At 44.3% G+C, this 288,358-nt stretch overlaps 5 protein-coding genes and 1 long non-coding RNA gene across 11 annotated transcripts; 2 read left to right on the top strand and 4 right to left on the bottom strand.

Moving 5' to 3' along the window:
- Positions 1-99,599: 99,599 nt before the first annotated feature.
- Positions 99,600-113,990, bottom strand: RRM2B (ribonucleotide reductase regulatory TP53 inducible subunit M2B). The gene is made up of 9 exons (XM_072330056.1): positions 113,860-113,990; positions 111,250-111,405; positions 109,525-109,641; positions 107,684-107,817; positions 107,144-107,238; positions 105,156-105,289; positions 103,217-103,321; positions 102,104-102,217; positions 99,600-101,650 (listed from the first exon to the last, which is right to left on the bottom strand). Exons 1-9 carry the CDS (start codon positions 113,911-113,913, stop codon positions 101,498-101,500), a joined length of 1,062 nt encoding a protein of 353 aa, XP_072186157.1. The 5' UTR covers positions 113,914-113,990; the 3' UTR covers positions 99,600-101,497.
- A 5,843-nt stretch (positions 113,991-119,833) lies between these two features.
- Positions 119,834-194,656, bottom strand: UBR5 (ubiquitin protein ligase E3 component n-recognin 5). 4 transcript variants are annotated; one of them, XM_072327354.1, is made up of 60 exons: positions 194,300-194,656; positions 181,734-181,778; positions 181,148-181,229; positions 180,885-180,961; positions 179,994-180,113; positions 176,563-176,752; positions 174,283-174,442; positions 168,267-168,416; positions 166,086-166,297; positions 162,599-162,715; positions 162,407-162,517; positions 161,180-161,334; positions 158,983-159,100; positions 157,899-158,083; positions 157,450-157,559; positions 157,102-157,214; positions 154,101-154,244; positions 153,896-154,007; positions 153,548-153,702; positions 152,453-152,650; positions 151,226-151,436; positions 150,563-150,607; positions 147,817-147,943; positions 147,099-147,250; positions 146,630-146,725; positions 146,129-146,252; positions 145,688-145,785; positions 144,440-144,588; positions 143,959-144,050; positions 143,379-143,525; positions 143,163-143,281; positions 142,942-143,068; positions 142,710-142,839; positions 142,013-142,173; positions 141,246-141,485; positions 140,284-140,407; positions 139,473-139,584; positions 138,227-138,358; positions 137,065-137,322; positions 136,427-136,695; positions 134,208-134,419; positions 133,685-133,915; positions 132,403-132,476; positions 131,721-131,893; positions 131,508-131,621; positions 130,794-131,014; positions 128,914-129,034; positions 128,725-128,823; positions 128,197-128,440; positions 127,476-127,587; positions 126,808-126,952; positions 126,395-126,525; positions 126,110-126,170; positions 125,625-125,800; positions 125,187-125,271; positions 123,727-123,882; positions 123,205-123,318; positions 122,283-122,427; positions 121,601-121,686; positions 119,834-120,440 (listed from the first exon to the last, which is right to left on the bottom strand). In XM_072327354.1, the coding sequence occupies exons 1-60, from the start codon at positions 194,359-194,361 to the stop codon at positions 120,228-120,230; spliced, it is 8,442 nt and encodes a 2,813-aa protein (XP_072183455.1). In that variant the 5' UTR covers positions 194,362-194,656; the 3' UTR covers positions 119,834-120,227. The 4 variants fall into 4 exon arrangements, with proteins under 4 accessions (XP_072183455.1, XP_072183456.1, XP_072183457.1 ...); XM_072327355.1 differs by having other exon boundaries at positions 166,086-166,279; XM_072327356.1 differs by lacking the exon at positions 150,563-150,607.
- A 6,965-nt stretch (positions 194,657-201,621) lies between these two features.
- LOC140249232 (uncharacterized) lies at positions 201,622-216,043 on the top strand. Its single transcript, XR_011902970.1, has 4 exons — positions 201,622-201,713; positions 209,824-209,940; positions 215,438-215,559; positions 215,789-216,043. It is a non-coding gene; the product is annotated as an uncharacterized lncRNA (long non-coding RNA).
- Positions 216,044-216,444: 401 nt separating this feature from the next.
- Positions 216,445-218,639, top strand: ODF1 (outer dense fiber of sperm tails 1). The gene is made up of 2 exons (XM_072327232.1): positions 216,445-216,680; positions 217,684-218,639. The coding sequence occupies exons 1-2, from the start codon at positions 216,445-216,447 to the stop codon at positions 217,994-217,996; spliced, it is 549 nt and encodes a 182-aa protein (XP_072183333.1). The 3' UTR covers positions 217,997-218,639.
- Positions 218,640-233,636: 14,997 nt separating this feature from the next.
- Positions 233,637-237,153, bottom strand: KLF10 (KLF transcription factor 10). 3 transcript variants are annotated; one of them, XM_072329009.1, is made up of 4 exons: positions 237,036-237,153; positions 235,982-236,221; positions 235,052-235,871; positions 233,637-234,036 (listed from the first exon to the last, which is right to left on the bottom strand). In XM_072329009.1, exons 1-4 carry the CDS (start codon positions 237,090-237,092, stop codon positions 233,777-233,779), a joined length of 1,377 nt encoding a protein of 458 aa, XP_072185110.1. In that variant the 5' UTR covers positions 237,093-237,153; the 3' UTR covers positions 233,637-233,776. The 3 variants fall into 3 exon arrangements, with proteins under 3 accessions (XP_072185110.1, XP_072185111.1, XP_072185112.1); XM_072329010.1 differs by having other exon boundaries at positions 237,020-237,134; XM_072329011.1 differs by lacking the exon at positions 237,036-237,153 and adding an exon at positions 236,900-236,910.
- A 12,123-nt stretch (positions 237,154-249,276) lies between these two features.
- AZIN1 (antizyme inhibitor 1) lies at positions 249,277-274,727 on the bottom strand. The gene is made up of 12 exons (XM_072329199.1): positions 274,460-274,727; positions 268,131-268,268; positions 261,271-261,468; positions 259,028-259,201; positions 258,571-258,743; positions 255,913-256,047; positions 254,083-254,164; positions 252,831-252,905; positions 251,614-251,779; positions 250,926-251,044; positions 250,521-250,735; positions 249,277-249,882 (listed from the first exon to the last, which is right to left on the bottom strand). Exons 3-12 carry the CDS (start codon positions 261,370-261,372, stop codon positions 249,771-249,773), a joined length of 1,353 nt encoding a protein of 450 aa, XP_072185300.1. The 5' UTR covers positions 261,373-261,468; positions 268,131-268,268; positions 274,460-274,727; the 3' UTR covers positions 249,277-249,770.
- Positions 274,728-288,358: the final 13,631 nt, after the last annotated feature.

Raw genomic sequence — 288,358 nt, 5'->3', positions numbered from 1 at the left:
GTCCATCTGTCAGGAGAGAGAAACAAGACAGTGTCAAGAAGCAGAAGAGAAAGCACAGGCAGTACTCTGCTACAATAAAGGAAGAAAAGGAAGGAAAGTCTCAAGCACCTTATGAAAAGCTGCTCACCTGGGCACTCTGTGCTCAGTATCACTCATGATACTGCCAGAGCTGCGCAGGCCTCCCACAGCACCAGGCATTTGTGTACACAGAGAAGCCTTTTCTCATTCTTTGAAAATCTGTTTCTAAAAAATGAAGACTATATTTCTCGTGCTCCTTGTGACAAGCCAACTTCCTCCTGTACAGAAGAATTTGATGTATGGGTTGGCTTTTCTATTATCATCCATTACAGAAAGTTTTCTTCCAAAGCTTCTTGGAATTGTCACTGTTGGAGACAGGTTTTGAGTTAAAAATACTTAGTTTGAGTGCACCTTCTGATTCCTGTCTTCCTACCAGTTTGTGTCTGTTTTAAATAAACACAAACTGTGTTATCTATAAATAATGGGCAGAGTAAAAAGACCTCGAGAAGAACCTAAATTCAGCATCCTTAATGTCTGTGAGTTTCTGCTGCAGTCTCACTGTGGTTCCAATGGAGAGTTTCTGTTTCTCATTTCCTTGGGGTTTTTGAACAGTAGTATCATATAATATGTCATCTGTTTACTGTAATGGGAACCAAATGTAAATATTGAGAAATCTGATAAACAATACTGCAAATTCAGTGCGCAGCAAGTAGACATCTGAAAGCAAACCCTGAACAGCCTTCCACTTTTCAGGGAAGGTTGGAATTCACCCGTGGAAATTAGAACATTCATACCCAGGCTTAATCCAGGCCACAATGCTTAACAGAGGGCAGAGAGGAGAGAAACAGCTTTCGTGTCTGAATTTATGATTTAAACATGCTGCTGAGATGCTGAGATGTAACATAAATGAGCAGTTGCAGAGAAGTCTGAAACTTTGAATTCTTGCCGTGCCCTTTGGCCTGATGTGTTTGGGCTGTTGGAGAGTGTGTGCGACTGTATGGAGGGGGAAATGTCAATGTGAGCTTCTGGATAAACCTTTGCTTGGGCTTCTTTCTGCTGGAAGCTGAAAGTGACAACAGGGAGGGTCTGGGATTTGCTTTTGCTTTTGCACTGCTGCCTTGCAGCCCCACATCGCTGACCTCCAGGACTGGTCCTGCAGCAAAGAAGTCTCATTTCACTGTTGACTGAAGTAGTGAATGATTGTAAACACTTTCATTAGAGAGAACTGCCACTGGACACAAGAGAACCCAGTCTTTTTACCTTAAAGGAGACGGGTTGGAATCTGTTTTGCAAACAGGGAAATCACTGTGAAGACCTCCTTCATGCATAGGAATTACCAGTGTGGGAATACAGAGAGATTTGCCATCATCACTGGTGGTGGGAATCTGCAGTTGGAGCATCTCTTTCAGTCTGTGAAACATGGAAATAGAGGTTGCTTTGTCTGTCCTGTGAGCTCAGCACAGCCAAGGTGACAGTGACAGTCTGGGCAGACCCCTGGAGCAATGGCATTTAAACCAGTACAGAAATGCCAACCAGAGAACCACAGAGCATGAGGTTATCCTTCAGCACTGATGGACAAGCAGCAGCCTGATCCATCAGTGGGGCTGCATTTGAGCTTCTGTCACTGCTTGCAGGGAAGGAAGAGGGACCATGTCTTCTATCCGAAGAGTTTGAATTAGAAGTTAGTTAGAAAGACAATCTTCACTGCTAATGAATTTGCCTGTGCTTTTGTTTCTATTCTGCTTAACTGACAGACTGGCAGATTCATTTACTCCCAAATATCCCACAAGGATTTACAGGGAATGAGAGCTCCAGCTCAGAGCCCTAGTGCTGCAATGTTATGTTTCTGTTATTGGTGCTACAAGCTTCTGTTTTGGATAAACAGGCTTAAAGCTGTAAGCACTTAATGTGCCAGCGACAGGCTTGAGAGCAAGCGCTTCATTAGAAAGAAGTAGCAGAGCTCACAGCTCTCCTCCCCTCTTCCCTTGACTTCCACAGTGCAAGGCTGTGCCTCCATGATACAGATACATGCCAACTGACACCAAGGCAAACACTGTCACCACCATGTGAGGTGAGAGAATGGGTTTCTTAGTCACTGGGGTCTAAGAAAGCACAATTCAGGATGAGACCCTCCTCAGTCTTGAGCAAGCTGTGCAATCTGGGCCATAAAGCAAAGTGTCTAAAGACTGAATCACAGAATGGCTGTGGCCAGCAGATCACATAACCAAAGGCAAAAAGCCCCCATTTCCATTCTCTCAGCCTTTCCCCTGATGTATGTTGCCCACTTTGGAGCTTACTGTTCAAGCTGAAATCAGAGCAGCTCTGACCACTGAAAGCCACAGCCTGAGGGTTGCCTTGCCTTGACTCTGCTGATCTTTCTTTTGGCTTCACCCAGGGAAACCATTTGAACACTGAACTACAAATCTAATTTCACAGGCTGGACCATGAAGTCCTTATGGCAGAGACCAACACACAGGGTCAAAACAATTAAAGATACGGCTTGGGATTTTTCATTTTTATCAGAAAAGCTAAAATTCACATTACATGTGATGTCATTGTGGTTCTGACACTATTCTACTGAGCTGGCATTAATTATAGATCTAGCAACACATTCTGTGTTCCTGAACAATGACAAATGTGCTGTGGAAATTAATTGAAATACCGAAAGCAAAATAATAGCTGAAAAATAACCTGTTTTTCAGCTTTCAGCAGGAGAGCGTGTTTTCCTGCTTATTCAAATCCGAAGCAAGTTGCAGGCTAAAAGAATTAATCGAAATGCAAAGTAGCATAATTCTGCGCTCATTCTCAGAGAAAGCATCAAACATGTTTGAATGTCATTCTGCAGCCATCCCCTCATAGGAGCAGTGCGATGAGCTCTCACCCAGCCACTGAGTGCCAGGGGCAGGCTCTGTGCTGGGCAGCTCCAACGCTGCCCTCTGAACAGTCCTTGGGAGGAAGGTGAGGCTGTGTGCACAGAGGCTGCTGGAGTTTGTGGTGGAGCTAATGGGATGGCCAGGAGTCCATAAACACTTCTCCATGCTCATTTGAGTGTGAATTGCCCTGCGAAAGGGAGATCGCTGAGAGCTGTGGCCCATGGCTTCACGCTCTCTCAGCAGATTTGCTATGCTTTAGAAACAAAATGCTCTCTGCTTTTGAAACTGAGCTTTTGATAATGACCAAAAAATGGTGAGATGTTTGTTCAAGATGGGGTTAGCTTACTGAACAACGCTGGAGCTGAATGCATCTGAAGAATACTGGAAAGAATCAGATCATGCCATGCCTGGAATATTCCTTTTAATTGGCTATTTCAGCACAGTAAAGGGCTAGGGGGTATACTTCCTTCATCAGAAGACACTGATTTTGACAATATATTTAGTAATGGGACATAAAATTATAAATGTTTGCTTTGGAGTAGTAAACGGCAACCTGAATGGTCACAAAAGTAGTTTCTCTGCTTCCTTCTTAGCCAGGATTGGTGTTATTAAATATATTGTGCTTAGAACACTTACAGATTCTCAAAATTACATTACATTTTTTACTCAGCTAAATTAGAGCCTTGTGCTTTATAACAGACGTCTGACCCGTACTGATTACAGAAAAAGGAGGAAAGATTTTATTAAAGAGAAGAATGAGCTTTTTGTTACTGTATCTCACTGGCAAATAAAAGAATTAGACTGTTCCCTTTCTACTGCACTTAGGGGGCTCAGCAGGTGGACTTATATGCCCAAATCTTACTGCTGAGAGGTCATTTGGCAGTTTAGCAGAGACGCAAACCCTACAGGTTAGGTCACTAATTGGATGTAAGCTGTCCTTGTTGCACTGAAATCTGTCCCCCCTTTGCCACCAGTGGAGTTGTAGGGTCCATGCTTTGCAGTGCAGAAGCTGGAGGCTGCTTCCTGCAAAGGGACAGTGAGTATCACCCCATGCCTCCTGGCACCCTCTGGCTGCCCAGGCTCTCTGCAGAACAGTTTTCTCACCACGGTGAGTCCTCCTTGTTATTCTGCAGGGAGAAGGAAGGCATTGGTAACATGAACAGGGTGCGAAGGAGAAATGGTCTAGAGTTGAAAGGACAAATGCAGTTTTGGGTGATCCCACCCATATCTTGTGTGAGTAGAGCACTAGTGTGTTTCTCATTTTTAGTTAGCTCACTTGGCATAACTGCTGATTCCTAAGTGATGATTTCCACTGGGCAGCTGTGGCTTCTAAATGAAATAGAGCCTGGGTCATAACATTTGTGGTGTTACAGTTCCATCTTCATGTGCCAACACTTGCCCCAACATCCATGGTATGACAACATGCAACAAGCCTTTCTAGTCTCATCTGTGGGATCCAAAAGTCTGATCCCATCTCAGCCTTCTGTAACCATCCATAAGAGGGAGCCAACTGTGGTCCCATTATGATGTCTGAGCAGGGATCCTGAATCCCCTTCCCTACTAGTGGCAAAGGCAGCTGCAGTAGTGCTGGAGGCACAGATGAAGGGGCAGGTCCTGAATAGGAATCAACAAGTAAAACCAGTTCTGCCTTGTGGCATGTTTACCAGAATAATGAAACAAGTGAAAGTCACCAGTTCCTCCAGGAAGGCTTAAAATTGCACCAGGAAGTCCAACGGAAAGGTCATGTCTCTCCCCAGATGGTTTGTGTGATCTTATCAGCACTCTCATGAAAAGAAAGAAAGCAGAACCTGATAACCTGAGGCAGCAACCTTACTTTGGCCATGACCACCTCCATGCACTGACCCCCTCCGCCAGGCACTGCTGCCCATGGATCTCTGCCATCCAGGTCCACCATCATTTCCCAGTACTACCCACTCAAAGACAAGCTGAGCTTTGTGTGGTAGTACTTCCAACACCTTTATTTCACTGTGCACAGAGAAAACAGAGAAAGGAAAGAAAACAAACAACAACAACAACAACAAAAACCATCTGTGATGGTTGGTTTGCAGAGAGAGCTCTGATGTTGCTCTGTGGGAACACCTGGTTAAGATTTTCCTTTCTCTTGCCTATGGACAACAGGGTTTTACTGTCTCTTCAGGAGGGATCAGATGGTCGCACTGGAGCAGAGGTAAGAGAAAAAGCTCAACAGAGAGAGCAGCCACAAAGCTCAGGAAGGCTTAGGTTAATGAAGACATTGCTATTTAAAGCTGGATGGGAAGACAATCCCTGGCAGAGGATTTATTTGAATCGGGTCAAGCTAAGATTGGGGTGAGTAACCTGGCTGCTTCCAGACACACTGGTTGTTTTTCTCTTTCCTTTGCTACCCAGCAGGCATATTCAACATGCACTGAGATGACCTGTCTTTGGCTGCAGCCACCCACATGCTGTCACCTCCCACTAACCCACCTCCTCCTTCCCTTTCTTGTTCCAAGCAACACCTTGTGCTGAATACTTCCTGCAACAAAGAATTTCTGGGATTAAAATAAAAGCTGTCTATGCTGACTGTATGCCAGGCATGGGTCCATCTCACCCCCCTTGAGTGGCAGATGTCAAGCCAGGACCACCATCATCACTGATCCCTGTGAGCAGCACAGCCCACACATCCTGGGAGATTGTCCTCCATCTTCTCTTGCATGACATTGATGACCAAGGACTCAGCACCAGAATGGAACACCAGAAAATGACACGGTCAGTGCTGTCCCCCAGCCCCATGTATGGAGGACAATGCTTCTTCTGCCTTGTGGGACATGCACTAGGCAGCTGTGCAGTGATGGGCACCTCCTTTTGTGATGCTCAAATGTACCCTACAGATCTGGTGCTCAGCATACACTATATATAATGTATTTCATGGGGAACCTGTCTCTGTTACCTTGCCAGGGTGTTCTGCAAACGTCTTAAAACAGAAAAAGCACCTCTGTCCATGATGATTCCTCAGAACAACCTCTACTAGTCAAAGCAAGCTCATCTGATTGACTGAAGGTAGGGTTACACGTAAACAAGAACTTCAAAACTGGGCTGGGAGTGTTTAGTTAATTACTGGGAAAAACGAGTTCTAAAGAAACACGCATCCTCCATTCCGTATGACAGGATCACTTCATACTTAGTAACTTTCCGACTGACGTGGTCAATTATTCAGGTTGGTAATACCTTAATGAAATCTAGTGTTGATAGCATTAATATGCTAATTACCTTGTAATTAAACTTTAAAAGACAAAATCATATCAGAGCTATAGAGGTTAGGTCGAGCTTCAGACTGAGTATAGAGATTTGAATCTGCGGTTAGGTTTTACATGTCAGGAGAAAAAAAATATTAATAATGATTAGGAAAATTTATTTCCTGCTTGGAGGGGACAGCCAGCCAGTGGCAGGGAGCAGTTAACATCTCCTCAGTGTTGGCTGTGTCTTATAAAATCTATGTAAGTCTCTCTCTTCCTGGTGTGTGCACAGGAAGATCCCTTGGAGTGAGGTTTAAGGAGATGCTGGGGAAAGCTGGCTCTTCCCTGCCTGCCCCTGAAGGAAGGAAGCACCAGAGATAGGTGCTCAGCAGGTGTCCTTCCTCCTGCTCCAAAGAGCTGTACCCAGATCACCTTCTGTGAGGAAGTAAAACTCACAAAGCAGCCTCCCCAGGGCAGCACAGACTTGGGTGGTTCTTGTCCAGATTTCGTTTATAAAACATAGTACTATAAACCCTGTAAAACCTATAAAATCCATAAAACACTGACTAAGTTATAAAAGTTCACTCACTTAAGTCCAGATGGTATTGCCGACCTCATCCAAAGGATTAAAGCACCGTGTGTCCCAGCAGCCGGGACACAAACGGAAGTTGGTTATTAGCATTTAGATAGGCTGTTGGACAGGATTAACATGAGAGACAGGAGAATAGAGAAAGGGGCTTTAGCTCCCATGTCCTCACATAGTGCAGCATCACGGGTACAGCCCACAAACGCCTGTCCTGGGGTGTCATATGGTTTCTCAGTGGGATCCAGGCCCTTTTCTCTGTAGATCTTGTCTGGATAGTTCTGCATTTTCTTACCAACACCAGCACAAAGGGAGCTGAAGAAAAGATGATTAATTATTTTGATTTTCATAGAATCATAGAATGACTTGAGTTGGAAGGGACCTCAAAGATCATTTAGTTCCAGCCCCTCTGCTGGTGACAATGTTGCCAACTGCTAGATCAAGCACTAGATTTTGTTTGATCTAAGGTGCTAGTCCACTGTAGAGTAGCTGCTAGTCTTGATGGCCATGAAGGTGGTGATCTGTACTGTCCCTGAAGCACTCTGAAATTCAGGAACAGAAGATTAATGGAGGAAAGGAAGAAAGCTGTAGAAAAGCAGTTGACATCAGAGAGAGGGAAGAGACAAGGTTATGCCTTTGCATGGCATGGAGACAAAAATGGACCAAAGGAAACCATCACCTGTCTGAGATAAGTGGTCAAGGTGTTACATTTCCCACAGAGGACGCAGACAGGGACTAGCCGCTTCAGGATGAGCATTTCCTCACCAAGTCAAATGGAGCAGCTGGTTTAGAGGAGTGGGAAGCTGTGTGGGTGGACACCTGAAGTGCAGCTGTCACCATGTGACATGGCTAAGAATAAGAAGAGTCCTCCCTTCTGATTTCCCCTGCTGTATTCTGGTTCTCCAGGCCTGTTGTCTGTGTCTGATGGAAACATGAGGGAAAGGCTGGAAGCTATTCCCAGTTGTGGTAGCCACATAACAGCAAATCTTATGGTCTCTGAGGCCATTAATCACTTTGTATGGGTTCTATCTTCCACTAAGGCAACAAAACTCTTTCACAGGTACAAGCTAAGTACCAAAATGCCAGACCTGAATTGCTAGGGGCTTAAATTACTGAGGTCTTGATGTGATGCAGAGATAAGACAGGTTGCTATGGCAACCCCTGAGAGAAAGGAGGAGAACTTGCTGTGGACCTGTCCCAAGAAAGACTGAAGGCTGATATGATCAGAGACAATATCCAAGCCTGTCATTGCCCATGACACCATCCAGCATGATCCTGTCACCTACAGACCCTGCAGAACATGGGGAGACCTGCGGGTACTTGGGCATGTGGAGCGCTGCACCCTCACCATGTCTCTGATTCACCACCTTTCATGCCAAAATACCACTGCTACCATGCCACACACTTCTCCCCCTTCTCATTGTCATCCTCTTCCTCTTGCTTCTCTTTCTCCTTCTCTTGGTCCTGCCACCATCAGCACCATATCACACTCTCACAGGTGGGAACACTGAGCACAGCACAAAGGTAGGTGTAAGGTTTGAGTTTGGGGGGCAAACCAGTCCTGGAAACAGTTGAGGAAGAGCACTGCTACTCCTCCTCTGTGCAGGAGTGGGGAATCCATGGGCACCCGTTCCTCTCTCTCCAGGTTGCATTTCACTGCAGTCTATATTTGGAAACAATTGATGTGATGTTAAAAATAAGCTCTGCTTCAAAAGGCAGATTTGAGCTATAAAAGGAACCTTTACATTGGTATTAGACTGTACTGTCTTTTCTTTGTGTCAATTCCCAACAAATAGAACACAAGACTGTAATCTGTATAGCAATATATTCAGAGATCGTACATCTGTCTGCATCAAAGGATACCCAAAAACCGAGGACCTACTTCTACTAGCTTTGTCTTGGAAAGGTTAATTCATCCTAGGAACAAATCTCCACTCTAAGACAAAACATACCTAACCCGTCATATGACTGATTTCCTGAAGATACGGGGCATCTGTTGGCTGGTATGGCAGGGGGACTCCTCCACCATAAGAAGGAAAAGCACCATCAAAATCAAGTGTATATCAAAATACATTGACATTTCAATACAAGCCATACATTCAGTGTTACTTTAAGAAGCACCATTGTCTCCAGAAAGATCCCTTCAAAAAGACTTATGTTTCTGGGTTATACTTTTAGAATGTAAGAAGAAATACAAATCTTCTGAAGTGGTCAATCCTTCCTGCAGGATGAAAAAGAGAGGGTTAATTTCAAAGGCATGCAGTCCCATTCCAAAACTAAAGCCAGACTCAGTATCTCAACAATCTCAGTGATGCAATTCTAAAATTACCAAAACAGGAATTGTTCTAAACTTCACTGAAAATAAATATATATATATATATGTATAAAATAAAAGCAAAACTACTCAAATTATTTCAAAAATGAACCCCTGTTATTTTCTGCTTTTTAAGTTTTCTTTGCATCTGTTTCTTGTTCTGCTTGAAGAAGTTGTAGGATACAGAGAGACCTGACTTTACGGGCATGGTCCCACAGGGCACTGAGATTTCATCAGTGTAGGTTTTTAAGCCAAATACAACACTGTAAGTGTGTAAGAACAGCTATGCTGGTCAGAGTAAAGGTCTTCCTGACCCACCAGCTAGTCTCCAAAGTAACCAGAAACAGAAGCTGAAGGTAAGAGTGAAAAACCCAGGTAATCAGTGAGCACTGGGTCCTCTGGGATGGCCTTCCAGCTCCCAGCAGCTGTTAGATCAGTTTTCCAAGCTGTGGATTACATCTGATCTATTGTGTTTAATGGCCATCTATGACCTTTCCTGAATCAAGTTCTCTAAATCCCCACTAAAAGCAGCATCAGCTTGTCTCCGAAAAAGTCTGTGGTAGTGGGCTCTTTGGCTTAAGTGAGGGTGTGAAAGAAAAGTTTTCCTTATGTTCATTTTAAATGCTGAATTTGACAACCCACCTACTTGAGAGTGTTAGGACTGAGTGATCCCCTCCCATCCACTTTCTTCATGTGCAGCATCACATATTCCTGCTATCGTTCCACGTCCAAGCTGACAAGCCTGGATCAGCTCAGACCTTCCTCCCTGAGATGTCCTTTTGTGCTTGCACTGCACGCACCCCTGGGATGTGCTTGTGGTTGAGACTAATCAAGATGCTTAGGCAGTTCATATCATAGTATCATATCATAGTATCATAATATCGTGCGAGTTGGAAGGGACCTTAGAGATCATCGAGTCCAACTCCCGGGATTCGAGCCCTTCTGTGTAGCAGAGCAGCATTTCTGCCACTTGCGCCACAGGGGGGATTCGAACCCCGGGCCTCTGGTGTTGCAAGCAGCACCTTATACCACTGCGCCACCGGAGGCACGCAATGATTATTATTCATATGATTATTAGACTCTAATTAGAGGATCTGAACATTATTAGAGAAAGTAGATTTGTAGAAAAGACAGAGATCCATACAATATCAGCCAAAGGAAGACCTTCCAGGAGCCACATTCCTACTAGAGATGTCACTTAGCACTGGTCCCTGAAGTTACAGTGTCTCCACCGACCATGTGGGGAAGTGGGCACCTTCAAAACTGGACTTATCAAAGTAGGGTCAAAATACTGAGAAATCACAGAAAAATATGTCTTCTCTGCACTATCTTCACTTCCCAAACATTTGACAGATGCATTTGTCTCCAGACTAGGTCCTGCATTCATTTCATGGAATCACAGAATCATAGGCTCATTTAAGTTGGAAGTGACCATTAAGATCACCCAGTCCAACCATGTCCACTCATCCCCACCCTGCCTGCTAAAGCAGACTTAGACAGTGAATAGAGGGCTGGAGCAGCTCTCCTATGAAGAAAGGTGAGGGAACTGAGCTTCTTTATTTTGGAGAAGACTCCGAGGAGACCTCATTGTGGCCTTCCAGTACTTGAAGGGAGCATATAAATAGGAGGGGAAATGCCTGCTTATGAGGGTGGATAGCAATAGGACAAGAAGGAATGGTCTTAAACTGAGATGGGGGAGGTTTAGGTGAGATATTAGGAGAAAGTTTTCACACAGAGGGTGGTGACGCACTGGAACAGGTTGCCCAAGGAGGTTGTGGATGCCCCATCCCTGGAGGCATTAAAGACCAAGCTGGATGTGGCTCTGGGCAGCCTGATCCGGTGGTTGGAGACCTTGTTCACTGTAGGAGGATTGAAACTGGATGATCTTTGAGGTCCTTTTGTGCCCAGGACATTCTATAATTCTATGATGAAGATGTAGTGGATGTAAATCTGAAAGCAAAGTAAGGACATGGCCCCACAGTGACTGCTGCTTCCACACAGAAGCACTCAGTGGCATTCCTGGAACTCCTAACAGGAACCACCTGCTCTCAGGGCTGCCAAAAAGTTATTGCTCTGTTCTGTATTAGCTGTTCTCACATATACAAACACTGAAGAGTCTTTTTAGAAGATGAACAAACCTTCCTCCCATGTAGATTCAGGACTGCTTTTGTTTCAGAGGAGGCAGATAAAATGTACTAAAGCTAAAGCATAAGTACATCTGGAACACTAACATCTTTTGTCACAGCTTCAATGGCCTATTTGTCTCCTGAAGGACACAGTCCCTGGCCCCTTGCATTGTTGCTTCCACAACAGCAGGCGAGCACATGGGAACCCCAGAGATGTGCAGTGTGCTTCTCTTCCCATATCTGTCCAGCTGAAATACTTGAATGCCTGGCACGGCTCATTTAGAATCGTGTCTTAGCACTTCAGTCCCACTTGTGAAAAGCCAAAAGCTCCTCAGAAAGGCAGAAAGCTTATGAGCCAGAATAATTAACATACTGAGCAGAAATTCAACTGCCCTTTAAAATCTGGGTTGTGAGAGTGATCCCTCTAAACCAGGCAATCTGGTCTGTGTTTTCTGAGCTGCTGCTTGTCATTCTGATATATTGCAATTTTTATTTATTATGAGGTTTATATGCTCGCTATTGAAAAAAATAAATAAAAATCCATTTATAGAATAACATGCAAGGAATGATTTAAAAATTCATTACAAAGGGTCATTCAGCAGAGCTCAAACTGATAGGAATTTGGCTAATGCTTGTCTGCTGAATGCTGAGAATATGTTCGTGGATTTGGCCTTCCCATAGCACTGAGCATCGTTGTCTCCATCTATTCATCACATTTTCATTCTGGGAGCTCAACACAACACACAGAACAGTTTTTAAGACTTGTATTAATACCAAATAGAACTAAATGTCTTCAGAGGAACTCAGCACTGCAGGATTGTCACAGCCCATCTTTGAGCAGTGCTGGCAGCACACAGATCGCTGTGATTGCTGCTGGAATGCACACTGGGTTCCAAACGCATTCGGCATTCTGAGGCCCATTGAAGCTGAGTAGAGCCAAGAAGTGACCAGGAAGGAAGCACTGTGAGGACTTTTCCTCTTCCCTCACACACAGCTTGCAAAAATGCAACAGGTGTTTAATTGCATCTTTTCCAAACCTCAGTAATTGTGCCAACTCTCCCTGCCACATACATTGACCCTCCCACGCACATACATTTGGACGTGGTTTAGTGGGAGCTATAGGTAATAGGCGAGCAGTTGGACTGGATGATCTTTTAGGTCTTTTCCAACCTTGTTGATTCTATGATTCTACATGCACTTTGTTAGGCACTGCCACCATATAAACTGATAAATGGTAAAGAAAACTTTTCTCTTCACAAAAGCATTTTATTTTTGGTTTACACAAACACTTTTTAAATGCTCCCATGCACAGCTCAATATTTAATCAGCAAGTCTGTGAGTCTGGCACAGGAAATTTAGAGAAATATCTTGGAAACATCATGGAGACACTGAAAGTGAGACTGGGGAAAAGAATATTACTATTCAGTAGAAAATTCTCTCACATCATTTTGCATGCTCAGTGCAGCTCAGACATTCACAAGTTTCTTCCTCCTCAAAGAAATCACACATTTTATCACTTCACCGTGTCCATACCATTATCTGCATTTTGAAGAATCAGCGAGGTGTCGCAGGCTACTTTACAGCTTTTTATCCATATTCATAAGGCTCCTCCCAGGGGACCACAATTAGGCTGGAGCTGTGTTTTACTCTGCAGCTGACATCCCATCTCTCTGACAGGTTGCCCAAGCAGAGCTGATATTATTAACACTGCCCAAGATTCTCATTATGAGATGCCACGGTGAGATGCTCAGATGGATGGCAGCTCTTGTCCCTTCGGGCTGCACATTCCTGTTCTGACTGCTACGGAATGAAAATTTCTTCTTTCTGGAGGGGGAAAAAGAAAGCTGCTCTTCCTTTTGTTTTTATTCATTTATTTATTTATTTTGACGGAGATGGGACTGTGGACTTTTCCAGCATTAAAATTCCTGTAAAGCTCTCTTCCTTCCCACCCTCCCAGCTGGATATGTGACCCAGCTGGAGATGCTGATACCAGCCCCATCAGCTCTGGGCTTCCTGCCACCCAGGCACAAATCTGGCCCAAAAAACCATAGTGCACATCCTTAGGAAAAGCTGCAGAGTCTCAACAGTTGAAGCTGTCCTGGGATCTTGTCCTCAACACGCTGCTTCTCATCCCATCCCAGCCAGGTGTGGGTGCCTGTGACCTGTCTGGAGCACTTCCACATGCCCCAAGGGAAGCAGATATCCCAAGAACAGCAGGGCTTGGTTGGGCCCCAAAAATACAGCTAGCTGAACCATTCCTGAAAGAGCACCATCATCACTGAAAACCCTTGAGGACATGGTGAGATGGGTGGGATAGGATGGATATGATCTGAAACATACTACAGATACTACTAAAATGAGTTGAAAAGTTCCCTTTGGCTTAAACAGGCTTTGGATAGAATCCAGAGAGCAAAGGAGCAAATCGTGTCAGCAGAGGAATGCAAAATCCTGAGAATAAGTAAGAGCAAGCAGGAATCCTATCAGAAGCCAATTCTGCTGACAGAATTGAAATAACCATCTGAATTTACCGTGCAAGAGAAGAAAATACAGAAATAAAAGCTCCAGATAATGGCTGCATCTGCACTGAGCCAGGTGAGACCACCGCATGTTCAGTAATTCACATGAACCAGAACGTCAACTCTAACAACTTCTGTTGGCTGCTGCTTCAGGGGGAACAGGCTGGGAAACTGAAGGACAAGCAGAGCTGGCTGGCCCAGGCCTCCTGCTGTATTTGTTGCCTTTCTCTGCCATGTCCCTGCGTAGAAATGTATGGTTGGAGTGGTGTCGTCCCAAACTGAATGTACCTTTTTATCACCCTGACCACATAGGCCTGCAAGTTTTCACGAGGGACCCAAGGACTGAGAAAGGGTTTGAAGGCCTCACTCTGCCAAAATGGAGGTCATGAACAGGAGGTCAAAATGCTCATTTTAAAGAAATGCTTTTTGAGAACCTGACGCCATTCCTTCAAGCTCAGCAAATCAACACTCGGCTACAGTCTGCTCAACTGCAGTTGATTACTGTATTGAAGTTATTTGACAAATTAACAGGAACATCTGGCTCCTGTTAACTCCTAGGTTTGTGCTTTCTACTGATGAGAGGAAGGATTGTATTCCTTTCTTCCAGATATCTCAGGTCGGGTTTTGTTTCCCACTCTGAGTGACCTCTGAGCCCTTCCCCACCCAGTGCAGCATTCTATGTCCGGTTTGTTACTAGGCTGTGTACTTCCTCTCCCACAAACTCATTCACCAACACATTGGCGAAGGCACCAGTGTAGGTTGCCCCAAGAGGCTGTGGATGTCTCATCCCTGGAGATGTTCAAGACTGGGTTGGATGGGGCCTTGGGCAGCTTGACCTGGTGGAGGTGTCCCTGCCTAGAGCAGGGGGGTTGGAGCAGCTTGAGCTTTGAGTTCCTTCCAACACAAGCCGTTCTGTGATTCTATGACATTCCCAAAATGCCAGACCTCCTTCAGTGATTTCTCTCCCTCAGCCCCTTGCTCATCTTTTCTGATGTTTTAAAGCCTGATTACGTTTCCCGTACACCAAGTGTTCTGCCAGGGGTCACAACTTTCTTTAAGCAGCGGTAGGAAAAAATCCCATTAATCATGTCTGTGGCAATCAAAATTCTGGTCAGGGAAAGTGAAATGTAATTACTCGCTTTCATCAGGAAAGCTGCCGCCCTGCACCTGAGTTTATTAACCAGCCGGCATATCTGATCTGGGGACAGAAACAAAATGCCACCAGGTGTCAAAGGGGAGAAAGAGAAAATTTGCCCAGCTGGCCCAGCGCCTTCTGAACTCTTTTTTCCATTAATTTAAGGTATGCTGCCTCAAAGGGTAGGGGGAGATGCAATGGTGAAGCCTTTTTTCTGGCTTCTGAAGTGGCTGATGAGGCTGTGCTGCTCACTGGGGTGAGCCAGGGGGGTGGCAGAGCCTGGCCCCTTCCTTACAGCACAGGGCACTATGTGTGCACAGCCCCCTGTTTAGCACACGAGACCCCTTATCCATTTTGGGGAATCAGGAAAAAAAAGCGCAGGAGGTAAGTAAGTCTGAACGTAAAACTGGCCATTTAGGTCAGTATTTTACTTTGGGTGCACAGTTGGACCTTTTTATTTTCCTACTTAAAAGGGCTAAATCTGGTCTTCAATAAATATGAATATTTTCTTCACTACCAGAAATGTTCCCAAGGCTCAAGCTGTGCATTTTATTAGCTGAAGCTGTTAGCCTTACCGTGGTTCATAACCATAACTGGGATAATGGAGCATGCAGCTAAAATACTTATTTCTCCCTTTTGGAATTGAAAAGGCCATTTCAGAAGTTTAAACAGCTTTGGATTTATCAGGAAAGTCTTCCCTGAGCTTTTCTCCTTGCCAAGAAAATTCCATCGAAAGAAATTGTCTTACAGTTTCCTCTGGAGAGGACTGTGCTGGGTTATTTCTGCTGAAAGGATGCCCCAGGATAGGGGCTGGCTACAGAACGAGGCTTTGCCTGTGCAAAAGCATCTTTATGACAGAACTCAGACCAGTGAAAGTGAACAAATACAAATCTTGACCAGTAATTATATTTAAGATGACTGGCACGCTTTAATGAACCTAAGAGGAAAATGTCAGAATATTTAAATTCATCAACAAAACTGAAGGGCTCCATAGCAAAAGTGGTGGCCCTCCCAGTGGCTGAGGTATTCAGCCACCCAACCACTACCTCATCTGACTGACAGTGAGGATATTTCTTCATCATGTATATATATGATGCCATTATGTGCTATTATGTGCTATTACGATTTATTGACCCAGTGAAATTTAGTTATCTGAGCCCCTTGGTTATCATGGATTCACAGAGTGGTTTTCTTCATTAAAAATGAAAGCTGTTGAACAATCAGACAACACTGCTGATAAAGAGGGTATCTGACCAAAAACTGAAGCACAGAAAAAGTCAGTACCGAAAGCCTTCCAATCTGATGATATCAGAAAACCAAGTATTAAGATTTGTCTAGTAGCACAATGGACTAATTACATGTGACTTTCATAGTACATACATTATTCATATTATTGGAGACAAAATAAGAATAAAAACAAACATGGCTAAATGAATTTCCTTTCCAAAATGAAATGAGCAATTTCTTGCTGGAGCAGGTGAACCGATATTACCAGGGCTTTGAAAAATGGGGAAAAAAACAGTGGTCTAGCAAGGAGATTGAAAAGTCAAATGGGACAAAGTATTCATCAGCTTTCATAACTTAGGTATGAAACCAAAGCATCCTGATGGCACGTAAAGCACTGTGCAGAGCTCAGGGATGTCTGTTTAGCACTATGAAAGCACCAGGTGAGTGGTTCCAGGGGGACCCTGCATACACCACCCTGTGCACTCATCCATGGTGAGCTGAATGGATAGGGATTGCTGTGGTGGAAGGGAGTAGCTCCATCCCCTGGGACTCTTAGCAAATCTGTAAGAGTGAAAGGAGTTGAGATTTACGTCTGTATTGTTTTGGACCATTGGCAAGGCAAGAAACATCTTCATTATTTCCCACATTTCATCCACCACAGTGTTTGCACCAAGAGAGAGGAAAAATCTCTTTGTGCTGATAGGATGGCTCTAGGAGCTGGCTTTCATTGCAGAGAGACTGCTTGTAGGTGGGAGAAGCCATTCACATCAGACTCAAAATGAATGCGAGCTTCAGTCTGAACTGTGTGGTGCAACCATTGCATATCCTTGAAGAGAACCTACACCCTGCTAACAAAGCTGTGATCCTTGCAAGCACAAGTACAGCTCCGTGATCCTCCAGCTGTCAGCATCTTCTCCTGTCCTCTATTTTCTTTTCTTTTTCTTTTTTGGCCATGTGGTTTTCAGACAAGAGATGTCATTTAACCATATCCACAGACAGTTCCTGGTGGTATCAAACACAACTACAGCGTGGCTGGGGAACCTCCACTCCAAGCCAGGGAAAGCAGCTTTCCCTGCACACACACAATGGCTCTGCTATTTATAGTCTGCCTTACTGCTGGATGTTGCTGGGATAGGTAACACGCATGCCTCCAGGGAAAACAGAGATCCTGTTTTACCCTTTGTGTGCTACAGGTTCCCTGCTGCTGCATGTGCTCTTTTGGGTATTGCAGATGGGAATCCCATTTCCAGAGCATTTTTGCTCAGTGCCTGCATGAGAAGCCAGCTCAGCAGGAGAGCCAAAGCCTCCTGGGGAAGCAGGACCTGCTCTTTTGTCTGTCAAGCAAGCCAAGAACAAAGGAGGTGAAGGACAAGGCAAACGTCTGCAATTAGAAAATGGGAGGCTGCAATTAGAAAATGAGAGGAAGGAAAGGATCGACTTTCCCATAGTATTGATTTCCCAAGGGAATCACAAGCTGGGCTAACTTTCTCCTAAATTTTTGGCTTCTCACTTCCAGTCTGCCGCTTTCAGTCTTCATCTGGGCTTCCCGTAAATAGGAGGAAACAAGGCAAGGGAGAAGTGGGAACAGCCCAAAAGTACCCATTTCCTTGCTTGGAAGATCTTTCCCAACCATTTCTACTTATCTATCCACACTTAAATATTTTTCTGTCCTCAGACTTTCCTCTATCCTGAGCATTCATTTCTATAGAAAAGGCTGACAGATTTTAAAGGAAGAGATACTTGGCTCAGACACAGGAAGATGCTGCATGAGGAAGGGCATCAATCTCGGCTGCATCAGATCAAAGCACTTCTGTCATCTGTTACATAGTACACAAAACCGTCAGGAAAGAAGTACAGTATCATTAACAACTCAGGAGCTTCCCACAGTACTACATGTTTAATGACTCTACTTCTCATATAAGTGCTGAGCACAAAACTCAACTCCCCTGAACTAAGGAGCAACACAAGGTGCCATGCTGAGACATCAGCAAGTGACAATTGGATCTGCTTAGCTGTCCCCAGTGACTGGAGCAATGCAGCTTCTGCCCCAGCCTGAAAGCAAATAAAATCCAGTCCTGCAAGGAAAAATTCAAAAGATTTCAAATATTGTGAGACCTCACCTGGAGTTCTGCATCCAGATGTGGAGTGCTCAGTGCAGGAGAGACATGGACCTGCTGAGTCTGTCCAGGGGAGAGACACAAAAATGATCCAAGGGATGGAACACCTCTCCTATAAGGACAGACTGAGAGAGCTGGGGCTGTGCAGCCTGGAGAAGAGAAAGCTGCAAGGTGGCCTGATAGCAGCCTTTCAGTATCTAAAGGGGAGCCACAGGAAAGAAGGCAACAGACTCTTTGGCAGAGTCTGTTGTGATAGAACAAGAAAAAAAGGATTCAGATTTAAAGTGGGTAGATTTAGATTAGATATAAGGAAAAAGTCTTTTACAGTGAAGGTGGCGAGGCACTGGAACAGGTTGCCCAGACATGTGGTGGCTGCCCATCCCTGAAGACGTTCAAGGTCAGGCTGGACAGGGCTCTGAGAAAGCTGTAATCTAGCTGTGGTGTCCATGTTCATTGCAGGGGAGTTGGAATAGATGACCTTTAAAGGTCCCTTCCAACTCTAAGGATTCTATGATTCTGTGATTACTGAAACACACCTTTGAACACCACCTGCATAGCCTTGATTTTTTGGTAACTCTTAAAGTAAGAGCTGAAGCATACAAAAGTCCAAGATCAAACTTTTGGAGGCCTCTTTCCTCATGCTCTGTAGTGCTGTAGGCACAATACTGAGTTGTTACTTGCTTTAAAATGTGCTCCAGATCTTCCTTAAGAGGTTAGGTGCTACCACAGTCACAGAATCTCATGAGTTGGAAAGGGACTGTTAAAGGCCATCTTGTCCCCAACTATCTACCAGATGTACCCCTGAACTCTGCAGAAACCTTAATTTTGCAATTAAAAAATGAGACTAGCTATTGTAGGTGGACAGTGTGGGTGAGAAAAACCCAGTCTGGACACAGCTGGCTTTTGGCTTAAGCCTTCAGCCCTGGACCTAACTATTTGCTGCTCTGCAAACACAACAGCTCTTTTCACTGCTGTGTAATGCCACTGGAGTAAGATAAATGAGCTCAACTCCTTCTACAAAGAGCATAATGCCATTTTTCAAGTCCATAACTCTAAAAGAAAGAAAAGGAAAAGGTATCAGGCTGCCAGCAGCACACAGAACTGAGTTTTGCTTTGTCCGGAAACAATACAAGATTCATATGCAAAGCCCAAAGAGGACAGAAAGCTGAGGGCTTGGTGCACAAAAGGTCCTGCAAAGCCCTGTGCATGATTCCTCTGAGCCCACATAGACACCATAAGGACTGCTGGTTGAGGAAATCCCAGGGACAGCCACGGCTTGATAAGATAATCCAGGAGAGAGGGAGGCAAGCAGGTGTCAGACAATCAGACAAAGGGCAGCACGAGATGCATCATGCTGCAATACACAAGCTGCGGCCAGCTGCTGAGGGCAAGCCACGGACAAAAGATGAAGTGAGCCTAAATAATAGCCCTTGGGGAGGAACAGAATCACCACGCCTTGAAGAGCAACACATTGAGCCTGTCAACCCCCTGACAAATGTCAAATGCCAATGATTCCCAAACGTATAAGAACTAAGCAGTACTGGCTAACCTTCTGGAGGATAAACAGGGATTTCAGGAGCTCAGCTTGAAAAGTAAATCTTCAAAAAGATTTGGTATCCGAGGTGTGCGCTGGATACCTGAGTACCGACCTGACAGCAGCAGAACTGAGAACTGAACAAAGCTTCTTTGACAATCTGACATGGTCTCATCAGGTCTGGATTTACTGAGACATGGTGAAGTATTTACAGAAGGCCACACAACAGCCTCTCCTTACCTACAGCCCTGTGTTTAAAATTCAGTAACTCGCAGACTGAAAGGTTAGGAATTGCTTTTCACTACTGCTGAGATATGGTTGCACAGTACCAATGGGGCTGGCACTTTGTTTCAAGGAATTACACAGCACAGACTCCATCATCATGATTTAGCTTCCAAATGGCTTAAGAGCAGACCCAGACCATGGGCATGTGTAAACTTGTGAGAAACTACCACCACCAAGGAAAGCTGTATCCCACAGCAATTCAGAGGCCAACAAGTTGTTGCAAAGTTGAGTGCTTTTTATTCTGTGTGTCCAGGGTCATTCAGAACTTGTTGTACGCAGGGCTGCGTGGCTGTGCTCTGGTCTTTGTCATCCCAAGTTTCTCTGAAAGTGTGACATTGTTCACACTGAAGGCCCCAGCAATGCATGTGTCTGAAGTGCCACTTGGTGAGGTATTGGAACAGGCAGCCCAAGAAGGTGATGGATTCACCTTCACTGGATGTGTTCAAGAAACAGATAAATGTGGGACATGGGATAGTGGACATGTCTGTGTGGGCAAGCAGTTGGATACACAAGAGCCAAGGGTATGGTTCTCACCAAACAGAAGGTGGAGTGACATTCAAAACACTGAAACTAGTTCACTCACCTATAGGTCTGCCCACTAGATTAAGGCTGAGATTAAGCTCAGAGGTCCTTGGCAAAGTGGATTCTGTTCCCCATAATCCCGTAACACAACTAATGGTTTTTATCCCAGTATCAGTCGCAGAACCAAAGTTTCAACCTACTTTAAACTCATCTCAGATCTGGGATCCTCTGGACGGAGTAAATCTCCACTAATTCCATGGGAGACAATAATCTCTGCACTACTTTTAGAGTAATATTCTGAAATTTACCTGCAACATCATGTGGAGAACAGTTCTAAGAGCTGAAAGTCACCGGCAGCAGAGAGCGTTTCAAAGTCAACCCACACCATCACTCTGAAAATGGTGCGCTTGCTTTTGGCGCCTAACACAAAAGGCCAACCTGGTAACCTTGCATCCTCAAAACTTTGAACCTCCTAAACTAATCTGCACACACAGCTGCTTCTTACGTCACTCTGGGATCAACAAAGTGAAGCCTGTGAATCTCACATCAGCACTTTAAGTGCTAAAAAATCTTTGAGCATACATAGGTTTCTCAGATGTACAGTTCTCAGCTAAATTTGATGAAACTTGCTGAATTATTCAGCATGAGCTCAACCCTAAGAATAGGTGCTATGGAAAGGTATGGATTTCCAGCATACAACCTTGTCTTTTAGAAGAATTCTGCTGTGAGCAGAGCATGAAAGCCCACGATCATCAAAATCTCTTCAGTCAAATTATCCAGAGACTGCAACAGCGGAATACGCTGAATTTGAGGCTGCTTTCCATGGCGATAGCAGGAAGGCACAAGGCTGAGAGCTGCAAACGAGGAGGATATGGCCATGCTGAATTGAGAGACCAAAGTCTTTGCAGTGCCTTTTCTATAAATAAGAGTCGCAATCTGCAAACCCCTGACAGTGAGAGCTTTGAAGTACTGATTTACTAAAAACAAAAAGAAAAGAGAACGTACCTCTTCCTGTGATGAATTATTCATCTTGTCTAGAAAAGGGGGAGAAAAGAGTAAAGGAAAAAACAGGAAGCACATAGGTGTTGCTCACGGACACTAGAATAAATCTAATAACTTTTGGAATTTCTGTGGAAATAAATTTTAAGGTAGTTTTCAACACAGGAAGAGTGACCTCAGCTCATGTAAAAAGAACGTGCAAGAAATGCATACTGAAGGTGCCCGTGCAGCAACAGCTCAATCAGCTGCAGCCATCCACCATGCCATCACTGGTTCCTGCACTTATGACCACAGTCTGTATACACAGTTCTGTGGGTGGATGTCTGGTCTTCCTTTCTGTGCTCTCATCTCCCTGAACAAAGTGCAGGGTGTCTGCAGGAAGGGAACCGTGATGTCAAAATTCATACAGAGGTGGTTGTCCTCCCATTGCTGATCTGCAAGCTGATGCAAAATAAATAGCTAAAGTGATATTAAATCCCTTGAGGTTAAATGCTTTCACTTTCAGCAGCTTAAGAACAAGACAGAGAGGTTTATATTTTACTGTGCTGATAAGGACAGCTTGGATGGTTTTCTCCTTCCCTGGGATGGCAGAAAGAGATGATTGTAATCACTGTAAAGTACAGTATCACACAGCTCCCTTGGTACAAAGAGTAATTCTATATAGGGGTTGATGCTTTCTCCAATATTATGACCATGTTTAATTCAAACGTATTTGGAACACAGCAGGAAAATGTATTACTTCAAAATTGAACTCCTACTGCCAAAGAACAGGTTAAGAAACTCAGCTTATCTTTCAATTAAAGCAGATTGGAAAAAGTGGTCAGTATATGAGCAAAAATAAATAAATAAATAAAAAAAATGTGTGAACCTCAATAGCTTTTCTAAAGTTGAAAGCTATTTTCTGTCCATAGGGTACTGCTGGATAGGAGAGTTTGTGAAGTGGTGCTAGAAAACCTCCTGTGGTGGTGGGAACGTACCTGGTCCTGCAGGGGGGGAGCAGGAGCTAAGGAGGAGAGGAGTCCCAAAGGCCTTGCCAAAGGCTGGTCTGAAACTCTGGAATGAAAGCACTGAAAGAAACCAAATGGTGTTCTGTGAAAAAATGTAAATCATAAGGAGATGGGTTGAATAACCTTTGGAAGCACAGCTTCCCTGAAGAAGTGTTGGAAAGTGCCATCATTTTGAAGAATGGAGTATAGAAGACCCATTTCTTGGAGGTCCATTTCAATCATATCAGGTAGAGCAAGTTAAATATAGCTGCAGAGACAGCTGCTTTACTTGAGCCCATCAGATTCATGGTGAAAATTGTGCTCAGTCTCTCTTCCGTTCTCTTAGAGCTGATATTTACAGTGAATAAAACACATAATTAGGAAAGCAGTTGGCAAAAGCCGTGATTTATAATATTAAGTAATTAAGCAGCACTGGACTGATTTGGCTGCAGCTCTGAAAAACCTGAATAATGAAACAGAACCACTTGACATTAAAGACGAACTTTCCTGTGGTTTGATTTCAGCTACTATTCAGGGAGATAGGAAAGGACTGAAAGGACCATCTCTCTCAGATTCTTCCCACAGGAGAGGTGCTGCAGGCCCTGAAGCATCTGGTGGCCCTCTGTTGGACTCTCTCCAGCATGTGCAGGTCTCTCTCATGTGGGGAGCCCTGAACTGGACCCAGTGCTCCATTACACCAACATTAAGCAGAGCAAAAGTATCACCTCTCCTGACATACTTGAAACATTTTGCCTACTGCAGACAAGAATACCATTTACCTTCTTAGCTGTAAGGGCATGTTGCTGGCTCATGTTCAACTTGGTGTCCACCAGGAAGGAACCTCAGGTCCTTCTCTGCAGACCTTCTTTCCATCTGGGTGCCCCCAGCATGTGCTGGTGCCTGGGTCTGTTCCTCCCAGGTGCGAGACTCTGTACTCCTTGTTGAACTTAATGAGGTTCTTGTCAGCCCATCTCTCCAGCCTGTCAAGACTATTCTAGATGACATTAATAATGATGTTAAACAGGACTGGTCCCTGGAGAACGCTGCTTGCTGCTGACTCCAACTAGAGGATATCCCTGCAGGTGCAGATCCCTAGCACAGAGGATGGCAAGGCTCAGCCCCCAGCCTCCTCCAGGTTTGGGACAGCGTAGAGCAGAGGGAATGATGGGCCCATGGGCTCTGCTGCTTGATGGCTCAGGTGTGCTGTGTTAGCTTTAGCTCAGCAGCAGCCACCCCAAACAGAGGCACAATGGATCCCACCCTAAAACAAGCCTGAAACCATCTTCTCTTAATACAGGGAAAGAAACAGACACCAGCTGAGATGACGGAGCAGCCATGCCGCCACAGTAATGCATCTGTTTGCTTTTTATCTTTGTTCTGTTAGTGAGCGCTGGCATTTAACTCTAATGTAGTCATTTTACCTCTTTCCATGGTCCTTCATGATTTTAGAGCAGAGAGGAAGAAATCAAAGCAAAAACAAAGTTGCATGCCTATCACACACACATGTAGAGTGCTACAAACAATTTTCCTTTTAAAAGATCCCAGCTTTGATGTCTAACATTTTCTATAGTTAAAAAAACGATGCATTAATTGTAAGTCTCTTCTCATTTATGCCCTTTAATTCCAGCCAGTTTAGATAACCAAAGTGTCTGGTTTAGGTTTGCTTTCTGCTTCCCCACGCTAACACAACAGTGCTTTGTTTGTGGGCTCCAGCCCAGCAAGCAAAGTGTTCAGATAAATGGTTCATGCCTGGAATTGTTAAACGTTTGAGGTGCTTTCTGTACACAATAGAACTTTGAAGTCTTTGTAAACATAAATGTATTATTTTAATCAATAACTCACTGGTACCAGCAGGAATGTTTAAAAGTTAATGCTTATTCTAAGGGAGATGCTGCAGTGGGTGCTGAATTGCAGGAACTGGATCTTCATTTTGGCAAGCAGGTTTCACAGAGCGCTTTGTATCAGATTTGATCCCACAGTCACTCCTCACGTCCCTTGGTCATTACTCCTCAGATGAAAAACCAAGGAGACAGAGAATCCCCTGTGCTTTGCCTGCAGCGGGCACACATTGTCAATACTGCTATTATAGCTACCTACACAGCCAGCAAGGGGTTTTTTGTGCTGTCAGCAATCTGCACATCAAAACATGCTCAGAGCAGGAGTGAGAGCTAATGAGCTGCCTCCTTTGTGCAGTTTTATCAGAGATCAACAGACCTGGGCGTTTGAAAGGCCCCTGTGTAACTAAAAGCAGCAATGGAAATTTTCTGATGACATGAAATATCAGAAAAGAAGCTGCTTTTTTAAGCAGCGCTTCTACTGTAGCTGTTTATTTCTACCAGCTGTTTCAGGGTTCTGAGGCGAGATAACAAACATCTTTCTGCACAGCCAATGGAAAGCCCCTATTTTTATCTTCCTTTTTTACCTTTTATCCCCAGTCTCGGCAATTAAGCAACAATGTCTGGAGTAGTCAGGGGGAAGTGTTTAAAAAGAATAAGATGAAGGCCAGGCCAGGAAAACACACCCAGTTGCTATCGTATTTGCCTTCAGCCTCCTTCTTAAAGCTCACCTTGCTGCAATGCTTTCAAAACCGGCCATGCCTCAGCACTGATATACTAAAGTAAACTTGATTTTTGTCCTTCCTGCTCTTTTCTTTTTCCTACTGTCACCACTACTTTCAGGTTAGATTCATCCCTGCTGCTCACCACACCAGGTCTCTGGTCATCAGACTGGTTCTCATGGTAGAAATGCCAATGGGAATGGAAATAGAGGGTGGGTTCACTACCCTGAGACTGTCTGAATCATTCTTAAGTCACTTCTCACACTATTTTGCTTTTCTGCTCATCTGTTTATTGGTTTCCTCCATCCCACATGTTCCTTTCCTTGAGTTCTGAAGGACAAGGAGAAGAGGGAGGGATGGTGGAGGGATGCTCCAGGGCTGCTTGGTTTCTCAGAGATGCTGGATGCTTGGCAGCATTAATTGGACCCATGATTCTGTCCGTGCTCCCCATACAGCTACCAAGCTAGGGGGAAAGGTGGAGAAAACCACGGAAGGGAGAAACATGTTCCACCGTGTCTCAGCTTTAAACTTGGAATTCATTTTAATGTTGCAAATGTTTGAAGTGGCTATCTTCAGAAGAAGGAAATCGTGATTCTGCAATACTTTTGTAGCTCTGACATTGCTCAGAGGCTCTTCTCAAAACAAAGCCAGTGCTGTCCTGGTGAAAATGCTGACTTATAGCCTCAATGTCATCAAGTTAGAAGCATTCAGATCTCCATCAGTGCATTTATTCCAGGAAATCAGAGCCAAAGCTCAGCCTGGGAGGAAGCAGTTAAATCTCTGCAAGTTGAACCATACAAAATGTAAAAAATCATTACATCTTTGGAAAGAGATGAGCTGGTTCTGCCTTGCAGACTGACTCTTCCTTAGAGCTGCTCTGGAAGCTGTGTGAAGAACACCATCTTCTTGTAACTATGAGAAACCCCTGTCCTCCGTGTGTCTCATTGCAGCAGGCAATGTAAGACTAAATAAAAGCTGCAGGCTGGTGCCACTGGAGGGACATTCAGTTTACAGCACAAATGTTTTGCTGCGTGGATTTCCGAGGCAGTCTCTGGCATGTAAGATGCACCAGCAGAAGGAATTTTTCCACTAGCAGAGTTGCCTAGAAGACAAGCACAAAGCCTTTGGACACTCCAAATCTCGCCTGCATCCAGGATCAAGTCAACACAATAATATATATATCCCTCCAGGAGCTTGATGCTTCCATGCCCTGAGCACATGCGGCCCTGCAGGCAGAACCACAGCAAGCACCTGATCCACAGAGGAGGTTATCCTCATGTGAAAGAGCACACTGTTCTCACAGTAAGTGCCTGCTGTTTGCATATCAGTTACTTTTCTTGTGGCCAACCATGCAAACTCAACCTTGAAATGAGAAAGAAGTTTTATTGTTTCTTTTCCTACAATAAATACCTCCCAGGCCCACAGGTCTTTCCCACACATCAGTGACACCAGGGATTGAGATAGGGTAAACCACAGATCTGATTCAACTCTCAGCAAGCTGTAAACTAGACCTAAACTGCCTTCCATCGTGCATACAGCTGATGCAGCTGATGCAGCTGATGCTTCTGCTATTCTGCCCTGCTAAGTCTGCATTGCTGGGAACCAATCATTGCCCTCACTTAGAACTGCCCTGTGGCTCTTTATTGGGCTGCCTATGCCCTGTGGGCTCTCTCCCTCAGCTCCTCTGCACACTGGCTCCTGCTATTTTTTGTTTTGACACTACCCTTCTTCCTAGTCCACTCCTTGAGGGAATGCCTTACCTTCTACCAAAGGTAACGGGGTCTTCTCCCTCCCCCACCCCAGTGTATGCCAGTGCTGCGTGGTAGGGAATGTCTTTGGGAATACATTCACCTGAACATGTGCATTAATCTCACTTTGGTGGAAGTCCCCTTCTGTCCTGATGCTTCCCCATCATGAAGGGCTAATTTTTATCACTGTGTACTCATAAAGAGGAAACTTCAGCACGCTGCATTTCTCATTCAGGAATGACAATGCGTGTGTCCCTCATTTCAGTTCTCTGCTACACTCCTTTGTCCTCTCGCAGTTTTTGGCTCCATCTTTCACACATGCCAGTGATTAGTTCTGCTGTTACACCCAAACCAACAGTTTTGCTGCCAAGGCTGAGATTTTGTGGGTTCAAGTGGCAAATCAGGATGCATGGGTAAACACAATTCTTCAAACAAGCCTTCTAAGCAATTTGCTTAAAAACAGAAAATCAGGCACACGGTGAACTGTTTAATCAACATTTTAAACATACAGTTACCTCCATCTGGCCTGAGGATTCACCAGTGTGTGGGGTCTTGCCAGGGTGTTTCCACTAGGTTACAATTGATGATAAGATTGAGGCATTTCCTCAGTACAGTGGTGTTTATTTATCACACAGCCTATACACCAAATTGTGTTTCCCTTAGCACAGAGCACACACAAACAGGAGCAGGTTTCTTGCTCGGCAGCCCATGGACCTTGCTGGGAGTGCCGTGCCCAGAAGAAGCTCTGTCTCCTGGCTTGCTCCCAGTAGCTGCATGCTCCCAGGTTTCCTACTACAGCCTTCCAGTGATTCCATAATAAATACATTCTCCTGGAGAGATAGGGAGTTATTTTTAAACACACACACACACTGCAATCAATCCATCACCCAGCCCCACGCTACCAGGGCCTCTGGGAAAACCTTCCACCCACACGGCTTGGCTTCTGCTCAAGCCTTGTAGGCATGGCCAGGTGCTGCACTGCAATTACACAGAGGTGCATTAATTGTGGCTGCCACTTAGTAACTGTGAGTACCAAACTGCCTTTCGCTTTGGCTTTTGTCAAAGCAAGAGGTTGAGGATATGTGTCAAGGCATGTCAATGCCTTGTAATATGAAATACATCACAGGTGAGAGGCAGCAGCGTGGACCAGGTACCAGCCACTGTGAGACCTTCAGATGAATCCCATTCATCAAGAAGGGGCATGTAAAGACAGCTCAGGTTCTCTCAGCTTATCTGCTGCCAAAGTAGATATCCATGTATTTACACCTACCTCTGTGCTCAGCCCTGCACTTGCCTCACTCACATTCAAGGAGGTGAGGAAGGCAAGGGTCTCAGGGCAGAGAAGTAAGGAGGAGCCACAAGACCACCACGGGTTGCTGGTGGGCTACACAGGAGAGCTGCAAGACTCTTGTGCTGAAGGTGAGAGTGGGCAGAGGTTGAGGCACCACTTCTGCGACATCCCAGAGGGAAGTTCGAGGCACTTTCCGCTCACCACCACTCTGATATCTGAACATAAACACTTATGGCAGGAAATCATCAGGCACGAAAGGAGGAGCTTGCCTGGGGCTTGGCTGAGGCTACCAAAGAAAATCCAGCCTAGCACAGGCAAAATCAAAGCTGCTAAAGACTTCTCTCATCTATTAACACAGGAGCCCACAAGTCCTATTTCAGGTTGTTCTTCAGAACAAATTCCTTATATCTTTGGTGGAGAGTAATATGGACGCCATCCTGCCAACAGATTGAGTACCAGGTTCTCCCTGACTACCTCTCAAGAGCTCCAGCCCCAAAGCACATCTACTGCCCCATGAGCTAGGAGCAGACACCTCCAGGCTCCCATTGGAGCCAGATGTGCTCCATTCAGCACCAGCTTCATTTGTGTAGGCTGCCACTCCATTTTATAGGGCTTCAAATTTGTTATGGAGCAGAAAATGGTTTTCAGGGAAAAGCAAACACCCCGTGTACTTTCACACTGATTAAAATGGACTCTCCAAGGCAGGTCAGCCAAGGTATAACAGCGTGTTGAAAGCAAAGCAAAACATTTCAAAGCAGAAGAGACTGGGAAAGTAGGAGTGAATGCTTTCTAAAATGTAAGAAAAAAGGTACAAAATTATGCTGTGACACTTTTAACAAAGTTCTTTCCCATGTCAGAACAGAAAAAAAGAATTGAATACTCTTCTTTGGAGCTGTAGAAGGAAATGAATTTAAGAAGATGAAAGTGTCAATATTAACATATAGATCCACAAGGAAATGCTCTGCAACAGAGCTTCCAGACCTAGGAGAGGGACACATCGTCTTACAGGTCAGCAGTCAGACAGCTGATCCCTTCTCCACAGCAAAGACTGCTAGAATGAACTCGATAAAAACACCCAAACACTGTATTTTAATATTAAACAGATATTGGGGCCCAAATGCCCCAGTCATATATATGGGATGTGAGGGGTGCCACGGCTGCTGCTGGATGGACAGTACCTGCATGGGGACAATTGCACTACAACCACAGAAACAGAGACACTGCAAGGCTGCTTTTGGAAAGAAGGCATCAAAGCATTAAAACTGTATGGTTTCAAAGTAGGCAAGGTTTCATGGCACTGATACCTTGTCTCTCCAGCCTGCTGTCTTTTGGGCTGGTGCTGTGGAGGCACAGAGCAGGAACTGTGGCTCTCCATGATGGATATTTGGCACTTAAAGAGCCACTGCCAGGAAAGGCAATCCCAGACAGAGTCTCTGCAGGGGAGTGCTGAACTGGATGTTCAAAGTAAAGGTTCCTCAGATCACTGCTGTTGCATTTTCTCTTTGTTAAAATGATCTGCTCACTCTCTGCCTTTATGTTTAGCCTTTAGTTTCTCAACATTAGCACCAGAATAAGTACTTACTTGTCACAGGAAAACTCAAAACTTTACTTCTGCGTAGCTCCCGCACCTTCCTTTGCTGGAGCAAGCAAGACAGCTTTGTTCTTCCAGACCCATAGGGGATGTTGGGAAAAGAGGAAATGAAGGGACAGATTTGCTGAGATTCACTAAGGTGCATCCCACATGGGTTTGGTGATGGCAGCTTCAACTCAGCAGTCTCAAGCAACAAACCAGCCCCTACAGCTCCAGCACAGAGCTGTGCCAAAGAGAACAGCATTTTTAAACTAAAAATAAAACCTAGAGCATTGAGCATCGTACAGATACCCCTAGATCTCTTTTACTCAACAGTGCTCAGAAAATAATGAGAAAAACCCAAGAGACTGCTTATCATCATCGTTTTCCACACTGGGGTTCATTCCTCCTTTTTGGTCTCCACCAGAATTTTGTAGGTGGCTTGGATCACCTCTTACAGAATCCAAGAATCACCAAGGTTGGAAAAGACCTCCAAGATAATCCAATCCAACTGTTCACCTATCACCAGTATTTCCCCACTAAACCATGCTCTTCAGTACAACATCATGTGTTTCTTGAATACCTCCAGGGATAGTGATTCCACCACAGCCCTGTGCAGCCCATTCTAGTACCTAACCACCATAATTTTGTAGATGGGTTGGACCACTTCTTATAGAATCATAGAATCACCAAAGTGAAGACCTCTAAGATCATCCAATCCACCTGTCCACCTAAGTAGCCCATTCCAGCACCTAACGACTACTTCAGAGATTTTTCCTGGAGCCAGCAATCCACCAACCCAAATCCAGGTGTCTTGCCCAGTTTTTGTCCCACTCCTCACTAGAGATCTCCTCTAAAAGGAAGAGCAAAGCAGCCGGGTCACACACAACCATGCCCTGCTGCAACCTGCTATGCCCCTCTATGCACTCAGCCTCATTTTGCATGCTGGTCCACTTGTTCTTTCATGCTATCCTACCCCATGAAACTACTGCATTAGCAGGGCCAGCTGAGGGACCCAAAGGGGCAATTGATTCTTGGAGGGCAGCAAGTGACTCAGACAGTGGGAAAGCATCTCAGCCACATAGCTGGGATGAGAGTTGTGCTGCCCGGCCCCAGTGGCATGACTTTAGCAGAGACAGTATTGCTGGCCTTTTCCTCAGCAAACATCCGTGTGAGTCCACATCCCAAAGGCAGTCATGGGGATGACATTCCCCCTGCCAATGTTTCCTGGCTGGGACATTAGCTCTTCCCAAATTTTGAAATGTTTCTTACTTATCTGATATGTGAAAGGCTTGAAAACAAAGACAAGAGAAGGAACCAAGACAGTGAGGCACAGACATGATCTCAAATAAAGAAATGTCTGAGTTTTTTTCTTCTGCTTTTCGATCAAAATTGGAGTTACTGTCAACAACAACAGAAGACATTTCAGGCAGAAATGGGATTTGTTAGAATTTACTAGCATCGCTGGGTGTATCCTTTCGTGCATACTAATGGCTAATCTTCCTCGCATCCCTAATCCACTCTGTGTGTTTGTTGTATCTGGTCACAGCACACTGCAGGCTGAATAACATTTCTTTGTCAATTACAAATCTAGAAATGTTCAGACTCCCTGATTATTTTCTTAGATTCTTGCACGGGGTGAACGGGACCTTCTCCTAATGAATACATAGCTTATATATTGTGTGTTTGTTTTGTACATACATGCAAAAATTGTTATACTTTTTCCTTTTTTGCTGCTCACTGCTAGAGAAGATCCAGTCAGGGTACCTGCATAAGGTGAAGGGGAGGAATATTGCAGTGTGGAAGGGGAAAGCAGAGAGCCCAATGAAGAGCATACATCCAGCTCATCTCTAGAACTCCTACTGGAGGGAACTCAGATCCCACACAGGACAGCTTCAGGGACCCCCTGAAGCACTGAGCAGGGCCTGGTCCCAGTGCCTCATGTGTCCTGTTCCCAGCACTGTGTGGTACAGAAACACGGCTGCATCCCCACTGCCTGGGCTGTAGACCCTGGCACGGCTTTAGGGCCAGCACCCGGCTGCGCTGTCACCGTGACCACAGAGCATGTCTGGCAACCTCCCCTTAAACTAACAGCTAATTAGATTTCCCTAATGAGACCGCATGCTTTAACTGGCCGGAAGAGGAGATGGGATGGCAAGTCTTCTGGCTTCATTTTCAGGATCAACCAAAATGAGTCACTGTCCCAGCTTTCTCACAGCTTCAGACGGATTATTTATGCATTTGTTTATTTAAAGTTTGTTCGCTTTTCTGTTTTAATTCAAAGAGGATGAGTATAATTTCACTAGGAAAAAAAAAAATCCCATTTTAAATATTCTAGTCTAGACACAGTTAGTTTGACAGCAAGAATGTGGGTGCAGGGATATCAGAAAAATTATTGTTATTGCAAAACGTTGTTACTAGCTGTTTTTGCTATGCTGTTAAAAATGAGTAAACCAGCAGCTGTTATTTTTGGATGGGGTTTATTTAGAAAAGGTCTGAGTGCAGAAAATTGAAACCCGGGCTTTTGTATGCTGTGGATTTTCTGGTTGGAAGCAGCTACTGTCAGCCTTAGTACTCTCAGACTGACGTCTGCATCTGCAGGCAGGTGTTACAGATGTTGAAAGAGCTGGATGCTTGGCATGGAGGCACTTTTCACTGCAGTTATCAGTGACCAGAAAGAACTAACAGGATTAAAAGTCAGAGGATCCCAGAATGGATGGGGCCCTCAGTGTCCCTCTGGCCTACCCCTGCTCCAGCAGGGACACCCAGAGCAGGGAGCCCAGGCCCATGGCCAGGAGGCTTCTGAACATCCCCAAGGAGGAGACCCCACAGCCTGTGGGCAACCTGTGCCAGTGCTCCGGCACTGCAGAGCACAGCAGTGCTGCCTGCTGATCAGAGGGAGGTCCCGTGCTCTAGATGGTGCCCATTGACTCCTGTCCTGGCACTGGGCACCTCTGTGCAGAGATTGACTGAGTCCTCATGGCACTCTCTCTTCAAGCATTTATGGACATTGACAAGATTTCCCTGGTTCTCTTATTCTTCAGTGCCAGTTCTCAGTCTCCCCTCATATCAAAGATATTGCAGACACTTCATCATCTCAATGGCTCTCATCACTGTAGGACCTTCTTTATTTACAGGGCATTTAGGGAGCCAATGTCTGGCTGAAATCCCAGGGACAACCAAGATCCTGTATCACCCAGCACCCAGGAAAACAGCTGAAGCTCGGCTTTTAATAGGGCCTCCAGCAGTGTGAGGAGACACATAAGGCTAAACCCATGTGAGGAGTGCAGGAGTGCCAGAAAGATGCCTGCTATAAGCCAGATTTGGGGTGAATGAACAGCACACCTACCTCACCTCCATAGCAAGCTCTCTGGCCTACAAGTGTGTAAAGGGGCTGTTTGTCAGAGCCACAGCACAAGGAGAGCTTAGGATGTGAGGGCTATCTGGCTGCAACATCTGTCACCCCATTGATCGCCAGGGTTGATTCAGCTGATCTGGCTGGCTAGGCGGGTGTCCCCTTCCTCCCTCACCGTTCCATGTGCGTCCCTCCCGAAGCTGCGCGCTCGGTCAAAGAGGACAACCTTCCCCGATAGAGACAGTACCGTTCATCGGTCAAGGGTATACGGTAGCTGCGCTCCCCTGCTAGAACCTCCAAACAAGCTCAAGGTCCATTTGTAGGAGAACGTAGGGTAGTCAAGCTTCCAAGACTGCAGACACATCCAAGTGAGGCACTGCATGGGGCAGTCTGCCATTGTTTCATCAACGACCTTGATGAGGGGATAGTGACCACCCTCAGCAAGTTTGCTGATGACACGAAGCTGGGAGGATTGGCTGACACACCTGAAGGCTGTGCTGCCATTCAGAGAGACCTGGACAGGCTGGAGAGCTGGGCAGTAAGAAACCAGATGAGGTTTAACAAAAGCAAGTGTAGAGTCTTGCACCTAGGTAGAAATAATTGCATACACCAGTACAGGCTGGGGGAAGACCTGCTGGAGAGGAGCTCTGCTGAGAGGGACCTGGGCGTCCTGGTGGACGACAGGTTGGCCATGAGCCAGCAGTGTGCCCTTGTAGCCAAAAAGGCCAATGGCATACTGGGGTGCATTAAAAAGAGCGTGGCCAGCAGGTCGAGGGAGGTGATCCTCCCCCTCTACTCTGCCCTGGTGAGGCCTCATCTGGAATACTGTGTCCAGTTCTGGGCTCCCCAGTACAAAAAAGACAGGGATCTCTTGGAAAGAGTCCAGCGGAGGGCCACAAAGATGGTGAAGGGCCTGGAGCATCTCCCCTATGAGGAGAGACTTAGGGAACTGGGTCTGTTTAGCCTTGAGAAAAGAAGGCTGAGAGGGGACTTGATCCAGGTTTATAAATACCTGAGGTGTGGGAGCCATAGTGGCGAGGCTGGTCTGTTTTCAGTAGTGCGTGGGGACAGGACTAGGGGCAATGGGCTGAAACTTCAGCATAGGAAGTTCCGCACGAATGTGCGCAAGAACTTCTTTACAGTGAGGGTGACGGAGCACTGGAACAGGCTGCCCAGGGGGGTGGTGAAGTCTCCTTCTATGGAGATATTCAAGACCCACCTGGACGCCTACCTGTGCGACTTGGTGTATGGAGCCTGCTTTGGCAGGGGGGTTGGACTCGATGATCTCTGGAGGTGCCTTCCAACCCCTACAGTTCTGTGATTCTGGGATTCTGTGATTCTGTGATTCTGTGATTCTGTGACTGAGAGCATGTGGGATAGCTACTTGTTTCGCTCACCACTGCAAAATCCAGGGCTAAGTGGCATCTTAGCCCTTTCTTTCAGGTGCTTGAGCAGAGTCCAGCCATGATCTCGTCTCAGCTCCACAAGGGGTCTGCCAGCCCAGCATCTCTCCTCCACCTGCAACCCAACAGCAAGAAGTAGATTGGAAGAGTGTGCAAGATTTCTGAGGGATACCTGATTTCCCTGGAGTCTACTGCTGCTCCCACCTGCCTCTCTGCTAATACAAAGCAGTTACTTTCCACACAGTGCACTTGCCTAATTTCCTATCTGCAGTGGGGGCAGCCATGGTAGGAGGTTCAAATAATTGTTTTTACAAGACCTGGTTTGCACAGAGCCTTTTGAAGGTCACACTGATTATTTCCTCTGGAGCAAGCAAAGTACCATGTAATTATTGCAAATGCCACCTGGTGAAAAATCGCTTCTAGTCAATCACCTTAGCATGGGGACAACTGCTGTAGCCCTTCACTGCCACAGCAAATCAAGCAGAAGCAATGATGGGTCTCGCATGTCTCCCATCTGGACTCCTGTATTCCTCCAAATACAGTAAATTTGTGAAATGACTTTCCTGAGAGGCCAGCACAAGAGCATCCAGCTCAGCAGGGTATGCAGAGCAGATGACACAGTGCTGAGACACAAAAGTCATCCTTGTCAGGAATGTCGGGTATAGAAATCGGACCCATCCCACCAAGCAGCCCTGGCTTAATGGCTTTTGTTGTAGATCTCTGGTTCCATGTAATGAAAATCTGTGATGCTTACACTTTGAGGTGAGTTGTTTCTCATTTCGTTAATGCTTGAAGATGTGCTGGCACTTCTTGAAAGGACAATGAAGCTTTTGAGAAGGGTTGATTCCATGATATCAACTGCATTAACTGTGTCAATAAAATGGGGAAACTGAGAAGAAAATCATTAAAGATGACCCGGCTCGCCAGGACCCCCTCCGAGGGCCCCGCTGGACGTGCCGGGGAGCTCCTCCGCGTCGGGACCCGCGGAGCTGCCGGCTGCTGTGGCGCCGGGGGCGACGGTCGGCGGCGGGACCGGACGGGGCCGCGGGGCCGTCCTCCTGCTCCTGGCTGCCGCTGGGCTCTTCGAGGCCCAGCAGCCTCCGGGCCTCCTGGCCGCACCAGCTCTCGATGGTTCCGACGAGAGCGCCGATGAGCGGAGCGGCGACGGGCCCCAGGGCGTGCTCCGTGCACTGCGGGAGGATGTCCCTGTCCGGCCCCACCTGGCACAGGAAGGCCGGGATCATGCTCGCTGTCCCAGGGGGTGAAAGCCCTCAGCGGTCCCTCAGCAGGAAGCCCTCCCAAGCCCACGACTGGGCCGTCTCGTGCTCCCCGCTGGCACAAGGTCAGGCTCCCCTCGGCTGCCCCGAGAGACCCCCGTGTCTCCGCACAGCTCACCTCCGCTGCTGCAGGTGCGCTCCGTAGGGCCCCGGCTGCCTGCTCTAGGCAGGGCCAGGGAAACACAAGCGATGCCGTTTGGTCGGGCACTGAGATGCTGCAAGCAGCCCCAGGCACGACCCGGCGCAGCACAGCCAAATCCTCGTTCGACCAACAAGCCTCGCACGGATGCTCAGCAGGGTCCAGGAACGAGCCAGACTGAGCCAGGCCCTGCCGGCACCCCACTGTGAGCACTGAGGGCTAAGTGGTCACAATCCGTCATGCGGTGATGTCACAGTCTGTTGCTCAGGGACGTTGCTATGGGCCGTCCACCCCCACGGCCCCCACCCGTGTTTCAGATGTTACCTTCTTTTCTCTAAGTGAAACAACTCTAATTCATGCACTAATACAACTCTACTTGTTTATGCATTTCCTCATTTTTTCCCTCTTAAGCTGTCGATTTTTCACTTACGTGTTACGTAGAAATTGGGTTTGGCATTCTCTTCCTCTTGCTTTCCCAATGCCCCGTTGATCTTTCCCTCATTCCTCTTCTGTCAGTGTTGCCCCGCTGCTTTTGGGGAATGTCTTCCATTATCAGCTTGGGAATACCTTTCTTTCTGAGTGTCACATGCCACCTGTGGGGTGGGGGCTGTGAGTCACATTCATGAATTCCTTTGGGATGGCTTGTGGTGAAATAACACTCATGGCCCATACATAAACAACAACTTGAATGGGGAATCTCTACAGAGCAGCTATCCTGTTGGCCCTCTTGCAAGGCTCTACCTATATCTACCCAAGCTTTGCATTTTTATGGGAAATCAAAGAAAGCCTTGAGTTACTTAACAACTTGTGGGAAACCTTGTCTTAGCAACTTTAGGAGGAAAGAGTGAACAGGGGAGTTGGGGGTGGAGAGAGTTCACCAGTCCTGGATTCTGCATCTGACCTGCTAATGATGGTGTCAAGTGTGGAGCGAAAGGGTCCCCCCCAGTCTTGTACATGGCCTTATTTATAGGCCCCAGTGCCTGGACTTCTGCAGCCTCCTCTTGTCCCCGTTGTGCCACCCAAATATATCAAAACAACTGTCATGCAAATCAGGCTGGTAAAACTGAAGTTTGTCATATGGGTGACATTCCTCTTCTGTCCGCATTGCCCCGCTGCTTTGGGGAATATCTTCCATTATCAGTTTACAGGGAAAATGTAAAATTGTTTGCAGATCATGCAATGTATCTTTTGCCTTTCTGCGCATTCTTGATCCATGCTCTTAATACATCTCAAGGCTCTGACGAGATGCAACTTTAGACCAAATCTCTTTTTTTTCAATGCAGCATCCATCATTTGATCACATGAACCTCTTCTCTGCATCTTCTGCTTATAAATGACTAATACTGCTTCAGCTCATTTGTTTCCTTAAAGTCTCAGCTCTTCCAATGCAAACTTTGATACGGATCTTCCTGTTGCCATGAAGGCTAAATTACCCCAAACAAAACAGTGCCTGACTGGTAAGTGTACGTTTCCAAATAAATCTCTCAAAGCAAAACCAGTTTAAAGTGTTTGCTTCTGACTTGGTTGCATTTGTGTTTAATAACAATTTGATGGCTGTGTAACTGAAGAAATATTCTAATGAAGACCACAGACGCTTAAAGCCTCCACAAAAGATCTATTTGACATGACTCTGGCAGATGCAATAAATCTCATCTAAGTGCTTCAGGGCTCTTTGATACTTTAAATGGCCGGGAGCTAGTCACCAGTTGTTACTGCACTCATTAATGTCTCTACTCTCTTTAAAAAGACAGAAGCCTAAAGATATCATCTGACATGAAATCTGATTTTCATCCCAGCTTTGCCTGCCCTCCTTTTGTATCAGAGTATGCTTCTTGTAATCTTCGTTTTTGGTCCGTGAGATTTAATTCTTCCAGCTGCAAATTGTCACTGTCACCCACAAACTGGGTGTCCGAGTCAGACAAGCACCTGAATCCTGCCACAGTTTTTGTCAACTGCATTTTATTAAAAAATGGTTCTCAAGCATACGTGTATTTTTTGAGAGCAGCATCTGTCCCCAGGCATATTTAGCATTGTGAACTGCACATTTTGTTCTGAGATGACAGGTGTCATGCCTTCACCTAGCCAGCAAGCAGCTCTCCAGTTATGTGCTTTTGATATCTCTTCATAGAGTGATCAGTCTAAGATGAAAGTGGAAAGCACTCACTGCGAGCAGCTGAAAGGACAACAAAAAACAAAGCTAACCTGCCCCTTTGTCTGCTCTTAGTATCGTGCTGCAGGTTGTGTGCTTTTTATGCTGAAAATAAGCAAATATTCCCATTCCCTCCTTTGTCCCTTCATGAGCCCTTTGCCGATATGCAAAAATCTGGGGGGGGAAATAACTGGGTTGGAAATTGGGTTTGTACACCCAGGGGCCGGATAGAGGCAGCCAAGGCTGTGCCTGCTGGTGCCCTGCTGGTGCTGGTGATGCAGAGGAGCAGGGTGGGGGCTGCTGCCCTAGCAGGGTTGCGGCCTCTGGGCTCATTTCTAAGCTCTGCTTTGCCCTGCCTGAGTCTTTTTCATCATTCTGTGAGTGCGATGGAGATTGAAACCATTTCCAGCCCCGTGCAGGCAACCCTAATAGCACTGCTGGGCTGAGAATGGTGTCCTGAGACCTAAAATGAAACAATCTAGAAAATGATTAAAAGGTTGCTATGATCGCTTCAATTCCAGCGTCAGAGCTGCATGACACCCAGTCAGTCCAGGAATGGTGTGCCCAATACACAGAGGCTAAATTGCATTTGAAAGTGCTTTCAGTTCTGGTGATAAGCTGTTATTGAATTGTGGTCAAGGAATTTAAGAGCTCCTTTTTAAACAGTTTTTAAACTACTTTTTTTATTATTATTATTTGCTAATAGCTTTTGGACACGAAGCACAGGATCATGGTGATGTGAAGAGTAGGCAAGAGGGAGCACTGGGAGGTGTGTGTTGTGCTGGTGCTCAGCTCCAAGGGCCAGGTCAGCACCAGTAAAAAGGCCATATTGGGAAATCCCCAGGGTGTGCTAGCAATTACTCTGTGGAAACAGGAACCAGTTAGAGAAGCATCAGCAACTCAATCAAAATATTAATGATTTGGAATTAATATAACCTAATCCTCTTTTCCCCTAAGTATAGCCTTCGGAACTTCATCTCCATTAGTATCCTCTGACACCACCATGTCATCACCATTCTCTAGTGGTGAGAAGGTGGGTTCACACCTTGGTGGAAGTGGACGTCTTCCAAAACCCAAGTTTTCCAGGGAGCAGTGACTCAGATCAGCATCCGACCTTCTGTTTTGTCTTTCAAACGGCACCACACATGAATGCTGCTCACTGGCACACAGCAGAAAGGCACTGATGGAGAGCTGCCACCTCTTAGATCTGGGACACAGGAGCTGCTCAGAGAAAACTCTCTCAGTGCTGCTTAGATGGTCAGCTTACCTGAACACTCCTGCTACATTTACTGTGTGAATGAACATCTCCTGCTGCTGAAATTTTCCAGACCTTTTCAGCCTCAAGCAGACACCTGGTCTGCCAAATTTTGGCCAAGCACTTAAGAACTGGCAAAGTCAAATGAAACAGAAGCTGAGTTGCTGTAATGGGAGGAGTTTGGCAGCTTCTGTACCACACACCAGAACCAGATATGTCACTTTAAGGTTTAGGACATAAGCACATAGGTCAAGGAAGTGTTTAGGTATGTTTCTTAACAGCTACAGATATTCCTGGTGTAACACTGTCAGTTTTGCCCTAGGACTGGGGTAGGTTACTCTCATCTTGCAGTGTACATGAAGTTGGATTTACAAGAGGGAATGCAATTGGAAGACATTATCATGTTTGCTTTTTGGCAAGGCTTTTTGCCTTATTAATGTTTCAGAACATAAACCCCAGGTCTTGGTTCCCTGGCTCACTGCTTTATCCATTGAACACATGGACAGATGCATTTAACTTTATCTCTTTTTCCCCAGGAGGTTCAGCACCTAACCAAGCCGCACAGTGCAGTGGAACTACTCCAAAGCCCATGAGTTGCTGGATGCTTCACAGGCTCCATAGTAGGAAAGCACAGCTCTTCTTCAAACGAGTTTTGCAAGGAAGAAAAATATGTTCCTAGGTCGTGTGGTTATTGCAAACCCAACTCTGCATTCCTAAAATAATTTTCAGTGTTAATAACCCTTTGGACTACAATTGAATTTAACTCCCTGCAGCAAAGACATGCCAACTCTCACCTTGGGGTGTCAAATTTTTTAAGCTTCATCCTTTGGAATCAGATTACTACCAAAGAAAAACCCTACCAGAAAGTCAAGAATCCTCTTAGCAGATGGCTTCATGAGAGCAAATGTAAACAAACTCTGCAATCCTATATGAAGCAATGCTAGGGTCCAAGCGCTGCCAATGCTTCCCTCCCTATATAAAATGTAGTGGGCTGGTATTGTCTGCAAAGGAAGTCAAACAAGCTGATAAATATGAAAGCTTTTTAAAGAAACAGGAAGCCTGGCATCATATCTACACTTACAGCTCAGATTAAGCTCATTTAACCATTTACTATCCTAGCAGTAAATGATGAGAGATTTATAAGTTGCTGTATAAATAATTAGACAAGGGACAGCAATACTAAGATAGTGAAATAATGGTTTGATGACCAAAAGCATCCAGATATTAAAACCAAACACAGCTTCTCCACTGTCTCACTGCAGGCCAGACCTGAGATTTTCTGTACATCATATACATACTCCAGAGAGCATGAGCCATGTCTGCCAGACAATTAGGAAGAAAGTTTGGCCCAGAGAAGAGAGCACAAGGCTGGACATGAGAAAGGGAAACATCATTCCCAAACCATTTGTGTGATCTGGAATAAAATGCACTTGTTTCCTCATCTCTCCAGGCAGGCCGCTTTCAGCCTGCAGGGAACAGCTGTGGGCATGGTACAGCAGCCAGCATGGTTCAGAGCTGCATGACCATCGCTTGCTATTTATGAAAACAGTTACCAAATAGCAACTGAATCAATTATTCAGATCAAAACTCTACCCTCCAATACTCTGAGCACCTTGAGTTCAGACTGACAGGAAGTGAGAGTGCTCAGCACCCTGCACCATTGCATCCTGGCAGGAGACACAGTAACAAGTAAGCCTCGCACAGCACAGCGAGCGCCAGCTCCACTGACTTCATGTTACACACTCGCACATTCCCTGGGGCCTGGGACACTGCGGCCCAGAGGAGAGCCTTGCAGAATGGCAAAGCACTGATACAGGCTGTGCACACCTCCTTGCACGGGGGGTATTGTGTCTCTGTGGTTCCACGGTCATGCCAACAGGGAGACTTAGCTTCATCCCCTGCCACTGGTTTTTTCAAGAGGTGATTGTGCTGAACACTCCCTGCCAGGGATGCTGTGCAGCCCCAGTGGGACTTGCCACACCTGAGCAAGCATCCCTGACTCTGAACAACTACTCGCACTAAAAACCCACTGGAGAAAAGCCTTCATCAAGCATTAAGCTCATCCTATACAAAAAGAGGAGCACCTTCCTCAGCCCTCTGGCCAGGACTGTGCCTAGGCTCTGTCACCTGCTATTTGTCATTGCATGCTCTGAGAGGGGAGTATGTGGATGTAAAACAACACAATGACCTAGATGAAAAATGACTTAGTGAAATGCAAGCTTTAGTCCATAGCAGGGCAGCTCCGCAGAGGACTTTGCTGAATGGGGTCAGCGTGTGCCTTATGGGAGCAGAATGGTGGGCAGCCACCTCCCTGCTGGGCACAGCGATGAAAGGAACATTGGTCAGATCTGGAGAGAAGGAGGCCTGTATGTTTTTATGTTTCCCATATATTTGCACAGTCCATGTCTGCTGAAATTATGTTCAGTAGCTTCCCACCTCTGCTTGCTCCAAAGGTGGTCAGGAGTGCCTGCTCTCCAGCCTTAGGACTCCCACTTGGGATCCGCAGGAAACCTCAGGGCAGCCTGTGCTGGCTGCAGAGGAGATGCCACACCCTTCAAGCTGGCTGGGAGTTACACAGGCCTTCCTCAAGATAGAGTGTCCGCAGCATGGTCAAAGGGGCTCAGCTTTGTCTGGAGGTGATAGCCAGTCTGTTCCTAGGAAAGGGACAGGAGCAGGAGGCCTCAGTATTTCAGTCTACGGCAGCAATTTAAATGTTATACAAAATTTTGCTTTCTGCCCCTGTTAATCACTCTTTACAAGTTAAATACCATTATTATGGCTGCTCACTTCAAGGTCTGTAGGTTGGTAACCACTACAGTGCAAAATGATCTGGAGTACTTCAGTGAGCAGCACTTCCAGGAGAGATAAGCAGACGGGTAGTCAGCATTTCAGCAACAGACATCTGCAGCCTCCTCGCACTTGCCAGGCATGCTTTATTTCAGTAAACAAAACATACCTTCCCACCAAACAAACAAACCAGACCACAGTGACGTTCCTTCCGCCATATGAATTTTCTTCTTGTTCTCCTCTAAGACCTGCTCACAGAAATATGTCCAAACCAAACTGCCAGCTCTGACAAAACACAGAGGTGTCTCTCCTCCCTCGTTTCCCATGGTGGATGTAGGGCGCTTGGTACCTGCAGCCATGCTGTGAGTTGTTCCTCTGCCTCCACACTGTACATATCACTCCTCCTGGATCTCCCCGGCTGAATGAGGTTGGAAATCCACATACTGGATATGGGTACTATCCAGCAAGGCTGGGGCTCACCTCATATTGATATCTGAATATTGCTCATGAGCTTCTCGAGACCAGTTGGCCGTACACAGTCCCAGTCCATGTGAAAGGAACTGCAAACATTTGTGGGCCAGGACACTATAGATTTGTTTTCTGCACCACCCTCATTCCCCCTTTCCTCTCACATCCCATTTTAGCAAAGCCCATGCAACAGTGTGCAACACAATCCTCCAGAAGAGGATTTCAGATCTGTCAGACTATTTAAAAACAGTTGCATGGATTTCATAATGTCATTCTGTATCCACATCTACTTGAACTGGAAGAATCTGCGCATAAGACGAACCCTTCATTTCAAATGCTATTTGAAGGATGAGCAAGAAAAGCTTTTTTGGATCTGCAAAGACACTAACTTGCACCATTCCTATAAATGTATTAGAATTCAGTGCACATCACTGAGCTAAGAAAATAATATTGCATCTCTATGGCAACCTGCAATGAGCAGCATATTGACCATCTCTGAAGACATTGGGAATTGTATTATTCTTGTGTTACGATGATTTCTACTTTGAACATGCCTTGTAATGGTATTTCTATAGAATTAGAAAAGAGGAAGAACTGCGTATAACCGACCTTCCAGCCAAATGTTTGATGTGGTAAGCATTCATTTTTCTCTTTTCACAAAAGCATTATAATTCCATTCATACCATCAACATTTCTCTACGCAGCACCCAGGAAAACGGAGTCTAAGAAGCAGTGTACATTCTTGATGGTAGCAAAGAAGTAAGGCCAACTGCTTCTCTCCCCCTTCCACCTTTGATCACTGCTACTATTCACATCTCCTCAGCTGTTACAAAGCTAAACTTCCAGTTCAGATTTTCAATGACAGGGAGAAGCCATAATTTACAAAAGAAGATGGGTTTGGTGTATGGAAAACAAGGGGAGCACTATAAAGAAAAGGGCTTGCGGAGAGGCAGTGAGGCTCGAAGGTTGGCTGTGGGGAGATGAGGCTGCCTGTGAGGAGAAAGGCAGAGCAGGCAGAGAGCATTTTGGAAAGAGATTTGAATAGCAGGGCAGTGGAAATCCATCTTGCAAGTTCATTAAATGCTTTTCAGTGGTTTCACAGCAGGCTCCCAGAAAAGCAGTGCCTCCTGATTCAGTAGTCAGTGCTGCTGGGGCTCCTTGGTCAGACATGGTGATGTGACAGTCTGCTTGCAGAACTTATGCCCTGGCAAAAGCAGCACAGTTTTCTCCCACTCCTTGCACACATACCTCAATAAAGCTGCAAGCTTTAGGACATGCCAGCCATCATGAAACAACAGCTTGAAACTCTCATTCTTGGCACATGGATTATTCCATTTCTGATTATTTCATATTTCTTCATTTCCCAGAGACTCATCAGCCCAGGAGAGATGGTGCTGGGATAGAAAGACGTTGAGTTGTGCATGTGATATAATCCCTTATCTTTCCTTTCTCTGCACATTCAGTGGCTTTGGAACACATTTAAAATTAGTTATATTACAGAATGCTTCCCAGCAAAATTAAGAGACAAAGAGCAGAGAATAAAAGATATTTTTAGTGAAGAATTAAAGAAAGAGGTCATGTTTTAAATAAAATAAAATAAAATAAATGACAATGCTGGAAAATATTAGAATGCAGTGTAATTACATGTCCTCAGATGAGGATCAGTGCAGCTCTTGCTATCATGCCTGGCCAGCAGTCAGCAAAGCAAACTTCCCAAGCTGCCTCCACATACAACAGATGACCTACTTTATGTGTATGATGACTGCTGGTTTGGGCAGCCTGCCTCCCCGGGGGAGGAGGAGGAGAAGGGCTGCTGGTGTGTTAGCAGAGCCTGTGCAGCTGGGACTTGGTTGGTGGCTGATGGGAGAAGCATGGGATGGAGCTGTTGGTTTGGTTCCATGGGAGGTGAGAATGTAATCAGCCTGCAGTGCTCAGTCCCAGCACCCCACCAGAGGAAAGACTGTTTACAGAGTGAGAAATGAGTAATTCCTGAGCTACTGAAGCAACTGACTGAGATGGGCTGCAGGGGAAAGGCTGAGGGGTTGAGTAGGTGGCAGTGGGTGATGGCTTGAGTGCATGAGCAAGAGGAGGGCACGTGGTCTTAGGGAGAGGAAGGAGAGGACTAGCTGCTCATGGGGATGGGTCTTTGGTGAAAGGATGGAGGGGCTGAGTATCAGTAAGTGTAAGTGCATGTGGGAGCAATGCAAAAGGACAACATGCCTGAAAAATGATGCTTTTGCCAGCGTAGACACATGGGGAGCTCAAACTCAGCTCCCATGGAAATGCGCAATCCCTGCTGCTTCTGGGTAAATCCAGCTCCAAAGAAGAGCTGTACTTGCAGGTCTGTTGTGGCTGAGACCTCACTACGCGTCAGCGCAGTCAGAACTTGTGGGGTCCTGTAAGAGAAACAAGGGTGCCCAGAAAGCCCAGGTCACACACAGGTGGATGAGAAATGCCAGAAGTATGGGAGACCTTATGGGATATCAGAGAGTCAAACAGAAGAAAGGGAAGAGCTGAGAATATACCTTAGAGAGAAATCAAGGCAAAGCAAAGAAGCATTCCTGCTCAAGAGCTGCCAGTGGCCAAAGGCAGATCTGCAGCTTTTGCTTCATTCCTGTTCCCTCTGGGGAAAAACAGCCTGTGTATATGCTCTTTGTATGTAACAAATTTTTTCATCAAATACTCAAATCCATCATTTTAATTGCCTGACAGAGAAGAGTCCAAATGACTGCAAACTTCACTGGCCAAAGTGAACAATAAGCTCTTCTCATCCTTAATGCATCTGCACCCCTTTGGGCAATGCAGGGTAAGGCTTTTGCTGCTTCTATAACTTAAGCAAAATGCTTGTAATTAACCCCAGAGTTGAACATTTATAAAAATGAATGATCTCTTTGGGAAGAGCAGCTCTTCCACTGCCCGGAGGACTTTTCTTGCCCTGTTCCCCTCAGGATTCTGCATGTCCCATAGAGGTCACCAGCCTCTTCTGTGCATTTTGCACATTGACTTGTAAGAGCAATAAAGTGATTTGATGAAAATCATTCAATTTAGCATCTGAAAGTGGTGAAACAGCTTCCTGTAAGAGTCTGGGCCATTAGATAAGCAAAGGACTGGAAAAGGAAAGCTTCTTAGGCTAATCCTGTCAGGCTCCAGGCAGGTCAGGAGGCCCTGGCACAAGGCAGTGCTGAACTATGTCCTTTACCACTGGGGTGGCCTAGGAAAACTTCAGTTTCTCCAGCCATACTGTGGGTAAAATGTTAGTTATCTCACATGTTTTGTGTAAATCTTCTTGAGCAACGTGAGAGCTGATTGTAGCTACTGTGTGAAAAATGCACAGTAATGATGCCCCGGCTAATGGCAAAACCACATTTGAACATTGTCTCTTTGGATGGAAATGGTCTTTCTTGTTTTCAGAGAAAGCAAAAAATGAAGCGACATTGCTGGTAGAGAGCAGAGAGAACGTGCATAGCAGTGTATGTGTATGTTATTTGCTGAGCAAGCAGAAAACAAAAAAACATCCAAAAAATAAACCCACCAAGAGTGGAAATCATAGAATCACAGAGTGGGTCAGGTTGGAAGGGGCCTTAAAGGTCATTGAGCTCCATCCCCCTGCTGTGGGCAGGGTCGCCACCCACCAGGCCTGGCTGCCCAGGAAAGGGCAAGATGTGATGTGTCTGCTTTACCACTTAAATTATTTCACACTAATCAGCCCTGAGTGGCCCAAAGCAAAGATGTTTTAGGTGTGAATTACTTTGTATAGCCCAGCAACACCAGTCAGCACCAGAGCTGTTCACCAGAAGGCTCACCACAAGCCGCTGCTTCCTGAGCCCGTTAAACACTTGGGCAAAATTTATGGTAGGAAGGCTTTTCACATCATTAGCAGGCAGAGGAAATGTGCCTGAAATGTCCCCAGAAACCTATCACAGAGAGCGACTTCCACATCCTGACTTACTGAAGGGTGTTCCAACGTGAGTGAAGGGATTCCACACTTCTGCCTGTAGGAAAGCGGAGGGTGGCATTTTCAGCCTCGCCGCAGTTGTAAAACCACTCAACGTGGGTTTCATGCAGGAGCAGAGTGGCTGCTAGCTATTTATTATCCTGCAAGGAACTGCTGCCTGTTGCCCTGAGCTACAACAAAAGGCCGATGAGAATCAAATTAACATCAAAAGAAGCAGAGCTGAGCCATATAAGCCTTCATCAGAGAAGCAAAGCAGACATGTAATTGTATGCTCAAAACAAGTTAGATTTCTGCTCACTCACACAACTCTGCAGTGGTTGGTTCGGTGCTTTCTGCTCTTGTCCCCAACCCAGAAGCAACCAACACCAGAGATTTCCTATTCAGCCTCTTCCTTGCTTCCTTATTTTCAAATGTAAAGAAGCAACACTACCCTTACAGCATCAGCACCTTCATTTGCCACTCATCTCCCCCATGGCTCCTTATCAGCAGAAATAATTATCTTGAGCACCAAAAGGCCATTGGTGGAATTGAAGGGGCAGTCCTGTGTCACTCAGCACAGAATAGAAACTCATCATCTTGCATGAACTCCTGATATGATGCGGACTAACATACAGCATATAGCCTTGCTGCATTTTTCTCCCCAAGAAAATAGAAAGAAATATATATATATATGTTGATCAGATTCAGAAAAAAAATTCATTGGAGAATTGGAACTTTCTTTTTTTTTATGAACCCTGTATTCAGCATCTGTGCTTCATGCAGTTAAGAGAAAATTCAGTCATCTTGGTGTAATTGTTTTATTTACACCATTTTAGCCAGAAAATAAATGGTTACAATAATCTTCTGAATAAGAAATTATGCGGTTCACACCAGGAGGGTAATCAGCAGTGAAAAAAAGTAATACTTTCCTGACACAGCTGGAAATTCGTGAATGCTCCTGTGATGGGCAAGAAACCAAACACGAAAACTACCTCAAGCTACTCCACATGAGAAAATAACCATGTTTTATTCATCCTCCCCTTTGTTTTTCCCTTCAAACACAGCCTGCCCAGGTGATTAACTCACTCCAAAAACCCGACCCAGAAGGAGTAGGCTCTTTCCTGTTGCTCTGGCAGAGCCCAAAATTCTCAGAGATGTTCCCCCTCAGAGTTTGAAGCTGAAATCATTGTAGTGGACCCAAATGTCAGCTGTATCTCCTATGAATGTAGTTCTATAAGAGATGGAATGATGCTTCACCCACTTAAGAACCTCCAGACCTGTACCATGCAGATGGTGCCCAGCTGTGCTCCTGTCCCCACACCACCCCTAGGAGCATGATGGAGGCTCATACTGATTCCACAAACCAGCTTTCAGAGCAGATACTAAGCAGGTTACTTACCAGACCCTGTGATCCTTCAAGAGCTTTGCCTGAACCTCTCAGAAAAGCATCCTTGAAGAGGATATGTGGCACAGTGCTCTCAGTGCTGCATTTCCTGGCATCTGTGTTGTCCTCAGATGCTCCAGTTCCACCCATTCTGCACCCCTTCCTGGCAGAAGACCTTCAGGGTTCTCTCTGGCTCTTGCTCAGGGCCACCCTGCCTGTGTGCCTGAGCCTGGTGCTTTGATGTCTTCTCTCTGCCTCATTGCCATATTTCTTTCCAGAGCACAACACCCAGCCCTCCACCCCAACAGAGCTCTGCAAAGCAGCTTCTGCACCTCACACTCCTAACCATCACTCAGTGGTTTCCAAATCCTCTGAAGGTGTGCAGGTAGAGCCTTGAGTTTCAACAATATTGACCACATCCATGGTGTGCTGATAGTCCCCAGTCACTCATAGTGGAGCTGCAAGGACAGAAGGACATGTGGATTTTATTCTGGCATGTAATGGCGTTGCACAAGCTTTTCTCCTGGATCAAAATGCTATTTCATGGAGGCATCAAAGGGACTTCAGCCCAGGCAAGAGGGTCGTGTTACCTCAGAACCATCCTCTAACTGGAATGGTCCAGATCAATGACAGGAAGGATGTTCATGGCAGAAGCTTCAGCCCATGAGAGGTACTCCAAAACCTACACGGGCACTTCAAGAAGTTAAAGGTCTTCCTGATGGGCCTGCAGCCATCCAGGGCACCACATACTCATTAAAAACAGAGGCTGAGTTTCCCTGCAAAAAGACATATCACAGCTCTGAAGCCAGGCTGCCATCAGCACATCTGGCTGCACAAACAGGTGTTTGACATCAAGGTATTAGAGTATTATTTTTGGGGGGGAGGGGGGTTCTGTGGTAGAAGCAGTGTTAACTAACTAGGAATAATATGTGCATTGAGGTAAACTAAAATAACCCACCAAACATTTGTATATAGCACATTCACTCAGCACCAGCCTCCTTTACTCAGAATATAGTTCTGCAGGAACAGAGAAGAAAAAGTAACCTGTAACTACCCACTGTGAAAAAGGAACACCATCCCCTACAGTGCTACCAGCACCAAATGTCCTACATTACAGGAGGGCACTTCTTCAAAAGCAGCAATTGTCCAAGTGCCATTGCTGAGATTACAGTGCAAGGTCAGCATCATTCCATGACTGGGAGGTGGCAACAGTCAGGTGGATACATACCAGATTCCTGGACACCAATGTTTTCCAGTGTCACTTCCAAGGGAGATTGATGGTTTTGCCGTACTTTTAGCTTTCAGATAACAGCTCTTAAGGAGCGGCAAAAGAATTCAATATAAGACACTCAATGGTACTTCTGGAGCAGTTCTAAAACTAACTCAGCAATATTCCAGGCTGGTTGTTGCTCCAGGCAGCCTGGTCTGGTGGTTGGTGACCCTGCACATAGCATGGAGGTTGAAATTAGGTGATCATTATGGTCCTTCCCAAGATAGGATATTCTATGATTTTATGGATGTTACGGCCATGGTGCTTTGCTGTTCCTGAGATGGGATGGGTTAAACACAACACTTAAGTAGCTTTGGACACTTCCTTAGTGCAGCAGAGAACAGTACTGTAGAACAGAGGTGTGCACACGTTGCCAATGCTATAAAAAGGTTTCCATCTGCTTTGTTAAAATAAGGTTGTTTACTCAAAGTGACTTTGAAGCAGAGATGAGGAATATTGCAAATTGCTCTAGAAAAGGAGTGCCACTATTTATAATAACTGGAGGAAATGAATTCGATGATAAACGCTGGTGACCACTCCAGAACAGGACAGGTAGGGCAGTTGTGGCTGTGATGTCCCTGCAGTGAGTAGCTTAAAGCCAAAAGGTGCCCATTTTGCCAGCACAGCCTGCAGCCTCCAACTCGGCCAGCAGGGTCAGGATTGTTGGGAGACATATTTCATGTCCTGAGAAAAGAAGATACTGGTGGTAAGTGAAAGAATGAATCAGCCACTGCCAAAGTCTGCAGCCCAGGCACAGAGCTGTAAAGCACTGTCTGAAGGAGTAGCCTAAAAAAAGCACAGTGCTGGGAAGAATGGTGACCAGAAGAGATTGGATCTAGCACTGGTGATGGAGTAGAAGGCTTGGGGGAAACTCCCAAGGGTCATAAGAACCAGAGAAGCACCTCTGTCCAGCACCTCTGCCCAGCACACCCTTCCTACCAAAGCCCTGGTGAGTACACAGCATTGAATGGTTGAGAATAAGACCAGAGGCTGGGTATGCAGTCAGTGAATCTCTCTCAAGAACCTCCATCCCATCTGCATGAAATGTGTAGGAACTTACTGAGGTATTCATACGCAAACAGCAAGACACCACAACAGCAAGAGCCCACAATGTCTTTTCAAAACCGGCCATTGGCCATGCTGCAATTAATTTCCCTGTGATTCCCTGACAGTGTAATTGGAAATTAATGTATGCAAAAGGACCCTCAGAGGCTCTACGCAGATTCTAGGCAGGAGGTGACAGCACAGCACATGGTACAAGGTGCAGGATCACCACGTTTGCTAAGCTAGCAACCTGCCCTTGGAAGTACTTGACATAAGCTTTGGCTCAGACTCTAGTAGAGCACCTGGGATAAAAATGCTTTCTTTCCCTTGTTCTGAATTGCCTTTGCTGCTTCTCTTCTACATTTGTCATGCTGTACATTCAGCCAGTAACACATCACTGGAAGAAGAAAAACAACAAAACATTACCAGCTTTGTAATAAACGCAGCAATGTCCAAACGTTAAATGAACCTTATAACTATTCAGAAGACATCAATATTCATTTCTTTGGAAAAATATTCTAAGTACTTTATTCTTATCTGCAGAGAAACAAGCTTGATTCTACCTCAGTTTTATCAGATAAGCACAAAGCATATCATGTTGTAGATTTACACCACATAAAAAAATAGGAAGATTATGTCTTCCATCTCTCTTCCAGACAAGCTTCTGAATGGGAGCACCTCATCTTGGATCCAGTTTTTCCCAGAGGTGAATGCTTTTGATTTTAATCTTTAAATCCCTTTAGCACTGTCCTACACACAGCTCATTAGCTAGAAGACATGCTCACACAGATGAAAGATATTGTTAAATATTTTGCTGACTTCGCAGTACTCTCTACAGCCACGGGGCTAAGCAGTGAGCTTCACCCTGCCCCATGCTTTCCACAGCAGCAGACAAGGATGCAGTTGCTCTCCTGAAGTGGTTACAACTCAGAAGTGAGGACACCTTTGCAGATGCAGCATTTTCTTTCTGCTGTGCATATACTATACAAGAGAAGCCACAGTTCCATGCAAATCTTCTGCCTGCACAGCCCTGGCCAAGGACTCTGGGTGAAACAGCAGCCAGGGAGATGTTCAGCATATATTCAAGAGTCACAGGTCTGCAGGGTTTGGAAGGGACCTCTAGAGATCATTTAGTCCAGCCTGTCTGCTACAGCAGTTCCCTACAGGAAAGCATCCAGACAGGTCCTGGATATCTCCAGAGAAGGGGACTCCACAGCCTCTGTGTGCAGCCTGCTCCAGTGCTCTGTGACCCTCACAGCAAAGAAGTTCTTCCATATTTTTCTGTAGAACTTCCTGTGTTACAGTTTTCAGCCTGTGCTCCTTGCCCTATCAGTACACACCACTGAAAACAGTCTGGCCTCTTCCAATTGCCTCCTGCTCTTTTATATTTAAAAGCATTAATCAGATCCCCTCTCAATCTCCTCTTTGGCAGGCTGAGCAGTCTCAGCTCCCTCACCCTTTCCTCATACAGAAGATGCTCCAGGCCCTCATCATCTCCGTGGCCTTTTGTTGGACTCTCTCCAGTAGTTCCTTGTCTTTTTTGAACTGGAAGGCCCAGAATGAGACACAGTACTCCAGATGTGGCCTGAACAGGGCAGAGTAGAGGGGGAGGATCACCTTCCTCAACCTGCTGGACACATTCTTCTTGATGAACCCCAGGGTACCATTGACCTTCTTGGCTACAAAGGCACACTGCTGGCTCACGGTCACCCTGTTGTCCTCCAGGACCCCCAAGTCCTTCTCTGCAGAGCTCCTTTCCAGCAGATCAGCTCCTAACCCATACTGACATATGTGGTTATTTCTCCCCAGGTAAAGGACCCTGCACTTGATTTTGTTGAACCTTGTCAAGTTCCTCTCTGCCCAACTGTCCAGTCTCTCCAGGACCCATTGAATGGCAGCACAGACTTATGGCATGTGAGCCACTCCTCCCAGCTTTGTATCAGAAGCAAACTTGCTGAGGGTGGATTCTATCCCATCAACCTGGTCATTGATGAAGATGTTGAACAAGACTGGACCCAGCACCAGCCTCAACACTGCTAGCTACAGGCCTTCAGCCAGACTCCGTGTCACTGATGACAACTCTCTGAGCACTGCCAGTCAGCCAGTTCTCAACCCGCCTCATCTAAGAAGGATGATCTTAAGCCACATATTAAATAACAGATGACAAATATCCAACACACTGCATTTTTCACCAGTCAGCTAAAAAGGAGGTGAACAAGAAGAGGGTACTCTGCCAAGTTCTGAGTTCCCAGCACCTGCTGCAGAAACACAAAGACTGTTCAAAAAACATCTGTGAGAAAAAGCTTAACTTGGAGCCAGAGAAGTCCTTTTTACTCACCAGAAAATCTTTGACTGTACCTATGGGATGTTCTCACACTGCAGAAAGAACACCCACTCCTAGGAAAAGAAGCAAGTGTGCAGTAAAATATAAATCAATTTTGAAAGGATTGAACAAGGAAATAAAGAGTGACCTGCTGGGCTAATGACTGATGGCAGCATCTAAACCTCACAGAGACCAGCAGGTGGAAAACCACTGCACTCAGCAGCACTTACAGTGCACACAGTAGAAGTCATGCAGGATGTTGTTGCTTTCCCTTGTTCTTGGCTGCAGTGTTACATAAAACAAGAATTTATTACTGTTAGAACAAGGACACTAAATGAAGCAGATAGGGGTTAAAACTGTGATGTTAATTATAGATATATAAACACTTATGGATGTGATATCCTTCATTTCTCCTCCTGTCTGTGCACACATGCACATCTATACACAAACTGACATATATGTAGAAGGAGGGCAAGGGATGCAGTCATATAGCATATGACAATATATCCAAGTATATTTGCATCATTGGCACTTAGCTGCATGTATTACTTGAAATTTAGATACAAGCTGCAAGTCAGCAAGTCTGTATCTTTGCATCGCAGCCAAGATCACTATGCAAAATCCTTGCAAAAACCTCTAATACATCTTAGAAAAACTTAGGTTGGTTGATACTTCCTGCCTTCCTCCTAAACTGTAGGCTGCTTTATTTATGGCAGCTTATACACTGGTGCCTTTGGGACAGCTTTGTCTTTTCCCAAGTAGCTGATGTTGACCACCCTCCCTGTCTTGCCTAGGAGCTGCCAGGCTCTACCACATCTCATCCAGCTCCACATCACATCCCAGATGTGATGCTTTCCCTGGTGCTGACCGGCCTTCAAACAACCCTTGCAGCCCGGTGGGTTCAGTGTAATGCGGTGTTTCAGGCACACAGGATGGGCGCACATCTCCCACACAGTGGGAAAACAGATCTCATTGGGTTTTGTGCAAAACACTTGAATCAATATAGCTCAAAGCCTATCAAAGCCTTTTGCACTGATTGGGCAGACTGAGCAGAATCTCAGTCCAAAGCCATTCTGAAAAACAAAAAAAAATCATGAATCATAAGCAGATGGGTTTCTTCCATCCACACGTGGATGGTGAGAGAGGCACCTTACTTCCACTGAGCTCCTTCCACTGCTTCCCCAGCAGCAGCTTGTAACATGGCAGGTGGAATTGCTGCACTGAGCACAGGGAATTTAGCGTGGACATCAGCCTCCAAAATGGGTTCTTTCACTCAGCATGCTTTCAACCTTCTCACAGCTCATGTCTGGGAACATGGGCCCCTGGTGCTTCAGGCACATCACCACCTCACTCTTCCAGCGCAAGAGAAATTTCAACATTCTCTTGTTTGTTTTCTCTGTCTCCTAGCTCTTGGAAACAGCTGGAACCTTTAAGCTTCACACAGAAGACACAAATCTGAAAGGATTGTTTGGTTGCTTCGTTTTTGTTCCCATAAGGCCATTTCCTTTGCAGACATTCAGGATGAAGCAAAAGCTGTCTTTCTATCACCAAGCAATGCTGACAGCCTTGGATTCCCACCCACCTGAGCAGCATCATGCATATGTCAGAGCGTATCCCCTCCATATGGAGAACAAAAATAAGTGGCATTTATGTTTCATTATTATACCAGAGGAGGTCCCAATTAGATTTGCCATCTAACTGAAATAAAAATGCCATTTAAAATACTGTGTTAACAGCATCACCCAGTAGCCATGCTGCAGAGCTATTTGCGTGTCGTGGGATACAGACAGCAAAGAGGAGTCTGGCTTTGGGAAGACAGCTCAGCTGAAGGGGAGTGGCTGTGAGGCTTCTGGCTGGTCTTTACCAAAAGCTGCTTTGCTGCTTCTGACAACTACTGCAGGCTGTGCTCCTCTTCCAGCCCCACAGCCACTCTGTAAAATCAGACTGCTGCATCCAGCTGCTGGGTCTGCTGGGTCTGCAGCCTGGCTCACAGCGAAATCAGTGTAATGGGCTTTTGTCCTCACAACCAGAATTCTCTGGAGTGTTGTATGGAGTATCATCTGGTCACGCTGTGCTGCTCAAGAGCACTTTGAGAAGAGAGAAAAAATGAGATAAATGTACAGAGGGCTGCAAACATAGCTCTAGTTTATAAAAAAATGCAAACTACAGAATGCCATTCTTTTCTGCTAGGTGCTGCCAACTATAAAAAAAAAAAGAAAAAAAGGAGATGTTACTTCTTCAGACACGAGTAAGAAAAGGGGATAATTCAGGCTTGCAGCTTTCTTCATGCATAGATCTCAAATGCACCCCAAGGGGTGGCCCAACACTGTGTGCTTCATCTCCCTCTGCATACTCCTGCAGAAGCTGGCAGGTTGTGGCTCAGACAGATGTGCACTTCTATGGGTATAAAAGTGACTGGATGGCTGGGGCTATAAAGTGGTGGTGGAGTTAAATCTAGCTGGTGACTGGTCACTAGTGTTTGTTCCCTGTGGTCAGTATTGGGACTGGTCCTATTTAATATCGTTATTGATGACCTGAATTAAGGTATTGAGTGCACTCTCAGTAAGTTTGCAAATGACACCAAGTTGGGGAGGAGTGCAGTTTGACTAGGGGAAGGAAGGCCCTCCAGAGCGATCTGTCCAGGTTGGATCACTGGGTAGAGACCAATGGGACGAGATTTAAAAGGACCAAGTGCGTAATCCTTCACTTTGGTCACAACAGCCCCACACGTTGCTACAGGCAGAGTGCCAGGAAACTGCACAGAGGAAAAGGACTTGGAGGTATTAGTCAACAGCTGTCTGAACATGAGCCAGCAGTGTGCGCAGTGTGGTCAAGAAGGCCAATAGCATCCTGGCTTGTACCAGAAATAGTGCAGCCAACAGGAGCAGGAAGGTGTTTGTCTCTCTGTACTCAGCACTGGTGAGGCCGCACCTTGAGTGCTGTGTTCAGTTTTGGGACCCTCACTACAAGAAAGACACTGAGGTCCTGGAGCATGTCCAGAGAAGGACAGTGAAGCTGTGAGGGGTCTGGAGCACAAGTCTTATGGGAAGCAGCTGAGAGAACTGAGATTGTTTGGTCTGGAGAAGAGGCTCAGGGAAGCCCTTGTTGCTCTCTATAACTGCCTGAAAGGAGGTTGTGGCAACATGGGGGTTGACATCTTCTCCCGTGTAACAGCTATAGGATGAGAGGTAATGGCCTTAAGTTGTGCCAGGGAAGGTTCACATGGGCTATTTGGAAATACTTTTTCTCCAAAGGAGCGGTAAGGAATTGGCACAGGCTGCTCAGGGAGGTGGTGGAATCACTGTCCCTGAGGTGCTGGAGAAATGTGGAGATGTGGCACCGAGGGACATGGGTTAGTGGGCATGGTGAGGAGTGTTTAATGGCCAAACTAAATGGTCTTAGAGGTCTTTTCCAATCAGAATGATTCTATGATTCAGTGATGCTACAATTTTATGATTCTATGAAAGCAGCCATACAAGGCCTTCTCCCCATCACAAACCGTCAGCAGCAGGTTCCCCCTGCTCTGTATTTTCTCATTTACAGCATGGAGAAAAATACTTCTAATGCTTATTGAGGTGAAACAAGTCTGTCCTTCATGCAGTCACCTGCATCTCTTCCAACCAGCGGGCAGGCCTGTAGAGAAGGAGGAGCTGAGGAATGCAGCCAGGTGAAGAGTAGGACCGTGGGCATGGTGCTGAAGTGCTGTCTTTTCCATAATGCTGCTGCAGCTGTCGTAGCTGAGCTGCCAACGGCACAGACAGAGGCTGCATCCTCTTGTTTTCCCTTTGCCCCCCTCTCTGCTTTGTCTGCTTTCATCCTGAGTCGTCGTCCTCTTGAGAAACAAGGTCAGAATCAGCAAAGCAATCCGAGAGCTACCAGCAGCACAGAGCACCCCTTCCTGCCCTCACTTCTTTATTTGCCTCACATTCCCTCTCCAGCAGCACTGGATGCCGGTTGTAATTATTGGGTCATCTTCTTTACAAAAGCTTCTGTATAAGTAAAACTTTGAGATAGGAAAAGAGGATTAGGTCTTTGTCGTTGTTAAAGCACATTTTCTGGTCTCAGCTTTAAGCTCCCAAGTTTCTCCTTCCCGACATTGCTCAGTGAATAGGTACAAAGTAAGTTTGTTTGACGTGGGAACTCAGTTAGACTTGTGGAGCAGCAGCACAGCCCCAGCATGGTAATGGCACGGAGGCAAGGAGTACGTTTTGGGAAGAAAACAGTGGCAAAAATTACAAACGTCTACAAGTGCTTACAATCACAGCCTGTTTTCTATGGCGTGTAGCAGCAGCTGTTTGAAGCCTGCCCAAATCGAGTGTTTGAGGCATTCCATTAATTTAGGGGAAATTAAGTTGTTATGGGAAAAAACAAAAAACAAAAAACAAAGAAGGAGATTACAGGATTTTCTCAGTTCTCTGAACTCCCCAAATGAGCCTGATACCAAGCTGTGCTCTGAATGCAGAAGGGGAAAGAGAATGTATTTCTGATACACACTTCTCATGTACAAGCAGAGAAAACTTTGCCAAGGAGAACAAATTACGCTACTGTTGAGTTGCTATAAAAATAAAATCATATATAGCAACAATTGTGTGCAACCACCCAGGAAGCACAGATATATAGTGCTAAGGAAAATAGCCTTAAAACACGCAGGAGACGCTCAGAGTCCCCGCGCACACAATGCCATGGCACTCACTGCACTGCAGTCTGCAGCAACAATTACTGAGCTGTGATGGGAAAAGTCTTACAAGAATACAAATTGCATTTCTTTGCCTACCACAAGAAACAAATAACCCTTATCAAAGATCATTCATCCCCTGTCACGGCCACAGTGACTGTGAGTGAAAAACAACTGAAATCAAACAATGAAAACCAAGAAAGAATAAATTAAGAGATGTCACAAGCTTTTCCAAAGCAGCCCTTAGCCAAGTCTGGGGTTGCCCTATTATGTGTGGTAGGTCAAGAGCATCTGAGCCGGATGGTGCTTTGGCCAAAGCATGCAGGAGCATGCACCAGCATGGGGCGGGCTGGGGTGTGTGGGAGCATAGTGCTGGTGCCATGGGGGGAGGGGGAGGGGAGAAGCCCTCTCTGGGCACTGGAATGCTGTGTTTCTAAAACACTGCAAGCCATACTGTGCTTTAAGACAAATCACTCCTTTCCTAAAATGAAACTGAGCAAGGCAATCTGCTGCACCATTAAAACTGGTGTTTTCCTCCCAGTTCTGGAGATACGCTGTGGGTTATGAGCAGCATAAACTCTGACTTCTTCCATTTAAGCAATAGACATTTAATCTCAAAATAAAACAGCTCTGCTGCTGCACCGTACCCCTATGCAGAACCAAGTGCGAGACAGACTCTTGTATTGCATAGGAACAAGATGTTCTGTCAAAACTATTAATACCAAATCGTGCAGGAAAAGGTGGACTATTTTGGCAGAGAGTCCTCATTTCCAGCAGAGAATAGTCCAAAAGGAAGTCAGAGATCCGGCCTCTGAACACAAAACAAGGAGCACTTGTAAACAGTCGAGGTGTATTTCCATGCAATGGTGGGTGAACCTGGGGCATTTTTTAAGCTTTTTCTTCCTTCAGTCATACATAATCATATAAACAGCAGTCAATTGAAAGCTTAAAACAAACACTGTAAGTCTTTCTGAAAAATGTTCCTTTGTTAATAATAGCTGAAGAGCTGGATGGATGCCTTTCAGGCCAGGCAAACTGTGCTTCAGTAATCCGCAGGCACTGGGGTTGCTCCTGGGGACCTTCTGCTGCCCTCATTCATGGCATCAGACCCACAGGAGAAGGCAGCAGAGATGGCTGCTGTCTCAGGACACAACAGTTTGAGGCCTTTTTCCATTACCCGCATACTGCCTGAAGAAGCCAACGAGTCCATGTAGAAGGTAACTGCCGCTCATGCAGACAGAAGCAGTGGTGGATGTTGGCTGCTGGCTTGGACAAGATTTTAAATACAAAATAAACACAAGGATTCTTGGGTTTGTGTATTGCCTCATCCCATTACCATCCAAAGAAACTACATTACTCAGTTCTGGAGACTTCAATAAACAGAGGTTTTTATGAGCTAAACCGAGCAGGATTCAGATGAAGCAACCAGAGGTGGTCAGTCAGCAAAGGGAAATATGGGTGATTTGCCCATGTCCCACTATTGGATTTGCAAAACAAAGCCCCAGTTCAAGTTCTTGTGAACACCACCAAAAAATATCCCAGGAAGCCATCACTAAGGCAACACAAACATCCTCACTAACCCTAAATCGTCACTTATGCATCACGGCAGCCAGGCACCCTCACCCCCACAACATATTTCCCTTCGGTTCCACTGCGCAACCACCCACCAGAAGCACAGTTGACTCCTTTCAATAGCTTTGAAGATCACAAGGTCACAAAATAGCTCGCTGAAGTTGTTCTATAATTTACATTGTCTTACTTCAAATTTGCATTACTGCCTTTAAAAACAGGAAACTTTCGGTACATTAAAGATATCCCTCCGTGGTGAGATTTCAATGAGGTTTTACTTTTCTTGAAGAGAAATCAAAGAACATTTTCGTTTTTTGCTTCAAATTTAGTGATAAACATTCATCTGGAATGAATGCTTTTGATTTTAACGAATTAGGACACTGGGAATGAAGCATCACCTCGTATTGCCCCTGATACGCATTTTACTCTCCTCATCATGTTTTTAATTTGATACTATCTTCTGGAGTCTCTGAACCATTACAGACACGAATGCATATGTGAGCTTGCAGTCCTTCACTGCAGCTGTTCCAGGCAAGATGGACATGCCCACTGACATCCCATGGACCCGGGAACAATGTCAGCAATGTTAACATGTCATAAGCTGAGGTGATAGAAAAGGGGAAAGCAAATGGCAGGGATGCAAATGGCAGCTTACAGAACTTGAGGAAATTCACCCATAGCATCGAGGGGTAATATAGCATCCTCCTATATGACTGTGTGACAGAGAAGGAGGAGGATTTGGGACCACGTTGTTATTTTCTACATGATGACATTCTGCAACTCCAAGTATAAATTGAATTCTGGTTTTATAAGCAATGCAGAGATCCAGCTTGGCAGAGTTGAACACAACTCTCTGTCAGTGCTCTGTTTTCCAGTCTGTTCCATGAACGGTGCTTTTCCACTGCGCTGCACCGTACATCACCAGGGCACCGCAGGGAGATTGGCTGCAAACACACCCATCTGTCAGCTGCACTTCTAAGCATCCTCCCGCCAGCAGGAGATTGGACCTGGAAACTGTTAATTCCAATGCATGAGTACCGCAGGCTTTGAAAAATTAATCTTCTTAAGTAACCATTCAACCGATGCTTCTCACTGGTTAGCTATCACTTCCTCAAACAAAAACTCCCTTTGTGCTGTTGGCAATCATAACAATTAGAGAAGGAGAAGAAAGAGAGTTGCCATCTCTGTCTGCTCTTTTTCCTAGTGGTGGCCAAGGTGGGACATCTCCTGGCTCAGGGAACATCCACTGGATATCATTTGGGGCTTAAGAAGTCTTCCATTTCTGTCCCCAAAGCATTAAGATGCCCATCCTTTGTCCTTACCTCACCAGCAAAGCCCACAGGAGCATTTCTGCCCTCCCTTACTGGCTCTCAGACTTAGCTGCACCTCTCTGTTGCTCCACTGGTCTGTTCCCTCACCCTTCTTCCTCCACTTCCTTTACCTTCATAAATTCCTCCTAGCTCCTTATCAGCTTTGCCAATTTCCTGTACTCAGACCCTCTCTGTAGCCCCCTGAGCCTCGCTGAAATCCATCTGTCTTCTCAACATGTTTGTGGCATGGTCTTTCCACACTGTGGACTCAAGAGAAATGTGGAGGCACCAAGGCTGACAGTCATGGGCTGGGAATGGGTTCAGCAACTAGGAGCAGGAGAATGAGAGAGGAGAGGGCAGGGTTGAGAGCTGGAAATGACTCCTGCGCTCACCAACAGGACGGCACTGCTAGGAGGACATGCAAACAATTACACCAACCTGCCTAATGCAAATGGTGACACACATTATGAACGAGGAAATGTCATCTCTTGCTTTGTGTATTGTACATCTGTCTTTTACCAACAGCAGCCTGAAACTAAATCCTCCTCTCAGCAGTGGGATGAGTCCCAGCACCTCGCATCCCTCCTTATACTGCTGCAGAGACAGTATTTGTACACAGCCACAGACTTCCATTCATTGCAAAAACAAGGAAAGCTGGAGATGGATTCCACACTGGAGAGGGGAAAGAAAAAGAGGCACAAAATAAGGGCACAAAGCACGTTCTGATACATCAAGTCACCAGCCCAGTACCAGCTGTCTGGAGAGAATGCAGGAACTGAAATCACTCGCTAATGTGCCCAGATGACAGGCTTCTACCCACTCCCAGCAGCAAGTGCTGAGAATGAGCTTTGGGATTCCTGCCATTTTTACCCTTTACTTTCCACTCAAATTCTGACTTTTTGCAAGTCATTCTTTCAATAAATTCACACCGAGTCGCACATGGGATATTGTAGTTTCCCTGTGGCCACGTGGTCTGAGTAGCCATTAAACACAACCAGTCCCACTGGCAGCCTATTTCTGCTGCAGCCCTCATGGCTTAGTATGCTGTTTTTCTTGCTCTGCTCCAGGCTGTGTTCTCATCAGCTGGGGAAAGCTACTCAGCCAAAAGGCAATGCTTCTTGTCCATGAGCATGCAGCTAAAATTGATGGTCAATGAGAAACTTCTAGTTTTCCTGCAGGAGTCAGCTCTTTTGCTGTCACTGTTGACCCCCAGAATTACTACTGCTAGCAGGTACGTTCAGGCAGGTGTGTCCTAACTCCATCCTCCTCAGAGCAGGCTCAGACAGAGCTGTGTCCAGATGGGTGTCCCCATGGATGGGCACCCTCTCTGCAAGGCTGTGCCAGCACCTGACCACCATCACAGCTAAAATCCCCTGCTGGCTTGCCAGCACCTCCCACATGATGAGTCCAAAGCCAGATGGGAGTTCTTCCGGTAGCTCATATATGTGATGTCTTTGCCAGTTCATAAAAAGTCAGTGTTTATTAATTAGGGCTAAAGATTTCCACATCTCCTTCAAAATGTGAATTGTGGGAAGCCCTCACAAGCTCTTGGGGAGCCAGCCAGGACAGAAAACAGCTGCCCATGGTCCAGCAGTGTTGCAACAGCCTGAGCAGAGGAGCTGCACCAGGCATTGAAATTACATCCTACTATGTTCAGTCTCAAAGCCTAACCTTCTTCACTGGAAGTCCCGTGAAATTCTCAGTGGCTCTCAGGGCTCAGGAAGCCATCCTAAAGAGCAGAAGATGCACCCAGCTGTAGGCAGAGTTCCAGGCTTGGGAAGATCCCTCTCCTACAGCTGCAGACTATGGAACAGCAAGATCTACTACAGGGCAGGCTACATGCCCTGCTACCTCAGGAACCCAACTGAGGGCCTGACTGCAGGCAGCATGGGAGCCCTGGCAGGAGCATCTCAGAATGAGTGCATGCAGATGGTTCTGGTTTCTTGGCTTGGAGCCTGGAAACACAGTCGGCTACCAGGAGAGGTGAGCTAGGTGTGATGTACTGGCTTTCCACGAAGCTTATCATGGTTTTAATGCAGCACTTCCCTTTATTAATTTTATCAGAGTTTTATCAAATCAAAGGTGATGTAAGTGAAATAATTCAGCTAACCATCATTCTCCAAGGAAGATTCCCTTTGTAATCAGCACTGATGAGGCCGCACCTCGAATGCTGCGTTCAGTTTTGGGCCCCCCTGCCACTAGAAGGGCATCAAGGCCCTGGAGCATCCAGAGAAGGGCAACAAAACTGGTGAGGGGACTGGAGCACAAATCTTATGGGGAGCAGCTGAGGGAACTAAGATTGTTCAGTCTGGAAAAGGGGAGGCTCAGGGGAGCCCTCATTGCTGTCTACAACTGCCTGCAAGGGGTCTGTGGCAAGGTGGGTGTTGACCTTTTTTCCTTTGTAACTAGCTATAGTACAAGAGGAAATGGCCTCAAATAGTGCTGGGGAAGGTTCGAGTTGGATATTAGGAAATATTATTTCTCAGGAGTGGTGAGACACTGGCACAGGCTGCCCAGGGAGGTGGTGCAGTCACTGTCCCTGGAGGTGTTCAAGAAAGCTGTAAATGCTGCACTGAGGGATATGGGCTAGTGGGCATGGTGGGGATGGACCAGATGATCTTAGATATCTTCTCCAACCTTCCTGGTTCTATGATTCTGAAGATCTGATGGCTGAGATAGAGTCCATTCTCCTGAACACCAAAGGCTTGTCACAGACCCACAGAGGAAATGTACTTGTTTCCACACAAGAAATATTTATACGCACAATGAGATATACATATGCACATATGTGTGTGTGTATAGCAGTAGTCCACAACTCTGTTGGATTGTTGTCAGCATTAGTCTGCAGACTCCTGTTGTCCCTGTAAGGAGGTGTTTGGTGAATGACTCATTTCTAGATTTCTTCTTCCAGAATGATCATTTCAAACTGTTTTTTTCCCGTATGCCATTTTAGTCTTCAGACATGAGCCCTATTTAATTTTTGGCCCACCTTTTAGTTCTTTTATTATCCCATGAGTAGGGGAATGCAGTGCCTACTGAATATCATGTGACTGCATAATCCTTCAAATATTTGCTTTTAATTATGATGGAAGACATAGAGGAAGATGAAACTTCAGTCCCTTTGGCCATCCCTTGCGTCTCGATTCCCTGCTGTTAATCACTACACATTGTTTACAATTTCTCAGCCAATTTTCAATCAACACAAATCTGCAAACTGCTCATATGAAAGCCAACCCGAATTACTTCTGCAAGCGAGCTTTCCTCAGATGCCCAGCCAAGCTCAGAGCTCGCAGAACTCCGCTGAGGATAGACTGTTTACCCTGGGGATGCATTTGGAGAAGTGAGCCCAGTTCCAGAGGCTCCAACAGACTCCCCACAACTCAGCAGTGCCGTGCACAGGTTGCTGGCTCCCTGCAGTACCCAGCAGCTGGCACTTCTGCCCATGCCCTCACAGCAGCTGAAGGCAGCAGAGGGGAGAGCACCACATGCTTCCCTGTGTGCTCAGAGTCCTGGACTGCCCAGTGGCAACCTCAGCTGTTTTCAACGTCCTGCCACAAAATCCCAAACCCCAAATCAAATGCTTTTGCCCAGCAGAGTCTGCTCTGATAAAACGTGTCTGGGCTCCATTGTTGCTCACAAAGCTTCTTCCCAGCATAGTCCCTCACCAGCTCTGTGATCTGGGGGCTTCATCCCAAATTCCTGCACCAATCAAGCCAAATTAAGACTTACAGACAGGTCTCCGTGGCAATAGTGTATAAAGCAAGTACTAGAGATATCTCTAGCCATGCTCCTCTATCCAGTAGCAGCAGCTTGCTTCACTCAGATTTGTTTAATCCAGTCACCAGCACATTAATAACAATCAAAAGAAAGGAAAGAAATCACAGGAAAGGTGGCAGATACAAACATCCTTTACAAGAAATAGCACGGAGGGAAGGAATCTCATCACTGGAGGGTGTTCTTTTATAAAAACATACAGACCTGGAGCAAGTCTTAGTCCCATGTGTCTTCTGAAAAGATGCACTCATTACATATCATTACACAACTCACAATTAGAAGATATGTGCTTCCAGAGGCTAATTCCTTCCTTGCATAACTGACCCATTTCAATCAGTTTATTTACTTGTTGAAAAAATACCTGTCATCTTAGCATATTTCCTATTGCCCTTTTCTTATAGGAAGCTAAGGATCATGTGTGATTTTTATTAAACTTAGCACACTGTAATCTGCTAAGTTCTTATAAATTCGTATACAATATTATCCTTATTAGATAAGAAATCTGTCTTCCTCCCACCATGCTCATGCTGCCAGTGAACATCAAGAAACTGCCACATCTTTCTTGCTCAATGACAGATCCTGGTCAGACAGAAGGGATGCGGCAATCCATAGAAACTGTGCAGGGAACTTCAGCCCGGGAGCATTGCATTGCTAGGATCAAACGCAGCCCAGGACACCAAGATGTGAGCTTAAGACTGTTTGAGATCCCAGCCCCAATTTCTGTTTAATGGCATCTGCTTATAAAGTCTACGAGAAAGACAGTGTCCGCAGGAAGAGTGAAGTAATCTTCCAGCACGCTACAGCAGCTGGGCTGATAGGGTAATTAAAATATTTCCGGCATGTGGTTTGGCAGCGTTTGGGGATACTTCAAAGCTAACAGGTTCAAGAAGGCCAAGTGCAAGCTGCTGTACTTGGGTTGGGGCAACCCCAGGTATTTATACCAAATGGGGGGAAATCTCCTTGAGAGCAGCCCTGTGGAGAAGGACTTGGGGTCCTGGTGGACATGAAGCTGGATATAAGCCAGCAGTGTGTGCTTGCAGCCTGGAAGGCCAACTGTGTTCTGTGTTCTGGCTGCATTAAAAAAGGGGTGGCCAGCAGGGAAAGGGAGGTGAATATCACCCTCTACTCAGCTCTTGTGAGGCCCCATCTGCAGTGCTGCATCCAGGCCTGGGACCCCCAGTACAGGAAGGACATGGAGCTCTTGGAGTGGGTAAAGAGGAAGGCCACTAAGATGATGAGAGGGCTGGAGCACCTCTGCTATGAGGAAAGACTGAGGGAACTGTGCTTGTTTAGCTTGGAGAAGAGAAGGCTACAGGGAGACCTCATTGTGGCCTTCCAGTATTTGAAGGGAGAGTGGGAACAACTGGTTATGAGGGTGGATTGTGATAAGACAAGAAGGAATGGTTTTAAACTAAGACAGGAGAGGTTTAGGTTGGATATAGGAGAAAGTTTTTCACACAGAGGGTGGTGATGCACTGGAACAGGTTGCCCAAGGAGGTTGTGGATGTCCCATCCCTGGAGGCATTCAAGGCCAGGCTGAATGTGACTCTGGGCAGCCTGTTCTGGTGGTTAGTGACCCTGCACATAGCAGGGGAGGTGAAACAAGATGATGATTATGGTCCTTTTCAATCCAGGCCATTCTGATTCTATGATTAACAGCAAATAACACTGTTGTTCCTGCTCTCCCTACTCACAAAGCTCTTTCTTTCTAAAGTACTGGGAGGTGGGGAACAGACATTAATAATAAAACTCCATCAAACTCCTGACTGAGGTTGTGGGGTAGGGGAGGCAGCTGAAAGGAACAGGTTATTTCCGGTGGGTCCAGGTCTTGATTTTGCTGCATTAACCAACCTTAAAAGACTGATTTTGACCTTCAGGGATGTGAAACCCCTTCACACCCACCAAATTCAGATGGGTTTCGGTTCAGTGGTCACTCCAGATTTTGTGACCATAAGAGACAGCACATGTCAAAGCATTTCTGACAGGTGACCTCAAGTCCTCTAGCAGTTAAGACTCAAGTTTAAGGCTGGAAGACCACTGCCACCAACCTGCAGAGACCATGCAGGAACACAGGAGCAGGAGCTGAGACACCAGCATTACAGTAGGCAGTGCCCATGGCCATTACCCCTGTCCTGGTCATAAAAATACAGACACACGTATTCCTGATAGGAATACAACTGTACAAGATGTCCCACACAACTGCAAAGTGTGTGCAAATGACTTTTTAGATTTCTCCTCCGACCAAAGTAAAGTGGGAACATTCACTGTCAGTGTTACTAACTCCTACGGGTACATTTACAAGCATACATTTGGGCTCGAAAAATACTTTGCTTACATTACAAAAAACGCTCCCCTAATAAGACGCTTTCTTAATACATCTCCTTGTACTGACATGTTACTTTAAGCTCTCTCGTTTCCTCACTTTAATTACTTTCTCTTAAGCAGCTTTGCTTCTATGAGTGATGTTGGAACTCTTGTCTGTGGTACAAGTGAACTCAGAGTCTGGGGATCATAGATACATCCTCCTTGGGCATTTAAGCAGCACAGTAGCATCACTGCAGTTTGCACCAGCAGTCACGCACCATCCATACTGCAACAGTTCCTGCATCCTGTTCTCCCACTACACATCTTTTCCTGAAGGCAATTAGTCCTGGCAGTTCTGTCTATAAGCATTGGGCAAAGCAGACCTACCTTGAAGGCAGGACCAGCAGAGGCAAAGGTCCTTCCAGTATGTGAAGGGAGCTTCCAGGCAGGAAGAGAAGGGAGTTTTTGTGGTTTGATGGTGATAATACAAGGGGGAATGACTTTAAACTAAAATAAGGCTGCCACAGAAGGTGCCATCAGTTAAGGAGCACTGACAACAAGGTAGAGTTGGTGTATCACATTTCAGTTCAGACCCCTAGTACTTGGAGTGCTGTTTTCTTTCTCTGTTTGATCTAGTTCAACAAGCTGAACAGTTTCAATATGGACCAAGCTATTTTCCTGTATTATGCAATCCTACCCATAAAATAAAATTAAAAAAAAACTGGATCCCATTTTATGATGTAACAACAGCCAGCAAAGTTTTACAGTGATGTTTTAATGCACAAAATGTGCAACTTCTGTCTCACCAGTCACAACACTCAAAGCTGTAATTAATACAGCCCAAGTGCAAATTAAGCAAGGTGGAAATAACACAGTGAAATACATTTAACTTGCACAGAGTCTGGATGTTCATTCTGCATGTTCATTCTCGACAGTAGTTAACTGAATATGAATTAAGCCATCCAAAGAACTGCCAGTCCATTCCACAACGGCCACGCTGTTTCATTTGAAATATGAAAGGTGACACTTTTCTTAAAAGACTTTTTTTTTTTTTTTGAAGGATTAAAAAGCTACTCTCTAATTTCTCAGCTGTCCTGACATGGTGATGACAACTCCATAAACCTGAGTAATTATAGAAAATTAAGCACTGAAGTTTGATCTTGAACATGCCATTGCAAAGGAATATCGAGGACTGTCTTTCAGAAGTTTGCTTACATCAACCACATACAAGTGTCTGATGGGCATATATTTATCACGCTGTTGCTTGATAAGCCAATGAAGAGCAAACCAAGGGTATACCACTGCCACATGGAAACCTGCCTGACAAGTCTGGGGTTATTTTATAATGCCTGAACTTCCACAACCACCAGAAACAGGGCAGTGAGAAGTAGTGGTGGCTTGGGGAAGCACCAGCCTGGCCAGCTGCAAGTCCCAGGCAAGTATGCAAAATGGAAGGTGCTCATAGACTCAAAGGATCATTAAGGTTGGAAAAGACCTCAAGATCACTTTGTCCAACTCCACTTTGGCAAATCTCTCCTGTGATCAAAATAAAATCCAATTGATGAATTTATTGCAACTGAGAGATATAAAACAACGGTTGATTGATTGCTTGTTTTCTGACAGTTTTAAGACAGTCTAAGTGCTTTTTGCACAGATAATCAGGAAGCAATTAAACCCATTCATCCATCCACAGTGAAAGCTACAACAGACTTCCATGTAAATAAATGTACTGAGAATTGCCAATCTCTGATATCAGACAGGTTTCTCTTGTCACTGAATTACGTCCTAACTTGATCGTGTTGCCTTTAGCCTCACACTGAAATTTTAAGGACAACAATAACTTCTTCAGTAGCAGGATTATGCACTGGACCCATGGAATCACAGAATCACAGGATGGTTTGGGTTGGAAGGGATCTCAAAGACCATCTAGTTCCAACACCTCTGCCATGGGCAGGGCTGCTTCCCACTGAAACAGGAACCAGCTCAGGCTGCCCAGGGACCCACCACTCCTGGCCTTGCACACTTCCAGGGATGGGGCATCCACAGATACTCTGGTCACGCTCCACTAATGGAATTGGGCAAAATCATGTTTTTCCTAGCCTGCCCTACCTAGGTCTCTTGGAAGTGTTTTTGGGAGTAGCAACACCTTCGTCAAGTGCAGCATGGAGGAGGGAGAGCAGAGCAGAGTATTGCTGTGGCCGGAACCTTTCAGCCCCCTGAGCTAAGAGTATGGAAAGAGCACTGCTGGGAGATCTAGATGTTCAGGCACTGCACTGAAATGGACTTGGGAGCTCTTTCTTCAGTACTCGAATACCAAAAAGATTTACACATTTATTTCAAAAGGCTTCTCCATGAGAACTCCTCAGTGTCCCAGAGACTGAATGAGAAGGAAACATTCTCCAGCCCCAAGGTCTCAGCCACATGACTGGGAAAGAAGCTTTGAAGGAATTCAGAGTCAATTGCTCCAGCATCAAAGAGGACTGTTTTGCATGTCTTTTTTTTTTTTTTTTTTTCCTTTGGAACAACAAGGGGAGCACGAAATATTTGAGAGGGGAGGAGAAATAATAAAAAGCCAGAGAGATGCCATTTGAAGCAGAATTTAAAGGAATGTGTGATATAAATACTAAACAGGTCATCTGTGTTTGGGGAAGTCGATGAGGTACATGTGTGGGAATACAAAAGATGGAACATGCCATCATACTAACACTTTTTCCACAGGTGTTAAAAATAGTGACTGTAAGTACCTCCTCTTCATGGCAACAGGAGCTGTCTATGCTCACATGCAATCCAACACATACACAATCCTGAACCAGTGCAGATCCTTCCCACAGTACTTTTCTATTCCATCTGTCCTTCCTTCACCCACTATGGCTGTTTCTTGAAGCACTGTTGAAACAGGACTGGGAGCACTGTTTGAAACAGGAGCAGTTTCTGTTATCAGTTTTGAGCTTGTGTATAAGACAGCTTCACCCTCGTTATTCAAAAGACACCTCTGAAGGGTTCAGAAGTCTCTGCAAACCTAGTTCTTCTCTGACTGTGGAAGCAATTTAAAGCTCCTTTCAAGATGTTTGTTTCTCTGAACTGCATCCAGATGAAAAGCAATCCATCTGAAGGAAAAGGAAAACCAAGCACAAGTTAAATCTACTCACTGTTAAGTCTCTATCTCTATCAGGTGCCTTCAGCTCCTGTAATCCCTGTACTTCAATCTGCCATTCACTGTGTTTTCAAATCATAACTTCCTAAGAGAATTAATGAAGATTTTCCCTACAGCCTACATTCCCTTTCACAGAAATGACAAGTTTCTGGTTCTCTCTCTTCGGAGTAAACAGCGGTCAAAGCAATCATAGCCAATTCCAGGCACATTTAACTCCAGCAAGGACTCTTCCCTAATATTCATTAACTGTCTGCACTGAAAGCTGCTGTAAAGAGCCAGAAAAAAAGCCACCTCATGTTTTAAGTTCAGCAGTCAGGCAGCTTTGTGCCAGTGCAAGACCCGTGGGCTGTGGATGCAGCTGCCTCCTGGCATTGCTCCCCTGCAGTTGTGCCTCTGTCTATGACATCTCTTCTGCAGAGTCACTTATACCCCATGCACTGGCTGAAAAAGAGTCAGGGTAGAACTGATAATAACATTTAAGAGTTTTTTTCACTATCAAACTGCTTGGTAGGAATAAAACTACTCACAACACTCCAAAAATTTCCAGTTCTTCTTTGCAAAATATGCTGCTTGCATTAATTGAACAGATTGTGTATCTGGATGTGATGCTCAGTTCTTTGAAATCACCAGGACAAAGCCAATGTTAACACAGCTCCGTTCAGTGCTCTCTTCTAACAAACACAAACAAATAATGTTTAGACATTTACCACTTCGTTCGTTCTGCGGATCCAGGGAACTGTAAACAAAAAATATTAGAGTACAGCACAGCTGCCATGATGGTGCTTCCTCAGTCCTCACACCAATTAATTTGTCTTTATCCAGAGCAGCAAGCTTGAAAAACTTGAGCTGCAGTATGCTCAAAAGTACAGAGATTTTTTCCTAATGAGCCGTGACATACCCAGCAGTGTCTGTCTGCTGGCATGCATGAAGCTGCCTAGCAACAATGCAAAAAAATCCGATGATAAGCCCCAGTGGATCTCAGAGTCTGTTAAAAATGGTAATCTCTTGTCATAGGAAAGCAGAGATGGTTTCAATTAAGAACAGCAATTCTCAACTTATTATTTATATGCAATGAACTAAAATAACATTCAAAAAGTATAAATACAATGTGAAAAGGACATGCTTAACCACTTAAAGCTTTAATTTGAAGTACGTAATTTGCCATTCACATTTGTAAGCCTTTTGTTTCACTTAATGGCAAAAGCATTCCAGCTAGGTCAGACCTACACTTGAGTTTATACAATGTGGAAATCACGGCAAACAGGGCTCGAATGGACTCAGTATGTCTGTTAGTCCATCCCGAAGCACCAAGGCAGGAGAAATTTCATACAGACCATTCCTGTCTGATAGTGCTTTACTTGCCAGCCTCCCCAAACCTCCACATGCAAACTTTGGAGCATCTGCCCTGGCACTCCACTCAGTAGTGTGGCTTTCCTGGAAGCTGGAAACCAGTGGGGAATCTCTGACCTAAACCTGCCTTGTTCCAATCCTTGCTGCACTTGAACAGACATAATGAACAGTGCACCGTATTGCTGTGTTTAGAAATGGCTATCCTGTGTTCCTTTAGATTCGTTTTGAGTAAATAACTATAACTTTTCTCAGGTTTTCTTTACAGAGATCTTATTTCTGTACCTGGATTGCTTCCTGCCTCCTTTGGATTACCCCTCCAGCTCTTTATGATCCATATTGGCTTTCACACTCCACAAATGCACCCTCCCATTGCAAGGCAGCAGTGACAGTGTTGGGGCTGCACCCACCACTTTTCCAGGAAGGTCTGATCTCATAGGACCCCAATGACCCAGCTCTGCAGGGCATGGTGAAGGGCAAAGCAGCAGCTTCGGCTTTGGTTGCCTCAAATGCATTAGATGTCCATGAGATCAGCTGGAACACAATCCAAGAAGAGGCTGAGGTGTCACACATATGACACTCAGAACAAGGCAAAGCCCCACAACATGCCCCATGTTAATCGGGGCATCTCTCTTTCAAACTTCTGTTTTTCTCTTCTTTCTCCCAATGGACTAAATCATAAGAGAATCACAATTAAATGCCTTTAGGAATTGAATCCTGACAAAATAAATAAATAAATAAATAAAATAGAAAGTAAGTCTCTGGCCCATTCTCAGAAATAAAGAATTGCTTTTTCTCTGATGAAACGATGCAAAGATTCAGATTCATACGGAGCATCAGCATAAACATTCATCCTAACTTGGCAGAGCTGCGAGCAATGAGGAAAAGAGTCCAAGAGAAGAATAAATAACGTAACCTCAGTACCTGGGGTCAGAACACAGGGAAAATGCTGCCTCCGCTGCACAAGCTAAGAAATTCAGTCTGCTCAAATGAGCACTTTCAAATTTATGATCAAATGCCAAAGGAGCAACTTTAATGCTGTTGGCCTGGTTTTTGCTTTTTATTGGTATTTTCAATGATTACCTGACAGTGGGTAATTCAGTACTTTGAAGACAGCATCATTGCATCACCTCCCATTTTTGGCATAATCACAAATGGAATTTAAAGTCAAGTTTGGTAAATCAGGTTCCTTCTGGCAATGTGTGCATCACTATTCTGTGGCTGCAAAGTCTTGTTACATAAGAAATCAGCTTTCTTGTACGTATCTTAATGTATCAGGATCCTTGCACAGCTTATCAGGGGTACAAGAATACGTATATTTTTAGTTGTTCCAGGTAGTCTGTTTTCACACATTAAAAATTCCCTAGAATTCTTATTCAGATTTCCACTTTGATTATAGGTGTCATTGATTTCTTGCCTTGCTGTTTTTGCTCCTCTGTTCTTGCTGCTGAGGATGGAGTTTTGACTGTGGCACACTGTGGAAACAACAAGAAAACACAGTCATTCTCAAAGGTCTAAGCATTATTATCTACAATTAAGCGGTCCAGCTGAGACCTCTACATTAAAATAAATAAGCAAAACTTTCCTACCTGCTCCTCTCATGCCTCCTCTTCCAGCAAAAAGGCCTCAGTGTGTTAACTTCTGGTTTACTCCTGATGGCTTCTTTGTATTCACCAAAGTGGGTATTTTGCTTTTTTAAGGCTGTTTAAGCAATGGGTTGCAAGGCACAGTTCTCCTGTCTGCATATTTATTACAGCAAGGGGAAGCTGTACACTCAGGGGCATTCTTTTTTGTTGCTGGCAACATAATAACATTTGCTTAATTGTGTTTTATTAATGTTAATATGCCCAGAGGCTCAGGCTCTGCCCACACATTTTGGTAAATTGAATTAAAGGAAAAATGAATCAGAGTTAAAAGACAGCTGATTAATTTTATCCACTTGCTTAAGGGGTTTTAAGCCAAATGGTCTCCACGTCTATTTTTCTTTAGAGAACAGACCTCATAGCCACAGGGCCAGGAGAAACTTGTCAGTAAGCCATTTTCATTGCCATGTGTCAAGGAGAGCTATTTAAAGGGTTGAAAGGGATGGCCATCAGGGAGGGGCACTCGCCCCTTGCTCTGTGCAAATGGGGAGGTTAGGCAGGGCTGGTTGCTCCCTCCTGCTGCCCACATCATGTCATTTTCATGCAGTATTTTTCAATGAAGCTCTCAGAACACCCCTTGCAACCCGCCACTCATGGAATAGAATCATAGAATCACAAGGTTGGAAAGTACCTACAAGATCATCCAGTCCGACCATCCTCCCGTTACCGTAGCTACCACAAGCCACTGAACCGTATCTCAGAGCTCCTCATCCAGATGCCTCTTGAGCACTGCCAGGCATGGCAACTCCACCACCTCCCTGGGCAGCCATTCCAGTGCCTGACCACTCTCTGAGAGAAAGAGCTTTTCCTTATGCCTAATCTAAATGTCCTCTGGCACAACTTGTGGCCATTTCTTCAGGTCCTGTTTGTTGCCTGGGAGAAGAGGCCTAAGCCCCTCCTCATCACAACCTCCCTTCAGGAAACTGTAGAGTGCAGTGAGGTTTCCCCTGAGCATCCTCTTCTCCAGGCTAAACAATCCCAGCTCCCTCAGCCACTCTTCATCAGACTTGTGCTCCAGACCCCTCACCAGTTTTGTTGCCCTTCTCTGGACACATTCCAGGGCCTTGATGTCTTTCTTGTAGTGAGGAGCCCAAAACTGAACACAATACTCAAGATGCAGCCAGAGCTGAGTACAGGGGGATGATTACCTCTCTGCTCCTGCTGGCCACACTATTTCTAATACAGGCCAGGATGCTGTTCCGTCTTGGCCACCTGGGCACATCGACCAACACCCCCAGGTTCCTTTCCTCTTCACAGTCATCCAGCCACTCTGCCCCAAGCCTATAGCGCTGCATGGGGTTATTGTGGCCAAAGTGCAGGACCTGACACTCCAGATGGATGAGGACACAGGCACAGCGCAAACCTGCTAAAAAGGGCCATTTCAATTCACACAAAATCCACCCCATTAGCAGGTCTGTCTCAATGCATGCGGTAATTTAAAGGCCATTACTGCACCATTTAATAGGCTTTCAGCTAGTCACAGCAGAAATCAGTTCTTGTGACAGATTTCTTATTAGGAAATAAACATACTTCATTAGGGATGCCTCTTCTGGATGTACATTGATACAAAGTCTGAGAGGGAGCATCAGCATAAGTGCAGTGCTTGGGAGTTCTTTGGGTTGCTGTGTGGCATGGCTGGGGCAAAGACTGTGCTGGCAACTGGAACTGCAAGCATACATGTTCCCATATCACTGGAGTTCATATTTGAAGACCTCAAATCCTATTAAAACTGGCAAAAATTCTGCTCTGATAAGCACACAGCTGGGACCTGATGATATGGCAGAGGCCTCAGAATGGTGTTGCGCGTCAGAATCCAATTGTCTGTTCCATTTCTTACTTTTGGTAAGGAAAATAATGGATGAGTGGGACTTAGGGGTGACCCTTGCAGATCTCAGAAACTCTGCTTTGAGGGAGAACAAGTATGGAAAGTTTCAGACCAAGCGATAAACTTGACAGACTATGAAGACAACCTTTTTAGAGAACACTGCCATGCCATGCTATGCCATACTGTGCAGTGTAGAGACATGATGTGCTTTTCCTGCATGCCACGGGCAGAACAAACACCAGGACTGCTCCGTATAAGGCAGGATGGGTACATGGAAATGAGGGAATGCTGGCTGCTACTTTGAAATTAAAATGGTCCTTTTGAGATTTCTCTGTTCAGAAACAGTAAAAAACTACAACTTCGAATATTTATGGGAATTAATTTGTAGAAATTCTAGTACTGATACGCAGAAATGTTAATTTCACTCTCAACCACATCCCCACGTCCCATTCTTGTCTCCAGGATGCACCTAATGTATGGGGCTGGGGCTGCCCCAGTGTCCTCACTGCACTCTGATGTTGTATTTTATTTTATGACAGGAAAGAGCAGACATGTCAATAAACTTCAACAATGTCCGGAGGTGCTTCAGCATAAGGAGCAGCACCCATCCAACCCTTCACTCTTACTAAAGAAGAAGCTGAAAGTATGTGACATTATTCAAACTGCACTTTATTATGGGCCCCTCAAACCTTTGTCTCCCAGCTTTCACAGGTGTATCTCTATAACACGTTCACCTTGATGTTGCTAAATGAGAGTGACCTCGACAAGCACAAGAAGGAGGCAAAGTTATTTAACAAAGCTGCTGTCTTGGGTACACCGATTTTGCCTCCAAACGCAAATGCATGAGTAACAGGCTCTGAGTAAGAGGGAAATACAGCTGCCACCCACATTTCCCTCCTCATGGGATGGAAACCTTCAGAGCCCACTGTTGCTGGATGGAGAGCAATGCCATGAACACCCAAGGAAGAAAGCACTGGAGGAAGTTGGAGCAGCTGGTGTTACCTGGCCCTTCTTCCAGAAGGCTCAAACAGATCCCAGTATCAGCCCATTGCCCAGCTTGGAGGAGGCAAAATGAGAGGGGAGAAGAGGAGCTGTCCAGAGATCTCTTCCTCTTTAAATTTACTCTATACTCATTGCCATGCAGGCAGTTGTTTGTTTTGCCCTATGATGAACAATGCAGAATACAAACACACAGTGTTCAAAATTCAGTTTTCAGTACTGGAGCAGAGGCAGCCTGAGATCTCCTGCCCTGCATTGGAGGCAGCCCCGGGCCTGCCATGCTGCCCACGTGGCTGGTGGGGCCTACAGCTGATTGGCCAGGCTCAGTCAAGCAGCCAGACCTTGGTCTGGTGGAGTTCTCCAGCTTGGTCCCCATGCCCTAACCCCACAGGGGCTGAAAGCACTTCCCATGCCCCTCTGGAGATCCCTAAGGATGCCTTCACAGGGATGCCTGACATCTGAATTCACCCTGCCAGATAGAGGAAGAGCTGCCATTTAAAAATAGAAGTAACATTTCTACGAGGCCCAAACATGCATCTCCTGTTTGCTTGTTTAAATTAATTCCAGCTGAAAAGGCAGTTCCCCCAACAGCTTTGAGTGACGGGAACTTCATGCTGAGAAGCCCATGTGAGCTTCGGCAGCGTTCAAAAAGATGCTATAAAACTAACACAGTGTTGATGTCTCGTGGGAGCAGCCTTAGGCGTTGTCTTTACAGAGGGAAAAATGTGTCACGGCCGTGCTACTGTGCACACTTACAACACAAATGTTGCTCAAAGACAGAGCGTGGCATATGCACGTGCATGGGGAACCTGAACTGTCTGCCAAGCACTGCCTTCCTCCCTGAGCTGCACCACAGCTGCAGAGGGACTGCCCTCTGCCTTAAGGATGTGCCATGCAGCAAAGGCTGCCACAATCAGAACGGTCAGCTGAGCCACTGCCTGCCCAAATTTGTGTTAGCTGAGCTGTAGTCTTGACAGTGAGTTGTCCATCTCATGAGACCATGCTGTTTTTGGTTGTGCACTGGGAAGCTCTGATCCAGAGATACCTTGCTCTCCCTGGACCTTCATTCAACACCATCAGGACATGAGAAACAGCAAAAGATTGGCCATAAGGGGTGCATGCCTAGCAGCGACATCACTAGCAACATCTCTATCCTTAATAAAACATCAAGGATGGGTCCTGGGGGCCCACGAGAAGAAGGAAATGAATGTTAAATTTTCCCTTAGCTCCCAGAGGTGTATGTGTGATGGAAGGAAGGAAGGAAGGAAGGAAGGAAGGAAGGAAGGAAGGAAGGAAGGAAGGAAGGAAGGAAGGAAGGAAGGAAGGAAGGAAGGAAGGAAGGAAGGAAGGAAGGAAGGAAGGAAGGAAGGAAGGAAGGAAGGAAGGAAGGAAGGAAGGAAGGAAGGAAGGAAGGAAGGAAGGAAGGAAGGAAGGAAGGAAGGAAGGAAGGAAGGAAGGAAGGAAGGAAGGAAGGAAGGAAGGAAGGAAGGAAGGAAGGAAGGAAGGGCAAGACAAAAGAGAAAGGGGAAAGGGAAAAGGAGGAAGGAGAAGGGAAAAGGGAAGGGAAGGGGAGGGAAGGGGAGGGAAGGGGAGGGAAGGGGAGGGAAGGGGAGGGAAGGGGAGGGGAGGGGAGGGAAGGGAAGGGAAGGGAAGGGAAGGGAAGGGAAGGGAAGGGAAGGGAAGGGAAGGGAAGGGAAGGGAAGGGAAGGGAAGGGAAGGGAAGGGAAGGGAAGGGAAGGGAAGGGAAGGGAAGGGAAGGGAAGGGAAGGGAAGGGAAGGGAAGGGAAGGGAAGGGAAGGGAAGGGAAGGGAAGACCTCAAGTGGTAACTATTATGTGAATCTAGAGTTTCTTGAATGTATTCTGAAAGCTAGTTAAGTTAGCTGTGAAATCACAGGTGAAAATAACTAACACCACAGCTCTGAGATATGAATTCATTCACTCTGACAGGGCATTGAGTGCTGCTAAGAATCATTGTTGACCATTCCATCAGTGGTCAGAGGATGAAGAGTGAGGTATCTATTTGATGTCAAAAACACACAATGTTTGGGAGAGATAACCACAACATATTATCAGTTTCTTGGAGCTGAAAATCCTCAATGGAGATGCAGGTATGGGGAGCATCTGAGTCAGAAGAAGAATGTTCTCCACCCCACCTCCAGCTCCATCCCACAGTAGCTGGTAATAGAGGTTTGGTCTGCCCACACTATGTGAACTGTCCCAGCAGACAATGATCAAAATGGAGTTCTCTGACATGTTACACCAGAGAAAGGCAAAGCCCCAACAATTCATCATTCCGTGCTCTGTTTCCAAGAGGTCAAGATAGTACAGTGACAGACACCCCAGAGATAAAGCACAAGCCACCACTTCATAGCAAGAAATGATAGGGAGTCCCTCAAACCAGCTGGCTGCAATGTGGTGGAAGCAGCCCCTTTCTTCAGAACTCACCGCTGCTTTTGGCACTGCTGGTCGTGTGCACACCAGGGCAAGGTTAATTTTGAAAAACACGGAGAACTCCTCAGGTTAAGAGCATTAAATGACATCGCTTTGAAAGACGCAGTTGTTTTTAAGTCTGTGTGTATTAACAGAGGCTTTGAACAGTGCAGAAGTTGCATAAGTGCTTTACAATCCTGCTTTGTAACTATTGAGAATGTACGGTACATTTTTTCTTGTCTGTTTAGGTGTTGCTATGAACTGAAAATAAAGAAAAAAGATCCTTCAAGTGTTTTGCTGATGATTTTGTCAGATTTTAGAACACACAATGCCACAGTCACACGCAGCTCTTTACGGATATTATAAACCAGTGAACTTGCTCAATATGTATTTCTCTTTAACAACATTTTGCTTGACTGGGGCTTGGTGGGTCTTGGAGATCATTTTTGTGATAGAATACACAAAAAATATGCATTAACTACCAATGGATTACAGCTGTTCCACAAGAGTCAGTGAGATATTGAGATCAGTGAGACAGATTTAGTGTCCTATGCGCACATTTCAGAAATGACTCTGTTTGAGTGTTTAACAATGTCCTGTTAAGGAGAACTGACTACAAAAGGTATGGAGAAGGCTGAGGTACTCAATGAGTTCTTTGCCTCAGTCTTCACTGACAGGCAGGATTCTCATATTCCTTACATCCCTGAACTGCACATCTTTGAAACTCTTGGTGGGAAATGGGAGAGAAAACTCCTCCCTGCTGTAAGGGCAGAGCAAGTCTGAGACTGCCTCATGAGACTGCATGTGTATAAGCCCGTGAGGTCAAACAATGTGCATCCCAGAGTCCCAAGGGAGCCAGTTGTTATGGCTGCTGAGCCACTCCACAGCTGTCAGGCAAAGTTACCAGTGACTGGAAAAAGGGAAACATCACTCCCATTTATAATAAAGGGAGGAAGGAGGACTCAGGGAACTGCAGGCCTTACCTCTGTACTTGAGAAAATCACAGAACAGATTCTCCTGGAAGAGATGTCACAACATATGAGGGATGAGCAGGTGATCTGAGACAGCCTCTGTGGCTTCGTCAAGGGAAGGTCATGCCTGACCAATCTGGTTGCTTTCTATGATGGAATTACAGCAGTGTTGGACAGAGGAAGGGCAACTGATGTCATCCACCTGGCCTTGTGCAAAGTCTTTGACGTGGTCCTGCACCACATCCTTATCTCTAAATTGGAGGGGGTATGAATTTGAAGGGTGGACTATTTGATGGATAAGGAACTGGTTGGAAGGTCAGTGGCTGTATGTTCACACAGAGGCCAGTGATGACTGGTGTTCCCCAGGGACCCATCTTGGGACTGGTACTCTTTAACATCTTTATCAGTGACTTAGATGATGGGACCGAGAGCACCCTCAGCACATTTGCTGATGACACCAAGTTGAGCAGTGCAGTTGATACAGCAGAAGGAAGGGATGCCATCCAGAGGGACCTTGACAAACTCGAATGCTAAGCCCACATGGTCCTAATGAGGTTCAACAAAGCTGAGTGCAAGGTTTTGCACTTGGGTCAGGACAATTTCAGGTATGTATGCAGACTGGGAGAAGAACTCCTTGAGAATAGCCCTGCTGAGAAGGACTTAGGTGTTCATCTGGTAGACGAAAAACTTAACATGAATGAGCTGTGTGCACTCACAGCCTGGAAAGCCAATGGCATCCTGGGCTGCATCAAGATGAATGTTAGGTGGCCAAGAGTAAGAAGAAGGGGATTATCCCTCTCTACTCTACCCTTGTGGGACCTCAGCCAAAGTACTGTGTCCAAATCTGGGACCTTCGACACAGGAAAAATATGGAGCTTTTGGAGAGGGTCCAGAGTAGGTCACAAAGATGCTCAGAGGGCTGGAGCACCTCTCCTACTAAGACAGGCTGAAGAGGCTGGGCTTGTTCAGTCTGGAGAAGAGAAGACTGCAGGGAGAACTCATTATGGCCTCTCAGTATATAAACAGAAGGTTAACCAATTTTTTAGACAGGTAGATAGTAATAGGACAAGGTGGAATGGTTTTAAACTAAAGGAGGGGAGATTTAGTTTAGATGTGAGGAGGAAGTTTTCACTGAGAGTGGTGAGGCTGTGGCACAGGCTGCCCAGAGAGGCTGTGGATGCCCCATCCCCAGAGGTGTTTAAGGCCAGGCTGGATGGGGCACTGGGCAATCTGATCTAGTACTTGTTCCAGCAGTTGGCAACCCTGCCTGCAGCAGGGAGGTTAGGACTTGGTGGTCCCATCTAACCCAAGCCATTCTATGATTCTATGATTTACAGCCTAGGGAATATTGACATGTCAAGATCTGAGAACAAATGAAGAAGCTCCAGGGCATTTTAATTAAAAAATCACTGAAATTATTGCAGTTTGATGACATTTTGAAGTAAAACTGTAAATATGTCTTACACGGTTGATTAACCCCAATGAAGTGATGAATGCCTTGAAATCTTATTAAAATCATAGCAGTTTAGACTTCTTAGCATGACTCAGGATCGCTTTGTACTTTGGCCTAGAAACACAAGGCAATTTTCATACAAAGCAGCTGGAGCAACTGTTCCTGTACTGAGCATTGGAAGAGTTCTGTCAGAGGTTTAATGAAAAGCAGTGGGTACAAATAAAATATCATACTCAAATATAGCTTTACTTTCTGAGAACAAACAAATCCAAAAAATCAATACAAAGTAGCAAATAGCTATAATCAGAAAAAGGAAATATAAAAACCACCTTTCTTTGCTAAAGTGTTAAAAAAGCAGATGTACCCATCAGTCTGGATTAGCCACACGCTGCTAGGGACAGGGCTGAAATACTAATGAAGACAGCTTTCCCTGGCTTTGATTGAAGTCTAATAGCAGTCTTGACTCGAGGAAATCAAACTCAATGGCCCAAGAGATATAGAGCAGGTATGTTTACTTTTTTATACGCTGGATGCAAGGGGGATTGCTCCTCCTAACTTGCACACCGTAGGGTAAAAGCTTGGTACAGATGTAGGAAGAACTAATACATAATCAATTATTTTCCTTTATTATAATTATATAATTATTATATTCGTACACATACTCATTAACTGAGAACCCCGTAGCATACAGTCCCTCCCCGTTGTGCATGCACTGCGAGCAGTGGGGGTACCCTCCTGGTGGTGGTGGGATGAAGGCTCATCATCTTCCTTGCGAAAGCTCATAGCCCTCCTTGCTGTAAACTTTCAACCCTGCATGAGGAATAGCCCCCGAGCCAGTTCTAATTCACTCCGTGAACATCTTATCACCTCCTCTCCCGGTGTCCTTGATCTGTTCTCACACCCTTATCTTTATCTCTTCCTTCCCCCGCATTGTCCTAATCCTAGCTTGTTACTATCCCATTCTTCTAGTGGCCTCTACATATTTGCTTCCGTAAACTATCTCTAACTCCCTTCTACCCTCAGTTTATGTGGACTTTTTATTACCCTCCAATTTCCTAGCTGCTGTGAATCCTTTCTTACTCTTCAGTCTACCCATAGGATTTGGTAAGATCTCCAGCCACATGCTGAAAGCACTTTTCACCATTGCCAGTTACAGGTACAGCTCTACCTTCACTATGGTTTAGAAGCAAGAATCCCCACATTTGGAACCACACTGAAATCTTCCAGTAGATTCTGCTTCTAGATTTGTCCTGGAGCCAATAACATATTTCTTTTTCTTTTTTTTCATTCAGTGAGCTCTGCAGTTTTCCACCAGCACTAAATTCTACCGAAGTTGCCACTAAGGCTTCATTTCCTTGTATTTCCACTCCATCTGAAGACAACAACCAAAATGGAATATAATACAAGGCTCTTGTACAGGCTGGTCTGAAATAGCATTCCATCTTCAGTGAGTAGGATGAGATGTAAGAAAGAGACGCAGAGGGAGGAGGTCAAAGCAATTGAGAAGAAGTGAAGAAAAGCAGCATTAGTCAGGATCTGGAGGGAAAAGCTGCCCTGTACAGTGGGCAGATTGTTTGCAGGTGTCTTCCACAGAGGAGTGCAGATCTTCAAGGCAAGCCCTGTGAGCCTCGAACTACACTGCTGAATATTTCTGCATTGTCAGAGATGTGCTTTGATTTTTCTGTTTGTAGAAGCACTCAAGAGCAGCCTGTTCTCTCCTGCAGCAGGAGTCTTCCTCCACCCTCCCTCCTCCCCATGTCCTCCATCCACCTCCCACAGCTTCTCTCCCTTCAGCCTGCCTCTTGGCAGTATATCACTCACCACATCACCCCATGAACCTGTTGTGCAATGGTTAAGCAGGGCTGGCAGTGCCTTGTGTTGCTGCAAAGCGCTAATGAGCACCACCAGCTCCTGCAGACATCAACAGGGACGATGGCAAAAGGCTGATGTGCCCCAGGCAGGGGGTACGGGGTGGTTTGCTCTTCCCTCCCTCACTTTGTGATGTGGTGCCCTCAGCAGCCCCACGCTGTGGCGTCTGGCTGCCCACCCACAAGCCAAAGGTTTTGTGCCCTTCAGGTGGGAGGTTTCTATAAACCAGAAGTCAATGGCCAGGTCTTTAAAACTTGCTGGGGGAGATGTGGATGGGAATTGGTGTGCAAACACAGAAGGGGCAGCCAGAAAGACATCGCAGCATGTGTGAAAAATTGAGCTGTGACCAAAGAAAAGAGCAAATGAATGAGAGAAGGATGATAATACCAAGGGACTGTGTGAAGCGAAAGACACCAAGGCAAACAAAATGAACATTGATTTGCTCAAGGAAGGTAAGGATTGCAAGAGAAACTGTTGGGAAGAAACAGAAAAGAGCAGGAAGATGACACAAAGATAAGGAGTGAGAGATAATGCAGGAAACCGTGAGTGGGCGAGCATGTGGTGCAAAGAGAAAACAATCCACATTCAGGAACCAGGCACCAGAACAGTATGAAAACTGGTGCTCCAGCTGAGATAATCTTAGAGCTTTCCCAGAGACCAGATGAACTGTCATGAACGGGAGGAGGGAAGATGTGGAACAGGCAAGGCAGCCTCGCTGGCTGGAAAGCACTCTGCCTCATGGCACAGTAGCATCAAGATGCATTTCCAGTAAAAAATAGCATGGAGCAAAGAAAAGGAATAACACGGCCAACCAGGTAGCACAAGAAGCAGCTTATCTGCGTAGATGTCAGACTGTTTAACACTTACATTGCTCTGGTATGCCAGATCCCAAGGGAAATGGAGACTGATCCCTTTTGGCCACCACTCTGCAGAACACTCTGACCTCGTTAATTACCAGGATTTTTTTCAGTAATTTAAGCAGAATCAGTCATTAATTCATTAAGCAATATCAGTCCTCCTTCAATTATAATATTTTTCAGACAGTCAAGAAAATGGGTCGGCTGAATGGAAACAACAATCCAGGTCCCCTGATTTTGGGGATTGAGAAGATAAACTAAACAGACATTTCTAACATAGCATGAAAATCTGTCACAGGGAAGTATGGGCACAAGAGGGCTTTGATAAACTTTGGCACCTAATACAAGAGCACAACTGCACTGTCAGAAGGCGAATGAGGACCATCAGCAGGTTGGCCTGATCTGGTGCTACAAATAGGAACAGATTTTTGCCATCCCTCTCCTCCTTGGTCTGTGTTGTGCTTGTTCATCAATGCTAGAGAGGCCATGGGGCCTGGGCAGGTGGGCCTGGGGCAGAATGGCCAGGCAGCATTCAGCCATGGCACCTTCAGACCCACTACAACACGTGCTTGTAGAGCTTGCCGAAACCACATCAGCAACAGTTTGGTCTCACTTAATCATCACAGCTCCCCCCTTTGGATCAGGGCATGCTGGGCCTTTGTTCAGGGGAAGAGCCCAGTAACACCAGCAGAGTTTCTGATCTTTGCAGTGGTGTCAGTGAAAATAAGTCCGATTGTTGCTCTGTGACAGATCTCTGCTTTACCAGTTACGGGTCCAAAGAGCTTTCCTTCTGATGTCTTTTCAGATCTCTACATCTTCCAGGCAGATAAGGCAGACCTGCACATCTTTGCTTATCAAGCACAGTGTTGCTCAACAGGGTGTGGATTTCAGATAATGTTTTCACAAGTTCTGATGGCTCCAAGGCATTTAAGTTCTGCCTGTGTCAGATTTACTGCCTTTTTCTTTCTTTCCACAACTCGAGCCCAGTCTCGGAGATGGGTGTATCTACCTCACAGCAATGAACAATGCTGAGCTTACTTTGGTCTTGCTGTTACATGCACAGCAGGGTGCAGATAGGCAGCACCTTGAACCAAACTCTCCTCACGCTACAGCAGATCTAGCTGTCTGTTCAGCCACGTTCAAGAAAAGGTGTTCAAAATGGAAGTGGTGCAAAAACAGGGGAACTTCTGGGGAAACTGGGAGTGATTGTGATTGCCTTGCTTAGCCTAATGGAGCAAAAGACAAAAGGTGAGACGATAGCTTTCTGTAAGTAGCACTGGAGGAAGAGGAATATCAGGGACCGAGAGGAGCTGTTAAAACTAAAAGATAGCTTTTAGTTTTAGTTTTAGAAAAAAAAGGGATAGAAACTGGTCCCACATGTGTCTAAGATGGAAATTATTTCTTTATCTGCTGGATCAATGAGGTTCTGGGACCAGCAAGTCTGTGAGCTATGGACTGAGGTGAACCACTCGCTGCCTGCGTGGTAGTAACATCCCTCCTGTCCTTAACTCCTTCTGACAACTTAGATTCAAGGAAACTGGGTGGGATTGAGGGGGAAGGACAAGAAAAATCTCTTTCCCTAAGTCAGTCGGGGAAAAAAACGCTGTGGTCCTCAAACAGCAGAAATGAAACTGCTCTATGACTTCTCCTTCAGGCACCCACTCTTCCCAAAATCAAAGATGCTGAAAGAGTAACATCAGCTAATATGACTACGGATCCAAAACTCATTTAGCCCCTTACTGGGCTTAAATATTTGTTCCTCATGCTTACACTCATAATTTCAGAATTAATGTTTAATGCCAAGTCTTTTTTCACCCCAAGAATAATAACCTTTCCCAAAGTTGCTCACTGCCTCTTCCAGTCCTTCTGCCAACTGCTCTTGAATTGGCCTCCATTTTTTGTAAATATTTGAAGGGCAGCTATCTCCCTGTAAACAAAACACAAGGCTTCCCCTGTTTGCCTTGGCTAAGCTAATTGTGTTTATGAATGTGGTTAATCCTCTGCTTTATGACTAAATAATATCCTCAATTTTAATCTTTCTGCTGATAAACAATGTTGTTGGTTTTTTGGAAGGACAACAGGCAGACACTGCCAAAACAAAAATAGTCTGCAGTTGCATCTTCTGTAATTTCCCTAAATTTTTTATCACTTCTACATTGCTTCCATCCATTTCTAAGACAACTGTGTAATTCTGAAGTTGGCAAGGAATGTGCTTGAAAGGTCACAATATGTCTTGCTAAACTAGAGATGACTCTTGATTTACAGCCCTTCATCCACATTCCAGAAAAAGAGACTTGCACGGCTGGGAATTGGTTTTAAAAGTCAAGTCTGAAAGCTTACGTGTGTTTTTCCTTCTCTCCCTCATAGACCGCAACAATACCCTGACTGCTCCAGGAGCTATTGTGCTTTATCAGGCATTGTGAAGTTACTTTCAACATTGCTGTGTGGTGATCACTGCCTGCAGAAAAACACCAAAATTAAGATACCTACATCAACATTGCTTTGCTCATCAAGCTCCCCAAATCCAACCATGCACAGAAGCCAGAGCGTTGCCCCATGACACAGCATTAAGGGCTAGTACCGTGGCCTGAAATCAGATTAAAGTCCCTGCGTGGACCAGACTGATGGCTCTGCTCTCTGGGAGAAGAACAGCATCTGTGTGTGTGTCATGGTTTTGTGCTGTCAATATTCTACATCATGACATCATGTGCGGTATGAACTGTTTTGGTGGTATAAGAAAGTGTAACAGAGGGTATGTGGAAGTGTAACAGAGGGTATGTGGAAGTGTAACAGAGGGTATGTGGAAGTGTAATAGAGGGTATGTGGAAGTGTAACAGAGGGTATGTGGAAGTGTAACAGAGGGTATGCGGAAGTGTGGAAGGTTCATGCTCCAGATCTGTGGAATGGCAGCATCCCGAGTACTCAGCTCTTGGAGGAAACTACATATCCCAGGGGACAACGCGGCCAGAGACGAATCACCAGAGGAGGAGGACACACATATAATCTCGCTCCCAGGCTGGAACGTCCCTCTTTTCGCCCTGTCTATCGCTTTGGAGCGCTCCATCCCTGCTGTCTCGCTCTATCAGCAACGTTCCAGCCTGTCGCCTAGAGATTGCAGTAGGCCCCCGGTTCTCCGGGACTCTTTTTCTCTCTTTCTTTTTCTCTGCCTTGTTTGATATAGTAGTTGTAGTTATATTGTATCATATTGTGTCTCGTATTTAGTAAAATAAGTTCTTTCCTTAGATTGCTGCCGTTGTTTTTGTTCATTTCCCCCCTTCTAGGGGCAGCAGCCTCTATCATGGATAAATCTAGATAACCCGATTACAGTGTGATAGAGTAGAACACCAGGGATCCAGATGAAGTCGCCTTCTTTGGGACTTTGAGAAAGCTCCTGATTTCAGGCTGGTGCACCTCAAACCACCGAGCCCCGTGTGGCCATCCCATGCTCCTCCAACTTCAGCTGTTCAGGCCGTGTAGACAAATAGATGCCATGAACAACTCTGAATATGCTTCTCTGTGTATCCCTCCATATACCCATGAACAAGATCAAAACAGAGGCTCCAGTGACAAATCCACGTTCTTTAGGGGTTGGAACTAGATGATCTTTGAGGTCCTGTCCAACCCAAGACATTCACGTGAACTCCTGCCAGCCTCCAAATCATGCCAACCCACTGCAGCTGCACACAGGGCTGTCCCAAAATATCATCAAAGCCAGCCTGTCTTTTTCTATGAACGACATGTCTATACAGAGGGGAGCATTTCTGAATGCTTATTGGGAAGTTGTGCAGCTGTATGCTATAGACATATTCGGCAATGGGAGGAGTCCCTAACTGGCCAGCCAAAGAATTTGTGTCATTCACACTTGCAGTGCAGTATCTGTGCTTCTTCCACTTACAACGTCCCTTTCCCCACAGACCCAATGCTGGGGATCCAAAATCCTCCCTAGGGCAGAGCACCTCCACTTCATTACAGAGTGGAAATGTAATGACTCTTTCTGATGCTTTATTGTGCCGAGTTAGATTTGAAAAGCGCTCCTTGGAAGCTATCATCACATTATTAATACAATTCATTTGGGTAATTCATTAGGTCATTCCTGTCACTTCCTGTCACCTTTAACAGCTTTCTACTGCTCCAGACCTGAGCAGTCTGAACAGCCACAATAGTCTGATCAGAGGTTTGAAATTGTAAGTGCGTCTGATGGACCTGCTGTGTTCACCCTGTGATGAACTTTTGGGTCTTTGCATTTATTCTGCATTCCACATTCAGGAAACCCAGTAGCGTCTGTAGCCGATACCCACCGGGGTCATTCCGTACATCCACAAGTAGTTTCTTGGGCAGTTTTCCACCAAAAATTCTTCACATAAAAGGTTCTTGTAAATATTTTAAGAGGGGAAAAAAACAGAGCTTGTGCAAATGGAGATCTGTAGAAACAAAGCCTTCTCTTTTTTTCCCCTGAATCACTACAGTTAGAATTCATCTGTAAGCAACGGTATTGCCAACATTAGGAGCTACTTTTGTACAGAAAGACTTTTAACCAATGGTTCTGGGTTTGCTTGTCCAAATTTAACTCCATTTTTGCTAGCAACCAAATATCCATAAACTAAAGAAAAAAAAAATCACATTGCTGCAGCCATTAAATTTTATTATGGCAGTTTTGAGTAGTTGCCATCCAGGGAAGGGGAGATGCTTAATCTAAGAACTGAAATTAATTTATTTTACATTATCCTTCAAACTGGAAAACTACTTTGGCACACCAAGATTATTATCACGTTCCCAGCGCGCATATAAATGTCACTTTCTGAAATTCAAAGCTGGAAACGTAAACCACAAAAATCCAATATTGCTACCACAACTTTTATTACAGCCACATATCTTTATACTGCAGTTATGGCTGTTGCGCTGTTATTCCCTGACTTCCTAAACATCTGCTGAGTGCTGGAGGTATAAAGGAAGATGAGGAGTCTGCCATACGTTGAGACAGATACCAAATCTCACCAGGAATGCAGAGGAAGCACATTCTGAGTCCCATGATTATGGAATCATGAAGTCATTAAGGTTGGGAAAGATGACTCAGATCACCTAGTCCAGTCGTCAACCCATGTCAGTACCACATCTACGCTTCTCTTGAGGTCCCCCTCCAGGGACGGTGACTCTGCCGCATCCCTGGGCAACTTGTGCCAATGCATTCCCAGAAAGTCATGAGGGGAAGGACTGCCCTGCTGCATTGTAGCTGTTCTGCTGTAAGCCGCCAGTATAAACACTGGTGTGACATACAAGCTTACACAGGGAATTATTCCAAAATCTCTTTGAGAAATAGTTATTAATAAATGGTTGGCTTGTTAGTTCAGCTCTGCAAACGGCCTCTTAGTGCATGTGTATACATATGTGCTTAGGAGAGTGAGCCTTCTCTACTGACCCAGGATATCCCGAGAGAGCAGGGAATGAGACTGGGAGCCAAGACACGAATGTAGATGGCAGTTAATGCTCTTCAAGTTCTTTAGCTAAAATCTGATACATAAATAATTCTAATTCCTGTAGCAGATATCAAGGCTCATAGATGGCAGGGGACTTAGAATAAGATTCTGAGCTTACAGCATGGAAATGTCACCAGGGCTTTAAAGGTGCTGCTCCTCTTTGCAAGACGGGCAACAGTTAAAAGGGTTTTTCATGCAGTGATTAAGACTTCTCTGTCATCTCTTTATGTAACTGTCCTGCCAGGCAGGGTGGGCTGTTTGCACAGGAGTGTGCATAATCATTTCCGCGCTGCTGCAAGAGTACATCTGACGTGTGTGGGAAGAGGTGCCATGGGAAGCTATCACAGTCACCGCTGAGCTGGGCACTGCAGCACGGTGGGGACAGGCTAACTCCGAGGGGTTGCAAGGCACTGAGATGTGTGATAGCATCACATCCACTCCTCTGCAGGGAGGGAACGAGGAGGGTCTGCACTGTCATCTCCTGCTTCATGTCTAGGGGCTGCTTTTGGTAACAGCTCCTTTGCTTGGGCTATATTTGTCAAGCCAAAAGGGAAGTAAATTGCAAGTAATTTGCATTAGGACAGAGCTATGAGAAAACTTTCACCTACCCAGGCAGAGTTATGTAAGCCTTGTTTTTCTTCAAATCATTTGCCAGAAAAACAAACCATTTGGAAAGGGCTTGGGCTCTTCCTTCATGGGCTGCAATCTGCACTGAATCCACACTTCCTACCATTATTCCTTGCTGTGTTTTCTCAGCATAGCAGAAGACAGGAATAAACTTCTGCCCTGGCTGGAAAGGAGAACGCATGGCTACGCCAGGAAATCAGTACTGGTGTGAGCAGCTCCTGAGGGCAGCTGCTATGCTTTGGCTGGTGAGATTTCAGCAGGAGTTGAGTCAGGCCCCTGCACCAGCTGGCACTGGTGGGAGAGAATGTGCCCTGGTGGAACTCGAGAGATGCCCAGCAGGGGAAGGGAGCAGGAAGGAGTCTGCCTTGCAGGAGCACACCAATATGAATCCTTATAAACCTTCAACACATCTGCCATAGATTCCAGCACCACACTTGCTGTACACAGAAGAAACGGGTCCTCCCATCCATGCCCATGACCACGCCCACAGCCATATTCATGTCCATGTCTGTGCCCATGACTATGACCATCCCCATGCCCACATTCCAGTCAGTGTCCATGCCCATGCTCAGGTGAACCCCAAACCCTCCAGTACAGACATTTCAGGCTCAGGCAGGGAAGGGCTTCTACCTGTACAGGTTTTATCATGGCACAGAGGCATCTTCAAGATGGCAGAGCAGCTGTGTTGTAACTCTCACTTCCCACCTTTCTAAACATTGTCCCTGATAAAGGGATATTTTAAACCTGGAGCAAAATCTGACTTGCATCTGCTGTAGAGTGAGGTTGGGGAAATCAAGCTGGGAAGGCCATATTTGGACAGTGGAAAAGGGTAACATGAAAACCTTTACCTGAAAACAGGGAAGGAATGAGTGATGGCCAAAGCTGCCTTGTGGGCAAGGTTATTATCTGGTTCTGCAAGAAGAATGTGGTCAAGGACAGGCTGTGAGGACTATGCAGGTGCAAATTACACATACAGGTATCACTCATCAGCTGGTTTACGTTTCTGGATCTGAGACTTGTCATTTTTATTTTGTTCATTTTCTCCCTCAAAAACTAAAAATAAAAAAGGAAAAAATAGGGGGGGAGGGAGGGGGGGGGGAAGAGAGAGAGATAAAGGGAGAGAAAATGAGTATTTATACTCTTTCATGTAAAAAAACAGATCTCTGGCTAAAGGTCAGGACTGCTAATGACTAACTCCAGTATGATGCATACAGTGTGCCTGTCTGCAAGCAATTGCATGGCATTAGCTGGTGGACCCCAGGTGAAATGGCAGCATGCTGGCCTCTGGGGTCAAGGCTGAGCCTTCTTCATCAGCTTCAGTATTTGCTCTGATAATACAAATTTCTGCACGGACCCCTGGTTGTTGTATGCTTCTGAGCATGCTTTCACCTTTAGACTCTGCACCAAGGGTTCACAACTAGTGTGCCTTCGTGGGAAAAGCACTCAAACTGCAAGAAAAACAAGAGGAACATCATTGGTGTGCTGAGAAGGTGCAAGGTGAGAGTCGTACCGCTTTTGGATGGAGTCCTGTCATCTGCCCTCTCTTCATGTACTCTGAATCAAAGGCTTGAGAGGAGTCCATGGCACTGTGCAGCCCATAGTGCCCTCTACACCTGTTCCCATTGCACCCCGTCTGACTCTGCAGTCGGAGGGGAAGGATGCTGAAAGCAAAAAACAAGCAACATTAGTCTGAGAAATAATGACACAGGGAATCCTGGATAACATGAGGTAAACACTTAATGCAAAGATGGAGCTGCCTCCCACTCCCAGAGACTGTATCTCACACTGCATTGTCTCAGATCATTACCCAGCAGCTATGACATGCAGTAATCTACTTCAGCTTCATTTAGGATTTACATGACAAAGTCTTATCAAAATAGAACTACAGGGAACGCAAAACAAATACTTAATTAAAGCAGAGTGTTTCTAATTAAATCCAGTAGGATGAGCACATTACATGACTGTCATTTCCAATGGTATCCTGAGAAGTGACAAAGCAAAGTGGCTGTGGGGTGCACATCCCGCGGAGCACCACCACGCCCCGGTTTCTATCAGAGATGTTTCCAGAAGCTGCTGGCAAACCACAGCTGGCAGTGACCTCTGAGAGCAGCACTTCCCTAAGCTGTCACCATTACGGCCAGCTTCATTCCATGAGAGAAACTGGGTGAAGGGAGGGGTGAAGAATGGGAAAGTAACCCACAGATCCCTCACAGCTGTGGCTGAACGTGAGGTGGCCAATTTCATTGCACAGACCTGGAATCGTATACACCTCGTTCTCAGAAAATGTGTGTTCATAGACTAAGAAAAGGGATTAGCTGCAGAGACGGGAACTGAGGCAAACAGTTGGGGAGAATCCTTTGGATATCCTTCCAGAAAAATACCCGGAATGATGATTGCTCAGAATGCATCTGTTCGATTCTGTTGGTGAGGAGCCAGAGGCTGAGCTAGTGCGGGAGCATTAAGTTTGTGCAGTCTATGGCAATGGAGTCGTAATTTCATTCAAAAATAATTCCCCCCACCTCAAAAGAGGATCTTAGCAAAAGAAGCTGTACTTCCTGCCCAGCAAAGCATGCATTTCAAAGAAAACCGGCCCAGGGGGCTGCCTTAGGACCAGCAAAGGGCACTCGTAGTCATACAGAGAAACTGACTGTGTGAGATTCACGTTTCGTGTTTCAGAGGTTTTGCTCTGTCTCTCTGTTCAGTTTTTATTTATTTTTTATCTTTTCCACCATTTGAGGGATCTGGTGCTGGAGGTTGGGTTACCCTCAGGGAGCAATGGTTGGCACATAGGAACAGCAGGAGTGATCATCACCCTGCCTTACTCCAAAAGAAGGACTGAGGAGATCACAAGGCTCCAGGAAATCCTATTTTTCCATGCCTTGCACTTGTTTTTCTACCCCTTGTGCCCAGATGCAAGAAAACAACATCTTTCACTGCTGCTCACCTTGTGCTGCCGTGTTTCTCCACATTGCGTGTGAACTGCACTGAAATCACGTCTCTGCTGATGACAGATTTGGCAATGGGACTTGAAGACTCTGTATCGTGGTATTTGTACTGTAGAAGAGACTTGCAGCAAGATATGTATAGTAAGTCTATATGTAGAAGAATGTTGTAATGCGCTGGAAATAGATTGCTGACAGAGAAATAGCCTTTATTCACAAATTCTCTATCACAGTCTTCACAAGAAGACAAGACAAGTCAAATGAGACCAACCCCTTTGTTGCATTTGGCCATCAGCAGGCAGCGATGCTGTGCACCCTGACCATAAAGAGGGGACTGGAGCCACCATGGTGCCTGGGGTCAGCATGGGGTGAGCCATTTTTTGTTAAGTCTGAGTGAGGCATCAAACCAACCACAACTTCTGGGGGAAACGCGTGGTGAAGACTTCGCAAGATTGAAGAGAAAAGACCATAACTACTGTTTTCATCTTGATTATCTGCAAGACACTAAGAAGGATCCAAAAACATTCTTCATGCCACAGAGACCTTGCACACTAATTATTTAGAGATCTTGTTGTGATACAATCGAGAAGTGTTTGGACAGCGGTCTCAGATGTAGGGTTTAAATTTTGGGTGCTCCTGTGTGGAGTCTGGGGTTGAACTCAATGATCCTTGGGGGTCTCAGGCTATGTTATGGTTCTCTCTATGACTTGAAGACCTTCCCATTGGCAACTGGAAAGGACCGCTACCAATTACAGCGTGGTACCACTGTGCTCTCAGCTCAGCAGCTCCAGCTCTGCACCACCACCCTGCAACACCAAGGACAGGCCTGGACTGCATGCACGCCAATTGGAACTGTAGACAAACCCAAAATCTGACTCACTGTATAATTACTTCTAGGAGGTAAAAATCTGCTCTCAGTGCAAAATTAACCTTCATTGACACACAACTCCATTGAAGCTTATAGGAATCTTTGTGGTGGTGACATTTATTACCAAAGTAACAGACATCACCTTGATTATTTAAGGTCATTTAGAATAATCTTAATGAGTGCTCTTGTCAGGATTTCTTGGATAAACTTCTCTTCTCTACACAAGAGAACTTCACACTTGGAGACCAAAATAGATCTCCATCAGCCTACGGATTCCAATTATAGGCTTATGGGTTTGGACACTGCCTTGAGGCTCAGCTATCAACAGTTTTATTAGCAAATTGCGATGATAATCCCACACCTGTGTTGAAAGTTTCTCTTTCTGTGTTTTTCTTTTCTATGATTTTATTTCCTTCAAAATAAAAGCTATCATTTTCTCTGTCCTTTCACAGCACATTGTTCTACCCAACGCTGTTTACCTTCCCTTTCGTCTATGTGCACCTCAGAAGATTGGTGAAAACAAAAACTGTATTTTACCAGATAACAACTGACAGAAAATAGTTTTAATGTAATACAACCGTGGCATTATTAGTTCTGTACAGGATAGTTCAGCACCAAAATGTTCTTACCCAGTAGGGTTATTATGGACCCAGCAGAAACTTCACTTACAATGGGGTATATTGGATTTAATTCTCTGAGGTTGTGCTTGAGTTGGAGCAACGCTCCTTACTGAGCGTCTCTGATATCACTGCAGGAAACTCATGTCATCTCTATCAGTCTGTCAGTAAGGTAGTTCAGAACCATCCTGGGAGAAAGGAAGAACATAAATAAACATTTTTGATCAGGTTATATGACATATTTTCCTTTCGGCGTATGTTCTTTTACAAATAAGTAAAAATTCTATGGCTCCCCAAGAAAGACACCAATAGCAGGGACTACTCCCCGCTTTCCTTGTCCCATGGTTTGTGCAATCTGCTTTTACATCAACCTCAAAAAGAGGGAACACTCGGAAGATGAACCACAACAACTTTGAAATTTGTTACGCGTGAGTAGAAAATTCATTTGAAGTCTAATGAGAAATGAAATTATGACTTGTTAATGCAATTTCGTCTCGTTATCCGGCACACACAGTTCTTCAAAACTTAATCAAATACAGGTATTGCATTTCTAAAATGGATGCTACTTATAACAGCTAATTCGAGATTTCACTTCAAATTGCAGCAGCTTTGCAACCTTAAAACTCATCAAGAAAGGAACGGTAGATCTTAGATGCACTTCAGTTTCATTTTCCATTGTTTACATGGCTTGAACTATGTCAGTGACAACGAGGATGACCCTAAAAGCGGGAGCAGATTGCCTTGTCCTTTAGCCTGTAGGCAGTGAGGAAACAGGCAGCCAAAGCTGAGGCAACCAAAGCCTCACTGTTAGGTGCTGCTCTGTTGCTCAGCAGCTTACACTTATCTGAGACCCTTTTCAGCTTACTGCAGTAAATATACTTCTGCAAATATCAAAACACTGGAATCACTGCACCTGTCCTCCTCACGCTTGTCTTCCCATGTAGCTGCACCAGGAAGAGGAAGCGGAGCTGGGAAAGAAAAGAGATGCAGATATACAAAATTCTTTAGAAAAAGGATGTTTTAGAGGAAAAAAGGTCTATCAAAATGGCAATAACAACTGCATTAGATTGCAAATATGTATGAAGTGCAGCATTGTAGTCTTGTAAAATTACATACAATTTAGTTAAGTAATGCATACAATAAAAAGCCTTGGATTTCACTATGATGGTGAAATGGAAGCTCTGCATGGAAGAAGTAAAGCTTTTTTGGTATCCCAGAACATCTTACAGCCTACAGTGCTGTAGGCAGAGGTGGTCAGGTTTGATAGCCAAGTATTAGATACATTTCTTCTCCCTCTACAGCATACCGATATCTTCACTTTCCAAAAGATTATGGGAATTTGGAGTTTTTTCCTCTAGATGGAAGTGATTGCTCAGAATAGAGGCAGGTAACACATCACGTGCTGAGGGAATTGCCAGCTCTCATCTGAGCTCCAGCCCCAGGTAGCAAATGCAGAAGCTGAGGAGCAAATACAGGAGCTGCTAAAAGTCACCAGGCTAAAAGGTAGGGAACCATGAAGCTCGGGAAGAGCTGACACCTCACCGTGATAAACACTTGGAAGGATCAGACAGACAGTAGACTCCTGGTGTGGAAGTCTGTGCAATCCAAAATAAGCTCCCTGAGCATTTCCTCAGTGCAGAGACAAGTCTTTGCCACACAGCACATCTAACAGACCAGACGAGGCTGATGCGACAGAGCTAATGAGTTGAGATACACAGCAGGAAATTGGGGATAAAGGCATTGCCTTGAGTGAATCAGGGCAGAGCTGTACTGTAACAAGAGATTTGGGGCTTTATTTTTAATTATTATTTTTCTTCTTAAAGAGTATTTTTTGCTGTGCATAGCAGAGAGAATAAACCCATCTCCTTCCAAGCAAAGCCAGGAGACACACAGAGTTGAAAGTGAATTCCTCCATGTACAATGCCCTGACTGCACTCAAGCCCAGGCGTCCCTAAGACCTGGGGAAGCCCAGCAGGGGGTCACTGAAAGTTAAGTTGGGTCAGCCTTGAAATCATCCTCATCGTGAGATGTTTCTGTTTATGGAGGTTCTCAGTCGTGGACTGATAACATTTTGAAATCAGATGCTGACCATTTGCTCTGATTTCCAGTATGACTTAGGTCCAAAAATGCACACAAGACCTTTCAAACCCAGTCCAGCAGGTCATGACTAAACCCAGATTCCATTCTCCAGGATTCCATTCTCATCACTGGCTTGATGCAGATCTAGTGCCAGACATACGGGCTGTATACCTTTGTGTACATAGAGAGTAGAACAGTCCCAAGCACTGATCTGCAATCACTTGCAGTGTTTAACCACCAGCACAGACCCAGTCCCTGCCCAGAACCAGCGCAGAGCAGTTCTAGTGAGGTACATGGGCACAGCCACTGTGTTTGTGGGACTGGAGAAGGGAAGAGTTTGGTCATACGGGTATGAGCCATGTTTTCTCTTGCCCATGGAAGAATATAAAGAACGTGTTAAACAGATGACAGCAATGTGATGAGTACAGAGCAACCACGGCTGGTGTACTTGACACCTACAGCTCCCAGTTGATGTAGCACTTGGCAAACATTTTGTGATTCCTTCTGGATCTTCATACACAATAAACAACTGACTGAACTGGTCCCTCTTGCCACTTTCAGGAATGGCAAAATTCTGCCAGTGAACACCGAAGATTCTCTCAGAAAGACCCCAGAATGCAACAGTTTCTCCCCAGTGGTGAGAACTGGTGGCACCGGTCTTTCAGCAAACCCAGGAGATATATATCATAGAATCATAGAATCATAGAATGACCCGGGTTGGAAGGGACCTCAAGGATCATGTAGTTCCAATCCCCCTGCCTAGCAGGGCCACCAAACATACACCTTTACTAGATCAGGTTGCCCAGGGCCCAATCCAACATGGCCTTGAACACCTCCAAGGACGGGGCATTCACAACCTCCCTGGGCAGCCTGATCCAGGGCCTAACCACTCTCCTAGTAAAGAACTTCCCCCTAACATCCAACCTAAATCTTCCCTCCTTCAGCTTGGATCCATTTCCCCTAGTCCTGATCAAATGTCCTGTTGTACCCACCAGTGCCCCAGCATCCATCAGGCTCATGCAGGATCCCTCATCCTGAAGACAGAGGTGTGTACATCATGCAGTGCTGGGGCTGTGTGCTGGATGTTGTCCACAGATGAGAGAGGAGGGTACTGCACACCTCAAGAGAGCAGGAGTTAATGAGCTATAACTTCACCCTGACCTCTGTGTCGCGAGTTCCACAACTGTATTCATCAATGGACGTGATTTACAACAAGATCCTACTGCATCTCACTGACACTCCCGAGCTTGGAAGAGCTGTGTGGATGTGAGCAAGGTGCCAATTACAGCGGGTCACATCGGGATTCCTCTCATTCACCTCTCCAGTTGCTTGCAGAGCCAGCTTCCACTGCAGCTCCTGGCCCAGAACTCACACTAATTTGGGTCCTAGCGCAGGATTCTCCTTATCAAGTGGGTAGGAATACAGATGCAGCCTGCCTTTGCCCACTGGCCGGCCCCACCCCTGCCCCCAGTGCTCTCCATAGCTCCATCCTCCCCCCCGCAGCCCCATCTCTGGCTTCCCCCTCCTGACAGGAGCACTCCCTGCCCTAAGCTGCCGGTTGCTGTGTCCCCAGGAAAAGAAAACAACCGAAAAATAACCACCCGTCAGCAGCAGGGCCACTGAGACACTGCTGCTGCGTGGGAGCAGATGCCAAGGAACAGCTGAGCGGGGGGCTGGGGTTTATTTTTAATTTGTAAAGTAAATTTGCCTTCTGCATGATTCTCTCTTTTTTTTTTGCCTTGCAGGAGATGTAAGCAGAGCCGGCGAAAGGCACAGAAGGAGCCCTAGCACAGAGCTGCTGCAAACCGCAGTGCTTGCCATCCCCGCCTCACCCACAGACTGCAGCTGCCTTCGTGCCGCTCCCTGGGCTGACACCACGACACCCTCGGCCCTGCTCTGCCCATAGGATTGCACTCGCTCTGCAGTGCCCAGCCCACAGAGCACGACCCCACAGCACTGTGTGCTTGGCCAGAGGGAACCCTCGGGATGCAACCCTTTATCCGACAGAACCACGACTGCAAGACCCCTGGAAAGTTTATTGGCTGATCTAAGAATTGCTCAGATACATTTATGAGCCTGTATATTCCCTGCCACAGAAGCAGACCCAGGAGCCAAGAGCAGCATACGTGGGCTTTCCTGCCAGCCTGCTCTGCAGGGCTGTGTGCTGGCAGCCGGCAGCCCCGTGAGATGGACGTGGCCCTGGTCATCCCCAGCCAAAGGCCCTCTTTTACAGCCTCACGTTTCTCCCTTTCATCCCAGTCACCATAAAATCAGGACAGCTGCTGCTGACAATTAATCAGCTTCAGATGGGATCTTCAGGGTGGCCACTGGGAACTTAAGGAGCCCCCTCCCAGCTGTGCAGCCCCTTTGGCAGCCACCTGCCCTGTGGGGGCAGGGCCCACACGGCCTGGCACGGCTCAGCAGAGCCCAGGCCTGCTCACTGCCTGCAGGCCTCCTCATGGGCTTCTGCTTCAAAACCAATTCACAGCTGTGCTCTGGTGTGCTCTGAAACACTGCTGGGACTTTGGAAGGGCAAACACAGGCCAGCGTGGTGCAAATCATGCCGCCATCCCAGCTTTGGCAGCATGGGAAGTGCTGCTGACCGTGCTGTGGTGGCAGACTGCAGGTGGAAAGGTTTGCTAGGCAGGCACTGTGCTGCAGCCAGGCAGCTCCTGCACACCAGTCAGAGGGATCTATCTCCTCTTGCTCATAACACAACTGGAAGGCAGCTTCCCGCAGCTCTGAAGTTCAGGTTGACTCCAGCAGCAGAGGCTTTCAACAGACAGATAGTTTTTGCTGGCCCATTAAGAGCTGTTCTTAACGCTTCTGGATCTGCCAACTGCCAAGAAGAAAACAAGAATTCCAACTGCTCCGCTGCTCCCCCGAGGCCTGCTTCTTCCACAGCTCTGCTTTCAGATACAGGCACTGTCTACCAATACACTGTGCTTCCCTACCTGTACATACTGACCCGTACTCGATGCATGTGCTGTTTCTGCAGAACACAACACAGGGCAGAGAACCATCCCCATCATACAAGCAGCCCTATGGCAAACATACTTGGCTATGGGTGTTGTTATCGCATGGGCATTTTCAGCCAGTTTCTCTCTGGTAGCACCAGCCCTGGAGAACTTAGCAGCTGATAAATGAGTATTTACTGACTCGAGGGCTCCACCAGGAGGAAAACCAGCCCCGGTCAGCCCTTAGCCTACCACGATGGATGGGAGCGGTGTCAGCTTGCCAGGGCTGGCTGCAGCTCCGGGTACAGCTATGCATACTGTCCTCATCCCATCACTCTGCTTTTCTTTCCAGCTAGAGATGGGAATTATCACCCACCTGCTGAACTTCACAGCTGTTTCATGATGGCTGGGGATATGCTGTCAGCCTGTATTAAGCATCTCTGGCTATTTTTGATCAGTTTATCCATTTTTCCTCAGACCCAGATTCCCCTGCTTGAAGGAAAACACAAGGAGTTGGAAAGGTGGCTGTGGGTATTATAAAGGCAGGAGTTGTCCTTACTCAAGGCTTCTGAACAGCTGCACCTCAGCCCACAGAAAGTGGCTGATGCGGGGCAAGCAATCAAGGCCTCATGTGGAACAGCAGAGCAGGAGGCGATGCTCGAGGACTGTGTGGTGCCACGCAGAACTAACCCACCAGCACAGGATGGAGCCCCACAGCTCTCCTTCAGGTGTCCCTTCACAGCTGTCAAGGCACAGTGCTGCATTTCTCCTGGCATCTCCCTGTAGCAGCAGCGTGGTGTTTACTCCTGTTGTGCTCAGGTTCTTTCCCATAGCACTGCTCTTGAGCCCAGCAGACCCCAACACTACTGGACTATGCCATCCTAGGCACAGGATCCAAGGCTTGTCTTTGCTGACCTTCACATGGTTCTTGTTGGCTTGCTCCCTTGGCCTGTAAAAGGTCTTGCTGTAGGGTGGCTCTCCCTTCAGAAGTGTCTGCTTCCCCACTTAATTTAGCATCAACTTCATCATGGCACTTTCAGTCCCACCATCCAGATAGTTTATGAAGACACTGAATAGCACAGATATCAATCACTGGGGCACCCCACTCCTAACAGGCTACCAGCTTGAAAAGAAGATGCTGTGATCACAACCTCAGTCAACATCTCCATTCCTGATATTCAGTTACGTTTCCCCAAACACTTTCCCAGCCACCAAACAGGGGAGGAGTAACCAACCCCCCTAGAAGGCAGAGGGCTGCTCCCCCCCAGCATACAGGCACATTTAGCTTTCTCCTGGAAACCATCAGCTAACAACACCACGTTTCTCTGGCTCAGCCTAATTTTATCCTTTTGGACCACAATAAAGCACACAACCAGCAAACAAAGGCATGTTCCCGTCCATGTTCAAGTGTTACGCTTAGAAAAGCTGAGCACGGAACAGTTTCATCTTTAAACCATTGGTATATTCCCAATTGACAGCACTCAAAAACAAAAAAAAAAATTAAAAAAAAAGCTTTTTATTTCTCGTAGTGACACCAAACCATTTTCCATTCCCCAACAACTGAACTGCTTACAGCAGGATTTGCAAAAGGTTTAACACAGATTTTAACTCCGCATTCCACAGTTCTCTTGCAGTTACAGAAGAACATCACTTAGCGACAGCAGATCTACTTCTTTTGTCTGTATTTTCCAGGTCTCCCTCTATCCCCGCAGCTACCTCGTGTCAAATGATGCAAGCTCTTCTCTAGCAAAAAAACCAAAAAGCTGTGCTGCTCATACGCTATGTATTCCATGATCTTACTGCGGCCAAACAAGAAGTCTGTTTTGCTGCTAACGTTCAGGGAAAGCTGCTCAGTAGGAACTAGCTACTGCAGTGAACTCACTTCATGGAGCGCAGCTACCTGGGGCTGTGGCTAATCTGGGCTGGTGGGGAAACAAGCCTGTACCACCACATCACCACTGAACGCTGCCAGCTCATCTCATGCCAGGTATATTTAAAGCAGCACAAGGTGTTTGCAACAACAGAAAGGATTTATAAAAGCTTTTGTACAAATTGCTTAATCTTGTGAAAAATAAAATCCTTGGGTTTAATAAAGCAGAACTCTTTGTCTAGTTCATTTACACTTACGACATCCTGAAGGGAAAAAAAAGCTCTCTATTTGCAAACAATCCACCTGTACTTGAGTAATATCCCTTCCACCCTATCACTGCAGTATTTTAAGGTCTTCAAATGCTCCATTCTCAGCATGCAGTATAAAGGAACTTCAGATCTTTGGGTACAAACTAGAGCACACTAAAAACCCAACAGCAGTCCTTTGCAAGATGCTGCCAATCCATGCTACTTCAAGATTTGATTCTGAAAGGTTTCACACCTTACTGCAGAAGCTCCGCTGTGACAATGCTTTCAATGGGTCACATTAAACACACAAACTAAAGTACCCCAGTAAATTACTGGTGCTTCTCCATAGCTCAAGCAGCATGTCTGTAGCACCTCAAGGAACCATCCCTTGCAGCAATATGCCTTCTCCCTCTCATCAATAACAGAGAAAGTAGAGACAGTACCCAGTGCTCGCTGCTCCAGCTGTGCAGCATGGCAGAACCACAAACTGTGTTATAAGGCACTTGTTCATAGAAGCAATGAAAAACAGCATAAGCCAGAGAACTACAGGATACGTTTTGTTTCCACTATTAACAGGCTTGCTTTGTCTAGGACCATTCAAGGTCCACTGACATGCTTGGTAACAGCTGCAATACAAAACTCATACCGCTTCAGGTAGAACCCAGGGTAATGCAGAGATCAAACTGTATCCCTGGGTGTAACAAGCTCCTACCTTATTGAACTCATGTCTTCTCGGAGTAATAGGGGACTATTACTCCATCCGCAGCAGGACAAAAGAGAAGAGCTTTTACTGTTGATCGGATTTATAAACATAAAAATAATAACCAGGAAAATAATTTAGAGCAACATATATACATAGAGTGACACCTCATCTGCTTTTCAGACTAAAGTACTACAATAGGAGGTAAACAAGCTGCTTGCTTTCTTAAAACACTACTGAAGTCTTTAAAAAAGTAGCAGTACCCAGATCATCTTCAAAGACAGCAATTAGAGCAGATTAACCACAGGAATCTTAAAAAGGCCATCCTTTAAAAAAGCCTTGCCGTTCGTTAAGAAAGAACCCCTTGTTCTTTTTTTTGAATGACACAGAGCAAACTGCATTTACTCTTCAAAGAAAACAATATGAAAACTTCCCAGTAGACTCCAACTCCAGCAGAGGAAATGGAGACAACTTCACGGCAGAAAGTGAGATGGGGAGAGGGAGACAGTCACTGTTAATTTGCCAAGGCATCAAAAATCTGCATCCAGAGTGAAAACGTTGTCCATTGTTTCTGCCATCACAGCAAAACGTTGATACTCCGAAACCCGCTTCTCAAAGAAATTTGTTTTTCCTTCCAGAGAAATATTCTCCATGAAATCAAAAGGATTTTCTGCATGAAAGACCTGGGGAAGATAAATATGATTACACTGCTGATTCTGAAAAGGTAACCGTGTGTAACAAAAATATATACATATTTCAGATTAGGTCATCCCTCACTGTATTATACTGTAGAATTTATGGGCACGATGCAAGCAAGTTCAATACTGTGTGCCTCCAGGAGTTTGAAGCTCACCTGTGCAAGGCGCTCATCAGCCTTCTAAGAGCACAGCATGTGAGCACAGCATAATTTCCCAACACAAATCTGCAGAGCAACTGAAGAGAAACAATGGCCTGAATTGTTCTTGCTTTTTTCAACAGGGAAGCACACATATTAATGTTGTGGTTTCATCTGTCACTCACAAAAGTACAAGCACTAAAAGCAGCCTGCTTGCAGCTCCGTCAGGAAAGCACTTTGTGCTGACAGCTTTCCTGGGCTGCTCCAGCAGGCCAGCGTTTGTTGCAGTTTCATCTCTTACCTTTGAGAACCCAAGCTCCATTAGTAACCGATCTGCAACAAATTCAATATACTGCTTCATCAAAGTGCAATTCATTCCAATCAGACCTACAGGTAATGCCTCTGTGAGAAACTCCTGGAAGTTAAAATACAGATGACATTTAGAGAAATGAAATTTAAGAGGAGAAAAAGAGAGAAGACACCCGTGTTTCGCAGTAACACAATTTGTGATATTCCAGGCTCCCCAGGCAGTGGTCTGAATAAATAACTTGCATCACTACATTCAACAAGTGCCTCCTGCTTTCAGTAGTTGCTTGTATCTTCCTGTATTTTTAGCACATTTTTCTGGAAAAAGCACAAGAATTTTTATGAGTGCTCCTCTCCTTTTCTTTTTCCCCCACAAGATCCCAAGCTTCTACGAAAGCTTGAGTTCCAACTTCAATAAAACCTACAGACCAGAGGAGTGGGAGAAGGAATAGATCCAGAAACCTCCAGTTTTGCTTGGATTCCAGCCATTATAGAACTACAAAGCAGAGGACAGTGATACACGAGCACTGAGCTCAGCCATGTGCATGTTTAGGTGCTGATGTAAGACCTTTCATTGCAGTGAGGCAAGGCCAGGGCATTTGTCATCATCACAGCAGTCAGATGACAACAGAAAAGAAAGGGTAAGCTGAAGTGCTGCAAAACACTCCGCAGTGCAGAATCATGTAGCTGAAGTTGGGTAGCACTTCCTATGAAAGAGCAGCAATTTTTTTTCAAGTTAGAACACAGCACTGTATGCACCTCCAGTACAGAGCCTGTGCTCTCAGAGAGGACTAACAGGTACGTGTATGCAAGTAGGGAAAGACAAAGATCCTAAAGGTGAGAGGTAAACTCCTCTCCAAGAGAGAATGTTTTCTTCTTTTTGGCTTTTAAGGAAGAAAACAGCTTCGGCTTCTCACAGTTACTTGACAGCTGCATCAGAAAGTGTCTGCTTTTTACTGTCACGGTTAAGGAAGAGGGAAAGAATGGCATAATGCACCAGGGATCCAAGTATTTAATATGAAATTCCTAAAGTTGGTATTGAATTTGTTGATTTTTGCACATACAGTCCCTGCTGCGCTGCTTACACCATTGTCCTGGCCAGGCTTACCTGTTCAATTTCAACAGCATTAACAATGATCTCCCGGACCCTCTCTTCTGATGGTCTGTTCACTAAATAATGGAACATTAGACAAGCAAAATCACAGTGTAGACCCTGAAATAACAGAGAACAACAACAACAGAGTTTTTCCCTACTGCACACAGTTTGCTCTTAATTAGAGGCAGCCTCAGTTTAGATTTAAGCTCCCTACATGCTTGATTCTTGACAGTCCTTATGTTATTCCTTATGTTATTACATGTAACAGACCTGTAAAGGCATTCTTGGTTAAAAAACTTGGTTAGTAGCGTCTGAAATCCAACAGGTGTCACCTATAACAAAATAACAATCAGCATACACTTTATCCAGTTCCATTTTGAGAGCTGCCCTACTGCTAAGGATACTATGCAGAGCCATGCTGGGTTCCTGCCTCCTGTCAGAGATGCTTTTGCAGAAAGACTCCTACATACGGACCTGCAGAAACACGTCAGTCAGCATAAACTTGCTAGCCATTCTTGGCTTGGAGATACCTACACACCAATCTTTATTTTTTTAGTAGCCTTTCTTCCCTTGCTTTTCCTTACAGCATTTTCAAGAGTAGATTCAGATATATTATATATTATAATTTGGCACATGTGCCCCTGCCATGGACACTGCCATGGCTAAAGCAGTGTGCTCTGCTGACCAGTGCCTCAGGCAGCTTGGCACCTCTAAGAATGAGAGATGCAGCAGCTCAAGGAGTCTGCAGCTCAAAACCATATTGAACATCAAGCATTTGTCTGCTCAGATGCATCAGAAAACATTCATGTTGTAGTTTCCCGGTGTAGACTCTTTTACTGTCACTGCTTTTATAACACTATTTCCTGTTTTCTGATGCAGGTGCTGTGTGAACCGTGCCTTCCCCTTCATAATTAACAGCTTTGCAGTTGGAAATATGCCAGGGGAACTCAAAAAACCCTACATCTTTCTGTGTTCAACACTGCAGAGGAGCAGTTCTATTGCTCTAAGGGGGAAAACTTGCATCCCATTCATCTAACAAAGAAATACTTCCTTATTTGAATGGATCAGCTCATGATGACTCACAGAAACAAAAGACACGAGGAAATGAAGGCTGAAGAATTGTTTGGCTTTATTTACCAGTCGTAGCATTTTCTTTCAGATTAAAGACGTCTCACAAGATGTCTCCTCTCAAATCAACTTATCTTACCCACTGAAATTACCTCCATTATGATAAAGCTCTTTATTCTTTCAGACCTTTAGAACTCTGATAAGTTCAATCGTTAGCAGATTTATCTTGCAAATAAAACTGATCTCGCTGCATTTTCAGTGCTGACAGTGCCATAAATTGTGTGCTACCTTACAGACAGGCCCCAGCCATAGGGAAACGCTGCCAACTAGTAGGTAGCAGTAAAAAGAAAGGGCACTCGTGAGGACACGGTCTGACAGCCCACCTTCAGTGTGCTGATGTGCACCCCTCAGATGCCTCACATCTGCAGCTGAAAGGCACTCCCCTGTAATGCAGCCCTGTAACTGCTCCCTCCCAGGAGATTTTATTCCTGTGTAGTAGGGTAAGGACACAGAGAGGAGCAATATCTGCAGGTGATGGACGCAGGTGGCCGTCTGCGAGCTCTGGGATCCATAACTGGGGGAAGATGGGGGTGGGATAAGAGACCTTGACCTCCAGCACTGTCAGCTGGGTTCCACCACATCCAGACACGCATCCCCTACTCACTGCTGGATTTGCTTTTTGATCCATCCCTGCCCAAGCGCTACTTCTGCACCCACTCACCTGCTTTGTTCCCTTCCTGCTTTTCAGCTTGCTCCAAGCTTACCCACCTCCACAGAGGTGACCTGCTCTAGCAAAACTATGGGTTATTTACAAATGCAATTCCACCCTTCTCCTTAAAACTCACTTTTCTTCAAAGACAATATGTAGGACACAATACATTACCTCATCTCTGCTAATAAGTTCATTGGAGAAAGTTAATCCAGGCATCAGACCCCTCTTCTTCAGCCAAAATATAGCAGCAAATGAACCCGAAAAGAAGATGCCTTCAACTGCAGCGAAGGCAACCACTCTCTCACCTGTTTAACATAATACATTTTCCGTTAGACATGAAAGGGTGCACTGCCAGGCAGCACAGTACACTATTTGCATCAGACTGATGCTGGAAGAGAAGTATCTGCTGCCACACCAGGTGCTGTAGCCAACCACATCTTTCTGCAGATCCTACAGCACAGAAGGTCAACACGTGCAACAGAACTTCGCCACAGGCAACAGAACAGAACCAGGGTACACACTGAAACCTCTGCATGAAAAGCAGGAGGGAAAAGCCACAAGTGGCAGAAATGGCTGAGGTATTAGTTCTGCTTATCTCTGTCTCCAAACAGGCAGGAAAATGGCTGTTTAACCAACATACAGAATATAAACAAAAAACATTCACCAAGTCACAAATATTTGTCTTATTCCACCTTTCATCCAAGAAAATCAGTGTTTGCAGTCCCAGTTTTTTCTGTTCTCTCCATGAATGCAGAGATCACTGATTGACCAAGACTGTATATGCTCTACTTTAAGCAACTCCAGAAGATTCCTGAGTATATTCCAATATGCAGAACCTTTGCATTAAACGCTGCTGTCTTTTTTTTACCACTGAGAACTGCACGGACTTTTGTTTGTTTTCCATCTGTTCTGCTTCCTCAGATGAGATGCAAACGCCACCTGCTGGCTTATCTGAAGAAATTCAACATGAACTTAAAACTATCACAGAAGTTACTAAGGAAAGAGTTTATCTGACAACTCTAAAACCTCCGAGGTTAGCTCTCAACAGGGGGGGAGATGTGCTGCATAAACACCTCCTGGACACCAATATGTTTTTTACTGCATTCCATCTGACTAATATTCATACAAATGAGTTACGCTGAAACAAAATCCCCTGTCAGCAGTGCTACATGATGTCTGCGCACACTGGGAGGCTCAGAGTCCACAGAATAAACACAGCAACTACACCCTCAGTGTAAGAAATCAAACACAGCTATCCTGTTGAAGGCCAGCCTTCCAGCCCGGAAGGAAGCACTAACTAAGCATGCCACTTTCAGATAACACATCTCACAGTCCATATGAGTAAGGTCTGAGCCCCCAGAATGTTTGAAGATTGGGTAAGATGAAAAAAGCAGGAGAGTAGAAACACACTTTACAAAATTTGGATAGGATGAAGGTAGAGAGAAGGAATTAAGAATAAAAAGAAAGAAAAAGGACACTGTTTTTATAGTCAGGGAACCTTATGATCCCTTGCACACCCCACACTGACAGGGGCTGAATGAAGGAGATGAGGAGACTCGACATAAAGCAAGCAAAGCCAGACTAAGGAGGCAGCAGGACACTCCAGGACAACAGAATCTACTGCTCTGAAAAGAACCACGCTCAAAACAAAAGCTGTGAACAGTGGATGCTGCAAAACAATGATATGCAGAATGACATTTGTTTTGTTACTCCTGCCAAATCTCACCATCTCCTACGCTTTTGTGAAGTACAGGGGGTATTTCTTTCACCTGTCTGCCCACCACTCATTTCAGTTACAACACACACTTCGAAGTTAACATCACAAGCTGAACACTTGCATGGATGTCCCGCACCCATGCCGATGGAAACTGACCTAGTGACCCAACTCTGAGATGCGACACCACAGCTGGAAACCCAGTCACAGCAGTGAGCCAGGAGGAGCCACAACAGATGACTCCTCAATCTTCTTTTCTCAACCTCATTCATAACGTCGCAAAAAAGAAATGCTAACATCACACACAAGTTTGTCTATGTGAACGTGCACACAAAGAAAGCCTGAGCTTGCCAGACTTCAGCTGTTCAGCTCTTAACACTGGCGTACAAAATAGGAACCAACTTCATGATGTGCAACAGAAAAGAGCTTTTAAGAAGATACACACCAAAAGTAGATTCTCTGTCTTCAATCCACTTCAGAGCCCAGTCTGCTTTCTTCTTGACACAAGGCATTGTTTCAATAGCATTAAATAAGAAATCCCTACAAAAGAAAAAAAAAAGAGAACACCAAAATAATAAAGCAAAGAATGGATTTACATATATCTGGCCTGCCCAAGTAAGAGTTCCTGCCCTGAAGAGATGATGACGTCTGACAACAAGAGGCAGAACAAACGCCAGTTGCAAGTACCTCTGGAGTACAATAGCCACAAGGAGGCTGCTTAATGCTTAACAGAGTTTCACACAGTCTGCACTGCCTGCAATCACAACTTGACACAAATATTAACCAGCCTTTTGAATACTCCTATGGAAGGTCACCAGTCAGTAATACTTCATTTTGGGGGCCAGGAATGACGGCCCAGAAAGCTTTAAGGAAACTCCTCAGTAAGTCAGTGTGAAACAGAAAACCAGCTGCTACCACCCAGCCACAGCGCCACCGGACTAGCTACAAGATTTCCCCTGGGTCTGCAGCACATTCAGAGACGTACCTTTTCTCAGGATCTTTGATGTAAGTGTCTATAAGCAAGCTGTACATCTCTGAGTGAACGTTCTCAATGAGAATCTGGAAGCCATAGAAACAACGAGCTTCTGGGATCTGCACCTCCTGACTAAAGCGTGCCACCTGCCAAAAGCAACAAGCATGACAGTGAGTACAGCAAAACTGGTCCTGCATGGGCCAAACAGGAGAGACAACGGACCTGTGCCACAGAGAAGGGAGCAATTCAGCCCTACTTTATTAACAAATATGTCAATAGGATAGGTGTGATGCAGAAGCAAAAGACAGAAAGCCAGCTAGAAGTAAAGACACCTGTTACATGTACCGTATAAGAACTGCACTGATGGGTGGTGGCACGCACAGGAAGAGCAAAATGCTGCAACAGTAAAAACTTCATAGCAAACAAAGCCTCACTTTTTCTGTTCACCACTAAAAAGTAAATAGTATGACATGGTCATGCAATATCTATAAATGCATTATCATATAATCTGTGGTACCAGTGCTCAAGATCTAAAAATGAGCATTTCTGGTCTAACAACAACCTGCAGTGAGACATTCTGCAGCCCAGAAGTGATTTCAGCAGCAAGGTTTCCCCACCATTTTAATAGCACCCACCTGTATGCCTGAAATATTCCAGGATGCCACTTAGCGAGAACAAAATGAGTTTTACCTAAACAAAGAACATGGAGCATGGCACAGCACAATCCCCCTCCTACTTCCCATCTAACACACGTATGTGAAGAGGCATGGGTTCTATTAATCATAGAATCATAGAATCATAGAATTACTCAGGTTGGAAAAGACCTTGAAGATCATCAGGTCCAACCGCAGCCTAACCAGTAGCCTATCTCTTAAAAAACAACAACAAACCTCTGCTAAATCATATCCCTGAGTACCACATCCAAACGGCTCTTAAACACATCCAGGGATGGTGATTCAACCACCTCCTTGGGGAGCCCATTCCAGTACCTAACCACCCTTTCTGTAAAGAAGTTCTTTCTAATATCCAACCTAAACTTGCCCTGGCGCAACTTGAGGCCATTTCCCCTCGTCCTGTCACATGTCACTAGTGAGAAGAGACCTGCCCCACTCTCACTGTAAGAACCTTTCAGGTACTGGAAGACGGCAATAAGGTCTCCCCTCAGCCTCCTCTTCCTCAGACTAAACAGCCCCAGCTTCCTTAGTCTCTCCTCATAGGGCTGATTCTCCAAGCCCTTCACGAGCCTCGTTGCCCTTCTCTGGACCTGCTCCAGTACCTCCATGTCCTTCTTGTGCTGAGGTGCCCAAAACTGGACACAGTACTCGAGGTGAGGCCTCACCAATGCTGAGTACAGGGGCAGGATGACTTCCTTAGTCCTGCTCACCACACCATTCCTGATACAAGCCAGGATGCCATTGGCCTTCTTGGCCACCTGGGCACACTGCTGGCTCATATTCAGCCGACTGTCCATCAGCACACCAAGGTCCCTTTCCGTCTGGGAGCTTTCCAGCCACACCTCCCCAAGCCTGTAGGGTTGCCTGGGGTTGTTGTGACCAAAATGCAGGACCCGACACTTGGCCCATTGTTAATACACCAATAACTGCACATGAACTCAGTCGGGCAGAAGGCTGAGCTTCAAAACTGTGTTCCAGAGACACCATTTGGAGTCCTGCTGACAACAGTGGCTCTGACGTATCTCAAACAATGAGCAGAACAAGCTGCTTACTTCCTTTGGCAAAGGTGAAACGATGGCAAGGAAATACACTCATTTATCTTATGCATTAATATGAGAGAACCCAAATGTAAAGCCAATAGCTAATAAAGTAAGTATTCAAACTGTAAGTCTTTCTCACCAGGTTTTCATTTACAATTCCATCGCTGGCTGCAAAGAAGGCAAGAACATGAGAGATAAAGTACTTTTCATCTGCTTTTAGCTTGTTCCAGTGAGGAAGGTCCTTTGATAAATCAACCTAATGAAAAGAGAAAAGGAAAAAACAAAGTTACCATCCCTTTGTGCTTGTTATTCTGTAGGAACAAAAGTGGCCTCGTCAAACGACTGAGACGGAGCTTTGGCACTGGCTTTCACAGTCTTTGCATGTAGAGAATTTCAACACATGCAAATATCAAGCACAATAAACTACCTCAGTACTGTGGTTTCTCTGCAACAGCAACATCCTGCGTTTGCTTTGCAGTTTACACTATTGTCATTCAATATATATTGCTTTTATTCCATGTTATAAATAAACCAGATTTCAAAAAGCATCAGCCTTACTGGCATCACTATGAACATGCATCAACGAGCAGATCTCTCTCTGAGACATTTATAACTCTTCTTGAAATAAATGTTTGTACTGCACGAAACCTGTGCCTAAGCGTGCCAAAAGATACATGGAAGGCAATGTTGCCTTTGACAGGTGTTCAGCTCCCATGCTACGCAAGAACAGCATGTGTAGATACTGTGTAACTGCACTGCCTGTGACACTTGGTTCTCACCATGGTAGAAAACCACAAGCTCCTTAGCGTTGGCCATCTTGCTTTGTCTGTTTGTTTCTGAGGCATTTCTGAGCCACAGCACCAGTTAAGCAGGGCCAGATGGGAAAACAGCAGCTTTTAGACTTGCGTGTGTGTGTGTACAATTCATGTACAAATATATATCCATGCTCATGCATAAACACACACAAAAACACATTTTACATCAAACTTTCCAATTCATTTGGAAATGTGCTGACAGATGGCAGGACAGTGGAAGAAGGAACCAGTGATACAGTAAGAGTAGTGCTACTCAGGCAGGAGTTTCGGTGCTTTGTAACTGTTTAAATCAACTTCTCCTGACACCAGACAGCAGCCTCCTCAGCAGGCGATGGAATGAAGTCTACACAGCATTGCTATCCCAGGATGCTTTCTGGACTATTTAGAGTCTGTCGTTCCTCAGCAATTGCAGAATTCTGCTCACAAATGAACAAAGACTACAGAAGCTTTGAGCTGGAACAAGCTGCTCACCCAGCAGGTAATCCATGCAAATCCAGAAGTCTCCATTGCTGCAAGTGCAGTGAGCTAAGCACTGCTCAGGCCTGGCTAATCAGAAATCCCAGGGAAAATGACACGTCCTAACTTACAGTCAGTTCCAGCATGGTGATGATCATCTGACCAGGGCACTCAGCATCAAATTATATGCACTGTTAGCAAGTATTTCTCATTATCATCACCTTTCTGAAAAATAAGTGCCTAATATTAAAGAGCAGCATTCTCATGATATTGCTCAGAACCTTTTACATGAGCGAGGAGGTAGCTGCAGACACAGTGACCACAGCAGGTCACAGCCTCTATACCTCTGACACAGGCTCCCCCTATACCCAGAGAAGTGTCCCAGGATACAGTTCCGCTCATCCTAAACCTAACACTCAAACCAGGCCAGCTGAACCACCTGATGGAAGCAGCTTTCTTTCCACTGACCCTGAAGGGAGTCCCACTTCAGCACAGGCACCTCACGATCAATAGAATTAACCCCAAGCCATACAAAACACAAGCCAGCAGCAGAGCTAGCAATGACACTCCAGGCCCCATATCCCAAAGCTCACCTCTTCTGCTGTCCAAAAGGAGGCCTGGGCCTGTTTGTACATCTTCCATATGTCCGGGTGCTGGATGGGGAAGATGACGAACCGGCGGGGATTTTTTCTGAGAAGAGGCTCCTCGTGAGGTTTCAAGCCATTTTCAGCTGCACTTGGAGAGGAGCTCTGAAGATAAAGCACAGTCCCGGTTAAGGCTGCTGTTACTATTCCCTCCTTTTCCCTCTGTCACAAAAATACAGCCCAAAAGCCCACTGCCGCAGGCAGACACTCACCCACTCCTCACAGGCAGCTGCATCACTCTTCCTTGGGGTGCTCACCCCTTCGCCCTCCATCCTTGCTCTGCTCAGGCAGCAGCACTGCCTTCCTGCCCTGCTCTGTTCCACACCTCTCACATCAACCAGCCCCTGAGCAGCTGCACTTCTTGAGTGCCAAAAGGAACACTTCTCTGCAGTACAAGGAGGAAACTGCAGCTGCACTTGCACTGCGCCCTCAAAAGATGCCATCAAACATGGTGGGGACGCATGCAAGGTGACAGTGCTGCTCAACGTGCCACGCTGTGCTGGGGACTCCCTCTCTGTGCACCCCCCGTATCATCTATGCTTTCCTGAGGATGGAGTTTTGCACACATGCTCTGCCTCTGCATTCACAGGAGGCAAATCCTGCTGTGACACGGTGCTGTCTCTCAGGTCTGAACTCCATTCCTACAAGCAAAAATCTTATAAGAGTAATACTTGCCACCAAGCCTGTTTGTTAACTTGGTGCATCCCTTGGTATAACCCAGCTGAACAAACACAGATGACTGTCCAATTCCTATACCCAATGCTTCTGAGGTAAAGCAGATGCTGATTGCTGCCAGGGCTCCCCTTGCTGTCCCCTTGTGCAACAAAAGCATGACACGGTCCCAGTCCTGCCTTTTTGACCCGCGTTCCCAAGTGGGGGAACACAGAGCTGAGGAGGTAACCTTTGTACAGCCTCCTGCTTCCATTCAGCACCCTGGGTCCCTTCCATTATCTCAAGGTGGTGTACAAAGTACAGTCAGCAGGTTGCTCAAGGCAGTGTCCGGTTGGCAGCCTGAGCATCTCCAATGATGAGAACTCTGCAACCTTGTTGTGCAACCCATGCCAATGTTTGACCACCTGAACAGCAAGGAAGTGGGTTTTTAATGCACAAGTGGAACCTCCTATCACTGGCACCACTGAGAAGAGTCTGGCTCCGTCTCCTCTGTTCTCTCCAAGCAGGCTGAGCTCTCCCAGCCTCACTGTGTACGACAGAGGCTCCATCTACACCCCCAGCTTTTCGCCAGACAGTCTCCAGTTATTCTGCTGCAGGTTAACTGCTGCTGTCCAAGACAGCAAACCCAACACAGAACAAAGACTGCCTAGTGGTACTGAAATTCTTTCCATGAATTTCATCATCAGCACACTAGGAAAATATTAGTATATATACACAGAAAATCACTGCCCTACAGCAGGAACTGCTGGGCTATAGATGCAGGCATCTCATAGAATCATAGAACGGTCTGAGTTGGAAGGGACCTTTAAGATCACCTGGTTCCAACCCCCTGCTGCAGGCAGGGACACCTCCCTCTACACCAGGTTGTTCACAGCCCCATCCAGCCTGACCTTGAGCATCTCCAGGGAGGGCACATCCACAACATCGCTGGGCAACCTGTTCCAGAGTCTCACCGCCCTCACAGTAAAGAATTCCTTCCTAATATCTAGTCTAACTCTACCTTCCTCCAATCTAAAGTCATTTCCCCTCACGGTGCTGCTACATGCCCTTATAAAGAGTCCCTCCCCATTTTTCCTGTAGGCCCCTTCAGGTGCTGGAAGGCCGCTGTAAGGTCTCCTCAGAGCCTTCTCTTCTCCAGGCTGAAGAGCCCTGGCACTCTCAGCCTGTCTGCACAGGGGAGGTGCTGCAGCCCCCTACTCATCTCCATGGCCCTCCTCTGGACCTGCTCCAACAGCTCCATGTCCTTCTTGTGTTGGGGGCCCCAGAACTGGACACAGTGCTCCAGGTGGGGTCTCACAGGAGCACCTGGTGGTTCTGCACCCCAGAGGGAAGAGCAGAGCTCTGCTAATTGTTTCTGGCAGGTCAGAGCAAATCAACTGCATTAAGGGGACAGCACAACACTGATTAAAGAGTGTGCATGCACAGATGTATATTTAAGGCTTGTACTTAATACAGCACATCCCAGTTTCCATCAGCTTGGGTATGGCTAGAACCCAGCCTTAGTGAGGACCAGGTGTATTGCTCCCCTGCACACCTTTAGCTTCACGCCCTCAGGCCCGGCTGCGCAGCCCGTGCCCTGAGGACGCAGAAAGGGCCTCGGGCAGCTTCCCAGCAGCACCCTTCAGGCCCACAGGGATAAGGAGGAGAGGATTCTCCCTCCCGTTCCCGACCCGGAGGCGGGCTCTGTCCTGCCCGCAGAGGAGCCCGGCCCGGCCCCAGCCGTGCGGGGCGCACACCGAACCCCGAGGCCGGGCCGGAGCCTGGGGCCGAATCCCTTGCAGCCGCACAAGGAGCCGTAGTGTGAGCACCCCGCAGTCACTCCGCGGTCAGCGCAGCTCTGCCGCAGCCTTCCCGCCCGACTGGGCTCGGCGCCCCGCCCGCCCTTACCCGCTCCGGCCCGGCCGCCTCCTGCAGGCCCGCTCGCCCTCGGCGCTCCCCCATGGCCCGCGGTTCTGGGCCGCAGGAGCGCCGGCTGAGGGCGGAACGGCCGCGGCCGCCCCTCCTCCGCGAGGCGGGGCCCGGCAGGCAGCGGCGGCGGCGCAAACTCCGGCGTTCCCGGGCTGAGCCGTAGCTCACCCAGCGGGCTTCGGCGGCGTTACAGCAGTGCCGGCCCGCAGGAACCGAGCAAGGCGGTGCTGTTAGCCGGCGATGATACATCGCCTGGAAGTGTCCCCGAGCTACAAAGCACGTGACAGAACCCAACCAACCCATGCGACAGCTCAGAGTACATTCAAGCAATTGTGTAACAGCCGTAGTCGCTTCCAGATGGAAAACTCTCGGCACTTCCCCTGGACTTGCTTGCAGGGGCTGTGAGAGCAAGCAGTGAGTGAAAGCACTGCTAAAATGTTTGTCATTTATTGCAAGTCACTTCTTACCAACAGAGATTTCTGCGAGATACTGTAATTGACAGAGTTCCTTTGTTTCCTCTTCCTCGTCTCCAGGCTGGCCGGGCCCTTGGGCTCCACAGAGTCATTTGTCAGCACAGGGGTGGGAGAGAGAAAGAAAAGCCCTGCTCCATACAGTAGGGAGTGTTTTGGTACAATGGTTTGAAACCGGACAAATCTGAAAGCAAACACCAATGAGAAAGAAAAATATGTGTTTTATGAGCACCCGAGACAGTCTGCTGACAGAGATCCAGGACTGAGCCACTCTGTAGAAGCAGAGAGGAGCGCTCGGAGTGCCAGGAACAGGCAGTCGAGGAGGGGGAGATGGAGGATGTGGAGGCCTGATGTTCCTCGTGGAGAATAGTCCGCACTCACCGCACCATCCCCATCACTGCTGCTTGGTGCTCTTGAGTCCAAGTGCTGGCCAAACATCCCCAGCTGACCCACGGCCACAGAAAGGTACAGGCACACACAATTACAAGTTACAAATTACCTGTGTGTCACTTCCAAGGTGGTACCCATAAGCTTTGTTAACTCTTTGGCACGAAGTTTTGGTTTTTTGAAGTACCCGGGAAGTCTCACAGGTGCCGCAGTGGCTGAGATCTCCCTTCTCCACCAGTTTCCAGAGTAAAATTCCGAAGTGTGAGAACTGGGAGCTGAAACGTATTCAGTTCTAGGCTGTATCTGCCCTTAGTGGCTTTGACTCTTTAAACCCTCTAGGGGAGCTCAGGGATGGTTGTTAGGAAGCTTTGGGTGACTGCTGGTCCCAAGCATAGAACAGGTTTGAATTCCTTAAATAGTTTTCTGACAAGAAACACATACCTAAGAGTCACACTATTAAACAGCGCACCAGAGTATATTACAGGCATAAAAGGAGAAAACACAGTCTTATACAAGCATTTGCTGTTACCTGACTACTGCTCTTTTTGAGGCAGTTTCATTGCCCAAACGTACCCATACATGCTGTCTAATGTCCACATTCAACTACAGCTCCATCCTTTCACATACTGAGCACCAAGGATTCCATTTCTTGATCCAGATCCTAACCTTCTTGGTGGCACAGAGGCTGAACTCAGGGCTGTACCTGCTCTTTCTAAGGACCATCTTCCTCTTCATCACTGCACCGGACCAAGAAATGGAATCTCTGGTACTCGTGTTCACCAGATGTCCATAACCATCTCCTGACAGCGCGGGCTGTTACCCAAAAGACACACAACTCCAGAGCTGGAAGTCCATGAAATTAGTCAACCATCACATCCAAAGTGCAGATCACAATTTGAGCTACAGTGCCTCTTCGCTCCCTCCCCCTACAGATCCTACTTACTTTGAGAATATTTGTCTGGATTCAAAAAAATACATTTATAGAGATCACATTTCATATAACGAATGCTATTTTAGGTAGATCAAAGCGTTTTCATTGATAAACCTAAGTCAAAACAATCTTCCTAGCTGAAAACTGTTCACCGCATGCAAATCAGTAGGTGAATAATTTCAATGCATCCAAAATAAGCATTTCCTGGGTAGCCACCTCACAAGTCTCCTTGCACAGAAGCTAACACAGTTATGGCAGCAATGAGTTTTCCTGTAAGTGCATACTGGCTATCAGATTCAAACATACGCTGTGTTAGATGCTGTCATGGATGAAGGATATTGAAGTTTCAACATTATACAGAAGAAAAGTTCTGAAAGACCGGGTAGCAATCAGCTGCTTCTTACTGAACCGTATATTACAATGGCAGCTAGTGGTTAATGGCAGAAAGGAGCATTACGTTCAGAAAATCAGGGACAAAGAGACACTGTGATGCAAGTCACCTTTGATTACAAAGCGTATCCCTGCTCTCCACACAGAGCACACACGGACTTCTAGCACTGAGGGCTCGAGGTGCTCAGTGGAGCTTTTGCAGGACTGATGCGCACCCACATTTGTGCGTGTGGGCATTCAGAGCTTAGGATAAGTGAATGCCACACATGCTGAAATCATTATTAGGATTTGCAAAGCATTATGTTTCAGTCTGGCAGTTACGTACTAAAAGGAATTAGGCCAACTGAAGAGTTTAGATTAAAAGGTTGAATAATCCAGGTTAAAAAGAGAAAGCAAAACAAAGCTAGTAAGCTAGAAAGCTGTTTGCCACAGGAAGAGGAAGCTAGAGAAGTGAAAGCGTCAATGAGTGCAGAAAGGTTAAATTCATGCACTGAGACATGATCTACAGCTTATAAGATGAAAGAACAGCAGACAAGTTTCCTCAGAGAAATACGAATCATAGAAGGAATGCTGAAGACTGTCCAGGTCCAGCTCCCTGCTGTAGCAGAGCTGCCATATCCTCCCGCTCCGGCTGCCCAGGGCCCATCCAACCTGGCCCTGGGTTGCAGTGCCCACAGCTCTCTGGGCAGCCTGTGCCAGCACCTCACTAAGGCCCTAATGTACTGGCAATCTGTCACAGTGTTAGAGATGACCAGGCTGTGCTGAACTGGGCCTCCAAAAGGAGCACTGCGTGAAGTATACCTGCTAAATACAAGGTGGTGCAACTTGTACACCTCTGCCATCTGTACAAGTGAAGCTCCTACGTGTCCATTTGGATGCACACACAGTGAAGCAAACCTTTTTAAAATCTGTACACAACCGCAACATCTTTTAAAAGATAAATGTAGGCTAAGAGATTAGGAAACATTTGTTTTTTACACCTCCCCGAATGACCGACGCGGTACAAGATGGGTAGTGCTTTTCATTCACAAGTTTGCCTGTTCACTTTCTTCCAATAAATGCTATCTGCTGCCAGTAACTTACTTGCAGGGGGGGAAAAGTGACTCCCAAACCAAGTGTAAAAGAAAAGGCCACACCATAAGAAAAGTCCGTGTAATTTCTCACTTCTGGTAAGGTAATCAGCCTGAAGCAAGCAATCTACCTTCTGGACTGCACAGAGCAAACTATGCAACAGAATCTATCGCTGAGGACCAACTATGGAAAGACTGTGCTAAGGAGTCGGTTCTCCCTACCTTCAGAATAGGAACTGGCACCTATCTCCTATTTCAGCAGTTACAAATGTAAGTAATTGTCTGGACTATATAAAAAGCATAGAATAAAAAGATTTTTGCTCTAACTTGTTTCTCTGCCACATCTTGGAAGCGAACTAATAGAAGGCCTTAAGTCAAAGGGAGACGAGGTGTATGATTTTAATAAACATTTTTTTCTCATTAAAATCTTGATATAGTTTAAATATACCATACAGAGGAAAAGAGCTACTTATACACATTTCAAGTCAATGACCACAGCATAAATCAAACTAGATTCCCTCTCCACTTCTGCCATCAGAATGCCTTGTGTGTATATATGGTGAGCTACTATGAGTTATCTGCATCATTTTTGACTAGCTATACATTACAGGACTTTAAAAAGTTTAAGCTATATACAGAAATATATATACATATAACATATATTTATATGTTATACATACACATACACTTATATACATATACACACAATACATATATATATATATATACACACACAGTACTTTACATTTATATATGGCCTTTTATCCAAGGACCTCAAATACTTTTCAATGCATCAAAGTCTCACAAAGCTTTGTGAGGGAGGGAGCTTCTGTTTTACAGACTGTAGAACTGAGGCCTATTCTAGACAGGTTCCTGTTGTTCGCTTTTGTTTATTCCTGCTTTCTACTTAGGTCACAACATTCTCATTAGAGGTATTCTTGGTAATGAAATAATTACACTGGTTCGAAACCCAGGCAGAAGACACAATGTCTTGTAGTTAAGAGAGTACCTCTCTAACTATATTCCTTAGTATATGAGAACAGTCATGCCAGTACAGATTTTCTCTATGCTGATCCTTAAATTCAGACTCGTGTAGCTATACCGGCTTTCTTCTTTTTAACAAAATTATCAGCATTGTGGAATCAGATCTGATTTTGAGCTTAAGGTACGCTGGAGATTGCAAAAGAAAATCCAGGACAGACTCCAATCCCCACACACTGAAACCGTTCTTTCCTAGAATGAGTGATTTAGGAAGTATCAGTAGACACAGAAATAATTCCACATCCATGTATTGATTCATCTGCAGACTAGCTACATAAGCCTGAAACAGCCAGTTTTAGATAGTAAGATTTTCAGCATCAGTTGACTGTAACTTTAGCAACTGGTGATTGTGACTTCTGATCTCAACCACCTTCCACACCTGCAGGTACTAGATCATGAAAACTGGAAAAAAAACCACCACCAAAATAACCAGTTGTAGTCAATAGGCACCTTCTGGCCACCCTCAACCACCTGACACAAAGAAAAACCTAGTGGAACTGCAGCAGAATCCAAGTCCACTCAGATTTTAATGAAACATCAATTGACTCTCCCCAGCAAAACAAAAACTTACTAACAGACTGGTGGCATTGAAAAAGCAGGAAAGAGCCCTTAAGCTTCCATTCTTCAGCCCGCTAAGCCTTCAGATATCTTTGACATAGGAAAAAAAAGCAGCTCTTGCCTTTAGTTATCACTCCAAATCTCCAAATCTCACATGCATTGGGAAGACCGAGACCTAGGTTGTGTTCAATGACTGCCCTCCCCCAAAGCAACCACTTGAAAAGTGAAAATACAGCAGAACCCACTACAACACCATATGAAAACTTTATTCTAAACTAATAACCTTGAGATTTTTCAGAACAAGCCACCTTCCCTTCAAACCAGTACTGTCAGAAGAAGGGGTTGCCTGGCCCACTGGATTCAAGATTCTCTGCTAACTGTAAAATGTGGGTCGAATATCTTCTGTAGGTTAATTTTTCAGCTACAAAATTCAGATTTTGATGAACGACTGTGCTTGGTGCATGCTGTCAGCTACAATGGCAATGGCTAAATAAATAAAAACAATATATTGTTTCCTCAGTATGACTTGGTATTTCGTCTGTAATTTCTTTATTAAAAAACTGTAACAAGATACTTAAAAAAAGGCTAGATACAAAAGAAGTGAAGCTGCTCACGAACATTAAAGTTTTCCAAAAAGTATCTTCGATAATCATGATCTTATAAACATTTTACAGTTACCAGAAAGTGCCCAGGCTGAGTTTACATAGTTAGATAATGTAGTACAAGTGTTGGGTTAGGACTGGTAGTGGAACAACCTCCTGACTGCCTGTTCACTGAAACGGGGATACAAAATGTTGATTGTGAACTATGAAATACTGTGCATTGGCCTCAGCATATGTACAAAAAAAAAACCACCCCAAACCCAAAACACTGAAGGTACAGATTACATGCAAAATATTAGTGGTGGCACCCGATGTGCCAGAGTTCAATGCAGCTAGAACAAAAAAATGCAATGAAAGTGGTTTCATAAGTGAATGATCACAACTCTGGGATCTGAGCTGTCAGGAACTTTTTTCTTTTTTACAAGTTCAATATACATGGTACACAACCGCAGCCAACCACAAATTAAACACCATAAAAAAAAAAAGTTAAAATAAACCACAGAACATACTTAATTTTTTATTTCGAAATTCCCTACTCCCTCTATACAAGAACCTTTGCTGAAACACTTTCCACAAAGGCAGCAGTGAATTTTCAGAACATTTTACATATTTTCCCTCAGCAAAAAGATAAATCACAGTGTAAATTATATTGTTCTGCTGTCATCTTTGGCTGGGGTTAGTCCAAGGAGTTATTGACTAGCAAACCGGTGCAATCAGATATTGCCAGTGCTCCTTAGGCCTTTACATTACAAATTTAGTACAGGAATGTTTGCATTTAAATCTTTAAAGTACCACCAGGGGTATGACAGCATTAGCTTTCATAAACTTTTATAGACAAATGGAAAAATCTACAAAACTTAGCTAGTAATATTACACAGCAATACACACTTTTTATACTCTACACAAAACCAAAATTCTTGGTCTTAATGGCGAGTAACAACTTCTGTTTCAAAATCTGCTTAGAGGAATAGAGAGGGACATAAAGGCGAGAAATGCAAGTGTTTGCTGTAGGAAGGTGTTGGTCATCTGGTGGTCTTATTGTGATTGATGGCATGGGCTGGAATCCTTCCTCGCTGGCCGGCAATGATGGACTTGAGGTCCAGAAGTAAACCTGATAAAAAGAAGACAGCATTGAAAATTGCATTGGGCAAGGTTACAATTCACACTGCATACAAATGACCGTTGTGGCATGGGTTAAAAAAGAACTGCACAGGATAGTCGCAGTAAAGTTCCATCACAGTACAATCCCTTTGGTATGCTGACTCAACTCAGTGGTCATGCTATAGGATTCTGTAATAGCTTCCTTCATTTCCTTTCCTATGCTGCTCATTATGTTATACACTTCAGCTAAAACTAATAAGTAGCGTCCAAGACGATCCTGCATCAACAAATCCTCTGTAAACATGACGCCCCCAGCTCCATTTGGGAAGATTTTAACTGTCAACAATATGAAACTCAAAAAACCCTCTCGCATCAAAAATGGCTCCCAAGCCAGTTCATCATCAGTTGATACAGCACTTGTACAGACAGAAAGCAACAATGGAGAACACTGGGATTATAGGCTCAAGGGTGAAATACTGACTTGTAGAGCAGAGTCACTACCAAAGTGTAATTAAAGATATTCCTTAACAATCATGCTCCAGACTTTCCACTTTTCAGATCAGTCCTTGTTTCCTGTTAGCAAATCGTAAAGGAAAGATAGTACCTTAGGTAGTAAGTTAAATGCAAGTAGTTTTAAGAAGCGAATGGATACAATGTACAGGCAAGTTTTCCAAAGTGAAACAGAATCTTTTTCTTTCATGCTTCTCATCAGCTATTCTGAAAGGGCTTTGAGAAAAAGGAGATGATATCATTACTGACATCTTACAGACAGGACACATGCATTGCCCTCAGGATACACAGAAGTTAAGAGAGCGACTAATCCAGGGAAAGACATCAATCAATCTCAAGAAATGTAATATACCAGCCCACAAAACAGTTGACTAACGACAGTAACTTAGCTTAAGAACTACTTTGCAAAGACTGTGAGCATGCTTCCACAGAACAGATTTGTAAATAAAGGCAAGGAAATACCACATTTACTTCCAGTTGCAAGGTCTAGGATTCACACCTAATGTTTCCAGAACTCAAAGTTTAACCAATTCTTACTACTACAGTCTTCCACCTTACTGTGAGTATACAAAAGACTACGCAGGTATACACACTGAACAGTCGTGATACAAAAGTAATCCCAGCTGTTCTGCAGATTTCCACTGAGAATGAACAACTTACCAGATCTTGTCTTTCTGTCATACTCATCTTCTCAACTATGGACCAAAACCAACGCTTGAACTGCAAAAGCTTCTCAGCATTTTCTCCTATATGAGAAAAATCGATATTTGTTGTGCACTTAATATCATTCAGTTGGTGCACTGAACAATAAATATTAAGAGATTTGTTCTAAGTGTACTGCATGCAAGTCGGATCTCAGCCAGCCCCTGATACCAGAGACAGGACTTGTTTGAAAACTAATATACACACTTCTGAATATAAAGGCTAAGTCTGTCATACCTCAGTGTTTCATACCCTCCCAGCCAAGAAGTCCAGAATAAATAAATAAATAAATAAATAAATAAAGCTAAATACAGTTTAAAAGAATTATTTAAGACATTAGACTGCATCCATCACATTTATAGCTCTAATGCTAGGTCAGAACTTCCAGAAGGAAAAACACTACCAGTAACATAATTCTTCTATTTCATGCCAATAAACAGTGAAGCGGGAAAACGTGCCTATTTTTTCCCTTGACTGAAGGTAAATGCTTTAAAAGGTATGTAAAGAACACAGAAGTTTTATCGTCAATTTGAGTGACTGACAAATTTTCAGAGGTAGTTTCAGCTTAAAGCTGGTAACAACTTCATGCAGAACAGACAGTGTTATTCAAACAGAGTTGCAGAGGTAAGTTGCTTCATACCTGACTCATCATTGAAAGAGGTAAAGCTGATTAGCATTTGCACATTTACTTCACCACAGCCATTTACCAAAAGTCTGAAATCTTCCGCTGTCAAATCTTCTAATGAATTCTTTGGAAGTACATCCAGAAGACCCTTCCTCATTGCCTTAAGTTAAAACCACAAGATTCACATTAAAGCCATATCATTTACTGACAAGTTCCATGTCCAATTCCCTACCAATCTGAAATACGTTACACTCTTGGCTGTTCTTTTCTGTCAAAGCTTTACGATCTGAAATGTCAAACAAAGAACTGCAGCAAGTTAAGCAGCAGAGCAGTACAAGTACATGACTGCAAAAGAAAACGGTAATGGTTTGAGCCAGTACTGCACCAACTACAGGAGCAGAAGCAAATTAGACTCTGTTACTGAAAATAACAGACATTTTACTGTCCTATACTGAAAAAGAGCTTCAAAACTCGATGTTTTTAATATAGCTTTACAGTCAATAGGTTTTTTGCTACACCAGTAAAAAAGAACAAACAGTTGTGTTTCCTAACAGACTCTTGCTTTTAAAGCAAGAATACAATCACGTCACAAGTTCAAGGTGATTTATATACATTTCTGCCTGCAAGGCTAAACAAATCAAAGCTGATGAAGATTACTAGCACAAAGTAGCTGCTAAACCCAAAGCAAGAATTCCAAGAGGCCACTTAAGCCCAAGGAGTAATATATAATTCCTTTTAAATGTGATCTGTTTATCTTTCATCAAGTTACAAAAAAAGTCGGTCATTCTTCACAGTACTGCGTAACTAGGGGTGCAACTACAACAAAAAAAAGATTCTTTTGAGCCAAGCTGTCACACCTCAAAAAGAACCTGATTAGCAATACCATAATGAGGAGAGAGGGGGGAAAAAAGCCCACCACACTCTACCAAGAACTTACGTGCAGAGGCTGTTCTGCCACTACCAGCATTCGGTGTTCTGCGTATTTCCGGACATATTCATAAACATTCTGAGGAGTGACTGGTATATTTACACCATTGGAAATAAGTTCAACCTATTGTAAATTATCAAAGATCATTGGAGGAAAGAAAGACAAAATGAGAGTGTTACAACAGCCATGTATGTTGAACCATGATCTATAGTTTGACATTTCTCCAAACTGAAATAAAATGTATTACCGGTACCGTTACTACTACACGGCCACTTTACAGATCTCTAGCACTGATTATGCTCTCTAGGCTTCATGGTAGGCTCTACCTACACCACCTTCAAGAAAAGACAGACAAAACCAACCAAACCAAACCAACCACACTTCAATGTTAAAAGAGAATCCTGCATTTGAATCTAGAAAAAGGTAGAAGATCAACTTTGAAACCTTACAAGAGCCTACATTATGTGTACAAGACAACACGTGTAAGTTACAAAATCCTGAAATGACAGTGGAACAGCTTTTTGTCCTTACCTGCCCTCCACCCTCCTCCTTGCACAGGTCTATTGCAAATGCTAAATCCATTGCTGCAAACACTGCGTCAGCATCTGTACTTTGGGAAGCAAGTATAAGTTGCCGAAGGCTTTCATACATAACCGGATCAAAAAAAGCAAAGTCATGCCAGTTCACCTATTGAAAAACAAAACAAACACATACCTTTTGTTAAAGAATATACTAAAAATGAAGTGACACGTGACTAATCACTAGCATACAACAGTGCACATGTAACAACCCAAAATAACTCATGTAACAAAGGACACAAACACTTCAAAATAACAGCAGTCAAGCTCCTGTTTTCACCATGCTGTTGAAGATGCTTAAGAATTCAAGTGCATGAGCAGAACATACAGACTTGTGAAGCCTTTCCTGCTATTATGGGCATAGAGCTTATAAAGAAATTCAATAGTCTGAGGATTTTTTCTTGTTTATTTGTTTTCCGAGAGGTGTGAGGGGACTTTGTTTATAACAGATTCTCTACATATCACTTGGATCAGTACAGATTTGATGGTGACTGACTGAAGTTGGAAACAATTTGCATCAGTGCTCCAAAACACTGGAAGACTATTCTTTACCTAAGTACGTAATGCTGTTATGCATTTAATGACTGATGTATACTGCAGCTTCCACAAATTAGTATACCACCACCTATTTTTTGCTGTTTCTTGCTTTGTGCATTATCAGGATGGAAGGAAAAGTAATCCACTATTCACTAACAAAAACATCCTTGGATGTATTGAATATTTACCGAAGGAATATATATTCAAAAAGAAAACCCTCAGGGGCAACCTTTCTTGGAAGGAACTGTGGAGATGACCTATCTTCTTGTCACTATTTGTTAAGATCATACATACACATTACATGATCAGAATTGTTTTCTGTTACAAAAGACCAACATTAACAAATTTTGGTTTAATTTTATGCATCAGAAAGAACTTACAAAGCTCTTGACTTATGAATGAAACATGCAGGATTAAGTGGTGGTTTTTTTTTGAAGTTGGGTGAGGAGGGGAGCAGGAGGGAAAGGCATTTTTGCCAAATTTTAGATTACAATTTATCTAAATTATTTTACCCCTGCACTTAAGACAAAGCTGTAATTATAATCCAATTCAATTAGTACTGTCAGGTTGGAAAATGCTTTTGGGTAAGATGCGACTTTGCTGCCTAATATAGTCCAACAGTACTTCAAGTCATCAGTCTCAGGACTAACTCAAAGGCTAACCTATTGCAAATCCTTCCCTCTTAGTCAAATACCTGACTACAAGTAGACCTACTCATTTCACAATCTACAATAAAATAACTTCTTCAGTTCAAGTTAACACATACTTACAGTTCCAGGACCAACTCTGCAAATCAGTGCACATTAGGAAGAAAAAGCAGTTAAAGATAAATGTCTACACGAATAAATCAAACTCAAATTTCTATTATCAACTTACCTTTCTGCCAAGAAGAACTTTGATTACATGTCTATTCAATGTGATAGGACACAGCTCATTCTGCAACAGGCACAGTCCTAAGATTCTGAAAATAAACATGATTTTTCTTTTAGTATGACACAAATTACACTGGGGATTTTTTAGATTAAAAAATTTAAAACAAGAATTAAGCTTTCCAGTCCTATTGATCCACACAGGAAAACTGCGGACACTGTATTTTCTGCAGTATAAAACCTTCAGATTGTCAAAAAAGACAAATTATAACACAGAGAGAAATCTGCAGGTGTGTAAGCTCTCCACTGTTCAACACCCACAGCAAGATACTGAGCAAATAAAATATCAATGAAGTTCCTGCAGCTTGCATCAATGGCATTCTTCCTCGGTACTTTGAATACTCATCTTTTACAATTCTTTCAGACAAGTAAGTTAATCACATACCTGCCAATATTTCTGAAACAATTCAGCCTTGCTTCTGTGTTTTTACCAGGTCTTGGTGTATAAAAGCCTCGTTTTCCAGGTTGGTAGAAAAGTGGTGCATTATCATCCCCATCATCCGTATCATCTAATTCCATATCTACTACACTGCGGCTGGAACCATGTCGCTTTCTATTCTCCTGTTTTGAAAGTCAGAATAGTAGTTCACAAATGTACTTCTAGCTACCAAGCCACTTCAGCAAGCTCCTGCAACCAGACTCAAAGATTACATTTCCTAGTGGTAATGTTTTACTTAATCTTTTCAAAGGCATAAACAAATAGGGAAAAAAAAATCTTTTTTATCTAAGTAAAGATATGTTCTTGATAACTCCACAAGATAACTAGGTAGAACTTTGTCCTGCATGATGAGGGAAGGCTCCAGCCAGTTTCTTAAGTTAACTGATAACTGGATCTCCCCCCAATTTTCTATTTACGCATCAGTATGTTACCTGCACTTTATCTGAAGAGTCTAGCAATCCAAGATCCAATATACTGTCAGCACCATTCTCCCTTGACAAGGAAAAAAAACAAAGGCAGATGATGATTTAATTTCACAATAAGAAATATTCTGAAATCAGACAGATTTAATTAAACCAAAGTCAACAAGTCGCTTATCTAAAGAGAAAAGTCTAGAACAAAGCAATAAGTGGATGTATCAGTTAAATTCAGCACCGTACAAAGCACTTTGACCACAAAAACAGATTTCATCTCTTACAGAACCCTCAATACTTTACCTGCCATGCGCAATAATGAGTTCCATTGCTTCATCAACTCTTGCTCTAAGAGAATCTTCACTAGCTAGTAACAGAAGCAGCTGAGCAGGGGACAATTCCAACAACATCCCTGTGATCTTACTTGCAAATGCCTGGAAATACAGAATGACACGTCACTACTCTTTGCCAGTTCTCTCATTTTCATATACTGTTTTATGAAAGTTTAAGGACTTAAAATACAGAACGCGTTACAAGATACCTCACAGGCTACATGACAAATTACAGAAACAAAACCTGAAGAATATCCTTAAGAATACAAAAGCAGGCATAAACATTCAACTATACTAAGTTAATAATTGAGTAGGAAATTAATTTGTCAATTAAAAGATGCAGGAATACTTGACATATCATTTAATGTACTAGCTAAGACATACTGGCTGCATTGCTTGCACTCGAGGGTAGAGCCTTTCTCCGAGCGCTTGTCTGTGTGCTGGAAGCGGATCAGGATCATCACTAGGATTTCCTTCTGATGCTGGTCTAAAAGGCCTTGTGTCAATGGAAAGTTGTCTTCTAAAGTCCCTTAAAAGAAGTAAGAGCAGTTAGTACTAATTTCAGAGGAAATAAAAATACTCTGGAGCTTTTTTGTTTAACTCCTATTTTTGCCCTCCCCCACACACAGATTCCAAATAGCGTTAGATTTCACACCAGGAGTATTTCTCATAGCTATACGGAGTGGATGATTCAGAATCGGAGAACCAAAATGAAGCAGATACGTTGATACTACCAGTTCTTCAGGTGAAGCAGTCAAGTGTGTCACCAATGACAATACTGTTTCCAAACCACCTCACAATTCCATGCTAGTACACAAGTCTATTATTATTCTTTTAGTAGAGAGATTTATGGCATATTGTTAAGACCATCTATCAACACTAATATCAACTTCATAATTTTTTAAGAAGTATATGTGTTGATTTCTTTACATTTAATATAATTTGGTCTTGAAAGTGAAAAAGACATTTGAGCAAGTATCTTTCTGAATATAACCCAGGCAGTTATTCGCTTTGACAAATCAGCTCCAACAAAGTACAAATGTAGCACTTACCTATCCCTGTCTCTACGAGATCCAGCTCTTAAGCCGCTGCTTCTCCGCATTTCTCTCTCACGCTCCCTCTCCCGATCTCTCTCCCCCCTGTTCCGCAATCTCTGCATCAGACCTTAAGGAGAAGGAAAAAAATCCATCACCTTCACTATCTTTATATTTCTCTCTCTACCTTCAGTTTCAGCAAAAGGACACAGTTTTGGAAGACAGTTTGAAAGACTCTAATGAGAGAAGCAGCTCACTTCGTGCAGTGATTCACGTTCAGCCAAGCTTAAGAAAGGAACCTGAAGTGTTTGTACCAACTTACAAATGCAAAAATATTTGAAAAGTTTATGCACAGTTTCAAAAAAATAAATAAATAAATAAAACATTTACAAATATTCATGACAAGGCAGACGCAGCAGTCACATTTACTGTATGTACTAAAATACTGACATAAAATCTTGATCATCTATTAGACAGAATGATGCCCAAAAATACTAAGAACTTCTAAAGTGGACTCATTTCCTCATTTCCAGAAAAATATCAACTTCTTGTTTCTGAAAACAAACAAACAAAAAACCATTTTCCTGCCTCAGAGAACAAACATACACAGTTTTCATAGTCCCTATGCTGACTGAACAGCAAGAAATCTCTAACGCAAGCAGCAGGTATTTTAACATATAAAAAGCATCCAGCGCTTTCCTGACTATTATCTGTAAATTAACTGTAGCATTTCACTTACTTGTATGGGTACCCTTGTTGGCATTCTGAATACAGTCCAGATTTGGCAGTTTCTCATTTGACAGAAAAGCCTGTGCAATGGCAGTATAAAAGCTCCGTGCTACACCGCTGCCTTCTCCTGGCTCATCTTTAAAAGTAACTTTTACTCTGTGGACTGCCATTGGAGTGGTGGCACATCTGCGACCAAAATGATTGTTGAGCTGCCTCATGGTCTGCTGAATTAGAAGATCTCTGTCTCGATCAACCTAGTAAAAAAAAAAAAAACAAAAATGTTTTCCTCTTCTTTATCAATCACCATATTGAGAGAATGTCAGCTTCACAACGAAGTGCCTGGACACTTCTGCACAGATTCAAATAACACCTAATAGGTAGTGAAAAATTACACCATAATCACAACACAGCTCATACAGTAAGGTTTAAGATAACTGCTTGTAGATTCTGAAACACAGATTCTTCTATTAAGTCAGTGCAATGTCTTACGGAACACTTCTAATGAGACAAATTTGGAAGAAAAACTAACATGTTTTACCTCCAACGTTAAATCCCTGGATTGCTGGTTTCTAAGTTTTTCCATCTCCCTGCGGAACTTTGATTCCTTCACTTCAAAGCCACCGAGTTCAGTCAGGATCTCCAAATAAAAAAATTAAACCAAAATCAGCATAAGAGAAGTTCATGGTTAACTGGAAAAGTAATTGTTCTCATACTAAAAAATACATACCGATCCAGGCTCTGCTCCAACATCTTCCATGAATACTCTACCAAACAACTCTAAAGAAAGGCGCCAACGTCCCAGTAACATGTCATGAGATATAACCATGCCCATGAAGCTACACTGCGGTCTGGTAAAAGAAGGTTAAAAAACAAAATTAAATTTCAGATACATTTGGTTTACTTCTATTTTTACTTAACCTCTTGCCTCCACGTTCTTGATTTCTGACAGACTGGACTATTGCCCAGCTACACTCCAGAGGAACATGTAGAGCTCAGATGACTATGGTTAGTTACTTGATTACAAGCTAAGCAAGATGTGAGTTAAAATATTCTATGGAACACTGACAGATAAAACCAATACACTTTAAATAATAAAACCTGTTATCTACAGTAAAGTAATCTGATATAAATCCTCTTGAGAAGTCTTTCCACATACCATACAGTGTTAACCAATACAACATGGTTTAATATATATGGAATTCTATATACTAAGCCCAGTCTTAAAATACCCTACAGTGTGGCCAGTTAAAAATGGTTTTTGTCTACTGTGCTAATTAGTTACCATGTACTAGCTTATGAAGGAGCTAATACCTCAATATGCATTTGGAATAAACAAAGAAGTAAAAGTACTTGGAAGCAATTGCAATGGAGGAAAAAAGCCTTCAAAATAAAGTGAATGTCTCACAGGTTTTGATATTTTCCTCCTTGGTAAAATGCTGACATAATGGGGTCTTTCCTCCTCCACTCCAGCAAACAAGTTGTCAGCTCAATTTACTTAGATTAGACATAGTCTCCAGTCTGAGAAGTTTCAGTAATTTAGCTAAGTTAATTTTTCCAATTCAGAATTATTCTCAAGATGTGCTCATAGGAAGCATACTATCTCACACTTTCTGCCTCAGGTGAAACAAAGACAAAACAAACTTTCTGTATGTCACTCCATTTATGTAAAGCTGCATTACAGTTGTCTTTTTTAAACAGCAAGAGCAGACTGAACATTTATACTGAAGTGCTAATTGTAAACCTTCAGATTTTCAAGAAGTTAATGCTTTTCAGTTCTATGTTATAACCTCCAAACTTGCAAACGTAACTCCTTGTTCCTACAGCTGTGCTTGAGAATCCTCTATTGAGACTCAGGACTTTGTGTATCGTTGTACCAGCTGCAAATTTTAGCACTGATTTTAGCAGTTCTAGGTTTTAAATATTCACAAATACTTAAGTATGTAATTTTTATGAAGCCAGTCAAATGAACTTTAATTTCATAGAAAGTAATCAAGCTGGATGTCTACTTTCCATGATAACTTAATGGATACTTACTTTAATCCTTCCAATCTTTATAAAGCCTTTATTAAATTATCTGTCTCCTACAGTACATGTTGATTTAAACAGAGAAGTTAAATTTATGCTAGCTAACAGTGGCTGAAATAGAACACTACCACAGCTGAAATTCAAATCCTGCTTCAAAAAGATAAATGACTCCAAAAGCAAGCAACTCCATTGCTACTTGGAATTCACTCTTCTGGGGCTGCCTTCAACTGAAGACTCTGTTTAAAAAATAAGCACTAATTCGAAGGGAAGACTGTTCAGTCTCTAACTGCATAAAATGCAGTCAGTATCTCAAGACACAGATGGGAAGCTGTCAATTCCCATTTTTCACATGGCTTGCTAATAAGTCATACTATGTATGCAAAAGAAAGTCAGATAGTAAAGGATTTTTTGTAGTTTGCACAGGCTTCCAGACTGTTCAGCTGTTCATTTAAAAGCTACTGAATACAAACAACACATTCAAACTCAATAAAACTACCCATTTTAAACTAAAAGATTTTAGAGTCCTAAATACCCTTTTATCATCTCAGTAACATTTCATATAGTAATTTCAAGTCCCACTACCTGAAAGATGTGAGAGGTGGCCCTTCGCTTTCTGTCAGTCCTATCTCTGCCAACAAGCTACTTTTTAGTTGTGCTGCAAGATCATGAGCTGAAGGCCCTGGCTTTGAACTCTCAGATTCTTCTGTAGGCACATTTTGTTCTTCTCCTTCTCTCTTCTGTCGATTTTGCATGCTCATAACATTTTTTAAGTTGGCTGCATAAGACATTTTAGTTGGAAGAACCTAAACAAGGAAAAGTGAAACTTAATTACAGTTTATTGAAAGCAGCCTAAAAGGCTTCTTCAGGAAACACATCATTCTTAAAACACAAAACATTAATACTGCAACTGCTTTGATGATACACAATCTCAATGGTTTCAATAGACAGGAAAAATAGTTTCCTGCTTTACATTTGTATTTCATATACTTGTTCTTATTACAAATCATTACTCAATTGGCATTTCAAAATTAACATAGATCATACTGTAGCCCTTAAAAATATTGCCTGATATCTGCTATTAATCAGTAACAATACAAATTCTAACCTTTCCAAAAAAATTAATACAAAAGCAGAAATTAAAATAGAAGTCCAAGTTTTCACACATAAAGTGCTTTTGAATTATTGTTCTGAAAGCTACTTAAAAGTTTTACTAAAAACTGAAGCATCTTTTTGGGGAATGGAGGCACTAGCTTGAATTATCTGCAATGTTTAAAATAATAAAGCCTTTAAATCTACCTCAAGGCAGTTTCTATCCACTGTAACTTCCATTAAGCACTTCCCGCTGTTGGCAGAAGATGAATACAGACCCTGGCTTGGTCGACCAAACAGATCTTCTTTGCGAGCATTTGGCTGAAAATTAACAAAAGCATTCTGGGTAAATAATATACTTCAGTTAGAAAAGAGAAAGTAAATTTCAGTTGTCTTCCCAAATACTATCTCTGGTGTCACCTGTAATAGGTGGGGCTGGTCTGCCAAGGGAATGGCTTCTGCCAGAGGAACCTCAAAAGGATTGGGTGGAATGCAGCCAAGGAATGTCATTGAGTCCGATCGTCTGAAAAATGGATGGTTTTGGCCAGTCTCTGCTGGAAGGGAATCGTCATCTTTGTCATTGAGCGCAGCGCCTGAACAGAGAAAGTGCCATTTCAATTTTCAGTTATAAAGGTAAAAAGAATACAAATTACCAAAAATTAAGCACCCTTCTTAGCTATCTGGCTTGAGGAACAGGAATGCAAACCACCTCCCAATGGTTTTAACAGTTCTATGTGATGTTTCCACTAATTAACACATGCTCCCCCCCCCCTTTTTTATATCTTTTAAAGTTGTTTATTTGTCATTTTTATACCTTTTACTGCAATAAGTTTTACTGAAGGTGCACTGCTCCTCTGTACACACTTCACTACTTTTGGCAACATTTTCAACAGATCAAAGCTGTTATAGCTCAACTCAAATTTAAACCCTGAATTTTGCAACTGCACAGAACTCTAAGGACACAAAATGCAGTTCCTGCAGAAAGCAGATGAAATGGCAAGTATCAAAAAACTTCTCCAAAGTCTCACCTAGCTAACTGGGACAAAACCACTACAAAAGCGTTCCATTTTAGCATACTAAAGGAGCATTTATGTGTACTAACTTTGATTGGTGTCGTCATCATTCTCATGTTCTGAATCTTCGTTGTCAAGTCCCAGTTCCAAAAGCTCCCGTGTTCTGAAAGAATAAAAAGCATTTACAGCTGTAGCAGTCAATAAAAAGCCAGACCCTAAACAAGAGTTATATCTGCAAGCTATAAATAATAAGAACTCTAAAATGACTGTTGAACAAGTAAAGCTGTTGCGTGAGGAGGTGGTGTTCAGAGCTGTAGAGTACTTCTCATTACATAATCACTACATTACTCACACAGTTACCCCATTTGACCACTTCCACAGCTTGAGCTGAAGTCAAAGCTTAAGGCAGCAATGGGTCTGTTCCTTTAAAGACTACGCCAATATTAAAAAAATCTGGGAACCTTGAATTAGGGGAAGAATTATAGGTGCATAGCAGTCCATAATATATTCATTTGCGTAGAACATGCTAGATAACTGATAAATATAATGCCACCAATCATATACCAAAAGTAAGCAGGTTTCTAAATTGTTTATTACAGAAATGGATTCCACTGCATTATAAAAAGGATCAAGAACTTTGATTAGTATTCATTTGTGGCAGTGTGTGGATTCTGAAATATGTTCTGGAATTATGAGGGCTGTCTAAAAGTAATGCCTCCTATTTCATTATGTCCTTCCGGACTTCCTGGAAACCAGATAAACCATCAACTCTGAATGCTACATTGTGATACTGACTAAGCTGAAGGTTTCAGCTTCCAGAGTCAGGCCACAGAAGAAAACCTTTCTCTTGCAACACAATAATTCCAGGCCTCACACCATTCTGAAGATCATGGAGCACACTGCCAGTCTTGGCTGGACAATCCTTATCATCCCACAGTATAGTCTGGGTTTGGCACCTTATGACTTCCATCTGTTTGGGCCAATGAAAGATGGGCTGCGTAGGCAAAATTTTCCTAGCAATGATGCCATCACAGCAGTTGTGAAAGTGTGGGTCACCTCCACTGGTACAGATCTTTACAAGTGTGGCTTGCCAGCTACTGTTCATCACTGGCAAAAGCACACAGGTAATGGTGGTAACTATGCTGAAAAGGCATTCTGCAGCTGAAAATCTGCCCTGTCAAATAGTGGTACTGTGCTCTTTGTATCTGTTGTAGTTTCCATGGAAATAAATAGGAGGCATTCCATTCAGAGTCACCTATGTATACAGATAAATGTATTTATTTGAGCTGCTGATTAGCACCTCCAAAGATGGAAAGATGGGGACATGTGCAACATTTACAAAAGTTTGTTTCTGTGAGTCAGACTTGATACCTTTTCCGTTCCAGCTGAGGAGTATCCAATGTTGTCTGTTGATTCATCGCTTTAATCCAATATATAAGCGCTTGAAAAACATAGGCTACGTGCTTTAGTGAACAGACATCGAGAACAGGAAGAACATCTGAATGCTCATCATTGTGAGAACGCATCAAAGACAGCGCGTAGTTCAGGAAATCACCACGTGCTGACATCATTCCCTGACGGGCACTGAGTAAAGTAGCGCGCCTGGTGAAAGAAAGGAATACAAAAGGATTAGGCACCACAGGCATCCTTTCCAATTCAGTCTCTGCATCTGAACTACAGATGTCAAAATTCAAAGAAGTGTGATAAGAGTATTGATAATGATTTCATGGGAAAGCGGAATAAACAAAATTGTAGCAACAACACAAAAAGTCACTTTAAGTCCAAACAACTACTGCTATGTTACCAAAGTAAATCCTTAAATATCTGTGAATGTAAAGATTTGACTGTAAAAATAGCACTCATACCACATCCAGCAACCAGTCTATTTTCATACCTTCTTCCCTCGAGTGTTCTTAAGCTGGCTTCCTCCCGGGCTGTCATCCTTTCCCTTCTAGCTGAGTTCTGAGAAGCATGGAGAGGATGATTTGGATGCCCAGGATCACCAGCAGATGCTAATGCAGAACCATAACGCAGCTGAGCTTCTGTGGAGTCCATTATACTAACCATCCAATTCCAAGTAGGAATAAGCTTTTCTTCTACATAATTCTATACAGAACGAGATTCAGTGAGTTTTCCAAACAACTGACTTATGTGATAAGAACGCAATTTCAACATAAGCCCCCACCCACGGCTTTTACATTTACATCACTTCTCCCACAGAGGGGCTGTAAAAGCCCATTTCAGAGTGAAAAGTTAAACAAAAAAATCTGAGATCCTTACTGAGACAGCTGGTTTACCGTTAAGGTGCACAGCTCTCATCGCTTACTAGCCTGGGGTCTGTAAAGCATTCTCACCATCCCTCTCTTTTCTTTGGGCACCTTTTCTAAGCCTTGCCTTATGGCCACACAGCACCCCCAGGTGCACAGATTTGGGGGATTTTGGTCTAATTCCCGCTGTTCTGGTAGCTTTTCAGTCCTCATCTTGGAACGTTGTTCCCCATCCTTCACCAATCAGAACTAATTCAGCGAAGAAGACAGAATTAAGCCCTGCATAGAGATCTATGACTGCATACAAGATTTCCCCTCCTAGTTTAGTCTTTTCCTCATTTGGTCCCAAAACTACCCCTGCAGCCTGCTTCTCTTGCCATTTACTAACTCCACCATGTTGTTTTGTTCTCCTGACCCCTGCCTCTCTCCCCCTTCTTGACCCACATAAACTTCCTTCATATTCTGGTCTTTAAAAGCATCCCTCACACTTCCAACACTTTCTTGCATCCAGCAGACTCACAAAACTCAACCCCTATTTCTGTTTCTAAACCAAAGTTCAGCTCTCAGACTTCCATAGGCCAATACCCACCACTCACTGCCTCAGCTACACAACACTCCTGTGCACTTATGGCATAACAGAATGATAGAATCACTCAGCTTGGAAAACACCTTAAAGATCATCAAGTCCAACCATGACCCAACCACACTACCCTAACTAACAACCTTCTGCTAAACCTAAGTTCAAAACATACAATGAACAAATAGTAAGTGCAAAACATTTCTACTCTACTGCTTGAATTCCTGAACTCTCCAAAGCAGCAGTAATACCCCTAACAGCTGATTTCTGTACTAAACTCTGTACAGATTATTTGCCTCCATACAGTACGCCCATATTCAAACCTATAAATACAGCCAAAACCCTCTGAAGTTCCTCCTTCAGACGTTTTTAGTGTCTGAGATTAGTTTCTGCCTATGCATGCCAGTTACTAATCCTCCCTTCCAGTTATTTCTCCAAAGGGGCATTCTGCATTTCACACATACTTTTTAAGACCAACAGTCAAGAGCGCAGTACCAAAAACATGCACATAAGAGGGAAGGGATGATTATGTGCCTACAAGAAGCAACAGCAGAAAAGTACATTTTGAGAATTCTTTACCTCGGTTACTTGGACCTCACTAACTTTTGTATTTTATGAGACTCAACAGCTCAGGTCAAACAGAAAAGGGCAAGAGCTAACATATCCAAAGCACACAAACTCCAACTATTAATCAAGTGCCAGTCAAACTTAAGTAGATTAAAAAAAAACAAAACAAAACAAAACAAAAACAGAAATTTCTTTCTTTTTTTTTTTTTTTTTAAGAATAGTTATATTAAAATACAAACAATTTAATGGAACTAGTAAACTAGAGCTACTTCAATCTACATTCTCTCTCAAACAAGGAGTGCCCAGGGGAGTTGGTATCACTTAGACTCATGAGGCAGACTCAGTGGGTTCTTAATGACTCTGTACCTGGTGAAAAGGTAGAAAGCCAGAATATTCTCAGTGAATAGACAGAGAGCAATAAGCACAAACTGAAATACTTAGAAAATTCATTTAAACATAAGGAAAAAAAATGTTTTCACTGTGAGATCTGTCCAGCACTGAAATACGTTGCTCAGGCTAGTTGAGAAGTTTCCACTCTTGGAGAAATACTAAGTCCTCAAAAGCCTTACACTGCAGTGAATTTGGTCTAACTAATCTCCAAAGGTCCCTTTCTACCTCAACAACTTTATCATCCTACCTCAAAAAAAAAAAATCCCACTACATTGAAATTATGCTTATCTGCAAAATTTTGGATATTCTTACCTGCAAGTTAACTGCGTCTTGATAAGTCAGCTTCACTGCAGCTGGGATCTGGGAGTACACTAAATGATTGTACTTGGGAATGAGACCCATTAGGTCAGATATCTGCCGTATCACTATACTGTACGCTCGTGCTAAACTGCTTGCAGACGTTAGATAGCTGCTTGCATTGCTGGCTTCAAGTGCTGCAGCTGCTGCTGCAGCGCTCGTACTGATGGTACCACTCCGACGTAGGTTTGATGGATCAATGTAAATCAAGCCTGCTGAACTTGCTAAATATAAAAGTATGACATTAATGAATTTAAACTTTGTCATGCATGTATTGACCAATATAATTAACATTTCTAGGAAAGAAAAAAACTCGTAAATATGACTGACCCTAACAACTATACCTATTAAAAAGTTACTATCTACAAAAAAGAATTCTAAGTATGCTTAATATAGATAGTAACATCTCAAGAACTAGACTAGACCCCTCCTTTTGTTAAATTCAAACCCAGAACTGGAACAGTCATGACATATTATTGCTATCCTTCTAAAAGAAATATATAACATTTCATTCTTATAAAAACAGAAGGAAACATAAGAGAGCAGAGCTAGGAGTTAAGTGACATTCACACATGCATTTTACTCATACTTGCCTGCTGGGGCAGATGTGCTAGAAGGAGCAGTGCTAGTAGTTCTCTGGTTCTGGGTATTACGTACAGCCCACTGCATCGAACGGGGTGCCTGGGCAGCACCAGTGGCATGTGAGCTATTTGTGGTTCGCTCCAGAGGCTCATCAAGCATGAAGGTCTCCTGTTCCATGTCATCACTCTGACTGCTGCTGCTATCTGAGTCACTAGAATCATTCGATTGAGAGTCATCTTCAGAAAAAAATGCTGGAACACTGCTAGCCCCTATTAAAGAAAACAAGCAGTGAGCAGTAATTGACAACTACAGCTGTATACACACATGCATGTATCATGTAAGCACTGTAAACATTTTCATGAAAACAAACTGCACACACTATGAAAGTTCAGGTGCCACAATTGCTAATTTAACAAGTTATCCTTATAACATACTGTACATTTTCCATAACAGGTTCACAAAAAAAACCACACTAAGATCCTATGAGTCTCAGAAGAGAAAATAAGAAATAATTCAGTTCTTAAAATCTTCACTGATTTTGTCCCCAGGCAATGAGTTCTAAAATTGGGCTTTCAAACAGGACAGCACAGCAGTTTCTTTCAAAGAAGCCCTAAAATGACTGGCCAAGTTCCACATTTTGTTTTAAACCACAGCTAACTGCTACACTAAAAGAGAGTGAAAACATTTCATTGCCCTTCACAATGATGCGCTAGATCATTTCTAGCTAACACAGGCAGAAGCTTCATACAAGTAGAGAAAACAGATCTAATTTCAAGCACATGTTCTGAAAGTGTCTGCATAGCTTCTTCCAACTACAGGCAAAGGAAAAGCAAAGGAAAAACAAGAAAGATGGAAAGATGGAGGTGGGAGAGAAGGCGTGTGAAGAGGAAAAAGAAAGGGAAAATAAGATTACGAGGAAAAGGTATTTGTTATGAAATGTCTTAACCAGGTAATTCTCGCTCTGCTCGATCTAACTGCAAAGTAAATAATTTCCCCAGGGCATCTTTGGAGTACCAGATAGAGCCCCGATCCGAACGAGAAGGATAGTGTGCTTTAGATGAAAACAGCCCCGCCTTTGTTAAAGCTGAATTAAATCACTAGCATTTCTTTTTCCTGTGTAACTTAGTTTTAATACCTCAACAGCTAGATGAAACACGAGATGATGTGGCATACCTGCTTCTGACCCAGCAGTAGCTGCAGTGACAACACTTCTGCGCCCACTAGCATTGTCCTGATTACTGTGGTTACTCTCACTGTCACTTTCTGTTTCAGCAGCAGCTAGCAAATCCAACTCCATATCACTGCCTACAAAAACAATATTAAAAAAAATAAAAATCTCATGTTTAAAAACGGAAAAAAACAGAATGGCTGTGGTGGATCAAAGACATATTAAACTAAACCCAGAGCCTCTTGCTATAGCGAAAACTAACAGATATGCAGGGAAAGAGCACAGAGAGAGTGCAAATATGCAGCAATACTTGTTGCTTATTTCCTCATTTTCCAGCAGTTAGCAATCCCTGGCCTTCTCACTCAGTACTGTGCGTATACATTCAACACACACATGCTGAAAATTAAGGCTTGAAGGATTCACAGCATCACTAAAGCCAAAAGACTTCATGTCTTTTCACATACGTGTATTAGGACAATTAACCATACGCTGTTTCAAAAAAACACCCAAGAAACATCCGGAAACTGAAAATAACTAAGTAAATCTAACTAAAAATACAGGATCTAATCAATTTTAAGTTTTGAGATTAAATATTCTAAATATTCAGCAAGTAAATGAACTCATTTCTTGTCTTATAAATTAGTTGACTGGAAACACGAAGCACAATAAGAAAGAAGGTCATTTTATTTTTTCTTTATCATAGCTTTGGGCAATCTAATCCCAAAGTGACTCATACAAAATAAGTCACATTAACGGCAAAAACATTTCACACATAATGGATGAATTTTGTCTATTAAAAATTTGATCCAGAATTGAGTGTTATGTGATTGATTTGAAAACCAGCTCATGATGCTTCAGATCCCTTCTGAGAATACCTACTATAAGCACTATTCTACCATTAGCCATTTGAGAGTAAGCTCTTTTTCAATCCACCAAAGAGTCTGTGTAAGAAACTGTTACCAATACTGTCAGCAGCAGCAAATACAAGAAGTAAAACAGCAGTTGTTACCAAAATATAGCTTTTCTTAATTCTTTGATGCTTCAATACTCTCTCCTCACACATGAAGGAAATTAAAAATGCTTCTGAACAGTCCTAATACGAATTGTACATAATTTAGTCCTAAACCACCTCTTAAGCTTCTCTACTCATGTCAGTTTCATAGATCATGATCACTGGTAGCAATGAAGACCTCGTTTTTGATGCAGTTTGTTAATCCAACCAGCAATGTGCACAACGTACACTGTACTTACCATCTTCATCATGCTCATCATGCTGCCCTTCTGCTTCAGCATTTTCTTCACCATGTTCTTCCTGCTCATCGTGATGGTCTTCCTCACCAGCCACCCCCTCAACAACCTCAACCTGGAAAGAGTATTTAAATTTTATGTTACAATGAATTCCATGTAAGAAACGATTTACCTATTTTCAGAAAAAAACAAGTGCAGCATTTGATTCAAAAACTACTGAACAAGAAAATACATTGAAGAAAGATGAACTCACAATTGAATTGACATAAACAAAAAGCGAACTTTAGCTACCATAGTTGTTTACAGTTGTTTAGGCCACAGCATCATTAAAAAAATAAAATAAAATCCATGCCACAAATGAGAAATAGCTTTGGACATCAGATTTTTAAGCTGAAAGAGTAAAATTGACTATAAAAACTAGATGTCATTTCAATACACTGAAGAGTTACCATCCTCTAGTAACCATATACCGTCAAAATGTTTTAACGGGGAGTTCTAATACAGTGTAAAATTACATACAAATGATACTACAGATGCATTTATTGGTAGACCAAAGCATATTCTGCCAAACTCAAGGCACATCTCATACTCTAAAGAGACTACTATTGAACACAAAACAATGTTGATTACAAAGTTCTGTGAAAGCAAAATGCTTATGGCATTTCACGGACTCAACAGAACCATAGGGAATAGTTTCAGTTTTACAGAATGGAGTTCCTAATGTATGGATTTTTGGGCCAGGTGCTAAAGCATATGCTAATGCATCAGTGCATCAGGCACCACGCTTAAGAAGTAAAATAATTAGAGAACTGACCTCTTCCACATCTGCTGAAACTATATCATCTTGTTCTTCATCCCTGCCACGAACAGGCTGCGACTGGCTGATTCGTCTTTGCTGAGGATTCCTTATGATGTAGGACGACTGAGACTGACTAGAACTTAAGTTAATAAACAAATAAATAAATAAAATGGGGAAAGGAGGGAAGGTGTTAGAACAAAAAGCCATTAAGAAAGAAACAAGGCAATGTTTTAGATTTTTAATTTTCTTTTAAAGGACAATCTGCTGAAATAGCTCGGCTGGATACAGACTGAAGCAAAAAACTTCTGTAGGTTTATCAGGAAATTATGATCAACTTTGTTCCTGGATGAGTGGATAGGTGGCCAAATAGTTTATTGATGGTAAAGCCAAACTGAAATGGTAAATTAGCACAACTAGAATACCTAAAGCCAGCAAAATCTTTTAAACTAGTAAGAGAATTTCCAAGCTTCGTGTGTAAATACATCCAAAGTCAGCAGACCAATTCCATTCAGATAAAAGCTGGCAACAACATTTTTTGCTATTTCTCAGAGTTAAACAGTGAAAAGCAAGAAGAAATCATTGCAAGTTAAAACAAGAAATTTCTGTTAGATTAAAAAAATAAGATTTTAAAAGATTTTTCACAATTAGGACAGTTACCAATCTGAAAAAATTACACCAAAACACTGGAATTTCTACTCTTGGAGAGATGCAGAACCTACTGGACAAGGGCCTGAGCGTGAACTTTGGGGGTACTGGTGCGAGAAGGGGCAGGGTTACAAGTTATGACCTCTGGACATCATTATCAACCTAAATCACTTTAAAGACTTTGAGAGTAGGAAGTACTTCCAAAACGCTTGGCCAGAACAAAACTTTTCTGTTAGCAAAATGCTAACAGATAAATGCTAACAATAAAACACAACATAAGCAACAAAACCACTCTGAACATTCTCTGAAAATAAATTAACAGTGAGCTTTACCTGCTAGATTGGTCAGATGATGGTCTTGGTGGTAGAGGCTCCACAGAAAACAGTTCTTCACTTCCCTGCATGGCATCTATACTAGTGCTAGCAAGAGTAAAGGGTGCTGTAGGACGTGCAATTCCCATCCTGACTGGAATAATTAGAGATTCTGCTACGTTGCACAACTCTTCAACAGCATAAGGCAACAACGCCTGGAATACACGTTTACATTTTCCAATTGGCTGTGGGATAAAATTACTGGAGGGGGAAAAAAGCATTAGAAAAAAGGAAACAAAGGTTAAGTAGGTTGTCTTTTCAAAATTCTTTGTATCATTTTTTTCAGAAAGTTGAAACAATTATCTTTAGTACATAGTGCTGCTACATGTACATATATATGCAATGCTACTGAAGTCAGTTAAAGACACTCATCATCCAGAAACTTGCGATTAGGGCTGGATATTTAAATCACCACTGACAAACAGACATAGATTGTATTTTATTTATTTTTTATCAATTTGATTTAAAAAAACCTACTACCAAAAATCCTAAAGTTTTAAACAGAGAACTTCAGTATTTCTGTTAATAAGGAAGTAAACTTAAACTACATGATGGCAATAGCTATTATGCAGTTCAGACATACACACATCATGAGAAGCAACACTGTCTACAGACTGCAAATTAATTCAAATGTTTCTGTCTCTTGGTGATTAGTATCAACTCATGTTGAGAGAGAATTAAAAAACAAATAACAGCGAACAATGAAAACAAACACTGTTCATACTTACTTTTTCTTTTTGGAAGAAGCCATTTCGACGCTAAGAATGACAAACACTCTTGCCACAGAGCGCAGGAATCTCATTGTAACAGCAATAGCTTCTTCTCTACGTCCTGGTGTATACTTGTTTTGTAATTCTTTTACAAGAGTACCCAGTAGAGTATCTAGGAGCTGCAGAAACACATCATTAGAGTCCAATAACTGTATGTGTGAAACAAGCCAGATTCAAGAAAACAGACCACAGTCGTAACAGTGTGATTTCAGAAAAACACAACTCATTTTAGAATCATAGAATCATTTCATGTCATTTTTAAATTAGTCTCCAAGCGTTTCACACAAAACACTCTGGAACACCTTATCGTATCACAGGGAGATTATAAGAAAGATGGAGAAAGATTTTTTAGCAAGCTCTGACACAGACAACAGGCAATGGCTTTGAACTGAAAGAAAGCAGATTCAAGTTGGATATAAGGAATACATTTTTCATGATGAAGGTAATGAGACACTGAAACAGATTCCCAGAGATGTTGCATACAGCCCATTAATGGAAGTTTCTGAAGTTGCAAAAGGCTATGAGCAACAAAACCTATAGACATATGTCTGCCCATGGCAAGCAGGTAGGCTATATGATCTTCAAGGGTTCCTCCCAACCCATACTGTTCTACAATTATTCAGAATTTATGTAAGATATGGCTAAGCCTGCTTACCAAAATGTCTGCTGTGCATTTAACAATAAGGCAGTGTGTAAAACAGTCCAAGCGAATAGTTCCACTTTGCTGATTGAGGTAAACTTGTTCTTCAGGCAAAAGATGGCCTATCCTACTGCTTGCACTAAGACTTGGAAAAGAAAAACAAAGAAATGAAATAAAACTTATGTAAGTCAGCACATCTCAAACGTTAGATCAAATTTTACATTGACAACAATTTGTAAATACACACGGGTCTTTATTTTCTTGGGAGCCAAACATTATCATAGATTTCAGTGCATTCCAGTCTTGCAAAACACGTTCCAAAGCAAGCTGGGCAAATCGAGGAGGTTCTAAATCGTGATCAGGCATATCAGAATCTAAAGAGAGAAAAAAGCAATATAAGAAGGAGGTACTCGAATACAGAATTTGCCATTTATTATAAATACCATTTATAAATGAGAGCACTCTTACCCTCAGGATTTGCAGTTTTACGATTGCGATCCTCCCTAATTCTAGGTGGTCTGTATTGGCAGTGTTCCACAGTTTGCCTGGCAACTGTCTGTACTAAAAACAGCAGAAGATGTTCTCCCCTGTAATGAAAAAAAGTCATTTAATGGAGATATGATATACCATGATGCTGAAGTAATGAAGATTAATCTGCCCCAGTCATTGCATGCATGAACTTGCCTGCTATTTGGCATAGTTACAAGATTTGTGGTGGTAAGAAGACGATAAAGGAGATCAAGGCGAGCAGATTTCTGTCCTGCAATTAACGTTTTACACTTGCACTTTTCCCAGCAATCACAGTAAGCTGTGGGGGATGTTCGTTTCAGCCTGCAAGAAAGGAGGAAAAAAAAGCAGAACAGTGTTACAGTGGTCCACAAGGTATCAAGTATTTTCTACACAGGCTGGGGTGTTAACATAGATATTAAGATTCCTGCTACAGTTTTCCCTTATTAGCAAGATGCCAAAATATGGCTTAAAAGAACAGTGTAGAAACTGTGCAGTTCTACACTTTGCACTTGCTATTCTTGTTTCTTCTGCTCAAGTAAAAGACCATCCTTTGTTACTATTTCAATTCTGACCCATAAAATCAATCTTACAGAGAAGAATGGAAGGAAAATAAAGGTATTTTAAATAGTTTATTAATCTTATAGTATCTGAAGACTTAATCAAGGAAAAAACCAACCACCTAAAACAATTAATCTCAGAGAGAAATGAAGCCACAAAATCAGATTTATTATAAGAAACAGAACAAAAGACTTACTTGCAGTCATGTCCTTTGTGACACACCCTTGCACACTCTGTGCAACAACAAAGAGATTCTAATAGGCCACATGTTCGGCATTCAAATATATCCTAAAAAAGTTAACCAAAATATTATGTAGTTCTTTCAGAACAACTGAGGTTAAGAAAAAATTGCACTTGTTCAAAATGATGTCCTCACTTAGTCAGCTCTAGGAAGTGAAACTGTTGCTAGAATATTCAGTTTCCAAAGAGAAGCTTCCATTAAAAAGATTTTGCTCAAGTTAGTGAGGGGAAAACCACACCCATTAACAGCCATATTCTGACCAATACTGCCAGCCTCAAGAGTAAGAAGCAATTAGGGGAGGCAATGACAAAATACAATTAAAAGTTACAATAATTAAAACAATACCACTTCAATCCTTTGAAAAATCAGATCACTGGATTAATACCATACATGGCTGAAAAATATATATATTTTTTTAATTTAAAAAAAGTCTTACTTGGTTAATATGCTCTGCACCAGTCCAGGTAAAACTGCACGTATCGTTGCAACACAAAACATATAAAGGAGAGTCATCTGGGTTTGTACCAGAAGGACAAACCATTCCCATAAACACATCGTCTTCTTTTTCACTTGAAGTTGCTTCAGCTAAAAGAACAGTAGAATACCAGTGTTAAAAGAAAAACAGAACACACCACAATAAAAACCACCAGCAGCACCCATACAAAGCAGATGACAGTACAAAATCATGTACGGAATTTGAAGTTTCACTAAAGTCTTCAATACAGATTTTTTGTCACTGTCTTAGTTTCAGCTGGGACAGAATCATTTTCTTCATAGTGTCTGCTATGACGCTACGTTTTGGTTTTAGGAGAAAAACATTGATGTTTCAGCTGTTGCTGAGCTGCACAGAGTCAAGGCTGTCTTAGTTTTCTCAGCTTCTCGTGCTGTCCTACTAGCAAGGGGCTGAGGGGGCACAAGGAGATGGGAAGTGACAGAATCAGGGCAGCTGATGTTAGCTGGACAAAGGGATATTCCACACTATATGAGATCAGGCAGAAGATGCAGAAGGAAAGATTAAAAAAAAAAAAGAAAAAAGAAAAAAGAAAAAAAAAAGGGGGAAGAGTTCATCAGTCTGACTGCCACAGTGCAGGAATTAGTGGGGCATCAGTGGTGAGCAATTACTTGTGCATCATTGTATCTATGGATATACAGACACCTATATAGGTATTATGCTGGGAAGTGGCAGGAGTGAGCAAATGACTACATAGTGCTTAGCTACCTTCTGGATTAAACCACAACAGTCACACTGCGGGTATAAGAAGCTTCTATCACCAGCAACTCCTTACCTGTTTTAGATTCACTGGTACTCAAACAGTAGAACAGACCACTTTGATGGCAGCAATATTCTTACAAGGAACACACTCAGACATTGCCACACAACAGTTCTAATCTGCTTATGACCCTCAAGTTCAGCTTCACATATGACTAATTAAACACTGCTGCCTAAGTCACAAAGTCTGTGTTTGCACAGAAGTGTCTTCTGTAACAGCACCTAACCTGGCATGAAATAACAAGGTTTCCAAAACAAACAGCAGTATACACTGCTCTGTAGAGGGAGCGCAACCATCAGTTGCTCAACCACACAAAATCTCACATGTACGAGACACTGTTAACAATGAACCTGAATACATGCTAAGGCCAAACTTCAGAAGGAAACAACACACGACCTGTGAAACTAGCATACCTTTAGCAATTTTTTGTGCAGTTTCTAGAATTGTAATTGCAGCAGGATATGCCCGGCCACTAACTGCCGACATGAAGGGTGTCATGCCTCTTGCATCCCTGGGTGGTGGGTGGGGGGGGAGGAAAGAAATGAAACAGATCAAAACACTGAATTTATTTCATTTTAAACAGAAGAAGTACAAACTAAATAAAAATGCTCAACCGTGCTAACCTCGTGCAAAGCAGAAAAACATTCAGTGAGATAAAGTACTCTTACTCGTTTTACTTCTATGAAATGGATCTAATTTCAAAGGATGTCAGGGTACAAACATTGACAATTTTGCAGCATTCTCATATTTAGCAAAATGTGCCTTTAAATAACCTTTTTTTAAAGCTTCATGCAATAAATCTGATGTGATATAACATTAAAAAAAATAGCGAGAATCCACTTGACAACACTTACTTGGCTGAGAGCAATTCTCGAAGATAAGGCTGTAACACAACGCTATCGCATAGTAATTTCAGTATGAAATGAGCATTTGCCTTCCGATCTTTTGATTCCACTACAGATGGTTCAGTAGAAGGCCCTATAATGACAAAATGGAAGTGCACAGAAACTGTTTTCCCCTCAAAAAATGACTACCTATTAAATGCAAATAATTCAGCGCCTCATTTGGGTGAGTCATCAGTAGGACTATTGGGCAGTTTTCTAGGTGCAGTAGCATTTCGCTGAAGTACTGAGAATTTCAGTTCCAAGTTACATTCCTAAATAGAGACAGCAAACCTAATTTTACTTAGCTAAGAATAACTTTTGCATAAAACTTCACGTATTCTGCACACTCATGAAGTTCTGCTTCACCCCAATCTTTGATTGGTAAGAGGCATTTGCATATGTAGAAGGTGTGTGCAAGCTTTCAGCTCATTTTGCTTCTGAAGCATTATCAGATAAGCACGATGCTCTCACCTGGTATCGTGGAGGTGCTCGGTCCTTGGCCGGTGCCAGTCGCTGCTGTGGTAAGAGATCCCACAGCGGGGGCCAGGATAAAATCAATGTCACCATCTTTCAGTAAACAGAACAGCAGGATGTATATCAATATATCAAGACATCCCTAACAACATGCTCTTTCTGCAATGTCTAACACACAGCAGGTTTTCTGTATTTAACTGGCATTCTCTCCTACAAATGGCCACATTCCTAGACTAGCAATCAACTACAAAGCATATTTTACTGAAGTCCGATATCAGCACTAGAAAGACACATATTGGATTTTAAAAGAACGTCTAAGTCCTCAGTAAACTCTTAAAGCACTTCTTGCTGCCTCACTAACATTATCATTTAAGTCTCAAAGTCTAACAAATTCACCTTAAATGCCACCGGTTCCTTCAGTAAATCACTCATTTTACAGTTCAATTTATTACAACAGCAGACTTGCCTGTATCTATCGCAGGTGGATCTGGAACCCAGCTGGGAGGAGCTATTGGTGGAGAAACTGGGTCTTGGTGATCACTTGATGAAGCGCCAGCTTCCTGTCTGCCCAGTCCAGCAGCTCTCAAGGATCTCCTCATCATTTCTCTTAACCTCAGACTGAATCGTAAGAATTAACAAGAGTAAAAATAGTAAAATCATGATCTACACTTAGAATATCTTAAAGCAAGCTTTCATGCTGGAAAAAGAAATCAAACTCTGACTGAGAGAGTATCTCACAACTGTTTACAAATATCTCAAGTGTGGGAGCTAATTCAACGGGAGTGGACTCTTCTCAGTGGCATGGGCATGTAGTAATAGAACAAGGGGCAATGGGCAGAAAATACAACACAGAAAGCTCCATACTAACACAAGGAAGGACTTCTTCATTGACAGTGTAACAGAGCACTGCAATAGACCATCAAGAGACATTGTGGAGTCTCCTCTGGAGATACCCCAGGCCCATCTGGACACTTTCCTGAAAAGACAATGCCCAAATCCCACAAAATGGAATTAATTTGGAAATATACCACCATTAGCTACCAATCCAGAAGGGCTCTTTGAAGGTGTGAGATGTGACATCAAACAAGTAAGTGAGCATATTTTTGAGCTATGTTGAAGGAAAAAAATTAAGAGACTGGTAAAAGTACCAAAAATCAGAATACAGAAAACTTCAGTCTGTTTACCTTCTGCTACTTGATGATCCTGCTCGGCTTCCTGGACCATTACTTGACACAACTGAAATTGCATTTGCGATTGCTTCCACAGCTGAGAGCCTTTCAGCAAATGTATTCCTTTCAGAGCGCTCTGCTTCTGGAAAAATAAGAACAATTTTAGGGTCAAACTTCCACTTTGGAAAACAATAAGGAAGGAGCGTAAAGTATTAAATGCCTCTAATCATAATATGTTCCCTGCAATTTATTTTTATTAAGATTTAGAGAGGACACAATAGGCTCAAGTAGTTACTTTGGATTTTTTTCTTCTTTTGATTTTTTTTCTGTTTTCGTGTTTTGTTTTTTTTAAATGGACAAGCATTAACCATGATTTTGAGAGGGTTCAATTTCTAAAAGGACGGAAACACAAAGTACACACATTCCAGAACAAGCTTTCAGTATCATCAGCAGACAGGGGTCTAATATGGCTGACTTGTAGACACTTGCTGAGTACAAGGTTCCAAAGTAATGGCAATTAAAAAAATAAAATTAAAAAAAACAGAACAAAATGAAACGAAAAAAATAAAATACTTCACAGTGAGCATCAACACAGAGTTCTGGGTCTCTAAGATACATGCTCTATTTATGAGTATGCTTAGGAAAATTAACTGTGGTGAGAATATAATACGGTACTGCAAGCAGTTTAAATTCAAGTATGAGCGTTATTTCTGATATCTAAAACCTAAGCACCACAATACCTAAAAGTCCTAGTCATAACCAGGATTGAGTTGTGCCAGGTGCTGTACAAACAAAAAAATCCTGCCTAATTGTATAGAGTACAACTTGAAGCAACCGCTTGAACAAGAAACCAAATTTCACTGCAAAATAAATACACAGATAAAGTGGTAAAAGTCAGCTGTGCATGACAAACAGCCATCCCTTCTTTAGGACTACAGGCATGGACGACACAGCCATTACATAGCAAAGTACAAGTTACCGTCACAGTGGGCCCAAAAAGAACCAAAGGAGAAACTACATTAAGCAGGACTAAGGCCAGGAGAAATTTTCGTGTCAACAGAGCTGACAACTATTTTTATTACAACCTAGAAAGAAAGGGTGTCTTTCTGACTAAAAAGAAAATCTTTGAAATGAATTTGATCGTTCTTTCGGAACACTTCTCAGAGTTGCTACAGCTACTGGTCACTCAGAAACAAAACTCAGTTCATAGGTATTCATTAAAGTTATCTGAAATTCACTGTCATAAGTCTTGGAGCATTTTACCTACTTTGGACATTTCCTGCAGACCTGTCTTTCCTAAATCACTTCTACTGGCTAGACTCAGGAAACATCAAATCACAGAGAAACACAGTAACCTGTCCCCAGTTTTGTAATGGTCTAGGTCCACATCTTCTGCGATTCTTTTATCCAAAGCATGAGCTGTGAGACAACTACACACAGGATCTGAGAAGACAAAAAGCTTATCCCTGCCCTCACTTATTCCCCTTCCAGCACTTCAGGAGGTAGAGAAAAGGGTCTCAGCCAGGCACCACCTGAGAAGGGACCTTAGGTTCCATAATTGCCAAGGGACATCAAATATAAAGCCTGGAACTGAAGCTTTTACTCCTACATCAATCTTCTTTCAGTTCAACAAATGGCTGTCTAACTTACAGACAATAACATTAATCACCACTGCCCTCCAGATGATGCACAGAAAATAAGCTTGTCCTAATATCACTCACTAGCAGTTACAAGTAGAAGGTGAACGCGACTTGAATATAAAGACATGAATACCCTTTTATAAACAACATTTGTGAGAGAGAGGCAGAGGGGTGTTAAAGTCCATCAGGTCCACATTTTTTGTATTTCGGAAAGTTAAATTACATCCAAATGAAGTTACTGAAAGAATGCCAAGGTTGCAAAGACAAGCACTCAAATTAGGAAAAGTCAAATTAAGTTTGCCCATGCATCCTTATTTCAGCTTCCTTGTGTGCTTAAAATCAAAACAGTCTGCAGCTACGTAATAGCTTTTTGGTGGTGGTAGTTTTATTTTCTTTTATTTTTTTGCTTTGTTTTGTTTATTTTTTCCCTCAACAATACCCCTGCCTCAATCAGTGCACAGGATGGACGACACACTAGAGATGAAGGGTTGTACAATGAGCAAGCTGTTTGTGCCTTGTTTGCTGCAGTATCTGATCAGCACGTAGTAAAGCATTAACAGCTTGGAAAGGAGAAGGGAAAACACCGTCCTGTGTTTAACGCCACTGAACACCACTTTGAGGAATGGGATCCTATTTCCAACACATCTAACAGCACAGAGAACTTTAAACACATTTCTATAAATTATGGTGATACATTTTGGACACGTAAAAGGTGCCTGACTCACAGAAATAATTAACATTCACAGAACAAATAAAATTACTAATGAATCCATCTCTGGAATAAAACGTTTTAAAATAACACCTACACAAAAAGGTGAGATTATGCCCCGGGTTTCTCCAACAGAACTCTCAAAATTAGCCAACAGCTCTGAATGAAGAAAAATGTCAAGCTATACCACCTTTAAAAGATGAGAAATCCGTGCCATTATCCCTATCTTGTAGATAGGGATACTGAGAAACAGTTGATCTCTACAAATGACTAAATTTCAATGACAGCACCGTACAAAAAATCTCACCAGAGAGTTCATTCATTATTCAGTGCAGGTTTGTATGGTGTGCATAAGTAAGGAATGGGGCCACACACTGAATGATGAGGATAAAAAGAAATATTGAATAGCTACCCATTCGGTGAGCACCGTCCATCTTGTGCACTGAATGAGGTAGTCCTGTGGAAAAAATAGTATGACGGTGTAATTAAAGACCATTTCACAATGCACAACCACGTACAGCACCTGGGTCAACCTAATTCTGGCATCTCCTGATTTTTATCTTTTGAGTGCTTGACTTAGCAACCTTGTTGTCCTGTTAACGTGTTTTATACATAACAATATTTAACAGACATTTTTAAATGGTGTCAGTGACTAGCAGTAACAAAAAGTCTCTTACGTTTCTTAATATGTCAACTGCAAGTAACATTGAAAGCATTCGCATAACACTTGAAAAATATTAAATATTATTCCTTTAAAAGCTCGCTAGTGATATAACAGAGATATCAGTGACAAAGCTGAAAAATATTTGCTGTCATTTAAAATTAATACAGAGATGCAAAGAGCTTGCCTTTTATAATGAGTAAACATAGTTCAGTATTCCCAACTATTGAATTCCTACAAATCTTTAAGACGGTAATAAAAATGTCATCTCATCACCTTTGGCACATTCAGGAACATTTTAAGTGCTAAATTTTAAGCTACTCATATCTGAGGAATGCAGATTTTAAAACAAGTTATCTGGACAACGCATAAAAGTTTACTTTCAAACTATTTTCATGACTCTGTTGAGCTCACCCTCTTCCTCTTTTGTTTCTTTGTTGCTGGTTGGAAAGCATACAGACACACAAGCATGCAGAATATTGCGGTTTCCGTCACATCTGTGGCCAAGGAACGTCTGCAGCACTTGTGGGTTCTGATCCAAGACAACTGCTTGTTCAAGATTCATCAGGTACTGTCTGCAAGCCTCAAAGTCACATCGGAGGATGTGCTGCATTAAGGTTTGTTTCTGTACTCAAAAGAATAGAGTAAGTTAAATGAAAATACAAAAACCACAAGCATATAAATTTCATAGGTACATCCTGCCTTCCATTTTTTAAATTAGTCGAATAGCCGAAACAAAGGACATTCTCAGCAGGAACGTCTGAGAACACATATAATCTCAATTACAGCACTACTAAAAACGCAAAATGGGCACAGGAATTAATAGCAAGGGCAGGTTCAAGCAGCAGAAGCTATCGAGACTTGCAAAAGCACATCTCTGGCTTCACAGGTATGTTCTTAAGACAAATTACTCCCATTTAATTTAATATAGGAAAAGTGGTATGACTGGAAAAATAAATAAATGTATTTGTTTTAGAGAAATGATAATGCACACTGAGGAGTAAATAACTAGAAGTCGCTGAAGGTTTGGGAGGCTCATCCCCAGTATAATACGGTTATATTCAACAGCAGCTGAATACTCCACTGTGAAATCAGTCCCAGCCTAACAGATGCATAGCATTGGTGGCAGCACAGCACACAGATTTAACTAAAAAAAAAAAGCCAAACAAATCAATGTTGGGTTTATGTTACATGATAGATAAGTTCACAGCAAAAACTGTTCATACAGAACCATGGATAAGTAGAGCAAATTCAAGTGAAAAGATATTTGATTTTGCTAATTTATGGTAAATATAAGTTACAAAAATGTGCTGCATTCACAAGAAAATAAGATGTCTGGACCACTCAGAAAAGCTTTGAGCCCATAAAACAAAATTGTGTACTAGTTGTACATGCAAGGATATAGTATTTATTAAAATCTGTTGAAGCTACAGACTACCAAAATGCATCTTCCACTTTACGACATCAATTTGCGCTTTCATGTTTCTATGAGAATTTTCTGCTGGAACTAGTTTATGTAGTAAAAACACAAATTGGTATCCAAACAGAGACCGGTATCTAAACACAAAGTTGCCTGAAGCATAATTTCATAGAAGCAAGAGAAAAATAGCATATAATTCTGTATTATAGAAACAATTTTACCTCAACAGCCATAATAATAATTGCAGCTTTCTTTTTGATGGTTGAGTTAGCAGGAAGATTTGTTAAGGAATGAACACCCATTCCGAGACTACTAATAGGTGGAAGATCAAGCCAGTCAGGGTCTCGTATCCCACCCATACAGTCTTTTGCCATTGGGTAGATTGTACCATTTCCGTCTCTAAGAATAATAGGAGATTCCTATGTTGGGGAAAGATATTTTAGAATTAAACTCCACAATTTACAAATATTACGCTTCACAAAAGGGTCCACTTTATACTTTATTGCCAACAGAGACATCAGTTGACCCAAAACACTCATTTATGCCAAACAGGGCAGCAAAAGATAGTAAATTCCCTTTTTCAAACACCCAAGATTTGCTTAAGACAGTAAATATTATTTAGAGTACTTATTTAATGACAAGTGTTCACAGAGAAACATTACTAATGAAACACATATATAGTACCTACATTACACAGTGATTACTTAAATACTCCCAAGAAAGCTGAATATGCTGAAATACAACAAAAATTCAGTCCCTTTACCAAGAGTTCCTTTCAGCTACCCTAAGCAAAATTTATCACTGAAAGACTTCACTATTTTTTTCTAAGATCAACTCATGTATATCTGCACAGTGTAATCAGCCACAGAACCAGATACAATAGGATATTTAACAACAGATAGTTAAGAGTTGTACAAAATCTTAAGGTATCCTTTTTGTTAGATTTTTTGTTAATACTTTCATCTGAATATTGCTGAACTTTCACCTTAACATTTTTTCCATCTCACTTCCAAAACTTAGCTGAATAGAGTTTATGCTAACGCAGCAGCCACTGTCAAGTTGCTTTTCTCCCTTTTTACTTTTTATTCAAATTGTATTTTAAATAATATAAAAGTGCTTAAAGCTTGTTAGACTGCTATTCCACATATCCCTTCAAATTATTAATGGTGGTACCAAGTTTTTCACAATCTACTCATTCAAAAGCTACTCTTCATCAGTATTTAGAAAGGCCTTACGGAACAGACTGTACCATTCCACTTAAAGATAACAGGAGTGAAATGCAGTGAGGTTAAATGACTGAAATGCAGAAAACAAACCTGTCCAGCTGTAAAAATAGCAACACTTCTCTCATTCTGACCCAGGAATGCAATGCTGCTAGTAGGGAAGTTGTTTTCCTGTTCAGCCTTTCCAGTAGCGAGGTCAAATATGCAGTATCGAACCCAATTCCCAGTTTTCAGGACTGCATGAACTCCTTCAGAGATGCATGAAAAAAAAAAGTTAATGCCTTGACGGTATTCAGTAAGAACTCTTAACTACTGCATTTTTACTAAGGTCAATGAAAACAACTATTTAACTTAGTCTTGACAGTAACAGTTTCCCGCTAAGGAGAGAGAAGGGTAGTGGAGGACATAATGGAGTATATTTAAGCGTTAAGTCCTACTTACCTTTTGAATCTACATTGACTGCTAGAATCTCTGTTTTTTCAGGAATACACAGCTTCTTGGGTGTCCTTTGAAAACAGTCCGGAACTTTCGGAGTTCCCCCAGTTTTTACGACCTAAGAGCATCCATAAAACGTTTAGATGCAGTAAAATACACGCTGCTCATATTTCATAACACTTCATTTTTTCAATATGTCTCAAATACGCACCTGTAGTTCATCTATTCTGAGCAGCCTGCAATCCTGGAGAAGAGAGGAAGGATCTGGATCTGAATTTGAACTGCTCTGACAATTTGCATTACTGGAGGTGCCCGGAAATTTGACAGCAACATAAGCACCATCCACTTTTAGCACCTACAAGCAGAAAACATAACAGTTTTAATAAAAGCTTTGAATAGACACTGTTTAGACTAACCTTCTTCAAAATAAACCAGACCTTTGTTAGGAAAACAAAAAACTTGGTCATTAGCTCTTGGTCATTAGCCTGGATGTTCTGCTGAAGTTTCTGAACACTTTAGAACTGTATCTCTTAATTATTTCACAAGCAGGTTGAAGGCCCCTTCCCTTCAGTTTCCCACCTCCAACAGAAACCAACGGAACTGACTGAAGAAGTTCCTACAGTTATTCTCTTAGTACATCATCCCATCTACTGGAAGCAGTGGGACTACTTCAGGTTTAATAGCCTGGATACATAATTCTCCTACTGATTTGTTTAACCAATTTTGGAAACAAACAGCATTTTCTGGCAGGGAATTCTGAACATTACTTAACAGCTGAACAAAGCTGATGTAGACTTTAATTGCCTATTAGCTCCCTTACTACAGGAAATAGGAAGTCACTCTTTTTCTGCCACATTTTTGAGTTTTTATTCTTACTCTGTTCTGTGTCTTAGTGCTCACTCCTCAAGGTGAATGTCTTATGAAAAAGATTGTTCATGGGTTTAATATCTATTGTTTATACTCAGTGATAAAAGTTCTGTACTCAGTCCCTTACGACTGAAAGATTAAGTCCATCCAGAACCACTTTGTATGTACTGTGTCTTCTCTCCCCCACAAGGAAATGAAATTTTTCAGCCCTGCACCTGCACAGTTATTTCTGCTACTGTAAGCCTCTCTGAAGAGTTGCTGCCATGTATATCTCATCAGAACTGTTGGAAAAGTTTTCCTTGACAGCTTAGAATATCACCAAACAAGGCCCTTTGAGTTTCCACTTGAGACCATAATCTTCTCAAAAGAAAAAGAGAACAGGAGGAGGGACAATGTTTTCATTCAGAGAAAGAATAAGATTTCAGTATATACTCAGTTTTTAACAGAACAAGATATGAGTCACCACCAGTCTTGACTAGGCTCTGATTTCTCAATATTTCCTACACAGAAAGCGCCTACAAAGCAATAAAAGCCTAACCATCTTAGAGGTCCCCTGGAATAAAAAGCAATTTTCATACTATCAAGATATTCAAAACAATAAAAATCCAGGCATTTCCTTGCTTTTTCCCAATTTCTCTAGCTAAGTGTAACTTACCAAGTACACTACAAAGAAGAATTTATTGACAATCATGAAGGTGTTAGGAGATTTCTACTATAAAGAGTGTTATGGATAGTTAGAGCACTTACTAGCTGCGAGAACGCTACCGAACCTTTGAAAACACAGACCTAGTCACAAGATTCCTGAACATTAACTCTGGTCTGGGACATACAAACATTTGTACTCAGACTAACAAGACTCTAGACAAAGATCATAGAATCAGAGTGCATTGACTTGGAAAAGATCCACAAAGATCATCAACTCCCGGCTCCATACATGACCACCTGAAAATTAAACCATACATCTAAGAGCACTGTCCAAATGCTTCTTGTTTAATTACAAAATTTAATCAAAACTCATTTAGATTTTATTTTCTTCAGTCAGTCAAACTAACTTGAAAGCCTGAAATCACACGCCAGTGCTTCAAGCACAACTTCCAGTTTAACAAGCAGAATGTAATGGGTTTTTTAAAATGCCTTTATAAAAATAAATAGTGAATTTGCTACACAAAGCTTTGTAAGCGGAGATCACCCACAGCAATACATCAAGGATGTGATTTTTTTAGACTATCATTCTGTAAACAAATGGCTGTGGAAAACCAGGTGAAAGTATATTTATGATTCTAACAGGGCAGTACTTCTTAACCCAGAAAGTTTTAACTGACTCCAAACTCATTTAAAAGCATTTCTGCAGTCAAAACTTCTGTATGCCTCAGAGGTTATCTATAAACTGACCAGCCAGATTCTTTAGAAGTCAAATTATCTTTCTGCTTAATTCAGTGATTTAGCTTGTTGTGATCTCACACAACTGTTTAATAATGAGCAGAAACAGCCATTCTGGAAGCCTGCAAGAAAATGCTGCAAAAAGTATCCCTTTGGTAGACTGAGGAGCCACCAGTCTTTTTCACAACTGATCTAAATTACATGTAAAACACATAACGTGGCATGAACTGTTTCTCTCCTTAATGTAGGCACCACAAGGCTATACAGCTTACAGAATAGATTTGGAACCAGTAATTGTATTCATAATACAGTTTACACTTTTTTTTCCCCCTACTTATTGGCTTAAGCATTTCAGAGAAAATATGAAAATATGAAAATTCAAACTGTTCTGTATTTCTTATAGTACTTTGTCTCAAGGCATCCCACAAAGAACAAACACGATTCCAAATAAAAGTAAAACGCTTTCTGAAAGCTGGTATAAGAGGCAAACAATGGTGTCAGTGACATCAATTAGACCTTAACACCTCATTTACAAAAACAGAAGTGTTGCAATAAATTAATTTGCACAATGTTTCCCTTTGCAGAAATGATCAAAAACACAACAATTCACTGTGGGCCGCTTGCACTCACAGACACCACTCAAGGAACATCTTCCACTTCTGCACAAGTAATACCACTAAGTAAGTAATTATAATAACCTTGGCTGTATCTACTGCCTTCTCTTGGACAATCAGTTCCTATTCTGGATTTTTACACACTTTTAAAATATATGAAAGGTCCTCCATGAACAAAACTGAAAGCAATCCTAATCCTCAAAGCGTGTGGAAAACTTCTGTGGGCCTTCCCGTTTTTTCTTGGTTTGGAAAAGCTTAGCAGTGAACTGCCAAGATGATTTAATTCTTATGCCACTTCAACAATTAGCTTATGTAAAGTAATTAAAAATCACTGGTAGATTTTAGACAAACCTTGCCAACAGGAACATTCTTAACGTCTTCCACAAACACAACTTCCCTCAGAGACCACTGCTCCTCATTCACTTTCTCCTCCTCTTTTGGAGCAGGAGTTGATCGTCGTCGCTCTGAGACAAGAAAAAGTAATCAGTGAAAAAAGAGACTTGAAAAGTTTAATCGAAGCGCCAAAAAGGCATTGCTCACCAAATTTTGTTTTCCCCACAAAATAAATCTAGAAATCAAAGAGCTTCCAGCTCTCAAATCCAGAACATTTTCAAGCTTTCAAATCTAGAAAATGAAGAGCTTCAAGAGTTTCTTATCTATAGAAATATTTTAGGTTACTATGAGCTATATGCTACTCACTATATGGCATTGACGCGCTGCTTGCTATTGAAGATGCATCACTGCAAGTGGAAGCTGGGGAAGGTGGAGGACCCATCTCAGTTTTCACTGGTTCCTGTTTACTTTCAGGCCTAGAATGAAAACTGTTACTTAAAATTAAGCCATGAAAACTATCTTTCCAAGCCCTCAGGTTCCATAAACAAAACATCTTTCAGTTATTCAAATATAAAACTTCAGACACATCAGAGGAAAAATTCCCATTTAACAGTCCTCTGCTTTTCACCTTTCCATAGTGCTTTTACATCACTGACACACCTCTGAAGCAGTGAGCATTTCTGCACGTTTAGCAGTTTGCAAGAAAGCTAGAAACTGAAAAACATGACCTCCCTTAAGGCTGCATCAATCAGCAATTCGAAAGAATATCAAGTACATGTTCTGTGTGCATACATTCTCATTCTAAACACACTTACTTGGCCTCTGTAGTCTTGCTGGCTTTCTCCATATTTTTCAAGCTCTCTGGTGACCGAAGCTGAAATCGACAGCTGTCATTCATGTTCCAAACAGATTCCATTAACACACCCACTTTCGGAATTCCAGCACTGATTGAAAAAGCAACTGCTCCAGCATGGTAGAGGGGGTTATTTCTTAAGCACACCTACAGATGGAAATATTTATTGCTATAAGAAGAATGTATTATGCCAAAGGAAACCACATGTGTGTGCACTTTCTTGGTAACAGATGTAGTAATCAAAAAATAGGAAAGAATCCTTATGGAAGCGGGTGAAAAGGAAAGTCAGCGTGATGTACTATGCACTTTGCTAGAAGAAAGAGACTACAGTGCAATTCACAGCTGAAAACAACAGCTTCAGTGGTGTAACTGTTTAATACACAATATTCAGATGCTTAACAACAAAAGGAGTGATTCATTCAAAAACAAAGACTCATCCCAGAGCTGACTAGAATGGATTGGGAACCAAAAGAAACAGGCTCCTGAGGAAGGGATTGTTTTCTCTCATACTAGTTCTAATAATAATCACAAGAAATTCTCTCTCTCTGAATCAGCTATTAACCATTTTGTTAAAGGCTTCAAACCAAATGTATTTTCCACTGAATACGCAATAAATCCCAGCTCTTGATTTTGCAGATGCCTGAAATGCAAAAAAACAAACAACAAAAAAAACACCCCAACCAAACAAAAAACAACCACCAGCACCCCCACACAGCCAGGTACCTCATGGAAAACCATGGGATTACTAAAATTCCACCTTCTCAAAACACAAAATTGGTAGTTGAGTTAAAAACCAACAAAACTCCCCGCTCCGTACAGGTACAGTTAATTCCTCCATGTTTGCAGCAATTACCACACAAGTAAGAAGTAACACTAATAGGACACATCACCTCACTTTAGAGACATGTAATTGAAGTATACCACGTTAACAGCAAAGTTCCTGATACACTTGTGCACAACAAGAATGGAACCTGACTTTTACATTATTACTATTTGTAAGCTCATCGTACAACACTGTAAAAGCATCACGTGACAGCTGCACTTGCCTGGGTTCCAACAGTTATATTTGGCATGGAGGAGATACCAGCACTGGACTTGGGCTTCTTATTTTTTGCTCTGGCCTTTTCTAGCATTTTCTTCCTTTGGCTGAAAGGAACAACGCCCCTGTGGAAAAAATACAGATTATTTTTATAAAGGCAGAGAAATAATTTTTATTTCTATCTTTGAACAACTTGTTCCTTCTGCTTCATGCACTTAGGATTCAATATACAAGCCTGTGTCACCTTCCCCAAAAACCTAAAGAACTGCAAAAATGACACGTTTCTCTCTCTTCATCCTCACTTTCCAAATTCACCTCCAATAGTGACTGTATTAGAGAAGGAGGAAGAGAGAGTGTATGCAAAATGCAAAGCTGCTGAAAGGCTTTCATTTTAGTTTGATGTGCCTCAAGATCTCTATCTCAAACGGCATGTTCCAGTCGCTGCCTTTAAGTTGCATTTCTTCCTCTCTGATCTTGACAGCGTCCGTCCTTCCTATGACAGTGGTTATTGTCAGAATATGCAGTTATTGGGGAGGTGGACATGCTTTTTTTTTAAGAAAAACTCTTAAAAGCCTCTCCCTCCTCCCAGGGAGGGACTCCAGACTCCTATCACAGACTACACTATGATCACAGCTGCTACAAGACAAAAAACAAACAAAAAACATGCAACAAATCAAAAATCACTGTTTTTACAATGATATCCACTCAGTTTTGCTGAAAATAACACTTTTATGCACAGTTAGCATCCTTATTTGGATACTACAGCATTGCAGCGCTTCACACTTTAACCAATGGGTTAACGCTTTGGATGCTTTTCTTAGAAACCCTCTGTCTTTGTGATAAGTAAAAGACAAACAGCAACAACTGCCAGTGTTGCAGGGACCAAAACTCTTGTCTAATATACTACAAACAACTTAAAATACGTTGTAATACACTACTAGTAACAAGGCTCTCCCCATATCTGATTAACATAAGACCACTGACAATGTTTCTAGAAGTACACATTGATAAATAAATAAATATGAACTTTAAAAGAAATCTAAATGATAAAGTCAAAGAATGGTTCAGGTTGGAAAGGACCTTAAAGCCCATCCAGTTCCAACCCCCCTGCCATGGGCAGGGCTACCAACCACCACATCAGGCTGCCCAGTGTCCCATCCAACCTGGACTTAAAACACCTCCAGGGATGGGGCACCCACAGCTCCTTCGGGCAGCCTGAGCCAGTGACTAAGTAAGGGTTAGCACGTCTATATAAACTGGACCAACTATTCTAGAATCTAATGCTTTTACTGATTCTAACAGACAAGTATCTCCAATGTTATCAGAATAACTCAGCGGAAACTAAGTGAGGTATGTCAACAGTGACATAACAAAAGCAAAAAGTTATCTGAGACCAGAAGTTAGAATAAAATGTAGCTGTGTTTAACTACAAGCTTAGCTATGATTGTCCAGAGTAATGAGAATTTAGTAAGAAAGCTATTTCCTAGAATCAATTTTCAGAGCTCCAATTTCCAACTTATCTTCAAGCATTTAATTCAGTCTGTATCCAAAAAGTTATTGAAGCTTTGGGTACAACATATAACGCAGTGTGCTACTCCAAACAATCTGACAGAAATAACGCATACTGACAGTGCATTAATAATATTCAATACATTCATTCAAATGACAAATAAGTGTCAAATCTCATTTGAGCGTGTTATTACCAAAGATTCAATTGAAAATAAACCTTTTAATTATTAAAATATTTGAACATTCTATATATTACAATGCTTATGAGTTAGATACAAGTTCAAGAGGGAGCATTCGATGGTACTCCTCTACTCTTTAGAATTCAGACCACAAACTAACAGACCAGAATTTCCAACAGAACCAGACAGGAGATGAACCTCATACTTGGGTAAGTTTGTTGCACATTTTTAGTCCAAAAAATGCACAGAAAGCCTAAGAAGGTCATTTTTTAATATTATGTAATACTGATACAACTGAATGCTAAAACACTCCTAAAAGTATAATCTTGTTCTCTTGAAATTGTTGTAACCTAGCTGAAAAGCATGAAGAGAATAAATAACATTGTTAAAAGAGGATCTAAACTCAAGAGAAGAGTTTCAGAACCCAAAAGAAGTGCAGTCCAGTCATTTTGCAACATTTATCAGAAGCAAAGACATTAAGACAGCCACTACTACACCTGGACAGAATTTACTCACCACCAGTACAAGTTATTCTCTAGCTGAGCACATGTATAAAGAGCACAACAATGTAAGGAAACAATCCGTTCTCCCTGAAGCTCCGAGTATGTCTGTGCAGTGTGTTCTAATTTAGATGCTACCGAGCTTAAAGTTTCATCCACCCAGGTAGCAACCTAAGGGAGAAAGGTGAATTTAGATAAATTCATTTGCAGTACTGAAAGCTTCAATGTGATTAGTTTTTCTAGTAATTACATACAGAATGCTAACAAGCATTTTGGCTCCAGACTCCACATCAGTTTTCACTGTAAGAGCAAGAACTCAAGCATTTTGGGTAATGAGATTAAACGGATACACTTCAGATACTCTCTCAACTGTTCAATTGCAAATCTATCAGATCTGAGTGGTTTGGGTTGTTTAGTTGGGTTTTTGTTTGACTGTTTCTTCCTGACTGTTAACTTTGCATGGTTAAAAGACATCAATTGGATATTTGCTCTGGGAACATAGGGGAAAATGAAGAGATGAATGAATTAGTGAAGTATTTTCTACTACTGCTGAAGATCAACTTCTCTATGATACACTGTGAATAACTGGAAAAGGAAAAGGAAAAGGAAAAGGAAAAGGAAAAGGAAAAGGAAAAGGAAAAGGAAAAGGAAAAGGAAAAGGAAAAGGAAAAGGAAAAGGAAAAGGAAAAGGAAAAGGAAAAGGAAAAGGAAAAGGAAAAGGAAAAGGAAAAGGAAAAGGAAAAGGAAAAGGAAAAGGAAAAGGAAAAGGAAAAGGAAAAGGAAAAGGAAAAGGAAAAGGAAAAGGAAAAGGAAAAGGAAAAGGAAAAGGAAAAGAAAAAGAAAAAGAAAAAGAAAAAGAAAAAGAAAAAGAAAAAGAAAAAGAAAAAGAAAAAGAAAAAGAAAAAGAAAAAGAAAAAGAAAAAGAAAAAGAAAAAGAAAAAGAAAAAGAAAAAGAAAAAGAAAAAGAAAAAGAAAAAGAAAAAGAAAAAGAAAAAGAAAAAGAAAAAGAAAAAGAAAAAGAAAAAGAAAAAGAAAAAGAAAAAGAAAAAGAAAAAGAAAAAGAAAAAGAAAAAGAAAAAGAAAAAGAAAAAGAAAAAGAAAAAGAAAAAGAAAAAGAAAAAGAAAAAGAAAAAGAAAAAAGAAAAAAGAAAAAGAAAAGGAAAAAAGAAAAAGAAAAAAGAAAAGAAAGAAAAAACCAACCCCCAAGCACTATCAAATTCAGAAACCAGTGCACATCTCATACCTTGTTATTTTCAGTGGCAACAGTTGCTCTAATACTATTTGCAGAAAGGAGCACAATCTTTTCGTTGGTTAATCCCAAGAACATGGCACGTGGATGGTGCAAGGAAGGATTCTTTGGAAACAATAAAACAGTCTTTTAGATATGCAAAGCATATAAAACATTTTGAAGGTAGGACTTGAAGATGAGTAGTACCTGTGCATTTCTATAAGGCTCTGATTCACTCCACTTCCATTGATAGAGTTCTCCTTTACTGTTAACTGCCACAAGCTCAGAATACAGGGCTCCAATAGAGATAAACTTCGTTCCATCCTGCAAATACAGATATATGAAGTCTGCTGAACTTGAAAATGAAGATGCATTCAGCTCGTTTAAAGCTCAGCACTCCCTCAAATAACAAGAAAACCTGCAGCATTGCTGTTGAGAGGGTGAGGGAGAAAAGAATGGGTGTTTAGATATATTTTATTGTTTAATTGCAGGAAAATATTATTTGGTGACTAACACTGGCAGTTTATGAAGCTTCCACGATATTTTAAGAATAAAACACTGTTCATGGAATTAAAGATGGTTATATCTTTTGATTTCTGGGAATTTAAAAACAGATTGCTTCTAAAATTCTAGCTTTCTGAGATGAATAGAAAGGCAACGAAATCCCATTATTCCATTCCTAAGCATTCTCATGAAAATATCTTCTAAGAAGGAATTTTAAATGACAGACTTGTGAACACAGAAAACTTCACAAAAAATTTACCTCTGTTTATTGAGAAATATTTGCAAGGCCGAGCATTTAACACTGCTCAGCAATTGCAGCTATAAGAAAAATACGTTTTTTTCTGAATTTCTCTACAGGGAGGAAGTAAGAACTCACTTGGGCAAAATATAGCTCTTGAAAATGAAACAATAACCTGGGCTGGTGTAAAATCAAGTGATAGAAAATTTCGTCTTTTTACAGCTTCTAAATCTGAAGGACATGCACATGATAAGTAGTGTGCGCAATCTGTAATAAGGAGATCTTACACGTCAGCATATTTAACTGTCTTTCTTGAATTGGAAGATAAGACATATAAGCAATTGAGCCATCTGATGGGAAGCTGAACCCGTGTCAGACTACTAACAAAGCCCACCATTCAGTACATTCATCTGTTCCCCTAAATTACAAGGCTCTCATTTCAGCTTCAGAAGTTTACAACTGGGTAAACAAAAAACCCACTTATTTTGGTTTTTCATAAGCCTCAATTTGCTTTTTTTGTAAAAGATTATTTATTTTACTATTTTCATGTGCAGAAATACAGACCCTTCAAGAGGTACGAGTACATCCTTCAATAACAAAATTTATCATGTCTCTTATCAGTAGTTCAAAATGCTCAACAGTTTTTTGGGAAAGAAGAGAAAGATGGTAACAGACAAGGATGGAAGAAATCACAAATAACTCTTTTATAATATGACAAAATCTAAAATTAGTTAAGTCATAACAGTTTTGCTCCAGAGGGCATCTCCCAGTGCAGCACAGACCTAGCACACGAATCCAAGTCATGATTAATTGCCGTCGTATAAGTATTGCATATTCTGAAAGAGAACCTGCTGTAGTCTTCAAAACACGCTTCTATTTTACCGGCACAAAGGAGTCTTCAGAAGCAGGGAAAGCAATTTTTCACCATGATTTTTTTTTATTCTTGCTAATCTGTTTTATAACTTTTTATAAGCAGATCTATATGACAAATTCAACACTAAAGAGACTCAATGTTCAAAGTCTTTTCTCCCATTGAAATATCAGCAGTTCTAATCCATAAGTTAGGACCACCCACATACACCACCGTAAGGCCATTCAAAAGGGTGACAGCATATAGATGCACAAACGACATGACAGCCCTAGTACTATAACCAGAGTCTCATGTATTCAACTCTAAACTCTGAGTCCAGATCAGAAAATAGCTTGAAAATGATTCAGAATTCAGATTGCTAGTTAATATCTTTACATCTCATTAGCTAAACGGCATATACCCAATTCAAGAAAACTAAAAAAAACCTCATTTGCACCCAACTATAGTTAAGGAGGAAAAAAAAGTTGCCATATTTTGTTATAGACCAGAGAGGCTCTGCCATAGGTGGCACAAGGTTTCCACTGCTAAGAGACACAGATTATTGTGTCCAGTAAGATTTAATCTATGAAAATTCATTTATTTAAATTACTGGACATCTGACTTTACTAATTTGGTGGAAAAAAACTCCATGTGCAATACGTTTCACTACCATAGTGTTTTGTTGGTACTCTACTCCTCATAAACTCAAATCTACCATCCATCCTTATCACAGACACTGTGATAGTGCGAAAGTAACAAAAAATGAAAGAAAACAAAACTGGTTATTTCGTAGCAATTCTTTATGTCCTTGAATCTTTCATCTAACTTGCTTTTAACTTCCATTAATATCTCCAGCATCTCCTTTAGGACTTTCAAAATGGCAGAAATGTTTGGAAGGCCTTTCAACTAAATCATCTCCCTTGTGATTTATCATGAAGAAGTTCTGTCAGGCAATATCACCAACGGAACTTAAAATGTTCAGCTGAAGGACAGAATAAGAGGTTTGACTAATGCTGCACAAAGATGAGAGGCCCTTCCAGTAAGGCACGCCTCCATTTAACTGGAAGCTAGGGATTACAAGGGAGCATATGCAAAAATGTCTGTGGGAAGAAGTTCCATATACTTAAATTGCACAACCATGAAATTACATACTCTAGTAAGTTAATTCCATAAAATACAGGCAATAAAAACTGCAGTAATTATCCTAGGGCATAACATGCCGAGTCTGCAAATTTAAAAAAGAAAAAAAACACACCTTGGGTGGAAAAAAGGGAACAAAAATATACAGGACAAATAGCCTGAAGTAGCACAGTAACAGGAAAACAGAAATAATGATGATAATAACGTGCTGTTATCAAAATACAGCAGTGTTTTATATGGAAAAACACAGCGTGGTATTCCTGAAGTGAACTACATTTATTCTGTTATGCTAAAAACCCTAAAATCTCTCTTCCCAAGCTAGATGACCTTTTCATTCTACTATCATGACAAAGGAAGAGGGACAAGAGCTGCTAATTTTCACTGACACAGAAGCTCAAAGCTAATTGCCAGACAAGGTCTGGCTGGGAGAGGAAGCATTTGACAATATACTCTTTTTTTGGGCTACCTACATTTCTCAATTTGAACACCAAAACCAAGACAGGGATTAGAGGTGAATGGCTGTAAAAAGAAATAAGATTTGAAGTTTATGTCCCTCTTCAATCTATCTATATTGTAACTAAAAGGGGGGGGGGGGGGAGGAAACAAAGGAAAATAAAGAACTAAACTGAATCAATTGCTTTATGAGTTTCCTACTGCCTACTAAATTTTTTTTTTATAGCTATGAAAGAAAAGGGGAAAAAAAACAACTTTATGACTTTAATACAGAATTCAAAACATAAGAAAACAAAAACAGAATTAAAGAAGCATTAACTATCAAAAGGAATAACTGTTTATTTATAATCTTCCTAAGCTCCTAACAAAGAATACACTTTATTGCACTTTATTTTATCTCTCACAGACTAAAATGAAATACTCAACAAGAAAACACAGTATTTATCTAGGGAAAAAGACAGACAGGTTTATTGCAAATGGCAAATAAAACAGACAAAAATTTTCAGTACCTTATCTGGCCACCACTGTAAGTCTTCTCCTAGAGAAACAGGACTTTGAACAGGTGCATTCTTCTTGTCCAGGTTTGGTTCCCCCTCCTTACTTGTAGAGCCTCTTTCATTATCAAATGAGGCTCCATCAAGCCACCTTCGTTCACGCAAACGTAAAACGGACTCACGTTCACGCAACAGCTCAGAGTCTCTCTCTAAGGGAAGAAGGAGAACTGGTATGCAATTGGGTCACACCAGTGGGATAAAAGTAAGCCACTCTCTAGTAAAGACCCTTCAGGATGCAACTAACAGCAGTTAAATCTACTCACAAAGATTATAAATCATGAAGTCCTGACATGCAACATTCAGTATGATTAACCCTTCCAGCATGTGTACTTTAGAATTACTAAATATAAAAGTAATAAGCTAAAAATAATCACATAAGTTTTGTGTGCTATCAAAAATACTATAGCACTTTTACTTGCATCATGAGGCCAAATCCATGAAAAATAGCAATTTAAACTTTTATACTATAATATGCAGTTTTTGTAGTACTGTTTTTAATCAATGAAGTAACGATGACAACAAAAAAATCTGATCCATACTGTCTGTTAGATTCATTTATGCAAACCAAAAAGAGTGTTTATTAGAGAGTTTCGTTACAATCTTCCCAAAAAAAAACAGTAATTTGAAAAGGTTAAAGAAAGCAAGCATTAAAAAAGCTCTTGGTATATAAGCTTGATAATCCAACCCCTTTTGTTTAAACCAATATTCTATAGGACTGGATTTAATAAATTAAAGTGCATCTGTCTTGAGTAGATCAAATGAAAGCTTTTCAATAGTCAGACACGTTGTAAAAAGGATCCTTGTAGGAAAATGCTCCTTACCAAAATGCTTCCCCTCCAATTGGCCTACAAACTGTCTAAAGCCAGTACTCTGCAGTTCGCTCATGCAGATAATGCTTTTAAATCAGGTAATCAAACTAACTTTCCAAGAGTCAACTATGCATGGAAAATAAGTATTATAAAATTCGTGGTAACGTCTTATATAGAATAACCTTAGGAAAGGAAAAAAAAAAAAAAAAAGAAAAAAAAAAGAAAAGGAGGAATTTAGAAGGAGTTATGTCAGATGCTGAATATTTGTACATGCACGTAATGCATTTAACCTATTAAATACTTCAATTATGCTTACAAAAGTCAACTGGAGTTACACGTATTACTATATCATATTTTCAATAAACTACACCAAGTCTCGGGTGTTTTGCAGTATTAGAAAACTGGCAACGTTTTTACATAAGCCAAACACAACAGCTTGTCTTACAGATATATTACATAAAATATTCTACTTCTCTTCTAGCAAACACCACTCTGACACTTGACTAATCACTTTGGAACTAGAACTTACTCATTCAACAATTAACATACTGAAACTGGTTCATGAAAGGCAATAAAAATGTACGAAAAAGAACACAGGAGAGGTTGGATTAACAGTTTGGAAATACTCTAGGCATTTGTACAACGGCTTCAAAGAGCTCCAAGTTGCTGCATATTCTGTTTAAACGTTATAACTGTAATACATTTTACAAAGCAAACAAAAAAACACCTTAACACCGATCAAGGCGTTGATATCAACTGCCAATAGTTCTCCCGAACCAGCTACAAAAAAGCTTTCAAAAGAAGAAAAAAAGTGGAAAAAAAATTAGGTTTCTTCTCCCTCCCTGACAGTTAAACATATTTCTCCTCATTCTACAAAGTTAACTTCTGTCACAGATTACCTCAGGAAATGTGAAAAAGCTCTGTGTAAAGAATAACCAAGAACAGTAAAAAATAGATTAAGAATGCTGCATGTCATGAGTTGTTGCTTTTTTCTGAACCAAATTAAATATTTGTATCACATAGTATATATTAGCAAACACGCTACAGAGTTTAAAATAAAATTTAGCATGCAGAAGTTTTACACCTTGCAATATCAACAGATTTTTAATTATACATGATAATCAAGGTTCTTATAAAACTTACCTGCTGAGGCTCAGAATTCAATAATAATTTTGATGAGTAACAAAAGATCTACTTGTCTACTCTATATCTGACATCGCATGACAGTCTACTTTCATGTTAAATTGGAATCTAAACCACCACTGTGTACTACCACTAGCTTTGCACAGTACACTACTTATTACAAAGAAAAAAGGTGCAAAATTACCTCTGGATGAGCCTAGCCTGGAAAGTGATGAGCGCCGAAAGGATGGATAACCAAAGTAACTAATATCTTCTGAAAACATAGCATCAGCATCAATAATGACACTTGGGTGAGCAGAATGTATGTCAGCATCCAGAAGAGACATAAGATCCTCTATAAGAGGAGACAAGGGTCTTAAGTGAATAATCAGCTACTTAAAACATCAGCTAGAGAGACCATCAACTAAACAAACATAAGAAAAAACAAACAACCTATCTATTAGTTGAATTTCTGCTCTTCAGATTCACCAGTTCCAACTCATGTGCCTCCTACACACTCACATTTACAATCACGCATGGTGGTCTAGTGCACAAAACTAGTTTCCTTACAAAAACTGCTCTCTGTCACTTATCCAACCACATTTCACAAGTCTTGTCCCAAACTTTTATTTTTTTGTAACCTATGAATCCAAATTTTAGCCTTTCACTTGGAAGAACAAAGACCCGCAGCAAGGTGGACACAAGTATACTGATGTGTACATACACTCTTACACGTGTAACTCTTAAAATGAATAGAATTAAGGAAGGATGGTGAAAGCCAGCCTTTGACATCAAAGATGTGGCTTTGCAAAGACTACAGTTCCTCCACTGAACGTTTCTTTCAGGGAATTACATACTTAATTCCCAAACTGTCAGCTCTTGGTACAAATCTTCACATGGTAGCTACATTAAGAACAACAATGGTTATCTGGAATAAAGCATTTGTTTCTATTTTTTAATACCACTCAGTTAAAAAATAAAAATAAAACAAAAAATACTCAGGAGGAAGAAAATGTATCATTTTGTGACAACCCGAGCTACTCTTTTAAAACCCAAATTTCTCTACGTACTGAATTTCACTGAATTATCAAACAACCTCCTTCTGCTTACTAACCAATAGATAACAAACACGTGAGGCTACTGAAAATGCATGTAATGTAGCTGAGTCCAAGAACACTGCCCAATAAGACGAGTAAACCAGATAACCATCTTGCTGCTACTTCTGTACAGTTCTATTTCTCTCCTTTAGCTTGATGGCAAGGGATCTCCTTGGGCAAAGGTGGAAAAACCAAACCTAAAAACAGCTATTTCGGCCATAGACTTGCCAAACAGACAAACCCAATATACAAACAAGAGGGTATCCAGAAACAGAAAAGTTGCCCTATGTCCTCCCTCACTGTGAGAAATCACTCAATTGTGATACGAAAGGCATTAGAGACATTTACATCCCTGCAAATCACAACACTCCTCCTTACGTTTTTCAGAGAGAGTTTAGAGCTTTAAGACATACCAGCCACCAGCTGTTCCTGGCACAAATGAGTTCACATAAGAACAGAGCTATAGAAGTGAGCTCTGTGGGCTTCGGAACAAGCTGGGAGAGATTTCTGCAAAAAATAAGTTTCCCACTAAAAGCATGGCCTGTGCTAGAAGCACAACATTTGGAACTGAGTCGTCCATGAAGTACATTTTACAAAGTCATCTTGCTCAGGAAGCCTAGTGAACGAAAAAAGTCTGATCTGTCAAACATGCTCTGTCTTACCAGAACACTTCAGATGTCTCAGGGTAGTCTTACCCTGCTGCCTGTTTTATCCATTTTGCATTGAAACACTTAAGTGGCAGAACACCTCACCTAAAGAGCAACAACTTGTAAGAACAATAGCTCCGGAGCTGGAAAGACAGCCAACATTTTGTTGTATACTTTGATACTCACACCCTACTGTTCTTTCCTCTTCCCACATTCATCTGTACCACTCATTCCTAGCTAAGCTCCAACCTCCATACAGTCTCACAACTTGTTCTTATTCCCAGGTATAAACTGAAAAATAAAATCTTGATCTCTATGAGGAACAGAATTGGTCAGCACAGCCTTATTTATTATAGCCTTTAAGGTAAGCCAGAAATTCTCCTCTAAGAAAACACACGCTGACTTGGAACACCAACACACACACACCCCTGGAAGCATTTTAAACATCTTGAGGTTAGCCTTGTTTCCAAATGGGAGAGTTAAAATTTGATCAGATCCAAGAACCAAAACTATGTATTTCTGGCTATATATGCATTGACACCAGTGAGGAAAACAAGCCTTTCTTACCCTCTTCTTTCAGCTTCAAATCAGATTCTAAATGTCCTTCCAATGTTTCTGCAAGAGATCCCCCTTCTGCTACTCTCTATACCAAAGAACAAAGGTGCTGAAACCAGTAGGGATAAGAGCCAAATCCACTCCCCTTCAAACATCACTGGAATTTTTTAGTTCTCTGAAAAGACAGACACTGCAAAGCTACATTCAGTTTAAGAATCTGGGGGAGAGAAGCAGGGGGAAAAAGGAAATAAAAAAAACAACAAACAAGAAACCCCACAACTACCAAGCCTTTGCTATGACTGGGGTTTTTTGTTGTTGTTTTTTCACTTTTCCAGGAGAATCCCATAAGATGATATCATTCATTTCATGTGCAGTGAACCAGAATCAAACTCCTCAAATACCTATTCTGATGTGATGATTCTGACCAACCTAGTTACACAAGGAAGTACCTATGATTTCCTAAGTAAACCTGACTGAAAACTGGCAGTGGAAATGAAAAAAGAGTAAGGGAAAGATACTTCCAATAAGTATATAAACACCAATTCAAGTACTGAAAACACTTCTGTTTTCCAGTACCTCCATAGGCAGCATTAACACCACATTCCTATGGATCCATTAGTTGAAGGCATTGCCGAGACTGATGAGGACATCAAGCAGAGCTCACATCAGATGTTTACACTTAAGGAGGCAATCATAAGGTCTTCCTTATTCTCAGCTGCAAATTTTTATGAAACACGCAAAAATACATCTTCAGTATCTCCATTTCTTTCAAATTGGCAAAGCTGCGACACTGGTGACAAAAACATGCGTTTGGGTTTCCTAGGAAACCAGACATCAGAACTCCAGAACTCATTTCTTGATAAGTTATGTTTATTCAAAATACTACTAAATTTGATGTTCGTCCTCAAAAATCAAGAGGGGAAAATAAAAAGCAAAACAAAACCAAACCATAACAAACATGCACGTAACTGTCCTACCTAAAAGAAAGCCACTGAACATCCAGGTTTTAAACCAATCCCTACACAATGCTCTGGTTCCAACCTCTCCTCACAGCAAACCAAGACAGTAAATTCTGCTGATGTAAGCCAGCCTCTTCTCCCCTCCAGAAAAGCAGATTTGTACTTTTTATTTTGAAACAAATTCATCTCAGATTCCAAAATTCAAAGTAGCCCTGATACTGCTAAAACCAAGTTTCCAAACTCCGCTAGTGAGAACCCAGTATATGAAGTAGGAGTTACTGAGCAAATATTCACACATCTGAATTCTACAAAACCAGAGATTGATAACACAGAGCCTGGAAGAAGCCTCTGGCACAATTTGAAATGAGCAGGAAATTTATTCTACACAACTTTGAGTCTTTCCTGTGAAAAATGATTTTGTTCTATGCAGCTTCCTCAATTTTTCCCTCATGTATTTATCAGACAAAACCCCTTTCTGTTCAAATAACCACTATAAAACAAAAGCAACGGGACTCATCAGAAAAGTCAACGTATATAAGGGTCTAAAAATAAAATTACTAAGAGAACTTCATTAAAGCTATTTCGACAGAAAGTTCTTACGACATTTGTGAAGAATTGCTTCTTTTATAAAAAACAAAGACCAGACAGTAACCCTCACAGATACTAACTGGATCTACAGCACAACTGATATACTAATGACATCCTAATGTATTAAACGAGAACTCATTTTCGAGCCACGGTGAAACTTATTTCTTTCATTCCATTTATTTAAATCAAGTATAAGTTTCTCTTTAAAAAACAAAAAAGCACAACAACCTTCTCTGCCTTGGGAGCAACCCAAAGGGCTTCATTTAAGAAAAGCACCAGACATGCAGAAGGGAGAATATAAAAATTAGCATACTCTTCTAAATAAAAATGCAAGAGCTTCCAAAACCCTGAGGCAAGGAGCAGCCTTGTCATTTACTTTTGTTGTGTTTGGAAAGGATAAAACGTTTTAATTTGACATCATAAAAAGTAAAAGTTCTTTATCTTTCAGAATCATTTATGGATACCTGACTAAAAATAGGATGCACACAGCAATTCTTGGTTATCTACAGTTTTCTTCGATGAATTACAGGTCCCAAAAGAACATCCAGAGGCAAGACCTCAAGAAGAATGGAAATGTATAGAGCAAAAACCTTAAAAATTGGTTTTATGATGTTCTGAAGGGCAAAACAAGGCTTGTTTGCTTTTTGCCTCACACCTACAGGCAAGGTTCTCTGGCCACCAGGTTTTCCTTCAATCTAGTCTTCATGATCCTGTGATACAAGCAGGGACTGGTAATTTGTACTACATCATACACCAGCAATGGAGTCACAACAGCACTGACCACTGCTCATCTCCACTTCTCTTCATGTTTTAATCACACTATCAAGTGTATTTCAGTGCAACAAAGTTATTTGAGTTCTATTGGCAAAAATAACTAAGAGGCGCAGAAAGCACTGCAAGTTCTACAAACAGTGAATTATATCTTTGCAGACTGGGATTAAGGCATAACAGATTTCATTTCAATTGAAACTCCAACTCTTTTCCCATAAAAACTGGGGAAATTTAGCTCAGTTTCTCTGTGGGATAAGAGGGGAGAAATATACATATTAGTCTCATAATATAATAATAGTCATCTCTTACAGGAAGGATTAGCCTATGGAGATGAGATGCTTTCAAAATTCAGCAACAAACAAAGTCATTTTCTAGACAGCTACCAAAGACAGTGAAACTCTGCACACTGGTTTAACCTATCATCTCAATTACAAAAATAAAAGCAGCTAGTTATAGGTTGTCAGACAGTCCGCTATTAACTGACCCCTATGATTCCAAGAAGTATTAAGAGAACAGCTAGTGCTGTAGAATGCTGGTTAGTTAAAAGAAACATTTATTGTGAATGATTACTATGGTCATTAGTCATATGAAGGCAGGACCTGGTACATCTACAGTAGGAGCTACTGCTTTGAATACATGCAAAGCATTAAGAGAATTCAATTACGCAAATGCACCTAATGCCATGAAACCAACTGCTAAAATAAAGACTCAAGGATTAAGAAAGCCTGCCAGAGCTGCAGGTTTGCTGCAGAACAAAAAACCCTCTGTCTAATCACATGATGGACAAGATAAAGATGAAGGAAGCCCATGAACCTTCCTGGTGAACCAGATGAGCAGAAAAAAAAATATCTATTAGAAAAATAGCAAAATGTCACTCTGACACACAGAAAGAAAACTAACACGTAGCCAGAGTTTAGCTGTGCTCTTATCACACAATGCACCTGGTACAAACATCAGATTTGGCTGCAGTTTTCAAATGCTTGCTTGGCAAAAGAGTCAGATTACCTTATTTTGCCAATGGAAAGACTCAAAGTCTTTCATTAAAAAACAAAACAAAACATAACAACAATTGCATGGGACAGACAATATTTCAAGAGCAGCTGGACTTCAATTATAGCATTAAATCTGTATTGCCAAATACTACAGGATTTATGAGAGGTACTTGAGATGACAAATAAATTCTCAGTCTAACTGTAACAACTGTAAACCATTTTGCCCTCACTTAACTGCTGCGCCTTAAGAACATGTGTTAGTGGTAAAAATAACATGCAGGTGACTGGAAAGTGTTAGAATTAGCTTTTACAAGCCACAGAGCAGTCTCAGCATCTCATCAAGCAGCAAAATATAGATGTAAGAAATGTTACAAACCTAGGGTTCTTAAAAATATAAATCACTTTCACGCCACCCATGGAATCAACAGTTATTCCTTAATGCCTAATCTAATCCTTCAAAACATCCCACTGCATCTTTTGTTTTGTGCATCTTTACACTTTGCTCCTGAAATAACTGTCTTCATTGCATACCCTGCACAGCATGGAGCATGCTGTGAGTGTTTAAATAAGAACATACTGACATCTCCTTATCAAAAGTCACAGGATACAAACCTCCAGGAAGGTATGATTCACTTGCTGTGTCATCCCCATCATCTCCATCTTCATCATCACGACTTAACAAATTATTTACAGCAAGATTTACATCGAGATTTGTTCGCTGGAGTTCCCGAATGATAATACTTCTGGACTTCCCTTGTAAAACAACTTGTGCCTGTAAGTACAAAGTATAATTGATTACTAACCATGGTCAGCTCACCATCATCCCTAAGATAAGGATGCATATTTCTAAAGGAAATCTAACAAAACCAAGAGAGCCTCAGAAGTCATTGACAGTACATACACGCAAAGGCTCATTTCTCAGCACACTGTACCAGATATTTAACTTTCTATCATTTTAATTTAGGCTACCAGACTCCAACCTTGGTGCTGAATTTCCTTATGGGTCACCTTAGAATTTCCTTACTGAAACACTTAATGTCTTAGGCAAGGAATAATACTGAAACAATCCATTTCCGAGAATTTCCTGTATGTCTCTACAGAAGCGCTAAAGTACGACAATCAGCACATTTCTGCATATCAACACTTTTCCAAACCTATACTACAATCCCTGGCTCTTTGACACAAGGTTCTCTTTCCAGTGTCCTTCAATATATAGCCACCTCCTCTGTTTTTATCATTCTGTTCCTAAAAGCCCACCTTCAGCAGTTTCTGAATCTTCTGGGTTTATACTAGAAAAGTACAAACACCACATAAACCTCCCAAATATTAAATAGAAGCATTCTGGATTCTTCCACAAACTTTAGGCCCCAGAGCATTTTACAATTCCAGACTGACTACCCGCAAGTGAATGGCAGAGAAGACAAACTTCTGGAAGGTTGTAAGCAATGTGAAGGCAAATACGAAACCACTACTGGATGTTCTCGTAATATTGTAAAAACAAGGCACTAAATAAAGTAGTCTGGTAATAAGAAAAGAAGGGAGGGAGGGGAAGGAAGGAAAGAAAACAAAATTTAACAGGGTACAAAGGGAAACTCTGGCTTAATATTTGTTGCCAGAAGTTATTTGGTATACATCAGAATGTATGTTTTATAGACCAGCTCTGGAGCTCTCCCCCACTAGTCTGTTTTAGACATTTTTGTATTAAAGACAAGGTATGCTTTTTAAATAAAATAGACAAAGCAAAAAGAAAAAGATGATAGGAATGGAAGCAATGCTAAGACTTTACCAACAAGCCACACAATAAAATACAGAATAGAGCAGTGCTTGTTTCGTTTTATTTTTACTTTAATCTAAGGTAGCAAATACATCCATAAGCACTCAAAAAAAAAAAAAAACAACTCAACACCTGAATACGAACAATGTAGACAAAACAAAAAGCACAGCTTAAAGAAATATCTGGAGGTCACATAACTTGTTGTAAGCAGGGCTAAGTTCAGTGTAACTAACACCTCCAGTATCTTGCTGCTGTGATGACAGAAGCTGCCAGCTTTTACTAGGTTTGCAATTAAAGAAGAGACAGGAAGCCAGTCAGCCACTGGTTTGTCTGCAGATACCGAGCCTGCTGGCTCCTATCTCGTGCCAGCCATGCTACAGGCCACACAATGCACGTGAGCAGATTATCTTTGGCCTAGCAACTTAGCATATGTATTCTAAATGTAGCAGACCAGCAACTTGTCTTGAGCTAAGAAATAAAATGCATTAATCTGTTGTGTATTTTGAATATGTTTTCTTGAAGCATGGAGGAAAAAAACAGTTTCAACAAACTACTGAATCATGAATCACACAATATCCATCAGTTTATCCAGGTTGTGGTACATTAACAGGTAAAAGCAGAATAAATTATACCAGAAAATAATCAGTTCCATTTAGTAAAAAAAAAAAAATAAAAAATTAAGTACAGGTTTTCATGAAGATAAATTATTTATAAGATTAAATAGATTGAATGTTTTTCATTCAAATCTAAAACGGATCACTCCTTTCATTAAAAAAACACAAAGTCGGTCTACCCTATTTCCTTACACTCACTCAACAGCTTTGTTATCTACATACTTGATACGACTTTCAATATTAGACTTCTTCAAATGAAGAACACGTGACATTCCTCATCAAGACTAGACAGACTACAAACATACCTTGTCTTAGTGAAAGTTTGGGAAATTAAATGCAAGCATCTAAAAAAACCAGTCTGTTATTCCTATTATGCATTACAGAATAAAAACAATTCAACTAGAGCAAGTCAATCTTTTCAGTTGTATGCAATTATCCCGTGGAGAAAGCACAGTACTATTAAAACACTTTCCTGCTCAAGTTTTTGAAAACAAGCTCAGGTACCTGTGAAATGAGTTCCTCTGGAATGACTGATGCTGGAATCACTGGTTGTGGTTGACTCCCCAGCAGTCCGGACCCTCTGTCTCGCCCTGTGCGTATAACTCTGGTCTGCCTTCGAGAATCTCGAGCTCCAGCAGATGACCTCCCAGAAGATCCTCCTCCACTTCCACCAACCCCTGAACTCCAGCGACTCCTAGAAGGATTTAGACATATTTACTTTTATAGCACCATTTCAAGAAATATGGCATCCGTTTTACTATTAATAATAACTTGTAGACCATCTGAAAAGTACAGGCGATTGACTTCATAGGCAGACACTATTAAAGTCTCACAAAACTAATAAGAGCACAAGGTTATTTGATAAAGTTCGAATCAGACAAGAAACATAAAGCAGGACTCCAACTGGAAGGTGCACTTTTTCCTACTTATAAAGTTTTGGGAATGTTTACACAGATGTCCAGACCAATTCCCTAAGCTTCTAAAAGCAAGGGTATCAGAAGCATAGTATCTAACACTCAACTGTTAACTTTTTACTATAAAAGCACAACAGCAAAGCTTCAAGGTCAGTGGATTGGCATAAGGTCTCCATACTCCTATGGCTCTTTAAAATTCAGAGACATGATCCACATAAATAAATTGACATAGACTACACTGAAAAAGATCAAGTAACTGCCTTGACTGCAAGACAAATCTGACAGCAGATAGTTCTTTAAATTCACATAGGTTTTCAAGAGATACTCTACTCTATAGTTGATCTCTAGGATCAACTCTACAGCAAAGTATGTAGAAACTGACTGAAAAAACAGCTTTTTCTTCTTAATATTGACTTAATAACACGAGAATAAAGAGCAGTGATTTGTGGAAACAGACATTTCACTAGCATTACAACTTTCTACTGATCTTAACACCATAGAACTGAGTCAAATGAATCAGCTCTGGAAGAAAGACTACATCTTCTGTTGTCCTGAAAGCCTAAAGAGTCTCTGGTTTGTCTTCATGGTTATTGTACAAATCAACTGTAAAGAGTATTGCATATGGTATTATTGTTATTTTAGATAAATATTTATATATATATAATATATATAATTATTATATATATATTATATGTTTTATATATATATATATATATAAAGATCTAGCACAGAAAATCTGTCAAGAGAAACAGAGAAGCACTCTCTGAAACAATATCTAAAATTCACATTAAAACTACATCACCTGTAGATGTGAAAGCTAATTAAATAACTAACTTACATTTTGCAGTTTAACTTGCTTACTAACATCCTTCTCTTTCCTTCTTTCATGACCATACAGAGTACCTCAAGCATCTACCTAAGGTAAGGCCCTTTTCATAGGCACAACCACATTTTCAGGATTCTAGTCACCAAACACACAGACAATAGCTCAATACAAGACAATAAGCAATACAATGATGGCCATCAGCAAAAGACTTATCTCATGATTTAGAAAAAGAGCTCACAAAAAGGTACTAGATGGGGGGAGGGGGGGAATAGAAATAAAAGAGAAATTTTATTTAAAGTAAGCCAGTTATATTGCTCCTGAAGGCAGGTAAAAGGGCTAAGGGAAGACAAGTCCCTTCTAGACAAAAATTTCCATTTCAACTCTTGGCAGAGAAGATGTAGATTTAAGAAAAGCTCACGTATGAGATGTTAATACTTGACTACAGATGCACCTCTCTACGTCACTGTTGATGACAGTTGAGAGATCTAATGGTTGAATACATTTGTATATACATAATGACTCAAATATCCAAAGTGTGTCCTGTCTTGACAAGTAAGAGCCATCAGAATACTGTTTTCTTTAAAAATCACACCATACTAGCTAGGTACTATACTAGCTCAAGTCAGATCAGGTCTGGGGACACCTACTGACATCAGTATATTGGTACAACAACACCTTCATAAAACTCACCTCCCTTTTGTTTACAAAGCTTTTTTGTTTTTCCCCCTCTATCCAGACACCTTTCAAGTAAACTTACATTCACCTGACATACTCTAAATCCTCTGTTATACACCTTTCTTTAGCTTAACAGGTCTGTGCTCTCAAATAGTAATGGAAGAAAAAAAAAAAAACAGAAGAACACAATTCTGACCAAAGCTCTCTAAACCTAAAAGATCATTGATGTTGAACTGCAGTCTTCCTGTTCTCACATCTCTCCACTGCCCACAAGATGACAGCCATCTTCCAAATCCCATTTGGAATTAAATCCTAATTTAAGGACTCAACCACTTCAGTGCTTTCAGATTCCATTTATTACACGGAGTACTCTCATTTAACAGAGCAGTTATAGTATCCACTGTCACTCTATGAGTTTGGTGAGTTCTAAAGCATGCACAGGAAGAAATTAGAAACCTAAGTACATAGCTTCAAATAATTTTAATGGTTATGAGCATAAAATGGTTATATACGTAAAAAGAAATCCGACACATTTCTGACCTGAGGAAAAATACCTTACACTTTCATCGGCAGGTTTTTAAATACAACACTATCAATATGCCTTTACAGTTTAACAGACAAATTTAGATTGAGATGTACAGAAGTTTCACAGAAAGCTGGGGTATGGGGTATCTTTCATGTAACTAATCCTCCAGCAAAACTAGCTTCTGTGGTAACAAATTCATATCAAGGGAAAAGCTGCAGTTCCTTTCCCCCTGCAACAAGATGTTCATATGCAGAAAGTACAGTTTCTAAAAGCAAATCTCTTTATTATGGTTAGTTACCTTAGAAAAGCATGTTCAACTTCTTCTACAAGTATGTAACAAAGAATTCACTGTGATTATGTACAGAAGATTTATTTAAATTGCTATAGGGAGGGACACCATCATTTTTAACACTCAAGATTAAAAAACTGAGTCTGTAGAGTTGGTTCAGTACACAGTGCACTTTAAAGGTCCTAAGTGATAACCTTTTAAAATGTTTCCTTCCTATAAATATGTGTAAAAACCCCAACTAACAAAATGCAGTTTATTACTTAGGGCAGGAATAAGAGAAAGCGCAATAAAACTGAGTACACAAGCCCATAAATATACAGAATGAAGAATCTCCCTGAAGAAGTGCATTCCTTTTACTTTACAACACAATCCTATTAGATACCTCAAATTGATTGCATCCCTCTAAAGAAACTGTATTTCACAACGAAGTAACCAAAAGAAACATTCAGAAGAAGACAACACAGCCAAAACAAGTTATTCTCCACACATACACGAAGAATGCTCCATATCCTAAGTACTGAAGGGTCACTTGCATATCTCTCATTTTAACCAAGTCAATAATGTTTATTATACCCTATCTACACAACTGCTGTATAGTTAATGATACGTTCCCTTAAACATACTGCATACAATTTATATATGTGTATACACATATACTCAAATATGGAACAAACAGATTGCAGCCTCAATCCTATCAAAACTTACCCAAGGGTGTTGCCTGCCAGTCTGCCCAGAGTTTCAGAACCAGACAGAAACCATGGGGAGTCACTAGTCCTGCCTGGCCTGGATGTCCTTCCTGCCCCTGAGCCACTGCTCAACTTTGAACTGAAAGTAAAAGATGGTAAATCAGTCACAAAACAATCCCAAATGGGTTAAGAACAAAACCTGGAATCCCAGGTCTAAATTCTCAGGGACTTAGTCTGGTAACATACCAGCTTAAGCAACACCCTTGGGGAATAATCCAAGCTAATCTAACTGTGTATTAAGAGAAAACTGAAGAAAGAAAATGGAAAGCACGTCTACTAGTTTGTAAGTACACCAGCAATCCGTAACAGCACAGCTGCAAATACACATTAAGCTAATCAGTGGTTTGAGATAGCCACTATGTTTTCAGTTAGAATTGGCAATTATAATTTGTACATATGTGCTATCTGTAGACCTGAGCCTGAATTTGCTCCTTCAAGATTAATAAGCATTTTACATCCAAACAGTAACTGTTACATAGTCCTGTTGAGGAGAACTTACCTGGACCTGAAATCAGCGGATCTAGAAAGTAAGCCTTTCCAGATGGAGCCGCTTTCAGATTGGATTCTACATTGGGTTTAACACTTAAAAATTTCTTTCATGATGATTATTTTCAGTGGGGTGTGTTTCTTCAATTTATAGACATCCTGTCTCACTTATGTTTTAGAGCCAAATCTAGTGTTTACTCCTACACCAGTTTGTCAAGCTAGGCTGTTTGGCTGCATCACCATAGCTATTATGTATCTATCCGAAGTACCCATTCCAAAGGCAAACAAATATCAAACCAAAACAGCAGGCAAGCTGCTTTTCCGCTTCAAAGAAACATTTAATATAAAGAAAAGTGTTTCTTACCCATCGCTATTATCAGGTTTACCCAATTCCAATCTGTCTGGCTGAACTGAAAAACCAATCCTGCAGACTCTACCATCCTATATTTAAAAACAAGAAAATCAAGTGTCCAAAATTGAAATGCAAGACAGAGTTATAGGGGGGAAAAAAAAGGAAGCAAAAATAAGTTTTCAGTTGCTGAAGAATGTTTATCAATTTGATGTTTGAAGAATTAGTTTTAACTCTACAGTATCAAATGTGTTATCTGAACAGATTGAGTCATTTACCTCAAGAAGAAATGCAGCATGATTTGGTCCCACCACACACTGTTTAATAGTAGCCTGTTCCAATACATTCAGAGGGGGGTGGCTGAAAATAAAAAGTGAGCATGTATAATATTTTTAAACTCCTGAAGTCTAGAAAAAAGAACCAACAAAAACACAACAAACAAAAAAAGCAAACAACAAAAAACAAGTGGCAAATGGAAGGAACAACGTGCAGCAATGGTCACTGATAACAACATTCAAGAATGACTAAACGTGTGTATCGGTTGAAGCAACTGTGATGTGCTTCCGGTTATTTAGAATAGAAAATGTAGAACAAAACGTTAAAAGATGACAGACTTTTCATTTGATTTGATCACTAACAAGCAGTAAGTGCCGTACTTCAAGGGTCACTTGATAAAGCAGGTATTTAACAATTTAATATGTCAGAACTGAAAATCTAACATATGTACCTTCATAAGAATTCTTTTACATTAAGGCAATTCTGAACTTCAGCACAAGTACTGAAGCTTTCAGGCTACAGATACAATACAGTCTTAATTCTTGTTGGAAATATCGTATTTTTACAGCATCGTGTAATATACCTTACCTGTTTAAATTATATTTGTTCAGCTTCTCTGATACTTCCCTTAACCTGAAAAAAAAAAAGAAAAAAAGAAATGAAGTTGTTAGACTTTGTTTGAGAAATATTCTCTATTGTATATAGCATCCACTTAACTGGCACAATTACAACATAATTTTGTTTAGTTGGCAAGGATCCTTCAAGGTATCGCACACTGATTAAATAGAACATCTAAATCTCACACTTAACTATTAACAAACTGTTGGACAGCAAACAAATCTGATGACATTACGGTAGGGGACAGGGAAAGTGCATTATTGGAATCCAAACCAGCTGCAATTAAGCTTAATATAAATGCTACTCACTGCTCGGATTCTACACCAGAAATGACAATGCTCAGTTTCAAATTAAGATTTTGTTCTGAATGCTTTTTGTTTTAGAGTGTTACCGCCCTACCTATTACCTTGCCACAGAATCCACATTCTCCTGCATTTTGTTATCTTTTACAAGTCACTATCAGAACAGTGCTCTGTTACAGTCATTTATAACTTCACACACAAGCAGAGGAAGCGACAAGCACTAGCTCTAGATACGTTTATGTTTCCTTCTACTGAGTTTCAATACAGTATCCCACAGCAGATATGATTTCCCCTTGCTAAGGAATCCAAGTACATGGCACGTCAGAGCTAAACCATGACAGTAAGCTCCCCGGAACTTAATGGACAGGAAAGTACAACCAGCATCAAAAGGGAGAAACAAAAAGCTGTGACGAGTAGAAAAAAATAACTCAGAAAATTCATCTTCTTATTTGGGATTACTAAAAGTATCACATTTATTAAATAGGAAACTGCTTCGAAAAGAACCTCCAACTCACTTGTATGGAAGTGAGTCTTCCAAAATGGAAGACAAGAAGCTGAAAAGTTGCTCAATCCACAGACCACTTCTGCTCAGCCAGTAGTACAGCATCCCAAAATAGAAACCAGCACAGTAATTCCTACCCTTACCACTGACCTAGAAAAGATTCTCTCTTGGCAGTAAAGATGCTCTCCTAATACCAGGTAGGCATTTCAGGTAAATCTTGGGCTTCTGCCTTCACACAAGAGATCTGAAAGAGCCCTTACAGAGCTTCCAAACTTAGCTACAGTATTTGCATTACAGAAACTACATAAATAAATAAATAAATGTAAAAATTTAAAAAATAAAATCAAGAGATGAAGCCTGTTTAAAGTCTTCCTAATGAAATGGAAAATCCTGTCTTCTTCGTTACGTTTATTTTAATGCCAAGATTGGTTATCAAGTTAAGTCATCAAGTAACCAACTCCACAGTACCTGGGGGGAGGATGGAGAGGAGAAGGAAACTACATGTCTGTTAGAGAAACAAAATAATGTACACTGATAGAACTAGCTTTACACCCAATACAAGCACAAAATGGAAGTACACCAGTAAAAGGGGAGCAAGGCAGGAGGCAAACACTGGCAGCCACGTTCTGCTCTCCCAGCCAAGCTGTTGCTCTGTAAGGGAGTACTGGCAGCATCCCAACTACCAGCCACAGCTCCTTCACACAGACAAGGTATAAGATTCTGTGGAGGCCATGTGCAAAAGGTGAACACTGAACATGAACTTCACATGCCACCTGTGTAGAAGGTACCCTATTCAAGTGATGAATTACTGCAGGATACTGAACCAAGTCCTAAAGATGAATGGCACATAGTCCACAAACACCACTACAAAGTCCTATACACAAGCAGGGATGTAATGTAATGTATGGCTAGATAAACATCCTTGAGGTTTCATGTCTAAAGCATATCAATGGGAGTTTTCAAGGAATGCTGGACTGGGTTTCCGTTAGCATTCTTCCTCTTGGCAAGCAGGAATGGGAAAACCACCTTTAAGTTCACAGCACTGCCTGAAGAAAAGCTGGCAGCACATAAAGTAATGCTTCGCTGGGAGCAGTTATTAACGGTCTACCTGCAACATCTAGCTTCCGTATCTGAGTTTTATGTCATGACTATAGTGAGAGATTTATCCAATTTGCAAAAAATCATCTTCACCCTTTTGTAACTTGTTAAAAAAAAGTGACAGGGAAAACACTCAGCAAGGTAAAAGTTGCACGCTCTGTGAGGCTGTCAGTAATGCCAGTCTGAAGAGTAGATCTACCTGCAACAAGTCAAGATCAAAAGAGAGCTGATGCGACTCAGAGAGGCTGCTGACAACACCTCTGGTGAGAGAGCAGAGGTTATAAGCTACAATACTGAAAGTATTACATTTGCACAAACCTCCCCATCTGTTATGCAGCTGCTGTAACAGACCTGAACCACAAGGACTTGAATTTGATACAGAACATCACCAAGTTCAAAAAATATAAAATACAAAAGCCCCGACCAAACAAAAAGCCAGAAGGAGGTCGGTGCCCTGTCCCTGCAGGGACTCGCCTCATCCCTGTGCTGCCACTGGGGGCTGTGCCAACCACAATCACAGAACCACCAGCTCCTGAAAGGAAAGCATCAAACAACCACGTTGGACATTCTGTGCAGAGAACGTGTTTGTGCAATTAAAATTCTAAATCGTTTCACAAAAACTGCTTCCTGCAGCAATCCATTACTCTGCATGCAGAGCCGCTGGGTATGGTGCTACAGAGCCTCTGCAGGACAAATCCTAAGTGCAGCTTTAAGGTTAGGTTAACTGTAACAGTGAGATTCCATCATCTCCACTGATGAAGCTCTGGAAGAAGAAACAGAAGCAGAGATGATTTAATCAACTCTTGCATTAAGGAATGCCAACACCAAGACCTTTTATTCAATCTTTCTTATCTCATATCTCCGAGATGAACATCCAAAGAGGTTAAGCCTTACAAAGCAAAATCTCATTAAAGGCAGTTAAGCCATTTCAAAGGATAAAGGCAGAAGCACCACGTGTTTGGCTTTCAAGCAGATTTTTGGAGAAACACACTGGACAAAATGTCAGCATCGATGACTTCTGTGTTAAGATGCACATTCTCTAAATAGCCCAGCCAAAATTGATGCAAAATCAGTTGTGAAGACAAGCCGTCAGCCTGCCCCAGCTACATCCGGATTTCCTTTATTTCAGATTGAGAGCTACAACCTCTAGCTTCTCCAAACTGATGAGAAGAGAAAGGAACCACACTACACTCACATCAAGCAACACAAAAGGCTCCAGGTCAGGACCACAGGAGCTCAGCCTTCACATGGGGCACTTTATGCTCCAGAAGTTGTTATTTCTCTCAGAATATACTTATCTATCCAGGGAAATTGTCGTGAAAGCATGATGTGCTGTAAATAGGATTCTCACCCAATAGTTGTAGCAAGAATTGAATCATTTTCTCTTCAAAAACTTACTCAGCACTGAACAGCAACAAAAAACATTCACAGGTGCTAATATCTCACCTGATGTGTTGCAGCTTCAGGCTAATAAGAGTATGTTAAAACAATTAAAACAATTTCCACTATCTCCAAAATGAACTTCTTCACTAAAGCAAAGGAAGCAACTCTACATTTTTCTCTGTAACTCTAGCCTAAATTTGTAAAGGTCAACTGGTTATTTAAAGAACACACCGTAAAACTCACTGAAGTAAAACAACCCAAACATGGGGTTTAAATACAGAGGAGGAAAGTAAGATGTTCACACACTGCACATCTCCGGAAAGAAGAAAGTCTTTCTGCACTCTGCAAGTAACACTGTGGAGTACCAGACACATCAAAGGACTCTCTTAGCCTTCTTCCTGAAGTTGTTCCTTTGCAGAATTACACTATAGGCGAAATCCCTCCACAGCAAACTCGGCCTTCACAAGTGCACAGCTCAACACAGTCCCTTTTCTGCATTGCCAGTAAGCAAATTCTCTCTTCTCCACCCGTACTGCAGGCACAGCACTCTGGGTGCTTCCCCTCAGAGCAGCCAGCATTCTGGCTTCTCTACAAGAGCTCTTGAAGCAGCACAGTGCGCACCTCCTCCTTCACATCTGGCCTACAGCCATCCTATTTCAGGTCACAGCTTCACTGGATACAGCTGCAGTGCTGCAAGAGAAGCAGGCAGCCACCAGACGCAGCAGCGAACCCTCGCTACCCCCAATGCCCAATCATCCAGGGTGAGCAATCCCCAACACGAGACCTGTCCCCACAGTATGGCTCACATCACTGGAATGCTTCATCAAGGACCTTTAAATCCCTGCTGTAAAGATGAATACAGTTTGCCAAAGTCAGCAAATTGCGTCAATGTCTTTTGGTGGCAGGGAGGGCTGCAAGTAGAGATGCTTTAAGTGAGGTCAAGGCTGAACAGAAAGATCTTCATATCTTCACTGAAGGTCAGGCAATGCCTCTGCTCTCTCAAGACACTTTAAAACAAGTTTAAAACAAAATATTAAAAACTATAAATTCTTTTCTCATTTTTCCCTTTGCTCTTGAAGAACATATTTACCAGAAAGAAAAAGATGTAGCTCTGATCATTTCCACAGCTGACAGAGAACAGCAAATCTTCACGTTACAAAGGAAAGAATAATCACAGATGTTTAAGAAAACAAAATCTTGCAAGATGAAGAGAAATTCAATTGATCCCACCTTCACCAAAGGAAGCATCAGAAACCTGCAACTTCCAGCAATAACAGAGCAAGGCCTACAGCTCTCAGCAAACCACCTCCACATCGGTAACTATTTCTTTTCCAGTCAAAGCTTTGGTACAAAAACAGCGTAGAACAAATATTTCTATGTATAAGTAGTGTCAGACTCTACTGAGGAAAATACACAATGAAATGACAACTTGTAGCAGTGTACAGAGGCCCCAGTTAAGATCCACCTCACTGCAGAGTTGACGGCAAACACGTTGCAGAAAGCAATACTGCAAAGTCCTGAGCACAGAGCACTGAAGCTTTCCTAGGACCTGTTTTCCAGTGAACTGCAGCTGTATGGCTGTTATAGCCTTGGATCACCTTTGATATTCCCAAATCATAGAATCATAGAATTACTCAGGTTGGAAAAGACCCTGAAGATCATCAAGTCCAACCGCAGCCTAACCAGTAGCCTATCTCTTAAAAAACAACAACAAACCTCTGCTAAATCATATCCCTGAGTACCACATCCAAACGGCTCTTAAACACATCCAGGGATGGTGATTCAACCACCTCCTTGGGGAGCCCATTCCAGTACCTAACCACCCTTTCTGTAAAGAAGTTCTTCCTAATATCCAACCTAAACTTGCCCTGGCGCAACTTGAGGCCATTTCCCCTCGTCCTGTCACATGTCACTAGTGAGGAGACCTACCCCACTCTCACTGTAAGAACCTTTCAAGTACTGGAAGACGGCAATAAGGTCTCCCCTCAGCCTCCTCTTCCTCAGACTAAACAGCCCCAGCTTCCTTAGTCTCTCCTCATAGGGCTGATTCTCCAAGCCCTTAACGAGCCTCATTGCCCTTCTCTGGACCTGCTCCAGTATCTCCATGTCCTTCTTCAAATGTCTCCAGTGATGGTTGGAGCAAGGGAAGGCAAAAAACAAAACACACCAAGAAAAAACAACCAAACAGAAAGCCTGCTCCTCTGTACTCCCCCCATCTTTTTTTCCTAAAGACACAAATTCCTTACAGTGGTGAGAGCCTCCAGCAGCCTTCATGCAATCATCTGCTGAGTTACACTACTGCTGCCACAAACTCAGTTGGCAGACCTCACGGCTGGCAATAAACCAACACTGATAGTTGGTAGCTCCAACACAGTCGGCTTCCAAAATAGTGTTAATCGTCTGAGCGTTTCTGGGTTTTATTCCACATTCTTTATGAAAATGTCCTAATGTAAAGTTAAATAACAGCAACGCCGGCGATCGAGGCTATTTTGAAGCATCTTTTCTGGCAACAGGTTAGTAACTGGCTCACTGAAAAAGAACTACCCGAATTTCATCTCGTTTTGGATATACACAATGTGAGGAGTCTCCAAGAGACACCTTATGGTGTAACATAACAGACTTGGGACTACAAAAATAGCCACTGAACATGTCTGCACTGCACAGAAGAGGCAAGCGCCGTACCTTTGTATGGGTACAACTTCTCTGTCAAACGTACCAAAGATTTTGAAATCAATACAAAACAGCTCTTTTTTTTTCCTTTTTCCCATGGAAGAAAAGAGTGAAGTAAGCAGATCTGGGGAATGCTGACAAACTTCCCAAATGCAGAGCAGAGACTTGATCATCAAAATAGCATTAAAATAACTCTAAGCCAGAAAGATAAAGCACTTAAGATGTGAAAGGTGAGTAACCGTTGCAGTAGTTGACTAAATCGACTAGCCCAAAAAACATGTATACCTTGAAAATTACATTATCATGCTTCATGCAATACTTTCTTCCCTCTTATTATTAATTCCCCACTTTAAAATCCTCTAGCCACTGTAACCAGGCCTTGGCCCCACTTGCTCTGGGGCACACAGATGCCCACTAACTGCAGTCTTCTATGTGCATTAATCAAAACCAAGTCAGTGTAATCACCACAAGGGAAAGGACTCTGAAGCCCCCTCCTCATTTTCAAACACACGCCACATTCTATTTCATTTAATTCAAGAACAGCTACCCAAAAGTATTACAGTACAGTCAGAGCACACTGCAGAGCTTGCCGTGCTCCAGTATGTCTTCAGCTGCTTTATCCAAGAATTAAGTAACTTCTTACATAACTGCTGGGTACTCAATCACATTTATCTACTCGAACTTCAGAAAGTTTAAGAAAAAAAAAGGTATTATGCACATTAATTAAACCCATGTGGCTTAATTATGTATTTATGACACATCTCCTTTGAGTTTTCACAAAGCACAGTCCTGCAAGACTTAATAAACACACTCACTGTATTAAAATTGCCTTGGAAGAATGCAATTGATCACTGATTTTAACCTTTACAAAGTAATTAGAACACAGACGTTGACTGATAGCTTAGATTTCTCAGAATTCAAGTGTTTCTCTGACAGCTCTGACATACACTGCCAGCCCTAAAACACAGCTATCAAGATGTTATCCCGTTAATCCTTATTTCTTCATCGGTAGAATCAAGGAAAATGCCCAAACTGCACAGATATTTTGAGAAGGGGAAAAAAAAAGCAGGCCATGTTTGTGTCCCAACTGCTATTTTCCTGAATTCCTCGTGACTGGTCACAACTCCTCTCATTCCAGATCACATTCACGGTGCAGTTTCACATTACAGTAGCCAAAATAAACTTGCTGCTTTCAAAATGGAAGGAACACAATCTTGTTTCCTCTTCCCCTGCTCTTCACTCCCACTCCCCCTTCTGCAGCGCGTTCCAAAAGCCTCCCCTTCAGTCCACCTACCCTGACGTGCACCCAGGAGTTATAGTGCACCCACTCAGGAGTTATACCCACCAATCCACGAAACTGTGCTTACCGTGCAGTTTACTACTAAGCCAGTTGACTGTGGGATCTGACACAGCTGATGGAACATGAGAGGTGAGACAAACAAATGCCTCCCATTCTGTGAGGGTGGTTACTTTGATTTACACATTCTCATCAAAGTTCCAGCAAGGACATTCACAGCCAATCACACGTGCACTCAAAGGGAACAGCCTTTGGGCACAGCACAAACTACAGACACAAAAGGACCCTGGCAAAACAAAGTCCAAACAGGCATGACAGACTGTGTGTAAGTAACCTCAGACAATCAGCCAGCTATCAAAGGATGCTCACAGGAAGACTCAGAGCAGCTAGTGTCTTGGAAGTTATGAAGTATATATACGTGCAACTTATTTAAGCTGTTTAAGCAACAGAAGTTACGTTAGGCTCAGTGCGGAATAAAGCACATTCCTATTTACCAACTAAATTAGAATGCAGCTGCCCGAAGATAAGTCAGATTTCTTATCCAGATCTACAAGGAAAAAGAAACAAAAATGCCTCATACATTTAAGAAAGTGAAGAAAGAACATGCGGGCAGGATTTCCACTGAACCTACTCTGCTTCATAGATGAAGATGATGGTAAACTGAAGAACATGCTCAAGTTACCAAATTATTATCCTTAAGCAACACTGAAATCAAGAGATCAAACCTGATTACCCTGCTTCCTACTGTATGAACCACACCAGTGGTACAAACCTAAGATCTGGCAATAATAACACCATAACAACCCTGCCATTCCTTCGCTCCAGTCTAGAAGTCAACTCAAAGATGCCAGCATATCTCCAGTCACTGAAGCTCTCCAAGCAATTGTACCTTGTGGAATTCCAGTGCCACATTAGCAATGTTTCCCCACAAACAAACACACCTATTTCTGTTTGAGGTAAGCTAATTTCACTTGTGCTACATTAGATTAGGAAGCAGTTTAAAGCACATCAAAATAAACCACTGTTTGGAGCTCGAGTAATTACAGAAGGCTGCAGTACTGCAGCCCCCCCTCTCCTGGGCAAGAGGTCTCCCCCAGTTGGCCTGAGGACACAGAAGATGGAGCTCTGGGCTACAGACACGTGGAACACTCCCTCTCCTAAAAGCGTCTGGGGCCAGGACACAGCTCCTCATCCCTGCTGGCTCCCCACACAGAGCCACACCACACCCTGTCCCAGCTCCTTCCAGCAACATCTGCTTGGGATTTTTAACCGATTTGCTCATCAGTGTACACAGAGGGGGTAAGAAAGTCTGCTGGAGCAGCAGCCCATATATCCATTCATCACTTGCCCATTACTTGGATATGGTGCTTTTGGGTACCCAAGCAAGGAGATACACAGGCACCGCTCTTGCCAGGTGCCTTTTCCACGGAAGATGGAAACATGGACTGTGTAAATTTAGAATGCAAGTTCGTTTCTCAATTTAGACATGGCCCAAATTAAGTAATGTTCAAATAATAGAGAAAGGGACTGAATGTATTAAGGGAGAATAAACTCACTTAGAAGCAAGAGACTTTCTTCCCCAAAGCTGACTGTGCATAAATACCCGCAGAAGCCCAGAATGAGCTTTCTCAGTCCCATTACTTACTTCAAAGAGCTTACTGTGAGAAAATGTACTACACACCACTCACCTTACATTCCAAATACTCTGTTTAACTAAATTCATTAGGTCTCATCTTCACAGGGGAGAAAAAAGCCCATTAACCATGCGTCAATAACCACTTGAGAAATGGCATCTTACCCTTATGCTGTAACTTGAATGGCTTAGTTGATGAGACTTTTTTATAATAAAGTAAAAGCAAAGGCAAAGCCCTGAGACAAATCCTATTCTTAACAGGAGATCGCATTCAGAAAACCACAAAGCCTAATGCAAGGTGAAAGACTCCCCTTTTCACACAGCAGCAAGTTCAGATGCTCCTGTGAGGTTTCATAACAGCCAAGAAATGGTTATTCATCACCATTGCACCCATTTCCTACCCTAACATAAAATTAAAAAATAAGGAAAAAAAAGCAAAATCCAACATTGACTAACGCTTGCTATCCATCCAACTGTGCGCCAAGCTTCCTTTACAAAGTGCAAAGTCCCCAACCCTGAAACATACATGGAACAGGTGGATAACCAATAAATATATTTAACTCACCCTGCAACAGAAGCTGGGCATCTCTTTTTCAAAGGTTAAAGTAATTATTTATGTCCCAAACGCTTTATGGAGTTGTTTCTTAAACTGCAGGTCATCCTGATTTTTCTCATATTAAAACTTTTATATTCAGTTCAAATAGAATACATTGCTGGGGGGGGGGAGGGGGTGAAACCTCAGGTTGCCCATCTTCCCAAATAAACAGACCAGAAAAGGCTTAACTACCTCATCCAAAACCCAAGTGCAGCCTGTCAATTGTTTCAAATGAATGAATCCTAACAGCTTCAGAAGCAAACCTAACAGTGTACTCTATGGGCTTCCTCCAGTGCAGCTAGTTTGTTTCTGGCCATCTGAATGAGCACCACAAACAAGCAAATGTTGGAAGCAGAGAAAGGTCTAATGACTGCCATCACAATGCGAACCATTTCCAAAAACGCTCATTAAGGAGTACTGTCCCATTACACTTGTGCAATCAGCCAAATTGTAGAGTTCCAATGTTACTTTTTTTGCTGCAAAGCGTTTCCCTGTTCCCCAAGTTGCTGTATGAGTAAGAGGCATAAATAATTACACAGAAAAGTGAGTAAAAACTGCAGGACAGAATGACACAAACTGCATCAACCCAAGCTGAAGAGAACTGCCGCCTCATATTGTGGAGACAGCCCAAGAGCAGCACAATACTTCAACAGAAGGATGCCTTCCGAATTCAATTCACCCACTTGCCATATCTACACATGATTAAGCATAACGTTATCAAATACTTTCTTATAAAATACTGAAAGCCATCAGGTATCCTGAACACGTCAAGATCACTGGTTTTAAACGTGATTACTGCTCACATGAAAGGAACACAATTGACCACGTTCTTTGTGTTCTACTGATGAACCTATACAACAAAGAGTTAGAGTCCATAAGTGAGATTTTAAGGTGCCATCATCATTCAGATAGGAGACAGAAAACAAGTCAGGCTATGACCACCATCTGCAGCACTGGCTCAATAGACTGCAATGGTCAAGGGGTGGAAGAAACATCACAGAATGGACCACAGAACGGCCTAAATTGAAAAGGACACAATGATCAACTAGTTTCAACCTCCCGCTATGTGCAGGGTCACCAATCCCTAAATCAAGCTGCCCAGAGCCACATCCAGCCTGGCCTTGAATGCCTCCAGGGATGGGGCATCCCACCATACAGAAATGATAAGTTCCAAGATCCTAACTGCTACCTGTATAAATATGAAAACTCATTAAGCCCTCTTGATCGTTACCTATGAGGACAGAACAACTACCAATAACACTGACCTGGTAATTCCAGCACCCTATCTGTTAATCATTGCAGCTTCACCACAAGTTCTGATGCACAGCCACCACACTTCTTGTAAAATTACACTTATGAAATGGAAATGTTTGCCTTGCAGCTCAGATCAAGAGCTACCTGATTTGTTTCAGAACAAGTCACTTCAGGGCACTTCTGCTGCCTTTTCCATATATTAATTACCACACCTGATGAAGCTTCCTGTATTCAAGCAGAAGTCATAAGTGCTGCAGTAAGGAGCAGAAAAAAATAAATAGCCTGGGAAGCATTATGAAGAATTCAGGGCCACCATTTTAAATGGTAAGTCAATAAAATACATGACATTAAAGAAAAAACTGACAAGCTCTCTCACTCCAACCAAGGCATGATAATTACATGCTAAATATTTTCTAAAGGATCTATCAATATTAAAAAATAAAAGAAAGATATGGGAAAACCACTAGGGTTCTTTCAAGTTTAAAGTCCTCAATCACTGCTCTAAGTCAGAACAGCCCAAGGAGGAAAGAGAACTCCTAGCACAGCATCACCTTTCTGTCACTCTAAGGGAGAAGGACACATGCCAGAGCTGTGTGGCATCCAGCAGGCAGCCAAGCAACCCCCTTATAAGAGGGCAGGCCTCTCTCAGGTCAGGTCCTGCAAAATGCATCAGCAGGTTAAGGAATAGACACATCACATCAACACTTTGCAAGTCCAGGACCCATTTTACTAATACGAGATCCCTCTCCCTCTGAAAGGGCAGGGATGATGCAGTTTGGCAGAAGTTTTATCTCTATGATGACCTATTTTCATTGCCATAAGCTCTGGGACCTCAGCTGTGCATTAATGGGGATGTCTCAGCAGAGATGTGTTGCTTCTCCTAATGCAAAGTGCCAACAGCAGCAAAGTTAGCTGGACCCCGACCTACTCTGCAGCCTGGTGAGATGAGAAACCAGAGGAATGTTACTAAGAGCCAACACTTCTATAAATTATAGATATCAGGAAGATACGATAAAAAACAAGTAACATTTTTCAGCAGTATAAAAAAAATAAAAACTAAGTCTCTATACAGAGACGATTAAAAATCCTAAGTTATTTGCACATCTATCCCTAAGAAACGAAGATTAAGACCCACACGTTCTTAAGAATGACGAGATAAGCACAGCAGTGGCATTTACAAACTACGACGCAGGCTGATTGCGATTACTGCAGGAAAACACCGGACTGCAACACAGAACGCTGTCAAACCCGCACCGATCAGGCAGGAGAACTCGCTTCCAAGATTTATTTTCTTCCCCGAGCGCTCCGCTTTTCCCCCATCCGCAGCGACAGATAAAGTTGGCCACGAGGTCTCTAGGCCGATCCTCGCCGAGCTGCCCGCAGCGGCCATCAGGAGGAGACGGGCCGTGTCTTTATCACCTCAGCAGCCGCACGGCCCGGCAGACAGCGAGGAGCAGCACAGCACAGCAGAGCACAGCAAACCCCCCGCACCCCTCTGCCCACCCCGCACAGCTCGCCCCGCGTCGCGCTCTCCCCCCCCCCCCCCCCGGCAGCCCGGAGCTCCTCTGGGGAGTGGGGGGGGGGGGGGGGCAAACTTTGGGGCCCAGGCTGCGCAGAGACGAGGTTCCGCTCCAGGCGGGCGCCGAGACCCCACGGGACGGCTGCGGGGCGGCCGTACGGAGGTAAGGGGGATCCCTCCGCGCCGCCCGGAGCTCCCCAGGCCCTCCCCCGCCCCGCCGGGGGCCGAGCCGCGCCGGCGGCCCCTCCCCTCCGCCCCCCGCCGCGCGGGGCCTGCCCCTCACCGGTCATTGAGCTGATCCTCGGTGCCCGGCAGCGGGTGCACCACGAAGTGGATCGAGGTCATGGTCGGCGCCGCCGCCGCCGCCCCCCCCGGCGGCGGGAGGGAGGGAGGCGGGCGGGCGGGGGCCGGGCACACAATGGGGGCGGGGGGGAGGGGGGCGCTCGGCCTCCGGCCCTCCCCCGGGGTGGCTCGCGGCCGTCGGCGGAGCGCTGGGGCTCGCTGGGAGACGCGCAGGACTCGAAGGAGGGCCGGCTAAGCTACGGCGGCGCCGGATAGAGGCTCGTCCCACACCGCGCTCACACACGCGCCGCCATCTTAACTTCCAGCGGGCCCTTCTCCCTCCCTCCGTGCGCCGAGCCGGGCGGGGCGGGGCCGCGCCGCGTCGCCACGCTGCAAGGCTCGCGCCGAGTGGCGGACGCGCTGCTGGGCGGGGCCGTTCCACTAAAACCGCCGCCGATAGGTGGGCGGCTCGCGCCGTGCGCGGTGACGTCATGCGCGAGGGACGTAGTGGATCACGTGAGGAGGGGCGACGAGAGCCCGTCCCGCGCCTCAGGGAGCCCTGCGCAGCGCTGCGCCCATCCCCCCTTCCTCCTCTCAGCCGCTGCGTCGGGTGGGCCGGCCGCGGTTCTTAGGGGCGGGGTTCGCTGCCGCCGCGGTGGTTGAGGGGTTTTCCTGCTCGCTGCCTGCTGTGGGTCGCCGTCTGGAGCTGAATGTGTGTGTGTGTGTGTGTGTGCGCGCCTTGCGGCGCCGTGACGGAGCCGCCCCTCATAGTGAGGAGAGCGCGGCTGCGGGGAGCTCCGTCCCGAGCGCTGAGTCGGCTGAGCGGGGGGAGCTGCGTGTAACGCAGCTTTACTGGAAATTGAGTAACAAACTCAGCAACGCGGCCGCCTGTCTTTATAGAAACCAGTGCCCGGGCTGGGGCTGCGCCCGGCTCTGGCTCCTTGTCTTTATAACTGTAATTGGCTGCTTTTGCAGCTCGGCCGTGTTTATTTTCAGCAGAGCGGGAATCGGGGGAAGCAGCCGGGAACGCTTTGGCGTGGGCAGAGCCGCGCAGCCACGGGACGGCGGCACAGTTACCGCAGCCCGGCTCCGTGGATGGCGGCCCGCGTGCCCGGCTTCCTGAGCCAGCCGTCCGCGCTCCCGCTGCGGAACCTGCGGGCGTTGTGGCCGCTGGGCCGCCCCGTTCTGCAGCCCGAGCCCTCCCTCCGGCACAGCCGCCTCCCAGGCAGCCCGCCGGGCCGTTTATCCGATGCCCCCAGCGTTAACGCGAGCGCTTGGGGTAAAGGGAGCGAATCCACGGCCGCGTTCCGGGGCTCTCGCTCTCTTTCCCCGTCCGTCTGCTCTCGGGTGGCTGCGGTACTGGAAGAATACGTGTAAGTTATTCAGAGTGTGGTTAAGGCGGAGCCTAACAGGTTTCTAGCAATACGCAGGGCATGGAGTGTGATTAATTCTGCGCTGTGCTGAGGCGATACAGTAGCTGTGCTTTTAGAAACAGGCAGATCCACGATTTACTCTTTTTTTCGTGCTGCTTCTGCTAGAACAGAGCTAGGACCTTCTGGATGACTTAGCTCTGCATTCGCTCGTAGCACAACACTTGTTTTGTTCTGCTTACCGTTATTATCATTATTGATAATGCTATTAATTCCCTGAAGAATTCCCCTTGTTTACTGCAATGGGAGATTTCTTCTAAATTTTCTCAACCTCGGCCATTTTATCACAATCTCCAGCATGTTCTGATGGTCACCTGAAAAACTTGGCAGCTCAGTTTTTATTTTCAACATCCAGTAATTACGTATTTGCTTTTAGCAGTTGTTTATCTGTTGGGCTCAGTGAAGTCCTGTGGTAGGTCTTGCTGCATCCTTGGGGATGTTTCTACTATATTTAATAGAACTTGAGAAGATACAGTTAATTTATGTTTGCTCCCAGGATTAAAACCTAGTTTCCAAAGCACCGACATTTCCAAATAACACGACTTGTTCAATGAGATTCTCTTAAGGGTTGGATATAAGGGTGAGATTTCAATTACTTTCAATTACTCTATTCCTTCCGCCCTTCACAAGCAAGTTTTAAAAGTTAATGGGGTATGGAAACCTATTAGATAAAGGACAGGAAAAGAGCTGGAAAGACCCAAACGAAGCATATGTCTGTTGGGGCTCAGCGGTCTGCTGCTGGCATTTCTAAGCAGTCATTTTCTATGGCTTTCTTTACATTACAACAGCCTCAGCCTTAGCCATTGCCTGTGGCTTTGCCAACACAAACAGTCAGCATAGGGAAGAAAAAATTGACTTCACTGGAACTCGTGCTCAGAGCCAGAATAAACTTCAGTAATGCAAATCTCAGCTTTTATTGTTCGCTCCAAGAGTTTATACCTTGTCTCAAATGGCAGATAATCTTAAGTGTAGATGAGGGGACATCAATCCTAATGTTTAGCTGACATTTGTTATTCTGATGTGGATGTGTAACACAATGGAAGGTTCAGCATACTGTTGGAAGCACCCCATGACAAGGATGAAATATATTTTGCCAGCTGACCTCTGGAGTACTTCCCATTATCCACTGATGTGATTCTTACATAAGAAATACATCAGTGATGGTGTTTGTTGGACCTTTGAATCTTCTGAAATGAATCCACATAGAGTGGGTTTCTGATCATAGAACTGCTCGCTCAGTCATGTTTATTAAGGACTTGAAAATAAATGACTTTTCCTAAGACCTTTGGATTGCCCAAGTCTGTTGGATGACAACATCAATGTTTGTATTTACAAAATCATGTTTGTATTTACTAAGTTATGAAAAAGATTAAGAACACAGCCACGTTTTCTTGCTTTACAAAGCGTATAGTTAAGATGAGACTTATGTCTTGGCCTAAGAAATTCAGTTCCCTTTGTTGCACAACTCTTCTGCACACAAATGCTGCCATTTTCAGGCCTACTGATACCGAAGAAGCTTCCTTGTGAAGGTGCAGCTATAAATGCACCAACACCCAACCAGCAGAACAAGTTTCTTGCTGGTATTTATGTCTAATTTGAATTTTTCTCAGCTTGGAAATGTCATAAAATAACTCGTGTGGACTTATTGTGGTCATGTCTGAAAGTGAATTGTGATAATCGTCAGCATCTGAAGTTCTTGGAATCAGAGAAGCGTGTGGTGTGGAAGGACTTCTGGAGGCCATCTTGTGAAGCTCTCTGCTGAAGGCACATCCAGCTCAAGTGGATGGTTTGGGAACTTTCCACCAGAAATGTCCCCTGAAAAACATGCAACAGGACAGGCTTATTCCCTACAGCTTGCTCACCTCATTCCACAGCTGCAGGTCTGGTGTTTCCTACAGGTTTCTGTTGCAAGTTTGTTAGTCCTGAAGGGAGTGGACTCAATAGAAGTGGGAGGATTGGGGTGGAAGGACTGCAAGGGACTTTGTTCTGTAAACAGTGGAAGCAGATGGTGGCAGGTGTGCCATCGGCAGTGGTACCCATGGCTGAAGTGGCATGCTGGTGATGTAGGGGAAGAGGCCCTGAACAAAAGCAAAAGCCTCAGGCATCCATGGAGGACCCTACTGTGCATTTTCCAGGCTGTTAACTTCAGATGTCAACGAAGATGACATCAGGCTGGCAGCTTAACATTATATTTTGCTATGGAAGAAATGAGGCCAGCATTCTTGGAAATGTCAACAAGAATGCTCTGTGTATAACTTCAGCTTCCAGATTATTCCCAGGGCTGAATAGAAGTTTCTAGAGTGATCAGCAAAGTGCACTGCAAAGAAAGAAATCTTGTTCCCAGCATCTTGTGCTACAAACCCAAGCAAAGAAAGTCCCTCGCTATTTCTGTCCAGGTACAGAGTAAGAGTATTTTGTTTGGGGTGGGAATATGAAGCTTTTAAATCACATTGGTGTGTTTTGCAACACTTAAACTAGCTGTGCATGGTTTGTGAGTTAATACTAGGAATCAAAGAATTCCAGGTGCGGAGGTCTGCACTGTTTGTCATTTGTGTTCTGCTGTCTTGGGCTGCATTTTGTCCTGCTCTCATCTCAGATTTTAATAGCCTGATATATATATGTATATATTTTAATATATCGCTGGTTTATGATAGCTGAAACTTCATCTTGATGGCAATAGATGCCAGGTATTGTTTGTAATCTCTAATTTTCTAACCTGTACCTGGCTGTGTAGTGACAAGGTTGCTGTAAGAAAAAAATCATTTCTTTGTTCTCTCATCAAAATGATGCTGGCCTTGAAGAAGAATTGTTGTTTGAGGCCACAAAAAATAAGGTGGCTTAGTTTGGCTCAGAGTTGATGAAAACTTGTTTCCCACAATTTCTTTCTTACAGTGGGTCTGGTAGAGTCCACGCCATGGCTCTCTGCTCTCTGGATTCTCCGGGAACCAAAAAACATTGAAATCTGCTGCAGTCTTTCCCTGCGTTGGGTCAGTGAAGCTAGCAGAGACCTCTGAGACCAGCCTTATGCCAAAATTTGGCTGAAAGAGGCTCAGATGTTCAGAAATTAATGTGATGAGCCAGACACATCAGCACAGTCTGCTCATGTAGTGCTTGCTACCGCACACAGACTATAATGCATCCATTTGAAATCAAGTGATAATGCAGATACCCAATCTCCTTTCCCCTTTCTTGTCTCATCTGCTTGGCATTTCCTCCCCCAGCTCTGCAGCGAAGGACTCCTGGATTAGAAATCAGAATCCTGCACCCATTGTTTCTTTCTATTGTGTGCTGAGAGTTACTTTCTCCCAGTTAGGGAGTGTGTCCAGAATTGAGGTGAGGTCTCTACCAGCACTCAGTACGATTTGTAGATCCACCAGTATCTGGCAGACTGCAGTTTTCTTCGCTGCCCCTGAGCCTTCACTTGGCATTGCTCCTCACCCTTGTTAATGGTCCCTAACTTGTATCTCCCTCTGCCAGCTCCCACAAGGACACATCTAAGTACCTTTTCCTTCTGAGCAGGTATCCAGGATGTCTTCTTGTCCAGGCCCAGCCGCAAAGTTCAAGTGATGGCTTTCATATATGATGAGCTGACCCATCCACCAACCAGCATGACTGAGCATAAGAAGAGGAGCTCACCAGGCTTCCTGGGCATTTTGCAGGAGCTGAACTCCCCCAGAACAGTGGCTACAGACAGCAGCATTTTGAGTCTGTGCTTGGGAGGCAATGCATAGAGAGCACGCAGACACGGTGTGTGTGGTGGGTATATTTCTGCAGCTGTATGTCACCTGGGCAGATGCTTCTATGCAGGCAATGGAAAAGTGGAATTTAGCTAGTTTGCATCAAACTGAATCCCTCTAAGCTTCCATTCGGTTGGGTTCATTATGCTTGCCTTAGCCATATTTACCTTCAGAAATGTCACCCTTGAAAAAGAGTCAATATGGTTCATGTACTATCTTCAGAAATTATTGCAGTGTCAGTTTGTTACTGGCAGCAGAGACCTTGCAGTGCAAAGTCAAGTGAATTATTCCATGGGCTCCAGTGGAACCAGGATTTAACTTTATGTGTGCTAATCTATTTTCTGGCTTCTGGTCCTCTGTCATCAAACAATTAGCCACTGACAGCTAATTATAATACAGAAAGAAAAATGAGGTGATTCTCACATTTGTTTTCAATTCTACTTTAAAAATAATTGAAATTCCAGAGTTCCAATAGGAGCCAACAGTAGTGACCAAACACCCACCCTACATGTGTGTTGGGGTGCTCATGCTGAGCAGTCCGGCTGTGCCACCTGCACCAAAGACCTGCTAGTTTCTCCAGAGCTTTAGTTGCCTTTCTGAAGCATGGGTTTCTGTTCAGTCTCACCCCGAAGGAGGCCAGGCTGAGTGCTCAGACCGATCGAAATGGCAGCAGGACTGAGCTGAAGGCCAGCTTCAAATGGAGACTCCTGATGTGAGTGATAACACAGGCACACAGAGAGGAAGCTGAGCTGCTTGTAGAACAGCTCCCAAGCAGCCCCGTTTACAGCTGGCATTTTAAGCAAACTAGAGACTGTGTCGTTTGAGAAGTGATAAACAGTGGCTGTTTGGGAGAAATTTAGCCTCTGTAGAGTGAGAGTATACAGAGGCTGCAAATTTGCATGCCCTTCTGAAATAACACTTCCATATTTGTCAGCCAGAGGCTTTGGCTGAGGGCATACAGGTATGGTTTTGAACACAGCACTCCAGCAGTGAAAAGCTCATCTCTCGGACCCCTCCATTCTCTTTAAATGATGGGCTTTGCTTTCAGAAAATATCTCGCTATTCTGCTAGCAATCTTGTGAGTGTTTTCTTTCCCCTTAAATCACCAAGCACATTTACACAGAACAGGAAGGCTGGCTTTTGAATGTTCCTCTATCCCAGTAGCGTATTCCCAAGCTGAGAGCATAATTGCACCAGGTCATCTCAACCAGTTGTGCAAGTGATTAAACATCAGAAAAATATATGTTGATTCCCGTGAAGAGAGACAGCTCTAACTGATGGAAGTCCCATGAAATGAAGCTTTAGGATTTCTGTAGCAATGATGCTGAAGGGAAAGAAAAAAAGAAAAAGAAAGCAGTGGGGGCCCCAAGCAGAAAGAGAGGTGGTACAGAGAGACCTATGCTGAGAACTGCTTTTGCAGCTACTGAAATGGAGTAAAACAAACCTGAATAAATACTCTGAGAAGTTTTTTGTTTTGTTTTTGTTGGTTTTTTTTTTCCCTTTGCAGTGGGGAGGGACACTGTTAAGTGGTGGATGAACGTTTTATTGTGGGTAGCAGCAATTACAACACCTGTCTGTGGTTCACACCTGAGCACGTGTTGGGTGTAGATGGGTGTGTAGTTAACAGGAAAAGACAGGAAGATTTGCAAATACAGAACTATCTGCTACTTCCTGAATATACGGGTGGTTTCACCTGCAATCAGTGTTGCCTCATGCTGTAAACTGAGATGAACTGGGGTGTTTATAGTTGTACCAGGCTTTAATTTGGGCTGAAATTCTTCACACTGTGTACTGCTTTTGTCTAGATTTTGGCTGAGGTTTCAGTTAAAAGCGTTAGCTACTGCAAAAGGTGATGATAGACAAAGATGTCCCTAGATCATCTCTGAAACGTTTTATCAAAAATTGCAACGCCACTGAAGTCTGAAGGAGGGCATTCAGAAAGGAGGGCATCGCATGAAAGGTCAGAGTTCACCTGAATTTGGGTTATGAACACCAGACAAAAGGAGAGCTGAGCTAAACGTGCTGTGCAGAAGCTTGTTAGCGTTTGACAGATCTATTCACTCAGGATTACTTATGTTCTCTTGTCTTTTTCCCCGTACAGCCTGCACGTGCTGCCCAAACCAAGATGGATCTGCCTCCAGCTCTCCCAAGAGCTGCCTGGTGTGCCCGCAGGGAGGGGGACTGAGGCTTTCCTGTCCCCAGTAGCTCCTCCAGGCAAAGCACGAGGAAGAGGAGGGGCACAAAAGAGGTGAGAAAGATAAACTGAGAATGTTTTTCTGGTGTTGCCTGGCTTCTAGGACTGAAACTGCATTTGTTTGGGTACAGTAGACACTGAGGTGGGATCAGTTGTGCCATTCCAGACAGGTTGAAAGTTAAATATTGGACCATTTGGATTTCCTAGGCTTTCAGTTAACATGCTGAAATGCCAGGTAAGGTTAATAGTCCCCTCTCCTACACAGAAGAGTGTCACTGCAAGGAGAAGATTCCATGTTTTACTGTCTCCTAAAACAAGGGAGCAAGGAGCTTCAAGGCACACAGCTCAGCCAGCAGCAAGCACTTTGTAACTGCCCCCCAAGCTAGGGGTGGGAGTCACATGCAGACGAGAGACTGTATTTAGGTGTCTGATCTCCCTTAGAGCCAGCACACACTCTGCCTCTGCTGTCAGCAGAGCCAGTGTGCAGATCAACTGCATTCCTGGGGAGCTGTGTCCTTCCCTGGGGTCTTCAGGGCACTGTGGAACACCTCAGTGTGAGCACAAGAGCTGGCTGCGGGCAGCCAAGATGGCACCGGGGAAGAACGCTCAAGGCTCTGCACTAGTAAAGAAACAACAGCTCCCTGTAAAAATTGGTTTTGCAAGCCCGGTTGAACTTCAGACAAACACACTGAGCTGAACCTTCTTATTATGTGAAACGTTAATATCTACCACTTATTTCTGAAGCCGTGTTTTAGATTTTATTTCCGAGACAAAAGAGTCATTTTAAATTATGCAAATGAGCTGCCAAATGCAAGGCATTATGCAGATTTCTGGAGGCATGCAGCAGGGAGTTAACTCTTTATGCTACAGCTCACTGCCAACCTCCTGAACAATAGTACTGCGTGAGCACTTGTCAGACCTCACAGCTCTAATTACAATTGTCCTGCAACCAGACTTGTGACATGAGGCTAACCGTTGTGCACACAATAATTAACTATTGGTTTTCATAGAATCACAAGGTTGGAAGGGACCTATAAGATCATCTAGTCCAACCGTCCTCCCTTTACCGTACCTACAGAAAACCCCTAAACCATATCTCCTAGCTCCCTATCCAGATGCTTCTTGAACACTGCCAGTGATGGCGACTCCACCACCTCCCTGGGCAGCCATTCCAGTGCCCGACCACTCTCTGAGAAAAAAAGTTCCTTTGTATGTCTAGTCTTTTACGTTGACATAGAAGGTAAAGTTCTGCAATGCTCACCTTGCGTTCCTGCCAAGCACAAGCTGTATCCAAAATCAGCCTGGAGAAGAGTCATGACTGTTGGCCATTGTTTAATATGAGTTGCTTGCAGAGTATTTGAAGTGGCTGTCACGGGAAAAATATTAAATTGCCTTTTCATGTGCCAGCAACTCTGAAAACAACTGGTAGTATCAAGAAGTCATCCCAGCTTTCTGGATTAGCAACACAAGATAAAAGAGCAACCATGACTTTCTGGAAAGGAGAGCTGCATGTTATGGTGGTTCATGAGTTCAGTAGCTGATCATCACTCCCAGATATAGAGGAAGTGAGAGTGACTCTCAGCCAGTAACAGATGGGTTTTGATAGAAATCCAGGTCCTGATCTGCTTTGGAATCTTGCCCCAGTCTCTGCAACTGATAGCAACAGCTGACATAGCTGCACTGGTACAAACATTGGTCTTAAGCAAGAAATACAATGGTTTAGAGCACTGAAGCATGACAAATGCAGGGATTTGGCAAATTCCCAATGCACACGAGGGTGTATGCACAGCTAATCTCTGGTGAGGATGCCTGATGCAGATGTAAGCCAGTCATAGCAGCAGCCCAGCCTGTTTTCACACAGGGTGGCTTTGAAAGAAGAGCTCCAAGCCCAGCCACGCTCAGGTGGGACAGCGAGCCCCACCAGCACATGTGTGTTCAGTGTCAGGCAGCTGCAGTTCCCATGGAGAGTTGCATGCAGGAGTACCTGATCTCGCTTTTTCCTGTGGCACAGCAGTTGTTCACAGCTGAGGAAGATCTCCCAGAAGAGCACAGGGCCAATGAATACACAACAGCACTTGTCATTCATCTTCCAGCTGCTAAATGATGCAGGGATATTTTCCCCTTTTGTTATCTTTGAAGAAGAATGCGTTTTTTCATTGAATGACTTCAGTAACAAACAATGTCTCAGAGCTCCTCGAGGAGACTGGGGCAGTTTGGGTTCCTCTCAATTTGCGTGCCCTCACGTCCAAACTCAGCCTTGGTGTGCTCGCCAAACTGCTCTCTCACTTCCTTTTTAGCTAAAGGTGTTGGAGCAAGCTGTTAGAGCTGGCACAACGTCCTGGATAAACACTCCAATATCTTCAAACCTGGACGCTATCAGTGCATTGACAGACTTACTTAAGTAAAACTTACTGACAGTTTTAAACTGAATACACTTGTGTGCACAGAAAGGTTAGCAAGGGTTAGCTGCTTCGGTTCTCACATATTTGGAAAGAGTTGCCCAAAACACAGAATCAACATCTGTTATTTCAGACAGGCAAAAGGAATAAATGCAAAGATGAGAGGAAATATTGATCCTATGTCTTCTTCTTTAAAAAACAAACAAAACTGGAGTTTTTCAATTGCTCCACAATTTGAGCAATAGAACTGGTTAGTGCAAAAAAAAAGCAAGAAACCCACCACCTCTAAAAAATAGTTTGGGGGTTTGTTAGTTTCAGAGGGAGCAGCTGAAAAGGATATAAATCAGACAGTACTGCTGCTACTGTGCTCGCCCTGCCAGCTGAAAAGAACTGAACTTGTTTAAATAGGCAGAAGTGCTGTTTTATGAAAGCCCACATCTCAAAACAAATTTGAGCACAAAGACCATGAAAGGAAGTTGCTAGGAAACCTCTACAATGCATTTATGAAGTCTGCAGTGCAGGCACCTGTAGGAGAATTGTAACCACCTGCCAGCCTGCGTCTTTCCCAAAAAATAGTGTGCAAAACTGCTGTCTGCATTCATTTACTTAATGAAAACCTCAGGAAATGCCTCACAGTCCATGTTAAATCCGTGCAGCTTCAAGGGGCTGTAAACCATTCCAGGAGCCATCACTGATGACCAAACATGAAGGTCCTGCCCAAATTGCTGTGGAAGCCCAGACCCCTGTGCTCAGGAAGCTTTACTGTCTGCAGTCATCTTGATTAGGTTCTTAGGAAAGATCCTTGTTTCCTGGTAAATTCTGTTGTAACCTTGCCAGTACTGAGATTCAAATGAGGTAGCTTTCAGTCAGGACAGCCCTTTGGAGACAAGCCCACGGAGCCCCATCTTTGTGGTACTTGGCCTCAGGATGTTTTTTGCCAGCAAATGTTTCATGTGAGCTTGTTGCTACCTCTGGCATGGCTTTTTCCTGCACAAGGATGCTCCAGAAAGCCAAGGTGAATGAACTGAAAATGTTAAGGCTGCAGGTCCACTGAGTCAAATGGCTGTTGTTGCCCAAATTTCTACAAAGTAGCCATAATTATGATATCTTAATTGTCTTAACTCTGGATTACTTTCCTGTGGCTACATCTTTGCATCATGGTCATTCAAGCCTGTTTTTTCAAGGCAATTGATATCTGAAAGATGGGGAAATCATCAAGAACATGTTTTTCATTCATGGTTAAGTAATCTGTCCGTACGACTCGTGACTGGGATAAGACACGTCTGTACCTCAGGTATTGCTAGGATTGCTCATCTGTGCACTTCCTCAACAGACTTCCAAAGATATGAGACGTGAGGCTTGGTGAGAGAATCATAAATGCTGAGAGCACCATAAGCAAAGCAGGATGGCCATGGCTGAAGTCGCAGTGAACTTCCCATGTGTGGGACTCCTGTGATGCCGTAGCCCTGGCAAATCCCCTCCTGCCAGCATAACATCCTTTCTATATCACCACATCCTGCCCAACACATTCTCCAGCCCTCCATTTATTGAGATGACCTGGTAGAGTTAAAAGCCCTTAGCATACAAAAGCTGAGCCTTGGGATCTGCGCTCCTTCAAAGAGTGCAATACATTAAGAGAAATCAGGAATGTATGCTAGGCCTGAGGATGCTGCTTTGAAGAAAGATTCCCTTCAAAACACAGAGATTCACTTCAGAGCAAGGGAGGCACCCTGGAGGAGATGTGCTGATATGCAGGATGTGAAGTGCAGCTGTTAAAGGATTCTGCATTCTGCTCTGTGTAGTCCCTCGACACATAAAAATAAAAGATCCAAAGCTTCAGTTTAACTTAAAAAAAAAAAAAAAAAAAAGCTGTTAGGAAATCCTTTTTTACACAACATATAATTAACACTTAGAATCAGCCTTGGATATTACTGACAGGTTTAGACTAGCTTTGCGCTCAATGCTCTAGCGATGCTCGTTTGCTATGTGACTGTGTTGCTGGGTAGGAAGGGCTCCAAGAGTTCTGTAGTGGCGGAAACCTGGCTGTTAGTTCAAAAAGTATATGTATTTTTCTTACAGTGTATCTTCTGGAACATCAACATTTCGCAAGATCTGCAGAAATATCTGGAGCTTTCCCAGTTCAGGGCAGGTTTTCTGCATGTCAAAAAAGATTACATACTTGCACACGGAGCTTCTCCAATGGTGTCAGCTAGAGGAATACTACATCCAGAAACTCTCAGCTCCCACACTTTGTGACACAGAAAGCAGCATTCATTTCACCTGTTTTGCAGTGTGAGTGCCCACCCCTGAGCTGCCTCTCAGCACCTTCCTTGCATCCAGCTGGGAGAAATAGGGACCTGACCGGCTTAGCTGCACAGGGATTAATCTAATCATGCCCTGGGATCACCACTCTTTCTTCATTGCCTCAAAGGAAATGCAGATGGGAATGGATGTGTGTTCTGCAGAGGTTTGATGGGGACTTTGTGGGCCTGGTCAAGGTGATTGCTGGCTGCAGGTGGGAGCCATCTGCCCCTGCCCAGCTGGCTGTGGTGCCCCTTTGAGAGGCACAGCTGCCCTGCAGCAAAGTTGTGCTCCTGGTGTGAATCACCTCTGCAGCCACCTGGGAACGTGCCACCACGCACCTGCCAGCTCCCCTCATTCACCTGGTGCTGAGAAGCCAGGAGAACAGGAAAGGCAGGTTAAAATGCAGATGTTGCAGAAGGAAGAAGTGACTGGCACAGCAGCAAGAGCTGCTCACATAGCCCAGCGGTGCCCATCCAGCTCACATCAGGATGCAAGCCAGCAGCACAGTCCTCCTTGGAGAGACCCTTCCCCTGAGCATCCAGCACAGACAGCAGCCATCAGAGGCAGGATGCCAGAGCAACCCCAAACCCCGTTCATTGCCACAGCATTCATGTGCATAGGCAGTATTACCTCTTCCCTCAGAATATACCGCGGTACTGATACCAGTGGGTTATATGGGAGATCAGTGCTGCCTCAATTCGCTGTGATCACTGTGGTTCATATGGGTGCGAGCTTTATTTTAAACTCCTCCCTATCATGAGAGGTTGCACTCTGGCCCTACCTCATGAGCCAGTAGTGTTCCCAGGTGTCCAAGGCCAATGGCAACCTGGCTTGTATCAGTAATGCAGCCAGCAGGAGCAGGGGGGTGATTATTCCCCTGTACTCAGCCCTGGTGAGGCTGCACCTTGAGTACTGTGTTCAGTTCTGGGCCCCTCACTGCAAGATTGACATCAAGGCCCTGAATCGTGTCCAGAGAAGGGCAACAAAGCTGATCTGGAGCACAAGTCTTATGGGGAGCAACTGAGGGAACTGGGATTGTTCAGTCTGGAGTTGGAGGCTCAGGGGAGACCTTGTTGATCTCTACAACTGCCTAAAAGGAGGTCATGGAGAGGTGGGGATTGCCCTCTTCTCCCAGGTAACCAGCAGTAGGATGAGAGGTAATGGCTTTTAGTTGCACCAGGGGAGATTCAGCTTGGATATCAGGAAACATTCTCAGAAAGAATATTGAGATATTGACATTGGCTGCCTGGGGATGTGGTGGATACTGTCCCTGGAGGTGTTCAAAAAACTTATAGATGTGGCACCGAGGGACATGAGTAAGTGTGTGTAGTGGGGATGGGTCACAGTTTGGACTAAGTGATCTTAGTGGTCTTTTCCAACCTTCCTGTATGATTCTGTGATTCTGTGTCCCAGCAGCGCTGCTGCCAAAGGCAGAAGGGAATAATTAAAACTGTACTCGGTGTCAGATGGAGGGATTCAGAATTCTTTGAGAGTGAAGTTGATCAGAGCAGTGGTTTTATCTGGTCTTTGATCTGTCTCACAAATAAAGCCCTCTGGATGTGACTGCAGAGGGCTCATGCTGTGAGCTGGGATTTTTATACTCACAGCTGCCTGGAAGTGCTTGTCAACCTGATTTGTGCCTTTTTTCCAGCCTGATGTATCATACAATTAAATTATAGTTCTCGTGTTATAGGAGAGACTTCACAGGTTTCTTGGGAGAGGATGCTAAGCTCTTTTTTTTGTCTCTCAAAGAATTTTTCTAATTTCTATTCTTAAGCCAGTTAATTTGATAACTACCCACAGAGGAAGAAAATCAACTCATACAAGTCTTAGATTCTAACAACACTTCATGGAGACGTCTTGTGCATCTCCTCTGCATCTAACTGCAGTTCAGTGATGTGTTTGCCTGTAGTACCACTGCTGAAGCTCCAGCCTGTTTCTCTATGTTCCACACCATGTAGAACCTTCCCTTGTACCTTTCAATCTGGCTTCTTTGGGGGATGACTCAGTTTTTGTTTATGCAGGTGTTCCCAAAATTAGAAGCCAGCAACAGAAGAATATATATATATGATGAAATCAAAATCCATAAATTGAGGAACCTCTTCTTTCATGGTGCTGAATCTCTCAGAGCCCAGCCTGTGCCCAGTGGTATTTCCACAGCCATCAACCAGCTGTTCCTTTAGCTCACTGCTGCTGCTAGCGCTGCAGAAACAAGCTGATAAGAGCTCCTCAGCTTAACCACAAGGTTATTTACAGCTACTTTCAGGATACCATTGGTAAAATCTCTGTGGCCCTGGGACAGACTCGGTGGGGAAGGTAAGGCTGATACAGCTTCCAGTTCACCACTAGCAAGGATGTCCTTGTCGTGAGATAGGACTTGTACTGCTGCACCACTCACCCTTTGTCACTGCCATCACTGCACCTTGCTGCAACAGTCCTTACTTCCTGTGGGCAAGCAGGAGCTGCTCACCTGTCTTGGATCAGGGAAGAAAACTTGAGAATGAAGGCAAAATTAGGGTGTCTATTTATTTATGTTGCTAGAGCCCATGCCTCTTCCATTCATAGTGAGAGAAACTGTCACAGGAATGACATAAAATAGGTGCTGAGATGTTACCACCAGCAAAAGACATCTTTGGTAGTCCAGAGTGCTCAGTGTTGATGAATGACTTAAAGTTATTTCATAACTCAGTTCTTATTAGAACTGGTTGTTTGGTTTCAGTCCTTAATGGAACAGATGAGATTGGAAATGTTTCACATAATCACAGCTTATGCTGAGATTTAACAGAATTATTAAGCACCTTCAATGTTTTTTAACTTCATTTGAGTCACGTAAAATATCAAAACACTGGCATCTAAGCAAAGGGTTCAATAATCTTGTTTTAGTATTTATACTAAATTTCAGTTGGAGTGAAAGGAGGTTTGAAATAATCGAATTGCCCAAGAAAATACGAGTTCTGAGACTGCCACAACCTCAGGCCTCCTTGTGCGAGCCTGGAGGAGCACAGTAATGCTGCTGGCAGGCACATCTCTGCCTGCAGTGATTGAGGGCAGCCAGCCCAGCCAGCCTGCTGCAAAGGGAATACCCATGCACATCCCATCAGATGCTCCTGGTCCTCTTCCAGAAAACCCTGATTGAAATGCAAAGGACTTCCCCAGCATTCAAGTAACCTTGGCATTTCTCTAACATGTGGCCAGGCCTTACCTACATCATGCAGAGAGAAAAACAAAAGGTGGCTATGCAAGTGTGTATTCTTTTCTACTGAAGTAAGCGTGAGCATTGTAGAAATAAGAGTTCTTACTTATATGACATTAGCTCATTAATTTCTACAGCAGCAGCAATCTATTTCATTGCTTGAGGAGTGTCCTGAGTAGAAGCAGATATCAGAGTGGATATCGGACTATTAACTAGCAACATAGAATGCGTTTTTATAGAGAATAATGTCTTCTTTATTTACATGCAGGTAGAAAAGATGCCTACATAGGAAGAATGAGATCCAGCAAATGTACTTCGTACTAAATCCATTGGAGGCCACTGGCTCTTGGCACCTGTTACCAGTCCTGAGCTCCTGCCTTCCAGGGTGAGCTGTACACTGCTGCGTAGCACCCACACATCTCTTCTGCTTACCTGAGAGCTGGGAAGGACAAACAATGCTTGTCTTCAGTTGTTCTGCACTTTAAATTGCTTTTGGGTTCCAGGCTTGCTGTTTTCCGAGCTATTTGAACGAAATGGGAGCAGCTGGAATACTGAAATGTTGGCTGAAAACAAAACTGGAAACAAGGGGATTTTCAGAGCAGCTTTAGGGTCTGAAAACTACTGCTGTCCTTCTGTTTGCACTACAGAAATGTTGGCAGCCTGGGTACGATTCTGTTTGAGGCAGAGGGATGGCATTTCGATGTAAGCAGCAGGCTGTTGCCTTTAAGCAGTACCCTGCCTTTCAGATGCTGCCTCTGGGAAGGGCAGACTGACTGGAGGGAGAGCGGGGAGCCTTTCTGTAGCACTGTCCCTAGGTCCCCGTGATGTGCCAGCAGGAAGCTGTTGCTGTGAGTGTATGTTCCAAATGGCCCACACTGCACGACATAGACTCATAGAATCATTAAGGTTGGAAAAGAACTCTAAGATCATCTAGTCCAACCAAGCTGAGCTGTCCCAGAGGCTACCACACTGAACCAGCAGAACTGGAGCTAATGTGGGGATGTTGAGACATTTGGGGTTAGAAGAGGCTCTAAGGGCAGGCTTAGTGAATGAGTGCAAATGCCATGACGAGATGGGCACACTGCTGGCTTCTCTCCAAGGCACGATGCAGCAGGGTGTTCCAGTCATGATCTCATGAGGAAATGAGATAATGCATCTTTAGCACAGATGCTGGATTCTGCAGTGACCTGAAATCTCCTGGAGAGAGACTTGTCACTCCTTTAATTGTGTTCAAATATGCAAAGGTAGACTGAAAATACCATTAGCAAGACAGCAATTAATTAACTGCTTTGCTATAAGTAGGAAAGGTAACACTCATTTTCTTCTGTCTGGTGTCTAGACCTTGTCAGGAGGAAGAATTGGGTTATGGAAGGGTGCCCCTGCTCTCAGATCCTCACTGCTAAGTCCATGTGGGAGCACAGAGTGAAAGAGAGACCAAGATATCACAGGAAGTGTTGTTTAACGGGAAGGAACCCTAGGACAGCTCTGAAAAAGTCAGGGAATGGAAGCCCTTCTAACACCGACTCTTTTAACATTGGCTGAGCAGCAGAGTGAGAAATCACTATAAAATATTCAACAAATCATTTAAATTTGAATGGAGGGAACTCAATTGCTCCATTATGAATTTCAAGTGGAGAAAGAATTCCTTGAAGAAAGGCAGAAAAAAAGAAAACAAACAGTTCTTGATCTAACGAGAATCTTTTTTCCCATGAAGATTAAAGAGTGTTAAATATGTTGGTAAAACCAAGAGGATACCAAGGGATTCTCCTGTTTCCATAAGCAATGTATTGGGAATCCAGAAATAAACATCCCCAGGACGTCATTCTGTGCAGGAAGCCATCGTCCCTAGAAAGAGAAGCGGACTGAGCCTGAGAGCTGGCTGCCTGGGTCTGCTCCAAGGCTTTCAGCACCGCTTGGCTGGGCACAGAGGTGCACAGTTACACGGCTAATTACTTCCATTGCATATGGAAATCAGGAGAGGGGAAAATGATCATTATTATCCATTTGAGCATATGGTTACCTGCTTTTGTTGCGTGGCTGCAGTGCCCTGTTTGTGATTTCACTCTCAGTTAAACTACATTGCGCTTTCCACGCGAGGGTTATTACAGACCAGGCTTAAAGAAAGAGCTCTAAGGCACACTTAATAATGTGGCCGGAGTTTTAAGAGATTCTGGTTGATATTTGCAAATCAGTATGTCAGACACGCTGTCAGAAGCTGGTACATCTAAAAATATGTTGACCAAACACCATTTGAATTGATAAGTACTTGCTGTACTTGATCTGTTCTTGCTCAAAGGAAGTCAAGAGATGCTTTGAAAGATTGGGTTAATTTAGGCATTATGTTTGGAAGAGCAGTGAAGGCGGTTGGTTGGTTGGTTTTTTTCCTGCAGTTTTCAAGTGATTTTGAATACCTTAAAATCTCCATGAGCTGTCCTGACAAACTGGGCTCTGAGGGGTCTCCAGCTCCTCACTGAGGACAGGGAGAGGCAGTCATGCCGAACGGGGCACAGCATTCTGAAAGGCACCTTCGACTTTCCCTCAACTCTCCTTTTACATTTTAAGAGCATCTTCATGGGTGTCGGGAAGATTCTGAAAGGCAGGGACCATAAAAGGCTCTGAAACAAAGAAACAAAGAACCTAAATGGTGTTTGGCTTAGTCGAGTTGGAATGCTATTGCTTTTATTATCACAGTGGGAGTGAGTCCAAGACCACCCATGAGACTGACAAGGGCCAGATCAGAAGCGGATGCTGTGGGAGATGTGCTCCTTCCTCCTCCCACCCCACTTCCTCCCCATGCCAGGCCAGACGTGGCTGCGCAGCTGCCTAGGTGTGCAGCAAACTTGAAGCAGGAGGATGTGTTATTCTGGTTTATTCTGGTGGTAAGAACAAATGATCTCAAAATAGCCTTTGCAAGTTGGACTTGATATCAGACTTGACAGTCCCAAATATGTTTCATTGCCTGACCTTAGCAGAAGTCAAAATTCACCTTGACTTCAGTGGGCATCACCTTGATTTCATGAAGCTGATGCCTCGTAACACCACAGCAGATTTAACCTGGTAGTCCTTCATTTCCCAGTAACACACAGCATTCACATATCAGCGTGTCCCCGGCAGCAGCCCCCATGTCTCACCCATGGCAGTACATGGCACACCATAGAGGAATCCTGGGAGAAAACCCTGTGCTGGGTCTGCCACGTGAGCTGCTGGGGTAACAGATGGGGTGACAGACGCATTCACTCCTATCTGGGAAAAGGAGCATAGCTGGTTCTTGAAATGACAGGCAGAACACCTCTAAGGTGGACTTAACCAGAGCCAGAAGCAATTCCCATCCATCACGCACCTTCTCAGCCGTGTCTGGTGCTCTCCTTTCAAGTTGGGCCAGCTAGGCATGCCCACAGGAACTGGATGCCATTTCCCTGTGCTGAGAAGTCCCCAGCTCTGCCGGAATGACGCAAGCCAGGCTGCCTACAATTACCCAGAGGAGCAGGCGGGTTGTCCCGCAGTCACAGGAAATAGCTGCGGCACTGCTTCCCTTTGTGCAGCACCCATCTCCTGCTGACACATCCCAGAGGCACTGCGGCATTACTCACGCTGCCTGGCATTTCCTGGATGGGTTCTCACAGCCCAACCCGCTGCCAGCAGGAAGGAAAGGAAGGAACGGACATGGCTCTGGCCGCATGGAAGCAGCCCATCAAGAAAGACTTGTTTGGCACATGGCAGGTCAGCCTGCGTCAGGAGTGAGCTGGTTCCATGAGTTAAATGCTCCCTGTGAGTCAGGAGCTTAACCGTTCATTACAGAGTTGTGTATGCTCAGAGATTGCTTAAAAACAGCAGGCACAAGCTGTTTCAAGCTGGCGCGGCCACACTTCCCCATCTGCATCATCTCTTGATGGTTCCTCTGCTGCCTCCACAGCTCATCTGCTCCCTAGGTGGCCTTGCAGGCTGAAGGTGCAGTGGTGCAACGTGATGTGACATGGCATAGCACGATGCAGCATGGTCACAGTGCTGCCCTGAGAGGTGCCCTCCCATCCTGGCCTTCCCTTTCCTCCATCTGTAGCTGGAAATGGAGGATCTGCTGCATCTGTGGTTCCTGACATAAAGCAGATCACTGAAGTGAGCAGGTTTCAGTATAGCCCTGCGAGAGCAGTGTGTAAGGCAGTGAGAGGTGAAGGCTGGAGATCTTTCGTGGCACCTTTGCTGAAGAGATGCCTCCTTAGCAATCCCATCTGCAAGACTCTTGTCTGTCCCATGCATCTTCTTAACCTGGAAATGTCTCTTGTTGTTCCCATATCTGTGCAATACAAAGGAAACAGCAGGTGTCTCATCCCTGCTTCACGATGACCTCTTGTCTGTGTCCTCCACTGACTACCATGGACACAGAGCCTCTCTGGATGCTCTGCAAGGCCCGGCGGTGCTGTGGTGGTGGCTGGCCACCCTGAAAACATCTGTTTACTTGCATATGGGGTCACTGCAGGACACAGTTGCTGCTGGCTGGGAGTTGATCTCACTGGGAGAGCTCAGTGCTGTGGAGAGCATGCATGTTGTCCTTGTCTGGTGACACAAGGCTGCCTTCATCTTGGCCTGAAGGTAGGCTGCAGAGAGATGGGAACTGGGACCTTCATCTTCCACCTGTTCGGGCTTTGCACTGTGGGATGAGTGAAGCTCCCAGCAATGGAGGGCATGGCCACAGTTAGCTCTGCTTTGTGGGAAGAGGTGAAGCTCTCCATGATGGACATTGTGGCCAACCAGCTTCCCCACAAAGTGCGCAGTGGTGCCTGTTCCTCAGCAGGCAGGTCTGGCCACAGTGAGCTCCACAGAGTTCCTCTGAACCACTTTGACCATATAATGCCGTGACTCAAAGGAAGGGAGTCTTGAGGGGGTAACAGGCAACCTACCTTCTGCCAACGTGTGCCAAAAGAGTCAGAGCTGGCTGCTTTTGAGGTTCTTTTCCTAAAGATAACATCTGCAGGAGTAACCTATATGGAGACACTACTGATAATCATAGAATCATAGAATGGCCTGGGTTGAAAAGGACCACATGGATCGTCTAGTTTCAAAGGGATGGGACATCCACAATCTAAATCACGTATGGCTGAGGCAATGCTGAAACTAATATTGTGATACTCAGCTGCTGTAATCTGCAAACAGAGCTCAGTGCTTGAAAGAGGCAGCAGGCTCCTTGCAGAGCCATTGGAGGCTGTAACAGGTACAGACAGTCAGGAGAACCCCTTGTTGCAGTCAAGGCAGGTACACACTTCTGCTCTTAGCTTAGGAAAAGGCAGTGAGGATTATTGTCACCATCACATTGATCTTTATAAACACATCATAAAACATAAGATAAAAACATAACCATTAAAATATCTGGCCTTGCCAGCCAGCTGTTGCTTGTAAGTGCCAAGAGATTCATTTGCAAGGGGGGCTGTGGTGGCCCGCTCTCACAGAGCAGCCTACCAGGACAACAGAACAACAGGAGAAGTTCTCTCGGTGATGGTTGTGTGGCCTTCAGATAGGACTCAGCAAACAAAACATCCTCTGAAATACATGATTGAGGCTCCTGCCACACGAGAGGGACCTCCTGAAAAGCTCCTTCATGTGGAGCTGGAGGGATCAGTAGAGCAGAACACTGCAGTAAATGTAAGCAAACTGCTTCAGGAGGGACTCTTCACAGTCTTTGAATTCAGCTTTTAAATAAAACATTCATCCTGGGACTGAAAAAAGGCAATGCCTTTTGTGAGTAATAAAGCATAAAGCAATTTTATATATTTTTTTTAGACGAGACAATTATTCAATATAAAATAAGCTGGCTTTTTTGATTTATTAAAAAGCCAAACTCATACTTTGCCTCGGGAAAACAACTCATCATTCAGCTCTCTGTGTTGCAGATGCCTTGGAGGCAGGGATGCTGCTGCTCTGGTTGGGACTAGCGTCTGTGCGGCGGTCTGCAGGAGGATGGTTTGTGTCTCAGCTGCGGCGCTTATTGGAGATGACGGGACAGAAGCTGCTGGTGAGCATCACTGCTGGGAACAGCGCTTTGCTGAGAAGTTCTGCCCTCAAAGTATGTATGAAGCATTTGGCTTTTAGCAACTGTTTGCTGGCATATGTGGATGTAATTAGGTACCTATCAATCAAAGTTAGTTGGATGTTTGAATTCACTCTTGCAAATGAAACACCAGCATTTTGGTGTGTGCTCTTTGCACACCCTCGGCAGTGACCTGCTGCCATTTGCTTCCCAGGGTCCCCGCCATCCTCCCCACCAGTGGCAGTGATGCGCTTCAGCATGGCACAACCTGGGTGAAGGATTTCTCTGTGCCCACTCTGTGCCCACTCTGCACCACACAGGCTGACTTTTTGCACCACGCACAGCCAGCAGCCCACCTGCCCCAGGATGACTTCTTAACTGTCCCTGCCTCTGCTGAAATCTTCAGTACACGCTGATGCAAAACCTGCTATAAGTCCTTAAAGCCCAAGTTTTCCAAAATGGAAACCATTTCCCCTCCATGTCATCTCCTGTGAGTTTTCTTCTGGAAGTCACACAGGACCTTTTGGGCCAAATGCAAGCTGCTGCACAAATACAGACTGTGAGGTGGATGGACTGAGGGCAGCCTAGCAGAGAAAGGCTTGGGAGCTCTAGATGAAAAACTGGATGTGAGCCAGCAATGTGCACTTGCAGCCCAGAGACACATGGAACAGCTCTCCAGGGACGCCACAGAGCTGTGACACATCAGCAGGTCCATGACGTCACAGGGTTCCCTCCTAAGTCACAAGACTCACAGGAGCACCTGCAGCCCTGCTCCGCAGCTCGCGCCTGCCCGCAGCTTTACGGACAATTTTTTACTCTCCCAAGTGCAAATAGCGCTTGGGCACTGATGCGGTTTATCGCAGCCTGAAGATGTCTCTACTCAGTACCTTTTTGGAGGACCACGAGTGGGATTTTAAGCAAATGGAGAGAAAGATGCAGAGGCAGATGCGGCTGCTGGACCGGCACCTGAAGGAGCTGCGGGAGGAGCTGCTGCCCTGCTGCCCCTGCAGCCACTTCACACCATCTTCCTGCCTCTGCTCACGGTCCCACAAATGTTCCAGCTGGGCTTTGATGGCTGCACAGGATGTGGAGCGAGACCTGGCCAGGTAATGGCTCCTGGGGCTGTGGCACGGCCTGGGCCAGCAGTCAGAGTGAGCCCCTGCCGGAGGATGCAGGTTGACACTGGTGTGTGTGGAAGGGGCAAGGTTTGGGATTTCTAAATTGACCACTGTTGTGGTGGTTTGAAGGCTGTGGGTGGAGATGAAGGTTGATATCAGTACAGATAAATCCAAAAGATAGCCATGTAGGAAGGGATAAAGCCTTTCAGCTTGAGCTGAGGCCTGGCCAAGCCCTGAGGAAGCAGGAGGGATGGGAGGTCCACGGCCATTTCACACACACTGCCCCACTGGTCACTGCAGCTAAATGCTGATGTTGAATGTGCCATGAGCAGTGCTGGGATCTCTGGCTGTAGTGGATGTGCCTGTTTCCCCTCAAGTGGCCCCATTTCTTCTTTCACCAGGCACATTGTCCTCTTAGTGTGGTACATTGTCCTCTTAGTGTGGTGCCTTCTGTTCTCTTAGCTGCAGAAAGAGAGGCAACCCTTCTGTTGTGCATTGCACACGTGTTTTGACCAAGAGCCTCGCTTCTGGTCAACAGACTTGCTGTTCAACAGTGACAGAAATCATTTTAATAAGTCAGTGAGCCTCCAGACCAGCTCCACAGCAGTGTTTTTGTCATTTTTTGCCAGATGTGTCTCTTTTCCCCTTCTTCTATCTAGAAAATATTATCTATTGCAACCAGTCATTTGCATCGTAGGACAGTGCATGACATGGGCACACACAGCCCAGAGGGCATGAAAAAGAGCATTGGGCTTTGTGTTGAAGTAAAAAAAGTCTCAAATTCCCAGCTGTCCCATCCCAAGAGGACACGCTGTAACGTATCCAACCACCAATACCTGCAGATACGGGCCAACACCATCATGTGTGCTGTGCATCACCCTGCATTTGAAGATGGAGCCAATGGTTTATATTTGCTTCTCTTGAGCTCATAGCTATCCACCTACTCCTCTGTGAGCTGGACTGAAGGGCTCTCTTCTTGTTTTTATTGTAGCGTACGGAGAAAACTGAACAAGTTGTGCAATGCTTGCCAAAACCGCAAGCTTTTAGCAGTGGTAGATGTGAAGGGCTTTGACCCAGCGGAGGTCACCGTGACAGTGAAGAACAGGAAGGTCCAGGTGCTGGCGGAGCATGAGGAGGCCTACACCACCGCACGAGGGAAGGAGTATAACTACAAAAAAGTCAGGAAGGAGATCCCCTTGCCGCCAGGGGTGGGCGAAGACGAAGTGATGTACTCTGTAGGGCCAAACAACGTTGTGAAGATTGAAGCAGCACACAAGCACTGCCCTCGTCTCCTGAGGATCTGAGCTCCTGGGGCGCAGCTGGGCGGGCTGTGCTGAGTAGTCCCTCTGCTCCTTTATGTTGATCTCTAGGCACCACCAACTCTCCTTGCCATTCCCAAAACAAAACAGAGCATTCAAAAAAAAAAAAAAAAAGCATGTGAGCCTCATTTCAAAGGATTTTGGCGATCAAAAAGGGGGGGGAGAGGAGAGGGGTGCCAAGAGCAAAAACTGTTTGAAAACTCAAAGGTACAGGTAAATACTTGGCTGGGGACATTGCTGGAGATAGCTTGATTTAAAGCAGGTATTGCAGCTGCTTGTGATCTCAAAGGTTTCAAAAGCTGAATGAAACCACTGCTCAGTCACGTTTCCATAATAAGAGCACTGCTTTCCATCCCATCACTTCTGTTTGAGCTGTGGGATATTTCCTAGGGCTTAACAGAAATCACCTCAAGGGAAGGAGAATCTTTCCAAGGCAGCACCATAGGCTGGCCTGCTAGTGAGGAATAGTCCCAGCTCTTTGGAACGTGGAGTGCCTTGGTTTCTTCTCTACCTTTGTCTGCATTTCCCTAGATCTCACCCTGCCCTTCCCCGTGAGATGACACCTGTAGCAGAAATCTCCTCACTCTGTTAATGAACCAGTAGCTTCTTCACCCTCATGGAGAGGAACACCAGCAGAGCTTTCTCTTTCCCACAGGACTACTGGGTTTCCAAGATTATTTAATTACTCCAGTTAGAGAGGAAAATGCCTCTGGACATTGGAACTGCACACGGGAGCCCAGGGAGTAGCAGTATGGCTGCACCACATCCCGTGTTCTCTTACAAAACAGCTCCTGTGGACCAGCTCTGTCTCTTGGAGAATTTCATAGGAGGTCCCCAGAGCTGTGTGCTGGTGAGCTGGTGAGAACAGGCTGTCCCAGTCCACATGGGGCTGCAGCACAATGAGGTGGGATGCTGTGGGAGCAGCAGACAGGAGCCCTGCAAAGCCAGCTTTCCCTTGGAAATAGCAAAAAAAACCCAAGCAGTACCATTTGTCCACTCCATTTGGTTCTTACAGATGTTGCACTACTAGGAAGAGCCTCATTGGATGGACAGAGTGTTTTAATTTAGAAGGTGTTGCAGAGCATTTCCCATCAGACAAATGCTGTAGCACAGGGCAGAATCAATAGCTCAGGATGTTTACAGCCGGGAGGGAGTGAATTGTCTGAACCTTCTTCAGCCGTACTGAAGGGTGTTGTTTGCTGCCATTTGGGACGGGCTGGCAAAGTCAGCAGTGCTGCGGCCTCTCCTCAGAATCCTCACAGAACAGCTCCATCAGCCTTAATGTCCCAGCGAGAGGCTGAGGATGGGTTTGGCTGGAGTCAGGTGGGTAATTCATCTCAGTGCAAGATGTGCTGCTTCAGGCAGGTGTTCAGCATCCAAGCAGCAGTTAGATATCTGGTATAAAATTCAAGCTTTATGGGCTCGGTGTGTGTCTGGGTCAGCACTTACCGCCTCTGCACAGGTAGCCCACTTTTCCCAGTGTTCACAGAATCACAGAATCACAGAATTATAGGGGTTGGAAGGGACCTCTAGAGATCATCGAGTCCAACCCCCCTGCCAAAGCAGGCTGCCTACACCACGTCGCACAGGTAGGCGTCCAGGCGTGTCTTGAATATCTCCAGAGAAGGAGACTCCACCACCTCCCTGGGCAGCCTGTTCCAGTGCTCCGTCACCCTCACCGTAAAGAAGTTCTTGCGCACATTCGTGCGGAACTTCCTATGCTGGAGTTTCAGCCCGTTGCCCCTAGTCCTGTCCCCACGCACTACTGAAAAGAGACCAGCCTCGCCACTATAGCTCCCACACCCCAGGTATTTATAAACCTGGATCAAGTCCCCTCTCAGCCTTCTTTTCTCAAGGCTAAACAGACCCAGTTCCCTAAGTCTCTCCTCGTAGGGGAGATGGTCCAGGCCCTTCACCATCTTTGTGGCCCTCCGCTGGACTCTTTCCAAGAGATCCCTGTCTTTTTTGTACTGGGGAGCCCAGAACTGGACACAGTATTCCAGATGAGGCCTCACCAGGGCAGAGAAGAGGGGGAGGATCACCTCCCTTGACCTGCTGGCTACGCTCTTTTTAATGCACCCCAGAATGCCATTGGCCTTTTTGGCTACAAGGGCACACTGCTGGCTCATGGCCAACCTGTCGTCCACCAGGACGCCCAGGTCCCTCTCAGCAGAGCTCCTTTCCAGCAGGTCTTCCCCCAACCTGTACTGGTGTATGCAATTATTTCTACCGAGATGCAAGACTCTACACTTGCTTATGTTAAACCTCATCCGGTTTCTTAGTGCCCAGCTCTCCAGCCTGTCCAGGTCTCTCTGAATGGCCGCACAGCCTTCAGGCGTGTCAGCCAATCCTCCCAGCTTCGTGTCATCAGCAAACTTGCTGAGGGTGGCCACTATCCCCTCATCAAGGTCGCTGATGAAGATGTTGAACAAGACTGGACCCAGCACAGACCCCTGGGGGACACCACTAGTCACAGGCCTCCAGCCAGACACCGCACCGCCAACGACAACCCTCTGCACTCTGCCAGTCAGCCAATTCTCGATCCACTTCACCGTCCACTCATCTATCCCATACTTCCTCAGCTTTGTTATAAGGATGTCATGGGGGACCGTATCAAAAGCCTTACTGAAATCAAGGTAGACTACATCTACCGCTCTCCCCCCGTCCACCCAGCTAGTGACATCTTCATAAAAGGCCACCAGGTTGGTCGAGCACGACCTCCCCTTGGTGAACCCATGCTGAGTACTCCTGATAACCTCCTTTTCTCCCAGTTGTCTGGAGATGGCATCCAGCACAAGCTGTTCCATCACCTTCCCTGGGACAGAGGTGAGGCTGACTGGCCTATAATTACCCGGGTCATCCTTCTTGCCCTTTTTGAAGACTGGGGTGACATTGGCCATCCTCCAGTCTTCAGGCACCTCCCCAGTTCTCCAAGACCTTTGAAAAATTACAGAGAGCGGCTTAGCAATAACCTCCGCCAGCTCTCTCAGCACCCGCGGGTGCACCCCATCAGGTCCCATGGATTTATGGACATTAATGTTTCCTAAGCACTCACGGACCACCTCTTCCCTGACTAAAGGGAAATCTCCCATTCCCCAGATTCTCTCATCAACCACCGGGGACTGGGATTCCTGGGGGAGAGCCCTTTCACTAAAGACAGAGGCAAAGAAGGCGTTCAGTATTTCCGCCTTCTCAGCATCCCCCGTTACCAGAACACCCCCCTCACTTAGTATGGGGCCCACATTCTCCCTAGCCTTCCTTTTGCTGTTAACGTACTTAAAAAACCCTTTTTTATTATCCTTTATCTCCTTAGCTAGATTCAGCTCCAGGTGGGCTTTAGCCTTCCTGGTCGCATCTCGGCAGTCCCTGACTACATTCTTATATTGTTCCCAAGTGGCCAGACCCTTTTTCCACATATCGTGTACTTTCTTCTTTCTGCGGAGCTTGCACATGAGTTCCTTACTCATCCACGCAGGTCTCCTGGCACCTTTTCCTGACTTCTTAGTTACAGGGACGCACCGATCCTGAGCCTGGAAGAGGAGCCGTTTGAATGCTAACCAGCTCTCACAGGCCCCCTTGCCTTCTAGCACCCTGGCCCACGGGATGGCCCCAAGTAAGTCCCGGAGGAGATCAAAGTTGGCTCTCCTGAAGTCCAGGGTAGCAATCCTACTTTTTGTTTTGCTTCCTCCGCTCAGGATCTCGAACTCCACCATCTCATGGTCGCTACAACCCAAGTTACCCCCGACTTTTACTTCCTTAACGAGTCCTTCCTTGTTGGTGAGAATAAGGTCCAGCAGCACCCCGCCCCGCGTCGGTACCTCGACCATCTGCAACAGTGTTGTTGGAGAACATATAGAAACGTGCCTTGCCCCTGCAAGGAACCACCTGTGAGACTCCTGCTCTCACCAAGATGGGGAGATGATGATTTCATTGACAGATATGATGTTATTCCCTCATTTCAAGACCAGAAGGCACTATCAGATCATGTGTCATCATCTCCTGTTATACCACAGATCAGCACCCGAAGTGTCACTTCCAGAGAAGAATCTAGTCTTGATGTGAAGACTTCAGGTGGCAAGCTCCAGCACTTCTCTTGCTTTTTGTTCCAGTGACTAATTCCCTTGTAATTAAATGTCACGCCTGGTTACTAGCATGAGAATGTCTGGCATCATCAGTTCATGAAACACTCAAAGGAGGATGCTACTGAAGCAAGATGGAGGGGGAAGAAAAGTGTTTTCTTACAGAAACGAACCACAGTCATTTTTTCCTACTGATAGGGGCTCTTAGTGCTTAAAGTCAAAGATGACCTGGAGATTGGCAGGTATGTATTACTTTGGCTTTGCTTATTTTTCGTGTTTCTGTTCTTCTTATTGAACTCAGTGACAGCTGTCTAAGCGTCCTTTTTCACTTACCCGTGACTGAAGAGCAGGGTAAATATTTTCAGCACGAACATGCCCCATCCTGATAAATGTTTTGAGAGTTATATATTTTCTTCTCACGTAAATGGAAGTCATGCACTGTTTTTTTTGACAGCTGATGATGAGAGAATTTTATTTTATTTTATTTTATTTTATTTTATTTTATTTTATTTTATTTTATTTTATTTTATTTTATTTTATTTTATTTTATTTTATTTTGTGTGTGGAAGAACAATCTGCTCTATTTTAAGTTTCCCATTCAGAAAATAGCCACACAAATGGCATTAGCAGGGACATGGCTAACCAGGTGGTGGTGTGGGTGGCAAAGGAGGTGTTTGCCCTCCCCTAGCACAGGCACAGTGCTGGCAGCAGGCAGCCCAGCTGCAGGCTGAACAAACAGCATCTCCAGCTTGCAGGTGTGTCTGTCCGTGGACTCAAAACCCCATTGTAGCACATTTGCTTTTATTCCTGCCTCAGGTAGGTGCAAAGGCTCAGACTGAACAAACCTAACAGCGGCATTAAAATGACTATTATTTCCATGTAACCTGTGTAAGTGTTATTTTTCTTTGCTGTCTGTTGTTTGCCATTTTTGTACCCAAGGCACAAACTTGCTTTTGTACCACTGGAATCACTGCATTCAGTTCTGAGGCTCCCAGCATAAGAAGGACATGGACCTGTCCAGGGTGGGCTAGGGGAGGAACACAAGGATGTTTCTCTCCTATGAATAAAGGTTGATGGAGTTGGGCTTGGAGAAGAGAAGGCTTCAGAGAAACATTATAGTGGCCTCCCAGTACCTAAAGGGAGCCCTACAGGCTCTGCAGCTGAGGATGGACACTTTATCAGAGAGTGTAGTGATAGGACAAGGTGTAGCTGTTTTAATGTAAAAGAGGGGAGATTTATAATAGATATAAGGAAGAAATTATTTGCTGAAAGTGTGACGAGGCACTAGAACAGGCTGTCTAGAGAAACTGTGGATCCCTAGAGGAGGGAATGGCCCCACTTGTGGCAGAGGAGGTTCAGCTTGGATATTAGGGAAAAACTTGGAAAGAGTGGTGAGGTGTTGGAACAAGCTGCACAGGAAGGTAGTGAAGGTGTTCACCGCCTCTGAGGTGTTCAAGAAATGTAAAGATGTGATACTGAGAGATCTGGTTTAGTGGGCAATACCAGTGGTAGATTGCTAGACTAGGTGATCTTAGAGGTCTTTCCCAACCTTAAAGATTCTGTTATTCTGTTATATGTCTTAGGAGATGAAGGATATTCCTGGTCCTGCGCAGTGCTGGAGCGCGGGCCGGGCAAAGCGCCCTGATGACCTTTTCTGTAACAGAGCGTAGTCACTCGGATGATAGGGTGGTCTGTGAGCAACTGTGTGCTACGGATGTTCCAAGGCCTACCCACGAGTGTGCTTGGAACCAGAATCCTCCAAACACTGCTTAGAGGAGAGCTTGCTAGATGAATAACCCTTGTAATACAGCACAGCATGCCTGTGAGAGCATCTCCATCAAAAAAAGCCACATTGCCACTAGGTGGCAGATTTATTGCTGCTGCTACTGCTGCTGCTGCTTTATTTTTATTATTATTTTTTATTTTTTAATTTATCCCCTTGTAAATAATTGTTAAAAGCAAAATCAACAGCGGTGCTATTCCGGAGTAGGAAGGCAGGTCCCTGCTGCAGCATGCATTTGTGTCTGCAAGGCTGGCAGCAGACGGAAGGGACAGCAAGAGCTCTCCTTTGTGCAGCTGCAACGTGTTCTGCCATGTTCAGCTCTGCCACAGCTGCTCACCAGCTCCCGCGTGTTGCTGTGTTCTGCGGCACGGTGTCACACAGGGTTATTCTGAGGGCCAGTTTTGGCCGTCCCCATAGAGCAAATAACCTCTCTGAATTCCCTGGCACGAGGAGGACGCCTCGGAGGGTGGTTATAGCTCCAAACGCTGCAGCATTCCTGAACTCTAGCCTTATCGGGGGCACTTATAAATAGACAGAGCTCTGCTGTGGGAGGTCATCTGAGGATGCAGCCCTCCTTCAGCCGGGTGCTTCCAGAAGCACGTTTCTTCTGAGCCTACTGCCTGGGGCAGCCCTGCGCCAGGGCACCACAAATCGCAGCTGGGGGGGGGTGGGCTTGCAGCTGATAGTCTTGCATTTTTAGCATATTCCTTTGATTCATGCAGAAGGAAGGGTAACTAAGTGTGCTGGAAGAGACAGAGGCTCTCCTGGTATTAGCATAAATCTACCCGACACTGTTTGTGCTACTTTTCTCCTGGGTATGGGGGTTTAGCTGGATTTCAAACATTAGCACAAAGACTCTAAAGGTAAAGGGCTGACATTTTTACTCTTGCTGACTGGAATGGGTTTTATTCAGGCTCTTTGCCTGTGATTATAGAGACACTTGGCGCCCCCTGAAAACAGCGGTAAATTCAGGAGTGCTCACAAAACCCCATAAAAGCAATTTATTGTGCATCACTGAACACCCTCAAGAGGCCTGAGACAGCATTAGCATTTTTATAGGAAGCGCTCCCAGACCCTTTTGCACACACTCCACCTACTCCTCTGTTCCCGCTGTGTCCATGGGAAGCACGCAGCTGTGCCCAGCCCCACACCGCAGCTGGCAGAGGCTCAGCAGGATGCGGGCTGCCCAGCTCCTACCGCAGTGCTGTGGGACAGTCAGCTCCTCGGGGTGCTGGGGGCTGAAGTCGTGGCACCAAAACCCAGCTGGGCTGTAACACAGCTGCATTTCACCTGAAATAAGGGCAAATGAGGCAAGGAAATAACCTTCAGATGTCTAAATAAAGAACAAAAGTGATCTCGTGCTTTCTGCCAGCTACATCAGTAAATGCCGCAGTAATTCAAGACTCCAAGACGGTTGTTTGTTCTTTAATTATCAATTTTAATCAACAAAGCAGTAGTAAAAGTTTCCTAAGAGCTCATGCAGCTGGTGCACATTGACAGTCACTTGGAACCAAAGTGGAGCAAGGGAATTGCTTAATTTTGGCTGAGGCTCTCCGGGCTGTGGGAGTTGTAACAGCAAATGGATTTGTTGCTTTGTCAGCTGATGTTCCCTCTGATGTTCCTCTTCCCCTGCATTTTTTATTTATTTATTTGCTTGCTTGCTTGCTTTAGGACAGCTGCATTGAACGAAGGGGCAGCTTGAGGGGCTGCCCATGGGTACAAATAAGCACAGCTCGTATCCTGGATACAGGAAGAGGAGTATACAGAAACATCTGCAGCACAAGATGATTTTCTGCTTCATCTGTGGCCCTGAAAGAAAGTAACTGAATCTGTTGCTCCCCCCGGCCCCAGCCTATGCACTGAACAGATCCAAGCTCTGTAGCATGTGGGCTACACAGAAGGGTGGGTCAGGAAGCTGCAGGCATCCAGACACTGGGGAGCTCCCTGTCTGCACAGAGCTTGGCCCAGGAATCCCGTGTCTGTGAAGCAGGACCATGAAATAACACTACCAGTGCAGGCATCCACGTGACAGACTGTCAGTGCTCCTCACATCTGTGGGGACCAACCATAGCTGACAAACTTCCTCTGTAACAAACCTTCATAGAGGCAATTGCAATATTTTTGATCCCTTGGAGATGCCCTTGGAAACTCCAAGAGAATGATTGGAACCGTGCCCAGGTCCTGGTATGATCCTTGGCAAGTGAAAAGCTGGCCTTATGAACAGAGCGGCGCTGAGGCCATGTCCCACACAGCAAGGTCAGGCATGGCTGAGGTCATGGGCCATGGCTTCGGCTTCAAACCAATATGTTTGTCTTAAAGGATAAGAAGGAAGCCTGAGAGCAGCCGTCGGGCCTGTTGAACAGAGCTCCCCGATCTGTCAATACAGCAGTGTTGTTTCTGTTTGCTGCTGAGTTACCTCAAGTGCTGCCATTAGTGCAGGAACCGCTCTGAATGTAATCATGTCAGTCAGCTGAGGATCGCAGTTTGCCTTTCTCTGTTTCTTTTTTCCTCCTGAATTGCAAAGTGGATTGTCACCTGGAAGGTGCACAGAGGAAGGAGGCCTGGCTGCGAACCACGTGTGACAGCATCCTCCTGGACACAGCCTTCCCCTTGGGTCTTTACAGACACTGACAGGATCCCCCTGGGCCTCCTCCATTCTGAGCTGACCTCCCCTCATACCAAAGATGTTGCAGGCCCTTCAACCATCTCAGTGGCCCCTCATTGGGAGAATCACAGAATGGAAAGTGCTCCAGCCCCGCTGCCCAAATAGGCAGTAGTGGTAACACAAGTTTGTTCTCTCTCAACCCCAAACTAAAAATAGCAACCTGCCTAAAGCCACACCCTCAGAAGCAGATTCATGAGGCCTTAGAAAATGGTGTCTCCCACACCACCACGTGCAATGGCTGTCCCCGCCAGGAACCCCTCAGCAAGGAGCCATGCATGTGCTTGTTCTGACTAACATCTCCGGGCAAAGCCAAAACTATTTTGGACATTCTTCTGGGGGTGGGAGTGAACTACTCTTGAACTACTGCATGCTTTTCATTTGGAACACTGAAATACAAGCTGGCTCGGTTAGTGCTGGTGATTCAGGAAAGTAAAGAATTGTAGAACCATAGAAGAGTTTTATTTGGAAGAGACCCTACAGCCCACCCAGTGCCAGCCCCTCGCTGTGGACAGGGCTACCACCCAGCAGGTCAGGCTGCCCAGGGCCCATCCAACCTGGCCTTGGATGCCTTCAGGGAAGGCACATTTACAACCTCTGTGGGCAGCCTGTGCCAGTGCCTCACCGCCCTCTGAGTGAAGGATTTCCTCCTAACAGCTAATATAAACTTCCCTTCTCTTAGTTTGAAACCTTTCCCCCTTGTCCTGTCATAATCTACCTGTGTAAAAAGTCGGTCCTCATCTTTTATAAGCTCCCTTTAAGTACTGGAAGGCTGCAGTGAGGTCTCCCTGGAGCCCTCTCTTCTCCATACCGAACAAGCCTGGCTCCCTCTGCCTTCCATCATAGTGGACTCTGAGCTATGGTCTCTTCTAGACTCACCCCAACAGCTCCAAAATAGTTCAAGTGAGACCCACCTCTTGTTTGAAGGAAGTTGTGTGGGGAAAAAGTATAAAAGGGATTAAAGGTTCTTCCTGTGGTCCTAGAACCAGCAAGTTTTCCAGGCTCTGCTCAGCACTGAGCTGTAAGGTGGGTTGTGAAGTGTGGGGGCACTTCAGGGGCGTTTTTGCCCCAGTTGCTGTCTTGGTGCACCTTGTTGCAGTTTTGGGTCATATCCGGGTAGTTTCAGCTGCCATCTCTGGGCTGGGACTTCTACAGCAGCACCGGGAGACAACTCTGCAGTGAGAAGAACAACCCGGAAGATTGTGCTAAGAAAAATAACTCACTGGGCAGGAAAAAAAGAAGAAGAAAACATATTCTCCAGGCAATGATATTCATTTCTCCAAACGAAGAGCTGCTGTAAATCTCCTCTGCAGTCAAACATCTGTTTGAAAGGCAGCTGGCACTGCAGAGCTGCGTTTGTTTCTCTGGAAGCGAGCTGTGTTGTGACGGGGCTGTTGCCATGGGAAATATCAGTGTTTGTCAAAACTTTAAGGAGCAGCCCAGCACATGGAGGCTGTCAGCCTGAGCGCGGGGCTGAGGGCTGCGGGAAATGGTGGCAAAGGGGCTGCGGTGCAGGTGGGGACCTGCTCAGTAAATATCGAAGAGAAGGAAACAGGCAGCAGTCGGGGAAACAGAGCGTCAGTACTGAAACACAAAGCACTACTGAAACGCAGGGCAAGAGGCGGCGCACACCATTGGGAGCACCATTTCATTCCGCTTCAGTGACAGCAGGAGTGGCATCACGCTCAGCCCTGGCACTGCACACCGCTGGTGCTCAGGGCTGTACCAGCACAGCAGAGCGAGACACGACTGCGCCGCTCAAGTGAAATGAATGCTTTATTCCGCAGGCTGCCCTACCAACCCACTGCATCGGCGGTGTGTGGAAGTGGTGTGAGCTGATTCCTTGCTGAGCTGACGATTTCGATTCAAGTGATTGAGGAAAACCCCACCTCTCAGGACAATTAAAAATGTGCTTAAGTGTTGGAATGGTTTCAACGTGTGCTTGAATGGCTCCAGAAGCCAGCACCGTGCTGCTTAGGCAGAGCCAAGGCAGCAGCAGACCCACCGAGGCTGAAGAATCCTTCTCTGCCCCAGCAGCACTGTTGCAAAACTAAACCCACCCTTTGGTACCTTTGCAAAATTCCAGTTGACAGCGGTGGCATTTTTGTTGTTCCTTCCCTACACCTCCACCCGAGCACGTCCCACAGCAGCCGCGACCACCACAGCTGTACAAAGCAGAGCCGGGAGAGCTGCCTCTGGGCTGTGGGACCTGAAGCCAGGCTGTGGGCTCAGTGGTGCCTTCCTGACACACAGATGGCATCACCCCCACCACTGCACAGCCTCACGTCTGCTCTGCATGCGGCAGTGATGCACAACCCTACTGCTGGCCTGGCCTGAGGCATCAGGCCCACCCAAGGGCTCTCCCACCATGCCTGCAGCACCCCTGTGTGCTGGGAGCACCCCTCACACAGCCCAGGGACACACAGTCTCCCCAAGAAGTTAGGTCGGCCTTCTAGATCTCTCTGCATCTAGAATAGATTTCCTCTCTTTCTTTTGCTCTTTATAAATAGTCTGGCCTTCCTGCAGCTATTTTCCTGGCCTGGTGACTCACCATAGACTCATCAGGCTCGCTGAGTCGCTCAAACAGGGAAGTCTCTTGCACAGATAGAAAAAAAAAGTAAAGAGAGAGATCCCCCCCAGATAACATTAACAACTGGTTACCATGTGTTCCCATGGAAGACCTGAAACAGGTCCTGCTGCCCCAGCACCAGAAGGGTTAGTGTTAAGATGGATCTGTGCAGGACAGAGGCGATGCCACCTGGGCCTCCCAGTCTGTGCTGTCCCGTCCTGTCCCCTGCTACCCTCGGGGCACTCACAGACAGAGCAATTGCTTCTCCTTAGGTCACTGCTGAGTGGTTTGGAGCAATTTAGTACACCAAGAAATTAACACAGCTGCCAAGTTTTCCATTCACTCCAGCACAGGGCAGGGCACTGAGCAGTCTGCATGCGATGCTCCCTATTCTTCTTCCCTGTTTTGTGGAGGGGGTTAGAATTACCAGCTGCCTTTCAGGTAATTAAGCACCAAGAACTCTCCTTCCCAGGCAGGAGCACTGGGAATGGCCGAGCTCTGCTGGCAGCAAGCTCCTGGTGCCAGGCACCCAGCTATCGCTGCGGGGATCTCAGCCTTTGCAATTAGATGCTGACAACTTGATGGAATTCAGCCCAGTCCGTGCTGGTGACACGATGACTTTGCCTTTCATGGTGGAGCACACAAATCGGTATGAATGTTTCACCAAAACTCTGGTACCCTCGGAAAGGTTCTGAGTTATTTAACGTATGACATCATTATTACCTGATTTATATTGCAGCACAGCAAATGCATCCGCAGGCTGTCTGCGCATCCTCATCAGCGTGATGAAGAGGCTCAAGATGTGTGTTATTCTTGCTGATTAAGTATCAGACCGTCCTTTGGAGCGAACAGGATGCAGCCCCGGTCAAGGTACCCCGGACAAGAGAGCACTGTGCGACATGTTCTACCCCACTGGGAAACATTCGCTGTGGCCGTATACGATCCTCCCCAGCCCTTTCCCTTGGAGAACAGCAGGTAGCGCAAGCCCTCAACACGCCTGTTCATTCATCCAGCATTTCTCCAGCCCTGATTGTGTGTTATAACTTTTCTGACAGCTTGTAAGTGTTTCCGTGGCGACAGAGTTATGTTGCCAAAGCAGACAAGTGAATCATCTATTTGCAGGAGACGAGGCGAGCTGCCACGGGGATACCTTGTGTCCCTGCATGCGGAGCAGCCCTGGGCTCAGCTCAGCCCTTCCTTCTGGCGCCGGGGCACACGCCACGTCTGCAGGCGGCAGCGCCCAGCTGGGGCCATGGGCTGGCTGGATGTGGTCCTGCAGGATGGCAGGGAGGAAGGAAGCCTCTGGGCTCACTGCCCTGCAGCCAGAGCTCCCTTCTTGGCGTCTCGGCCCTGCCAGCGGCTGCAGCTCCCAGCCTGCTGCCCTGTCTCAGGACCCCTCCTGCAAAGCACGCATTAGTTCACTTGTCTAGTATCCAGGCCTCCCACAAATGCTGTAATGGAAGTTATTGTTCTCCCAGCCGCAGGGGAAATTCTGACTTTTCCAGCTTTCTCCTCATGCTCTCTGCGGAGATAAAGGCTTCGTGCACCGCACGGACACGCTGGGTGTGTGGTGGGGGCTGCCACGATGCTTCAGGGCATGACCAGCCCCAAGCCCCCATACCCAACCAGGGTAAAAAAATAAGCCCCCACCCCAGGCTCCTATTTGGGTGCTGCAGCTTTAGTCTGCAGGGCCACGTGCTGATTGGTGGGGCAAACCGTGGGGTAAATTCCCTGTTACGACCCTGCCTTGAGCTGAGGAGGGCACTACCTTCCTGTTACGTCCTGAGAGTGAAGTCTTTCTTTCATCTGGCTCCCAGCAGTGCCTGAGATTTGCCAGCACTGTTCTGGTGAGCGATCCCAGCTCTGAACAGAGTCCCCCACCCTCCTGCCTGCTCCATGGGTGTGTAACTAGCACTGATTCACAACTAATGGTTGTGTCGGGGCCAGGGCTTGCAGAAGGCCACCTGTTTTGCTAACTCTTCTCTGTGTTGCTTCAGAGTGTGGATAGGGTCTGGGAGCTTCGTAGTTGATGGAACCTTCCTCCTGTTGCTGGTCCACTTATAGAATTGTAGAACAGCTTGAGTTGGATGGGACCTTTAAGATCATGCAGTTCCAACCCCCTGCTATAGGCAAGGACACCTCCCTCTACACCAGGCTGTTCACAGCCCCATCCAGCCTGGCCTTGAATGCTTCCAGGGAGAGCACATCCACAGCATCGCTGGGCAACCTGTTCCAGTGTCTCACCACCCTCACAGTAAAGAATTCCTTCCTAATATCTAGTCTAAATCTGCCCTCTTCCAGTTTAAAACCATTTCCCCACATCCTGTCACTACATGCTCTCATAAGAAGTCCCTCCCCAGTGTTCCCATAGGCCCCTCCAGGTACTGGAAGGCCACTGTAAGGTTCCAATCCTGGAAGACCAGTGTGCAGTGCTGGCTCACAGCATTGCTGGCAGATGGAGCTCTCACCTTGAGGTGAGGCCTGTCTTTCTGCCTTAAGTTATCCATGTAGATGAGAGCTTTTAGATCCTGCTTCCAAAGTGTAAAATACAGCATGTGAGGCAAGAGGGAAGACCGGGTCTCTGCTCATTGGGAAGCGTCTCCTGCACTGAGCTGCAGGGCTGTGTTCCCTCCTGGAGCAAGAAGAAAGAGCGATGACTCAGGGTTTTACTGCACAGGGCATCACATCAATCAGGGAAGGCAAGGAGTGCCCCAATCCCAGTGCTACTTCCCTACAGGGAATGAGAGTGAGTCAGCAGCCACACAGCCATGAAAGATGGGAATCTCTGCAGGCAGAGGAGGGAATCAGAGCAGGACGTGGAGGAGCTCACATAAACAGTTCCAAGCCATTATCCTCTGCACAGAGCAGCAGAAGGCAGTGAGAGCTGCTACTTGTCTACTGCTGCTTTCTGAGCGGACAGGCAGGCCTACAGAAGGGTGAAACTGAACTCCCAGCTCTCTTGGTGTCGCTCATGCCCGGCTCCAGGCAACGGCACAGAGGAATCCCCCATCCCACGCTGCACAGGTGGTGGCTGCCACCTCCGCCCGATGGCCACAAGCAACGTGGGCTGCGTGTCACCCTGCATTGACAATCATCTGCAACCAGAGCCACAGCGACCCGCACGAGGATGTTTATTTTTGGGTGCCTGGTGGAAAAGCGGGGGAAGGATGAAGTGTAGGGAGGGGAAAAGTATTGTAAGCGTTAAGTGCAGCCTTCAAATTCCACTCCCATTGGCCTCACAGAGCTCATCCATCAAAGGGCGAGGCAGATGGGTCTCAGCAGTCAGAGCAAGCACTGATGGATGCTGTGTTTCCCTGTGAGGCTCACCACCCACAAAGGGGCGGATACGACCAAGTTCTGATATGAAGAAAAGAAGTCCGTGTTAAAGAAGATCGCTTTTATTGTAAACAAAGTATAAAGTACAACATAAGAAATGTGCAAATCTTTAAAGTAGTCACAAAAGAGCGTATCTAATACACTATTTTCAAATGGTTCGCTTTCTGATAGGTGTCCTCGGCCTAATATGATCAAATAGAGTGAAACCGACGCGTTATTTGTCACAAAATATACAGCTTCGATCCTAAGCCGTGTCTTTACTGCCTTGTGGAGCTTTGCAAATCACAACCTTCTAATTCAATACAATACGTAACACATCCTTACCTCATTCTTAGTATAAACCATCTTGCAAAGAATAACACGGCCAAGAAGCCCAAGGCTCTGGTTTGTCTTTCTCAGTCAACCCCAGAAGCTCACAGCATCGCTGTTTTTCCTTACAAGTACACTGGATCTGCTTGAGAAAAAATGCCGTGCTATGGAATTTTGAGAGGGCACGAAGGAAACTGTAAGCAACATAAAAGCAGAAGCACTGTACGATGCCTCAGTATAACCAGTTGTAATAATCACAAAGCTTTCAAAAGAAGCCAGGAAAATATCACAAAGCCAATGAGGATTCATAGACATTTGCCCACCTCATGCTGCCCACAGGGTGCCCCTCGGCATCCCACTGAGCCCCGTTCTGGGCAGCAGCACAAAGCTGGCGGCCCCAGGCATGCGGCACCAATTGCAGGCCAGGTCCCACAGCTGGCAGAGCATGGCACTGAACCACCTGCACCACTGGGCCTGCGAATCTACCGAGCCACCTACTGAGAAAAGGCAGCAGAAGTAGGAAAGCCGCTCTGGATTTCCTTTGGCAGGTACACCCTGGGCTGTCAAGGCTGTGCCCGCACGCTGCTGTCTGTCTAATCTGTGTTGTACTGGAAATCCGCAACCAACAGTTAAAATCTGTGCTGGTCTCAAGCATCGGCCGCAAACCTTCAGCAACACTGATGCCTGATATAAATATATATATATATATATATAGCATATACGAATAATCTGCTAAATTCAAAACCTGCACAGCGTGTGCTGCTCTGCTCTAGAACCTTCCCTCTCTCCTCACCAGGGCAAAAGACCCCCGCCATTCCAGCCAGCCCGAGTCTCAGCCCCACGTTGTGTCAGTGCACACCGACCGCCCGTGCCTCCCTGCAGCGCAGCCATCAGCAGCTGGCACTGGAGGCCCTCAGACCTGCAGCAAAAGCTTTTTTTTTTTTAAATTCTTTTTTTCCTTTATTTTGTTTATATACTGGCATACCCCAGTGACAACAGTTAATCGCCATCCTCCGACCGAGTCCCTTCACTGCGCAGCCGCCGACGGAGGCGGCACGGCGATGTCATTCAACTTGCTCACTTCCATCTGCCAGCTGGGCAGCTTCTTGGCGGAGAGGTGGCGCCGCGCGTGCTTGGTCAGGTGGTCGCTCCTCATGAACCGCCGCTCGCACATCGGGCACGCAAACTTCTTCTCCCCCGTGTGTGTCCTGCGGTGCCGGGACAGCTCGTCGGAGCGGGCAAACCTCCTCTCACAGCCCTTCCAGCTGCAGCTAAAGGGCTTCTCTCCTAGAAGGAAAGCCATGAACACCGACTGAGCAACCAGTGCTGTTGGCTTGACCGTCAGCAGAGGACTCTTAGAGAAAAGCGTTTCCGTTACAACCAGGTGCCATATAAACCTTAATTACTTTTATACGTATGAAATGTTAATGCATCCTTTTTCACATGTAAACACTGCAGACTCACTGTCATCAATACTAAGTCGTACCGAAGGTGTGAAAAGTCCTCTGGAAAACAAGCTGAGATAGAATCATAGAATCACCAAGGTTGGAAAAGACCTAAAAGATCACCCAGTCCAACCTATTACCAATAGCTCCCACTAAACCATGTCCCTCAACACAACATCCAGTCGTTCCTTGAACACCCGATGTTTGCAATGCCTCCACACTGGGCTGATTTTAGCTCTGAGCTCCACGGGTGCCACAGATTATGGTGCCTCAGCATGACCAAAGTGCTTCCCCTTAATTCAACCCGTAACAGTGTTGGTCCCATTTCCATGTAACAGCCCTGGCAGTGCACTGTGAGTCTCTGTGAAAATGCACACACCTCTTTTTGCTACTGAGAATAAGAGCTGAGACACGGAGAAGTTGCTCAGAGATAACCAAAGTGGGAATAGCTTTGCTTGGACACTTGCTTTTGCTCATGAAAGAATCCCTTTTAAGTTAACCTTAGGCTACTTCTCACAAAGGCATTCTTGTGTGGAAGCCTAATAAGGAATCCGTAACTACAGAAAAGCCCTTTCTACATTTGGGCAAGGCCCTCCTTCCAGTGCTTGTAAGATACGCTGCTGTCTGCCTTCTGACATGGAGCAAGGCCAGCACAAACTGCTGAATCAACTTCCCCCCAGGGTGTTTCCTCTCGCAGATGAGGTGGCATTAAAACGAACACAATGGGGAAAGAAGCCTTTCATTGCTGCCCCACAATATGCTCCGTGACCAAATCCAGCAACCACGAGATTCTTAACAAGTACTGCATGCAGCCGCACCCTCACGTTAACTTTTAACAGCCAGAAAGAGTGACCAACCTGTGTGCGTTCGGACGTGAGCCTTCAAATGGGAGCTCTTGAAGTAAGTTTTCCCACAGCCCGCGTAGTTGCAAACGTGACTTCTTATTCTCGAAGAATCGACCGGAGGAGTGACTTTGGCTGCAGAAGGTACGAAGCCAGGAGCGGGGGCAATAGGAGAGAGCCTCGTGCCGTTTGGGCTGAGGATCGGCGCCTTCGCGCTTGGCACAACTGGCTGGGGCACAACAAACATGACGGCACCCTTGGGGACCTGCGTGCCCATGAACACCATGGGCTGGCAGAGCGCAGGCGGCCGGCTGGCTGCAGCGCCGGGCACCACGGCAGTCACAACAGAGTTGCTGGTGGGCAGTGGGACCATCTGGCAGATCACCGGCACGGGGGGGGCTCCGCTTCCCGGCACAGGGCACGGGGCTGCCACCGGTGCCGGCTGCTGCGCTGATCCAGGGACGGATGGATGCCTGCTGACCGCAGGCTTTGTTGAGCACGCCGAGCTGGCAGCTGGATCCGCCGTTTCTCTCTCTGTAGCAGGCAATTTTCTGCTTTCATCACTCACTCTGCTCAGTGCCATAGCCGAGCAGTCTGCTCTGCCGTCCCGTTTGCTATCGGTGTCCCACGAAGCGCCATCCTGGTATTTCAGGACGCTGGCCGTTCTCACTGGGCAGGTTTTGTGATTGCAGAGCTGAGCATCGGCCGTGTGGCGAATAACGCTGGTCGCTTGGGCCTTCAGGGCTCTGGGTGCGTGCAGCTCAGCCTCTCCACGAGGCGTGGGGGTGGTGTGGGACAGCTCCAGGTCGGATGGGCTGTACGGGGGGGTCAGGCACTGCGGGAAGAGGTGAGATCAGGGGAGACAATTAACAACCTGCTGCCACGCGTTACCAACTGCTGCCTCACAGACATGGAGAAACGAGGATGCACACGGGAAGCACTTACAAATGTGGGGATGGTGCCGAAGTCTGCCGCTCCAGGAAGCAGGGGCTCATCGCTCTCCTCCGACACGTCAGAGGCTGGGGTGATGGGTCTCACGTCTGCATGTTTCTTCAGGTCAGCCTTCCAGTTGCAGCTCATAGAAATCAGGGCCTCAACGGCCTCATAATCGCCTTTCTCAGGGGCGTTGTTCCAGAAGTACCGAGCGTCTCCCTGCTTCTCACTCATCAGCTCCATTTCTTCTTCCTGTTTGGGTCAGGGTTCAATGAGCCTTTAACTCCGTGCCGAGTCTCGCCGAGCAGACAGCACGGAGAGCCTCGCGCAGGGAAACCTGCGTGCAGACACGGGGCGGCTCGGGGAGCGGCACGGCGTGACGCGCACGGTTTGGCCGAGCGCCGCACGGAACGCGGCATCGCTTCGGGGGCAGCTCCGACGCGCGGGGCAGCGCCGAGGCAGCGCGGCCCGGCCCGGCCCGCCCCCATCCCCGGCGGCCGTTGGACTCCCGCCACCGTCACCTCGGCGCACCCCGCCGCCTCGCCCCGCCCCCGCCCCGCCCCCGTTGGCCGCCCGGGCCGAGGCGCGGCCGGGGCGGGGCACGCGAACAAAGCGTGATCGGCGGCTGCGGGGAGCGCCGCGCCACGACCTTTCCCCCACTTCGCCGCGGCCCGCCCTCACGCGCCGCACGAACGGAGCGGGCAGCGCCGCGCGGCGGGACGGGGCGGCGGACACCCAGCCGGGCGGCACAGCACAGCACAGCACAGCACAGCACAGCACAGCACAGCACAGCACAGCACAGCACAGCACAGCACAGCACAGCACAGGGGCCGCTCGCGGGGCCGGCCGCCAGCGCGCGGAGCTCGGCACGGCCCGCCGCCCGCACGCCCGGCTCCCCGCTCCCCGCCCGCAGCGCCCCCCGCCTCACACCCGCCGCTCCCCTCGCGTCCCCGCCCGTCCGACCCCAGCGCCCCGCCGGTTCCCCGCAGTGCCGTGCCTCTCTTCCGGATCGCCCCCCGAGGCGCCCCCGCCGCAGCTCCCGTCCCTTACCCGCCGCTCCCCGCACCCCGCTCAGCCGGCCGTGCCCGCGCCGCTTTTCCTCTTTTTGTCCGCCGCTCCCCATTCAGGTGGCGGCGGCTCCGGCGCCCCGCGCGGGTGGGCGGAGCGTCGCCCGCCCGGCAGCCAATCGGCGGCAAAGGTGTGTGAGGCGGCCGCCAATGGGCGCGGGGCGCCCCGCGCGTGATCGGCGGCTGCCCCGCGGCGTGGCCCGGCTGTCGGCGCGGCGTGGCCCGGCCGTACGCGCGGCGTGCGCGCTCCCGCCTCCATCCCGGCGGCTGAGTCAGTCGCATCCGGGCGGGGGCGGCCGCCGCCTCCCCATGAGGTCACGCCGCCCTCCCGCCCCTCCTGGCGGTGGCGCCGGGGGGGGTTGCACCCGGACACGGCGCGCCCCGCCGCCCGCGATCGGGGGGTGACGGCTCGGTGCGCCGCTCCCCGGCGTCTGCTCTGCCCCTGTACATGAACGCAGCACGCAACTGAAATGCTGTTGGCCTTTCCAGCCTGCTGCTATGGCTGCTATGGCGGGGGACTCGCGGTACGTGCAGGAAGGGTCTGGAAATAAGCGACGCTTTGCGGCTTCTCACAGGAAAGCCGTGGAAACTCTGGAGCGCGTCCACAGAAGGGCAGCGAAACGGAAGGGTCTGGAGCATCCCGGTGGTGTGTCCTGGGGCGGTATTTCGGGCCACTGGGTTGAACTGAGAGCAGCAGTCCTCAGAATGCAGAGTCCAAACTGCTCTTTGGTTCCCGCGCTCTGTGGTAGCTCCGTTCCGACACATCCCTGGCATCCATGGAGGCAGAGCTGCTCATTTGGCTGCAAACCCTCCCGTGTGGGTTGGGCTGCTCTTTCCTACCCCACTCCTTCCCTGCTGTGCAGGCTGAGACTGTCTACAGCCACCTCTCCCCAAAATAATCCCTGCTTCAGAGGCTGGAAAATGTGACAGTTTCTCTTCATGTGCAGAGCAGAACTTATCTGTAATTAGCTTTAAGGCTGTCATATATTTTACCAGCCTGATTTCCACACCAAGTGTATCACACACGGCTGGCAGTGCTATGTTCCTACACAAGACCAACCCAACATCGCATGGATGCGTTTAGCTCGTGGCCTCATCTTCTCTCCAGAGTGTTTTGTCCGCCCCTGAGTCCGCGCAGCCACCATCCTGCCTCACCTGCAGGTCACTGCGTGGAAGGCTCTGGAGGCTGTTGGCAATCCCAGAATCACAGAACTGTAGGGGTTGGAAGGGACCTCTAGAGATCATCGAGTCCAACCCCCTGCCAAAGCAGGCTCCCTACACCACGTCGCACAGGTAGGCGTCCAGGCGGGTCTTGAATATCTCCATAGAAGGAGACTCCACCACCTCCCTGGGCAGCCTGTTCCAGTGCTCCGTCACCCTCACCGTAAAGAAGTTCTTGCGCACATTCGTGCGGAACTTCCTATGCTGAAGTTTCAGCCCATTTCCCCTAGTCCTGTCCCCACGCACTACTGAAAACAGACCAGCCTCGCCACTATGGCTCCCACACTTCAGGTATTTATAAACCTGGATCAAGTCCCCTCTCAGCCTTCTTTTCTCAAGGCTAAACAGACCCAGTTCCCTAAGTCTCTCCTCATAGGGGAGATGGTCCAGGCCCTTCACCATCTTTGTGGCCCTCCGCTGGACTCTTTCCAAGAGATCCCTGTCTTTTTTGTACTGGGGAGCCCAGAACTGGACACAGTATTCCAGATGAGGCCTCACCAGGGCAGAGTAGAGGGGGAGGATCACCTCCCTTGACCTGCTGGCCACGCTCTTTTTAATGCACCCCAGTATGCCATTGGCCTTTTTGGCTACAAGGGCACACTGCTGGCTCATGGCCAACCTGTCGTCCACCAGGATGCCCAGGTCCCTCTCAGCCAAGCTCCTCCCCAGCAGGTCTTCCCCCAGCCTGTACTGGTGTATGCAATTATTTCTACCGAGATGCAAGACTCTACACTTGCTTTTGTTAAACCTCATCCGGTTTCTTACTGCCCAGCTCTCCAGCCTGTCCAGGTCTCTCTGAATGGCCGCACAGCCTTCAGGTGTGTCAGCCAATCCTCCCAGCTTCGTGTCATCAGCAAACTTGATGAGGGTGGTCACTATCCCCTCATCAAGGTCTTTGATGAAACAATGGCAGACTGCCCCATGCAGTGCCTCACTTGGATGTGTCTGCAGTCTTGGAAGCTTGACTACCCTACGTTCTCCTACAAATGGACCTTGAGCTTGTTTGGAGGTTCTAGCAGGGGAGCGCAGCTACCGTATACCCTTGACCGATGAACGGTAGCGTCTCTATCGGAGAAGGTTGTCCTCTATGCTCCTTTATCCTGGACACTGGGCTTCCACGTGCTAACCAGCAAGAGGCCATATTGTGCTTATGAAATGGCATGAATGGTTGTTTTATCACAGGTAAATCTAGATACCCGATTACAACCTCCCATGTTGGACGAGCACTTCTGTGGGTGTCGTGATCTAATTAACCATTTTGAACATAACCCAGTGACCAATTTAAATGACTGTTAAAGAAAAAAGAAATCAGATACTTAGAACCTGAACTAAGATTAAGCGCTGTAGAGCGAGCTCGTGCAGCTGACAGAGCCACCTGTTCATGCTGTGATAAGTGCTTTTCCCGACAGAAGCATCATTTGTTTGCTTTTTCCTGCCCAAACTGATCTTACTCGTTACACAGTGACCAAAAAGCTGCTGCATTTCCAGGATGAATTCCAGTGGTGAGCAGATGGCGGTGTGAGCGGGGCGTTTCATCTGACATACTAATGTGGTCTGGAAGCCAGCAGGGACTTCTCTCCTCCTAACGAAGGTAACAGCATTTCTTCACCTCCAAATAAAGACATTTTGATAACAGTCGTATGAACAATGTTCCTCCTTTTTCTTTAAGCCTGCCTGCATTTTCTAATTCTTGAACTGCTGAATAGTTTCAGCCACACGAAATAGAGCAGAGTTTTCAGTAAGTGTAATATTGCAGGGACAATTAACAGCTCTGTGATGCTAATATTTGATCCAGCTCCCACTGCATGTGTTTTAATTCATATTCAAGCAGCTGCATGGCTTCTGAATAGGGAAATGCAGGTGCAGAAGTGCAGGCAGTATGTTCCTCATACAGCACGGGCTGTACTGCGTCCAGTTTGACTCCCTGCACCCAGTACAACCCTCCAGGATGTCTTGGCAAGCCTTGAGCTCTCACATCCCACTGCCACCTCTTGTCAAATGCCTCTGCCCACATCACAGTGCAAAATACACCACTGCTGTGCTGTTAAGCAATCGTCTCGTTGTCAGTAATTGATTCTTTATTTTCCTTGAGACGTCACAGAACTAAGGGCACGCTTTAGGGACCCGTGGAGCTCAAGGCCTTGTGTCTCATTTAAGGAGATGCCATAAGAGTCATGGCTTTGCCACACTGATAGCTCAGATAATCTTTGGCAGCGCAGCAAGAATTGAGCAATACTATGTACAGACCTCTGTGAAAGCCCGTTTTTGTGCTGCACAGTGCAAGTATCTCAGCTGCATCAGAGTCGTGCAGGGCTGCAGGGTTGATCCCGGTTTAATGTCCAGATGCACAGCGTGCACGTAGTGATGACCTCATCAGCGGGAGGGAACCCCAGCAGTGAGATTGCCCTCATGATGAGAAAAGCTTGCCTGAAGTGCTGGTTAGGTGTGGCAGCCCCTGGACTTTGCCAAAGCTTCTCAGCCCTGGAGGTAACATAGGAGCAGTGCCTCATGCAGAGGCAGGAGATGGCGCAGAGCACACAGTGTGCGACCTGTCCTGACCACCTGCATGGCAGCAGGGTGCTGGCATCTGGCTGCTCCCTCAACTCCTCCCTGTGGCTCGCTTTGGTCCTGCAGCCCAGACTGCAGGGCACACACCTCATTCCTGAAGCTGAGCACGGGGGTGTGTGCCTCAGCTCTGCATCTCACTGTTGGAGATGTACACTCTGGTCTCACGGCTCACTGTGTCAAGATTCAAGTTCCTCTGTCCCTCAGCATCCCTGGGGAGGCGCACTGCACCTCGGTCCCACCAAGAGTCCCTCTGCAGGAGCTGCGGCAGCAAGGAGGGGGCTGTGAGAGCCATAGCGAGGTGCAGAGGGACACCCTGACACCAGGAAAGTTGAGAGCAGTGGCTTGTCCCTAATTGGTGAAACACGCATTACTGGTGGCATCCACTCCAGTGGCCTCAGCGCTCCTCATACATCTTGCCCTCCAGACCCTTCCCCATTTCTGTAGCCCTCCTTTGGACGCGCTGTAAGTTTTATCTCCTTCCCATACTGTGACACCCAGCTGCACCCAGTGCTCAAGGTGAGGCTGCACGGCACAGAGTGGGACAATCCCTTCAGTCAACTGCTCCAAGTCCAAAGTCTCCTCTCCCCAAGGGGAAGAAGGGACCGCAGATGAGCTCAGTGCCTGGAAGGCTGCAGGTGTCCATACACGTACCTGTTGCAAAACAGCAGCTGAGGGCTGTGTGGTGGGGCCTGTGCTGGTGAGTGTGCTGGCCAGGGAGGACAAGGAGACCCGGGAGTGGGTAGAACTGGCACAGGCCTCGTGGTCCTGCTCATTTCATGGGTGCAAATCATCTCCTTCAGAGGAGCCTTACTTGAGCAGTTGGGAAGCAGGCCAGTCTGTACCGCATGGCCCTGAGCCCGAGGTTGTTCTCTGGTTCAGATAGCAAAGTGAATGTAACTGTACCCAGCGACTCTGTGGGTGGGATTCATCTGAGATTAGGTGCTTGTAGCGCAAGCATCTGTTTTTATAGCTCTTTTTATGGCCGTTGATGTGGTAGTAAATATAAACCACGGGGTTTGGGCATGTTTCATCTTTACCCTGATGCAGGATGAATTGCACTCAGCTCTGCTGACTCCATCTCTAGCGCTGATGATGGGAACCTGGACAGCTTTCACAGGTGGGTTAAGCCCACAGAGTAGATAGGTGAGGTGAGGGGAATCCCACCGTCAGCACCCACAAGGTGAGAAGAGCCATTGGCTGGGCAGAGGAGGGCTTTAAGGAGGGGCAAAGCACCCAGGCCTCACTGGCTGTGTTTACTGGCTTCATGCTCTCCACCCCAGCCATAGCACAGCCCACTGCTGCTGAGAGATTTGCCCGAGAGCTGTGGGGAGAGAAGAGATACTGAAAATGATAATCCAGGAGCTGAAGAAGCCTGAACCTTACTGTGGAACCAAGGAGGAGATGGAGGGACGCTGTGCCTGTTGAGATGGGGAACAGCTGAGAGATAGGAGTGGTCTCCATCATGTAGGAAACCAGGGCCTCCCAAACCTGCCGTCTCGGCTCATTTGCCTCTGCCCTGTATGAGAAGCTTCCATTTCCTCTCATTTCCTCCTTGTTGGGTACATGATGTGCAGGTGACCATCACTGATGCTCTGTTCTGCTGGGTGGAAACGGCCACCTTGAGCCTCTTCCTGGCTCCTGGGTCTGTTTCTCCGGGTACAGCTGTGAGACAAGTCTTCGCTCCGTTCAGCTGATTCAGAAATGTACCTTGTGTAAAAAAGAAGGTAAAAAATGAGCAGGTTTGCTTCTAAGTAGGTCCATTATCCCAGGCGGCGATTGGCACTCATGTTTCTCACCGCTTCCAGAAACATTTATTTTTATGATATATATTTTTTTTCACTTTTAACATTTATTTTCGAGTATTTTTCTGTTGATGAGGCACCCTGGGGTGCATGTGGTGGGTAAGCTGTTCAAACTGGAATGGATGACTGGAGGTCGATTGGCATGTTCTTCCCAGCATCCCGTTCAGCCTCTTCATGGGCGCTGCTGAAAAGTCTCAGTCCGTTCTGCAGCAATGGCAGCACAAAGGGATTCCTGCGAAACACTCTCATCTCACCCTACTCAGGGACAGAAAACGCTGATATTTGACAGACAGAGTGTGATTCTGCAGCTGTTGATTCCTATGTAGTGAATTATTCTGAGAAAAACTGAAAAGCAGATGAAAGATAAACCGGCACCAGAAGGCCGCTTACGTCCAGCTGTTGGGTTCAGGAGCCACTCCTGAGGGCTGTTGTTGTTTATTTGATGACACCAGACGTTTGTCAAAGCAACATCGATGTTGTAATGTTTATATGTGCGTGTGTTTTGCAGCTGGAATGATTATAATCATCAGTCAGAAAACAGTCTCATTCCACTATGAGTGGTCAGGATCACGTGCCTACCAGGAACCCTCCAGAGATCCCTCCCAAAAACAGACAGTTCCCACAGCGGTGTGAGTGTAGGTGGGACAGAAAGCAGCAGATGAGCTGAGGAGTGCCCCCCACCCCCTTATCTGACAAAGCCTTTGGTGAGCACATTGCCTTGTTTTGTCCTGCTTATGTATTCAGCCTTTCTTGCCTGTATCCAGATGCACAAGCAGTGAGTGCCCTCTTTATGGGCCCTGCTCACATCAGTGAGTGCTGTCTGGGACTGGGGCTGCAACACAAATACTGACAAAAGGAGGACAAATGGAATTCCTTTGGTTTCTTTCATCTGCAGGAAGCTCTGAGGTTAACCCCAAAGGAGACCACAAGCTGCTGCCTTCAGCTGGAGGCTGTAAGGAATAGGTCCCTGGAGCAGGTCACACCTGTGAAAAGCCCCCAGAAAGCTTTAACTGCTCTGTCTTCTGGAGGAGAAGTCTTGGGAATTCCTAAAGGTGGTGTGGGATCCCTGCTGTACCCCACCCCGGTGTCTTCTGCCCACTGTGAGCTATCTTGTCACATTTGATGGGTTGGATTTGCCCTTTGGGTATGTTTCCTCACCTGCAGCAAGTTACAGACTCAGATTTCAGGTAGGAGCAATCAGAGGCATTGTGAATGCTTGCAGTGTTAGTGAAATCAGTGGTGCGGCGCTGTCCTAGTTAACATCCCTATGGAAGGCAAAGCTGAGAAGCCAACGTGCAGATGTAACCTGTGCAGTTAAGTCTCTGTCTGAAAAGTGTCTATTAAAGCGCAGAAACAGCACAGCAGCCTGTGCTAAAGGAGGCTTTATGAACCCGGACTGGGATGACACAATGAAGCTGCCATTTTCAGGAGGAGAGCCACGTATGCACGGCCCTACAGGGACAAACCCTTCTCCTGCTCTCGGAATGACTATAAATAGCCCAAAATCACAGCGTAGGTGGGTTTGTTTGGTTACGGCAGTGCTGTGTGGTACCTCTGGCTGGGTGCCCCTAAATAATCCTACTTGCCGTGTGTACTAGAGAGCTTAAGGCTTTAGAAAGTTCTGGGTCAAATTTACTCTTGTTAAATAACCAGTATCGATCAGGTCATGGGATGCACTATCCGAGCGGTCGTTCAATACCCCATCTAGCTGGAGGTCATCTTTAGGTATTTGCAGATTCAGAATCCCTGGAACAGTAATTGCTGTGCCCATAAATCCTTGTGCTCGTATACACATGGCCCTGCGCACACAGGCAGGAGGGATTTCAGGGATGTACAGAGGCTTTGGATGCTCACCTGGTTTGTTTTGCTTGGACACCTCAATTCCTCTGACAGATCTAACTCTGTTTGTTTTGGTTCATCGAGGCAAGGACTTTCCTCTGCTGGAATTATTTCTAGGTACGCCTTCCTTGCTGCCATCAAATACAAATGAAAACGGGTTTGAGTGGATTTTCTAATAGCATCCAATTCCCTCAGCGTGCCCATTTATCACATCCACCCGCTGTTTTGTTTAAGAACAAAACTCTTAGGCCACGATCTGCATCCATTTCGGACTGAGGGGCAGTGGGGAGGTTGGCAGCACTAAGCATATAAGAATGGCTTTTTGTTGTGGTGGTTATTTATACAGATTAGACGTTCTGGAAAGTTTTCCTCATCTGAAGCCTCCCTCAGCTGTACCATTACAGAGCCGAGCTCCAATATATGTCAGGAAAACACCATATGGCTCTGCCAGCTGCAGAGCACGCACACACAGAAAGGGATCGGCTTGCAACCAAAAAAAGGTGAGGAGTGAGATCTGTAAACAGTGCTTTATAGGTGAAAGGCTGCACAGGGCTGCTCTGTGGCCCTAGCAGGAAGCTGACACGCAGCAGCAGCGTGCAGAGGCCGCCTGGCTCCTCAGCTCCCTGCTCCCACTGCACTTTGTATCTCAAACGGTGCCCTTGGTGCTCACAGGCATTGGCTTGGTGAGACAGCTAACCTGAGACCTCACTTAGTGCACCGTCAGCAAGAGGCTGCGAGCTGCACTGAAGTAAGGAGAGGTTCATGGAGCAGCTGCAGCTGGGTGTGCCACAAGGTGAGCTGCAGGGCCCCGCTGCCTATCAGTACAGCACGCTCTGCAGGAGATGAGAAGCAGCCAGGTTCCAGCCCGCCCCACGCTCCTGCTTGCCTGATTTCAATAGGCGCAATAGAGCACCGCACCACACCTGCACTGCACTGGTTCCCCTCCAGGAAGGACTTTGCACTGTGGTGGCAAAGCACTCATTGAGTTCACACATTCATGGGAACGAAGGATGAAACAATAAAGTGGATTAAGAGGGAAAACCCATCCTTCTCTCACAGTTGCCTCCACTGGAACCAGACAGAGCACATGCTCTTGTAGGGCAGAGATGGTAACCAAAACAAGGAATGACTTTCTCCAAACTGATGGGATGGATAATCATGCCCACGCTGCTCCTGCCAGGGAGCTCCCAGGCCGAGCCCTTACCACTCTGGGCACTGTCATTTTCACCTCGGTTCTCACGTCACCTACAAAGTTAGGCAAACACTTGTGAGGAGATTCAAGAGGTACATGGGGGCTATGAATGAACAGCCACCTACAGATAACCCAAGGATCAGCGAGTGCAGGGACTTTGGTAAGAGGCTGGGGAAATACTAGTTCCTTAGGGCTAGACAGGACAAAAGACTTTAGAACATGTTCATTATCTGCCTGATATGGACTTGGAGAACTGTCCTGCAAGGAGTGACCGGAGCTCAGAGTTCCCTCTTCCAGGTGTGTTGTAATGACATGAGTGCACAAACAAGATGGCCGCTTCTAGATAAACACGTTTCTGCACAGAGCTGCAGCACAGTCCCATCGCTGCATGAAAGGTGAACACTGCCTGACAGAGCTCCTGAGCAGCACTGCCATGAAATGAGAGTCCTCTCTGCTCCGTGAAAATGAAACCTTAAAAACCTGAAAGGGGGGATTTAGAGCAGATGTTTGGAGGAAATTCTTTACCCCAGTGTGGTGAGGCACTGGCACAGGGCAGCAGGGGAGCCCCCACCCCAAGGAAACTGCTAAACACAGAGAGAGCAGCTGAGGAACAGCGTGCGAAATGGCAACGAAGCCAAGCAGCTTTGTTCTGTGCATCTGTTTCCATTAGGGATCAAGAGAACATTACTTTGCAATGAGCTGGAGAGGGGAATTCCTCTCCTATTTCTGCCCATCCCCGTGCCCACTGGAGGCCTGCCCAGCATCTGACCTGATGGAATCTATTCTGGTCTCACAGCCCTGGGAGGGCATCAGATACCAGGTCCCAAGCCCACAGGATAAAGTGGATAAACACACACTGCTGCAAGGAGAGCTGCACCCACACCCCACCACAGACCCTGTTGGCATCAGTGGCTGCGAGTCCAGGCCAGGCAGACGGCTATAAGGACTGAAGAAAGCTGGGGGGGCGATGGGTTTTTGTTGGAAAATAACTTGTTGAAACTGGAGCTTTTAATGGGAAAGTCCACACAGCGAGGGTGCAGGCTGTGCTGAGGCCAGCAGAGGCAGCTGGTGGCGGGAGCTCCCTGATGGCCACTGCCTCACCAGCGGCATCCAGAGCTGGGCCTGCAGCCTGCATGGATGGCTCTGGGCCCTACCAGCGCTGCAGGGACCCAGCGCATCAGCTCCCATCCTGTCACCACCCTCACTGCCGGCACTTCAGCCCAGCTGTGTACTGAGCAAAGCCAAACAGCTGAGGTTCTCCTGACAGCGCGAGAAAGGGTCATGTTCTGAGATGAGCAAAAGAAGTGTAATACAACCAGGATCTGAAGCTGTGCTGCACTCACTAAACCATACCGTAAGCTTCTGGAGCTGACACTGCTTGTTCTACTGTTTTTCCTTCATACCAAATCCTGTCCTGAGGTGGCAACAGCAGGAAACATCACTACACAATGCATGTCCTGCAGGGGCTGGGGCCCACACAGCTGCAGCAGTCCAGGTAGAGAACACCACAAACCCATGTATAGGCACAGCAACATGCAGCCCACCTGTGGCTGAGGGACTGCAAGGCTCACACCCCTTACCTCCCAAAGTCCTTCTTTCCTCTGTAAAGCACCATTGCCTCATCCTCTGCAGCTGACCTATTAACACACCTAACTCAGATTACAGACTATGCAGCTGCAAAAGGTTTAAAGTACCAAGTGAAGGAAAGCTCATTACGCTAAGGACATAGTCTGCTGGTAGGGTGCACATCACCCTCACGGTTGCACCAACCAGGCTTCTGGGTCTGCATCAGATGGGCACAAGGACTCTCAGAGGACAGCCCACAAACCTATTACAAAGCACATCTGCACATGGCCACTACCTGCCTCCCCCTGCTGTTCCCATTCCCAGCACCACAAGCAAGCACACACCAGCTGCCATCAGGAACTGGGGCCTGTTGGGCAAGAGCTGCACGTGCTAACAGGTAGGGCTTTTCCCTAGCCCCAGGGCAAGCACTCCCAGTACAGGACTCCTGTTAAAGCAACCAACAAAGGTAGCAACACACGCAGTGAGGGATCCACAGCCCTTCCTTGCATTCTGAGTCAATGCACACCAGGTGTGGAGCTGCTCACTCACACACCTCAAAGATGGAATCCTTTCAGCTGCTCCTAAGGGAGCTGGCATAGCTTAAATCCAGTCATAAGCCCATGCTGTCTCAAGTTGCTGTTCTGTGTCTCCTTGGGAACTGGGATGCAACTGAAGGGTGTGAGGGTACAACAAACAGGTTGGGGTGCACAAGCTGCTCACAGGAACACTGTCACTAATCAATGACAATCCAGTGCCTGGAGCCAGCTGCACCAGCAGAAGCAGTGTCTGGGCATCAAGTGGAGTTGCAGATGTGTATTCAGCATGACAAAGCTACATTAGCTCCTAGTAATTACTATATGGAAATCATTCCACTTTTGTTTTCAGTAAAAAGCCCAAGTTGCGGTAACAACAATAAACAAATAGCAACACCTAGCGAAGTTAATCACAATACATACCGTGTTCAAAACTCACATTCTTTTAGTAGCAAGCTGCCTTCAAGCACCATCAGTATTTCTGCTCTGAGTTTATCATTTGGAGATGCTCTGTTCTTAGACTGACCTGCAAATCCACATAAAACAACTCTAAGATGACAAAATAACTTTTTTAGATGCTTAGCCAACTCTAGCTCATATTCTACAGTACAGAATAGCATGGTCTGATCTGCCTAGAGAAAAACCTCAACAAGTAGATCAACTTCTTGAAATGTCAGGATGGATCATCGTTTCAGGTTCAAGAACGAGCAGGGTTCCAACCGTGAGTACTTCCTTACACACCATTGCAGAGCCCTGACAGCCCTTCACAGTTCTCACCTGGGACAGATAAAGTTACAATGAGAATGAAAAGCACCCTGGAAGACAGCAAGGAGCTCCAGGTATAAAGAGAGCCCCTGGATGGCTGCAGCAGCACAGGTTAGTTGATGCACTTGGCATATATACTTTTAGTAGAGTGCTTTACTTCTAGTTTGTGGCTATGTTCAAATCAAGTGCGGTGCAGGACAGCACTTATGTCTCTGAAGACCTGCACGGCCCTTCTGATGAGTTAGGACTACACAGAATTAGTTGAAGTTGAAAGTCAGACGACTCACTGAACGCTAAAAATAATAACAGCAACCTGCTACAGAACTTCGAGTGCTTGTAAAGCTGTGCAAACCCATGCTGCCCTGGGGGCACTACACGTGCACCAGCTACTTGACTACTATCTCCTTTGTGTACATTTATCATCTGCTGCAGGTTTGCTACTGGCTGTCAGAACCGAAACTCAAGTCATGCTACAAAAATCAAACACCACAACTTGCATTTTAGCCTTCCAGAAATGTACTCAGATTTTCACTTTATACAGATTTATCGAGCTTAAGTTATTTACAGTTTAATGCCAAGCTGCAATAAAGGCCTAAAGAGAAGGCAGCTTCCCCATCACGTAGACATCTATCTGCTCTGCAGCTACCTCTTCTGCCTGCCCCCTCCCAAAGGTAGCCTGAAAAACATTAAAATCTACACAAAGTTTTATTGCAATCATACAAGGGATACATCAAGGGTCAAATACAACAAATACTATGATGCAATTTTACATTTATTAAACTACAGTTCAAAGCACAAATTTACACATTCTAAATACACTAAACATCTAATGAAGTCACACTGGTCTCCCACTGACATTTGATATATCCGGGCGAAAGACGATAACTTTACAAGACTTTTCTAACAGGAATCCTTAGTATAAAAACTGTGTACTTGTATGTAAACTGTTGAAGAACCCAAGTGATGGGTTTCCATCTCCACTAAGTCATCCATTTTGTTGCATATTTAAACGCTCAGGGGTTGAATAAACATCAGTTTAAATTTGGATGCCATTATCTAACCCTCCCTCCCCCCAGTGAATTGTAGCTGTAGCTTGTTTTGCCTGGTCCCCATTAGCTATTACTATTTGTTCAAGTTTTGAAGAGAATGAATTGAATTCAAGATTGTTCCATTTCTTCCACACTGGAATGTTGACCAGACAAACTACAGACTTGCAACTGCAGGTCTAAATGAAGCGTTAATGCCTGTTTAAGCTGCAGTGGAAAAGCGGTCTTCTGGGCTCAGCTGAATGCAAGAAGGCACAAAGAAGAAATTCTTCATCAATGTGTCTGAAGCAATTCCAGCATCTTGCATCTCATCCCTGCAGCAGAAAAGTATGAGTTGTAATGTGGAGTTTTGAGTACAGCTTAACATCGGATATGGCATTTGAAGTTTACTGCCTCTAGATATGTTGACTTCAGTCTCAGCAGAAGGGACAATCCCATTTGCTAAACATGGCAGCCAAAGGAAGGCTGTGACTCCATCAGATATATAGGAATATGGTCACTTCAGGATTGGAACAGTATGCAACTCATACCATCTCGACATCTACGCTACAACCCTTCCTGCCAACAGCTACGCTGCCACTGCCATATGCAAGTCACCATTAGGAATTGCATGAGGAATTTCCTAGTTGTTCCTAATTGCATGTTTGCAAATGCAAAGTTCTGTAGCTGTACAGTTTCCTAAACCTATCAGGGGAACCTCAACAGCTGCTGCCCAGCAGTAGGCAGCTATGACTGAGGAAAAACTACCACTAAACATACACTCCACACTAGATATGTTGCTTTCCTTTACCAACCCTAATGACAGGTTGGAGTTTTATCACAGCTCTCAAGAACATGCAGCCACCTGTGGGCTCGTCTCCATCTTCCAACATGTGCCATTCTAAACAATTGCGCAAGAGTACACTCCTGAAATAGGTGAAAACAATCCTGCAACTGCTGAGAATTTTCTTACCAGTCACTGAAGGACATCATGTAGTAAATGAGTGGCCTCTGATAATCATTGAAGGTGGACTGTTCACCTAAGGTACCAGAACCCATATTATCAAAGATGAGCCAATCTCCAACACTCAGCTCAGGAAGAAGACAGTTTTCCACAATTTGATCAAGCTCATCACAGGATGGACCCCAAAGGCTGCTTGCGAACAGAGGCTCATCTTCCTTGTATTTCTGTACAGAAATGTACCAGCAATTCAGGCTTTAGGATATCCAATAAGAAAATGTTCAGGTATACATAAGGATAATATTACAAATACATAGTTACATGTATATACAATATGTACAACATACACAACATGCATATAATCTATAAATCGGAACAACAATAAGGTCTATCCTCAAGGAATACAGAAGGACTCACCTTGTGAACCTCTGGGTTAGTATTCAGTTTCTCAGACAATTTACTTGCAAAAGAACCATAAACACCATCGTTGATGTAATATGTAAATACTGGTTCATCATCATTCCTAGTTTGCTCCACTGCAGGTTAAAAATAATTAAAATATAGGTTACAAAGAGTCTATTAATCACCAAAAAAAATGCATGCAAGCCAACTTTAATCTACTGCTGTCTCCTGAAAATGGACTTCAGTGTATTAGAATGGGAAGATTATGAACAAACTAAGCAGTATGAAACAAGATTATTGACTCAGTTGTAGCATTAGATGTGAGGCTTAATAAAATTACCTTCAGTAATAATCACTTTGAGTAATATAAATCCAATGTCTATTTTAGCAGAGAAAAAACTCACTCCATTTCAAGTTTTATCATGTACTTCACAGAAGGTGCATTGGAAGGTTCTTTACTAGAATTACATGATCTAGGCTCAACCACTGCAAAGTCAAATCTTTAAAGTGAACTAGAAATGCCTAATGATCTCCCTTCCTTTGTTACATTTCTCAGATAACACAGGGCCAGAACAAAAAACCATAGATTACATGGTATAGAAGGGTAAGGCATATATTAAATACACACCAAGACAAACCAGTCCTTTCTAACTGGAGAGGACAGTTATCTGTCATTTCACAGCATGTAAAACACATTGCTTACCTCCAGAAGGAAGAAGTTTGTCACAATCAACAGCTTTCTTTGCAATTACGTTAACTGCCAGTGTAAAAGCAGATGAAACATAGTAACATCCAGGCTCTGCAATCACTTCGATACCAGATTCCTTAGGGAAGTAGACATCCAGCAAAGGCCTGATGACATGATTAACCTGGGAAGTTGAAGTCAGAGGTACGACACATGAAACTCTGCTTACACATATAGATCAGATACAGACATACAGTCAGTTGAAAGCAAAAAGTTCTGAAAAGCATGACACAAAGCTAATTCTGATCCTCTGTAATGAGGCGTTTCCTTACAAGAAGAGCCAAATTTACAAGTGTTTCAACGTAGGTCATTCTGCTGAACAGTGAGGACTGAGCACCACAAGTGAGAATCAAACAGTTCCTCCTCCCAGCCAAAGTTCAAGCTGCAGGATAGCACTCAGACAACACAAGTCACTTCAAAGTTTCTTCCAGCACAACACAAAGTTGTGTTGAAACAGAAGAACATCAGAAGTGCATTTTTGTGATTAGTTCTGACAGCTTTTGTATGAGAAACAGACTAAGTTGTTTAATACCGATGCTCAGATCTTCAACAAGTAAGTGCGTGGCTTAAGTTTAAGAACTTGTAACAGAACAGTCAAAGCTCCCAAAGAACTCTGACTGTCATTAGAAACTTGTCAGTGAATGACTTTCACTGTCCTACATTCAAGATTGTCTTTCCAAAGACATAACAGTCAAAACAGGTTATTCTTTTGTCTGCAGAACTGAACAGCATAGCCTCAGTTTGGCCAAACCCACATTGAGAGTTATTTGAAGGCAAGACTGTTTTAGAACTGAAGACAAACCAAGTGCGAGAAGTTTTTATGGCAATGCCATTTATGACCCAAAGCATGCTGAACAATCCTCATGCAAACCATGCAACAGAATAACCAGCTACGTAACTGCCAACCACACACACAAAATTATTATCAACCCAACCCACCCTTACAAAAGATATCTCAAAGAATGAATCATGGAAGTCAGCGTTCAGTCATTGTAAATAGGATTGAAAAAGAAACAAAAGTAAATACAAGCCCTCCAGTAATTTGGATCTCAAGGATTACAGCTTAACACAGAATTTAGAATGAGTTTCGGCTATTACTGTTAACTGTAATTTCAGAGTGAAGCACTTTGACTTCCTATACCAAAACAAATATCAACTTTCAGTATATTGCTCACCTCTTCCAGCTGAAGTTCTGAACCTGTGAAGCCCCCACCAATATCCAACATGTTCATCTTAAAGCCAAATTCTTCCTAAAATGCAGAGGCAAAACATTATGTAAGTACACAGCAACTGCAACTACAAACTTATTGCTTTTTACCACAGTTATTGTATATGTACTTACACTTTGAGCACACTCAGCAAAGAATAGTCTAGTGAACAAGCTGTGTCATAGAAACGATTAGCATCATGCCATTAACATTAGTAGCAATAGCATGAAGATGTCAATAGAGGCTGGTCACACAGCTCTCAAGAAGAAAAGCCACAAATGTCAGTTCCCATCTCATGGGATTTGTCACATTCAGTGTTTGCCAGACAGGGTGGTGCATTCTGACAAAGATCAGTGAGGATCTCAGTTCTATTGCCCTCTGCGTAACCTGCCACAGGTAACACAGTAGCTGCAACATTAACAGTAAAGAGATCGACTCATATTCCCTCTGATTCTTCTCTATTTAGAATATGAATTGCTTATTTATGCAAATACCTCCAGAGATGGGATTTGGGGGTTTTGCAAGATGGAAAATGCACACAGAGCACAATTATTTACATGAGCCATCTGAACCACCTAAAAGATCCACTGGTCTTCACTCACATTCAGATGCCCACCAAAATATGACCCCCTTTGTTGTAGATGCTAACAAGGCTGAACATCTATGCGCCGTAACAACCTCAGAAATCACACACACAAAGTTACTTCTATCACAGTAACCGCCAAGACCCCAATGCTTCACATTTCACACCAACTTGAAAAGGCCAACTGTGCATTTGCAGGATTGAGATCTGAATTTCAACAAAAACTTTATCAAAACTAGGAAATTTTTTTGTTTTTAAAATGAAAAGTAACAGCTGTTCTTTATTTCAGCCATTTAGTTCATTCTTCTCTAGGAAAGTAGGTCATCTTAGACAACAAAGATACTTGCTATGTAAGCATATCAACGCTTTTCCCAGTGCTGCCTGTAAAAATTTAATGCTTTCTGGCTACTGGCAAACTGGGTTACTATCAGGAAGACAGTATTTCATTCGCTAACTTTTGTCCTCAATTTGGAACGTTAAGTCTGCTTTACCTCTAGCACATGTCTCACAGTGAAGCATTTAGTCCATCACTAAAAGCTTTTCCTTACTTTGATACATTGTGGCAATAATGTAGTTGCCTGGTTAGCATGATTAGTGGATCCCCTACTGCAGCATGTGAGTAAATATCTTACTTACAGCCATGTCAAACACACATCGAGCATCAGATATAGCATGAATGTACGTTTGCAGTTCCTTGCAAGAGCCTGAAACATGAAATCTGTAAGAAGAAAAAAACCACAGTTAGTACAAAGATCCTGGCAGCTCTCAGACAAATCAAACAGGTTCGCTATCTACAATGGCAGGGCAATTAATTCAGTCTTAAGTAGCACAAGACAAGTTTGTGTGACAACACATTAACTGTGTAAAGAAAGCGCTCAGAGGATGACTGCCTTTCTCTTCTACTGGATTAGCACACAAGGCCCATTTAGCTTCACAGCCTCATGCTGCTAGGAATGTCCTACCACAGCCTTAAAAAAGAAACAATAAGCCACAATCATGGAACTTTTCAGTCTTTGCTATCAAAGCAGCTGAAATCCTCCTCCATGGGTGCCAACACTAACACAATACCTGATGGAAGTTGTCTGTCTTATCCTTTTTGCACTACCTTGCTTGTGTACCCTCTCCCCGGCCAGTCAAATCTCTCCCCAAAGCTCAGGCCCTACTGTTCACAGTACCAGCTGGCCCCAGCACTGGGAAGAAGGTGTGTCAAGGAGCAAATACCACCATTCAGTTACCCCAAGCCAGGTCTCAGTCCCATAGCTAGACAGAGTACAGGCCAGTGAGAGGGTAACTGGGAACAAAGCAGTACCAATGCCTCCCAGCTCCCACAAGCTCCTGGATCTCCTGATTCCTTGTCCAAACAGTTCAGTGACACCAGTAGCAACCAATGTGCTTAACCAAGCAGCAACACTCCTACAGGCTTCTAAAGACTTGTACAGTGTGCTGGTCCTGGACAGGCCACACACATCCCCACTTGCACCACCACACTAAATACGTTTATTCAAGGAATGCCAATCTGAGACAAAGGTTATGATTAACTTCTTAAACTTGAAATGCATAAGAGCTATGTGTTCTTGGTTAAAGTTAGTGCAAACGTTCTGGATATTAAAACAAATGTTCATTTTCTCTGTAGCATCATCTAACTCTCAAACAGCTTAGTCACTTGCAGTGATTGTAATACTTCCATGCTTCAATTTAACATCAGTTATAGATAGATGGAAGATTTAAAACCATTTCATTTTGACTTAAAAATCTAACTTTTGCTTTAAATACTTTTTTTTGCTGTTTTGACAACCTACCAGTTTTACTTGTTTGATTGCTTCCTGAAAGCATGAGAGCGTGGCATACACTAGCAGCTGAAATTAGAACAAACTCGTGCATGCATTTTTCCTTCCAACAGTGAAATCTTTGTGTCAAACTTAAAACTAGAATTCCACAGACCATCTGAAAGCTCTCAGAACACTGTGATTCACTCCTGCCCCAGCACGTGAAAAATCTGAGTACTGTGCCCTGACATGACCAAATTGTGACACAGAACCCAACCCTGAAGAAATCCAGTACTGTATTAATATCGTTCAAAACCATTCAAGGTGTACGATGATACAGCATGAGATCTGATCTGCCGCTAATCGCTCAGAAAAAAAGAAAACAAAACAGAGCAAGTTACCATGGAAGATGGAGTACAAGCTGGAAGAGGAAAGGCTTCCAAACCCTGCTTTAACACTAGTAGTAAGACTTCAGGTACTCTAACTGCTTCCATGTCAGTAATAGTTACTGTATTTCATACTAGTTTTTGCTTGGATACAAGTGCTCTGTTTGCATGCAAAAATTCATGATTTAGAACCTTTAATTCCTTATTGAAAAGAAGTGCCAGAAGGGAAAAAAAGCCTTTTTGTGCTGTAGCTCTAAGTCTTGAACATCACACAAACAGCAGTTCAGCCAGCAGAGAACAATGAAGTTACTCACTTAACACCAACTATTTGGACTCCAAACTCCTTAGCACATTCCATGAGGTGCCTACAGTTCTTCAGAGTGGTGCCAAACTTCATATTCATCTCCTCATCAGCAGTAATGTCTTCTGTGGCAATGTGCAGTAAGAGCCTAAGAGAAGGGGAAGATGATTGGGGCAGTTGGTTTACATCATCAGCACATGTGAAGCCTGAAGACTGTCAGAAGTATGTTGATTATGTTGTCAGCACTCCAGCTCCATCGATGGATGAGTCAAGTGAACCTAGTAAAAACAATCCTGTACGGAGAAAAAACTAGCAATTAGGGGCTAAAACATGGCGCCAACAAGGGTAAGGGATTTCGAAATGCAGCAACTAAGACTCTTTTGTAGCAGCAAGAGTCTGTTGGGTGCTGTAATAAAAGAGAATGTTACCTTCTGATATTGTAGGCTTTCCCATAAAGCCATGAGTGACTGTAATATGCTTTCCCCGTCTCTGTCCTCTTTGTAGCCCAGGAGGAGAGCACATAGATTATCATTCAGTCAGTCATTACTCAGATGTGGTTCAACACAACATCTGGTGAAACCAGGTCTGACCCAAAGCACATTCTGGATGCATCTCTTCTACCCCTACTCCCCGCTTCTGGCTGGGTACAGTGACAAGGTGGGGGTCTGCTCACCGTAAGGCTCTTGTCATTGCAATGAGCACTAACAACCACAGGTAGCAAGAACACCCTTCCTCTGCTCAAAGCTGACATCTGGGCAGCAGTGGCAAACTGCAGTGTCAGTTATTGACAGTTTGCTGTGCTGAAGTAAAACTGAACAAGTATACCCCCAACATTAGGGAAATCAAACTGCTGTTCACTAAAAATCTGCAGCCTCCACCACCCCACCCAGCCTTAGAAATGGTCACTTTATTAACAATGTGGAAAAGCTGCACCATGATAAATACAGACTACGTAGAGCACATCACAGTTAACCAAGAGGGAGAGCATAAACCAAGGGTAAAAGCTCTGCACCCAAAGTGAAACAGTTCTGTGAACAGACACAGCCTGGCTGTAACTGCCACACATCAGAAGAACATGCCTATATAAAGACTTTGACATTTTGGAACTACAGCAAGGAAGAAAAGGAATAAAACTCATAGCTGTCACTTCAGTATTCAAGTTTTGATCAGTGTCAAAGTTTCATGTGAATTCCAATTAAAATGACGACAAAAAAACCACCAAACCAAGGGCGTTCAAACAACTCTCTACCAAGTAGGAGAACTGGAGTTCAGGTTTTAGAAAACTTAAATGGCAATCTGCAATTCGTCTATAGAAGTTCTTGTGCAATCAGGAACCTTACAAGTATCCTATGCTGTGGGATCCTTGGGAATTAGTACAGCCTGGGCAACTCCTTCATTGCGTTCTCCCATTTTGCATTTTTTCCTGTCTCAAGAAAAACATGCATCTGAACTACTCCTGCTGTGGCCAATGGGATAGAGAGCACCCGCTGAAAGAGGCTGTAAGATTTGAAGAAGCGAATTAAAAAAAACCCTAGTGAAACACTACAAAGCACCAGCTACAACTGGTAGATCGCTAATGACAGTGAAGACAGCCTTAGCATAACGAAGGCACTCAAATGCACAAAGTATGGCAAAATCATACTCAAATTATTTATCAGAGACTACATTCTTTGTGCAGGAAGTACTCTCCAGCATGCAAAGCACTGCCAGGCTGCCATGAGGATGAAGTGTAATCATCACCAACAGCACTATTAGCTCCTGAGATACAAAACAACAACAAAGCCATCAGAACCCCAACCATGCAGTATAAGCAGTCACCCTAACACTGGACTCAGTAAAGGTTTCCCAATTCTTCAGCTATGGCCATACTTTTGGGATGATGTGAATCTTTAAGGACTGTCTACAGTCAAGAATTTTGTAAAGAATGTCAGGAATTCCATTTTTAAGTGTGCTCTGATGAAGTCTGCAGGAAGCTCTAAAACATGAGTCACCGGGAAGTGATAGAACATTCACTTAGGCTCTTGTTTATTTTAAATAGATGTAACCCAGGGAGGTGATGTGTAATGACATGAGCAAGCATCTATCAGTCCAAAGTGAGCCACCGTGCACTGGCAGCAATGTCTTAACAGTCAGAATATCAGTTTGCATGAACCCTACAGAAAGCTTTTGAGTCAATACTTCAGTAACTAGAAATAGAACTGGAGTCACTAATTGCAGGGAGGTATCTGTAGGTTATTTAATAGACCTCACGGCACATCTCAACCCTAGGTGGGTCTCAATGTATTAGTTCATTTGCTGATAATCTCCACTTGGACTTTGAAACAGAATATTCTAGAAGAACATACTAAAGCCAGCATAACACAGAATAAGAATGGACTTGCAGACAACAAGGTGTTAAACTTGTGAAGCTTAATGTCTGACATTATCATATGAATTATATGATTCCCCTCAAAACAAGGGCCTTATGATTGTAAGCAAAGCTGAAACCCAGAGGAAAAAACACTGAAGAGAAAAAACCCTACCTTCAAGGGAGGTATCAAAGAGAAGATAAATAGACGTAAATTGCATTAAGGACCTAAATATCATTGTTGCAGCTCAACAAACAACCCAGAACAGTGGTAAAATTAAGTTTCTACCACATAAGAAACAGAACCAGAATTCTGACACTTACTTAGCATTTGGATGGTTACGTGCAATTTTCTTCAGCTCAATATCACTGTCACAAGTCATGATGTTTATTCCAGCTTTTGCTGCATACTTTATCTGAGAAGGTTGCTTGCAAGGATTTGTATATATAATGTTTTCAGGAGAAATGCCCAGGCCTTGCACCAATGCCATTTCAGACTGAAAGACAGGAACATACCAAATTTCAGCAGTCACGTGTGCTGTGCTGTCTTCCCTGAGTTTTTATTACATGCATCCCAGTACTGTAAGAAATAGTTCAAATAAGCCAAGAAGAAAACTGTTCCTAGGACAGAAGTTTAGATTTTCAACAGCCAGTTACATAAGAGCTTATACTTTAAGTTATACTATGTAACAAAATGGGAGTTAATACCAGAAAACTGATTTTAAAACAGTAGAGAGGTGGAAGGAAATAAGGCACAGACACACAGAAAACAGAAACTTACCTTACTGGAACATGCAAATCCAACCCCAAGTGTTCCCAAGATTTCAAGTACACCTGGAGTAGAATTGCATCTCACAGTATAAAATGGTTTTATTGGTGCCATCACATTCTGCCACTGTATGTTTTTCTTTACAAGTTTTCCAAGATCACCAACATAAAATGCTCTTTTTCCAGTCTAAAAAACAAAATTAGGAAAATAAAATGTCTGACATTGTGGGTTTGCTGTCAAGACACAAACAACCTATGAAAAAGTCATTAAAAAAATCCATGTATTTTTTGTCCTCCTAATAACTTAGGTTTGATCCTGAGCAATTCTCATATGAGATTTTACCTAGCAATTTGAACTAGCTTTGAAATCAAAAGGGAATACCTACCACTTCAAAGACACTATGAATGCTTTCTAGACAATACTCTGAAATTCCTGGACAAAAGGTACTACTTGAAAGCCAAATACTGATTTTTATCTAAAAATAAAGAATAGGTTACAGATCACTTCCAACTCAGTACTTTTAGGAGTCAGCAATGCTTTGGAGGAAGAAAATCCAGTAGGATGAAAGCAACCAGTCTCAACATGATTTGCAGCTTATTATACACAGGGAAAAAATTATATATATGAATATCTAATGTTAAAATAATAGCATTACATCTAGCTATTTTCACTGAGAAATTGTTTGATAAGATCCAATTCATGAATTCAAATGCATTGAGACTGTTTTATCCACATTTTACGGAGCACAAAGTTGAAGCAGAACTTCAAGACCCAAGTTCAGTGTGTTAAGGTTGCAGAGTCAAGTACATAACCTTAAAGAAAATGCACAGAATTCTCTGGAAACTGCAACAGTCCCTCTTGTGCATCTGTCACCATAACCTTGCTTAATATCACGATGTCGATGTAGAGGACCTAAATCCAAACTGATCATTCTGTATTTGTTCAAAATGTGCGCTCAGTAACAATCCTGTAAACAAATGCCTCCTTTATATTAAAGACCAGCACAAAATACATGATCAATCTGAATTAAGACTGTACATCACACGTTAATTCTAGCATTTGACTTTTGCAGATACAAAACTTTCTGTTGTGGCTTATTGTATACAAAGTCTTTATTTCTGTTTAAAAAAAAAACACAAATAGAAATTCCATCGGGTGGAAGCATACTGACCCCCTGTACGGGTCACCAGCAGGAATGGGATCTGGAGCTTTAGATCCATGGCACACGCCTTTACCCCTTGAGCTAAAGGAGTAAATGAAAGCAGCAGGAGGCAGCTATCCTCTGTGAGCCAGCCAGTGGTTGGAGACATGACATGTTGCCAGTAGTTTACCTATTTATTTGCTAGACAGAAAAAGAATATTAGGAATCAGGATTTGGGAATCCTTTACCTGAGTTCAGAAGGCCATGGGATTTAGCTATTTGCTTTACTATAGTTGAGCACTTGCATTGGAACATAAGTTCTGATAAACCAAGGGAAAAAGCGAACAACTCATAGATAAGGCATATTAAGGATACAGGACTTGCTTAATGAAACTTCATTCTTCATAAAGCTCTTTTTACAACCTTGTCTACAAAACAAAGTCCATAACATCTGCCTACATCCTAAGAAACGAGTGAAGTCTTATTTCACTGTTACTGTACACACAGAATTAAAGTTATTTCTTTCAACTGGGTTGCTAAACCTTAACAGTTTTCAGACCAGTTTATTTCCTTAGAAGAAAAAAGCTGCACCTCACAATGTGCCCTTGTACCTTCTACCTGTGCTTCTTACACAAAGAAGGATAAAGGGAATGTATATAACCATATGAGTGTGTCTGACCGCAGAAATGTTAAACATGGCTTAAAGCTGGCTCAGCATATGTTATTTGCCCAAACTTTGGCACACTTTCAGGGAATAAGCAAAAAAAATTGTTTAACTCTGTAATATCTACTCGTCAAATTTCAGGTTCCTGGTCTAAACCCCACCAACAGTAATATCTCTTGAAGGAATGATATAGGAACGTACATTTAGTACATCAGCAAGATTACTTTCCTGCTAGTCATGCTAAAGGACTGTTGCCCGCATTTCCCCAGCAGAACTCAGCCTTCAGCAAACAAACAGCAAAGCAAAATCAGAATAGGTAACTACTCTGTAAGGTGAGTTTTGCCAACTGCTCCTCTGCTGCTGTCAGCTCACCAGCGCTAAATACCTTGACCTACTTTGAAGATTTAAAGAGAACTAAACCAGAAGACATGGAAGATGTATAAAACTTACATGAGTATGTTCATAAATACAGTTGTCAATAACATCTGCGAGAGTTGCTCCTTCATCCAACAGGCCAATGGAGTAATTTGCATCCTCGAGAAATCCTTTCATCTCAGCCGTATTCCGCAAAGCCGACAGTCATAAACCAAGAAACACAAGGGATGGGCTTCCAAGCCTTATATCCGGGTCCTTAAATTATGCAACAAACTGTACAAAGAAAACATAAGTCAATGAAAGGCACAAAGCATATTCTTCATCTCTTGACAGAAACAGAATAGTGTTTGTTAAACAGAGCTGATTGTTTTCTCAGCACATCTGTATTTGCCTTCAAAAAAAAAAAAAAGATCACACATTTTTCTAATTCAAAACATTGACAGGAACATTAGAGCTGAACATTAAAAATACTTCACTAAGACCCTAAAAGAGAAAACAGGTCTGGCTTCAAGTGATCCCAAGGCCACAACAAGAGCTCTGGCTCATGTTTGTTCCACCGCCACCCCACAGTAAATAAATAAAAACAATTTGCAACAACACTTTTCTTCATATTGCCAACAATGTTGATGAAGCCTCTTTTCACTCAACTGATAGTAAGAAAACCAGCTATGGAGCAGCTGCCCTTCCTTCTTGTCACTATAGACAATAGGAAGGAAAACTCCGGCATGAGCTTTGTGTACCTTCCACACAGTTCACTTTGAGCATGCCACCTCTGCTTCTCAGGAGAATGACTTACTGCCAGGTGCATTTAACTCCGTGGCAATGAGAACTTCCAGCTACATTCAGGAGATGAATGATAAAGACAAGTATGCTTCTTACTCAGCATACTTGTGTTAGGTGAGTCATACACCTAAGTGAATCCCGGAGATCCAAAACAATTGTGAAAAAGTAAGAAATCTTGACACCAGTGTGCTAAGTAAATTATAATTATGAAAACAACAACTAGGCGGCAGACACTGCAACAACCAGCAAAACCTCATTCAGAGTTCCATCTCCCTTGAAGTTTGTGAGTAACAGATAAAATCCCTTAAAAAGAAAACCCTAACTTAACTGATAAGTTTAACTTGGGATTGATGAAACAAATGTGAACACTACAGCCATATTTATGCAGCTGCTGTCACGCTCTGAACAGGTATGCCCACAGAATCCTTGATTTCCTAGCTAATGAGAACAAAGACCTGAACACAATCAGCTCCATAACATATTCCTGCTTTCCAGCAGAAGAGTAGCAAAGTAACTCTTTTTTTCCTGGAAAGAAATTTGGCATCGGTATCGTATTAAAAACTTGATACAATCCTTGAGTATTAGAAAACTAATAGTAAAAAAATAACCAAACATGAATATATCTAAAAGGTTAAAAGCAGAGTTTAGACCTCTTAGAATTACTCCTTCCTGCTATGACTTAAGCAGCCCAATGTTTAACTAAGTTTTAAAGTCCTTCATGCATCCTCAGGAACTTGGCAGTTGCGTAACAGAACATTAAACTTTCTTTCTCCTACAACAGATCTTTTGTCATCCAGCTGCAAGAAAAATACCCAAAGAGAGGAATAAGTAAACAACCATCCTGCACAAATGCAAAAGTAAAACCATTTCCATTTTTAGCAGATTATTCAAATACAGTAGGCAACCTTAGCCGTTCAAAAACCACAGGTTTCTCATTTTGTTACACCGAGGGGTGCTCATTTCGGGGCAAAGTATATTTTGTGTTACACGTCAATCTACAGCATCCTTTGGACACAGTCTCTTAACTACTTCAGTTCAACAAGGCTCATTGGCAAGATTCTAGCAGGACAACCCTGTAAAGGATGACCTTCCACCACTTCAGCTTCTCATTACCCCCTCCTGCTCACATCTGACTTGTCACAACTCTAACTGGCTGCAACCAAATGAATGCAGGTGAGAAGCAACTGGGTTGACAGAAGCCTCATAACTGAGCTGGGTTTCTTCCCGCACACTGTTGGGCAAACTCCACATTTCTGACCATAAGCTCCAAATTCCCTGACACTTTGTACAAGTCTGAAAGCAAAACTGAATTATTTCAAGGACTACTTGCATAGAAAAGGGTACTAACTAGATTTTCTTTTCCCACCTCTCCAGTACTATGAAGCACTTCCAACACTCCAAAGCCTACAGACAGTCAGAGCCCCTTCCACTGCACTACTGTGTATCTCCATTCACCCCTCTGGGACAAAGCACAGATCTGCACTGTCAGAAGGTCTGAGGGCACTCAATGGCACCAGTAACAAAATAGGCACCAGTAACTGAATAGATTTCAGACTCAGCAGACATGCACACACCCTGCAGGCTAATTGCTGGTGCCTCTGACTGCACACCAAGCTTGGTCTTCTAAACAATAGCTGCCTTCTTTCTCTCCAAGCCCTTGTATTTATTGAGTTACATGGGAGTGGATTTAGACTAATTTTATAGTACTTTTAAAATAAAGATTTTTGTTGTTGTAGTTAATGATTCTGGAGTCTAGAGTTTACAGAGACAAGTTGCCAACTTTCCTCCAAAAGCTACCTTATAACTTCTAGGGAGATCCTGTGGGAAAGAAGAAAAGAACAGGTTCAAAGAAAGCATGGAGGGGGACGAAGTCTTTCTACCACCATTAGTTCCTCAAAAGCAAAAACAATAAGAACACTGCTAAATTTAAGACCTAACTTAATTTTCAACTTAAAAGTTGAGGAAAAATATGTTTCAGAGCACAAATGAATGTACTAATTTCAGACAAGCAGAAAGCTCTATGAAAGATGGTGAAAACATTTGTGTTTCACTCAACTAATTGATCACACCAACTTTAAACCAGAGCAAGGATTAATCAGGCAGCAAGAGCTTGTTGGTAGTTTTGATGCAAGCCACTTGCTAAGAGGCTGTCTCCTATACTTCAGTTTCCCAAGAGGCAGAGAGGAAAATGAATCCATACACTTGTAGGTAAATGAGACAGCTTGTAAGAAGCCAGAACAACTCAGTATAACCTTCCCCAAGCCTGCTAAAGAGCACTTTCTATTTCTAAGCATGCCTGTGACATTCGAACTTCCCGTTTTGCAAAACCCACACAGTAAAAAAAAAAAGCTAATGTTCGCCTACCAACTTCTGTCCTCTGCCTCAGCTCACCCCTCTCCTCTCCTGTGTCTCCTGCACCAGAAGAAATTACTTCTCTTCAGTCTTGTTGAAAGCAAGATAGAAAAATGAAGGTTTCACTTCACAGGGAGAAAGCCAAAATTCCTACCAATGCTGTCAGCAGCACCACTCAATGGTGCATACTGAAGAGATTTCCTTTTTCTGTAACAAATGCAGAGCTATTAGGGATTGCACTATAGAACCTTACTCTTGTTCTGCTCCCAACCTCAAAGGAAGAAAATAAAGAAGGTGTACACAATGACCACACACAAAAAGGAAATCAGAAGAATGATTTCAGACTTCTATATCTGTAGCATAGAGTCAGAAATGATTAGAGCACAAAGTTCAGTCCACGTTAAGAATGCTGACTTATTGCTAAGTCATAGTTTTTACAAACTTCACCTGCTGTTACACTCCCAAACTGTCAGCCTGCACAATGCTCCAGGATGTATACTTAATAAGGGCAAACAAGGCTGTCAAACGGTACAAGATTTCTATGTAGGCACAAAACTGCTCTCTCTAAAGGAAGCAATACATCCTCGGGCCCCTCAGGATTTAACATGATGATATCCCAGATTAAAAACTTCAAGATAAAAGTCCAAATGTGTAAACACTGCAATTAAAGCAAACATCTGGAACACAAGAAAATTAAAATACTCCAAGAAGTGCCTAAACACGTACTTGTCATGTGCAAAAACATTCATAACAAAACCATCAATTCCATTTTTCATTACATTGTCAGAACTACATGTTGGTTGCTCTGAAGTTTTCTTTTTCTCCACTCAAAGCTTCCCCTGTAAAGAATAAAGTATCTGCAAACCAGACAGGCTCCCAATAATGCCTCTCAGCTACATGTCTTATTAGGCAATATAAATATTTATAAGATTAATTATGCCAATGCAAAAATCATAAAGAGGTAGGAGAGCTGCATCTCACATTCCTTACTGTTCCAGTTCTTTGAGAGTAGGAGATCAAAAAGTAGAAACATTTTGTCACTAACACTGCCAATTAGATACCAAAGCAGGTGCACCAGGAAAGTAGAAACACGAGTCCTTTGTTTTTTAAGACCAAAAAAATGTCCATTTATATTCAGAGTATCTTGAAAAACTACTCCAAGACACTGTTTCACTCAGTGAACATCATTCAGTCACAGTTGTCAACCAAGTCACAGGTTTCTCTGTTTACAATGGTGGTGGATATTCTGCATTTCCAATTTGCCCCTCAGTAGGGTCATGGCAGAGCACCGCTCAGGTGTTAGACTTGTGCAAGAGACACATTCCTGAGAACTTTTTTCTTCTTCATTAATGTTTGAGTACATTATTGGAAGCTGCTAAGTTAGCACAGCTTACCAGCAGGAATACCCTTGGAAATGCACGGGTATTTGCATGGTAACATCTTAGCACTCCTCCTTGCCTATAATACAAACAATAATTCCTTCCCCCTTATCCTTAGTCCATAGCCATGTCCCTTCTCCCCACTGATCCCAGTTCCTCGCTGCTTTCCCAGCTCTCCTGTTTCATGATTGCCACCAGCCCCATCTAGACAAAAAGTCAAAAGAGCCTCTAAGGTCAGTCAGTCCAAATAACAGCTACTTGCACTGGGCATAGGCAGGGATGGTTTACAGGTTGTATCTCCGTTGGTAATTCCCCCCCGTTTCTGATCAACCAGACCTGGCAATACAGATTCTTCCAAGACCAATACTTCAGGCCTCAGCTGCCAGGTTGTTTGCTCAGAAGTCAGAGCTTCAAAAGCAAGACAGAACTACATCCCAAGTTCTTCCTTGTTCTCCAGCATAAGGACAGAAGTGGGAGGGGAAGAATTTAGAAAGGAAGCAAATTTAATGGGAATATAAGTACACCTTCAGACAGAAGATTCTTATACAAGTCCCGTCATAACGTAAGATTAATAGTTACATTTAAAAGCTCAGTTGACCTTTTCCCCCCCATTAAATCACAAGTTGAACAGGACTCAAACTACCAATTAGCTGGCTAACTCAAATACTTCCCAGATGCATTTGAAGCAGTTTCCCCTGCTTCAGCACATCAAAACACACTGACTTACTGGCAAACATTTAAAGAGCATTGCTACATACATCATCACTACATTAAATATTGAAACTACTTACATTTATGTACGGTTTACTTGTATTGAAGACATAAGCAAACCTAGAGCACACCAAGTGCACAGAATACAGCAAAATCCAGTGGTATTTCCATTCTAGGACAATCTACACCTCACCCTATTTGCTGCAGTCTCAGTGAACAGCCTTCTCCATAAAGAAGGAAACTTCAGAAGCTATATTGACTGAACAGTTTAAGAAATCCAAATTATTTTCCAGTACATCAAGCTTTTATACTACATTGCCTCCCTCTTCCCGACGATTCTGCTGCCTTTCTTATCTTTTAACTGCTTTTTTTGCTTTCTTCCTATTGAAGTAGAAACCATCATGGAAGACTGTTCTACCCACACACTGAAGCTAAGCAAGAAAACTTCCTTAGATCTTCCCCTTACAAAAACATAATAATCAAAGTTACCAATAAAACAATGGCAATATTCAGAGAATTTTCAGTGCTAACTATATTTACTCAAAAAAAGAACAGTGCTCTATACAGAGCCAGCTATATTTGGCTAATTCCATCATGCCTTAAAACACAGCCAGAAGAACCCCATTCCCGGAGAGAAAAGATAGAAATAACGATAAGCTGTGCTCACCGCGTGCTTCCCTTGCCACCTTATTTTCATAGGGCAACGTCATCGAAGTAAGCCCCTTATTAGGGGACACACTACCAGAACCAGAAGTTAAACTTGCTATGGACTTTAAGCAGTACCTTGTTCAGTTAATCACACCTAACCATTCTCATTCTTAAGCTTTGCATTAAAAATACCGGATAATCTGGAGAGAAGTAATACTGTTGCAAAATCAGCTCAATGCAGATGCTACAAATGCATTTCCAGCCTTAATGATTTTATGATTTAAGGGTATTGTTAAAACTGTATGAAGTTATTGTTTTATGTTAACAGAACAGAATAACCTCACACATTCCAGAGTCCTCTGTACTCCTTGAAATCAGCTACATGCATTTGTTTGCTTTAATTTACCATGGGTTTTGTTCTGCTCTAGTAACTGCTTGCCTATTAAAATTTAAAGGCCATTGTAATTGGTGTATGATATCCATTCAGCACGGAATTCCATCTTCTACAGCAGCTCAACTACAACTATTTGTGGAAGTGAACAGCAAGCAGCAAATAATGGAGACAGGCATTTGGGGAGACACACCCTTCACAATCAGCAAGTTACTGTTTACAATAGCAGATTTTAACTACTTTAACTACTTCAGTATAAAAAGCCCTCAGAAATCACACAGTACTTAGAAAAATCATGCTTTGATGTTAATAGCCAAGCAGTGTCAAGCCATGACTAACACTGAGACCGAAGCTACTGCATTTTATTTTAGGATTTCTGTCGCTAGTGGTCCTAGCTCAGAAAAATAACTATTTACAAAGCTTACTCATACGTGTTTAAGTCCCACAGAAACCAATAACACTGTTGAGAAAAGTATTCCATACCTACAAAAATGACAGAGCTCCACTGAATGAGAGCCCAGGACACCACACACGCTTTTATTTTTCAGTTTTCAATAATCTACATAAAGAGAATTACCTTGCTGATCAAAAAGGCAATACATACTGTTAACAGTTTTGGAAGTGCTGATCCGCCTGTATACAAAATCAAGGGCAAGGAAGAAAAGACTTACATGGACAAGTTAGGAGATGGAACCCTACTATCATCAGCTAGGTTCCCAAGGTGGCTCGGCGTTGAAGTCGAACTGTTCTCTATAAAGCACTTCTCCTAAGCCTTCTGGATAGTTGTAAACTTGATCAGAGATTTTGCCCTGCGGGAAGAAAAGCATACAAAGGTAAATTTGATAGCCAGAGTGAAATAAAAACTTCACCTTAGAACATGGAACATTCATTTTCAGTTCTGCATATAAGGAGGTCTGCGACTTCCCCTTAGGAAAGACTGCAATCAGCCACAGTGCCATTTCCAGTAGTGAACGTAAGCTCTGAGAGAGCCCAGGTCACATGTATGATGCACTGCTAAGATTGAAACTGCCTGCTTGTGTCCATCTTCCGCTGCCTGAGCTGGAAGATCATTAACCTGGCAGCAAAGAGGTCCTACTTGAAGGAAGGCCTCAATGTCTGACCACACTCCCAGAAATACCTGTAACTCTGTAACTGTTATGGTCTGTCCTTACTTCCTTTTTCTACTTTGTAATTCCTCTGCCACCTTCCCTTTCTCTGCTGTGAATCAATGTGGCATGTGGGCAAAAAAGCTCTGCGGGTGAAAACAGTGCTTTAAATAGTGAAGCTGAACATCATACACACAAATCCAGAGATGAGCAAGACATGAAAAAGAAGCAAACCTATGCTGGCCTCCAAGAATGAGGAAACATTTCAGCTGGTCCATAGAGACTAAGGCTGTTACACACAACACCAAAGCAGCTTTCTAAAGTACATGGCTAAAATTAAAGCAAAGCAATGACAGAACAGTATGAAGAACACAAAAAGCAGTCAAAAGACATTAACCAGCTGCGCCGAGAAGTTATTCCTTCAAAAAGAAACCATCACTTTCACAGAAATAAACAAAGTACAGAAGAAGTGGTTGTCTCAAAACCTGGCATATGCTAAATTTTCCACAAATTTGTTGTGGTCTATGGCATGAAATCCAGAATGCACCAATGTATTGTTTAAAAAAAAAGGAGTCTTTGCTGCTCTCATTATTTAAATGAGACTACATGTGCAGACTACAAAGAACTGGCTTCTGGGAATCTCTTAACCCAAACAATCATCTTTTCAACTCCATTACAGTCAAGCAAACCACCAAAGTATATTTCTCCAGTTATTCCTGCTACTGGAAAGATAAACTACTGTACTCTAACGTGAGAGTAACTTTTCCCACAGCAAAGAGAAATCAGCTTTAGCCATAAATTAGCATAAGCATTCTGTAGCATAGAATATTAATTTTGAGCAGTGAGGCTTATACTTATTTGAGATATTATCACAGCATCGTTGTGGTTGGGAGGGGCCTCTGGGTATCACCCAGCCAAACCCCCGCTACAGCAGCTCCCTGCAGCAGTCATACAGGAAAGCATCCAGTTGAGCTTTGAGTATCTCCAGAGGAGGGGACTCTACATCCTCTATGTGCAGCCTGCACCAGTGCTCTGTCAGCAGCCAAGTAAATATGTTTTTCCTCATGTTCAGACTGAACATCTGTGCTCCAGTTTGTTCCCACTGCCCCTTGTTATGCCACTGGGCACCACCAAAAAGAGCCTGGCCCCATCCACTTGACTCTCATCCATTAGATATTTATAAGCACTAATGAAATCCTCTCTCAGCCTTCCCTCCTCCAGGAAGAGAAGCCCCTGGTCTCACCTCTTCCTCATAGAGGAGATGCTCCAGGCCCCCACATCATGTTTATGGCCCTCTGTTGGACTCTCTCCAGTCTTCCTTGAATTGAGGAGCCCAGCACAAGACACAGTACTCCAGATATGGCATCACCAGGCCAGAGTAGAGGGGGAGGATCATCTCCCTCAACTCACTAAGCACACTGTTCTTGATGCGCCCCAGGCTATCATTGGCATTCTTAACCACAAAGGCACACTGCTGGATCATGGCCCTCCAGCTGTCCACCAAGACTCTCAAGTCCTTCTCTGCAGAGCTCCTTTCCAGCAGGTCAGCCCCTAACCTGTACTGACACACACTGTTATTCCTTCCCAGGTCTATGGCTCTACATTTGCCCTTGCTAAACCTCATTAGGTTCCCCTCTAACCCTCCAGCCTGTCCAAGTCTTGCTGTATGGCAGTACAGTCCTCTGGCATGCCAGCCACTCCTCCCAGCTTCATATCAACAAAATTGTGATTGAATTATGGAGCTTATGGAATTCTGCCATCTAGAATTAATGTATATGCAACGTGTTTTATCATCCCTTTCATTAAGCAAGAAGTCAATAACATTTTGCTTTCAGATTATGCATACAACACCACTTTCTTAAAATAAGCCAGGAGCCCCACTGTACTGTTGGAATGCTGTACTTACTGGGCTCAAGAACTTGTACAAATTCCAATGATTTTTGAATTAAGTTTACTTTCCTAGTGAAATAAGTCACCGAACACAGGTACTTCTAAGGGGAATGCATGACCTTTAGCGCAACACATAAAAGGACATGCTCTGGATAAATATAATCAGCAGTACTATTCTGATAAATGTTCTCACATGCCCAAGAAGAAAGCATCCAGAAAAACAGCTTCCATGAAGTTGGAATGAAATACAATCGTTTTCTGTAGTAAGTTAACCATGAACAGCTCTAAGTTCCAAAAGCCCTTCGGAATTTCCTTTAAACAAAGATTATTTGTCTGAAAAATCTACACGAGCATATAGAAAACAGTCTGACTTATTTCATATTGGCAAATCTGCATGCAAGAGACATTTGGAGATGAAAATATGATTTCAAAGCATACTAATTTTACTCCATAAGGCAAGTAATTTAACTAACAAAGAGCTAGTTTGCTCTGCTGCAGTAGAGCAGGACAACCATTTTAAGCCACAGAGGCGTAGCAGATGCTCATAATTCACACGGACAATGCCAATGTTGTCTATGTGATGAAGCACAAATGACGAGTTCCACTGTATAAGAGTTTTAAAGTAGGTATACAAGTGTTCTGCACTTCACAGTGAGCTTGAAGTTGTGGGTATGCACTTTGCCTTCTAACATTCAAGTGACACCTATATGCACGTATTTGTGTACCATCTGTAAATACATCTGCAGGTGCCTAGAGTCTGACTGCATGCAGCTTCATTAGCGGTGCTGTACTTCGTACCAAGCAACACTATCCTGAGGAACAGGAAAATCCCTAGCTGTCCAAAGATCATAGTTTTTCCAAAACGACTGTGTCAGCATGATGTGCCCTACGAGCATCAGCCTGAGCCCTTTCTAGCTGATATGGCCCTCAGATCCTAAGCCTGACAGACAGGCCTACAAAACTGAGCATAACTCACTTTCATTGCTAAAATGATCCACTGCATCTCTCAAGTTCCAAAATAAACAACAAAAATAATAATAATAATAATTAAAAAAATCTGATTATCTGAAATAAAATATCTAGGAGCCAAACCCTAAATATCTAGAAAGGACCTCACACAGGCAGACAGACAGACTCAGAGGCACCAGCTCCTCAGGTCCACAAATAACACAAGCTATTCTTCTGGCACAATGGGTCTTTTCCAGGCCAGTGCCAAGGCAATTCTGTGAGGCAGTCTGAGGGAAGTGGGGCTGTGCTCGCTGTCCCAAGGAGCACGCAGGTCTGCCAGCAGTTCTCCCATCAACTCTCTCCCGCACTAGATCAACTGCATTCAAACTGAAATTTGCCATTAAACCCAAATTAGTCCATTACATGATTAAGCATCCCTTCAGGAAGAGACAGTATAAACTCCCTGCCAGAGCATACTGTCTCTCCTTTAATTGGAGAGATTGAATCATTCTCAAATCATACGCTCCAGCTGAGCATTATTCCCAATATACACCTGCACCAGCTTTTTCTTTAAAATACAAAACAAAAAGAAACAGCCACCAGCACCAAACTAACCCAAACACATAAGCAGATCACCTCCATGCAGCTGCAGCACAGGAGGATGCAGTAAGCCTTCCTCTTGCCTCCAAGTAAAGTAGGAGAAAATCTTTCATGGCTGTTTACCACCAGACAATGCCATCCCATGCAAATTTTTGTGGAAATCCCTCTTTTTCTTGGGCTTTCCATCCCAGGAGCTAGTGGCTGTCTGCTCTTCCCTGGCAGTGGGAGGGAGGGAGGTCGGTCTGCTCAGCCCACCCCAGGCAGAGGGGGGAGAGATCAGAGCACCTCCTTGCACTCGCCATGGCCCCAAACACATGGGGAGGGGGCTGCAGTGGTGCAAGCATCAGCCACAGCGGCAGCAGCATTGTTCGCAGGGTGACAGGAAGAGAAGAACTAGACTGGACCAGTCCAGACTGGAACAAACCCCTCCTACCATTACTATTATTCACAACCCCCCACTGCCCCCCCCCCCCCCCCCCCCCTCAGCACTGCTGTCTCTCACATTTATCAAGGAAAGAATGGCAGCAAGTGCCTGGGCTTCAGAGCCAAAAACCCAACAGCTGGGGTGGGGGTTGAAGCTGAGCAGCATCCCCCAACCCACCACCATGCAGTGCAGAGAGCAAGCTGTGCTGCTGCCTGGGAGAGGAGGCAGACCCCAGCTAACCTGCTCCGTGGGACGCTGTGTTTTGGTGCCAGGTGGCTATTTTCAACTGGGAGTACACAGCCAGTCACTGGAGACTGCTGCAGAGCTCTGCAACTCAATGCTTCTCCCATCTGCTGGCATGCACGGGCTGTGCAGGATTCAGAATGGCTGGAAGGAAGGTTTTAGCTCACTTTCCTCTTTGCCATACCCAGGTTTCCTGGCAAAGGCATGCAGCTCCTTGGGCTCTGAATGGGTCTCTGACATCTGTGGTGCTGCCTACTAACAGCTGCAGTCCTTCCTTCAGCCATCTCAGGTGTCCAATGGCTGCAGCCCCCTTATCCACACGTCACCCCCACCCCCTACACACACACCGTGCTGGCAGCTTGCTGTGACCAGCAGTGTGGGACATCCTGACACTCAGGCTCAACACTTCACTCTGGGCCACAACTCGACCCTCTGCTCCACGCTTCCCAAAAGCCACCAGCACAGCTGGCAGCAGCCGATGGGCCACCACGATCAGCAGAGGTAGACACACTGGGGAGGCTGAACCCCAGAAAGGAGCCTTCCAGAAGGACCTGCAGCACCTAACCTGCAGCTGTGCTGACTGGCCGAGGGGAGGGGAAACGGCACATCCTTGGGACGAGCTTTTTACTGTGGTCTTCTCTGCTTCTCAGCAGAAGGAACAACTCTGGCCACAGACAGCTGACCGGGAGCAAAGGACTCCCCTTTCCTCCCTGCGCTGAGGCAATGTGCCCCGTCATTTCTGCTCTTGCGCCGGAAAGAGCCACTTGTGCAACACCGCATGACTTGTGCCATACCCTCCTGCCTCGTGCTGTCACCGGTCTGCGCGGTGCCATCAGCCGCACTGAGAGGGTCAGCCGAGGTGACACGGGGCCACCCCAAGAGCGGCTCAGGTGAGGGGAGGAGAGGTGTGACAGCTCGGGAGGGAACCCGGATGGATGGCCACGGTTACAGACACACAACATGGCCTCTGCAAAGCAGAGCAGGAGAGACGCCTCGCCATGCCACGAGCACTTCTGCCTCCCCAGCTCCCCTGCTCGGCAGCCAGGCCCGCCCGGCGGCACCGCGTTCCTTTCCGGCTGTCATTTACCGGCGGGACCGCGGCCAGCAAGGCAGCCCGCAGCGCTGCGGGCGGCTGACAGGAGCTGGGCTGGCGGGCCGGGGCGCACGGGCCGAGCACAGCTCGTTCTCCCCGAGGGACCCCGGCCCTCCCCACGGTGCCGGGACCGACCGCCGGCATCGCGCTCCCCCCGCCGCCCCCAGTGCCCCGGCAGGGGAGCGGGGTAGGCGGCACGGAGCCCCTCCGCGGGGATCCGCCATGTTGGGGCCGCCGCCGCCGCCAAGCCCCCCGCCCGCTCCGCCAGCGCCGCGGTCCCCCGCCCCGCTTCACTTCCGAGCCCCGCGGGAGCGCGACGCTGCTCCAGCGCGGTCCCGGTCCCGGTGCCCGGCCCGCCCCTCCCGCCCGCCGTTCCGCGGGCACAGCCGGCCGCCATGTTAGCGCGGCGCCCGCTGACCCTCCGTCCGCCGCCGCCCGCCGGGGCGCGGGGCTCCCTTCGCCCGCCCCATCCCCGGGACGCGGCCCCGCAGCACCGGGCGGCGGAGGCGGCCCCAGAGAGGCGACCCCGTCCGTGACTCATCCCCGCCACGTTCCGTTCGCCTCCGCCGGCGAGCGGGCAGCCGGGCTCGCCCCGGCGGAGAACGGGCAGCATCACGGCGGCCTCAGCCCCCGCCCCAGCGCCGCTTACCACCGGCGCCCCGCGCGGGTGAGTCGGCCCCCGGCCCCGGTACTCACGTGAGATAACGGCCCGAAAGATTTGGTAAATCGTCTTCTCTTTTTAGGCGGAATTTTTAAAGAGGGATGTGGGAACCTACAGCAGAAATACAGGCGGCGGCAGCGGCGCCTTCCAGGGCCATAGGCTGCGGGGGCGACCGGCGGGGAAAGCGCAGCGCGGCGCCGGTACGGGAGGGCTCGGACACAGAGAGACGGGACGGAGCGGGCCGGGGCGCGGGGCTGCGGCGGAACGGGAACGGAGCGCGGACGGCGGAGCGGCGCGGCGGGCAGAGGAGCAGGGGGCGCCGCCGGCTCCGCTCTTATAGGCGGCGCGGCCGCGGGGAGGGACCGGCACCGCGCGTCACCGGCCGCGGGGCGGGAGGAGCTGCCGCCGCTCCCGCCTTCCCGCCTCAAACCCGGCTCCCGGCGGGCCTGGCTGCGTTCCCGCCCGCCCCGTGCCGGGGGCGGAGGAGGCGCTGCCCTGCCGTGCCCGGTCCGCCAACGTGGAGGCGGCCGCAGGGGCAGGTGCGGGCCGCGCTCTGCGGCCGTTTCCCTCGGGGCCCGAGTGCCGCGCCGAGCGGGGCCCCTCATCCACCGCTCTTTGTGGCGCCGAAGCGTCTTCAGAAGCGGGTTTCTTTTTTTTGAGCTGCCGGTTTGGGGATGGCAGGGAGCGTAACCATCAGCAGTGGGAGAAGGGGAGCACAGGGGCTGCAGAAAGAGCGAAGCGTGTGTGACACGAGGCGTTGGGTTCACGACGCTGAGTTGTTTCAGATAAAGGGCCCTTGGAAGAGAGTGCTTGAAAACCCACCTTTTTTTTGCAGCCCTTTTTGCTGTTCCGTGCAGAGAGTAAGTCAGGATCTGTCAGAGATCTGAGAGCCCAGGGCTGGGGGTTACCCACATACGACTTATAGTGTAATAGCCTGGATCTCCGTTCTGGTAACAGGACCCACAGCAATGAGACCAGGCCAGTGTCATGCAGTTCTGAGCGGGTGGCAGAGGCTGGGTCCTCACAGCCGGCCAGGAACCTTCTTCAGCAAGAGAACGGGAGCCCACTGCCTGCTGCTGGTACATGGAGAGTTAAGCTGTGAGCAGGGCTCACTGGAGGAGACCGAGCATGGCATGGTTTGGGTTGGAAGGGACCTGGCGTGCCTCACTCTTAGGTGAATTTCAAGACAAGTAAATACATGAACTATGGGATGTAGCTGACCTGCTTAGGCACTCGTACATCTGCACATCCTAAAGTCCTTATTACTTCATAACATCCTTGTGAGGAAGTGAAGCTTGTGCTGCAAGTGGAAAACAGCTGCTCAGAGACAGGGAGCTCAGGTAAAGGTCACTAAGGAGTTAGATGGCGGAGCTGAGGACCAAACTCCGATCCCACAGTCCTGCCATGTTAGTTATCAAAGCACACAGGGTTGTCAGGTTCTTAGAGCTCCTTCAAGCATTCATGGTCCTTCCAAGGCACTAAAATCTACTGAACCCCATAGAAGAGGATGGAAAGTAATTGTTTCAGAAGGTAACTGTTAGTCTAAGAACATACTAATTTGTTAATTAAAACCAAAATCCCATGGATTAGTGCAGGTTGGACTGTTTTTTTTCCTTCCAAAGCAAAGCTGGGTTTGTTGAGTTCTATAGAAGAGAGAATGTAGAGAAGTGGCTAATAGACACACACCTGTCATCTCTTCAGAAATGAAACGAGACAGAAGTTCTGCAGCGTGCAGTGATGGAGTTTGTTTACTCTTCATCCGTTGTCACCTTCTCTTTTGCGAATCGTTTTAAATGAGGAGGAAGTGAGCTGACAAATGTATGCAGTCTCAGTGCAGAGTCTCATCTTTCCCGATAAGAGCACTAAGAGGATACAGATCAGCCAGTAAAATCAGGCACTTAATGCTGAAGTCAGAGGACCTCTTGCATACATTTGCAACAAACCCTGCATTTAGGAATAAATACAGAGCAGTTTGCTGTTTTCTCAAGTATATTTCATGCTACACCCCTCATTGGTGACTCGCCTGCTGTTTTGAGTTCCTATTCTGGAATAGTAAGTGCAGGAGGAGGAAAGGAATCACCGAGAAACCAAAAATATAACCCATACACTGCAAGGAAAAAAAGAAAAGAAAGCAAGCTGTAGAGAGATAGGAAGAGAGATTTGGACAGATATGGACAAGGGTACCATAAATGTGAATCATTAACAGACAAAAAGGGAGGAAGGATTAGAAGGGAGGACAAAGGTTATAGGGATATAACCAGAGGAGCCATTCAGGCTGCTATGTTCTTAGGGAGTATAGACTTTTTAAAATGTATTTTTGGAAGGGATTTAAACCAGGAAAAGGGGTTGGTTAAAAGTGTGGAGGAGTTTAGTGATGATGAAAGAAAAAGTAAGCAAGTAAATAAATAAATAGGTCAGCACAAGTTCCACACAGAACTGTTTATTTTATCTGTGTTCTTATCTTGTGATGGCAATAGCTGAAGATGTCTCAGCAGCACATGAAGGATGTGACTGCCACATCAGCTGCTGCCATTTCATCTCCATGCACCTTCCCAGAGGAGTTCTTGTTTTGCTGGGTAGGGGATGTTTTTAATATTCTTACCGTGCGCATGAAAACGGGCTGGCTGTTGAGGAGGGGAGGACAGTCACGTAGGCCAGGAAAAAAGAAGTTCAGTTTGATATGCAATTAATTGGGGGCACTGTCAGCTATTTTAAAAACATATGGAGGGAGGGAGGATTTCCTGCTCGTGGAGGAAGCAACAACTGAAAACAGAAACATAAACTTCATCCTCTTCAGTCTACTGAAAAAACAGAAAGAAGTGGCACACAGTTGAAGAGTGAACTATAGACAGAATGAGGACCCACACTTCATGCACTGTTTCCACTTTTACTGGTGATAATAACGCAGAAATAGAAAACTGATGTCCCAGCTCAAATGCGTATGTAGCCTTAGCGTTGTGCTACACAAAACTAACGCTGCTTTGTATGCATAGGCAGAATGTAAAAAGTTCAATAACTGTTCCTTCGCTTCATTAACATTTGTCTACACTCAGTTCCGATCCTTCAATTAGTAACCTCGTGTGGCTCCACGTGCACAAAGTGCTTCATGGATTACTAGAGTAACAGCTCACGTTGTGTTCTGTAAGATGAAAAGGCAGCAGAGCACAAAAGGCAGGTACAGCCCTCACTTCCAATTGCGAGGTGCTTATACTACATTTCCTTTCCTGCCTCCACACGTGTTGTTTCCCGCACTGCTGACAGTTGGATATAGACAAAATTAGGTTTTATCCCTGTGACTCAGATAAACAGGAGCAGGAAGGACACCCTTCCCCACCACTCATTTTGGAATGCAAAAAACACTCAGCGGTGAGGTAAACCCGTGGTCAGGAGTTTCAAACTGATTTGGACAGATGTCTGAAGGCTGTGTAGCCTGATGACCTTCTCCTCTAACCCAAAGTATTTCCTTCTCTTTATGTCTTCCTATGGGCTACCTCTTCTCTCCCCCGGTTCTTCCATTTCCTTTCCCTCTCCGATGCACTCTCTATCACCAGACATCAGCAGGGGATCAGATTCCGCTCCTGCAGGTGAGAGAATGAGATTATTTCCTCCTCCGTCTCCTCTTCCTCTTCCCTCTCTGCTGCCAACTCCTGCAGTCGTCGGTGTTTTTTCTTAAAGCCTCAGGTGCAGGAATTATATGGGTGTGCATGAATTTCAACTTCCGTTGAGAAAAAAATCACCATCATAGAGAAGAGTTTGAAATACATTTGCTGAAAACACGGAGCAACAAAAGATAAATGCAAATAATAACACGCTTTTTGTCTAGGGAAAAGGTTACCGCAATTTCAGAATGCTTGGACCTGGCAATATGGTTCCTCTCTTGGCTTCTTGGCTTCACGTCCATGCGGAGGCATCCGGTGCCAGGAACAGTTAGCAATCTGTAGCTGTCCAGCAGGAGCACCGAGCCATTGCGGTAGGAGGAAAGAAGCAGTCAGAATTCATTTTGGTCTGAGCTGTGTATGGGAGGAATGGCTGTGTGCAGGGCAGGCACAGGAGGAAACGAGCACGGTGACAGATGATGGGACCCCTTGTTCCCACTGTGCTACAGAAGTACCAGAGTTCCAGCAACCTCTATGGTAGGTCTGTATAAATAGGATCTTCTGGCAGTACTGTCCATTCAGTACTTGAATCATTGTGCCTTTCTCATTGCTGCGTAGTTCAGAGCTATCACTGTCCCTGTCCAGTGGAAAGAAACACTGATAAGCAGCTGGAGGAATGGTTCATAATCATTAAAAGCCCAGAGGTGGTGGGAGGAAGACATCTCTGCCTTAGCACACGGAGAAGTCGCCTCTCAGCTATGTTTGCTGAATTATTTGCTGGATCAAAATAGCTGCAGCAGAAATCAGATCTTGTCTTGGATGAGCCTGGTTTACACAGTGAATCTTTACAGAATACATCTCATACTCAAGCTAGGTCATTTGAACAAAGAAAAGGTTAAAAAATGAGTACATACTGGCTCATTGCTTTGACTGATATAGCTACTATGGAGGCGTGTGGGGTGATCTGACACGTGGAAAATCAATGGAAACAGTGGCTCAAAGGACTATGTAAGGGTATCACAAATAAGTAGCATTGAATTTTGGTTGTTTTAGAAAAATCAAAAGTAAAAAGAAATAACAACAACAAAAATCAGTCTTGATTTAGGAGTACCTCGCAATATGCTATAAACACAGTTTTGCTTTTTACAGATATAGCCTTCTGTCAGTCCACTGCTAAAATGTTATTTACCTGCACAAAAACCTAGAGTGGATGACCAGAGGCTAAAAGAAAATGCCTATGAACTAGATATCTTAGCAACTTAATAAGGGCTATCAAAGAGAATATTCAAGTATGAGCGTTACTGCGGAGTCCAGTAATGACTGCATGCATACATTGTATTAACTAGTAAACAGCAAGAAGATTCAAAAGCTTTAAGTACCTGCAACAGAATATGGACTTTCAACTATCAGGAAATAGTCCTAAGACCAGCCCAAGTTAGAAACAACTTGGACTTGTTATGTAGTAGTGATTTAGTTGTATACTGACCATTCACATTCTAGTTCCTCACGTCCAGGTAGCATAGATCATCATGAAAACCTGCAGGATCAGCTAGTGGCTCAGAGTTCAGCCTCTGTGAAATTCATCTTGTCTTACTATGAATGTCTTTAGATTGGTGAAGAGGTATGAAGTTTTCCTTTATGGATAAACAGGAGGCATCTGTTCCCAGAAGAGGGAATTAATGAACAGTGCTAAGTCTACATCAACTTTAAAATGCAGCAGACTAAGTGCTGGAGTGAGATGAAGTGTTCTGTGTGCCGTCCAGACCTTCTGATGAAAGTTAAAGCAGTGTGTATCATGCTGTTACTAGTGGTTACATAACAGAGGGAGTCTTTTCTGGAGTGGAATCATAGAATCACAGAATGGCTTGGATTGGAAGAGACATTAGAGATTAATTCCCGCAGGCAGGGTTACAGCCCACCAGCTCAGGCTGTCCAGGGCCCCTCCAGCCTGGCCTTGAATGCCTCCAAGGATGGGGCATCCTCAGCTGCTCTGGGCAGTCTGTATTTGTGCCTCACCACCCTCTGAGTAAGTAATTTCCTCCTAATATCTAATCTAAATATCCACTCTTTTAGTTTAAAACCATTCCCCTTTGTCCTATCACTATCAGACCATGTAAAAAAGTTGGTCTCCCTCCTGTTCATAAGCTCCCTTTAGGTGCTGAAAGGTTAAAATGAGGTTTCCCTGCAGTCTTCTCTTCCCCAGACTGAACCAGCCTTTCTTCACAGGAGAGGTGCTCCAACTCTCTGATGATCTTTGTGCCCTTCTCCGGACTCACTCCAACAGCTCCACATCTTTCTTGAGCTGGGGTCCCCAGGTCTGGATGCAGTGCTGCAGGTGTGGCCTCATGAGGACAGCAGAGGGGAACAGTCCCCTTCCGCTCCATGCTGCTGTCCCTCTGCTGATGCAGTCCAGGATGCAGTTGGCCTTCTGGGCTGCAGGAGCACGCTGCTGGTTGATGTCCAGCTTTTTGTCCATACATGTGTTGCTGTATGTTACACTTGCAAGAAATTTTTTTCCACCCAGATTTTTTTTTCTCAGCCCTGTAGGTTTTGTATAAAACCAAATTTGATTCCAGCTCCACACAATTAGGAGTGTTCTCAGGCTCCTATGCTTGCTGGTAAATCTTGTCACTCACCTTTCAGCTTGCCAAACACACAATGTGTTCTTCTTGTGTTTTCCAGACAGCAGATGCAGCGGTTTGGCTGAGCTCCCCTGGCTGGTAGGGCATTTTGTCAAACACGTTCCCTCAGTTTTCAGAGAGGAAGTTTCCCAACTGAGCCTTGAAGGATCACTACACTCATCAGTGTCCCCCACTGCCCTCCTGTGTGACCTGCAAGCAGCCAGGAAGAGAGTGATCTCTCGAGACCTCATGTCAATCTGAGAGGCCTCTGATTATCTTTGTTTTCTTTTTGACAAAAAATATTTGACCCACTTAAGATGAATCTTGTTTACTTGCATGAATAGATTTACTAATGTTAGCAGGAGTAAGATAAGCAGACTGGCACTATTCAAAGTGCTCTGCATCTGGAATTTTGCATGCATTAGAGGTTAAGACAGGCTTCCTCAAAAGGAATTTTTTTCCATGAAGAAAATAAAACCCATATATGCCGTGGATGGCAGCAGAGACCAACGTGAAATAATTACTCCTATAATACAATGAGGAGCAAACAGAAGGATCTGCAGGATCTGCACATACGTTGCAATGAGAGGAGCTGCATAGCTCCAGGCGGTGCACTGAATTGCCACAGCACTGCTGCTGGCACTTGGGGCTTCTAAAGACATGGTCAGTTAGCAAGATTTTGAGTCCCTGTTTGGATGCAATCAAGCTGGATTTTCATCTCTAGCAAGCTGTGTTAATGTACCTGACATTCTCTTGAGGCTGGCCCTGATCTCTTAAGATTTGCAGCTCGTAATTTCAGTTTCTAGGCTCATCCTTTCTGTGGTCCTCAAAATCAGGGAAGGAAATCCCTTTTTAATTTTGTTGCCATTAAGATCCCCCGAACCAATCGATTTATTCGGGACTTCAGCCACACTTTGCCCAAGAATGTGAGGAAACTTCCTGGGCCAGATGTGAGATGGGAATACAAGTGAAATCTGGATATCTTTTGCTTGGTGTCTGATGCTCTTTTTCATACCTAGCAGCCGGGATGTGTGGCCCAGTGAGCACACTCAAACCAGAAGATGCATTATCAAGCCAGGAGTTCTCAGCTGTTTCTATCAACTCCTAAATCCCAAGGTACAATCCTAAGGTGCAGGTCCAGAGAGGCAGCAGGGTCAGGCTTGGCAAAGCCAACACTGGGCAGGAGGTGCAAGCTGCTGAGAGCTGCTGAGAGCTGCTGTGCTGAGCCAGGCAAAGGGGCCATGGCTCTGCTGCTCCCCTCTCCATGGAGACCTCCAGAACAGGGGATGGCAAACAGTGGCTGACAGCAGTGAGCATAGTGCCATGGGTGTTCCCTGTCTGGCCATCATGAGAGTTGCCACTAAAACTGGCAGCTCTGAGAACAAGATTTGTTTTTTTGTTAAAAGCTGTTTGCAAAGGGGACAGATAATTCTCTTTGTGCTTGGAACAGTGAGAAAAGAAGTAACAGTGAGTGCTTTGCAGAATACATTTTCCTGTGAGTAAAAGATTTCAAGGCATCAAATTGTTTTAGATGGGTTATTTTGAAAGAAGTAGAAGGATGCAGCCTCACTGAGATCTCTGCAAGCACTGACAGTGCCACAAATGCATTGATGTGGCAGGAACATGTTCTCTGGGTCACAGGGACATTTTTGATGCCACTCAGCAGACAGCCTTGAAAACACATTTAGTTAGTAAAAGCACCACCATCCTCTCCGTGCCAGCTTCTGTCTCTGCCCTTCTCCATTTCATATAATTTCCCTGTTCATTTCAGAATTCCACCTTCCACAGCGCCCAAAGCAAGGCACAGCAACAGCACCACGCCAGGGAGACTTCTGTGATCCCACAACTGGTCATCCTCATGGGGAAGAGCTGTGTAAAGCAGAGTGTGTGCAAGTTACTGCCTCCAGACAGCACCATGTCTTTCCATCATTTTGGATGTCCTCATCCCTTTCTGGGTACAGAACAGGGCTTCGGGCTTTTTCTTTTTAATTTCCAGGTTTGCCCTCAGGAGCCAAAGGAATGCCTACCCTTTTTTGTAACAGAAGCAGGGTTCAGAAGATTGATTATAATAATAAACTAGGGATTGTGTTTCTGAGATTATACATGTAAACACAATCTTAAGTGTAATTAGTTTCAATGGCTTCCATTTAATTCATGGACAAAGTTTGCTTTTAAATACCACACCAGATTGGACATGGCCAAAGATAAATTGAATGCAATTAGATCTACTATTTGCTTTGATGATATGCTACATTATTTCTTACAACAAACCATTTATTATACGAAGCTAATGGTCATACTCATGCATTTAACAAATCTATTGGAAACGGTGGCAAAATGATAAGTTCCAAATTGAGTTATTCAAGTCTGGGGGGAAAGGAAACAAAAAAAGACTTATTCTATGAAAGAGTTTCATCTACGGTTCCATCCTTGTCAATGCCCAAGTCATCACTTTCACAATGAATTCTTAAACTAGGAATTTCATGTGCATTTCTTGTCATTAGACAAATCAGAAATCTTAATTACACCGCCTCTTTGTGGTGGCTAGTTTACATTCGCTTAATGAATATATATTCTTAAGCAGAATGTCTGAATTTAAATGTTCTTACGGTGTTGTTAACATAATGCTCCTTAAAACTGTTAATAAGACCTCTAAAAAGACTTGCTCCCATCTACGCTGAGCCAGCTGTTTCACTGGGCTGCCGTGGAATTATTTGGATACTCATGAAATTTACTGAGAATTAGCCTTTTCTCCATCACCATCCCTTCCAACACCAACAACCACAATGTGATGTAACAATGACGAGAAAAGGAATCCGTAAAACTACACCCTTGTGGCTGTGGCAAGAATTCTTCAGTGCATTTCCTGGAAATTTGTAAAATCAAGATGATCTTCTAATGTTTAACCCAAACAATTCTTACTTCCCTCCCCACCCCTCTTGCTGAAATTTACCATGATTTCATCACGACAACTGCAAACTAACCAAGAGAGAATACAGTCCCTGAGAATACAAATATTTGATTGTAGGAATTGTTAGCCTTTGAAATGCAATGCTGCTAACCACAGAGCTAATCCAGCTACTCTGTGTTCTGAATTCCCACTTCAACCCTTACCTTCAGTACTTGTCTTGTTCATGCAGCTGAGGAATGCAAATACCACGCCTTACAAAATAAAAACTAAAAACAGCAGCGGGTCACCTGCCATCATCCATTGGCCTAAAACAGAAGTGCTTAGACTTCAGGGAAAAGGGCTTGCCCAAATTATACCAATTCTGCGACGTATGAGGGATAATTTATGAATGCCTGACTTTGCTATTTTGTTGTCTGTTGAAATTCCACGGTGGCAAAAGCGGGACACACATAACATCTCCAACATGGTGGGAAGACTTCTGGTAGAATGGAAAGCCTACTGAGATTTCCAATGTGCCACACACAGTGACATGCCAGGCGCTGTGCTCCTACCCAGCCCACCCCCAAGCTCTTTGCTCCCTTAGCTCTTCCCAGCCCCAGCTGTGCTTGGCCGCAGTCCCCAGGCATACTGCTGGTCTTACACTCTTTTGCAATGCCTCACAGTTTCTTCTTCCTTCTATTTACCCAATTCCTCAGGGACTTTTTGCTTGTCTTAGTATCCCTGCCACTTCCACTGTCTCTTTTTCTGAACTCGATGGTTTTTGCTCCCTATTCTGTAGGGACTTTTCTTGGCAGGTCATTTCCATTGAGGATGATAGGAAGAGGTGATCCCTACAGTTAGCTCAGAAAATCTACTGATGATTCATGATAAACACTTACAAAACACTCCAAATGCCATATTGTGTCACCGAGAAATCTTAAAACATGGATTGTCCTTTCTGCCAAGCGCTAAATAGAAATGGGCTTGTAAGGGCACCTTGCCATTTTTCCCTGAGAAGAATTAATGGACTAGACAACCCAATCATCCTTCTTACTCTGCCGCACATATCATGTGTTCATGAATCTGTTCACCTTGAATAAAAATGGCAAACACAACAGAAGTTTTGGCACATGCGAGCCTTCTTGCAGCACCACAGCTAAGACATTGTTGTGTTTGGGGCCCTTTATTTCAAAGCACTGTCTCGTTGTCTTTTTAAGCTGTCTGGTTTCTAAATTCTGATATGAAGAATGCTCCCATTGTCCAGATACCAGCCTGCCTCGTGCTCGCCCGTTGGCCTGACTGGTGTTTCCTTGAGGTCTGTGGTCTCCAGAAAAGGGGCCTGGTAGGTTGAGTATGGCTGGGCCAGAAGGCCTGGGGCAGCGAGCTGCACTACACAGCCACGCACCTCAGCAACATGTGTTCAAAACCCCACGTGTCAGGAAGTCACAGCACATCCCAAGTTGAAAGGGACCCACCATCCGTTCCTCCATCTTTTTTTCCCAGGTGGAAAGGATCCAGCAAACAGAGCCTTCTTTCAGTGGAAGGGGACTGGATGCAACTTATGCTCTGCTCTTCCTGTATTCCTCCCGCAGCAGGGAGGCTGCTTGGTGCCCACACAAGTAAAGGTATCAGCAGGAAGCCATGGTCACTTCTGGGGCCAGCCTGCTGGCTCTCATACATCTCTGGTAAAAACATGTAGCTAAATGGTGGTGACTACTTTGAAAAAATAATATTTTGTAGAGGAGAATTTGTTCTATCAATTGGTATTATTGTGCTCTTTGTAGCTGTTGTAGTTTCCACTGAAATAAGTAAGAGGCATTACTTACAGAGCAATCTACGTACATTTGCTTGGCACTCCGAATAAGCAAACGAGCAACATATAAGGCAAAGGGAACACTTGCAGAGCATTCCAAGGAGCCCCTGGGCATAGGGCTGATGGGAGCACACGCAGCTGTGCTGCCTGCAGGACAAGGCTGCTCTCCATGCTCGACACCATTAGCATTCCTCATCAGCCGCAGCTCCCAGCACTGTCTGAGCACAACTTGGGAAAACCAGGTCACTGTCTCGGCTCATCCTCCTCCATAAGCAGTGTTTTCTTCCGCCACTCTGAGGCTCCGGACAGCGTAATTAGTTGTCACTAATGTTCAGTTCTGTGTTCAACTGCTTCAGCTCAGGCCAAAAATGAAGGTTCTGCATAGTTTGCATGCCCTAATAGGGGGGGGGGGGGGGCGGGGGGAACTTGAGAGAGACCCATTTTCCTTGTGTTATAATGATGCAGCTGATATTTTTCAAAAGACCAGAAAGAATACTAATGACATGTTAAGCTTTCAGCACTCCCAGAACAGAGAATAAATGAGATTCCAATGAAAATACAAAGCTATACACCTACCCGTGCCAGATAACAACTTGTACTGCAAGGCTGTCATAACGAGCAGACTGAAATCATGCCCTCAAGCAGAAAAACTGCCTGAAATCGCATTTAACTGGTTTGGGTTTGCAGAAAGATGAGAATCCTGATATTCCGAAGAAACTGGAGGGCAGAAAAAAGGAAGAAGTCAACCCAAGTGCCAGACCAGAAATCCAGATTTCTGCAACGAGATGCTGGAGATGAGGTCTTTTAAGCCCCTGGGGAACATTCTGAGGGGAATGTATGGAGTTGGTACATGGTGATTAAGCAACAAACTTTACCAAAGGTCAAGTGGTTTTATGCTGTGGAAAAATAAATAAGCATAAACACCCTCAAAGAATGATCTGGATGATGCAGCGCAGCTTGTTTCTTGGCAGGGCAGCTGTATCAGTAATTAAGGCTGCATTAATGCGTTCTGTAGGTGTCACCGTAATGGCAGTGTCTGCATCGACTGAAACGACTGAGCAGCGCGAGGAGCCAGGAGCTGCACCGACTCCTTGCCAAAAATGCGCTTACAATTTGACATGCCAGAACACCATTAAAAATAGCATCACTTAAGTCATAAACAACAAAGCAAATGATATTAGCATCCACTACGGTAACTGCAAAATCAACGTGCAGTATTTCAGGATATGGAATATGAGGCAGAGCATCCATTAGCAGTCATTCCAAGATGGTCTCTTTGGACAGAAGAGCACCAGCTTCAAAGAACTGCTTTCTGTTTTGTGTGTTCTGGGAAGCAACGAATGAGAAGAGGGGCCATGAAATTACAGCTGGAACTGATGAAATTCCTCTTTCACAGCAATTTGGGTTAAGAAGTCCTAAGCATGCACTACAAGCTATATACAGCTCTGCAAACAGCCATAGGCCAGTTCATGTAGTTAGGTGGAAGTCAGAAAGGGACGTATTTTCTGAACAAAAGAAAAAGTAATGTTTCTGTGTAGTAACCCATGTAGTTAAGCTTAGGTGATCCTTGCTGCCCCAGTCAGCAGAGGAATTTTATAGGTGCTTCAAATAAATTAAAATACATCAATTAAATGCATTAAAATACTTCAAATACATTTTACTATCATCATTATTTAAGCAGGATTCAGGCCCGGAGGCCACATAACAGTTAAACTTGTCATAACAACTCCGAATATAATAGGAGCACAAGCTCAAGATATTCTTCAGATGTGTGCTGCTAATTGCAGTTACAATGGTATTATTTTCCAGCTTCATCTCCTGCAAGCCAACATGTTACTAACAGATGGAGAAGTAACTCATTTTGGTAAGCCCAGTCACACGTTACCTGTCTTCTGGAGTGATCCGTGTAATGAAAGCTATTGCAGTGGTAACCACAACCAGCACCTTGCGGTAATGCCTGCTCAGTCCTCCACGCTGTATTCCATCCTTGCTTTGGCTCAAAACAGTGCAAACACAATTTTGCACACATATCTGACCAGTACTGAGGATTCGGTGATTACGGATGATGAACATGAGATTAATTTAAAAGCTCTGGGATGGAAATCCTCCTTGGAAACATTTCCAGATTTGTACCTGAGTATTAATTGTGCTTAATGCTTAATTTGCAACAAAGAACACCTTACTGTGACTGGATGTGTGCATTGCGAAAAGTAAGATAAAGGAACGTCTGTGACGCAGATTCTTGCAGCTGACGTTCTTCCGCGATATTTAGACTATGTAAATATGGGCAATGTAAGTAGGGATCTTATTTGCAATGCGGCTGCTGAATTCTTGGGAAGAAACCCAAACCTTGCACTTGCCTCCTTCTACAGAACAAGCCCCACAGGAGCACAGCAAGTACTCTCTGTTTAGATGTGGTACAGGGGAAGATATATGTGTAAAAAGCCCTGCCGTACTCATGAACTCTGCTAAGGAAAACATACAACAAGATGGCATTTTTATTGTTTTTAAATATATGTCTTCCAGGAGGAAAAAATAAGCAAATAAATAAATAAAAGGCGAGATTTCCACGTTCACAAACTGTCGCACATAGGTTGCTCCAAAAGTAATGCCTCCCATTTATTTTCACTGAAAATACAACAGCTATAAAGAGCACAGTAGCACTGTTTGATAGAGTAAGTTCACAGCTACAAAACACCATTTTTCAACAGAGCCACCACCATTAGCTGATTCACGGAGACGAGCTGGTTGAGACTCTTCATTTTGTGGTGTGACAGCTGTGCCTGGCTATCCAAAACGTGGCTTACATGTCACTGTTACCACTGCTGAAATGCACCACCCTGCACCTCCCTGTGCTCACATCCACTGCTTTGGTCTCCACCAACGTTCAGCAAGCATCAGTGAATGTCAGTGGGTGCCATTTTTTCCTGCATGGAGTTATTCAATGAGACCTCTTTTGCTTCATCCGCACCTCCATGTCAGACTCCACCCTGTCGGACTGTCCTTCTGCTGCC

Source organism: Excalfactoria chinensis, chromosome 2 (assembly GCF_039878825.1).
Source record: "Excalfactoria chinensis isolate bCotChi1 chromosome 2, bCotChi1.hap2, whole genome shotgun sequence".
In the NCBI taxonomy this organism is placed as follows: Eukaryota; Metazoa; Chordata; class Aves; order Galliformes; family Phasianidae; genus Excalfactoria; species Excalfactoria chinensis.
This window is presented reverse-complemented; position numbering and strand designations above follow the sequence as displayed.

Excerpts from the sequence above, each read along its gene's own strand:
- ODF1 (XM_072327232.1), top strand. The coding sequence starts at position 216,445 with ATGTCTCTACTCAGTACCTTTTTGGAGGACCACGAGTGGGATTTTAAG. Across the intron at positions 216,681-217,683 it reads GTGGAGCGAGACCTGGCCAG|CGTACGGAGAAAACTGAACA; the intron begins GTAATGGCTCCT and ends TTTTTATTGTAG.
- AZIN1 (XM_072329199.1), bottom strand. The coding sequence starts at position 261,372 with ATGAAAGGATTTCTCGAGGATGCAAATTACTCCATTGGCCTGTTGGAT. Across the intron at positions 256,048-258,570 it reads CGTAACCATCCAAATGCTAA|GCTCTTACTGCACATTGCCA; the intron begins GTAAGTGTCAGA and ends CCCTTCTCTTAG. Across the intron at positions 254,165-255,912 it reads GTCCAAATAGTTGGTGTTAA|ATTTCATGTTTCAGGCTCTT; the intron begins GTGAGTAACTTC and ends TTCTTCTTACAG.
- KLF10 (XM_072329009.1), bottom strand. The coding sequence starts at position 237,092 with ATGGGGAGCGGCGGACAAAAAGAGGAAAAGCGGCGCGGGCACGGCCGG. Across the intron at positions 236,222-237,035 it reads GGCACGGCCGGCTGAGCGGG|GAAGAAGAAATGGAGCTGAT; the intron begins GTGCGGGGAGCG and ends TGACCCAAACAG. Across the intron at positions 234,037-235,051 it reads TCACGTCCGAACGCACACAG|GAGAGAAGCCCTTTAGCTGC; the intron begins GTTGGTCACTCT and ends CTTTCCTTCTAG.
- UBR5 (XM_072327354.1), bottom strand. The coding sequence starts at position 194,361 with ATGACCTCGATCCACTTCGTGGTGCACCCGCTGCCGGGCACCGAGGAT. Across the intron at positions 147,944-150,562 it reads GGACGGTGCTCACCGAATGG|AAGCAGAGCGCTCTGAAAGG; the intron begins GTAGCTATTCAA and ends TTATTTTTCCAG. Across the intron at positions 131,622-131,720 it reads ACCAGCCCCACCTATTACAG|CCAAATGCTCGCAAAGAAGA; the intron begins GTGACACCAGAG and ends GTTAATTTTCAG.
- RRM2B (XM_072330056.1), bottom strand. The coding sequence starts at position 113,913 with ATGGGGGAGCGCCGAGGGCGAGCGGGCCTGCAGGAGGCGGCCGGGCCG. Across the intron at positions 107,818-109,524 it reads GAATTGTAAATGAAAACCTG|GTGGCACGCTTTAGTCAGGA; the intron begins GTGAGAAAGACT and ends TGCTTTTGGCAG. Across the intron at positions 103,322-105,155 it reads AACTTATTAGCAGAGATGAG|GGTCTACACTGTGATTTTGC; the intron begins GTAATGTATTGT and ends CTGTTATTTCAG.